Raw genomic sequence first — 275,086 nt, 5'->3', positions numbered from 1 at the left:
CAATCAGTGCCCAAGTGCAGATAAACACACCATGCAGCACGTCAAAGCTTTAATCATCAAACCATGGTAACAAGCAGAATTAACCCTCAAATCCATGCAATCAGTAGGCCTACCATTTAGCGCGGGAAATAGACCGGAGCAATAAAAAAGAAAGAAAAAAAAACCCAATATAGGACCCTCTTTGCAGAGAATGAAAATATCAAAAGAGGAGATGGATGAGAATAGCATGCTAGGTAGGAAAATGTGGGAAATCTGAAGATCATTATGAATCGAAGAATATATGGGAAGGAATTAACGGACTTGGTGTCTTGAAGGAATTCCCCTTGATGACAGTGGGTCTTATTAATTGCGATGGGTCTATATTGGTTGGAGCATATCTCTGTTAATAGCTCCATGGTTGGAGCGAGCAGTATTGAATATTACCAAGCATTTTTTTAACCATGCAATGTTTCACATTATGTCAGGGTCTATCACATAATTACACATTTTCATATAAAAAAGTCAAACTGGCTCTGAATTAAGATGTTCGTTGAAACGACCCGTCTATATTTATGTGGTGGTAGTAATGGCAAATCGAATCAAAGAAAGTGGTTCAGCGATGACAAATATTTGATAAAAACACATTATTAATGTACATAAATGGATTAACTAATGGATGAATGCAATCAATACAAGGGTGTACTGCAAAATAAAACGTTTGATTTGAGAATGATATATCTTGTCAATCGGTGTTCATTTTGGGGATGACTAACACAAATATTGTTCTCTGTGAAGGAATTTCCTTTTAGTTTAAGGGGATGGCTTTAGGAATCAAAATTATGGGGCAGACGTGGCGTAAAGGGCAAATAAAAAAAATGCGAGCGAGCAAACATTTTTAATACAAAATTTTGTGATAGATATAGATATGATATTTAATAACATATCATATTTCATATTTTTCTTTTCCTTTCTTTTTTTTCTCTGAACGAATTTTCATGATAGTGATTCCTTTCTTTTTTCCAACAAGACTACTAACTAAGAACTAGATGAATAATGGAAGCGAGAAGCTCAAGCTGAGATTTTCGAAAAGAATGGGATGACCTATAAATCATCAATTTTGACGACTTTTTGATATTTCTCTTTTCTTTCCTTTTAAAATTTCAATTCGAATATCGTTTGTATGTTCTCTAGGCGTACCTATTTTAGACCATGAACCTAAATAAAGAAAATTTAAGAAAGTGATATTAAAAAGGATGGTGAAATAAAGGAGGCACGACCCATATGCACTTGGATGGGCTTATTTCGAAGGGTGGGTGCTGTCGCGTTAGGGTGCGTCAACGCGAACGCGAAGATTCGTCCAAAGCCCCCCCCGGTTTGGCCGAAAGGGTGCGTTGGGAGCGCCACGTCGCGTCGCGTTCACTGGAACGCGCCCTTTCGTCCAAAGCCCCCCCCCCGGTTTGGACGAAAGGGTGTGTTTAATAATAATGAATAAATAAATACAAATATTTATAAGAAAGCTGAACAAACAAAAAAGACGAGTGATATGTGAAATTTGCATAGGAACATAAATCATCATATGGCACAAACATTCTTTTTAAGGTAAAAAAAAAAAACAATGACGGCATGCTGCATGAGGATTTTTCGGTGGAAATGTTTTATGGTGTAATATTGATACATGTAAAAATTATGACTGATTTCAAGGTTCTTTCAAATAAAAAAAGTAACTTACCTTCAATTTTATACTTTGCAGGTGTGTATTTATTACAAAGGAAAACATTCGTATACCAGGAGATATTTGGTGTCCCCCAAATTATAAAACTTACGGCAGATGTGTCCTGGAAGGGCAAGGCCAAAATTGATGTCGGGTCAGCATTCACAACGTTTAACTCTTCAGACCCTACCTTACTATATTTTACACTTGAGACCCTGCCTCAGTATATTTTGTGAGATGTATCTGTTGTGTATGTGTGCGTGTTGTGTGTATAATAATAATAATAATAATATGTGCGTGTTGTTTGTATAATAAAAATAATAATAATAATACTTATAATAATGATAATAATAATAATTTTCACCCCAAATAGTGAATTTATGGAAATTAATTTGGAGTGAAAAATTGGCGCCAAGTGGCTTATTGCAAGGGTGGGTATCTGATTTTTTATTATCATTATTATTATCATTATTATTATTATTATTATTATCATTATTATTCTTAGTTGAACTTTTCTTTCTTTTCCTCAAATTGTCAATGCTTTAAATGATTGAAAATCCACTATTTTACGTGCAAATTGGCAATGTTTGACAAAATACCTTATATTCAGCTTTCTTATAAATATTTGTATTTATTCATTCATTATTATCAAACACACCCTTTCGTCCAAACCGGGGGGGGGCTTTGGACGAAAGGGCGCGTTCCAGTGAACGCGACGCGACGTGGCGCTCCCAACGCACCCTTTCGGCCAAATCGGGGGGGCTTTGGACGAATCTTCGCGTTCGCGTTGACGCACCCTAACGCGACAGCACCCACCCTTTCGACATAAGCCACTTGGATGTGGGGATCAGGGTAAATGAAACTAGAACTATCAATGAAGGTGATCAATTACCCCTGCCCTACGTCGATATACCATGGCAGCAGTTTCCAACACATGGTTAAACAAAATATGTCTTGCCCATCTTTACCCAAGACCTACGCGTATGTGTGAGCAAGTCATGAGAATTACTGATGAAGTAATTTGAACCGCAAGATTTTTTCCTAATTTTTGACATATTGTTATACATTGTAACCATGGCAACACGATTTCCGACACAGGCAAAAATATGTCTTGTACATCTTTACCTCGAGACCAATGTCTGAGTCAAATGTCATGAGAATTGGTTGAAAACTAATCAGGTAGTTGGAACCAATAGATTTTTACCTAACAATGGGCCTATAATATGTTGTAACCATGGCAACACGATTTCCGACCCACTGCACGCAAATGTGTCTCTCACACCTTTACCTCTAACTCAATATGTAAATCAAATTTTACGAGAATTGGTTTTAAGATTGATAACGTAATTATAACTGATTTTTTTTATATCCAAAATTTTGTCATATAATAATTATATGACAAAAAGGGACGATTCTAGACTGAAAGTCAAAGTTATTATCAGTATTTCGGGAGGGAGGGGTGGTGCTTGAAAAATATGAGACGTTGATAATATCATTCAAAGGAAAATATCCTTTCCTCCACTAAGCACATTAACTATTATGCTTAGGCCTAGCTCTGCTTATGAAAATAAGAGAGATATTTGCGATTTTTTTCAAATTATTGAAAAAATACAACAAAGGCTATCCAGTGACACAAATAATATTTCGAAACTCCAAGAAAAAAATAAAATATCATCACATTACAAAGGGCATAATAAAAAAAAATCGTAAACTTACCCTTAAGTCCCTTCTTACAGAGTCAGCCGTTTATGTCTTGATTTTAATCACGACATAAAATGTCATTCAAATGGATTTATGTCATGATTTCATGTCGTGATGTATGACATAAAGCTTTCTGCAACAGATTTGCGTCAATATTTTTGTTTATGTCATGATTTATGCTATATAACATAAATCGTGACATAAATCATGACATAAATCAATACATACATTTTATGCAACAGGGCCCAGGTGACTAAAATAGCACACTATGGACACTCTATGAACGTATTTGTTGCATTTCTGCCATGAATGCACTTGCATGTTGTTATATCAATTTACTTGATCAACTGTAAAATACCAGTCGCTAATTGGACGCATTGTCGTCTTTGTGGATGTGAAATAAAAACCCACTTCAAAAGAATATATGAATAATCAAGACATCAAAGTTGGTGCTTATCTCATTAAATTTTAAGCCGCCATGTCACTTCAGTACAAATGACCTTCTTCTGATCATGCGCAGAATGGAACTGGCTTATTACGAGAGTTTTTTCAATCACTACGCAGATGCTTTTTGGAACATAGAGAATCTATTGTTAAAAGCCTTTCATAACAAAGCAGTCTTTGTCGAACATCGGTGAATCAAAACAGAAGTGTCATCCGTAACTTTTGACGCGATATTTTTCCGTCAGAACTCTTGTCTTGTGCATCCGACACGAGCGGGCTATTTTGGAAACTTTGAATCAACCTACAAATCTGGGACCTTTTTTTTCAGAGTCTTTATTTGAAAAATCGTTCTAGGCGTGATTCGAACCTGCGTCAATGATTGGTGTCCTTATTGTACCAAGAGTTGATTGGTGGGTCGGAAATTTTATCCTGACGTTTCGTGTCGCCGTGAATATTCATGAGGCGTAGTCCGACTAAATAATTCCCCTTACGATCGCCGTTCCAATATACTTTTTCGTGAAACAGTTGCGGCTACGTATAAACTCCCCTCTCTCGTCGCGTACGCAAGTATTGACGGAAAAATCGCACTCTGGTCAAACAACATAATTATTTGCAATTTTTTCGTCAACTCTGAGATATACGACTATCGGTTGTCTATATAGGTTCATCGATTTTCAGCAAAGGCCTCTCAGCAGCTGTTCTTTGTGATTTGACAGTCATTTTCAATATATTTGCTATGTTGTAGAGCCCATCTCCGTTGCAATTGCGAATATTAGTGGCCGTATGTAGCCGGAGATATGGGAACCAAAAAATTGTCAAACATATCTTAGTAATTTTCACGAGATCCCATCCACAGTAAGCATAAGATGCATAAACCACCCTATAACATACATCTCAATCACTTCGCTCCCTTGAGTTGATTGCTTGTATTTCTTGAATATTTCGGTTCTCTTGCCCCCCCCCCGAAAGAATTTTTTAGGCTGATCCGGGCAAGGGCGCCGGAAGGGGGGGGGCAGGGGGGCACTTGCCCCCCCAAGAAATTTTTTTTTTTTTGGGGGGGGGCAAAACGAGATTTTGTCCCCACCCCCCATGTGCCCCCCTAAAAGTAGAAAAATTACATTATTTAAGGACAAAAATAAACGATGAAGGCACTTTTCTGCCTAAGAATTGTCATTTCCATTTCCATTTTGCCCCCGACGGGGCAATTATATACACATCATAGTAAGCCTTGCGTCTTTTGACGAATATGTCCCTCTGTGAAACATACCTTTGATAAGCCCCTTTTCCATCTTATTACAGTGTGATAACGTTTAACCTTTTAATGAATACATTTCAGACTAAAACCGAATGGCAAATTGAATGTTCGCCAATGCTGTGTCGGCTAACAAACGCGCGGTCGCCCAGAAACGCTCCCAAACGCTCAGACCGGACCCGATATCACCAACGCGCGTGAACGCTATAGTTACTCGAGCAACATATGGAATCTGAAAATAGCTGTAAAACCGAAAAGTTTAAAGAGCTATAGAGGCTTGAGTAGTTGCTTATTGGATAGATGAGAAGATGCTAGCCGGGATGCTAGCTTGAGTTGGCGAATGGAGTGCAGAGCAGGAGTACTCATCTATCAACTAATCAAGCCTCTTCAAGTCTTCAACCTTTTCTGGTTTTCTGTCTTTATCAGGACTACGCTCATTTGAACAAAAAATTACTCGACTATCAACTGTCCACTTCCTCTATCCACTTTTTCGAAAACTCCACATGGTGTACCGTCAACCACATCCGCTATTGGAATGTAATTGTTTTCTTCTAAATAATGTTACATAATGTACATTATGAACGGCCGTAGTTTGTTAATTCATGATTATTTACAAATTACAAATTTATTTTTGAATTCTCATAGAAACGCAACTTTTATACTCCGTTTTTACACAAAGTCCTTACGGGGGGTCCAACCCCCTCTCCCGCTCGATCGCTTCGGTATCTTATGCTGTCAAATATATTGTGCCCCCTTTGGGATTTTGCCCCCCCCCAAAAAAAAAAAAAAAAAAAAAAACTGAAAGTTTTCCGGCGCGCCTGGATCCGGGGGCTGAGCATGGACAGATAATAGAAGAGAAAACCAACACTGCTAATATCTATCCAGTCATGCAGAATATTAAGTGATCGATTTGCTTAATTCTACTCCAAATTCATGAATGCAACAACCTAAACCAGTTGTTTGCATGTTCATCGAGGAAACTGTTTATTTAGTGTTTTTTATTGATTTCATACTCCGTCACTCCCAGAGGTATCAGCATGGAGGAATATTGCATTATGTTAGCTAGCATTTACCTCGTTATTATCATTATATTACTGTACTCAGACCATGACTTTTAGTCGATAAGAGGTGTATAGGCCTATATAAGCGACACCATTTCGAGCGGGCCGAACATGGTGTATAGGCACAGGCGTAATGAGCAAACAATTCTGAGGGGACTAGATATGGCATAAAATTTATCTTTAAAAAATGTTAAAAGTAAAAAAAAAAACGAGCTGGCAAGAATTTCGACATTTTTAATTACAAAAATCCATTTTTTCGATAGTGACATAACATTCAGAATTATCAAATAATAATTGAATATTTACCCTTTTCTCTTTCCTTTCTATTTTTTTTCTTGGTAATGAAAAATATGGGGTAAGAGCCCCCCCCTCCCCGAACCCCGTCTGTATGCCACTGCGTCTAGGCAAAGTACAAAGTCGCGAGCGAGCGAAACTGTTGACTTTTTGTAGTAAAATTCTGAATTGTGATTAAATTTGACATATTCAGAATATATATTAATTCACATTTTCCGCATCATGTCCTTCTTTCATTTCTTTTCGTACTTTTTCCTTTATTTGCGCTAGCACTTTTCTTAAACATGTTAAAGGAGGCAATTGCCCAATGCCCCTACCAGTTCGTAGGTAATAAAATGTGCTGAATGACATTTAATATCCACATAATTTCAAACAATGCAGAATATCTTTGAACACTTTGCTGCCCTTCTTTAAAATTATACTTGATTTGTATTACTTTATATTGCTTTGTATTATGTTTTGAATGGAAGCGAAATAAAAATAATTGAATGGAAGGTACTCGATCCGATCATAAAGTAAAAGATGTCCCTCATGAAATGGTTTGTAATTCCATTTTGACAGATGAATACATCCAATAATATCATGGAATGCACCATGATTGATCAATATATAGTTTGATCCTCAATGCCATTTCAATATTTTATTCATGCACCTGTTGCTATTAGCTAAGTGTACCTATGCAGAGAAAAGACATGTATTCTATTTACATTTCCCTCTCAAATATTGATGGTCGATGTTTGGAATCTACTTTGCCTGATTCAAGTGTCAGGCAACTATAAGAGTTTTACGTAAGTAGCTGTGTTTTTATGATAATTTAATCTATATATAATACAGGGGCCGCGGAACGGCTTTCAAATTTGGGGGGGGGCTGACCATGCAAAAAATCACAATCATGTGGTAATTTTTACGGTTTTGGAAAAAAGTGAAGGGCTGAAGCCCCAAGCCCCGGCATCCGCGGGCCCTGTAATATTGGAATACTAAAGATTGAGGAATTATGTAACAAAGAGAATCTTGCTTTATTCAACTTATACAACTCATTTATTTTACCACATTATAACATGGTCTGGAAGTTTGGGGTGGGACGTGCGAAACAACCCTGAACCCTATATTATTAGGGCCTACTTCATAAAAGAAGAGCTAGAATAATGACGTTCAACCATCATAGCTATCTCTCTGCTCCTTTATTTTATGATCTAAATATTCTCGATATTTTCAAACAATACCAATATTTGATATGAGTATTTATGCACGTTTTAATTAATAATCGGTTGCCGCATAGTTTTATTGATTATTTTTCATTCATAGACCATCCTTACAATAGAGAATATTAGAAACACCTCATTCGCAAGATATTTAGCAAATCGTTAAAACTAATGCTACTGGAAGATTATGATTAATTTGGTATGGTAAATACTGCCTGAAAACAGATAATTATGTATAAAGATTTTTGTGAATGAATAAGATATTCTTTTCTTGTAAATAGTGTAAATATGTTCACTAAAATGATCGCAATTATCTACATTAGTAATAAGTAGAATTAGTTCCGAATTCGATGTACAATACTGAGATTTAGTTAAAATCATTGTTAAACTATGATGACATTATTTGGGTCCAACCTCGATGAGCATCTTGATATCATGTTACCTCCAATTACCAAATGTTTTGTTTATATGTGATACTATTCCATGTAATTGTACCTGACAGTGATATTTGGTAATAAATTCAATTCAATGTTTAAATTCCCTTTATTCGCACATGCTCAGACTGTATATCTACTGATCGTGACTTAAATACACCAGTGACTCCCGCTAATCGCTACAGACCAGTGCTCCGAACAAAACGTTCAGGACATTCCCTATCTCACAACATCTCGTCACAACTGTCACGGTATCGTTATGTCATTCGCTGTAGAAGTGTTTTTGTATTTCCAATGCTGTACATAAGTCCCGAATCCGCTCGGAAAGTGATGACACCAGAGGAATCGTTGGAGAGCCATATCTTCATCAATATTCGAAGTTGACATCTAGATCTGAGGATTTCTTGCCATTAATTGGATCAGATATACGAATTCAGTGAATATATAGCAGAGGCCTATAGTGATGATGACGACACCACCCCAAGTGGAGACAACTCTCCCTCCAGGTTCTGGCTCGGATGAGGACAAATACGTTCCAAGGTAAGAAAAAAGGCTTTGAAAACATATTTTCAACACAATTTTCCGTTATACGAATAGATATTGAATATTATCAATCCGTGCTTTCAAGTTTCTTGGTATAATTGACATTGTGTTCCTAATGTTTACACATTGCACAGCCCATGCTGGATTAGTTGTTTAAAAGTGACAGTTTTGTGAGACACATCCCCGTATTTTTTTATATGAAAGTACCTCAACCAGGGCCTTTAAATTTGAATAAACGGTAGGCAATAATTTCATAAAAGTCATGATTATGGTTTAGATATTCTAACATAATTTACATTAAACGCGTAAGATTGGCCAAAATTTGTCCCACAAAATGCGCAAGTTATATCTTTTCTCAAACTCCTGGTAAAACAGAGGTCGACACAGTTTTATAATATACACACTCACATGTATAGAGTTTTGTAGGCCTATTCTATCCCACCATCAGATTGATCAAACTCCACTTTTTTGAGGGGTGTACAAATCATCTATTTTTTTTACCATAGCGTGTATAGTAATTGCCCACAGCGGTCCGTTAAGAAGGCTTTTTTTTCTTCAGATCACTTGAGGTGATGAACTCTGATGACAGGGGGGGAGGACTGCGATTACATACATTTTGGCGTTATGGATAAGACTAAAACGTGAAAGCTAGGATGATATATATATATATATATATATATATATATATATATATATATATATATATATATATATATATAAATTTAACTGTTATCACATATTATTCATCTATACACATCGATGTCCCCTTTAATGATTATTGTATTATGTTTTAACAAGTGTTAAAAACGAGTGTTTATCAACCTGCAGCATAGGAATAACAGAAAATATATTTGAACGATGGAGGGGCGCAAACATTGACACAAAATAATATAATAAACAAGTTGTAGGCGAATTTATCCCAATACTTCTCGCGTCTTGGTGATAGCCGCTCATTTGCCCTACCATGGTTACAGACTTACAGCCATTCTTTTTGTCCTATAAATCGCTTATTATAATAATGCCAACCCCAGAATCCGGGCCCAGAATGTAACCATGGACCTGATGTAACAAAGGTCTACTTATGCTTATTGTTTTGGGGAGGAGTAGGTCTATTACAATACGGATACTGTTTATTTAGATAGGCCTACAGAGTTTGAATTTTAAGGTACATGGAAAAGAACTACCTTTAGGTCACGTGCAACTCTTTTTGAAAACAGACAAGACAAAGTCCGTGATCTTTTATACATTGATTTATTGTTCTCCGTAGCTAGAGATCGATCAATATTGTAGAATATCCGCACCCCCTCTTTACTTGTGTAGGCCTACACATTGATTTTTTTGGGTGGACGGATGAAACACTTTTTGTAACGTCACAATTTTCATCTAATTTGTAATTATGACCAATTTCATAATTGATAACCTGTAAAAATATCGATATTTTTATAATAAATGCACAATAGTCTGCGGAAAGAGTTCCTTTTGCGTCAGCAACCAAAAATTGAAAATAAAAATATCATGAATATGGAAAGGTTAAAAAATAATATATCTAGCCCTTATATTGAACGTAATTATATAATAATAATACATTATGATTCATATAACGACTTTCCATTTTGATAAAAGGTCAAGTCCACCCTAGAAAAAATGAAAAAACAGGCAAAGTCACAGAAGTATAACACTGAAAATGTCATCAAAATCGGATGTATAAAAAGAGAGTTATGACATTTTAAAGTTTGGCATACTTTTCATAAAACAATGATATGCACAATTCAGTGACATGCAAATGAAAAAAATCGATGATGTCCTTCACTGACTATTTCTTTTGTTTTTTATTGTTTGAATTATACAATATCTATTTTTTTACATATTTGACGATAAGGACCAACTTGACTGAACCATACACAATGCTTATTCTACATATTCAGGGAAAAATAAATCATTGTGTCACTTGACAATAAGGAGAAAATTACAATATTTCATATCTATTATAATAAAATACAAAAGAAATAGTGAGTGGATGATGCCATCTGTCTCCTCATTTGCATACCGACCAGGATGTGCATATAGCTGTTTTGTGAAATTAAGCGAAACTTTAAAATGTCTTAACTTTCTTATTTTACAACCGATGTTGATTAAATTTTCAGTGTTGTGCTTGTTGGATTTTTCTCATTTTATTCGAATCAACTTTTTGTTGGAGTGAGGGGTTCAATTCAAGGAATACTTGCCAGGGGTATCGTTTTGTTTACAATACTTGTTAAGAGTAGGGTTTCACTGCACGCCGACAATCGTTAAGGTGTGCATTTTCAGAATATGGAAAATACTTGTTTAGGGTGCTTTTTCCAGACCCATGCATGGTCACCCATAGTATCCACTCGTCAATGGAAGTGGCCCCCTGGTTTTAAAGTCGGGTGATTTTAGAATTAGGTATATTATAGAGAAGACTATTAACGAAATCAAGACGTGAGGGGATGAGTGGTAGGTGTACAAGTTTCTATATGATGGGAGAGTGGAAATACATAACAAAATACGACTTTATTCAGGGGCGGATCCAGCTTTCGCCAATAGGGGGGGGGGCCTAAAATATTTTCATCAACGTGTTTCTCGATTGGCCGCTATAATCTGATCTTTTGTTGGTTTTTCAGGGGGTAGTCCTTACTAAAGACTGAAGTTTTAGTTTTTATTGTTATAAACAGGATAAGGTATCTCATGTGGTCTTAATATGATGCGCGAAGCGCGAGCTCAAATTCTTGGATATTTTATGTCCTTAGACCCGAAGTTTCTGAGCAGTTTTTATAACATGAACAAAGACAAGTATCCAACTAAACATTGCGAGCGCGAAGCGCGAGCCGAAATTTTGATATAGTAACGTGAAAAGGGACTCAATAATGACACTAAAATGACAAGGATACAAGTATCACCAATTAAATAATGGATGTGGCAAGCGTGAGCCCAAAATTTTTTATATTCCGACCTGGAAACTGTCTAAGCACGTTTTATTTTAATAAAGAACAAGCTGTGTCTCAAACAATTAAATGCGAGCGAAGCACGAGCTTAAATCTTTACTGACATGATAAAGGGGAATTTTGAGAAATTTTGGTAAGAATTGATGAGAAGATAGGTATCTCACAAATCAAACAAAGCGAGCGCACAGCGCGAGCTGAAATTATATACATATATATATATATATATATGTATACTATTTGTGTAAATTAAACAAAATAATGAAAGCTTGATGTGCGAACTAAAATATTGTGTGCAAATTGATTTCAGAACTGGACATATTAAGTACCATGTAATCCTCTTGAATGAGACTTATTACAGAGCCAATGCGAGCGCGAAGCGCGAGCGAATTTTTTTATATAATTTCTATATTCCAATTCTTCCCCTCACATTTTTCTTGTTTCCTTTCAGGTCTGGCCGGCCGTTACGAGGCTGTTAATTACACATCATGGGTATAACACCCCTGTCTTACTTTTCTTTCTGTTTTTCATCGTTTCTAATCAAGTTAAAGAGTACAATTTTTTTCTGCAGGTTGCCAATTAAAATAGAGGTGGGGGGGGGGCGGGGCCGGCTCTGCCCCCTCCTGGATCCGCGCCTGTTATTCCGTCAAATTTTCAGGCAGGATCGAGTGCGTCTAATTCAGAGGCGTAAATCCCGGGGGGGGGGGGGATCGCCCCACCAATGAAAATATTGGGGGGGGCAAACATATCGTTTTGTCCCCAAATAATTCCGGATGTGCAACAATAAAATAAGATTGTAATGTTACACAGAAATCGGCAAGCGAGATTAAGATACACAAGTCGTTCTTTATCTAGGATCGTGTTCAAAATGTCCACCGTTTTCAGACATGGATTGTTCAGCTCGCGCTTCGCGCTCGCATCGTTTCTTTAGCAAAACCCATGCTTAACTAGGTGAAAAGAATGTCCCGTTTTCAGTTCTAATCCTAAAAAGAACGCCCGCTTTTATTTGCAATAATCTTTTGTTGGACACAATTTTATATATTGTTCTTTATTAAAAACGTCCTCATTTTTTCAGCTCGCGCGTTTCGCCCTGGCATCTATTGTACTTTTAGATACCCATCTTTAGAACATCAAGCTTTCAGGTTAGAATATAAAGAAATTTCAGCTCGCTTTCGGCACTCGCATTATCTGTGTAGTGAGATATGGATCTTCCCCATGAGTTACTACTACATACAGTCTAAATTGGTACATTTTACCTGTTTTCTGGTCAGTATACTAAAAATTTTAGGTCGCGCTTCGCGTTCACATTAATTTGTTGGTGAGATATGTGTCTCTTTCTCAAATACGTTGATTCATGATTTTGCTCCCGCCCCCATCTGAAAAATGGATCGACGCCCCTGGTGTAATTGTCCATAGACATCGCTTTATTTCGTCAGTAAAGGATCTAAAAGCCTAGACTAGTCGAAGTATCGGCTTACGATCGCAAGAAAACCATTTCCGGTATCATTGCTTCTCGAAAGCTTAGTTGGAAGAATCTTGACTGCAGTTACGACGTTCAGCTAAGGTAAGAAACTCTAAAAAAAAAAAACACGACAGAGAAACAGGAAGCAAGGAAAGCGATTGAACCGGAAGACTCGCCAATCTTTTTTTTTTTTATTTTGGGTGGCTGTCGCAAGAGGAACTCTTTCCAAGTCTGCCGCTCATTTTTGTCCTCCATTTACGTCGCTGCTTTTGCTCGACTCACTCTTATACCAATCCAATTATCAGTTTTAACTTTTCATGACGCATTCTTGGCCATGACGTTTTAAAAAAATACTTGGTAAAAGATTATAAGATCAGTTAATTGGCACACCGGATAAAAATTTCTATAAACGATCTGAAAAATGGATTCAATTAAAGTAGATTTCAATTTTCAGCGTACATGCAAGCCAGGGGCAGACTCCAGGATTTTCCAAAAGAGGGGACGAGGGGCACATTTACCCGAGGAAACATCTTGACAAGCAAAAAAAAAAGAAAGAAAAAAACAACAAATTTTTTAACCAAAAGTTAAGGATATTTGTCCAGAAAAAAAAATGACAAGCAAAAAAAAAAGAAAAGAAAAAAGGCCTTCACTTCCGAAGGGGAGGGGGAGCACACTTCTGTTTAAACGGCATTCTTACATTAGAAATTTTAATTATGCCTCCCAACAGGGGGCCGGGGGCACGGGCCATTTTGCCCCTCCCCTCCCCGTCCCCTGGACCCGCCAGGATGTAATATGCAGGCAACATTTTTAGGTAACACAAAATATAAACACAAAAGTGACGAAATAATTGATTGATTGTTAGTATTATTAGTCGATTGAAATAACTGACATTTCATAGTCTCGTCTTCAGGCGCTGCGGACAAGGGGAATGCATGCACCGATTTTGTGCGAGGAAACCCCAGTACATTTTGTTTCACAGCAGAAGCGATAATCATCAAAGTCCGCCATAATAATATGTATGACAGCCCTGGAACATATCCATGATATCTTTGTGTATATTTTATTACTGTATTCCCTAAATACGTTTACATCCGACAAACCAACCTGCATTTGGAAACCATTAAGGGGGAGCCCTGCAAGTTTCGGTAATATCTATGATGGGAAGTAAGGTTCTATAGATAAAGTGAAATCTCCTTGGTGGGAAGTTATATTAAATCATTATTTAGAACATAGCGTCCCATAGTATCTGCCACAGTGTGTTCACAATGTGGAACACAATATCACTTTCACTTTGTTAAATTTGGGCGTTTCAACAGTTTGAATTATTCACATAATCGACCAGTGTGAACACGCTGTGAACAGTCACACTGTCGAGGTGTCCATTAGTCTGCAGACACAGACCCTGATTGAAACTTTGATCGACAAGCGTGTCTCCACGCAAAGGCTAGACATGCAAACCCGAGCGAAGCCTTCAGAATATACACAAGCCATGAGTAGGCTGCAATTCAGACCCTTTGCTCGAGTGAATGGTTTGCACATCAGACTAGGTGTCCACAGTGTGAAAATATCTTCACATTCTTCTATTTGAGCATTTTACCAGTGTGAATAAGATTTTTCACACTGTGAACACACTGTGTCCTTTCCAGCAAAAAATTGCCAAGAGAGGGGTTTGACCAGTTGGTTTTTGTCCCAAATATTGACAAGCAAAAAAAGTTGCCACTCCCAAATATTTTTGGTTCTTCTCTTTTACTTTACTGCGACGTACTGTGTCCTAAACCCCTCCCTAATATTCGCCATAGAGCTACATACCCTTTTCCTTTTTTTATTTTTTAAGGGAGCACAAGGGGGGGGGGGGTTAACCCCCTAAACTCCCCTAGATCCTCCATTACGGCGAGTATTCGTAAAATAGGGAAATTAAATGTAGGATTCGTCCCCATAATCATGATAATTATAACAAAGATTTTTTTTTCATTATTTTCTTGCTGTAGAATTTGGTCATTTGGATCGGATAGCAAGACACCAATTGACACATGGTAATATTGTCAATCCAAGGGGATAAAATAGTTTATCGTACGTAGACAGCATGTAGGCCTATTGTATACACTGAATTACACAAACATTTTAACATACACATAGACATAATAACAATCAATGTCATTTGAAATGCATCATTGCACTTAGAATAAAATCCCTACTCAATGTTGTCTAATAGAAAATGATGAGAAAAAACACAGATAGAATGCTATTACAGATATTGAAATTGGGTTACTGTGACAGACTGGCAAAGTAAATGATAATGATAACAAATAAATGTATAACATGAGTTTAGCATTGGGAATGGGTGGTTATTGCAAGTACTTTTGAACAAAAATATATTTAGCTAAGGAAAAGGAAAGTGTACTTGTTCTGGCGAAGTTGAACTTATTTTGTTGAAGCAAATTTAAAGAAAACTACAAGGCACAGTGGATATCAAAAGAGAACGGCAAATTCATCAGGACCATAGATGTATTGATTCTGACCTTTGATGATAATATGAATGCAATTGCAATTAACTTATTTTTTTTATTCATACATGAATAAACTGATAATATCCTTGAACTATAGACGGACCCCGGATACGGACTGAACGAGCGGAGAGAACAGGCGAGAATAATTAGGAGCTTTGTATGTTCATGCAATATAGATTATTGTGAATTTTAGCATGTCTATCTATGTACAAGTTGTATGATTTCTGAAATTAAGTATAAAGAAACAAAAATTCATTGTTCAGTTCAAATTATACGAAGTCGTATTTTTAGGGTGGTTTCAGTACCATTTCCCCACCCTAACGCCTGTCAGTAGTGAGATTTTTAACCAGATTTCAGACGGTTGGAATTTGATCGGTCATCGGCAAGAAAGGGTTCAAGATGACTGTCATCATAATATTATTAGGTTGTAATATGTATTCGTATATCTTTACATGGATATAAACTTCTTTTTTGTATGCATTACGTTAATGTCATGTTTTACTTTTGTTGTTGTTGATTATTATCATTGTTGTCAAAATCATTGATATTTTTTGTCTTTTGATTATGATGATTCAATAAAACACATGAATAAAAAGAACGTTAGTTGCAAAATTTTCCTACAAAAGTTAGAGAAGAAATAACGCTTGGTCAGTGAAAATATTACTTCATCCGTTCAATATAGGCTATTAATGTCGTAATTCCTTCGTGTTATTCTTTTTTTTTCAGCCTTTCCGAATGGCAGGAATGTTGTAATGGGTCACGACACGATATTAACTTCAATTGCGATATAGTTCTGACCGCCTTCTCTTCATGCAACAAACTTCTCGACAACCTCATCATTGAGGTACTCGTCTGGGTCGTTGGACTCTCGTCCTTCGTTGGAAACACATCCGTGCTGTTACTGCGATCACGAACCATCTGCTCGAAGGCATCACGGATCAGCCGCATCAACGCCATCATGATCCTTAGTTTGGCATCTGCGGATATCCTCAACGGCATTTATCTCCTCATCATAGGGGCTGTGAACGCGAAATTCGGTAAGAACTACTACTTCTTCGCAGATGAGTGGCTTGAAAGTCCACTCTGTCAAATAGCTGGCTTCTTAGCCACACTGTCTGGTCAGACATCTGTATTCATGTTAACTGTGATCAGCATTGAACGCATGTTGGCCATCGTTTTCCCGTTCAGGTTGAACCTCCGCATGGGCACCAAAGTAACATGGGCAATTGTCCTACTTGTTTGGTGTGTATCGATCTTTATCTGCTCCATCCCGTTCATGTTTCCCGAGAGCTTCACTGGTTTCTATGGCAACTCGGATGTCTGTATAGGACTTCCGGTCGGGCTCTACATCTACGCGGTTCCAGGAGGAGGTGAAGCGGGTGAGATGGAGATCGAAGGGTCTTCGTGGTACTTCGGCATCGCCATTTACGTCGGGATCAACATCCTCTGCTTACTCGTCATCCTTATCTGCTACGTAATCATTTTCGTCACGGTGAAGCGTTCCGGGCGTAATGTCAAGAACACTAAGAACAGCACGCAGGAAATTCAGTTGGCGGGAAGAATGTCTCTGATCGTGTGCACCGACTTCGCAGCCTGGTTTCCCATCGTCACCATGTTCATCTTGGTAATCGCACGAGCTTGGGATATGCCTGCCACTCTTTATGCTTTCGTCGTTGCCATTCTACTGCCAATCAACTCAGCGTTAAATCCCTACATCTATACTGTAACTCAAATCATTTCAAAGAGAAGGAGACGACCAGGAAAGACTTCAAACGGTGCAGGATCTAGGGGGATATCGCTAGATAAACTGACTTAACTTTTCTTTTTAATTTAGGCAGGGTTGGCACGTTTTAAAGGTGTGTTTGAAAACACCTTTTGTTAACAAAAAAAAACACCTGTTTTAAAACACCTCATAGACTTGTGTGGTGCAAATTTGCATGGATGTGATTTTAGATGAATGTTTTATTTAATACTTTTATATATTATTTTCTTCTGACTTATCAAAACTCTTTCACATCACTACTCCTTTTCTCCTCTTTCTCTTCCCCCTTATTCTCCATTTCTCCATCGTTTTGTCAGGTTCCTTTCCTCCCTGTTCAATTGTGCACATCGATTCATTTATGTTCTCATTTTAACAAACATACCTGAGTGTTGTGCTCATTTTTTGGACAGGGAAAGAAACACTATTTAAAACAAGCTCAAATACATGTAATAGTAGTACTTGGATGAATTGGTAGTGTTGCACAAGCATAATAATATTTTACAAATAGACTGTAAAACTGACATCGTACTCTTAAGGTATATACAAAAGCAGGTGAAACTTTGCGCTTTGTAACGATGAAGAAAAATACTAAACAGTATGAGATAATCAGCGAGCAAACCTTGAAGGACAAGTCCACTCCAATAATGAGTTAAATTGAGTAAAATAAGAGAAAAATCCAGCAAGCATAATGCTGAAAATGTCATCAAAATCGGATGTAAAATAAGAAAGTTACTGATGATTTAAAGTTTCGCTTCATTTCGCAAAATAGTTAATATGAACATCCTGGTCAATATGCGAATGAGGGGACTGATGACATCACTCACTCACTATTTCTTTGTATTTCGTTATTTTCTCCTTGAGCATTGTCATGTGAAATAAAGTTATGTTCCTCCCTAAACACGTGGACCTACCATTGTTTTAACATTTTTGGGTTCAGTTGGTCATTGTCAAATCTGTAAAAATTGAAATATTGTATTCTTGTTATTCAAACAGTAAACGACAAAAGAAATAGTGAATGAGGGACGTCATCGACTCTCTCATGTGCATACAACTGTTATGTGAAAATTAAGCGAAATTCTAAAATCAATTTCGATAAAATTTTCAGAATTATGCTGGTTTGATTTTTCTCTATGATTCTAATTAACATTTTTCTGGGATGGACTTGGCCTTTAATCCTAACAATCTCAGGGAACCTTAAAGGACAAGTCCACCCCAACAAAAACTCGATTTGAATAAAAAGAGAAAAAATCAACAAGCAGAACAGTGAAAATTTCATCAAAATCGGATGTAAAATAAGAAAGTTATGACATTTCAAAATTTCGCTTCATTTCACAAAAACAGTCATATGAACGAGCCAGCTACATCCAAATGAGAGAGTCGATGATGTCATTCACTCATTATTTCTTTTGTTTTTTATTGTTTGAAATATGAAATATTTTTATTTTCTCGTCATTGTCATGTGAAATGAAGTTTCATTCCTCCCTGAACACGTGGAATTCCATTATTTTAACATTTTGTGCTTCAGGCAAGGAGGTCCTAATCGTCAAATTCGTAAAAATTGAAATATTGTATAATTCAAACAATAAAAAACAAAAGAAATAGTGAGTGAGTGACATCATCGACTCTCTCATTTGGATGTAACTGGCTCGTTCATATAACTATTTTGTTGAAAATAAGCGAAACTTTGAAATGTCATAACTTTCTTATTTTACATCCGATTTCGATGAAATATTCAGCATTGTTCTTGTCTGATTTTTCTCTTTTGATTAAAATCAACATTTTTCTGAGGTGGACTTGACCTTTAATGATTCCCTCAAAACTTTCTATGATAAATCCATTAACATGATCACAAGGGTGGGTCATATCATTCCAGCATGGATATATGCATATCCCTGGTTCAAGACTACTTTTGGGGTGCAAGCATGGGTAAGTGGTTATGATATTACACAACAAGTGCAGTCAAACCCCGAATTGTTCAAAAACATGGTTTTATGTGTAAAGTCAATGTAAATCACGCCAAAATATATATCTGTATAATTATTTGTATTTTTAGTAATATTGGAAAATTGTTGCCAATAATTCCCATTAAAAACATAAGAGTATTTAAAAAGTGTACATAAGAAATAAAAGAAATAGTGAAAACAAGCATTAAAAGCACTTTATACTGATTTTTTTTAATATCTAATATGTATTTGAACAGAATTCCTCAAGAAAAAAATAAGCAATTCAAGTGCTTTATTTATATAGATTAAATTTTAAACTCAAATTTATTTTGTATTTCATTCATGCACTAAATTTGGCAAAATGGATTCAAATGAAACAAAGCATATTGATTTAATGAAATTAAGCTTTGAAACCCCATAGTCTACAGATTATGTAATTTTCTTCCATTGTGCAAATTCTTCTCGCCGCCTCCTCCCCTAGATTGACAAGACTCGAAATACCCCAGAACTACATGTATATATACATATGAGGAATAAACTTATAAAATGTCAACTTATTTTAGCCTCTTTGAGGGGCATTTCGTTTCCATGATTTAGTCATTTGGGGGAAACATGAACTTTTCTGTTGGAAATTCAGTACAAAAGAAATTGTAGCCATCTCTTACTCCAAAAATTTATTTACAACATCAAGAGCTTTAATCATACATAAAAGAAGGGTATAGCTCAATTGATTTGCAGAAAATGGCATCATTCGTTGAAAAAAAACGTTTTAAAACGACTTAAAATGTTTTATTTAATAAATAAGGTTGTTAAATAAAAACGTTTTTATTACAACCCTGAATTTATCAGTCTCTTAACTTTTAAAGATAGGCAATTTGAGCAAAATCACCAATCATTTTGGAGTGAAAACATTTCTTTCGTTTTTGTCAGTTTGACCAAAATCATCTTAATGTTGGGATGAACCCCCTTTTTCATTGCCAAATTCTCTTCCGAACCACGTAGTAGTACATCATCTTCCAAAATCGTCCAACCCCCAGAATGCCATCTCCTTTCTCTCAACAGCTCAAGAGGATGTATTATTGGTTAAAAACTGTCTAAAGTTTTGAAGTTCAATAATGTGATTTATTTTGTCAACCAACATTGCAATCTTACAAATGATAAGTTGTGACCATTGACGAGGGGGGGGGGGGGTGGGTGGGTGCTGGAAATGGGAGAGGGGTAATACCCTTCGTATATACTTTTGGAGCAAGCTACCAGAAAGTACCATAATTACGGATTCATTAAGTGAGAAATAAACTATATAGAAAGATTACAACAAACTTTTCTACTGAAGAAGGAATCCAAAGCACATGAGTGGAACGAATCTTTCGATGTCACATGAGTTTGGGTCATGCAGTATCAATTTGATTATTTTCTTAGCTTCGATAAAATCCCCCCAAAAGCACCGACAGAAAGTGGATTTCGTTATTTCCTTTCTATTTGTCAGCATAAACTGTTGTTGTATATAATGTCCCGTATACTCGGAAGCGGGTGGTGTTATGTATACGTCACGAACAAACCGGTTATTAAAACAACCTTCACAATAATTTCAATTAATATTTCTTAAGATTTATCTGTCTGCTACAAACATTTTGTAATGGAATCCACTCGCTATATTCCTTAAATTAAAAGTCAATCTAATAGTTTGTGTGGTAAGGGATTAATCCAAAATTGGATCGAAAGTTGCAATGAAATAAGACTGAAATTAATATGTGTTAGCTTGAAAACTTCAATCCAACTTTGGATTGCTCCCTGATCGCAATCGATATCAATCAAGGAATAAGATAGCAGTGGAGAAGAGAGAGGGAGAGAGAGAGAGAGGATGGGAGTGGAGTGGACAGGACAGGAAGAGAGACAGATAGATAGAGAGAGAGAGGCAGATAGTGTGAAAGAGACACGTGGCAATCCTCGTCTGTAATTTACATTGAATTATGTCTGCCAAAGAGAACAAAGCAAACAAAACACGAAAATAGAAAATACCTCGTTTGTTAGTTGAAGGATAGGTACAACTTGGAAATAAAAACAAAAATCTCACGCAAACTTCCTGTTAATCAAGACTTTATCACACAATTTATTATTTCGATATCGAAATGAATACCTATTTTCAGTTACGCTTTCTACTGTCATGACTGTTTTCTAACAAATTACAGTGATAAACAACTTTTATTTCAATCTAAGTCTATAAAGTGATTACCATGTATTATTATTGTTATTATTTAAAAAAGATAAGCACGTAACGTGTATAAAGCGATTCAGTACATCATAGGTGGATCCAGGGGGCGAGGGGTCTTGTATTAGCTGTGCAAAAAAAGGGGGGGGGGGAGAAAGAAGAAAAAAGAAAAAGAAGTGAAAAGAGAGGAAAATAGAAAAAGAGCATGGATCCTACTAGATCCATGAAGAAGAGGGGAAAGGAGGAGAAAGACGCGTGAACAAAATAAGGTAAAGGGAAGGCTGGAGGGGGGGGGGGGAGATCTTTCACGTCACTCTATAAAATTTTCGCTCGCGCTCGCATTGCATGTTCGATGATTATCTTGCTCAATATGCCTATATGGAGCTTAAAATATCAAGCTTTGAAGTCAATACGCAAATCGTATTTCAGATCGGACATCGAGCCCTCATTATTTTGTTTCATTTACAAATTTTCAAAAAGTGCTCTGTAAAATGTCCGTTTTATTGTCTGAATACCAACATTTGCAGCTTGCGCTCTACGCTTGCTTTATTTGATTGGTCAAGTACGTATTCTCTTCGGTATTCCATAAAGTTCTCAAAACATCCCTTTTCAGGCTTGATAATAATTATTATCAAAAACTATCAGCTAGTGCTGCGCGGTTCTATTTTGATTGTGAGTAATGTTATACCTCTATAGAAATTCTACTACAAACTTATTAACATCTCCTTCTCATGACAGTTTATCAAAAACTTTGGCTCGCGATTTAGGATCGCATTAATTGTTAAATATGTCTTAACCTATGTGCATCATATTCATAATTACAAAAGTATTCAGGCTTTAATATCAACAAAATTTTGCGCTATCATTAGACTTAATAGATTAATGGATAAAAAAATAACAATTTCATGAATCCCCCCCAAAAAGAAATTGTCCCTTTTTCAAAAAGGAGTATCGACAAGTTTTGTCCCGCGCTTAGAGAGAGGAATAGGAAGATCAGTTTGATCATCATATGATGATAAAATGTCCTTAATTTTTTGGGATCATAAAGATCAAAATAATAACAATAAAAGTATACCCAGTTGTTGTGTGTCCGGACGATCAATTTTAGAAAGTCCTTTTGAAAAAAATTCAAGCGAAGTTTCATCAATTTTTAGTTCAAAATGTAAGGAAATATTATAAAGAACAAAATAGAAGATGATTTCAAGTATTGAATTCAAATTTTTAGTGTAATCCAAAGACAAAAAAGAAGGCTTCAAAAAGATAAAGTGTCCGGACACCCGACCCCCCATCCTATCAGTTCGCGCTCGCATCATTTATTAAGTGCGCTCCATATTCATGATACCCACTTCACAATTTTCCTATATACAAAGTGCTTGAATTAGTGCTTAAATTGATCCATTTTAGATCGGAATATCATTTTTTTTCCGTTAGTGCTTTGCACTCGCCTTATTGATTTCATAAGAAAACATTTAGAATGCAGATTCTAGGTCTAAATCTAAAAGACGCACACGCATGTTTATTGAGATACGCAGCTTGTTCTTTATTTAAAACATGCTTATAAATTATCCAGTTTCAGATCAGAATATCACAATTTTCGCGCTCGCATTGTACAAATGTTGTAGGAAGATACCCAGTCATCCATCCTGTTAATGATTTACAAAACATGAATAGAATTTTCCGTTTTTAGGTCTAAACCTCATTTTTCCCGCTCGCGCTTCACGCTCGCATTGTTTAGTTATATATATGCCTATCCTGTTGATTACAAAAAGTGCTTAGAATGTCATTTTTTTAGGTAGGAATGTAAAAAAAAAAATCAGCTCACGCTTTGCGCTCGCATTACTTCATTGATGAAATATAGATTGTCTTCATGGCTAACCTAAAACAGTCTTTACCAGGTCATTTTTCGATCAGACCAGAACTTGTATTGAAAATTTCTGCTCGCTCTTTGCGCTCAGGCATTAATTATTTAGTCGCATACACATCTTGTTCAGGACCACAAACATGGCCAAAATGTTTAATCTTCAGGCCAAAATGCATGAAATTTCCCCCGAAATAATATCTCGTGCTTTGCGCCCGCACTATTTAAATAAGGCTGAAGAGATTATTATATATTTATGTTCTTTTATAAAGCCCCTTTTACACCTTCACGGAAGCAACACGGATCATCCCGGAGTGTCAATCCGGGGTCGTCCGTGTACAGTCCGGGACTACCGTGTACACTCCGGCTACTCATCCGGCGCCATCCTTGATGTACCGGCATGTCCGGGAGAAAAATTGAACATGTTCAATTTTTCATCCCGGAGTACACGGACTGATAATCATCCGTGTTCATCCTTGTAGCCTCCTAGTACATCCGTGTAGCTACCGAATGCATCCGAGAGGCTCCTTGTAAGACCCGGGTGATCCTTGTTGATACCGGCTTTATCCGGGGTAAAATGTTTGTATTGTTTGCGTACATGCACAATAGTCCGTATTCATAACCAAGCACGAGCATGCTCCAGATGCTGCAAAAAGAGACGAAACTTCATTCTAGCAAGATATATCCCAGTACAGAATGTGAGCAACCGTGAAGGTCCGTGTAAAGACCCAGTAACATCCGTGATCATCCAGGTATTCCGTGTTGGCTCCGGGAGCATATCAAACATGATCCCTATTGCTACCTTGCCTATCATTGTAGACTCCGTACTTTTCCGTACATATCCGTGTTAATAACCAGTTAACTTCGTACTCACTCCGGGAATGCTAGGAAAATACAAATTTGGCACCCCGGATCATCACGGACTGAGATCCGTGATGATCCGTGTTGCATCCGTGAAGGTGTAAGAGGGGCTTTAGAATATACTAAGAAATGAATGAAAGGACTATCTATGGAAGCTTAAAAGTGCCACCGAGATGTTGAGATAATTATCTTGGAAAGTCGACATCTTGATAGCAAAAGATCAGATGACGAGATCCTGGATCTCATCATGTTGACATCTTGTAAAAGAGATGATGAGATGACAAGATACCGGACCTCATCATGTCAACATCTTTCAGAAGAGTCGATGAGATGACAAGATCCCGGATCTCATCTTTTAGAAGAGATGATCAGATGACAAGATCCAGGATCTCATCATGTCAACATCTTTTAGAAGAGATGATCAGATGACAAGATCCCGGATCTCGTCATGTCGACATCTTTTAGAAGAAATGGTCAGATGACAAGATGTTCGATCCATGATCATGTCATCTATAATCATCTCTTCTTAAAGATGTAGACATGACGAGTTACGAGATCATGACATCTGATCATCTCTTCCACTAGATGTAGACATGACGAGATCCAAGATCTTGTCATCTGATCATCTCTTCTACAAGATGTCAACATGATGAGATCCGGGATCTTGTCATCTCTTCATCTCTTCTAAAAGATGTTGACATGATGAGATCCGGGATCTTGTCATCTCATCATCTCTTCTAAAATATGTCGACATGATGAGATCCGGGATCTTGTCATCTCATCATCTCTTCTGCGAGATGTCGACATGATGAGATCCGGGATCTCGTCATCTTATCTTTTCCTATCAAGATGTCGACTTCCCAAGATAATTATCTCAACATCTCGGTGGCACTTTTAAGCTTCCATAACTATCCCTTCAAAGAAACAAACAAAAACTTTTTGAGTGGCCGATCGGGGAAAGTATTGGTGATTTTTTCGCCGCCCTCCCCCCCCCCCCATCGGTGAAAGCTGGATCCACCCCAGGTACATGACGTGTACATGTTAGGTTATTTCCAAGGATTTTCCAATACATTGCATTTTTACTTTGTTTGCATAATTTCAAATGGAAATCCCCCTTCGACATGTCGTTAGGAGTATAAAAGAGAATATCATGCCATGGTCGCATCATAATTACGAAGAGGACCGCATCTGTTTTATATTTCAAATCAAAATGATTAGTTATTTGAGGTCGCTAATATTCTCAGTGCATGATCAAAATCCACACCAGATTTCTAAAAACAAGTCGGGCGGTGAGGATGGTAGCGCAGATGGCGGTTGTGATCGAGCCGAAGTGAGTAGGATATTTGTGCAGTGTGAAAAGAATCGTCCAAAGATTGTAACTGACTTCGGGTGTTCTCTCAGGAGTTCTGATGGTAAACATTCTTTGATTGAGGTAGATTGGTCTGGACTAGGTTGGAAGGCTGGATTCAGGTAAGAACTTCATTATTATCATCATACGAAAAGGTGGACCGAGGAAGCCCCCTCCCCTCCACTTCTTGGCGGCGCCTCCCAAAAAAGTTTAAAAACAAAGAAAAGGAAGAAACCGAAGAAAGGAGAAAATAAGAAATATTAGTGATCAATAGATTTTCTTTCGATTCAATACATCAAAAATCAATATTGGATTACACATTGACTTCTTTAGGCCCTATTTAAAAAATGCTTAAAATGTCAATGAATTTTGGCTCGTACTTTGCACTCGCATAAATCCTTTTCATTTTACAAAACAAACGCATAGAATGTACAATGTCGAGGTTTAAATGTGGGTGCATCGTAGTTTTGTGGTTCTGACTCTCGCTTTTCAAACAGAGGGTCGTGGGTTCGAAACTAGCCATGGCGTGTTTTACTTCAGCAAGTAATTTATGTGTGCTGCACTCGAGCAAGGTGAGGTAAACGGGCACCCGGCATGATTCCTTGTATTCATGGGCGGAAATCCCAGGGGGGACGTGTCCCCCCTACTCAAAATAGTAGGGGGGACACAATATCAAATGCCCCCTACTATTTTGGGTCTTTGGTGATGCTAAGAAATATATAACTCATAATGGGAATAAAACGTGCGTTTTGGGACGAGATTACCTTTTTTTTTCTTGTCAAATATATTTTCGTCGAAATGACCTTAAATTTTAGGTAATAGCCTTTTTTTTTGCTTGTCAAATTTTCCAGACCCGTGTCCCCCCTACCTTTTGGGAGAGATTTCCGCCCCTGCTTGTATTGTATTTACTGAGTGCCGGTGATAGTAGCTCGAGCTAAAGCCGGGATAGTTTATTGATATCGTTTTGGAGTGCCTAGAATGTCCAATTTACAAGTCGAAAATCCACATTTTGGGGCTCGCGCTTTGCACTTGTACTGAAGAAGGGCACATTACCCCCCACTGTTTGAAGCACTGAAATTTTTTTCAAATTTTTACCCCCATGCCCTATCGAACGTGTTCTGTGCCCTTTCACCTGAGAAGGACCTAATTTATGTGTTAGCAAGTGCTATTTCTCATATCTGTCAATCTTACCAAAAATGTCCGTATTCTGTGCCCCTTTCACTGGAGAAGGACCAATTTTATGCCGTTTGCAAGAGCCCCTTTGCCTTCTTATAGGGGCCCTTTCTCATATTTTTTTAACTGAGGACTCTTTTTAGGTGTTAACGAGTGCCCCTTTGAAACAAGAAAACAACATTCTAATTTTTGTATGTTACTGCTTATGAAGGAAAAACCTTGTAAGGAAACTCCTACGTCCCTTAATAAAGTTTCCTAAGTCATGACCGTGACTTGGGTAGAGGCAGTGTATGGGGGTGTATGGCGTACATAATGTTATGGCCCCTTTGCCCCTTGACTTCTTGTAAGTGCCTTTTCTCGTGTCATTGCATGCCCGCCTTTTTACTCAAGAAAAGTGCCTCTCACGAACGTGTTCTGTGCTCCTTTCATACTTGAGAAGGAGCTGTTTTATGCCCTTTGCAAGTGTCCCTTTTCATATTTTCACTTTAGAAGGACTCATTTTATGTGTTAACGAGTGTCCCTTTGAAACAATAAAACAATATTCTAAATTTTATATATTACTAAAACTTGTAAATAAATAAATAAATTGTAAGGAAAAATCATACGTGCCTAAAACGTTTCATGAGTCTTTTATCAGTGAGGTAGATAATCAGTGGCTTACATGGGGGGGGGGGGAGGCTCTAGCCCACTGTTTTCACAAAATATTGATAAACTTTAAAATCAAATAACTTCTTTATTTGTTATCCGATTTCGATGAAATCTTTAGCATTTTGCCCTGTGAATTTCATTTTTCAGCCCGAACCATCCCTTTAAGTCTTGCGTCAGGAACGCCCACTCAAAAATGAATAAAAATCAGCCTGGAGAAATGTGAATAAAAATAGTTTCCGTCCTTCCCCTATTGGCGAAAGCTGGATCTGCCCCTGTATAGGTGTGAGTGGGGTGTTTGTGTGTTAGTGTGGGGTATGAAACTTGCCTAAAATGATTCATAGTCTTGCGCGGAGTCCATGCTGGGGATGGTTGAATGGTGTTGGAGGTGATGGCAGGGGGAGGGGGCATAGAACCCTCAAGTACATCCTATTTTAACAAAACATATAATTCGATATGCTTTTCAACCAGTTAGACCCTTAAAACGGGAACGGATCTGGGGACTATGTTCCTGCATTATCGGTCTATAACAATGAGGAAATAACAGATGGGACAACTATCAACTTTTGATCAATTCGAATGTTACTTTTTATTCTTGAAGGGGAAAAGATGAAACCAAAAGTATAATTATGAATGCCAATTCGTGATTACTTGCTTAACAATTTATCTATTAATAGTCCCACTTAACTAATAACATCGTCACAATAAGCAATAATGAACTATATATTTACGAATTTCCTTTGGGAATATTGCTTCGTAATTTGTATTTCTCATACTGTATCTCTTTAGAAACCATGACGTAATCAAGATAGTGAATGGTGCAAAGGTGAAGGGTGTTGGCCATCGATCTCTTCTTACTCATCTACAAAAACTTGGAAGAACGTGTACTATGGTACGCCAATATTCTATCATATCAGAATAAGCTTTAAATCGCTGATATTTTCTGAAATTAGAATTATGAAAGCAAAAAAGGAGAAAAGGAAGCGAAAAGGCGAGGGGATATTGATATGGGAACAGTGTAACTTGTGAAGTTATAAAGTGGATAATGCCCTGTTGACACTTGCACGCATTGTGGTTCCCGCATAGTTTGCGCATGGGCACACACTCATGCTGGCCAATGCGCGAGCTATGCGTGCCAGCTTGCGGATACGTGCGTGGCAGTACGTGAAATGCGTGCCAAAATTTTCAACATGTTGAAAATTGTGGGAGCATTAAAAATTCGAGAACTGTTCGTGAACTATACGCAACCTATGAGCAACCTAGTCGTGCCACTGCGTATACCACTACGTGGCATCGAAATAGAAATTTCGTGTCGCAACGAATAGTAGGCACACCCCCGGGGTAGTGGCACGCAGTTTACTACTAGTTCACGACAGGGTCGCGCATACTTTTTCATGACCGGGAGTTCATGAATGATATGCGCGAAATTGTGAGTGCATACCATAGAGGTGTCAATAATATACATCTCTATGGTGCATACCACCCGATCAGTATGAGTCGTCCTAATCAACGAACGGAGGGATGTCAACACAATTAGAACGTTGAATATTTAAATTTGCGCTAGATACGTCACAGAATAGGGTGTCGAGAATATTTGCTGAAAGCACATCGGGACAGTGCGTGAACACTGCGTGAACTATGCGCGAATACTGCGTGAACTATGCGCGATATGCGCAAACATGTAGTTAACGTGTCGGGACATTGCGTGAACTGATATACCGGTAGCCAAGTCGTGCCAAAAATACAGAGTTTACACATTGACTCGGCTCGCGTGTTGAATCCGCGAGCTGAGTTGAACACTGCGAAGAAGGGATCAGAGATCGCGTTCATACGTACATATAAAAAGGCGAGTTCAACACAGCTCGCGGATCTCGAACGGAAGAAGAATTATGACGTCGCAAATTAAACGCGGGAAATTCACCGCCGGAATCGAATCTTGTCCGGCCGTGCGAACAACAACAATGCCAAAAGTGAAAGCGCGCGCAGTTACCTAGGTCAAGAGAGTTCGACACGGTTTTCTGTTTACACACGAAAAAATTGCCGAGTCTGGCTCAGGTCGCGGGTTGAAACCTTCGATTTTGTAGGATCGATAAAGCCGTGTTCGACACAGCTCGCTGATCACTCTGATCGCGTTTACACAGCATAAAATTGCCGTGTTGAGCACGGCTCTCGTGTTCAACCCCCGAGCCGAGTCAATGTGTAAACACGTCCCGCACTGACACGCATCATTGCGGGGCAATGCGGGCACCACAGTGCGTGCAAGCGTCAACCGGGCATTAGAGAGAATAGGAACTTTATCTTATTGGGGGTCATGGAGATGATATTCCATTTTGTTGGGCAATATAGTTTTCCCCATCTAATTTCCGGAATCAGAAACCATGAGGAGAATTTTTGGTTTGATTTATTTTTTCCGTGCATTTATAATCAGTAGCTCAGATAAGCTTGTTACATCGAGAGCCTATAGCTAGCTGCTCCTTTATGTATTGTGCTCTTGCATTCACAGGCCATTGCATATGTAAAATAATTATGTAACATATTATTGGCGGAATAGGACTAATGACACAAATTAAAGCACAAAAATAGACATCACAAAAAACTGCATTCACAATGACTACACCATCATTTCACCTTCATTGATAATCTGTAACAGTTATTCTTTTCACTTTATTTCTCCTTTTCACAGCTAATCAAGCGTAAAGTGGAGAACAAGAAGCATTTCTATTGGATAGCTTTTAAAGTTGGAGTGGAGGGTAATCACATTCATGGCTATTTTCAGAATCCCGTTGATTATGTTCATCACCATCACCACGGTCCCCCAGTACCCAAAATTCCAAATAGGATGAACTTGACATCATATCTTTTTACCGTTTTACCCTTAGATGACATTTGACCCCATCGTTCTCATTTGATACATGCGGTATTGCGCAAGGACCAAAATTATGTACCAAGTATGAACATAATTAAAGGACAAGTCCACCCCAACAAAAACTTGATTTGAATAAAAAGAGAAAAATTCAACAAGCATAACACTGAAAATTTCATTAAAATCTGATGTAAAATAAGAAAGTTTTGGCATTTTAAAGTTTGGCTTATTTTCAACAAAATAGTTATATGAATGAGCCAGTTACATCCAAACGAGAGAGTTGATGACATCACTCTCTCACTATTTCTTTGTATTTGATTATATGAAATATGAAATATTTTCTCATCATTGTCATGTGAAATGAAGTTTCATTCCTCCCTTAACACGTGCATTCCAATACTTTAACAATTTGTGCTTCAGGCAAGGAGGTCCTAATCGTAAAATTCGTAAAATTGAAATATTGTATAATTCAAGCAATAAAAAAAACAAAAGAAATAGTGAGTGAGTGACATCATCGACTCTCTCATTTGGATGTAACTGGCTCGTTCATATAACTATTTTGTTGAAAATAAGCGAAACTTTGAAATGTCATAACTTATTTTACATCCGATTTTGATGAAATTTTCAGGTTTGTGCTTGTCTGATTTTTCTATATTGTTTCAAATCAACATTATTCTGAGGTGGACTTGACCTTTAAAGGGGTGGTCGATGCTAAAAATATTTATAGCTTAATACACCGAGTAGAACTCACTGAGCAAAACGCTGAAAATTTCATTAAAATCGGATAACAATTAATAAATTTATTGAAGTTTAAAGTTTAGCAATATTTGGTGAAAACAGTCGTCATGAATATTCATTAGGCGAGCTAATGATGTCACATCTCCACTTTCCGTTTTCTTATGTGATTACATAAAATCATATTTTTCATTATGTCATACTTGTGTGAATAAAATGTCTCCCTTATTATGAAATAAGTTTCAGCAATAAATATCTAATGCACTAAATTAGTTTTCTTTTTCTATTTCTTGGAGGAAAGAATTTGAATAAAACCTACTTTCATATAATAAAATACAAAAGAACAAGTGGAGACGTGACATCATCAGCCCACCTAATGAATATTCATGCCGACCGTTTTTACAAAATATTACTAAACTTTAAATTTCAATATTTTTGCTATTTGTTGTCCGATTTTGACGAAATTTTCAGCATTTTGCTCAGTGAATTCTACTCTATTTATTAAGCTATAAATACTTTCAGCCTAACTCAGCCTGGACCACCCCTTTAATGTAAAAATAAAAGTATAAGAGCAAGCGAGAGGAACAAAACCTTTATCATTTTAGAACCGACCAACGGGCCAATAGGAAAAGTATATAGTCTCTGCTCAACTTCGTTCAGGCAATACAATATATATATATACAGTACACATGGTATATATATATATATATATATATATATATATATATATATATATATATATATATATATATATATATATAAATGTGTGAAGCTATACAGGTACAACAGCTTTGGCAACTCTTTTATTTGAATATTGTAAAGAAATGGATGAAGAGAACAATGGTAGGCGTAGCTTAAATCAGGGTTCCCCAGAGCTATCTACCCTTTGGAAAAATTGGTGATGCCGAAAAAATGTCTCTGCCGGGAATCGAACCCGGGCCCCCAGCTTTGAACGCCGGTGCCTTAACCACTAGACCACAGAGAAGGGTTAGTGGCTAGGGCGAACCCAATCCGATTGACCGTCAGATAGACAGATTTTCGACACTATGCCAATTATTATTTCCTTTGTCAGCGTTCAAAGCTGGGGGCCCGGGTTCGATTCACGGCAGAGACATTTTTTCGGCATCACCAATTTTCCAAAGGGTAGATAGCTCTGGGGAACCTTGATTTAAGCTACATCTACCATTGTTCTATTCATCAATTTCTTTCACATGATAAATACATATAAGACGAAGGTATGTTCTTGATTTTAGTATTACAATTACTTATAGTTTATTAAGAACGTCCCTAGAAACATACCACGATTAAATTTTCACTTGTTTCTCAGCACCCTCCCTGCTCTATAAGCAAAAATATTCCAAAAATCTTCAATGTGTGTAAAGGGCATTTTCACTCGTGAATCTTGAATCACCATTGTAATAATACTTATTGCAATTCGTCTTTAGAATCATCGGACCTTTCACACGCTCATTCGGATTCCCGAGGGAAGTCGGTATGTGTCCTTGGTGACTTGCCAATCAAAGCACTGCATCGCAAATACATGCAAACTACGATGACAATTGATTTTCTACGGAAGTGCTTGAAAGGTCACCTAATCTCCGCCCCAAAAAGATGTTTTGGAGCTCAAACCTTTTTATTCGCAAAATCCGTACCGTAATTTGAGTGAAACTTAACTGGAATTCACCTCTGGAGTAGAAATTGAATTCGTGATTGTGATTAGCGTTCATGATTATAGTGTGGTTTCACACTTGCTTAAAAATCGTCATTAGACTTTTTTACTGGAATCATATCATTCAAATATCAATTTGTACCCATGTGAAAGGGCGGTAACTGTAATCTGAGAAAACATATTACTAGATATGGTGAACTAAAGGTATTCTATTTCATAAGATTGAAATTCAGATACACAGCGCCAAAACAACCCGGTCTCGAGCCGGACTCATTGCCGAGGCAGATCGAGTCACGGGCCCCGAGTCCGAGACCAAGTCATGAACCTTCGAGTCCGATCTCGAGTCTTAAGTGCTAGTCTCTTTGTGGAGAGCCACTATTTTAATCAAAGTTCAATCAGGGTCTGTGCCTGCAGACTACCAATGCTCAATGATAATGAGGCTGAGAAAGTACCTCCTCGACTTTACTGTACACCATTGCGATTAAAGGGAGCTTTGCCAGAACGTTTCCGTTATTATATACATTTTGTTAGGACAATAAGGCTAATCTATATACCGCTTTCTGATTAAATGCAAACGGATATTGGACATGTTGGATACAGACACATTCTACATTTCTATATTATCCCTAGAACAAGTAAAGTTTACACGGGGTCAAAGGATTGAATTTCATTCTAAATGTGCTTAGCGCATACATTCTTAGCGCATACATTCGTAATTCCGAAGCTTCGTTATTCTGAAGGTTCGTTATTCCGAAGGTTCGTATTTCCGAAGGTTCGTAATTCCGAAGGTTGGTAAGTCCGAAAACGAAATGAGGTTCGTAATTCCGAAGGTTCGTTAGTCCGAAAACAAAGTGAGGTTCGTTAATTCGAAAACGAAATGAAGTTCGTAATTCCGAAGGTTCGTTAGGCCGAAAACGTAATGATTAATAAACCTTATTTCGTTTTCGGACTAACGAACCTTCGGAGCATCGAACCTTATTTCGTGTTCGGATTATCGAACCTTCGGAATAGCGCCACAAATTTTCGGATGAACGAACCCTTTTACGTTTTCGGATTAATGAACATTGAGGTATAGGAAATTTCCGTGTTTCCGAATTACGAACATTCGGAATGAAGAACCTTCGGAATTACGAAGTGTAACATGTGCTTAGTAATGCATGCAAATCTTATTTTGATTCTTTCCCAAAAGAAAAATATGTATATAATTTTTTCAGCATCTCTTCCCATGACATTTAAGCGCATACATTCGTAATTCCGAAGCTTCGTAATTCCGAAGGTTCGGTTATTCCGAAGGTTCGTATTTCCGAAGGTTCGTAATTCCGAAGGTTCGTCAATCCGAAAACGAAATAAGGTTCGTAATTCCGAAGGTTCGTTAATCCGAAAACGAAATAAGGTTCGTAATTCCGAAGGTTCGTTAATCCGAAAACAAAATAAGGTTCGTAATTCCGAAGGTTCGTTAATCCGAAAACGAAATAAGGTTCGTTAATCCGAAAACGAAATAAGGTTCGTTAATCCGAAAACGAAATAAGGTTCGTTAATCCGAAAATTAAATAAGGTTCGTATTTCCGAAAATGAAAATAATTCATTTTGGTAACAAAAACGATGTTGTCATTACAAGATTACACGATATTATGCAATGATAGTAATAACGATCGATGATGTGTGTTGGGGCCAAAGCATGTATTTCATTAAGAATGGCGCCCTGATCAAGCATAGGCTAATTTCGATTTTATCTGAACAATTGCTGCCTATAAGCAAATGGTTTAATTAAAGATGCAGGGGATCAAGTGTGTTGGAAGCGTGCGAGCAACCTCTAGATAATAGGATTTGTATTGGAGGGGATGTCATTTTTAATAACAGCTTCTGCTGGTAATAAAAATAATACTAATAATGATCCTTGTGAGATGTTTAAAGCGCGAATCGCAAGCTGAAACTAGTAGACATTTCATGTAACAAGACGTGAAGTGAGCATTCGGAGCATTTTTTGTAATCGTGAGAAAGATGTGTATCTTTCTAAAGAATTAATGCGAGGGCGAGTTGTAATTTGTTTATATACTGATCGACCTGGGGCCCGTTGCATGAAACTTTTTACCTGAGAAAACTCAGGTTGTTTTTACAGGAGTTTTTGCCCTGTGCTAAAGTAATTGGCGGAAATCAGACTAACCTTAGTTTTCAGTTTTTACCAGAGTTTTCTCAGGTAAAAAGTTTTATGCAACAGGCTTCAGAAAGTAATCTTTTAAGGACTGCATTTAGTGACTCATGAATAGAATATATATCTCACGAACTAAATAATGAGAGCGCGAACCGCAAGCTTAAAATTTGTGATATTCCAACCTGAAAACTGGACATTTCATACTTCTTTTTTGTAACCAGGAATAGAATGAGTTCCTCAATAAACAATACTTGATGCGAGCGAGAAACGTGAGCCAAATTTTTCCGATTTTCCAACCTGAAAACTGGACATTCTATAGCATTCTTGTAAAAAAAAAATAATAGCTGGGAGAATAGTTTTCAGAACTGAAGTGGCTTCCCTGGGTAAATGATATCTTTATCAATATCATCATTCTAGGCCCACATGAAATTTCCAAAATTTTGAGCACGTGATTCGCTCGCAACATCTCACAAGGATGCCCTTTTCACAGTATTGACCAAAAAGGTGAATTTTACATCTTCAGATTTGACTTTTCCCCCAAACCGCTTGCTCTCTACGCTCGCAGAAATGAAACGTAAATATATAACTTTAGCATGTTTAGCGATCACTTAAAAAATTGTGCTCAATTTAGTTACTACAAAAACACACAACCTCTTTACACAGATGATAATCTAATGGTGAAAATATCCGTTTGCACCAAATTGCCCCTATTGGCCCCCTTTTTTTTACTTTGCCCCCCCCCAAAAAAAAAAAAACGTTCCGCCGCCATTGGCTAAAACACGCATCGTCTTCATGGCTAACTGCAAAAAGTTCTTAAAATGTCCCCTTTAGATCAGAGAGCTTATATATTTAAAAATTCTGTTCGCGCTTCTTGCTAGCAGTTATTATCTAAATTTAGTTACATAGGCATCTCGCTTTGAAGATCACAAACATATTGCCCATCATATTAACAAAAATATAGCTCGCGCTCGCATTATTTAAAAAGGGTTTATCATGTTATTACATATTTACTTTATTTTATAAGGATAAAGCTAATTATTGACTGTTAGGACTACCCTTTCAAAGAAACAAACAAAAATCAACTTTAAACTGCCGATCAAGGAAAATATGGCTAAAAAAAAAATCCCCCCCCCCCTCTATTTGACGAAAGTTGGATCCGCCGGGAAGGAGGCAGGGGGCATCAAAAATGGAATAAAAAACAGGGGAATTAATATTTTCCAAAATGGGAAAGTTCCTTTTTCAAAAATAAATATGCCGTTTTTCATGTTTTTTCGAAATATAATACTCTTCTTAAAGTATACAAGTTTAGTTAAGTTTTCAGGCTGGAATATTGAAAAATTTCAGCTTGCGCTTCGCACTCTCATTCGATTGGTGAAATATGCATCCTTAAAGAGGTCACTAAATGCTTTCTTTAACAGGTTCCTTTTCTGGTCAGTATGTTTAAGCTTGCGTTTTGCGCTCGTGTTAATTCTTTAGTTAGATGCACATCTTTTTAATGACAGCAGAAATCTGCTCGGATTTTTAAAAACTAATTTTCATTTTTTATTGAAATAACCTAAAGTTTAGCTTGTGATTCACGCTCGCAACACCTCGCAATAATGCCATTTTAAGAATAACTGACCACAAAAAACGTTATACAACTTCACCTTTGAATTTGTTTTACCAAGCCGCTCGCTCATTATACTCTCTCCCGAAAAATAAAGCCTAAATATACATTTTGCCATAATAAGAAGTCACTTCAAAAAAGTTATTCTCTACTTAATCACTATCAAACAGACAATGACTTCAAGCAGATGATAATCTTAAGGTGAAAATATCACCACAGTCCCAATTTTGACGTATGAGTTTCATTTTTTGGCTTTACCCCCAACGAAAATTCGTTCGGCCGCCCTTGCCTTCCCATACTCATATGATAATTGAACGGCAACAGTGTCCCCCGCCCCCCTCCCCTTGCCTCTGCCTCTGCTTTCCCGGTTTTCATTTTTCGGATTAACGAACCTTATTTTGTTTTCGGATTAACGAACCTTATTTTGTTTTCGGATTAACGAACCTTATTTCGTTTTCGGATTAACGAACCTTCGGAAAAACGAACCTTATTTTGTTTTCGGATTAACGAACCTTATTTCGTTTTCGGATTAACGAACCTTATTTCGTTTTCGGATCAACGAACCTTCGGAATAACGAACCTTTTTTCGTTTTCGGATTAACGAACCTTCGGAACAACGAACCTTATTTCGTTTTCGGATTAACGAACCTTCGGAACAACGAACCTTATTTCGTTTTCGGATTATCGAACCTTCGGAATAACGAATCGTCGGAATTACGCCACAAATGTTCGGATTAACGAACCCTTTTTCGTTTTCGGATTAACGAACATCGAGGTATAGGCAATTTACGTGTTTCGGAATTACGAACCTTCGGAATAAAGAACCTTCGGAATTACGAAGCTTCGGAAATACGAAGTGTAACCCATTTAAGGGTTGTTCGACGAGTATATTTGATAGCTGATTGTTTCATGAACTTAAGCCTGTGATTAATGCATTGAGTATAAAGGCAATGAACAATGTTGAATTAGTTTTATCATTTTATTTCAATTTGTGATTCGAAAAAAGTAATGGCAATGCATTGAGTTGTCTTCAATAAATACATTAACGAATATTTAATGTAGGCATACTCAAGCCTGCTTTATATAAAGGTTTTCTTTTTGTTGTTAAGTTTCACTTACAGGATTATTGTTGGTTTTTGCTTTGAATCGTATTTGTTTTAGCAGGCGATGAACCCATTATAGCCAAAAAGGCAAGACAAAGTGCTGGTCAACATATCCAGTCGGTCGATGAGTTCGAGTCGATGTTGCCGGCTTGGGCCAAATGGTTCTCTAAATCATTTCCAGTACAGCATCAATGTTGCCAGCCTATTATGATACAGGTGGAACCGAAAGAAGGATCAGTTTTTAATCTTGGATACTTTGCCACTCTTGGTAGTATTGAACCGGAATTCACAAAAGAACCATGTAAGTCATTGGCTTCGGGGGGGGGGGCTGATGGGCACTTCTCCCAAATAATGTTAAATGACCAAGAAAAAAGGAAAATTAAGGAGGAACAAAAAGGAAATGAGTGGCGTGTGTTAGTATTATGTCAAAACTTATATCAAAATTAGATTTTTAATTTTTCGATGATGTTCGACGTTTTTGCTCGCTGACCATGTATTTTGTTAACGTCATGTTTCTCTTCCTTGAAATTGTTGGCTCACTGTTCTTGGTTGAAATAATTCATGTTGTTTTTTTCTGGTCATAGTATAAAAACTGCAAATCCTTAAAAAGTGAAAATATGGCTGATATCGCAAATCGGAAAGTAAAATAGGATTTTGGAGTAATATAAGTACCTAATATCTTAACATATTTACATTCAGTTGTTCTTAGTTATCAAGAGCAGTATTATCGTTGAATATTGGTGTGATTCTCATTTTCCCCTTCTAAAGTCCTATACGTGTATGTTAATTGGCTCAGATTGTACTTAGAGCAAAACGTCGATCGGCCCCATAACCGGTAGGTCGGGAGTTCAAACCCCGGCCGCGTCAGACTCCTCAAAAGATGGAAGTTGCTGCTGTACGGTTTGGCGCTCAATGATCAATGGGATTGTGTTACTTCCGATCTGATGCTGCACAGTGGTTGCCGGGCCAGGTGGGGGGGGGGGGGATCGGCATTGGCGGCGGAAGCCAAAAAATAAGTGGCAGGGGCGGATCCAGGATTTTGAAATAGGGGGGGCGCCAGCGGCGAGGGAGCGAAGCGACCGAGCGGGGGGAGGGTGTGGAAGGGGGGATACCCCCCTCCCACGGCAAGGACTTTTTCAAAAAATCATGTCCAAAAGTCGTATTTTGAGAGCACCTTTAGAAGAAAAATGCACACTTAAATCACTGTAACTTCATGAATAAAAGACACATACTGACTCATTTAGGAGCTGGTTTCCAGTCACACACCGTATAAGCGGTCATTCAAAACATACATTTGGCAAATGCTCTTCACTTGCTTGCATCGTATGATTGAAACGTCAAATTTAAATGATACGAAACTGAGACTTGTAATCGATAAGTTCCGAATAATCCATTCTGTTTATTGTCATTTGTGTATTTACATTGTGTGCGCGGAGGAACACATCAGGCCGGGAGGGGGAAATCTGTCTTCCACCAACCTCCTTGGTCAGATGGATTTGGGTTTACGCGCATATCATCGGCAGCGATCGGGGGGGGGGACGGGGGACGTGTTCTCCCTCAAATATTTCGGGGGAGGTCGTCCCCCCCCTAGATTTTTAAAACTTTTTTTTTCGATTTTCCTGGCAATTTGTTTTTAATGATATATTGTAATCAGCAAACCTATAGATTATAAAACATTAAAAATGGGGTAAGGGGGGGGGGGTTAATGTCACAATTTCTACTTTTTAACAATACACAATGTGTCCTCGGGACGTTTTTCCCCAGCACGAAAGTATTTTTATTCTCCCCCACCCCCCCCCCCCCCGTCACATAAAATCTTCGCTCCTTACGCTGACATATAGCTGCCTATACACAGCAAACGCGAAGTGGGGTCGACTGGTGATTGAGAATATACAATTTTGCTCCTTGATAATTCGTTGGAATGATTGCTTCGGCGAAACTTAGTTGGGGCGCCCTGGATAATATGCCTCTGAATCTACCAGAAAGTGTAAAAGTTAGTTTACATTAAATACAAATATGTCTGACCTATACATTTCAGTGAAAACGTACATGACCAAGGCAGAATGATAATGCTGCGCACGTGGCGCCCGATATAGGGCTTCATCTTTGAGTGAAGAATAATCTCGGGGATACACATTATCATTCGCATCGTTGACACTTTCTCTCGCGATCTGTTACTTACAATTTACATGTATTTGCCATAAAGACGGACAAACGCATGTTACAAAAAACACAAAATTTCGGGAAAAAATGATATCCAATCCAACATCTTCTCACTGGTTAGTGACTCACTGCACTGCAACTCCCGATTACAAGTGGTGCAACTTTCCAACCAATCGACTTGCGCGCCCTGGAATTCCGGAATTTACATATTGCAATACAGTATGACAGAGGTGCATTCGTGCGAACACAAAGGCCATGAGCGTAAGTTAAAATATAGTTTTGACTAGATCTAGCCCTTGAAATTGACTACATTGTACCAATCCAGTAAATATAACCATCCAAAAAAAAAAAAAAAAATCTGGCGAAAATAGGGGGGCGCGCGCCCGGGGCGCCCCCCTCTGGATCCGCCACTGAGTGGGGGGTCTGTTACACCCACAAATGTAATAATCGCCCACAAATGTAATAACGCCCACAAATGTAATAACACTTTACCCACACATGTAATAACCCCCATGTAATAACACCTTACCCACAAATGTAATAATTTCACCCACAAATGTAATAATGCACTTTACCCACAAATGTAATAATTTTTGATCGCCCACAAATGTAATAATGACTTTACCCACAAATGTTATAAATTTGAAGAGATTTTTGGCAAATCCGTTCTAAACTAAAATCCTATAGTAATGGGTTCATATAGCACAAAAGTCCAAAGTCTTTTTTCCAGACCCGGTTGTTTCAACAATTATAATATAAATCCAAGGTCTTTATTCCAGACCCAGTTGTTTCAAAAATTATAATATAAATCCAAAGTCTTTATTCCAGACCCGGTTGTTTAAAAAATTACAATATAAGTCCAAAGTCTTTTTTCCAGACCCGGTTGTTTCAACAATTATAATATAAATCCAAAGTCTTTATTCCAGACCCGGTTGTGTCAAAAATTATAATATAAATCCAAAGTCTTTTTTCCAGACCCGGTTGTTTAAAAGTTTATAATATAAGTACAAAGTCTTTTTTCCAGACCCGGTTGTGTCAAAAATTATAATATAAATCCAAAGTCTTTATTCCAGACCTGGTTGTTTCAAAAATTATAATATAAGTCCAAAGTCTTTTTTCCAGACCCGGTTGTGTCAAAAATTATAATATAAATCCAAAGTCTTTATTTCAGACCCGGTTGTTTAAAAAATTATAATATTAGTCTAAAGTCTTTTTTCCAGACCCGGTTGTTTCAAAAATTATAATATAAATCCAAAGTCTTTATTTCAGACCCAGTTGTTTAAAAAATTACAATATTAGTCTAAAGTCTTTTTTCCAGACCCGGTTGTTTAAAAAATTATAATATAAATCCAAAGTCTTTATTTCAGACCCTGTTGTTTAAAAAATTATAATATTAGTCTAAAGTCTTTTTTCCAGACCCAGTTGTTTAAAAAAAATATAATATAAATCCAAAATCTTTATTCCAGACCCAGTTGTTTAAAAAATCATGATATAAATCCAAAGTCTTTTTTTCCAGACCCGGTCGCTTAAAGAATTATGATAAAAATTTCCAATTCTTTTTTCCAGATCCGGTTATTTCAAAAATTATAATTTTTGTCCAAACTAAGATACATTAATGATATTCCAGTGGAATAAAAATTAGAATCAAGCTTAGACTTTTCCCCAGACGCTAATAGTAAATTGAGAATCAAGCATAGTCTCTGCTCCAGACCCGGTAACTAAAAGCTGAAACTTAATAGTAATGCGTTTATATAGCACAAAAATGCGAAATCTTTTTTTCCAGACCTGGTTAATTCAAAAATTATAATATAAGTCCAAAGTTTTTATTTCAGACCCGGTTGTTTAAAAAATCATAATATAAATGCAAAGTCTTTTTTCCAGACCTGGTTATTTCAAAAATTATAATAATTATAAAAATCAAAGACCCACGATCCTATTTATGTTGCATAACATGGAAATATAGCGTAGTCTTTCTGTCAGACCCAGTTATAAAAATCATTAAAAACACAACAATAACAACAATAAAACAACGACCCTGCAACCATTTTTCAAAAATAATTTCTTGTATATTCCTTCCTTTTTTCTATGAAAAACCTAAATAACAAAACATTTAAATACATATGAAAAACTGAGAAATAAGATATCACTAAACAACAGGGGGATTACTTCACGTAAACGATAAGGTTGTTGATCGACGATCTCTGAGATATTATATAAAAGAAAATCATTTTAACAAGAGGGAATAACGTTTTAACAAGTTCTTCGGTACTTTAAATTTTCAGTGTACCAAGCACCATTAGTAATATATTCAGCATTTTTTTTTATTTGTTACAATTCCAATAATCTCAGTGACCTAAGATATATTTTCGGGGGTTATATTGACCCATAAAGTAACGAGAGAGAGAGGATTTATGTGATCAAGAAGTGATAAGATAGGAAAAAACTGATTTGAAATGACTGAAAGAGAGACAGGCAAAGAAAGAAGAGCCCCCTCCCACACCCGTACCAGAGTTACGGGGTTACGACTGTCCCATCGGTGGATTCAGGTCCATCAACATCTTCAGGTTTGATCTTTCCAGGGGACAAACGTTGTTGTTGTTTTAGCTTATACGGCGCGTGTCATTCAGTAGTGAATATTTGCGCCATCTTTAAATATTTTGTAGTCTTTGCTCTAGACCCAGTTATTTCAAAATAGGAAATTATTAGAAACGATAAAAACAGACAAAACAATATTAACAAAGACGCCACAATATCATTGGTGTAGAATACCGTTGTTGTTATTTTGGGTTTTTAAGGCGCGTACCATTCAGATCTGAATATTTACGCTTTTTATTAATTTGTCGTTTTTGTGGTATGCGTTATCACAGGGCTTTTATAGTTTTGGAGGGGCCCGTTGCAGAAAGAGTTGCGTTTAAAAGCAAGACAAAAAATCAATCGCAAGTCCAAAATGCGCGCTGTTGATTGGTTGAAAATCAAGTTGCGCGTGATTTTTAGAGTTGCGTTTGATTGCAACTCTTTCTGCAACGGGCCCCTGGTGTCTAAGTTTTAAGATTAATCTTTTGCTTAATTTGTATTTTTAAGAGAATTGGATGTGGGGTAAAGACAACTCTCTAAACCCAAGCATTTTAACTGGGTTTAATTTCAAAGATTGGTCTTAGCTTTGATTTTTATTCAATATTTGTTAATCTTATAAATAACTGGGTCTAGACGAAGGTCTAAGCATAATAATAATGTTATTCAACAGGAATAAGAATATGACAAAGTCTTATGTTTTAATATTGTTTAAATCAATTTCTAAATGACTGGGTCTGGAATAGAGACAACGCTCCAAACATGCGCTTTTCTACTTGGTCTTAATTTGGAGGATTGTTGGTTCTTAGATTCGTTGTTGGGGGTTGGGTTTTATTGTTTTTTATTCTTGAAATAATTGTGTCTGGAAGGAAAGTCTACAATCGATCTCCATGTTATTCCACAGTAGTTAAATTATTGGGTATTCGTTTTAGAATATATGTAAAAACTATTTATTTTAAATAATAACCTAGTCTGGAGAATGGACGTTTGCTTTACCCATGCATAAGTACAATGTTTTGTAGGGGTCTTAGTATTATTATACAAAAAATATGGGTGTGGGGTAAAGACATATTTTTTTACTGGGTGTAATTTTTGAAAATTGGTTTCAGATTTGATTTTCTTTTTAAATTCATTTCTTAGATGACGTGGTCTGGAGGAAAGCGTACGTTTTAAAACTCGTGTTATTCCAAAAGAATAAAATAGTGTATTATGTTAGGTTTTTTTTTGTAATTTTTGTAATGATTAGGACTGGAATAAAGACAACGTTCTAAACCTCTTTTTAAAAACAGGTTCTTAGGTTCAAGGATTGTTTGGTCTTAGATTTGGAGTTATTTATATTTTTACTATTAGCCTTATTTTGAAAAACAAATGAATGGGTCTGGCTGAAAGACTACGCTATATGTCCATGTTATCCAGCATTAATAAGATTATGGGGTCTTTATACGTTTTTTGTTGTTGTATTGTTATTTACAATTTTTGAATAACAGGGTTTGGAGAAAAGGCTATGCTCGATTTTCTTTTTTTACACTGGAATATCATGATGGTATCTTAGTTTGGACTTATATTATAATTTTTGAAATAACTGGGTCTGGAAAAAAGACTTTGGATTTATATTATAATTTTTGAAACAACGGGGTCTGGAATAAAGACTTTGGATTTATATTATAATTTCTTAACTACCAGGTCTGGAAAAAAGACTTTGGACTTTTATTGTTTTTTAAACAATCCGGTCTGGAATAAAGACTTCGGATTTATATTAAAATTTTTGAAACAACCGGGTCTGGAGAAAAGACTTCGGACTTATATTATAATTTTTTAAACAACCGGGTCTGGAAAAAAGACTTTTGACTTATATTATAATTTTTTAAACAACCGGGTCTGGAATAAAGTCTTTGGGCTTATATTATTATTTTTTTAAATAATCGGATCTGGAATAAAGACTTTGGATTTATATTATAATTTTTTAAACAACCGGGTCTGGAATAAAGACTTTGGCCTTATATTATCATTTTTTAAACAACCGGGTCTGGAATAAAGTCTTTGGGCTTATATTATTATTTTTTTAAATAATCGGATCTGGAATAAAGACTTTGGATTTATATTATAATTTTTTAAACAACCGGGTCTGGAATAAAGACTTTGGCCTTATATTATCATTTTTTAAACAACCGGGTCTGGAATAAAGACTTTGGGCTAATATTATTTTTTAAACAACCGGGTCTGTAATAAAGACTTTGGACTCTTATTATAATTTGTTAATTAACCGGGTCAGGAAAAGAGACTGCACTTTTGTGCTATATGAACGCATTACTATAGGATATTAGTTTAGAACGGATTTGCCAAAAATCCCTTCAAAATTATTACATTTGTGGGTAAAGTGCATTATTACATTTGTTGGCGAAATTATTTAATCTGTGGGTAAAGTGTTATTACATTTGTGGGCGTTTTTACATTTGTGGGTAAAGTGTTATTACATTTGTGGGTGCACCAAGGTCTACCTAAAATTTTGTGATGGACACATGTAAAAAAAAAAAGCAAAAAAAAGGGGTCATCAACCTAAATTAGGGGGGGGGGGACAAGAGACCTATTAAGGGGGTCACCAGAATTAATAGGGGGCGCAGGAAACAAAATTGGCAAGCACAAAAAAAGGTCATCAACTAGAAATTTAAGGGGGGACCTCAATTTTTTGGGGGGATCTGTCTTCCCATCCCCCCCCCCCCCCCCGCTTCTGCCGCCTATGGAAATCGGAGTATTTCTGTTCCAGATTTCTATTTCGAACAATAAATTATGGACTTTCATTTCCTGAAATTGTCACAAAAATCATTTGGATTTTGGGAAATGTATAGAAACCCCATTTTTAATTCGTGCATACCACTATGATGACATAACTATATATATATATATTTTTTAATTTCTTCCCCTCCCAGTTCGATTGAACATGCATATATATGAATCAATATATGACAATGTAAAAGAACAGATTGTTGCATTTTCTGCCATACCTAAACGAAGAGCACCCGACCTCGGTGGTACAGGCTGCCTCGATATGAGTGATGATGACGACGACGACGACAACCACGTCCACGAGGATGTTGACGACACTGAGAAAGAAGTCTGCCTGTCTGGCGATAGCGAGGGGCCATTGAAGCTAGTCGTAATTAAATCGCTTTCATTTATCTGTTATCTGTATTGCATGACAGGGGTTTATTAATTATGTTTTGATCAAGCCTATTTCTTTTACATAATCATTATTATTTATTCGAAATTCAAATAAAAGCAGATGATAACTTTGTATGTTTTTCGTTTCTTATAGTCATACGTTGTTTTGTTTTTTGCTTTGTTTATATAGGCATAAAACATGTATTGAAGCTTTTTGCAGTCATTGAGGAATCATGGGGACGAGAAAGGCCTAAACTAATAATTATGTTTTAATGTATACTATGCTGTTTAAATCTATTTAAGGATATTTTTTTAAATAGAGGAGATGACTCTAGTTATCATGCCTTTGGGTTTCTATTTCGTTTGATATTGGTCCCCGATCAAGTTGGTAGCAGTACCGTTTTTTTTAAACAATCGACGCCCCGCCAAGAAATGTGAATGATTTGATCAGGAGGGTCTGGCAAATCGTCAGGGGGGGGGGGTTCAAATTATTTCTTGACGGGGTTATGCCTCACGAAACCCTGAAAAGGTAGTGTAAGGAACTGACTACAAGGAGAAAAATACATAGAAACACACCAACGTCACCTGATCATTCAGGCTATTGAGTTGTATGGCTCATCCCCCAGTCTTACCCAGGCCATGCCCTTTCGGAGGACGAACTTGATGTTCTGGTCCTTTCGGAGAGGGGGAGGTTATGAGCCCTTTCAGCCACAACGGGAGTATGGAAAAAGTATGCTTGTTAACATAATGTATAGGTGAATGTGCACACATCATACAGTGTCATAAGAAATAAAGTGACCTCCGGAGTGAACTATATAGATGCTGATATCTGAAAGGGCATGATTTCAGCTTTTGACTCGGGAGCTAATTTCCACCAGATATTCACCCATTGCTTCAAATACAATAAAATAAAAGTGTTTTATTGATTCATTGGATACACAATTTTCATTGATATCATCGCTTTCCTGAGTTGAACCGAGACTCTGGTACCCTGGTTTGGATGACTAGAATGGATATAATCTTAATCAAAGTTTGATACATTTTTTTTTTACATTCTACCCTTTCTATTTCATCAGCCCCTTGAAGATTTCATGACTGGTACGAGGAAGATTATTCTTAACTCGGAGATGTTTGGTCGTTTGTTGTGCTCTGATGGATCATTCTCGATATCTACTTTAAATGAAAAAGAAAGTAAGTCAATGTCCATGTTATTTTACAATATTATTAAGGCCCGGCGTTGTCCCCATGTGTTTTCATATTGAGGTGCACGTAGGCGCCATGTGCATGAGCGCCACCGCAATATTGGCGTTTTTTCTTAATTAAATAAGATAAATGATTTAGGGCATACACAAAACACAACAGGTAAGGCCGTTTCAGCATCCTTGTTACAAAAGACACAAAGAGGGTTTTCCCCTTGATTTTGGATAAGAAATTATTGAAGACAAATGTTCAATAAAATATCTTAAAGCAATAGACGTAAGCAAGTATCAATGCTATATTAAAAATTGATCTTATGTTCTTTTTTAAATTCACATCTCTTGACATTGAACCTTTCTATTTTATGATCAGTTCCCAGTAGCGTAACTGCGGGGGGGAAACGTGCCCCACATCGGCTGCCCACCCCAAAAAAAAACGGGGGGGGGGACGAGGAAAAAAAGAGGCCTAGAAAGAAAAGAGAAACGTGATGATGGAAAAAGAAATTATTGTATATTGTATCATATTAGTCATATTAGATAAATCATATTGCATAAACAATTTTTGTTATAATTTTATAAAAAATGATTTGCTTAGAACTCATGTTCACATCATTGCTGGAGCTCATATTGTCTGTTTAATGAGATATATAATCCCGTTGTACAAACAAACCGTTTTCAAGTCAATATGCACCAAATATATTTCCTCGCACTATTATTATTTTATTTAGTGATTATTTTCATGAAAACTTAAGTGATTCCCCATTTTAAGGTCAGTACTATGACCTCCTGGTAAACGCACGGACATTTTGAGAGCTCCCGATATTTCAACAAAATTTGGTGAAAACATCCCTTAAACTGTTGCATATCCGTGAATATGGATAGAGGAATGCGAGATTACAACCTTAGGGCGCAGCAGAAAGGAAAATCTCAATCTACTGCCGCAACTAAGAGCAAAAACAGTGAGGTAAATACAACCGATAGTGAGCAGTCCACCACTACAGGCGCCATGACAGGTGACACGTCATTGCACGAGGAACGCAGCGCTCAGGGAGCAGCCATGATACCCCGGAACTCGCTTCTTTTATGCTAGAGTCAAGGGCTTCATTCACACAATTAAACGGTAAGCTGGATAAATTTATGGAAGAAATGTCTACTATGAAAGCAGATCTCGCTAATACTAACCACAAAGTATCAGATCTTGAAACGGGTCTTACTCTTACTTCTGATAAAGTTTCAAGTATTGAGAACACTTATCTTCCCCAGTTGCGTTCCCAAATCCTCAAGAAAATAGAAGAACTTGATGAAAAACTACTACTGAATGAAATTCACGATAGGAAATCTAACTTGCTCATTTATGGAGTTCAACAAAGAAATGAGAAGGAAAACACCTACGATGTGGTGCATGAAGTGTTTGTTCATTTTATGGGAATATCAAAGGAAGAAGCGTCCCGGATCCCTCTTGTTAATGCGCACAGGCTACCCTCTTCCGCCCGTGGAGTTGCAGAACCTCAACGTCAACCCCCAGCAATCATTGTCAGATTCGTCAGGATGATTGACCGTGATCGTTTGTTGTATGGATTTGAGCGACGACCACGTCAACACTCGCCGACATCTACCCAGCAGCCTAACCCACAGCTTCAATCTTCCCCTTACAGTAAAGTTACCATACGCACCGATTTGCCCCAAAAATGAAAAGGGAGAGGGGTAGATTGGCCTCAATCGCGTATTCACTAAGAAAGAAGGATCAAATGGCTACGAGAATCAAAATTGTTGGATCGAAAGTTATTCTACAAACACGCAAATACTCGAGGAGTGCTGGAGCAACCCCTGAGAGCTGGTCTGTTTGGTCCGATCCCGGTAGCGAAAAGTAGTGATGTTTACAAATGTCAAAGAAATGTTTCAGAAGCAAATATTAAGAAAACAGCTAACTTTAAAAAAAAAATCAATGAAATAATACTAAAATGAAATATGTACTTGAAGAACAATGAAGAGTGTATTCACGCTGAATAACATCGATACATGAGATAAAATTGGTCAGGCGATGGAATTATGCACTTATTGTTTAAAATGATATGTACCCTTTGGGGCATTTTTTTTCTTTTAAAGTTGCTACATGATCAAAATGGTGTGTTAAATTGATAACTAAGATGGCAAAATTTTGCAGATTATAAAACATGAAATTAGTATTTATTGAAAGAAAGCGATGGAAGATAGGTAAAGCTGCTTGTCACTTTTCCTTTTCTTTATATTCACAAACAACTTTAAGGTTTGTGACCCCCCCCCGATTGGTTGTAACTAAAGTTGTAACATACATGTATAATCATTACCTTTAAAATGGCAAGTCATTAAAGAGAAATGAGAAATGAAGGGGTTTTTTGCTTTCTTTTAAAGTTGCTACATGATCAAAATGGTGTTTTAAAGGGATAACTAAGAAGGCAAAACTTTGCTGATTATAAAAATATGAAATTAGTATTTATTGAAAGAAAGTGATGGAAGATAAGGTTAAGCTGCTCGTCACTTTTCCTTTTCCTTATATTCATAAACAACTTTAAGGTTTGTGAAATCCCCAAACAGGTTGTAACTTAAGTTGAAACATATAATCATTGGATTTAAAACGGCAAGTCATTAGAAAGGAGAAATGAGGGGTTTGAAGTCCTTCTGTTTTTTGCCCCCCTTATTTTATTTAATGATCAAATACTATGAAAAATCTTTAACATCGTTTGACTTGTGTATTTACAATGAGAACAAATGATAATAAGCATCTAACAACAAGCCATTAGAAAGGAATGTTGAACAACGATGAAATTATGTAACAGAATGATGAATATATATATTTTTTATTCAATTTGAAAATGCCTTTCACTTTTTTATGTAAACAAAAAATAATTAAAAAGTGAAAAATTGGCATCAAATTTAGTTTTGAATCAAATAATTGAATTTGGCAGCATGTCCTTATAAAAAAAAAACAAGCAATAGAAAGGTTAAGAAGGATTGAATAAGTTGAAATAGAATTCAAAAATACATTTTTTAACTGAATGTCCTTTACCTTTGTATCACGAACATTTTAATGAATATTATAGAATGTGGTTCCAGTGTACATATATATAAAACGTTGTTGCAATCACCGTTGGATAGGAAATGTTTAAAAGGAAGTGATTGGAAGATTTAAATGAAGAAAGGGCAGAATGGAATGAAACAGAATGAGAATACTTTTAGATTCTCCAAATGGAAAGTCCTTCACGTTTCTTATTTTCTTAAAAATATAATCATTAAATCATTACCTGTATATGTGTAGTAAAATGGTTGCATTGGTTTAGTTACTTTTCTTTTTTGGGAGCAAATAATCAATAGTATTCAACCGACAGATCATGTTAGAAAGAAATGATAGAAAGATGACGGAGTTGGAAGGTCTTTTATTTGTTTGTTTGTTTTTGTTTTTTCGATTGAAAGACCTTCAATTTCTTGTAGGTTTTCTTTTCTCTTTTTCCTTATGTAAAAGAAGGAAAGAAAATGTTAAAAGATGTTTACAATAACTGATTAGAATACTCAAAGCTGAACCAAAGTATTATAAAAGTATGACAGAAAGTCTTGGATGGAATGAAATAAAAAAAAATGATGACAAAAAAAAATGTTTAATTACAGTTGTTTTGATATCAAGTCATTTTTAGAAAGAAGTGTTGAAAAGATATAGTTAGGATTTCATTGATTGAGGAAGAAAAAATCACTTCACATAATCTCTTTACATATAGATATAAAATTACAAAAGAATTATTTAGGTCTTAATTCCCATACTTGTATTTGTATAGATAATGGGGTATGATTTCGTCTAACAGCTCCAAACGCATGCATAAATAATCTCTTTTCTTCTCTTAATGCAACTAATAATTCCAAATAAGGAATACTCACTTGTTAAATGTATCTGATAAAATGCATGCATAATATTTTGCGTGTCAATATTTTGGTCTTCTATTTCCATGAAATGTTGTTGAGGTCAACTGTAAGTAAATGATTTTTTTTTATGTTGGAGTGCCTTTCCTCAAATGAAAAAAATGGAAAAAGCTGGTGCTGTTATTTGCGTATTGCATTCCTCTTGCATTTGTAACAAAAAATATAGACATTTCAAACGATTCTACAAAATCTGATGTAGAGGTTTAATGTCTCGGACATGAGTCCATTATTTTTTGTTATTCCATCAACAAGGATATGTTTGACGTATATAGAAAACGCATTAAAGAAATGATATATGACGGTATCGAGAGAGTTGAGATACATAGATTTCATTCAATTCTTTTTTCATGTTATATAATTTTGTTTACATCAGATATAAAATCAGGAAAAAAAAATATAAGGCACACTCATTTGTATATAGGTGTATATATACATGTTTATAATGTATTCGCATGACACTTGCATGTCTATTTTTTAAGTCCTTGAAAGGTTTGCGAGGCCAAGTGTAAAGGAGTTTTTTTTTCTTTTACCTATATTCAGTGCCTTTTCTCTGATTAAAAAAGGTCTAGTGGCATGAATAACGGGTTTCAATTGCTTGGAGTAGCTTGACCTTTATTTAAACTGCTCAGTTCATCATTGACCTGCTCTAATATGCAATGTGCTTGTTTCATATTTATGAATAATTATGATGACAAATTGCAGTTTAGAGGATAATGGAAAATAAAACCATAAAATCTTAGATGTTTTATTATTAAGGCTTGTTTAAATAATTTCATTAATCAATGAAAAAAGGGTTAATCAGCAGGAGTTTTTTTGTAATTCACATCCTTACAGGGGAAAAAGAAGCTAATTCAATGTTAAATTGAGTTGAATAAATTATTTTTTTCTATAAAGTTTGCATTTGTCATAAACCTGTAAAGCATTTTTATTCAGAGTGTTTCTAATTTAAGCAAGATGAATAATTTGTACATACACCAAATGCGAAATTAAGTAGACGATGTACCACTTTGATTTTAGATTAAGAATATTGTTGTAAAATTCGAACATTGACTCTTTTCACCTCCATTTACTTTACTGGGAAGTCTGCCCTGAATTGTTTGCATCAATGACTATGCCACTTTAAGTATTGTTATAGGGAGGCTTCCCATCTTCGTTATTATCTATGGGAGCTCACCCATGTTCGTTATGCGTCTGTTAAGAACGCAAAGGTTAACATTCAGTAGACATTGTATATATGTAAATGTTAACCTGTTGAATCTTTGTTTGTTTGTAGATTTTTTCTTGTTCTCTTTGTGTGTAACCAGTTTTTCTTCATCGAATTCTTCTTCTCTCCAGGTCTTTGCCTCGTCTACACTCACGTGCAAGCGGTATCCATGGTCCCCACAGGAAGCTCCGTTTTTCATTTCGTGTTATTCTCACAAAATTCCCGGTCATTGAAAATCAACCTTTTGCAATGTTGAATGATGATGAGTTATACCATTTGTTTAGGCCGAATACTGAAACCCAACAGAAAAATTGCAACCTGCCGTATTTTGAAAACCTTGTATCCAAGGAAATGAATTTAGCTGTAGACTTAAACGATAATAATGACAATAATTATCACAGTTCAAATTACTTTACCATAAATCAATTTAAATCTCCGGAAAAGTCAGCGAATACATTTTCAATCATGCACATGAATATAAGGAGCCTGAGCTGCAACTTCGATAATTTACGTCTTTTAACTGATACATCTCCACAAACGAATTTGTCTGTAATCGCGTTAACCGAGACATGGTTATCTCAGGAATCTAATACTCTATACTCACTTCCTGGTTATACCTTTGTAGAAAATAATAGAGCTAATAGGAGAGGAGGAGGGGTGGGTCTCTATATTAATGAAAAATTAGAATATTTCATACATACAGATCTTAATTGTATGAATGAATTTGCTGAATCTATTGTTATTGAAATTCAAATCCAAAAATCTAAAAACATTATTATAGCGGTATTTTATAGACCTCCCAACTCCAACACACATATTTTTTTAGAATACTTACAAGATTTTCTACAAAATCCAGTTTTTATAAATAAAGATTGTTATATAGCAGGAGATTTCAACATAGATATATCTAATACTAACCATAATGCCTCACAAGAATTTTTGGACATAATGATATCCTCATCTTTTTTACCTTTAATTACAAAACCAACCCGGGTTACTAACCAATCTGCAACTCTTATTGATAATATTTTTTGTAATGTTACTCCTTTACCCGAGTCGGGAATTATTTTATCTGATATCTCAGACCATTTTCCGATATTTTCAAGAGTCCCGTTTAGTTTAACAAAAAATCATTCCCCGCAGCATAAGTTCCGAAAAGTAACGCCAAATAATATAGCAAGGTTGAAAGAAGGTCTAGAAGACACTGACTGGTCTGAGGTGTTCGGTTCGCAAGATACCAATACTGCATATAATATATTCATTAAAAATTTAACCACACACTTAGATAGACACGTACCACTAGTCAATAAATGCTACAATTATAAAAAGAGTCCAAGACTTCCTTGGATATCGAAATCAATATTACGGTCAATAAATCGTAAAAAACAATTTATACTATGCCGACAAAATAAATCGTTCAGAGAAGTCGCATCGCAAATACACCATGTATAAAAATACCCTCACAAAAATTTTGCGCAGCGAAAAACGAAAATACTTCACAAACCAATTAATTCATTTCAAGCATGATATAAGAAAAACATGGCAAACTATAAACAATGCCTTGAATAAGTATAGCGTAAAATCGAACATAAGAACAATAAAACACAATGATATCGAAATTCATGATTCTGCGCGGATAGCTGACATATTCAATCAATATTTTTCACAGATCGGAAAAAATCTAGCCGACAATATACCATTAACACAAAAGAAATTTACCGATTTCACTCACCGACCAAATCCTAATTCTCTTTTTCTATTACCAGTGCATAGGAATGAAATAATAGATACAGTGAATAATTTAAAAAACAAAAAGAGTTGTGGTCATGATGGTATTGATAATATTTTATTAAAAAATATCATAGAATATATTGTTGATCCTTTAGTACACATATTTAATCTATCCTTAATCAATGGCGTCGTTCCCGACAATATGAAAATATCTAAGGTAATACCTGTGTACAAAAAAGGAGATAAGAATAATGTATGTAACTATAGACCGATATCTTTATTGCCTACTCTATCAAAGATTCTAGAAAGAGTGATATATACAAGACTATTAGAATTTTTGAATAAATATAACATAATTTCTGACTTTCAATTTGGATTCCGCCAAAAGCATAGTACTTCTCATGCCACTCTTTCATTTGTTGAAAAAATCACAAAAGCTATTGATAACTTTGAACATACAGTAGGTGTTTTTCTGGACCTCTCCAAGGCCTTTGACACTATAAATCATGAAATACTACTATACAAACTTGAAAATTACGGAATCCGTGGAAAGGCCTTGGAGTGGTTCAGGAATTACCTAATAAACCGTAAACAGTTTGTTCACATAAATGAACACAATTCTTCTCTACTAAAGGTTAATTGGGGTGTTCCTCAAGGCAGCATACTGGGCCCACTTTTATTTTCGATCTATGTAAATGACATTCACAATTCTTCGACAATGTTATCTTATATTCTTTTTGCAGATGATTCAAATGTACTTTATTCTCATCCTAATCCCGATATTTTAGTCAATATATTGAACATTGAACTGGAGAAACTAGTACAATGGATAAGATCTAATAAATTGTCAATCAATGTACAAAAAACGAAATGTATGCTTTTCAGCAATTCTTTAGATAAATTACCATACGATATTAAATTGGACAACGCTGACATTGAAGTGGTCACTACAACAAAATTTTTAGGTCTGATAGTAGACAACAATTTATCTTGGAAAACACACATTGATTTTATATGCCGTACAATTTCACGCAATATTGGTGTTATAAATAAGGTCAAGTTTTTTCTTCCAACTTCCTCCCTAAAAATGCTTTATTCAACATTAATTTTACCCTATCTAAACTACGGGATAATTGTCTGGGGAAATACACATACATCATATCTAGAACGAATATTACTTTTACAGAAAAAGGCATTGCGCGTTATTTTTAATATGTCCTGGAGATCCCACACAGACCAATTGTTTATTGACAATAAAATCTTAAAAGTAAAAACATTATATCAATATAACTTGGGTCAATTTATGTATCAATTAAATAATAATATGCTACCATCAATCTTTGATTCTTCGTTTAATAAAAACAAAACTATTCATAAATACCCTACACGTCAATCCGAGGAATTTCATTTTCCTCTACCCCGGACAATTCTTGCCAAATCCATCTTCACTTTCGAAGGCCCTCGACTTTGGGGTACTCTTGATAATACTATCAAAGATTCCCCAAGCCTAAATTCTTTTAAATTTAAGTTGAAAAAGTTTCTCCAAGACACTCGTTAGTTTTTTTAACTCTTCATCACTCATACATTATATTTTTCATATATACTCAGCACTACGAGCAGTGAAATATGATATTTTTCGTTCTCCTGTTCTGTAAATTCGCCTTGAGTGTTGGGGCAAGAATCTGGAGACCACTGATCTTGCTATTTTCTCTCTTTTTCTATTTCTTTCTTTTTATTTCTTTTAAATTATTCATTCAGATAGATTTAAGTTCAAATGTCTACTATGTTGGGTTTGTGCTTTTGTTTATATTCTTCATACGTGTGTTATAGGAGGCTGCATCCTACAAGCTTCGCTTTTTAGCAGCCTCCTCCGTTTCCGACCTGTTATCTTGATTATTATACATAATAAGTTTCTTTGTTTTATTGATTATAATTATATCAAGATGTATGTAACAAAACTATTGCAAATGTTAATGATTGTTGGAAATGGAAAATAAATGAAATGAAATGAAATGAAATGAAGGTCTCAATATAAAACATTTCAAGAGTGTGCTATATCGTTCGCATTAGTGGATTGGTGAGATATGTCTGCTTTTCATCATTTCCTAAAAACAGTCAGTAAAATTTCACCTTTTCTGGTCTGAATATATAAGGTTTTCAGCTCGCGCTTCGCGCTCGCATCATTTGGTAGTGAAATCATGCATGTTCTTGATTACAATGACTACAAAAAGTGCTTGGTATGTTTATGTGTAATTCTAATAAATCCTACATGAGCTTGGCTCTCGCATTAGGTTACGATAGTGCGTATGCTCTTCATGAATTCCTAAAAAAATAGTGCTTAAAATGTCCCTGTTCGGGTCAATATATACAAGAAAATCAAGCTTGTGCTTCGCGCTCCCATTGTTTGTTTATTGAGACAGGTGTATCGTGATTACAAAAATGTGCTTATAATGTCCCATTTTTAGGTGTGAATCTGAAAAATCTTTAGCTCGCGCTTCGCGCTCGCATTATTTGATCAGTAAGATACATATATCATTAATGGCACAGTCCTTAAAATGTCTCTATTAGGTCATTATACCTGGCAATAGAGCGCGCTTCGCTTACCTTCAAAGTGCCTCAAAGTTTTGCTGGTACCACCCCCATACTGCGACCCACGGTATGCCACTGTCAGTTCCGTTTCTCCCGGGACAATTCCGGCTTTCGCAAATACGGGAGGGGGCAGAAAAACAGGAAACGGGCCCTGTTTAGGACTGTTTGCACTGAATCATGGAGGTAAATTATCTCACCAATCAAAAAATGCGAAAAAAAATGAAGATGTTTGATATTCCAGACATGTAAACTTAACATTCTAAAGCATTTTTTTGTACCAATGATTAGGATGTTATCTGAAGAAACATTATTTTGATGCGAGCGAAAAGCGCGAGCTGAAAACTGTATATATACCGACCCGAATGCATGAAAAGCGACCCGTCTGTGTTTGAAGTGACACATGCGGAGGGTACATATCTCAAAAACCAAACAATGCGAGCGCGAAGCACGAGATGGTTTTTAGAATATATATTCTGACCTGAAAGCTTCTAATTCTAGGCACTTTTTTGTACCAATGATCAGGAAGGCTTTCCAAGTTTTGCGAACGCGAAGCGCGAAATGAAATTCTTGACGTTTCGATAAAAAAAAGACACTTAGCTGACGTTTTCGATGAAGAACAAGACTTATATCCAATGTGAAGCCCAAGCTTTTTTATGTTTAGACCTAAAAAAACCACAGGACGTTCAATTCACTTTTTCATGAGAAGAATGGATGTCTTTCTAAAGAAATGGTTCGAACGCGAAGCGCGAGTTGATTTTTTGTATTCCATTAAAAGCACGCTTTTACATATCTCAATAAACAAATTAATGTGAGCATGAAGATCGAGTTAATCAATTTAAGCACTGTTTAACATGTAGGGCTTTTATGAAGAGGATATCTAATGTATGTCACTATAAAAGCGTGAGCTGACTGTTGGTGAGGGACAACGAACGTAGAGGGATTTAAAAACGGGTTAAATATAGTATAATCACAATGATTGTTCATCTAATAAATGCGAATACAAAGCGATTAAAATTATTGATAGGCTTATACTGACCTAAAAAGTGGATATTTCAAAGACTGTTCATTGGAATTTAATTTTTAAATCATGAACAGGATGCGGAATTGCATATCTCACTGAAAAAATATCATGAAACCCGAATCGCAAGCAAAATATTTTGTGCATATTGACTTTAAAACTAGATATTTAAGCGCCTTCGATTCATTCACTTTTCTTGTCTTTTTTTAAATTACATTTTCTCCTCTGTTCCTCTTTTTTCCGTTATTATCATTTTTTATTATTATTTATTATTATCAAATTTTTTGTTGGTCTGCAGCGGGGCCAGGACTACGGCCCTGCTTTTAGATATTTTCACTCAAGAAGAAGCTATGATCCATTCTGAAAAGATGTAAATCCCACTCCAAAATTGCTAGTCCCTTGTCTCACTCTGCATGAGGTTATCTCTTTTGCATTTACATAGACCCTTCTCAAAGTGCCCTGCCTTATCGAGACTCTCTGTATAATAGCGATTCGTCAGCAGATTGTAACGTTTATGGATAGACTAAGTATTGATATTTTGTAAATATTGTTTTTTCTTTTTCTTTCTTCGTCAACAGAGTTATACGTGTATTACTCGAATGCCAACGTATATCTTGGAGAAAAGGGTTCTACTTTCACTGAAGGCGACCTGGAAGGCCAACTGTAAAAGTGCTGTCGTCACATTAGTCAGGCTTATACCATACGGTAGACACAATTTCGATAATACAAATACTATTATCCCAGAAAATGAAATCACATAAATATGCATGGATTGATTCATTTCTATATTTCTTTATTTATTATTATTATTCTATATATCATTATTATTATCTTATTTTTTATATTTATTTATTTACATTTGTTTGGAGGGGGGGGCAAACTTTAGACAAAGTGGTGTTAACATGTAAAAAATAATGTAAGATAGAATTTATACAAAGTTGCGAATTGGATATGAAGGAGTATATGCGTTACATCAGACCGGCGTGCCGCCGCGGCGATCGAAGACTACTCCACGTTCATCAAAGTTATCTACTAAATAATGCAAAACTTCCCATTCATTTATCATAAGGTTGGAAACACAATTGTATCAGAAAGAGACCATAAGCCCCCCCCCCCCCCCTCTTTACGCCAGTGATTCATATGGAAGAATCTAGTTATAATTTAAATTTAAACTTCAATGCTTGTTCTGTTTCGTTCGACATAGCAATTAGTGTATATAGCTATATATGTATGTAAAAAGTTTATTGTAATAATAGGTCTAACTGTATATGAAACCTGTTCAACAAAATATGTTATGCATGGGTCCATCCTTTCACTCCTGGATTCTATTCTATAACTCTTCATTTGTGATACATGTATTATAAACTTTCTCTTTTCCAAGTCTGACAGTCACAAACACTGCAATTGTGTAGAAGTGATATAAATGCAGTCTAGCCAAAAACTGAATACGGAACAATCATCAAACTATGCTGCTATCAAAAATTCAAATATCTTCTATATTAAATCAAACCGAAACTTAGTCTACATACTCCCCGAAACATTTAAACGTAATCATAATTAAGTGCCGCATTTTTAAAGGACAAGTCCGTCCCAACAAAAAGTTGATTTGAATAAAAAGAGAAAAATCCAACAAGCACAACACCGAAAATTTCATAAAAATCGGATGTAAAATAAGAAAGTTATAACATTTTTAAATTTCGCTTAATTTCACAAAAATAGTTATATGCACATCCTGGTCGGTATGCAAATGAGGGAAGTGATGACATCACTCACTCACAATTTCTTTTGTATTTTATTATATGAAATATTCTCATTTTCTTCTCATTGTCCTGTGAAACAAAGGTTGTTATGGCCTGAACATGTGGAACTATATACCATTGTTTAACATTTTATGGTTCAGTCAAGTTGGTCCTTATTGTCAAATCTGTAAGAATTGAAATATTGTATAATTCGAAAAAAAAGAAACAGTGAGTGAGGGACATCATCAAGGTTCTCATTTGCATGTGACTAAATTGTGCATATAACTTTTTTGTAAAAAAATAACCGAAACTTTAAAATGTCGTAACTTTTTTTATTTTTCATCCGATTTTGATGAAATTTTCAGCAATATGCTTCTCTGATTTTTCTTTATTGATTCAAATCAACATTTTACTGGGACCTTTAAACTTATGTCATTCGTTTTATTTTATCCTTCGTTTTCGCTCTTTGTAGATTTTTTTTCATTATGTATGATATTAGCTAGCAATATGTATATATATATATATATATATGTGTGTGTATATATATATTACTAGCTAATATCAGACATAATGAACAGAAAATGTATAATGAATGTATATATTTAAAAATTGTAATAAGATTAGTTTTTTTAGTGAGTTCCTATATTGAATTTGTAATTGTGATTTGTGTAATGTCTTTTTTAAGGTATAATATCTGATTATCATAATGCAATTTTAATATCTATTTTAACCTGTTGCATCAGTACCAAGATAATAATAATAAATTATATTTAAATAACTCAATTTCCATCTTTATTAGATGCTCAGGGTGACAAACAGCTATGCTGATCATGTTTCATACTCTATTCAAATATATCTTCCAAGGACTGAAATTTGCTCAAAATATTGATATATTAAATCATAAATATGGTTTTGCATTGCATTCTTAAGGAAGTATAACATATGACATAAAATGGTTCATGAATGTATAGGTGCATTAGGATTGTTTTGAATCCTTGCACACTGGAGTTATGTATTTCATTATTATTTTATTAAAGGCAATGAATAAAAATCATGTTATATGGAAAAAATACATGAATTTTCCTGTAATCATAATTGTGATTTTAATCGAAAATATTAATTGAAAAATAAATGGAGAGGAAAAATATCGTCTACCATTGCTGAACATGGCCAGGGTGTTTTGTTAATGGGTTTATAGATGAGCCGTATAAGTTCAACTGTACTTAACTGGAAAAGGAAAATCACTCGACGATCCATTTGATTGGAAACTGCCGAAATCGAAAATAATGTAACATGCAATGAAAGGTATATCGATATGAATCCAGGATGCAGGAGTGTCACCAGGATACTTGAAGGTGTGGGGGGGGGGGGACATATAAGACAAAATGTTTGCCATCATAACGACTATTGCCAATAATTATGATGTATCATATTCCCAGGTCATAGTTTCCAAACAATTGATGACACGATGGATCTTCATTACGTCAAAATAATATTTTGACCACAAAATCGATTTTTGTGTTCGCTAGCATGAAGTAGGAAGCGTTTTATTTTTATTTCAAGGAAATATACTCTTTAATCAATAGTCTACATGACAAAATGACTACTTGGTCATTTGTATACCTACCAAATATGAATGTTTTATATGGTGCTTGACTTGTAGATATTTCTTTATTATCTAAACTACATCTGAGAGTTTAAGAGCAAGCAAAACTTGCAAAGAAAATACTTTCAAAAAGGAAGATGTATATCGCTTGCCAAATTTCTTCGCTTTATTGACGCGACTGTAATGCATTTCACATTTCTCTTCATCTTGCTTGATGCTATCGTTCGCACGAGCGAGAGAAGCGAGTGAGAAAAAAAGTCTGCATTGACTGGTGAATCTCATATTAAATATACAGTATATATATATATATATATATATATATATATATATATATATATATATATATATATATATATATATATATATATATATATACTGTATATATATATGTGTGTGTAGTGAATTATTGTCATCTGGCTTGTCAAATTACTTTGATTATCCCACAGAGCTGCATTTAAATGATTTTGAGTAAGCGCAGCGAACGAGAAAAAAAAATGATCTACGTTTTATTTCTAATTTCATTTCTTATTACTCAAACTTGTTAATTGTATTTTCCTTCTTCCACCTTCCTAATTTCCCACCTAACTCCCTCTTCACTTAGAACTAGATCGATTTCCATTAAGTCCTATAAAAATCATCCCGTATATTTTCAGGAATTAATGTTAATTTGAAAGACCGGTTCTGATTGGTTCTTCGTCATTCTACTCAGCAAAATGCGCACTCAACGATGTAGGCCGTTTCATTTAGCGATTAATCGCTAACCTTTGTGTTCCGGGGGCCCCCAGGTCACTAGTTCGTTTGTATCCGCATGTTCGTGTGACATCTGATAGGAGTGTGTCCCTCAATACCGGATCCAATGGTAACAATACGAAGCTTTCCTTTTAGACGGAAACTTAATTTTTGCACGCTGAATCAATTATTGATGATAATCGTGTTTGCGATATTTTCTTCAAATTTAGATATCATTTATTTCCCAATTGATTCTTAAAATTAATGTGTAGACGTTACTCAATAAAGAAAATAACATTGTATTAGCTTCTTCTCCAGAATAAAGCCGGCGAAGTTCCACAGATAAATTATTCCCATTTCACAAAACAAAAGTCACTCTTGGTGATCGTGCATTTACACTTGCTGCCCCCTAACTAAGGAATAGCCTGCCAATCGACATATTAAGAAGCTCTCCATCATTGGCTATCAAATCAAAATTAAAAACATGTCTATTTTGTTAAGAAAACAATATGCTATGTAGAGATAGGTAAAAAGAGCTCTGAAGAAGCGTAGCTTAATATATCCATATAAAAGCTGCGCTATACAAATTAATGTTTATTAATGTTATGTTTATTAATAACGTTGAAAGAGAAAATTAATTATTATCATGGTTGAATTTAATTGTACGAATGTGCAATATTGCAACATTAGCGTGATGTGGTAAATAAGGGATAAACGAGACAGATTAAACATGGATCACAGAACTCCAGCCGACTATTCATTACTTTATTCTCATTGTATTCATTAATTTGATTTCCGGGTAAGCCTGAAAAACCAAGTACAAAGAAAACGTCACATTATTGACAGGCATGAACAAAACTTGATCAAGCAACATCCACAATGAATGAAATGACCATATCCATATAATGGGAAATCCCAATGTGAACTTCTCCAAATTGGCTAGTGCATACTGACAGGGGCCGCGGAACGGTTTTCAAAGTGGGGGGGGGGGGGGCTGAGCCAAAAGTGGGGGGGCTGACCATGCTAAAAATCACAATCATATGGTCATTTTTGCATTTTTGTACACGGTTTTGGAAAAAAGTGGGGGGCTGAAGCCCCCCAGCCCCCCCCCCCGGTTCCGCGGCCCCTGACTGGTATATCAAATTGAAATAATCTATGCATCATTCAAATCAAAATTTAAAATAAATCCGTACGTGTATGTTAGAGGGAAATCAGAAGTAATAATAGCGAATGTACATGATCTGTTTAATAGAAAATTGGTAAGCTTGTGTGTATACCATTCCTTCATCTGTTTAAACTGACTTTGGGCATTATTGCATTTTCATAATCAATATCATGAAAATCATGTCTGATAACTCAGTCGGTAGACATGGTAGGGCGGGGGGGGGGGGGTTCGGATTCCGGTGACCCGGGTTCGATTCCCACTTGATGCAGTGCCCTTTGGTAAAGCATTAATCCTCATCGGTCCTCTGGTTGTTTGCTTACAAGTATTCATGATTTCTTAACAGTTAGGTAAAAAATTACCCACCCCAATAAATGTAAGTTGATATTTCTGTGTCACACAGTACATCATGCTATATAGTCTACAGTGGGCGCGGTTACACAAAATTCATTGATCCGTGTATTCACACAATGAGGAATTAATATTGAAGGGTGCAGAGTTGACAGGTTCAGCAAAATTATGGCTTAGAAAATTTCACTCCCCCAAAGTAAGAACTCATATAAAAATATGGGAATCGTATCATTAAAAAAATGAAAGCGAAGAAAAAAGCACCTTGCTGAAACTGAAATAGTCCTCGGTGAACACATGCCCAGTTTTGAAGAGAGAATCTTTTGTTGTCATTGTTTTGTTGTTAAGAAGGGTCTCTAAAAGATTTAAATTCTATATTTCATTGTGAGAGAATTTTGATGATAGGAGTACATAAAATGTGGTAGGCCTCCTGCCTGAATTTTCTAGATTAAAATCAGTTATCATTAAATCATATCAGAGATAGTGGCGGGAATGCATGAAAGACGTCACAGAGAGGGTATAAGATAAACAGGGTATATCTATAGAGGAGTTTGGAAGACAGTATTGAAATAGACTGGATGAAAATATTTGAAAGAAGTATGGGCTGATAATTAGAACTTTGGAGAGAGTGAGGGGCGGGGGAGAGAGGGTTAGAAAAGGGAGACATGGAGTGAGAGTGAATGGGGGGGGGGGCTTTAACGTCACCTGGTAACATCAAAGCGTTGCCACTCTAGAAAATGATTCACATGTTCCTGATTACTCTGAAAGGTTATAACTACGACTGTAATGCGGTGAATCAATAATCGTTTAGAGGACAATGGAACAGCCTTCAGATTTTTTTTCATTCAATAAATAAAGTCTAAATCAATGGAATATATGGAACTCTACTGAACTCTGAACGAGCGCTCCACAGCGGGCTCTAGAACTCCAGCACCGTCAAACAAAATATTGCACCATTTAACCAACAAGGAATGGCGATAGTGGTGATCAAAGCAAAATAAACCAAACAAACAATGTCAAATCTCAGTGTTCTCAGTGTTAGACTACAGGAATATTTAAATAAAATGACGAAATGAAATTAGTTAGCTGGAGGAAAATAACGTAATGGGGGTTCCCCTATTTCTCTCGCATTGCGTGTTGAAAAAATAATAACAATGCGTTTCATGGATGACTGCCGACATTGTTTTTACTGGGAACCTTCGAGCATAGATATTTGTTCATGCTCTCACTGAATCACACTTCACAAAGAAAAAACAGAGTTTGACGTCCGGCTCTCTCTGTGAGGCAATATTCCCCGAAATAGATTATGGGAAATGTATATATAAATATGGTCGTTCTATATTTCTATAGGCCTACATAAACCTCTCAAATTGCTGTTAGTCAGCAGAACAGCAAGTCAACGTTTCTAAGCAGCAGGTTACTGATTTTATTGCAGCTCGATAAAGTTTCGATTTATCAAAATAAGAGAGTAATAGCAATACGTTTTATGAATGTTCATAATTACATTAAAATTGACAACATAAATCGCTAATATTGCATGTTCATTGGAAAAGGATACAACAACTATTTTTGCTATGGCGAATTCTTTTCGTGGTGAAGGAGTTGCTTTGAGTCGTATTTTCATGCAGTGTGAAAAGGATCGTCCAAAGATTGTGACTGATTTTGGGTGTTCTCTCAAGAGTTCCGATGGTGAACATTCATTGATTGAGGTAGATTGGTCTGGACTGGCTTGGAAGGCTGGATTCAGGTAAGATGTCTTATCATTATACCCTCTTCTCCCTATCTTTCACCGCCCCCGTCCGTTTCCTTTTCCACCTCTTCTACCGTTTTACACTCGTCACAGCAACAAATCACTATCAACTTCACCATCCACCTCCTCACTATCATCACTCTCGTCGTCATCATCATCACCATCATCATCGTCGTCGACATCATCATCATTCTCATTATCAATGTCTTCATCAACATCATCATCACATGACCATGGGAAGCCGGGATGCTGGGGTTCGTAAAGCACCCCCATTTTTCTGGGGTGCTGCATAATAACAGGCCTCCGCCATAGGCAGCACCCTCCTGGAAATCAAGTTGATATGCTAAATGGGTGATCAAACTCACCACTTTGGAGTGAAAACCTCTTTTGGGGGCTTGTCATTTTTTTCTAAACCTAAACCCTCTTCAAAAATCGCTCCCAGGCCCCTACACCATCATCATCATCCTCGCCATTATCACCATAATAATAACAATGATGATGATAATAATAATTTTTTTACCCAGGGTAGCCACTTCAGTTAGGAAACTGCTCTACCAGCGGGCCCTGCATAACATAACATATTATTATTACCCTTCTCCAATCTAAATGCTGAGTGCCTAGCAAGAAGGCAGAAGGTCCCATTATTATAAGTCTTTGGTATGACTCCGTCGAGGATCGAACCCATGACCTCCCGTTCATGAGGCAGACGCTCTACCACTGAGCCACCATGTCCGGACATCGTTGTCACCATCATCATCACCATCATCATCACCATCATCATCATCATCATCATCATCATCATCATTGCAATCATCCTAATCATCATCACTGTCATTAACATCATCACCCTCATTTCTGACATCGCCGATGTCGTCGTAGTCATCATCATCTTCACTTCCATTATCGTTATCATAACTATCATCTTCATCTTCATCATCACTACCACCACCATTATCTTCAACATCGTCATTATCATTATCACCGTCATTATCATCATCATCAACCTCATCATCATGATCATCACGGTTATCAACATCATTATCATCATAGCCGTCGCCATAATCATTATCATCACCGTCGTCATTGATGTTATTGGAGACAATTTGATCTTTATATTTTCAACTAGATTTAGAATTCATTAATTTCCGTGAAGAAAGAATAACAAACATACTAATATGGAAAGTCACTGTAATACATAGTATAGTGTTAGATCTCTCTTGGTATCGGATTCAATAATACCAAAAATGAAGAGGACATACTACATCAGTCCAACTTTCAACCAATCAGACGCAAGCGCACACAGCCAGAGTTTAGTCTGCATGCACAGACCCTGATTGGATCGTTGTTGTTGTTTATTTTAAGGCGTGTACTAGTCAAAACTACCAGACTTATATCTTTAAATTTTCTTTGGTTTGGTATAGAAACCGTGACGTTATCGAGGCAGTGGATGCAACTAGCTTCAAAATGAATGGTGCTGGACATTGTTCTGTTCTGGAATATTTACGAGAGGCTGGACGAACCTGCAACATGGTACTTTATATAGACTTACTCAATAATGCATTCTAGTAGACCTATTTGTATCTAAACATTTACTCAGTAAGAGATGGTGAGGACATTAAAAATGAATATTGACTTTTGAAACCGAATTTAAATCAGGAACGTTGATTTCAGAGAACTAAAACTTGTGGAGGTTTCAAAGAAAAACGCTTTTAAGGGATTAGTTAGTTATAGGTGCGTTGCTATGTCAGACATATTTTGCTAGGAATACCTAAACTCAAGTCGATTCGAGATTTATTTTATATATCAATAAAAGTTAAAACATATCTATGAATAACTACTACAAAGCAACACCCAAAGAAAACTGCTGAAGACCAATATTATTTTTTTCAAAGCAAACATGAGTGGTATGAGGCAGAAAATTTTGACTGAAAAAAATCAAGAAACAAATCTAAACTATGGACCACTCTCCTTCATATCCATTTTTATGACCACTTAATGTTTGTCAATCTTCTACAGCTCGTTAGACGTGGTACAGCTGACGACGAAGGTGTACAGACCTATTCATGGATAGGGTTCCGTTTGAAAACAAAAAGAGGTGAATATTTATATCTCGTTTTTTTTTATTATACTTTGGGGATTCCTCGATGAATTTTTATCTATCTTTTGTCTCATCTACCCCAGGTATAGGGGCGCGGAGAAGAGTCCCTCGCCGCTGGATATACATGTGTATCAGGCATTCCTAAATGAAAACAGAATAATCAATGGTTTTTAATCGGAAGTTTTATTCTCTAACAGATTACATGTACTTTAAACTGAAACTGAAACTTTTGCTCCACTGCCCTGAATTGCAACCGCCTCTAATTAAGCTGAAAATGCCTTTACAGTTTACACACTTCAAAATGTGCCCAATAGTTTTTTTTTCGATAATGCTACTGTTTGGTTCTGTGATAATCATTAAAAAATGTTGTAGATTTACTTCCTGCAAAATAAAAATTTGGTCACGTCATTAAGTCATTTGGAGAAAGGAAAGGGAAATACAGGAAGCATCAAATAGAAAAAGAAAGAGAGGGGAAAAGAGAGTGGAAAGTTCTAAGTTTAAAAAAAAAATGAAGTTACGATATTATACATAATTTGTGATTATATATCTGTCCCTGACGATATAGGGGAACCGGTTGTTCGCAAAAAGGTAAAGCGAAGCGTCGGAACCAACATCGACGATGCTGAGCGAGTTCACAAAAGATTGCCAAACTGGGCTCTTCGAACCTCGTCACCCACTTTCAGGTTTCAGTATGCCAACACTCAACAGATCCGGCTGGTTTCTGGGCAGGGTACCAACAATGATCGCTTCCTTGGCTTCTTCGTATGTCCATCGGCTTCAGAACCAAAATTCACCACAAATGATTGTAAGTTATTAATACTACATGTATATACCCTGTAATACATTCGAGTATGCAGGATTTATACATTGACTTCATCGTAGTATAACCCATACCAGTTTACTTTGTCAAACAAATGTGGATGGATTCGTCGACAAAGAAAAAACGGTCGACACTGAAAAATGATCCCAGGAGTGGGTCGAAATAATTAGGAGCTCGACAAGCAAATGAAAAAGAAATGACAATTGCCAAGTCAAGGAATTGAAAGGCAGAATGTTGTTAACTCTAAGTTCTCTAACAATGTTCGACTTTTTGTTATTTGTTTTATTTTCGTTTTACGACCCTGCTTTTAGTTGCATTTTCTTGCAGGCAAAAGTGATCTGCGGGGAATAACGAAATATAGGCTTATAACAATACTTTTGTTTATTTTATTTACAGTTGTCTTAAACATGCATACTTACATAGAGGTTGGCGACTCAATTTCGGGTACGGTAGCTGCTTTCTCCTCCGTACCCCAGCAAAACCGAAACATGCGAAATAGACATACTGGTTGCTTTAATGGATCAGTCAGTGACGATGACGATGATGAGCGTGAGAATGGACAAGAAGCATGCTTGTCTGGTGGTACGAGAGGGCCAATGATGTTGCCAGTAAGTACGGTTATTCTTTGGTGTATTTTCTATGAACAATTAACTTTTGTTGGGGGAAAACAAATAGGAAATAGTGGGAGCAATTCACCAAGATAGAGATCATGTTGATATCGGATATTGATGGTGATGATCATGATGAAAATGACGATGATGGTGATAATGATTGCTTCAACTTTTTATTATTATCATTCCCGAGGACCACTTCCATTGACGAGTAGATACCGCGTAAAAAGGATCTCTTTTCAAGATTGGGCACGTTACGTATGTAACGTAATATTGGGGTCAAGAACATATACTGAAAAAACAGGCGCGGTTTTAGGGGGCCTTTGGTGACTGATCACCTCTCCCACCCCCCAAAAAATCGACTTCAAAGAAAAAAAATGTAGGTCCTACATGCGTATAAATGTATTTATTAATGCAGTATTCCATTTATGTTGTCAGGTGCTCTAAAATAAACGTTTTTTTGTTACTTAAATTGGAAAATTTTCTCGCTCCCTATCGCAAAATAGCATCTAAATGCAAGGTGCGAGTATAAGTCGTCTGTGATCTCCTGTAATATACTAGACTGCCTTGCATTTCTTTCAGATTAACCTCCCTATATACCCACCACACATATATATGCCATAAAATTGAAGTCTACTGAAGCCACCGCACACCTTACGACTGTTCGCAATCCGATTTTGCAACAAATAGCATTTTTCATTTTCTGAAAATGTGAATGGAACATATCATTTTATTTGAGGTTGAAATTAATTGAAACTATTGTAACAATTTCTTTATTTTGGAATAAAGGCCAAATAGGTTTCAAATCTTAGCCAATCGCACGACTGCTGTGACGTCACTACGACTAGATATTAAATTGGCTTTTATTCTAAAAAAGATGATGTAGTCACAGATTTGAACATGGGTATTCGTATGATGATTTCGAACCTTACACAGTAAGATATTCCACGTCTCAATACTAATACCATCAAATTCTACTACGTTTTTTTCCAAAATTGAATCGCAGACCAATCGCAAGGTGTGTGGTCGCCTTAACTCTAGACATAACCGCGTTTTGTCCAAAGCGCTCCAAATTTATGTCATTCTTTACGATATACATTTTTTGTCTCACCTGCATAGCAGAGTGAGACTATAGGCGCCGCTTTTCCGACGGCGGCGGCGTCAACATCAAACCTTATAACCTAAGGTTAAGTTTTTGAAATGACTTCATAACTTAGAAAGTATGGACCTAAACCATGAAACTTGGCCATAAGGTTAATCAAGTATCATCAAACATCCTGCATGAGTTTCACGTCACATGACCAAGGTCAAAGGTCATTTCGGGTCAATGAACTTTGGCCGATTTGGGGGTATCTGTTGAACTACCATCATAACTTTGCAAGTTTATTGATCTGACTTTTGAAACTTGGATATAAGAGTAATCAAGTATCACTGAATATCATGTGCAAGTTTCAGGTCACATGTCAAGGTCAAAGGTCATTTCGGGTCAATGAACTTTGGCCGATTTGGGGGTATTTGTTGAACTACCATCCTATCTCTGTAAGTGTATTGGTCTAGTTCATAAAACGTGGAAATAAGAGTTACCAAGTATCACTGAACATCTTGTGCGAGTTATAATAGTTTTCAAAGTCAGCACTGCTGCTTGTTGAATCGCGTGATGTAGGTGAGACGGCCAGAGGCATTCCACTTGTTTTATGGCTCTGTCGCTATATACTCCCCGATTGAGGCTAAATTTACCAATGAAACATAGACCTAATAGTTAAGAGTCAGGAATGTCTCTCCATGTGTTGGGTGGCGAAAGGGGGGGGGACAACACCCCAAAAATTATAATGCAGAATTTTGCACGTAAAGCACACCAAAGATCTCTAATGGTATTTTTATGTCAAGTTTGATGGTTTTATATCGCTTTCAGACGTTTTTTCAAACGTTAAGTTCGTAAAGTGCTTCACATGCAAGGTTTCACTTCAAATATTTTCTCCCTGGTGAACACATTCTCTCGTAATATTTTTAAGGGGTGTAATGCACTAAAACCCCATCTCTTGCCATATTCTATTATTACCTTTTACGTTCAAAGTCTCTAAATTTTGAGAATAAACGCCTTGAGAAGGCTAGGAAGGCTAAGTGTTTAAACGGTCAAATTTGCGAGGGTATATAAAATTATATGCTTTATAAAATGTACTTTTTGCCCCAACACTACGTGGTTAGCTTGGTTAGTGTCGATCCGATTTGAGCGAGGTGTGTGAGGTGGGGGCAGTACTAAACCAAAATGTAAGTAAATTAAGGTACTGACGACATCCGGGACATAACAATTAAAATCTCGCTGTCTTGTTAGGGGGTCAATTTAGGGAATATTAGTCAAGCGTATTGTTTCCAATACTTTGTTAAGGGTAAATCACACGCCAGTACGTGTTAAGGGGTGCATTCTAAGAATATGGATAATACTTGTTTAGGGTGATTTTCGAAACCCCATGGTCGCACCTGATATCCACTCGTCAATGGAAGTGCCCCTGGGTTATTATTACTTTTACAAAATCCCTGAGTCAGCCGAAGACATATAGGGGACGTTTTCAGTGTTCGTCCCAGGAATATTGTACATTGTCCAGATGACAGCTTTTCGCTGTGTACACATTAATATTGATACAGGATTTTCCATCTTGGATGACCAACAATGAGCGAATTATCCTTGGAAACCACCGAATGTTCTTATGGACCCTGAATAATAACCAGACAGGCTTACTGTCGACTCTCAGCAACTCGGATAGCGACAGTAAGTATAATTCAAATTCATGTTTTAGGGAGTTTTCGCAACGGAGTCAAGAAAACGGAAAATGCGTATATAGAAATTATCCGTCAAACAAATTGGCGAACTGGAACAGCAGTTTCGCCCCAAAGTTTCGGAGCTACCAAATGTTTCAAAATGTGTCATTTTTTCCAGAGTCCAGGACGAAACTGCTGTTTCGATTCCCCGACCTTCGACAAAATATATCTCAAAGATCATTGTCACGACGGGCATTAAAATACGCCCTTTATGTTCTTGAATCCGTAATCACGCGTCATGGAAGCAAATAAAAAAAATAATTTTTCATTATCAATGGAAGCTTTGAAGTGCCATGGACTGTGGCGTACCTAGGATTTTCAAAAGGCGTGGCAAATTCGTCCGCCAAAAAATTTGACAAGCAAAAAAAAGTCTCCAACTACAAATAAAGGATTTCGTACCAGAAAGAAATTTGCCAAGCAAAAAGAAAAGAGCTTCAACTACAAATAAAGGTATTTCGTACCGGAGAAAAAAATTGACAGGCAAAAAAAAAGGTCTCCAACCACAAATAAAGCATTTCGTTCCAGAAAAAATGTGACAAGCAAAAAAAAAGAAAAAAAAAGAGAAAAAAAGGTCTTCAGGTTCAAAGGAGCTGGCCACTTGTGGCTCGTCAGGGATCAGTTGTGACTCGTCAGGGGGGACAGGGATACGTCCCTTGCATGGGTTGTGACTCGTCAGGAGGGGGGGGGCAGTCTGCCCCCGAGTATGCCCCCCCGTAGGTATGCTAATGGCCATGGACCTATATATGGATATACAATTTCAGACCAGATTCTTTTGAAATGAGAAAACGGCACATCGACTGATGCTACAGAGAAGTAGAAATATCAACAGCTATTGAAAATTGCTGTGGGGTCATTTTCATTAATGAAAATTCTAATGACCAAATTCATGGAGGAATACTTTAAAAAACGGGAAGTGTCATCGCAGATTAATTAATGATAATTAATCAGTGATACAATTTCTAAACGTTTCTTTCTCACCTCACAGAGTTGTACGTGTCTAATAAGGATGACAGACCACAACTGGGAACAAGGAAAGATGAGCTATCAGTCGTGTTGGTGACGTCACCATCATCATCCATCTATCCTAACCTCGATAACTAAATGATCGTTGATTAAAAACACTTCATCTGCTGAAAAATAATTCCCAAAGCTTTCTTATTACATTTAAGTTGTATGTTTCAATTTCAGTCTTTAAAATTATATTGTGGGTTTTATACTAGGCGTACATAGTCGGACTCGTTTGATAATAAAAGTAGACAGATATTTTTTGGTGCTTGACAAATCTTTATTGATTCATTTATTTATTAAGTCATTTGTTTATTCATTTATTCATAACTATTTAGGCCTATGAATTTGCATCTGTCTATGTCTATCTATCTATCTACCCACCCACCCATCCATCCATCTATCTATCTATTCATCAATCTATCTACCTAGCTATCTATACTCTCCTTTTCTATCATCCTTTATTTCTATCTAAACTATCTATTGATGTTTATTGAATGGTTTATTGATTGATTTATTTATTATTTATTCATTTAATCATTTATTTATTTATTCATATATCTATTTACGTATCTATTATTTATTCATTCATTTATATATTTCCCTTTTTATGGGAATGTAGCTATTTTAAGTTCAAATGGCAAGGGGAAATTATCACCCGATGTTTTATACCATCATTGTATGGAAGTAAGCGAATTATACAAGATGAGTAGGACTGGTAAAAGCCGCGTAACGGCTCTTGCAAAATTATTTTGCACGTCACATGGTTTTATATTTTCATGTCGTAAGTATAACCTTGTTAAAATTGTAAAAAAAATGACTATCCCTATGATTTAAATAATTGCATCCTAACGAAAAGTTTGTTGTAAAATAACCAAAAAATAATATTGGTGAAGTTTTGAGGAAAATCTATTACATTTAGAAAGTTATTAGAATTCTTTTTTTTATTTGTGACGTTATATACGAGCAGCTGCCACATATGTAATGAAATATATAGTGAATAAAATTTATTTTTTAATGGTTCGTCATGACTTATTCTTAATTCATTTTAGGAGTGGATGTGAAATGATCTGTCTATTGATAAACTGAAGTTACAACGTAAACTATTTAAAATTTTCTGAGAAAAAGAACATTTAATTGATGTTTTACCATACGATATGTAGGAAAGCTGCCGACGTCACAAATCAAATAATTTTTTTTTCAAATTTTCGCCAATATTTTTTTTATTTTATGTTTATTTTTAGAATAAATTTTTGTCATGGTGACTTCCATTTTATCCTTCAATATTATGCAAGATCTAATTTTTATTATGAGTTTTCTATTTACATGTGTACCACTGTAAAACCACAAATTTAGCTGCAATGGTATATTGTTTAAAATAAACATTGAAATGAATGGAGAAATGGAGGAATGAATAAATGTGGGAAAGAATGAATTAATGAAATGACTTGAATAGAATAATAATATGAACAAACGAATTAAAACGCTCTTGTGCAGATTATTGCACTTTATTCTAAGGATTTGCAGAAGAGACGGAGGTATATTCTCTGAAAGAACAAATAGAAGGGAATCAGAGGACGAAGAGAACCCTTCATCAAAATCTGACTGATAAATAATCAAATTATTTGCATTAAACCTTACATTATACCGTCACCATCGTCAAAATATTTGATGTGCACAATAATAGGCAAAGATATTTGAGTGAACCAATGATGTCTCAAATGCATTTCCTTATAAACAATTTTTTTATTTTCATTTTCGTTCCAATAATCTATATTGTATCTTAATATAATGATAGAAACGAGGGCTTCTTTACAATTGTATCTTCCTTATAATAAGTATACATTGTGTTTATGTTGGGTTATTAATGGGCTACAAAGCCCCACAATCCCTGCCACACTAATATCTACCTACGTGAATATGGAAGTGTGGCACTTCAAGGTATGTTCAAGGTATGACTTCATAGATTATTTGTTTTGAATGACTTTGAGTGGGTAGATTGATAAATGTACTATAATCTTTCTACAGCAACCGATGGAAGCCATACCAGTACATGACTCCACTGGGCCAAACATTAGTGTTATTTTTTTGTCGATGTCATATAGAGAGACTGATATAATATCAGTCTCTCATCTAAATATTGTAAAAATTGTTGATACACTGGACAGAAATAATTTTTTGGAACGTTGTTACTAATGTATATGAATTAAAGTCAACCATCTAATGTTTCAGCAGCTTGGTATCTTGTTGCTGTCATTTTTTTTCATATGCTTGCTTGATTGATTAATAAAGAATATATTTCACTTCAAATTTTCAACAATGAAATAAGTACATGGAAATATTATGAAATCAAATGGAAGTTCCTGGAAAGCGTAGCTTGTTAAAAAAAAGTTCCCTTGTATAGTGGTATAGTCACATTCCCCCTACGGGCGAGTCGCAAACAGTCGTTAAAGGGGAATCCAACCCAAATAAAAACTTGTTCTTAGGGGAATAAGAAAAATCAGACAAGTTGATAGGTGAAAGTTTGAACACTTTCTGACAAATAATAAGAAAATTATGATTTTTTTTAAGTTGTGAATATTGGTAATCCCTAGATCCATGGAGACTGCCAATTGGTCACATATGTGATGTCACAGTAATGTAAGGCAAGGACTACTCTTCCATGTACTCCAATACATAAAATGGCTAATATGTCATTTTTTCAAATGTTTTACTTCAAATTTTATTTTTCTTTCATGAGGACATAAAACAATATACATACTAGGGTTATATTAAGATTACTGCCCCTGGGGAATGGGCAGTTAGGAGAAAACCACAAATCCCTGATAATTAAGTACATGGCCTATGGGAAAGTTGTCCTTGCCTCTTGTCATAATTTACTCATGTACCCAGTTGCCAATTTGAAATCTACATAATCATAGGGATTTCAATTTTAAAGCAGCCATAACTTTCTTATTGCTGGTCCGATTTCTTTCAAACTTTCACCATTCTGTTTTATCTATTTTTCTCCTTTCCAACACTACATTTTATGACCAAGGCTGGATTCCCCTTTAAACATTTTTGTGTACCAGCTATATACATGTATATGGTTTAAATGAAAATTAATAAAACAACTGTTTTCGACTCTCCGTATGGCCGCGCGCCGTCGGGAAAATATGACTGCACCACAAGTGACATAGGTTTGTCATGATAGTACACAAAGGGAGTGTACGAAGGGATTATTCATAGGGGGTGTTGCAAGAAAATCTTTGTGATAAATTGCAAATATTCTTTTCTATTTTCTTTTATAGATCAACGTTAGTTATAGCAAATCAGATTAAACTTCTTGTTTCTAGGAGCAGATTAGCAATCAATCACTAATTTGCAATTAACTGCAAGACATATGATTGATTTAAGGACCAAAAATGACCTGCAATTGAACGCAAGTTTCTTGCAATGCCCCACTAGTGTTAACGATAAGGTCAACACCAAAAGCACCCACTACAAAAGGGTCATATTCAACATGTAACAATTCTGAAATAATTTATCCAAATGTTATTAATATTTAATATCAACATTTTAAAAGCAGTTTATTAATAATTTTTTACATGCAGGGGAATAAAATTATCCCCCACTTAATTCAAGTGACACTTGATTCAGAGTTTGCAAAATATTTTTCAAAGTTTTAATGGTCTTATTCCATTCAAACAAAGGATACAATCTTGTAACATTGCAGTATTGAGTAAACGTACACATATTTTGTTACATTATACCTTCAACAAAAAATCTTAATTCAATTTATTTATAAACTTATGACTAAAGATTGATTTTTTCCTACTATTTTTATGTCCAATTTTGTTTCTATGAAATTTCCCCTTTCTATTAAACCAACTTTTCCATTTGGTTGGATTCCCCTTTGAAAAGAAGAATATAGAACATAACATAGCACACATGTGCAATTAATACATAGTTACAGCATAAAAATGTACTTTAGATCAATGATGTGCACTATACTTTGACTACTTCAAAACATAGAAATCATTTTGTATATGCATACAGAATGTTATTTTATAGATATTTTAATACATGTACTTGAAAATTAAATCTACTTTATGAGATTGAGGCATTTTAGAACCCAACAGAGAGATACTTTTCAGCTACACAATCACTTGTGTTTCCACCAGATAAAAGGAATGCCTGATGGGCAAATTTCATGATTGCACAAATTTTAGTAACAATACACAATATTGTTACACATCTAAAACTGTTGTCTATGCCATTTCCACAAGCATAACCCTAATTCAAAACTACTTTGCCTACTTCCTAGATTGTTTAACACCACTATGGCTTAATTTTAGCCAATTGGTCTATTATTTACATTTGTCTCATTTCATTTTCAGTCCAATCATCACTTTGTTACACCCACTTTGGATTTTTGTACAGATGAAAAAAAGTCCTAGTACCATTTCAATTGATTACTTAAGTTTTCGTTATTTATGCTGTGTTTTTTTTTTAAATGGCATTTCAGCTTTATGCTCAACCATGTGGATAAGAAAAAAACAATTACATGATACATGGGCAAAATGACATGTTTATGGCAATAACTTGTAAATAAAATGGGTTAGACCATGGGGGATAGGCGGAGAAGACCCTACAATACAATAAAGTCTATGTTTGACTTTTGATTTTTTACGATCAATCAAATTTGGTTTTATTAGTGAACAGTGTAAATTAGGCCTGTCCCACATGTAATTGAATTATCTATACTCAATATCATATAGTACTTCCACCAATTATTGGTAGTTAGCTTTAATACTGGTTGGTACAGTACCAGTCACAATTTTTGACTACCTGTTTACATCACAGATCAAAAGTTAAGGATGATACATGAATGTATGTACATGTATGCACTATAGAGTGAAAACTCAGCTAAAAAAACAAAGATCTAATCACCTGGCTGTCCATAAAAAAAAGGTTATTTGCAGCTGTTATAGGCAATTGAAATCATGACATCTATTTGACGTTGATAGTAACAACTTGACCAGCTTCAATGACTGGAATCAGAAAATAAAGCAGTGGAACATTAGTCTATAGAGTGTACTTCACATACAGACATTTTAGGTTGAAAGAGCAGAGCTCTACTAAAAATTTTGATGGTTTTCATTTTCTCAATTTTCAAAAGCATTGTGCCCTGCAAGAATTTTCAACTCAACAAAATGAAAATACATGCTTTAAAAAGAAAAACTCCTTTTATGTATTTTTTTTACTCTGAAATATATCACCAGTGTTATGGATGTAACTGTTTTTGAAAATCACAAGCGAAAGTTTACAGCATCAGTAGAAAAAAGTTCAGGTCTTTCTAGTAAACATATGATTGTCAGAATGTCAGTGAAGATGTGAAGGCCTGGTCCTACTGGCCAATGAACACAAAATGTACTCGTAACGGATACAGCGCACAAGCAAAATATTGGTGTGGCTCAATCCATTTTCATCCCCTCCAGAAAATGGACAAAATCGGCAAACAATGAAATCACAGTTGGCAGATGCTTGATGGATATAGAGTGTATGAAACATGTATGCAAAGAGTACACAACGGATATAACGTTTTCCAACGGATGGCAAGATTCTTTTCCGTTTTACATCCTCTCTGCATCCGTAAGTGCAGTGGGACCAAGCCTTAAAGATTCTGTTGCGGCAAGTAGATACCATACTATGAAGTGTGAAGCCGAGTTCTTAGGGAATCAATCTGATCCTTGACAGTCTGTCCTAATTCTTGTAAGTCTGCGCACTGCTGGGACATCTTCTCCTGTGAGTCTCTAAGATAAGAGTTCATTTCCAAGAACTTCAGGACCTTCTGATAGCAGTCTTCGATCTCCCTTTCTTCCTTGCTTTTCTGCAGTTGTTCTTCAGATTTCCTTGCACTAGACGACACTGATTTGCTGGATTCCTGTCGGGGTCTTTTAGCAGCTGACTCAAAAGATTTGGATGTATCCAGTGCGACCCTGGCTGAAGATTCACCTGTGAAGTTGATCAAATGAAAATGACAATTAGGTTTTACATCAATGAACGAGTGTCCATGGAATAAATATCTTTATCATATCATTCAAATACATGTAGTCTATTATTCAAAATTAGTACAAATATTAACATAATTTTTATTAACAACATCCATTTCCATATCAACATTATTTATCATCATCATAATTGATTTGGTTTAATCTTCAATTGTTTCTCGACAGTCTACTAAATTCTATTTCTAGTTAGATTTTATTTTTAATGCTAGTCATGCTAGTTTGATTTTTCTTTGTATTTATTCAAATCAACATTTTTCTGGGGTGGACTTGACCTTTAATCAGAATAAATAAAATATGCAATGGAATAGTATCTGAGTTGATGTGGGTTCACTTACCGGAGGGGATGAAATCTCTTGATTTTGAATGGGAATCCTGAAGATGAGGAATCCCAAGGCCAAGCGCAGCACCAGCTGTACCCATGGTACCGGTAATGTCCTTCTTCAAGAATGTAAACGCGACATCATCGCTCGGCGCCGATTCCAAGTCTTTAGTGATTTCATCAAGACTTGGAAGTTCAGGTCTGCTTAGTAATTTCTTTGTTCTCGACATGTTAACATCATACATCAAGCATGAATCAAAATGATTTTCCACAGCCCAGGCAAAAGTCTAAGTTCTAACTTCTCGAATCCTCGCGTACATTAACCTTACGTACGTGTACTGAATGACGGTGTGCGATAAGCATTACGTTAGAAGCCTATGGAACGCCATGGTAGACAGTTCTTATTATCATGATTTGATTTCGACACAAAGACGGTAAGACCTTCACTAATTTTGGGCCCGGGATTTTGACCGCTGTTTATTTCCCTGGTCTATTATTATCATTATTATTTTAATAAAGGTCTTGATGAAGTTTCTGTGTGTTTTAATTGCAATGTGTTACAAAATCGACAAACTGAAATTATTCTGTGAGATGATAATAACAAAGCGTAATGTACATTTTCCCCGGGCGGCAGTCAAATATATTGCTGTACAGTGCATGGCGTAACTAAGGGGCCGGGCACGTGCCCCCCCCCCCCAAAAAAAAAAAAACGGGGAAAAGGAAAAAAGGAGGGAGAAAGGTAAAGAAACGTAGCGGGAAAGAAGAAATTGTTGGCATTTTATTTTTATTATTATGTTATGATATTACAAAACATTTTTTCATAACTTTACGAAACATAATTTGTTCAGGGCCTATATGTCTTCATTGTTCCTCGTGCTCACATTGTCTGTTGAACGAGACATGTAATCCTGTTGTACTAAAACCTCCCGCGTTTCAAGTAAATATACGCATATTGTTTTATGTTCGTAGTGACACATGCTTATTCGTGACTACTTAAAGTGACTGCCCCATTTTAAGGTCTAAATATAAAACATTTCCTGTCCATGCTTATGTTCGCATTAGTGGATTGATAAGACATGGTTGCTGTCCATGAATTCCTAAAATCAGTCCTTAAAATGTCCTCTTTTCCGATCTGAATATCCATTATGAAAAATACGAGACATTTGGCTTCCTCCTGCTCGTACGCACGGGCGTCCGTCGATATAACACATGATATTTTTATGAAAATATGCACCCTTTTTCTTAAAAGTTGATGGAGAGGGGAAAAATTAATCGTATCAAGTCGGGGTATTCAGTAATGAGTACAGGAGAAAGTATATTTCACTGATTTTCATGATTCATTCCATTTGATTAACTCATCTATTCGTGTTTTGGGGCTAATCTTTCCCTTACGCATTGCTTTTTGGCAGAAGTTCTATGGAAAATGCACCTTTTTTCACACAAACTTTGAGACACTCTGTATTCATTCCCCCATTGCTCGAGAATGAATGGGCAGTTAACGACGGGGTTAAAGATTTATTGAGGAACGGAACGTATATTTCATGAAAATGAAAGCCATTTCCCCATTGGATGTTATCTTCAATACGTGTTTTTTAGAGGAAGTTAGTTGTCGAATAGGCTCTCCTGGCATTTGAGGTCTTTATCGGTGACGTCACTCAGGATCGTCATGCCTGAACCATCGGCCGGGCAGGGGTCGCAATGGTTGTATGATTTATGCATAATGCACTCGATATATACGATAATCTTGTCCTCCCGTTCAAATGAATGTGAAACTCATATAATTTTCATCAGAGCATTCAATAGGAGTACTGTAGTACACATTTCTTTGTTATAAGTGAATTAAAGTCCCTCCAGTGAGTTTGATCACCCATGTTGTGAAAATGTATCACCCCTACGTTGTAACACAGTCAGCTGTTTGCACTCAGGGTCACTCCGTGACCCGTGTGTGCGTTCAAGAGTTGTACACGATTTTCTGTCTAATTTAGGCAGAAATCTTTCATAATGAAAAATTTCAGCTTGCGCTTCGCGCTTGCATCACCGTGAATTACGTATGGTCTTCGTGAATTCCTACAAACAAGCCTTAGAATGCCCCTCTTCAGGTCTGAATGTCCTAAATCTTCAGCTCGCGCTTCGTGCTCTCAATATTCGATAAGTGAGATGTGTATGATAATCACGATTACAATTACTACAAAAGTGCTTCATGTGTTTAGCTGTAACCTAACAAAATCAGCATATAATCAATTGGCACTTGCATTAGATTACATGTTGAGAAATATGTATACTCTTAATGGATTCCTTAAAAAATAGTCCTTAAAATATCCATGTTTAGGGTTAATATATACAACAAAAACTGCTTGCGCTTCGTGATCGCATCATTTGGTTAGTAAAGTACGTATGGCCTTCGTGAATACAAACAAGCCTTAAAAAGTCCCTCAGGTCTGAATTTCCTTTTGACGAACAGTTCCTCTGTGAAACATAGCTTTGATAAGCCCCTTTTCCATCTTATTACAGTGTGATAACGTTTAACCTTTTAATGAATACATTTCAGACTAAAAGCGAATGGCAAATTGATAGTGGTCCACCAATGATTAGGTTTATAATTCTATGATGCTGGCTGTGTCGTCTAACAAACGCGCGGTCCCAGAAACGCTCAGACCGGACCCGATATAACTAACGCGCGTGAACACTAGTTACTCGAGCAAGATATGGAATCTATGTCATAGCTGTCAAGCCCAGAAACCATAACATCTCGAGAAACTTGTTTCAATTATTTCATTTTCAACTAAATATAAATTGAGTTAATACAGTGATAACAAGAGAGCGGTGTTGGCTCAGTCGGTAACGCGTCTGCCCGTCGAAGTCGAACCAAAGATCGTAGGTTCGAGTCCACCTGGGCGGATGACTGAAGTCAGTGCGTTGTGTGTAAACGTCTCTCCCATGTTTCATAGATGCAGGCTATGTTACAATGGAAAACACTCCGTCCCTCGGATAGGACGTTAAATGGAGGCCCCGTGTAGAGGAGAGTCACCACCTTTGCACGTTAAGAACCCACTGCACTATTTGTATAAAAGTAGGGGGAAACCCCGGTGTCGAGGTCCACCTGCACCCCCCCCCCAATCAGTTATATCGGGAGGAGAGACCTGTGGATCATAGTGATTCAATTCGCTTTTCGCCTCCCAGGCACAGGTAACGCCAAACAAATAATAATAACAATTCAGTGACCTAAAGAAAATACCAAGGTCATTTCAACTCAATATAGACATGTTATCAGAAAATTACACTCAGAATAATCATATGTAGAGGATTATAATTTATAATTTGTAAAAATGGTGAATCCCACTCGAAAGCAACTTAGAGATAATGTTTAGACATGAAAAAAATAAAATCATCTGTGAAAGTGTCTTTTTGACCGGAAGATATTATCCGAGATATGAATAAAAATGTAAAGAATATAAAAGAAAAAAAATAAGCGTTACACTAGTGCTCTACTATAAAAAAAAATCTTAAGATATTTTCACAGCCCCGTATTTCCTCTATTCCTTTTCATTGGCATGATTGCATGGAAGGCGTTTTGTCTGATACTATTTCAGCTCATATATAGCACTTATGTATTTTAGATTCCAAAACTTCTTCCCATTACCTGTTACTAATCAGATCGAGATGGCAGCTATGTTCTCTGGTTCATCCCAGCTTTTGTTATTCATGGACGTTTGCAAAAATAATAAAAACAACAACCCGGGAGTGGGTGGGGCTGCAAGACCTAAATTTTCGAAGAAACGTAAGAGCGAGGTGATGGGGGAGCTTTTGCATTTTCTAGAATGAAATTGAAGGATTTCGTGCACACTTTTGGTGAATTTTGTGAATTTTGCCCTCTCGATCGGCGGCCCCCGGCTGCGTACGGTCATGTTTGTCATCTTAAACATGTTAAAGTCTTTAAAAGGCCTATATTACACTGGTTTGAAACAATTTCGTTTGCAATAAGGCTCGTAATTTGCTGGAACTGCGACCCTGGTCATGAAGAAACACCAGGCTGGGTCAGAAGGGAGGAAACAGAAGGAGCAAAAAGAACTCAACGCAACTTTTATACTCCATTTTACACAAAATCCTTACCGTGGGGGGGGGGTCCCATAGCCTCTCCCGCTCGATCGCTTCGGTATCTCACGCTGTCAAAAATATTGTGCCCCCTTCGGGATTTTGCCCCCCAAAACTGAAAGTGTTCCGGCGCGCCTGCCCCCCCCCCATCTGAAAAATGGATCGACGCCCCTGGGTATACATCATGCTCAATAAACAGATTACTATGTACACGGTCCACATAATTTTTGTCTCTTTTTCTTTCGTATGAGTTTAGAATAGGCTTACTTGTAACACAAATTGAATTTTCAAAAAAATTATATAAGTACAGTACACTACAACAATGAAGGAATTTCCGAGAACACCATGCATATCAATCACTCCCAAATGTCCTAACTTGTGATTTTAGTGGGGGTAATGTTGAAAGATCCCCATTCACAAGAACATTTGTGTCAATCATCCCCCCAACCAAGAATACCGATCGACACCCATGATTAATGCTTTTATCTTTGGAAATAAAAGTTTAATTGAATTGAATCGAAGCCTTAAATGAAAATTCTTTTTTTTTTCACCGATAGATGTGAGATGAGAATGGAAATCGGGAATAAGGTTAACAGTATTATGATGCAAAGAGAGATAAGTGAAATCATATTCAGAAATGATGCAACATCAAACATTCTGATTAGGCTTGTAAGTCTCCTGGTCTAGAGATGTGGGAAATGTTGCAGTCCGGAGTAACGGCATTGATTTGATCAATGTCTTCAGTAATTCTTTTATTTTTAAACTTTAAAATGGGACACTCAAATGGAAAAAATGACCGGAAACTTTTCAATGTATATATATATAAACCATCCACATCCCCGAATCTATTCTCATGAAAAAGAATACGGTAAATGTAGAAAAAAAAAAACACCTGACAAATGTAGCTTTCCATAACTTAGACAAATTCGGTCAGAGACTAGAGAGGGGTCAAGTTGTTGAAACACAAATCTGGAAACATGGCGGAGCCCACAGAATCTTCGGGAACCACTGCTAAAGATCTCATCAATGTTGTCGTTAAGACACCGAAAGACAAAGAAACAATAGAAATCAAGCCTGATGCTACAATTAAACAGGTAATATATGTGATCAGGGTCCATGTGTCGACTGTAGTGCATAGTGTAGGACAAGTTTGTCAATATTGCTTATTCACGGCGCGATGAATGATCCAATCCACACTCACAGGCACAGTCTCTCGTTCTCAGCGTTTCACAACGCGCAACGCCGCCCCGATACTGGCCTTAGGATTAGCCTATCTTACTTAGCACAGTCACAGGCATGACAGGACGTGGAATTATTTTAAGATTTTAACCCAGTCTAACTTGTAATGTGATTATTTGTTAATGGGTGATGTAGATGTTCGTATCTAGTAATAGTACCGGTACAATGAATTGACATTAGATGTGAAACTGAAAGCCCATTTTTAGCAGTTAAATTGTCTCAAAACTCTAATACGATCTAGCCTGGACAGGCTGGAGGCTCCTGCCTGGTCCCTGGAGAGTAAAAATCAGGCTACTGTATGTAGGCTTACTCTCCATGGAGCCTGGTTCGGGATCATTCAAGTGATGTTCGTGCAGGCTCCACTCCACCCAAGCTTCACTACCGCTAAACTATGTTCCACCTACCCGAACCTCAAGTCGGTGAAACACTTCAGATACTTCGAGTGGCAAAGGTGGGAAAAAAAGGATATTGTAAAAATTATTTCTAAAAAAAATACGAAAAGAAATAGAAGCTTAATTTCTTACTCTACACCTTTATTTCACTCCTTGTCCACCCTCCGGCTATCCTCAAAATTGGTGGTTTTGTTGTTTTGCTGTTGGATTAAAAAACAAAGATTATTCAGTCTTGCATTTGATGTTACAGATTATAACAGATAATCTTTTTTATCACATAAACAAAGTTGTATTTCAAAGCCTCCTTTAATACTGGAAAAGAAAGATTACTGTACAGTTACCATGATTTCTTAAAAATTGTAATATTAATATTTTTTCAGCTTAAAGATGAAATCTCCAAGAAGTTCAGTGCTACCGTTGAGCAATTATGTCTCATCTTTGCAGGCAAGATACTCAAAGATAATGATACCCTGGAACAGAATAGTAAGTATCATATGTCTCTACCCTCCTTCATTTTTTTTACGATCGTACTGTACTTCTTATGTGATAACGTGAGGTTGTGTGAATGATAAACCTTAATTAAATTAAAGTTATGTATTCATTTCTATTCATGATATGATCTGGGTACCGTAACACAAAGGTTAGCGATTAATCATACGATTGATTCTCTCGATTGATTGTACATTGTAGTCAATGGAATCAATCGTAGAAAAATGTGTCTACGATCATTGCTAAGCTTTGTGTTACAGGCCCCAGGTTAGATTTGGGAGTATCAGGTCAAAGGGTAGAAACTTTTTATATTCGAATGTATCTCAGTAACTACTACTGAACCATTTTAAAACTTGGAGCATATTGGAGCAGAGTTGATCTTTGAACTTGCATTATTTTGGTCGAACAGTTCTCTAAATGTTTTCATGAATGATGAATATTCATTGAGCAAACTGATTCATCCCCACTTGTTCTTTTGTATTTGATTATATGAAATTATGTTCATTCAAAGTATGTTTGATGACTTACATAGTATGAGTTTTCCTGTAAGTCTGTAACTGTAAATTTTATAACCCTATTTGGTACTAGAAAAATTTGCATTTTGTTTAAGAACATGTAATTAAATTTTAGTTTATTTTTTTTCAAAGATTTCTAAATGCCTATTATATATTAAACAAAGTCATAGGCATCTCTGGGAAACAAACTTTCTCTTGACATGAATTGACACACTATATACATGTCTTTGTATGCATCTCTATTAATGGATACCATTTATTATTCATTCAACATAACTTGGCATTTAAAGCAACTACAAAACTCTTAAGAGAAATAAGATTTGGATAAAATTTTCATATATGTATTTGCTTCTCAAAATTTTATGAAAGGGAGATATTTTATTATATTTCCGGTAAGTAAAAAGAAATAAAAAAGGGAATATCATAAAAGTAATTCAAATATGTCAACCATTTGATCCTTCGGTTGTGAGCAAAAGGATAAACAATATAAATGTTCAAATATGGGGGGGGGTCCTCAGAAGTAAATTGGTTCTTTTTCACTCATAAAATGTTACCACCTTACAACAACTTCAGTGATGTTTGCTTAAATCCCTCTATAGGACATTTTTATATTATAGAATTTCTATAATTTTTTGGATAGACCTTTGCACTGATATCGCCATCAGCCATGTTAGAGGAAAAACAGTGGCCTTGCTAATGCACCCTTCAAACATGATCACTCAAGTTTGAACTTGGAATGGCACATGATCGCATGTGAATGTACACAAAGGCACACCTTGGTCACTTGAGCCGTGTAAAATCATATGCATACATGTATATCTAAAGGCCACTGCACACCTTACGACTGGTCCATAATCTGCTTTTGGAACAAATCGCATTTTGCTTCATTTTCTGGAAATTTGAATGAAAAGTATCTTTTTATTTGAGGTTCATAATAACAATTTTGGCTGACTGCAAACTTTTTTTTTAGTAAAGGCCAAATTAGTTCAAAATCATAGCCAATCCTACGATTGCTAATTGCTATGATGATATAACAACTACCGGTATATATTTAATTCGCTTTTATTCTAATAAGGATGATAGCATAGTCACAGGTTTTAGCATAGGTATTTGTATGATGGTTAAGAACATGACACAGAACATCTGTGTATTGATATTGGCATTATATTCTACTACTAATATTAAAAAATCTGGTCATAGCCCAATTGTGAGGTGTGCAGTGGCCTTGTGATACTTTGTGATATGATTTTAATTATAACCACATCCTCATTTGAGCACAGTTTTAAGATTTGAAGTATGTTACAGAATGGGGGGGGGGGTGCAAGGTTGAAATGTATGGCCAACTGTAAGATGTATATGTATAAAGATTTGCTTTTTTTTTCAAACAGAGGGAGTCAAACAGATGAGGAAATATTTCTTTAATCAATTATATCTAGCTTATGATTATTTTGCATTAAATTTGTGAAGATAGTTATTTGAATTCTCTTTGTCTCTTTATTGATTCTGACAGATTGTCTGACCATTTCAATTTTAATAAATAAATAATTCTATTTGTCCTTCTTTCAGACATTAAAGACAACATGGTTGTGCATCTGGTGATTAGGTCTAAGAAGGTAAATTAACATTTGATCCATATCTATTTTAATTTTTCTTTGCCAAATGTTTCTAAATATGTTAATCTAATCTTTCTAGATCCTACAAAAAGGCAAGGTGAATTCCTTCTTTTAAATAACATCATCCGATCCAGGGGCAAAATATTTTAAGAGGAAGAGACGGAATAATGTGAGTTATCTGTGTGAGATGAAATATGCTCTTGTGTTGTAAAACTAGTGAAGCAATATGCATGTCTTCAACCCTAACTAGGCTTAGGTTCCATGATATGACGTCCAAATCCTGAAAAAAGATTTTGCTGCGATGTTTTTATATTAGTACCCGAGTGGAAAAATGTCATCTTTATTATTATTTTTCCTCATTTCTATCCACCAATACTCCAAAGGATCAACCTGGTTCAAGCACAGCAACTTCTAGTAATCCAGCTTCACCCTCCAACCCCTCCTCCTCATCGACTACCGCCCCATCATCGACCCCATCCACTAATGCTCCTGGTGGTAATCCGTTCTTTGGTGGTCTTGGAGGGCTTGGAGGAATGGGTCTAGGGAACTTGGCTAATATGGGACTAGATTCAGCTAACTTCGCAGAGATGCAGCAACAGATGCAACAACAGGTAAGCATGATACTTGTACAGCTTTCACCATCACTATCATTACCACTGCAACTACCATTGCCACTATCACTACCACTATTACTGCTACTACTTCTACTAGGCTATGACTACTACTGCTACCATCACTACTTTTACCACCACCACTATTCTGCTACTACTACCACCATCACTACCACCACCACTACATGTATACTACTCCATTGTAGTACTAGTACACTACTACAACTGCTGGTTCTATTGTTACAAGAGTACTACTGCACTACGTTTTTTACTTATTCTATGACTTATGAGGCATTGCAAGAAACTTGTGATCAATTGCAAGTCTATTTTTGTTCCCGAAATCAAGAATATGCCATGCAATAAATTGCAAATTTGGGATTGATTGTTAATCTGCTCCATGAAACAAGGAGTGTAATCTGATTTGTTAAAGTGATCAATCAATTGTAAAATTGCAACAGAATATTTGTGATTGATTCCAAATATTTTCTTGCGACACCCCCTATGACTGCTAACACAAGTATTGCACTCCGACCAGGGGTAGTTTTATTATTAAATGCTAGCTAATAAAAATATGGTATACAATTAATTAATTGTTCATGTTTTCTTGTTGAAGTTGGTGAACAATCCAGACATGATGAGGCAAGTATTGGATAATCCCATAGTTCAAAACATGATGCAGAATCCGGATATATTCAGGAATCTTGTTCTCAACAATCCTCAGATGCAACAGATCATGGAGGTAAACCTAATTCAGTATTGATTCTTCTGTCTCAAATGATTTGTCAAGTGTTATTATCAACCTAATTTCTGTAGACAAGCTTTTTCAGGAATTACAGAATAAAAAAAAATCAATATTTTGCCATACATTGCGTTGTAATACCTTGTACTGATTTAAAAAGAAATGTTCACATGTTGCTTATATGAAAAAAGAAAAATGACATTAAGAAGTACCTGTTATTCAAAATTTGGGTTCAATCCGTAATCATATTCCACAACAACCACACAAACAGCTACATTTTATTTTTAGACTTTTTGACGTCATGAAAACTGTAGTTTCAAAGTATTATTTTTTGTAATTTTAATGAGTTTAGAATGATTAGTTGGTCAATAAATATGGCGGGGGGAAACAAGCCTCCATGTACATGTATGTGATAAAATCAAGCTACAGAAGGGTCAATTGAAGCACTCTTTAAGATTTTCTTACTTTTTACAGCATATCGTATACACCTAAATCATGAAACGCAATACAACTCACACTTTATTAAAAGTCTCTACAAAGATTATGTAAAAAAATATACTGTAAGTTGTAACTCTTTAAATCAAAACAATGAAACCAATATGAACTGACTTCGCTTCTCACACAGCGAAACCCTGAGGTATCACACATGCTGAACAACCCGGAAGTGCTTCGTCAAACCATGGAGCTCGCTCGTAACCCTGCTATGATGCAGGAGATGATGAGATCACAAGACAGAGCACTCATCAATCTAGAGGTAAGCATAAAATGGAGGAGGGAACTATCTAAAACTACATGTGGTCTGGTCTTAAAATGTACTTAAAAAATCCATATTTTATTGTTTGAAATAGAAGAATAGAAACATTCCGAAAATTAATTCTGCCCAATTGATCTTGGGCCAGGCAGCCACTGTGCAGCGCCAGATCGACAAGGCTCGATCTCTTGTATGGTTGAACGTTATTGTCAGGGTAGCAGCAACTCCCATCTTTTTACGTATTTTGGTCTTACTCCCAAGCTCCTGGTTGTAAGGCGGATGCTCTCCCAACTGAGCCAACATACCATTTTTGGGATAACTGCTAATAATACAGAGAATTAATTAGCCTATAGTATATATGTATAGAATAATTGAAATGTTTTTGAGATGCACATACTTGTTATAACATAATCACTGTTATATGAATATATTGAGTTATGAATCAATACGTTACCATTCATGTGGGCCTATATTACAAGACTCCACTGCTCAGACTGATGCATTATGGGTAAGGAACTAGGTAAGTGTAATTTGACTAAAATGGATATTAAATATCCACAACCTTGAAGAAATAAGATTAATTTTACATCAGTATTTATGAGTCTCATATTGTTACTCTGTGTGCATTTCTTCTACAGAATATACCAGGTGGTTACAATGCACTACGGAGGATGTATACAGACATTCAAGAACCCATGTTGAATGCTGCTCAAGAACAACTAGGAGGAAACCCCTTTGCAGCTTTGGCAAACAGTAAGATATATCTCTTACTTCTTAATAGTAAATTTCAATAAAAAAAATAAGAATTGCCTCTTCTGTTTTTCAGATTTGATCTGAAATGAAAATTCCTTTTGTCATTGAAAATGTACACGTCAAAATAAATTAGGTTTTACAAAGGTAAGTTAAAGATAAATGCCAGTTGTGGTAACGATTTCAAAATGAGTTCGTACAGAATCCAATGAAAGGACCACCAAAGTTTGTATAAATAAGAAATATGTGCCAAAGGATTCTGGAAGAAATTGTGTAATTGCTTAGAAATTAGCAAATAAGCATGGGATGAGGGTCAAGTGTCTGACCGATATTCAAAGCAATAATAATACACTGTCCCACGTGCGCTTATCTGTTTTGGGGATCTTCATTGTGAACATTTTTCCGCGTAGATTTCAAGATTTCACAGAGTTCAGTGTATTTATCCTTGATGATATAATGACCATTAAGCCTGCTTTTACAGACTTTCTCGTGAAATCAGTGTTTACTGCAACTACTTTCATTTACCTTTAAATGAATTCTTTCATGTAAAGTAAAGAACCCAAATTTATTTTCTGTTTTAATTTACCTGTAAATGGAAAATCACTGTACTGTAAGACCAAAAATATGATCAAAGATTGGTACGATGCATGTTTTCAAAGGAAATGGTATAAACTGCACGAATAGATTTGGTATGTGCTATTTATATTTTCTTTTGTGGTCTTTGTAAAAATTAAAAGAATTGTATTGATTTTATTTTTCATTAATAATTTTGATGAATTTTGAATCAAATTTAACAATTGATTTTCAAGGTTTGGACCAAGAACTGTTTAGGGGAAATTAATGAACAAAAATTTTTTTTTTTTTCAACAAGCTACTAAAAGATCTTGTATCTGATTGGCCTAGAGCAAATTTGTCAAAGAAAAAATGGTAACAAGATCCTGCGTGGAAACATACTCCTAAACAATGATAGTCCAGTCCCAAGAAAGGTCCCAAGAAAGTGGCTTCTTTCATCCAAGTGATATTCATGACTTGAGATGTTTTGCATATTTAATGAACTTGATGCGGACCAAAACACCTCTTTTCATTCGGTCATTGCTGCTCCAATTGTGCATCGAATTTCATGAATTTGGTACCATTGTAAAGAAGAAGAATCATTCTTTCAGGTCATGTGTTTGTATTTATTCAAAGATTTTGTAATATAGGTTAAAATTTTGATCTAAAATATGCTACAAAATAAATCTTTTCACCCGACAAAAGCTGCTATTTCGCACTTTATTATTTTTTTAGCCCAAAATGATTTTTACATCATGATAAAGCTGAATATGTATGCTTTGAAATGATATAGGTTTCGAAATAAGAATTGGTTTAATCGGGTCAAGATCACACTTTTCATTTGCCAAGTACATAAATAGTTTGAAAACAAGAATACTGCACTCTGATTGGTCAAAGAGACCACACAAAGGCAAATTCCAACGGTTCCAGTGCCTGGGTTCGTGGGAAGGTCACACTTCCCATGTGGTAATCTCCTCAAATACCCAGCGCCTGTTGTTCTGTGAACCTTATCCAGCCAATCAGAACTCTTGATTTCATGCAAGTACAAAATTTCAGAAATCTCGTCCTGTACCTTGGTGGGAAAAGTGTGATCTTGACCCGATTAAAAGGTGCCGCATATCAAGAGTGGCATTGTGAGAAAGTACAGAAAATCAGCTTTATGGTGATATAGATATCATCGAGGCTCAAAATAAAAAGTTTTGCACAATTTGCAAAAGAAAACAGAGGAAGAAAATTCAGTTTTGAGCACATTTTCAGGCCAGAAATTTACTTTTTAAACAAAATATTATATAAAAAATAAATGACCAATATGAAAGAGTAACTTTTACTCTATCTGATGGTGCAATTATATTTCTTTTAACTTGAGGTTAAAATAGGTAAATTCTTATAAAAAGAAATTCTCTTGAATCACGAGATTTTGCAAGGAGGAGGATTCAGCCACGAGATGATTTGGATGAATCTGGCCTTTTTGCTCATTAGCACAGGGACCTGCGGTCTGACTGAGTAAAAGCCTTTGCATCCAATTGTGGAGAACATAATTTGTGATTTCCCTTTTGTCTAAAAAGATGGTATGAACTAGTTTCATTGGATAGTGTTTAACAGCATCCATTAGTTTCTGAGGTTTACCCCAATAAACGGTTCTGGAAAGCATTTCAAATGCAAGTAATGAATTTATAAGCTTTTAAAATCCTTGCATTTGATTGGCTCTGGGCAAACTTGTCAAAGAAAATCCCTGACAGGATCCTTTGTGAAACATTCCCCAGCTGATTTATCATGCATCAGAATTAGACATGCAATTACTGCATACATATGTTAGCAGTTGACACATCATCCTGTACAATTAATAGATGAAAAGGGTCATACATTTTTAGGCAAAAGTAAGGTCACATATTATGTACTCTCCAGTTGATACAAAAGCTGATTTTTATTGTTCAGGAGTTTTTCATGAAGCATCTTGTTAGTAAGTAATTTTCATTGACCAATTTGTTACAAGCCAACCAGATACAAGGATTACAGTAGCTTATAACAGTTGTCCGTGAAAACCACTGACTAATTATTTTGGTGAAATGCTCGCCTGTTTACCCACATTGGTTGCATGTTTTATACAATAGACTTCCTGTATCTTTTCTTTGTTAGGTACCTCAACCTCCCAACAGGGGGTGGAGAACACAGAACCTCTCCCTAACCCCTGGGCACCGCCCTCGCAAAGGACCTCATCCTCGACCACCACGTCAAACACCACATCAACCAGCAGTACATCCAGTACCACATCACCCGGTCTAACTGGAATTCAACCAGGTAAGCACCGACAGAGTGCCTCCTTGCTTGATGATGTACTGTTGGTTATGAAGATGATATCGACGAATATGACAATAGAGACAATTGTTATTATGAGGAAGATGACTTAGATGATGACAGCGATGACAATGGCCACAATGATGATGATGATGATGACGACGATGATGTTGGTGGTGGTAGCGATGGTGATGATGTTTATGATGATGTTGATGATGATGAGGATAATGATGTAGATAATGTTGATGATGAAGGTGATGATGATAATAATGATGATAATGATGATGACGATGATGTTGGTGGTAGCGATGATGATGATAACGATGGTGATTTTGATGTTTATGATGATAGTGTTGATGATGGTGATGATAGTGATGGGGATGATGATGATGATGATAACGATGATATTGAAGTTGAGGATGATGATAATGATAATAATTTTCAAGCTTGATATTTTTTACCCGTGTTCTATTCTTTCAGGTGCTAATATTTACAACAGTCCTGGGCTACAGAGCCTGATGCAGCAGATTCAGAGCAACCCAGCACTGATGCAGAACATGGTGCAAGCTCCTTACATGCAATCTGTGGTGAGATCTATGGTCGAGAACCCAGATATGGCAGCACAGGTATATCAATATAGGTTTATCCAAGGACAATTTCCATTGAAAAAAAACAATAGAAACAACAATGCGAAGAACATAGAAATACGTAAGAAATTTAGAAAACAATAAACTACATAAGAAAATGAATGTGATGTTGAATTTGTTTAGTACATTTGATTAGATTACTATAAAGAGTCTGTGAACCAAAAATGAGCATTTTAGGGGCATTATTTTCTTAACGCAAACTTATGATTTTACGCATAAAGTAGCATAATCAGTTTTGTAGATTATGCCATGGGTAACGCGCGTGCCAACGTTAGATCGTTCGATCGACAACCAAGGTCATAAGGGGGGCTAAATCATCCCCCCACTCCAGTCTACTTAGGCATCAAAAAAGCCCAGTCTATTTAGGGTTAATAATCAAACCACTTTTTATCTATCCTATCAGGTAATGAGGAACAATCCACTGTTTTCTGGTAACCCGCAGCTTCAAGAACAAATGACGAGGATGCTGCCAGCTTTCCTCCAGCAAGTAAGTAACTCATGACTCATGTGCAGGGAGGGTAGGAAGGGATAGCTCCCCCCCCTCCCCACTCCCCTGAAAGGAAAAAAAAGTTTGTCACTGGTGCAAAAAATTTCTAGGAAGGGGGACACTATGTGTTTTATCAAGGAGGGAGTATGGTCAAGGTTTTGTTTTGTTTTGCTTTTTCTTTTTCTTTCTTTTTTTGAAATTATTTTTTTTTAATTTTTTTTTTTGGGGGGGTCCCCCACCTAAATCTGCCACAGTTCCCAAAGTATAATTAAAGAGGGCATGAGGAAGTATGATAGCTCAGTCTGTAGAGCATTGGTTTCGCAATGCTGTGATCTGAGTTTGGTTCTGCCTAGTGAACCGTGCCTTTTGTTCCTCTTTTTGCTTACAAAAATTCATGCTTTCTTTAATCAGGTTAAAAACAACCATCACTCACATTTCTATGGTTATGACTTTATGTCCTGATTGATTGCCAAATCAAACGTATATATACCAAGATATAGTCTATCCTCAAACCTGTTTGGCACTCCATATGGAGACAGTATTCTTTGATTTTTTTTTCTTCACTAAATAGATGCAAAATCCTGACGTGCAGCATGCTTTGACGAACCCTAGGGCTATGCAAGCCATCATGCAGATACAACAAGGCATGCAACAACTAGCTACAGAGGCCCCAGGATTGCTACCTGGGTAAGTTTGCATCTTACAATTGAGTTACTGAATTATTATGCCTCCTGGTACTAAGTGGTTAGTTTTCTGATAGGCTGATGCTCTGAAGTCGCACTAAAATGCCCAATTGAGTGCAATGCCGTATTTGTCAGATTATTCATTTGGGAAACACATAAGTACCATCAACGGGGATACTCTTATTGAATACCATAATGTGCAGAGGCTTTTATGAGTGACACATTTGTTAACTTCTTTCGACAGCATGACTGGAGCTGGACTTGGTACCACTCCGTCTGCCTCGACAGGTTCGACCGCTGCCACCACAACGGCTGCTTCAACCACCTCTCCATCCACCCCATCCACCACAACGCCATCAACACCTGCAGGTACGACGACCAGTACCACCACACCAGGTGCACCTCCCAGTCTAAGTGGGTTACCTCCGGTTGGTGAGCCTCAGTTCAATCAGCTCATGACTCAGATGTTACAAGCTCTTGGAACGGGCGGACAGCAAGCTCAGGTAGCACTATATTTATTTTCTACTTCATCGGGGGAGTGGGGTGAATTTCGTGGAAGGGCTCATTGCATGTTTTATCTGACATTTACCATAGTAACAATCAAACACCTGTTGCTTTTCAGACAATAAAAATCAAGGATATTTTTCAGGGTCCCATTTCATTTGTGATAAATATTGATTAACTTTTCATAATAGACAATATTTTGGGCATATCATGTTACAGCGATGTATCAACATAATAATAAAACCATTATCATTATCTATTCTTTTTTTTAATATTGCATAATTTTAATCATTTGAAATATTGCCTAGCAGTAATACTGACTCATTCATACTTCATTGATGCCTTCACCTCACCATGTAAAGTGATCACAAAATTAATAAGACTGATTGATTATTAATATTGAATCATGTCCTCTATGTAGCCACCAGAAGTTAGGTTCCAGGCCCAGCTCCAGCAGCTTTCCTCGATGGGGTTTGTCGATCGTGAGGCCAACATCCGAGCGCTGACGGCCACAGGGGGCGACGTAACTGCAGCCATCGACAGACTTCTTGCAAGATGACCGCCTTGATTCAACATTTCAGCTCAAATATGATCCTTGCAATCAAAGTTTGGAGGTACTGATTTAATGATATTGATCCCATACTAGCATCAGAGTCTCCAGATAGCATCAGATGAATACACAGAACCTTACATTGTGTATGAACACATTTGTATAATATAAATCGATTGATAAAGAAGTAAATTAAAAGAAAGAGGAATAGAAAAGAAGAGAGCATAAATTCAATCCAAGCAAGACCCCACTGGTAATTTATGATACGATTCATACACCTCGTTCATATGTGTATATATTTCTCTTATCGTGAAACAAATATGAATAGATTCCCATAGTTGTAATATTCATTGTTACGTCATGATTGGTATTGTAATGATGAAACTCGTTAGAACCGTTTCTGCAAGCCATTGCCTTAAAATACTTTGCTCTGTGCATTTAATTTAATATGTAATGTGTATTTTCAGTGATTGTATAATGTGCCCTTTCAGATTTGTATATCATATAGAGTGACTGATAAAGTTAATCCGACATGTTTTTTAATGTTACATAGTTTCACAATCCTCAATTATTTATGTGTGTGGGCAAATTGAGAAAATGATGAATCAGGGCTTCACTTCCCGAAGCTGTTTTCAAGTTATATTACATGTGAACTGAAGTACAAGCAACTGGTAGATAATGAGCCTAAGGTTTTACTGACATTTTTTTTTTCGATAGAGTTAAATCATATTCTAAACATTTCCTTAAAAACTGTGACAGAAAAATTTGTGACACTTAAATGTATCTCGTCACTGCTTCTCAGTATCCGCAGAATGTAGTTTCAAGTGATGTAATTAGATTGTAGAAACCTAAATGGAATTTTTTTCTTAGTCATTTGTAAAGTTGTGCATAACATTACAAAATACTCTTTGGGTCACAGAGAATGCCTGAATATGAAGTATAGGATTTAATGAGATGGTTTTAATGAATATTCCATGTTTTAGAATATCTTATTACGTTTCATACTGTAAAAGAGATAGAGAGAAGGAAACAAATAACGGCAAATTATTGCAGAACTGTGAATTCCCTGAGGTATTAGGAGCTATGAAAGAGGACAGGAGTGCAAGAAGTGATCAGAAAAGGATCGTTTTTAATTAGGTTTCAAATATAGACAGATTTTCTTTCTGTAAGTGTATTTCAGTTGGCATGAGACATGTACTTGATTACAGCTTGCAAGAGAAATGTAAATGATGTCAGTATTCATTCTTATATTATTGTAAGGCAAAGGTTGTTTAAAAACATGGTATTTCCTGTAGATTTTTCTGCTAATGGAGTGTTTCAGCTATATCTATATTCTCTTCTGGTTTTAAGGTATTAATGCGCTTCTTGTATACACACAAGGTTTTAGGTATTTCTATATAAACCACATCCTCATCCTTTTTAGCATTATGCTTTATCATATACGGTTTGAGCATCAAGCATGGTCAGAATAGATATAGCATTACATGTACATGTAAACTTAGATATTGAATATTCATGTTATGTTGCCCCCCCCCCCCATAATTGCTATACTAGTCCTTTACATTCATTGCAGATTAAGATAACACACAATTTTAATGTAATGTCAGAACTCAAGTCATTTTGTGTTAGTAGTCAAATTTGTTGTAAAATTTTTCCTCTTAATAGTTTGGAATTATGTATATCTCGCCTTTATTGGGCTTTATCACACTTGTTTACATGATGTACACATACACCAGGGCTCGACATTAGCAGTGGCCCGGGGCAACCTAAATTGTGAGTCGGGCAACCAACATTTTTTTTGAAAGCCCACACTTGCTGGCCCGGTCAGGCTACCAAAATTTTGATAAATTGTAATGTTTTCTATCGTTTTAAGGCTACCAAATTTGCAATGCGGGCCACCAAAATTATGAAATTGATGACTTTGTGGACCGATTGGGACACCAAGAAAAAAATGGTAGTGTGAAGCCTTGCATATACACATCTGAAAATGTTTTAAACAAAGTATAGTGGCTGGGCATCTGCCAAGGACAGAATTTATGAAAAGGTCATTATGACATCACACATCATACACAAATTATGATGTACCTGTATACTGTGATCATGCATGCTATTACCCAGTTGACATGCATCATATATGTGCTTTGGCACTACTGATATCATTTGCATACATAGATGTCAATGGTATTTTATCATTTTCCCCCTCATAGTATATCTATGCTGTATTATTAGTGATGGGATTATATTCTATCCTGTCAGCTACAATGATTATGTTTCTTGAAAATTCACATGAATATTCATGGAAGGCAGATCAGAGGACTATAGCTGTTTAATTTGGTTTTAGGTTAGTCAGTATTGATTTGGGGCTTTTTGAGTTGTTTACATCATTTATGTTCCTTGCAAAAAAAAATAAAGATTTGCTACTGTAAACTTTATTTTCACCATTCCCTTTTTGCATTTTATGAAACAATTATATTAGAATTTATAATTTTGTTTTTGAAATCTTTAGTTTTAATGATGGTGCCCCTTTTTTCAAAGAGGAGTTCATATTGAATCCATGGTATTGACTTATGATAATTACATTTTCACTATATTCACTAGTATTTTGGGATGAAATCGTATGCTGTTGTAGTTTCTCCAGCGTTAATAAGCATGGTCAGGTTTTAACTCTTTATTATTTCTTTTTCAATGGAATAATGATCATGCTATTTGACATGTCCTTGTGAAGTTGATTATTTTAGTAATTAGTCTTTGTCTTACACCAAGTGATATCATGTGTGGTGTTGAAGGCTGGTGTTAATATTTGGGCCTAAAGATTGGCTCTCAGCCTTAATAAGGACTGGTGTTAGGATGAACACCTTTCAGTGTTGAGTTCTGCAGACTGATTCAAAAGCTCATCATTAATAACCCAAAACCCAACAACGTACAGTGTACTTGAAATCACCAAAAGTTTACTGCAGCCGTAATACTAATTCTGCTTGTATGTCGTTTTGACTCTTGTTTATTTTTACCATGCACATTCTCTATTTATCCTACAATATTCCTTTCACTGTTTTCATTATATTGCATTGAGTCCTAGTTTATTAATATGCATCCATTCTTTTTTTATTACTACTTTAAGTAATTTGATCACATTTTGTAGATTTTTTTTTAATTCCTTCTTGAATTTTGTAAATTCCTTTTGATAACCTTATGTAGTTTAGCATCAGCAAATCTTGTCATTTGTGTACCGAAAAATTAATGAAGTTGATCTACGCTATGGTACCAGTAATAGAAGTCTGTTCTTTGTTGCATTGTCTAATATTGTGTTATTGCATGTATCCGGAGAAGGAGATAGGAGAGGGGTTTCAATGATTGTATAGTGATATAATGTTTGTATTCCCCATCATTTTTCCACATGACCTATCCATTCTAGCACCACTGTTGGAAAGCCAACTAATAATAATAATAATAATAGGTCCATTTATATAGCGCAGCTACTATGTCCATATACTCTACTGCGCTTTGATAATTGGTATCATATTATTACCCCGGCTGTAGCTGAGCCGCCATATTAATAGGCGCTAAAGCGTTCAAGGAAAACTGCTTGTATTTCAGTTTCAATTAGTTACTATTCATTTAGAATTGCATTGCTTACATCCACCATAACTTGATCATGAGATGCATTGCTATAAAATCTAGTGACCGCCATCTTAGGACAGCTGTATCAGCAGAGTCTCTAAGTACATGTAGTGGCTTCCCTACACGCCCCTTTGAATATATCAACTCCTCTGAGAAGTTGGTATAATACACATTATCAATAAATCTATCTCATAATGCCTCTCCATTGTCAGCAGGTGGCTTCACTCAAAACCATCTTACTTGCACTTAAAATGTGATATTAAATGATATATATTCCTATGAATAGATGTACACAAACTTCATGTTGCTTCTACATTCAGTAGGCCTATCTGTATTACCAGACTGTATGTTTATTTTCGAGGTGATCAGTTGTACACATCTTTTCCTGCAAAACCAGACTGTCGTAGCTGCATATCTCTCGCAATGTGCCCTCACGCATTGTGTTGTTATCAATACTTGTAAATATTGTACATGTATAACATAGGGGTATGAAATTAATGCAGCTGTTCTGCAGTTGCAGAAACTGGTATCTTTTAAATGAAGATGGTCATTAGTTCTGTGCAAAAATCAATATGCATTATTAAACATCCTGGCTTTAAACAGAGGTTTTGTCAAATCCACTATCTGAAATTAGAATGGATAGATATTGATTATATATGTAAAATACTATTGATATTGAATATGGACCAGGATATGAACATATGTATTGCAGTGATTATTTAACATTGTAATTATAAAAATCTTGCATCGTTAGTGCCCATTTCTTATTTCAGTATCATTTGCAAATACGGTAATAACTGCATTTTGTAATATCTATAATCTGTATACCTGGTCCTTATAATCATAACAACTAACATATGTATTTATATATTACAGTTTTTGCCATTTATTAAGGAAATGAAAAACGTGTAGACCTTGCTTCGAATTCAATTGAACAGCAATTTCTTACTCTAATTATTGACCCAATCGTTGTTGATGTGAAATTCCTGGTCTGTGTAAGAATCTTTTTGTGTATGTTCTATAATTCTCACACCACATAACAGCAGAGAATAAATGGATAAAAGAATTATCAACACTTCATGTGAGAGTTTTAGTAGTTTCCTCATGTTGATGGATACATAGGGGTGGAAGTAGTGGTAATGAAAATGGTAAAATGAATTGGATTGAAATAACATGCTTTTTATCGAGATGATTAAAGGACAAGTCCACCCTAACAAAAAGTAGATTTGAATAAAAAGAGAAAAATCCAACGAGCATAACACTGAAAATTTCATCAAAATTGGATGTAAATTAAGAAAGTTATGATATTCAAAAATTTCACTGAATTTCACAAAACAGTTGTATGCACACCCTTGTCGGTATGCAAATGAGGAGACTGATGACATCATCCACTCACTATGCCTTTTATATTTCATTATATGAAATACTGAATATTCTAAGTTTCACCTCTTTGTCAAGTGAAACAAAGATTAATTCCTCCCTGAACATATGGAATTAACATTATTTTAATACTATATGGTTCAGTCAAGTTGGCCCTTGTCAAATCTGTAAAAAATGAAAAATTGCAAAAATTAGACAGTAAAAAACAAAAGAAATAGTGACATCATCGACTCTCTCATTTTCATGTCACTAAATTGTGCATATAACTGTTTTGTGAAAAATAAGCGACTTTAAAATGCCACAACTTTCTTATTTTACATCCGATTTTGATAAAATTTTCAGCATTATGCTGGTTTGATTTTTTTTAAAATTCAAATCAACATTTTTCTGGGATGGACTTGACCTTCAGGCATGGCAGGTTGAGCAAAAATCTTCATAAAAAAGTGGACAGTAATCTTTTAATGATACCCTATCAAGCCAACCTTGTGAGGTGGTGAAGTGTTATTTTGCTATATAAACAATAGGAAGTTGATATCAGTTTATGGTTTTGCAATCTGTAGGTGAAATTATTTTGGTATGAAAATCTTGAATTAGCAAACAGGTGGATTATACATTCAACCTGGTTGTAGAGGATGGTGTGAAAGGAAATGCACATAGTAACTGCTCTATATAAATGGACATCATAGATATATTAATCACACATGGCATCATCATCATCATCGTCAACATTGAATGAAATCATTAATCATCATGATCCACATTACAATGACCACATAATCGTCAACATCAATATGACATCACCATCATCAACATCATAGTCATCATCACCATCACTGTCTTTACAAGCTACCAGTAAGAAATGATTATGCAGTGTATATAATGTGTCACGCTTAAGGTACATGTGTGTTTGCCCCCCCCCCCAAAAAAAAATAATTGAAAGAATCAACGAATGGGTGAACGAATGGATCGACAGTTGAATGAATGAATAAAATGAATGAATAAACTAAATGAATTTTGGAAAAAAAATAATAATTGTATACATGTATATTAATAAAAAACTGCAACTACTCCCCAATAATTGGAGTCTATCAAATTACATGTAGGTTGTTTTAAACTTTTATTTCATACAAATAAATGGGCAAAAACAATGCACTCTCTTTGCTGCTGGTAACATAAGTATATAAATAAAGCTGCTGGCATTACTTTGAACAAAAATTGTTTCTGAAATTCCTCAATATGCTGGGAAAGTGCCTGCATCACTGTAGCTTCACCTACGACAACCGTTCGTACACATTGAAAATATGACTCGACCAATATTGTAGTAGGGTTTACTGGGTATAATGGAGCTGAGCTCAAGCCACCAAATCAGAACTTGTGGTGAATCCCATTAGCCCACGTATATACATGTACAAACAAAGTCAGAGGTGTTCGAAATCAAACATTGTATTGCAACAGATGTAATTGGTTAGATGCTCCTCACCTTTCCAGACCAGGAATGCGCTTTACGAACGCAATATATTAACATGGCTTGTATACCAAATCCTAATAACTAGTGGGGACAATTTTGTAAAGTTGTTCACAAGTTACAAATGACTTTCAAACAACTCGTGACCTGTTCTTGGGTGCCAATTATATTAATTCCAATCAACTGAAGTCGAAGTAAGCTCTTTGTAGGTTATAATTCTTGATAACAATCTGAATTTTGCAAAGTTTATACTGAGCTTTTGGGTTATACAGGAAATTTATGCTCACTATACATGTAAAAGAAGGGAGTACAAGTATTTGATCTCGCTTAAGTTCCCCAGTCCTGTGTAAGGCAGTGCTTAATGAAAACAAATTTGGTTAGCATGGGCCACTTTCCATGATTTTATGATGGTAATATTGGGCCCAAAGAACAAACTAAGAAAGGGATTTATAAAAAACGGCCCAGATGACTAAGAACACTACCCTCTCTTCTGTATTTTGTTGATAAGGTTATAAAAGCTTAAATCATTTCTCCATGTTTGCACAGATCAAATAAATTTGCTGTAAGCACAGATAATCTTTCTTATAATCTTAAATATCTAACACCGCATAATGTAATAATATGAAAATAATTTACAGCTTAAGTTCTTACTGTGTGATTTCAAACTAACTACTAGTATTGCAGATAAAATCAACTCGGCCGACTCTATAAAAATATAATAAGATGAAATATGAACAAGAAAAAATACCAATGATAAATTCTCTGGTTCCACATTCAAAATAAGCTCTTAACACTAATAAAATATTCAAGATAAAATTTGATTCATTAAAATTGACTGCTTCCACTACCAAGTATTTCCTTGCCATAATACTCTATGAACTGATAACTAAAAAGGAAAATAAGTACAATCTTAAGATTTAGTTGTGTTTGGATACAAGTTGAGAAATAAAGCTAAAGTTGTAGTATATAATAATAATAATAATAATTCATTCTTATTAAGCGCTTTTTCAAAAGTTACAAAGCGCTGTACAAACAAATACAATCAGTAAAAACTTAAAACAAAACTACACAAAATGAAACACTATTGCAATATATTAAACATGTTAAAACAAATGAGATTTAAGCATCTTCTTAAACACATCAGTAGAAGAACATTGTCTAAGTTTATGGGGCAATCTATTCCAATATTTGGGGGCAAACACAGCAAATGACCTATCACCTACTAATTTGAATGTCCGGGGGATGTGAAGAGGGATATGTGATGATGACCGAGTGTTGTACATTGATTGGCGAACTGTTAGGAGGTTTGACAGGTATGATGGAGCTTGATCATTAAGACATTTGAATGTGATAGTCAGAGACTTATGCTCAATTCGTTTTTTTTACTTTCAACCAGTGTAATTCTCTTATCAGGGGAGTTGTCTGTGTATATGATGGTTGACAGTAAATTACCCTAGCTGCTTTGTTCTGTAATTTTTTTTTTTTGTGCCAAATGACTCCTCTAAGCGCTTTAGGAGGATTCCCTTATCAACCGTATCGAATGCGGCTGATAGGTCGAGACTTATGAGACCAACTGCATTTTGATGATCAAGTGAAGTACATATGTAGTTCTGGAGACGGAGAAGAGCAGTTTCTGTACTATAACCAGCTCGATACGCTGACTGCATTGGATCAGATAGTCCGTTTGATTCAATGTGCTTAGTGAGTTGAACAGAAACAGCAGACTCGATCAGCTTCCCGTAGTAGCGAATGTTTGACACTGGCCGGTAGTTTTGTAGATTATTTTTGTCAAGTGATGGTTTTTTTAAAACTGGCGTGATAACAGCTGAGCCAAGAGCCGCTGGAAATGTCCCTGTTGACAGCGAAGCATTAATGAGTTCAGTCAGAGTGGGGAGGAATGATGAAATGTGACGTTTCAAAAGCCATGTCGGTAGCGGATCTGCAGGGCTCGATTTGGATGACGATCTCTTTATTAATTTTAAGACTTCTTCTTCAGTTAAAGTGCAAAACTGTGATAGTTCACAAGGGGGATCCGGTCCTGATGCAGAATTGTCCAAAGGTGCCGCATTCTGATCATCAATAAGACGACGAATGTTTTTGATCTTCGAAGTGAAAGTGCGCTTCTGATTGATTGACAATCTAGTGGATTTGATTGCAACTCTTTCTGAGATGTGGATCCGGCCTTGGCCCATATTTAACCAATTTAAAATGAATTTTGCAAGTACATTGGCATTACTTAATGAATATGTGTCCCCAAAATGAGAGTAATAATGAGTTTTATGAGTGAAGTCTTGAAATATCTCTTTACATACATACAGGGATCTGCATGGATTATTTACAGGGCTGAATGTGATACAAAACCCTGTGGACAGATTTCTCCAAGACAAATAAACAAGTTTATTTTTGTCATTGTTACATCCATAATCATCACAAACAAATATTTTTAGAGTCAACAAATAAAATAAGAATCGCCATCCGCTGACAAGAGGAAGCTACTCTCATTTCTGTTTTAAGTTGACTTTACTTGCTTTGGGATATCTACTGTATGTTCTACATAGTGCTACAGGAGCTGGAGTCACATAGCCCCCTATTTGTGAAACATAGACATTTTAATGGCAAGTAAGTATATGTACATGTATATTTTCACATAAAAAAACAACACATTTTCTTCATTTACTAAGAAACTCATTCTAGGTACATGTAGTTGCTTCTTTATGTCGGACGGCAGAGTACATATAGTCCTAGGCCAACTCTGATCTCTTGTAAGTAATACATTAATTAATATAAGAGCAAATACAAAGTATAACAGGCCCTCTGCACAAAATCTAAGGTTTGAGAATTAAATGAGACAATGCATACTAAAAATATGATTTTTATGATTTTTTATGAAACAATTCATTTCCATGAGCCGAGTTGAAAAAAAATGGTTTTGAGATCTGGAAGACAAATAGGAATCAGGATACATGCTTTTGTTCATTCAGATTCTGCTAAAGAGTGTCCCAGCAAAATCATCGACAATAATAACAATGGCCAAATTCTGACTCCTTTATTCTATGCACTTTGTCCACAAAAACAAAGGAAACTTCAGCACACTCATTCCACTTGAAGCCTTCTACCAAACAGTTAGTGCAATGTCAGTGTCATGTTTCAAAATACCTGTTTCACAGCATTTCAAGTTTTTGTTCTAAATCATGACATCTTAAAATTTGCATGAACACATCTGTTTTTAGCAACATTGTAAAAGCATTTCTAATTTTTTTTTTTTTTTGGGGGGAAGTGTCACTTTAACTTAATGGAAGACAAAATTCACGTTTGTAGGGTCCAAAAATACAACTGTACTTCAATCCTCGTTCAGGGTGGCTTTAATACAGAAGGTGATTTTCACTGATCATGTACATGGTCAATCACATATCCCCATGAATGATACACAACTTCCTATTTGTTGACCACTTTTGAGGGGGGAGGGGTGAAATTTCAATTGATTAATAATCACGCAGCAGTATCCAATGATCTCCATGACCATTTATCTGTGTTTACATTGAAATAGCATTTAATTCAGAGAAATTGCCTAATGTTGGTACATTCCTGGAGGAACCATCTTTGATTTGCATGTTGATGAATTTAATCTTCCAGTTATTATCAGCTGCGGGATCTCTGACAAGTCCAATGTTTTGCTCAAAGAGTCCTATACACATTCCTGCCTTGTGGATGGTGCCACACACTGCAATCATAACGAGTCCATGTGGCTCACTGCACCCTCGAGTACCCTCTGCAGTCAGGTTTGGATTGAAAACCAATCCTTCATCCTTCACCAAGCACCCTAATCTCTGGGAAACCAAAGCAGAGCCGTCATATGCATCCAGGCGACGGTCGGTTCCCCGTAGGACATAAAGTTTCAGGTTTGCGTCATCCAGGAAGTGACTTGGTCCCCATTCGTTGTTGCTTTCTTTAGTTTGCTGGGGATGAAGCTGGTTGAGTTGTGTGAAAAACCAAGAAGAGAATTGTACAGCTAAATCTTGACACCATGATGTATCTGCTGGAGTACTGTGTGATGACGAGTCTCTGGATGTACTCTCTTGTGAGAGACGAAACGTATCTTGGGATGAGTCAGACAGCTCTTGAGATGAAATAGGGCTTTCATCCGTTTCATATTCATCCTTTATGCCACTCTGAGAAATACATTGGATAAGAAAACATAGTCAGAAATGAGAACACCAAGTTATTCTGTAGATAATATGAATACCAGTATTTAAAATGTCTTTTCAAACTGTCTCCAATTTCAAATTTTATATCAGAACTTCATACTCAAGTGGGACTTGGGTAGAAACAAAATCAAAATGTGCTTATCGAAATTTCATAGTTTCATTTCTTTAAAAAATAGCTAGATAATAATTCTTGTTTGATTAAAAAGAAATCACAACTTTACCACAATATTTTTTTATTCCCATTTCATAATCATTTCTTAGGGTTGGACTTACATGTATCTATACACAGACAAAATATGATAACACCTGTTAATCTATCCTCACCAAATCATCAGAAGTCTGCCAACACATGAGAACTTTCTGAATAAGCTTGTGTTTGTCTGCACCAGGTGATACAGGAACATGGAGGTCAGCAAGATAACTGAAGATAACATCTCGTTTCACCAGTTTGCGTCGTAGAAGTTGTTCTGCACTGTCACTATACATAGCGATTGCCTTTGTAGCTTCTATCATTGTCACAGAAATTGTGATAAGAAAATGACAATAAGTTAAATTCCATAAAAATTCTCATTCAGTATTCCTTTTGTTAAAGCATCAGCAAATAACATTCTAAACTCCTTCAATTCCAACTTGTTTGATGTGAAGGTTTAATAGTTTAACACACAGTAGAATTGATTATGTAATGCACATGTAAAGAGATCTAGGCAGATAAGAATGCCGAAAGCAATTTTATATTTTCATCATTTCATATTTATTTCAAAGCTTAACAGCATCCTGAGTGAAGCGAAATTTGCAATGGTCAAATGACCATAACAAATTATATCATATGAAACTATATTTTTAAAATCTAAGTGGGCACTGCTCTAGACAGCTGGCAACCATCTGTTTCGAGGAGTTTTTTTAAACATTTTTTTCCTCCTCATACACAAATGGCTCGCTATCGTGCAGCCACCATTAGGGGTTAACATTGCAAAATCCCCCCACGGGGCTCATCGATTTATGTCTTTATGATATATGAAAAGAACTGTACCAAAATAAAGATTATTATTCCGTTTTGACCTGAAATGCACCATAACCGGGAAAAATGAAATTAAAAGGTGAAAAATAAAATTAAAAAGGGAAAAACAGTGACTTACATCGGCTGTTGCACAACTTCACTTCCCTATTTTATCTGAACTTAATACATAAACATATGGCCATTGAATCCCTGTACCAATCAAGCTAGAAATTTGGTTGGAGCCAACAGAGTTCAGCGGAACAACCAACATAACAGAGACCGAAGCTTTTGGTCTAGCACTGCTCATGATATTGTCGCCCTCTTTACGCATCTAGTATCTTTGGCTATGAATGATAACAAAGACAGCAAGATAGTGACAATAACATATGTAGGTAAACGCTCCTCTATTTTGAATATTTTCATGTATTTAAGACTGACAATTTTGGCCAACAATTGCCAACCAATATTTGAGACCTTTCGTTTTCTGTGACGTGCCATGTGGACGTACGAGATTAAGGAATTTTGGGAGCACTGCGCATGCGCGAAGTAATCTGTGACGAGCCTTCTCGTCCACTGACCAAATCTGTGACTCGTATTTGAGGCTTTGACGTTCGGTGTCATAGTGCTCGAACGAGCGCTAGTTCGTACATGATGACGTCATCCCAGCTTGGCAAAAATGAATGAAGCCGCATCAACACTCGAGTTTCGTTGATTCAGCAGGGCTGGTAAACTGCAAATTACTGCTTGTTACCAGCTTTTCCATTACATTTAGTGTGTCCTGTTTTCAGACACTACATATATCCGATAGGTAATTGATGTTTTATTTCCAAACAACCGTGTTTTTCGGCTTTTTGCGCAAGAGTGCAAATGTTGCACCCACAGTCGCCCCACTGGTTCGTAGCGTGATGCTACGCCTGATTCTCCGGCCAAGCATCGGCCCACGGCCCGCTCGCTATCACGCTGGTATATGCTGTGGCGTGGTACGGGTACGTCGACTTAAATCGAAACTGTTTTCATCAATGTACAAACGTGATACTGAACGAGCGGTGTCACCACTTCCGGTGAACTAGGAATACGTTGCAGTCGCAGACAATCGAAATCTCTCTATTGTCTCCTTCGTGTGGGCCTATGCTTTGCCGTACCAGGCTTCATGGGGAGTAAGCCTACGTATAGTAGAAATAATTTTACTCCCCAGAAGCCTCCAGGCTAAGCCAGGCCACTTGTTCACTGCAACCATCTTGCCTGTGGAGAATCTACAGGTAGTCCTGACTATGGTATGCCAATGCTGTATTGAGCACACACTTTAAAAAATCATTAAAATATCACTTTTGTGACCAAAGTTATTAATTTCCATATAGTTGCAACTCAGTTTTCATTAGTAACTTAGAATAATTTTTGTATTGACCAAAGCGCTCAAAAACTTGAATTTGGGGCATATTTTTGTGTACGCCCTCTATTGGTGGAAGAAAATATGGCAAGAAAATTTTCATTTTTCAAGCTCTAAATCTAATAAAGAAAAAATAATTTAAAGAATCAAATTTACTTAAGAGCCAAGTTATATAATGAAAAGCTGTAATGGAAACTGACAGTGTAAAAAAATCAAGCATTTGTCCAAAAGAAAAAGAGAAAATGATCCAAACATTGTCAACCTTATTTTGCCACACACAGAGATGTAAGTTATCTGAGAACAAGGTTATATCATAACTTTGTTCATTGAATGGGTGAGCCAGGCTAGACCTGGGCAATCAGGGTACTAATGGATAATTCGTTTTTCCTTTCTAATCATCGAAGAGCAAAAACGGAAATCCGGCAAGCTATGGATGTCGATCTGTATTCATGGTTTGTTCATTTATCTATTTGAAAGGCTATTTTTGTCTTGGTCGCTTCCCTCGCAAACAGCATTTTGAAAGTAATTTAGCCCTTTATGTCATGTCTTGCCCTGAAAATTTTAGTCTGTACCTGTCCGTTGACGTACAATCACCAGCATCTGGTTGTCGCGTACGTTAAGTCTCATTACGCCTCTGACCTCTGCCCAAACTAAAAGAATAATTAAATCAAAATAAAATCTATAAAAAAAAAGGTCCCTTAAAAGAGAACAAAACAGCCACAATCATGAATACAGATCGACACCCATAGCTTGCCAGTATACATGCTAGAACGATGGTTTATTTTTAATTCTATCAAGATAATTATGAAATATGGCGCCTCATTTTTGCTGACGTAGATGGCGCTCTTTGATATTGATGAGCAAAGAGCAAATAAAAAATCAGAGAGCCGACAGCTAGTGTTCGCTGTGCGATTGTCCGAATACAGAAGCATGGAGAGAAAAGTGTGTTCTGATTTTGTTTTTGATACATAATAAACACAAATATAGAATGGGAAATCAGAAAAAGCCCAAAGAAAAAAAGTATATACTATTAAAAATTTCTGTCTTTCTAATTTCAAATTCAATATTCTGTTTTTGATCTAAAAAAACAAAATCAAAGCACGTTTTTTCTTGCTGTGATTCCGTTTTTGCTCTTCGATGATTAACTTAGAAAGGAAAAATGAATTAGGGCCTATCCCCCGGGGGGGCCACTTACATTGACGAGTGGATACCATGCGCGACCAAAAAAACACGTAAAAAGGATGTCTTTTTCACGATAGGGCACGTTACGTACGTAACGTGATAAGGGTGTCAAAAACACAAAAATAATGAAAAAGGGTATCTATTTCGCTAGGAAGATTACGTGTTTAGGGTCGAATTTGCGGGGATGATAAAACAAAATTAAAATGTTTTATAAAGGATGTCCTTTTTGCCCCAACACTTCGTGTTTAGAGTCCGATTTGCGCGAGGTGTAGAAGGACGTGGGGTCGTAAACCAAATAAGGTAAAGCCGACGACCGAAGGACCCACAACACTAAAACATTCCTGTACTTGTTTAGGGGTTCATTTCAGGTAATATTTGCCGAGAGTATCGTTTTGTTTCCAATACTTGTTAAGGGTAGGGTTTCACACGCCAGTACTTGTTAAGGGGTGCATTTTCAGAATATGGAAATTACGTGTTTAGGGTGCTTTTCGAGACCCCATGGTCGCGCATGGTATCCACTCGTGAATGGAAGTGGCCCCCCCCACCGGGGCCTATCCATTAACCTGATTCTGGGGCCCCCGGGCAGTAGAGGCGCACGGCCAATATGGGAGACTCTCTCCAATAGGGCACTTGTTCACTGCTGCCATCTGGCCTGTGGAGAATCTACAGGTAGGACTATGGTATGCCAATGCTGTATAGAGCACACACTCTAAAAAATCATTAAAATATCACTTTTGTGACCAAAATTACTAATTTTCATACAGTTTTAATTTATTTATCATTAGTAATGTGGGAATAATTTTTGTATTTACCAGAGCGCTCAAAAACTTGAATTTTGGGCATATTTTTGTGTACGCCCTCTATTGGTGGAAAGTAATATGGCAAGAAAATTTTCATTTTTTGATCTCTATTTTTAATTAAGAAAAAATGATATAAAGAATCAAATTTAAATAAGAGCCAAGCAGTATGAATTAACAGGTCTAATGGAAACTGTCAGTGTAAAAAAATCAAGCATTTGCCCCAAAGAAAAAGAGAAAATAAGCCAAACATTGCCACCCTTATTTTGTCACACATGGAGATATAACTGAGAACAAGGTTATATTATAACCTTGTTCATTGAATGAGTGCAATAGGGGAGACAATCTCCCACATTGGAGACTTGCTTTGCAAAAGGACAAAAGAAACAACACCAACAAACGCATGATTTTTTTCCACCCAAAATTTTGTCACACTGAGGTCAGAAGCCCATTTGTTCTGTGTGTGATTGACAACAAAAATCCTTATCAAAACAAAAGTAGACGGTGAAAAGGGGTAATTTTTCATGAGGAATCTGCTTATCACATTTTTATTTGCCGCCAAGGTAATCCTTTTGCCGCAAATGTAAACAAAGGAAATTGGTCTCCAAAACTGGAGACTGTCTCTGAAATTGGATACCCAAATTCTTCACAAAAAGTCTCTGATATACAGTCTCCAATATTGGCCGTGCGCCTCTACTGCCGGGAAAACATCACAAAGACTTGAGCACATGGGACCGATGTAAAAGAGGCAAGGTGAAAAAATACTTACCTCTCCTGTTTTGAACAACCACAAGTCTGTTTGTTACAGTATTTGCAAGCTGAACAATGTCTTCCTCTGGAATCTTGCCTAAGAGTTTCCGTACCCCGTTCTTTTCTCTTTCAGATAGCATTTTCAATATTTGATACGTCGTCTGTAACCAAGTCTGCTGTGCTTGTCACTGCAAGAAGTCTAATTATGCGGCAGGCGGGGGATTCCCCATTCCAAAAATACCATCCCGTGGCGCTGGCGCTGATGCTGCTCTTTCTCATTTCTCATTTCATACGACGAGTTTGATTTTTTTTTTAATTTGACCGGGGTACTGTGCGTACTATAAGCAGCATTAGCGCCCAATTTTTTCTTAAACCCAGTCGGGCAAATTAACTTGAGTGGGATCCATGGCCTGAGCCACTCATTCAATGAACAAGGTTATGATATAATGGCCATGGCCTGAGCGAAATCCATGGGTTGATACCTCAACACAGGCTAAACAGGGCGGGGACAGTCTGACCCCTCCCCCTCCCAAAATAATAATAAATAAATAAAACCCTAATTTTTATGTTTTATCTTATTTATTTATTCATCATCATCATCACTGATGATGATGATGAATAAATAAATAAAATTAAAAATTAAAAGTCACTCTGGCGATAAATAAACGTGAACAGACAGTCACTAGAGGCTTATACATTAGAAAGTGACAAATTATTAATGATGTTTCTATCCTGGGAACATAGCCCACATAGTAACAAGGTAGTAACAAAAGTAACAATATATGAAATCAAGTTTGCATGGTTTTATTGCTGCTATGTCTGGCAAACCAGATGTAACAATTTTAGTAATTCAAAGATCCAAACTTGTTATAACAAATAGCTAGGCCTACATGAAATCAATTACAAGTTTACCATATCAGCCAATCAAATTGAATGTCAGTAAAGCTAATGTTATTGCAACTTTTTCAACAAGTTTAATGAAACATGCTCGGCATCTATTTGATTGGTAAGGAAGCTTCACTATTCAAGCTCATAAACCTTCAGTTAGCTTGCCAGTCAAAATGTCTTCTTTGCTCTTAGTGTTACTAGGATGACTCTGTTAAGAGGCAGCACCCCCAATAATTTTTTTTTTTTACCAAAATCACTTTTGTTAAACAGGTTAATTTTTTATCGAGACCGACACCCCTCTTCAAATATGATTCCCAGGCCCCTGTTTTCTCTTCTTTGCCATTCCCCTCCCTACCACTAATCATAAAAGAATCTTCTGTCTACCATTAATAAAAAAATACTGTTGAGGTTATTTTTTTCTCCTGTCTGACATCTTGCTATACACCTGTCGAATAAAATCTCTTTGAGAAAGAAAATATGTCTGACAGGCTCTTGAATCATAGGAATTTTCTTAATTTTCTTCTATACTTTTTTTGGTAAATTTTGAATAGAAATTACCCTTATGCTCTTACATGCCTCAACACAAAGGAATTAGGTCTCATAAATTTATTCCACATAGATGTTAATTATGACAATCTTCATTCATCTAGTTCTTACCCATCCTACATTTTCTTTCTTTCACCAGTGAAATTCTCATATTTTTCTAAATCCTGTTGGAGACCAATTCCTGATAATAATAATTATATATAACAGCCAGTCTCCATCAGGTTTGAATGATCACTTTATGGCACTTATAAGCAATCAACCATTCTCCTCAGCAATGTCAACCACAACACAGAACACAAGGAAACATTTTTCAAGCACTTGGACTGGTGATGCAACGACCTTGCTCCAAAGTCTTTGAATAGTTATGCAACTATTTTGTGATTTTCAGAGGCTTTTCTGTTTTGGCAACCATATCATATTCGTTTTCCTTTGAATATTGTGATCTTTTCAACCATGAACTCACAAAACTTGTTGATAAAGCCTACGTATAATGGGGCACCGCTCTACATATTATCCATATGCAGATTTGAAATCCAAGTTTTACAAAGAATAAGACAAGATGAAACAAGAAGACATAGATATATATCATTATATTTATTCATAATTTATAAGTACTCTGCAATTTAATGTCATCCCTTTAAACAAAGGAAATAACAAGGGGAGCTAGCACAAAAACACATACAATTCAAATATAGTACTAGTGAGAATTAATGGAATAGAACTCCCAACTTTTGGATGTCATTTATCTATCCATGATCGAAGTCGGTATGAATTGAGAACATTATGTAAGAATTTACATAAAAAAATTACCATGAAATACAAGTATATAAAGTATGAACATATTTAACAGGCATTATGACAGTGAAATACATTTTTTTTCAAGCTGTGAAATGTTGATAGTATGCCATCATAAATCATCATTAGGATCAGCGGGTGCTTGTGAGAAGAGGCACAAACTTTCAATTCATTTAAAAAAAAAAATCATACTTCCATCAGATTTTATTTTTAATACGGTTGATCTGATTGATTCTATTAGATCTAAATATTACAAATTACATATATTTTCCATCTCATAATTGCACCAAGGAGATATGAATCAGAGAGTTATCTCTGGTTTTGATGGAGGCAAATGCTAATAGGATACATTTGAATTTCAATGGCATTTGACATCTGAATGAATTACATTCTCAAAATACTATATTTTTAGCTTTAGCTAAGACAATTACCAACTGAAGTATAGATAATAAAGAACTGTAACACAAAATGAGACACATCCTCAATATAATTGCACATGAATATCTTCACAATGATATTATACTATAACATGGAATGATTTCGCAAATGGTCCATGTGAAATACTGTATGGAAACAGCTGGGCTGTTTAAACCTCACATCTCAAAATTTAGTTTTATGAGAACAGCTAAGAAAGAGCTCAATTTTTTAGTTACGACACAAGTAGACACAAATAGCAACCCCCTTTTGTTTCTACAGAATTTTCTTCAGGAATTGGGACATCTGTCTTCAGACAAGACAATGTTGCCACCATTAAACATTTTCTAAACTGACCTCAATACCTTCTTAATTTTGAGATACAAAGTTTTAACACCTGAGCAATGACATGTGGGCATCTGTTTCAAGCAGGAAAAATTTGCTGATTCTCTTCATTAAAGGAATTACACCCTTCTGACTCTAAAAAAACAAAGTACATGAGCATTTGTTAAAGTTTTTCAACTCAACGGTGATGCAAATTTGGAAGTTTTAACTATGTGATCTAAAAAGCTCTTTTTACAAGTTACAGACTTGAGAGAAGGTCTATATTGAGAACATCCTAATAGTCAACATTTCTACTATACTTGCTGAGTGAACGCTGACACTATAAAACTAGTAAGAATGCTACTGGAATTTTCCAGAAAATATGAATAACCTCTTAGACTGTATATCGCAACAAGCTTTTTTACAAATGAATGCTTATTTTTGGAAAATTAGAAATAAACGATACAAAAATGCGATGAGCCAGCAGTGAATGCAGTATAGTGTGTCCATAATTCATGTATTCATGCTATCTAGTTTACAGCATTTTCAGCAAATGAATAGAAAACAAAGACTCTTGATACTTATGGTTCTGTCACAATCATCACTACTGCCTAATATCGTATGGAGCACTGAATATTTACCACAATACCAAAACCATTCTGAATAGCTCCCTGAGCCATTAATTTATCAAGCAAGTATTCATCGCTTACACAGGATTGACAGAAACCTAGGCCGGTAGCATAAAAAGTTTGCAATCAAATGCAAAATGGAAAGGACCGATCAAGATCATGCAAAAAGCAGAAATGGTGTTTAGTATTGTTCGCCAACAAGAAGGTGAAGTTCTAAGAGAGTGGGTTGTTCCAGACTATGTTTCGTAATCCAAGGTTCATACATGAAGCTCAAGTTATCCACATCATACCCTTCTTGAAACATATTTGATAACCTTACAAGGTAAAATGAAGGGGGAGGCTGTTCAAGACTAACTTCTATAATCTAATATTCGTACGTAAAGCTATGGGTACCAACATCATGCCTTTCTAAACGCATGATCAATAAACTTGACAAGCTAAGATCAAAAGGGAAGGCTGTTTAAGACATCATTCTTAACAATGCTAAATCATGCCTTTCTTACATTTTTTTTCATATCTTAGAAAACTATGGAGACATTGTTTCATATCATTTTCCACTGTACATGAATTCTTCAAGTATACAAAGCTGCAACTACTAACATTAAGCCTATCTGAGATCTCTTGATAAGTTTTGACAATTTCAACAGCAAGGGGTTTGTTCTAGACTCTAGTACAAATGTATAAGACTCCTACATGTAGATGAAGCTATGAGTGCTGACATCATGCCTTTCCTAGAGCCTTCTTGATGTCTTTGACCAGCATGTTACCAATAACCATCTTCTCACAGTTGGAAGTGATTCTAGCCTTTCCCTCGCTCAGGATCTGTACTGTCAACAGGGCCGATGTCCCAGCGGATATTGTCCTTCCAGAAAACCTAGTTTGATAGAGCAGGAGACAGGAAAGATCTCATGCATGTTAGTTCTAAGCTTACGAGATTCAATCAGATGTGTAATAGTATTCTACCAGGTTTCAATTGTAAATATTGGTAAATATGTTCCCATGCATAATTACTAGAAATGGTATTTGTAATGGTAATGATACTGGTCTGATCTTGCAGACTCAACCTGCTTTGCTTGTTATGCAGGTTCCCTTGTATTTCACCATATTTTTAAACTGTCTTTAACTTCAAATCGCTTTATTCTAAAATATGATTAAGCTATTTCTGATTTATATCATGTTGAGTCTTCTTATAATGTATTGTTGTTTTGTATTATATTCACTTATGAAATATGTAAAATGAAGTTGAATTCAGAAATTTAATTGGTTTATTGAAATAAATCATTCGCAGCCAGAGAGAGGCCGAGTTGCAGAATCTTTTACAAAACCAATACAAGGATATAAGGGATGCAGACGAGGCTGGTTTTGAGGCCAAATTTGCCACCCTAGGCCTGGGCCTTAGGGCTGAGTCATGTGTACAATGTGCATGGGAGAAAATTTACTCCAGTGACCTCGTGACTCTGAATTCTCAGCCTTAACTAAATCCCTGATTAACATGATAATAAATTCAATAATTACATGACGAAAATAGTTATCATATGCAGATATCAAAAAATGATATAAAAAACCAAAAAAAATGATTGTCTCTGATTTGATAAGAAAGGATATTAGGAATTGAAAAAAAACAAAAAAACAAGTCAAGACAACATATAAAATAAAAAGATACTTTAAAATCTTTCTATCTTACCTGTATGTGAGTTTACTGGGATCGCTGGCTGGGACGATCTGAACATTGGCTGTCTCACCAACACATCTGATCAATTCTTTCTCTTCTCTATGGCTTGCTTCTATGTCACACTTATCAGAGTGTTCATTCATACCAGTAAGCTTGGCTATTAAATAAGAACAAAATAATGAAGTAAATTTGAAATAACAATAATTGTAATCACAATCATAACAAATAGCATTTACACAGCAGTTTTACTAATCAACTATTACAGGGACACTATATATTACATTTGCTTTTGCTCCAGGAATTGAAAAAAATAAGACAAGACAAGATAGGTGAGTTCAAAGAATTTCTCATGTGGGGTACCAATTTGCTTCACCTGGGTTGAGTGAATCACATAAATGTATTTCCACATTGTTTATGAAAAAGTGCCGTGGGCAAATCTTAATTGTATCTTTTATGTCACATCACAGGTCAAAGGAAGTCAAAAATTCAGCACCTGGTAAGAGAATGTGTTCTTAAGATTGATATCAAAGATATGATGAACTTACATTGTTGTGTAAGGAAGTCTCTCTCACTGAGTTGTGTAGGTTGTAGGAGTTCTCCTATAGGTGCTTTCACTATCACACTAAACTTCCGCGATTCAGTACTGATGGGAAAATAAAAGAAAGAATCAATCAAGAAATTAACATACATTTACTTCAATGATACAGTACTGATAGAAATAAAACATAAAACCCATATTTGGACATCCAGTTTAACTTATACTATGGTCTAAGTCTGTGCTGAAATTATGGGAAACCCAAAATATGAAAGCTGTGTTTACAATTTTACATTGTTCTTTGATTTACTAGTATTGTTCCCCATGATTTAATGGTGAAGAAAATTGTAACAACAGTTGTTTCAATGCATTTTATGCTCATTTTGCTAGTTCAACCGCTGTAAAATAACAATTATTGTATAGGGCTATTGCAAATGAGAGAAAATAATAACAAAATACGACTCATAATCTATTGAATATTAAACAAGAAAAATGAAAATAATATCTTCCTGCCTCCCAAACTTTTGCTTTCACTGTTCCATAAGACTTACCAGATCTCAAAGTTAGCAGGTTGTGTTGTGTCTCTAAAGTCAATACCAAGGATTGCTGTCGTGGATTGACCTACAGAAAGGTTGGTAATTTCAGGAAATTCATGTAACTTCATACCAGCAGCCAACTTGGTCTCACCTAAAAAAAAAATCAATAGTTGAATGATGGTGAGTCTAGTATGTTCCATTTATCAAATATGTTTGTAGATAAAAGAATAAATAGTTGAGCCTATTTATTTGATACAATAATAGATCAAAGAGTTAATTTAACGCATTTGTGGATCGCTATCCTCTAGATAAAAGAATGAATAGTTGAGCCTATTAATTTGATACAATAATAGATCAAAGAGTTGATTTAACGCATTTGTGGATTGCTATCCTCTCACAGAAGCATTATACACGTGTATCAATCTGGAGTTTTCGCTCCACACAACAAACAACAGATTCAAGGACATAGAACATGTATTGTCAATTACCCTTCATGACAATGAACAACCAAGAAGTCTTTATTGATAATTGGTGAATCAAATCAGCAGTTTAGTCCTCAACTCTGGACAAACGATATATTTGCAATTTTTTGTCAGCTCCGAATCTTAAGATGAAACTCTGGTTCACAAATTTTTTACAAAGACTTCCCAGCTGTTCATTGTCATTTAGCAGGTACACATTTACTGTGTTCTTGATTCGTTCCGCGTCAGGTTATGTAAGCTCCCTACTACTATTGGTCCGTATCCGACCAGCTCTGTGGATAGGTACCATGTTATTAAAATTATACTGCAAGATTATTGCAACTGGTATCTTTTCATTTGATGGTGGTATATAGAGCAAACAACAAGGGTGAGGACATAGTATGATCAGTCCTTATTTGAATGATTTGAATGGCACAGTCATTGAAATAATCCAGCTAAGATCTTTTTCTTCATGTACTCAAGGTTGAGTTATGGTGGTAGAGAGGAGGAGGGGAACAGGGCTGAAGAAATCAATCACAGCTGACCAAAAAAGGTTGCAGGGTAAATTTCCTGCAAACACCTACTCACCTATGCTAATGTTTTGTATCTTGGAATTACTGTTGTTAGTGAATGTGACCTCGACAGCCACCATGGTAGTAGAATAGATACAGGTTGTTCTAGGGAATCGGTAGGTAGCTGACAAACCACCACTGTTCACTCGATTTAGAAGCTCAAATGTCTCCTTAGAAGGGAACATTATTCCACCAGCCTGTATGAAAGATAAAATGGAAGATGGATGAATAGTGATCCTCCTTTGCTAAGACTAAAAAATAACACAAAAAGATACTTTCTATTAAATTCCCATGTAGTAAAAGTTTACATTAATTCAAGAAGCCAATACTAGTTTGTAAAAAATCCAAGTTTGAATAATTTGAAAGCACTACAGTGTATATTAATATTATTGTAAAAAAATAACAATAACACAATTAACAGTACATGGAAAAAACAGTTTTAAACTGGCTCATTATTGAACTAACTACATCTACAAATCAACATGCTGGCTTCTATAACATTTGGACTACACAGGCATCACAAATGTAGATACTATAAAACAAGAAATAAAAAAAAATAAGCTGGAGCATCTTGCCCTTAATTTAATGGCTCATGGATGCCTTTAACTTTTTGTACCATTTTGAAACTATCAGCATTATATTTCAATTTCTGAAATATCTAAAATAACATCTAAAGCTTCTACAGAAAATAAAAAAAATAATAAACATGAAAATAAAGTCAAATTAATATGTAACAAAAAATAAAAAAAAAACCCTTCAATTTATTTATTACATTAATATACAAGATGCAACTAAAACATTCCCTTCACAAGCCAAAAAGCCATTTTGTAAATCTACATACAATATCCATTCAATCTATACCCATCTAAACCAGGGATGAATATTTTTTCACAAAGAGAAATACATTGATAGATAATCAAATACCTTTATTCACACAGTTCTCCTTTCCACAAGAATGTCAGTAATGTATTGCCATGTTTTCATGATTTCTTGATGAGCAGTTTGCTCCTTTTTTTCTATATAATTTATTAAAGTCTCTAGTGACTTATTACTCACTACATGAATTTGAAAATCAACAAAAGCATTTTGTAAATGGAATAATCCATTTGTAAAATGATAACTTCACTGAGTAATCTTTACATGAAATTCGATCACACAAAAATAATTCATGATTTGTTTGAGAATTTCATAAATTGAGGAGAAACTGATTTGGGGTGGGATGGCATGGAAAGACCCCTTGCATCATAATGGTGAAATCACTTCATTTGATCCATCAAAAGTTTTGAAATATGAATACAGTGCATGTTATGCTACGGTAACAAATACCTTTTTGATCTCAAAGCATTTATTGCTATGTATAAAAATCCTCTGTACGGTGATCGTAAAGGTATTTGTGACAATAGCATAATAAAGTTAACATGTAAAGGAATATATAGGATAGATTTTGAAAGGAACATGTTTATGTATATTAAAAGCTATGATGTTGAAAATGTGGAATAGAGAGAAAATGTGCCATCAGCTCAAAATGCAATTACACGATATTCTGCAGGCATCTCTCTTCTCACATTTCAACTATATGTCACCATCACCATTATCACCACCACCAACACTAACCAATGTTTCCTGTTTCAATTTTTGACCAGTTGTAAAGCAACCCAGTGTCAATTCCATTATTGCTTAATAAGCATTTGCGGGATGTGTAAAGATGAAAAAAATATGACATTCATGACTTGCGCTTGATCTAGATCAACCTCAGTCATTGATCCCTTTTGGAAATACATGTTATAATCAATATCAATCCAAAATGTGCAGAAATAAGAATGGACAGGAGCATAGTATAATGTAGATTGATAGTACATGTACTTACTGAATTAAATTTTGTCAAAGGTTATCAACATGACTGTTTGTGAAGTGTGTACATCTACCACAATGCTGAATAATCTACTAAATAAACCCAATTCTATTGGAGTGTCTGCTTTAATATATAAATTTTCTTTTATATTAAAGAATGTGACAGCTCATGGTCCCATTTTCATAATACTTTTATCAATAAATAATATAATCCTATATCTTGGGCAATAAAATATCACCATTTTACCAGCCGGTAACTTGCCATTGATACCAAGTTTTATGAAAAGAAGTCTACTTCCTGCTCCTTTTCTTGATATATTTCTAGGACAAAGTATCCTATGGATGAGTGTAATTTCCAATCAAAAGTTAATTTCTCTTTCACCAAAAACAAGTATAACGTTTGAAATATATCACTGAAATCAATCAATCTGCATTTAAATTTTTGAAATTTTGATTCAATTTGATTTGATAGATCAAACAGACTTGATGTTTTGTTACATGAAAAAAGTCCATACATACACTCCAAGCCTAGAATAATGCTACCTACCGTACAAGTCAATGAATGAAAGAGCATGGCACACTGTAAAACCAGTATATTTGCAGGTATGAAATGTCTACAACTTTTGAAATGTCAGACAGAACCTCAAGTTCTATCAAAAATATGTTAAAATTTCTAGTGATTATACATGAAATTCAAGTGAAAATTGGTCTTTACGCAATCAAGTGGATTGTTTTCAGATGATGAATTACCCCAAACTGTATGAATGTCAAACAAAATATGACATTATACAGTCTCTCAGTGAATTGTTTTGAAGGTTGATCTTTTTTTATGGTCTTGTCCATAAATTTCATCCTGCAAAACTTCTGGGTAACAGTAAACCTTAACCCTTTACCAACTTCTACCCATGACTGCAAATGAATGAATTTAAGAAGCACACGATGCAGTGATTTTGATTAGTAAGCACTCTTTGATAATTTTCAAGGATTATAATGTTACCTTCGCACTCTGTGTCATCTGTTCTGAGCTCTGGTACATAAAACATGGAGGAATTAGAAACTTAGGATGTGACAGGGAAAACAAACTTAACTGGTTGGCTTGTAGGGCTTTTCACAAGAACTAATTAAGACAAGTATACCCCACCCCCCCCCCCCCTCTAAATATATGATTTCTTTCAATCTTTATCATTTGAATAAACCATATTTTGGAAAGTTCTGAAGTAAATTCCGCAATTATTTTGAAAATTATTCATTGTTCAAGTTCTAAGAACCTTTTAAGGAATATGGAATCTCATAATCAATGTAAGCAAGAGTTAGAAATAACTTGTAAAGGGAAGTCTGCTTCATATATTGGAAAAAACTGGTAGCAATGTGCATTTGATGTTGACCAACCAAGTAAATAGTACTCCACATGGGAACTTCAACATGGAATAGGCAGGGTTTTTTTTATAATCAAATTTACATTCATTTAAGATTAAGTACTATTATCAACTGGAATATCATAAAATTTACACTCATTCAGTGAGCATAATTGCAGAAAGCCCTTTCAGCCTGGAAGCATGTAGTAAATCAGTAGCACAACAAAGGAAAATAGCATTGTTAAGTATCACGATTGCTGAAGATGTGACATCATGCATAAAAAAAATGATAATCATAGATTAGGATTAAACAGTATCAAAGAACAGTTAGATAACAAAAACACATGCATGGAGAAGATATATGTAAATTCTACTATTACTGAAATTTTAGATTTATCAATTTATTTTTCAGGAAATATACTTTGGAAAATCTCCAAGAAATAAACATTTTGAATGGAATTCTATGTATATAAACATAATGATACATGAATAATAACAATCATTTTATTACATTTGCAGAATTAATTAAGTCTGAATATATTCAATGTAAAAACATTTTTAAAGCAATATTTATGAGAAAGATATTTTGTGTTTCTTAAAAAAATATTTCATAAATAAGAATTTAGCAAGTCTAATATGAATAAATGTTTATCATTAGATTTTCATATCTTGATAAGGCCTATAGAATTTTGATTTACTTGCAATATTACATCTCAAGTTATAGATCATTCGACAAAAGGTTGATTCTGTATGACCTTTAGTCAATCAAGAGATAAAATATACTTTTAAAAACTATTGTGAGGGTGAAGAATGTCTCTTTATAGGGGTGGGGGAAAATAGAGTGTTTATTTATAAGAAAACAATTTTTCTTTGAAGACTGAATAGAATTACTATTGCAAAATGTTAGAGCTGCATGCATACATTTATGGAATGAGAAATACATTTAAAGATGTTACAAGTACAGAAAACTTATTATTTGTTGGAATGATCAAAATTTCCAGTTTGTGTTTTTATTGATTACGATTTAGCAGACAAGCTTCATCCACTTATACTGACTTCCTGAAGCTTAGATCGAGGCTCAGTAACACAAAAGTAGTAATCAATCGCACAATAGCAATGGCCAATGAAATTCATAGTTCCATGCATAAATTGTTCACCAAACCAAATAGAACCTTTGTGTGAAACTTGTAATCAATTGCAAATGTTTGCATTACAGGGGCCAGAGGCATGGTAGGAGATTTGATGTGTTCTTACCAGAGGTTTGTCACTGAGTGACAGTCCTTGAAGATCTTTGGCTAGGGTGGGTGTTAGGATGCTGGTGGGGCCTGCAGGAGTTACTGGCTGGGACGATTCTCCTGATGGACCAACTTGAGAAAGATAAAACATGAAACAGGTGGACTGTCTGGAGGACCAAAAAGAACCTTGGACTGATCTATAAATATTCAATTGATTTTTTAAACCAGAAGATACCATTATCTTTTACACTTATTACACAACATTGAATTATTGGATGAATTTGAAGCAATACTGAGAAAATGTGAAACTATCGGACTAATTTTTTAAAAATAGTAACAAAATTTGAAATTATGGGACTGTCTCCATAAATACATGATAAAACCTCCAACGACAAGTCAGCATTATGATTCTTTATGAAGCTTGCATTATACACCACAGTTAGAAATAATGCCTCTACCTTGTAAATGAATCCCATATTGCAAACTAATGTTGAGTTAGCAAACCTCTGATTCAAAAGTTAAACCAAAATACTGTAATAATTGATAACAGGCAAAAATTACAATTCAATATTTCAATTCTATTCACAGCATTATATTGTGCACAAGCATGTCAATTTCTCCATCATTGCAATTACCGAGTAAAAGATTTTCACGCAGTTATCATCAAATGTGTGTTTGGCAAATAAAAATCAATAATAATAATCAATTATCTAAATCACTGAATAAAATAAGGGAAAAGAATTAGACTTACAATCATCAAAATCTAAAAGTTGCATTGTTGATTCAGCTTTCTGTTTACCTCTCTTCTCCTCCTTCACTTTAGATGATTTTTGTGGTGTTTTCTACAAATAAAATGCACAAAAAATAAATACACTCATTAATGAGCTAAGACATGCAATAAGCATCAGTATAAACATATAAACGTAATTTACTAATTTTCTGGTCTCTTTCCTGCCTTCTATAGAACTTTACTGGGTCAAAACATAATTTGACTTTATATTCACATTGACACGATATATCAAGGCACTGGTAGACAAGAAGAGATATATAATATTTACATTTTGTCCTCTGAGACATTTAATGAGGCAACAGGCACTAAAAGACAAGTAGAGTGTCCAATAAATTTCATAATTTATGTGATTAATTACAACAACTAAAAAAATCACTAAAGGTGATCAATACTACTATCATGTGCCACTTCCAAAACGAATTTAGAAAATGGGCCTTACATGCATGTCTTTACCCAAACCCAATGTTAGTGCAATAGTTGTTCGTAAGTTCAGATTGACTTTAAGAGCGACCTGTGAATCTTTCTTACGCACTAAATAATCACCAATGAACATTTAATGTGAATATTATTTACCGCAAGAATGGATCACCAGTCATTCTTCAAGTCGCTCTTAATTTACAAGCAGCTTTTTAAACGGCCCCTTTGGTCAAAAAGTGAGGAGGTAGTTTGATCCACAATGAGCATTGTCTGGGTTTGGGGCCATAATATGCTGCTATCATGGCAATACAATTTCTGACACATGCAAAAAATGGGTCTTGCACATCCTTACCTCAACATCATAAATAATTACCTTTTTGACTGGTTTGATCTCTTCTTCACTCTCTGAGTCAGTCTCTTCACTTGAGGATTCTTCAGACGATTCTGATGAGCTCTTCTCTGAATCTTCCACAGAGGAAGCATCCTCACTGTCGTCTTCCATATCACTCTCTTCCTCTTCACTGCTTTCGTCTTTGTCATCATCGGAACCAGACTCGCTCTCTGATTCTGAGCCCGATTCACTACCTTCTGTTAAAATTCAATAAAACTATGCATTATTAACTTTATTTAAGCATTACATAATGTGCTTTATACATTTCATTTCTAGTTTAAATGAACAGTGTAGAATACATTCACTCAATTACAAGGTGTTTATGAATGGAGATAATTCATTACTACTAAAGTTATGGTTTAATTATGTATAGCCAATCGTGTTAGAAAACACAAACAGAGAAGATTCAATATGACAGCACATTTGGTGTTCTCTTCATCTTTTTGTACATTTTTTGGCTTCCCTCAATTCTAGCAGAGACTTAGACTGTGGTCTAAGTTAAACTGGACTTCATAATACGAGTCAGAATCTTAAATGAAAGCAGATTAGATATAATCTCACCTGATGATGTTTCATCATCGTCATCATCATCATCTTCTTCCTCACTCTCCTCAGAGCTAGAATAGAATGACTTGGCTTTGCTTTTCTTCTTACTCATTGATCTCTTATCCTTCTCACTGGTCCATGGTAGCACTTCCTGTAAAAGAGAATACAAATAGAATTGAATGGGGTGCATCGTGGTCTAGTGGTTCTGTCTCTCGCCTTTGAAACAGAGGATCATGGGTTTGAATCACAGACATAGTGTGTTTCCTTCAGCAAGAAATTCATCCACACTGTGCTGCACTCAACCCAGGAGAGGTGAATGGGTACCCCGCAGGAGTAATTCCTTGCATGCACTGAGCGCCGGTGATGGTAGCTCGAGCTAAAGCCGGGGTTAATAATAGCAGCGCTTCGAATCCTCAGGCAAAAAGCGCTTTATAAATCCAGCTATTATTATTATTATTGAATAAACACCAGATTTGATTTGATTGCTGTAATAAACATCAGATTTGATTTGATCGCTGTACCACTGCAACAGAAACCTGTGTTTCACAGCCAATGTAAACCATGTAAAGTGTGTCAATCTAACATCTTGTGTGAAAAAAAATGCTGATGAAAATCCCCCCAGGTAACCCCTCTGCCTCCCCAAGAACTTTTAAGTATGTTAAGTTTCACATGTAATATCTAGGCAATAAAACATCACAATACATTGCAATAAATAGTTCCTTACAATCAAAATGAAATCATACACACTTCAATAGTTTTTTCTTGCATGCCATGATTTTCATCCATGATTTCAGAAAAAAAATCAAATAGATGATTTCTTTTTTAAACAAAGCACTCTTTTTTCGAAACAAGATAATTACATTGCAACTTTATATCAATGGAGTATTTCAAACATCGAAACAAAATAATCTGGGTTACTTTTTCATCAGTTAAACCCGCATGTTCTAATCTCCTGTTTAATGAAGAATAAAACCTTCTTATTTTGGACTGAAATGTAAAATAGGACTATTCGCTACAAGTTTCAAGAAAGAAAACACATCCGTAATAGAAATACACAGAATTGCTGAGGGATAATAAACTGTTGACAGACATACCTCTACAACTCTAACACTTGGATCTGGGGCCTCTTCAGGGAAGTCAGGGAGCTCAATGTATCCTACAGCCTTTGCATTGATCATGTGAGAAAGAGAGCCTAGCTGAAACTGGTCCCGATCTTATATAAACAAGACCATAGAAAAAATGACAGAATCTTTGACTTGTTGAGCATTAACAAGCAGATGATGGAAGGAAAAACTATGTGCACTTTCATTTCCGAGCCATTTTCGGGTTTGAAGATGTGCATTTTTGTTAGAAGTTGATGATTTTTAAACCCGTTACCTGCAAAATATGTTTTATCAATCAAGTTTTGTTCTAATTCTTCTCTATTCTTTCATATACTGTACATGTATTCATATACATCTAATCTGTTGACAATCTTCAATCAATTCTTACATTTTTTATACTACAAGATAAAAAATCAAAAGAAATATTTTAAGTGAAATGAACTGACTAGAATAAGTTTACATTACATTCAAAACACACAACTTAATTCTATCCATCAATGCAGCATATGAAATTGGATTATCATTATCATCATCCTCATTATTACAATTATTATTAAAATCATTGTGACTATTTTTATTACCTTTGAAGACAGATTCAATGACAGGAGCAGGTTTGGTGGCTAGGATGATCTTTTTAGCATGTTTAGAGAATGTCGTAGTCTTGTCGCCAGGGAGGAGGAGATGTCGGAAGAAACGGGCGCGGTCCCGGATGTCATAGTTCTGATCATACTTGGACAAGTTGAGTACATACTGGAGTAGGAGTTTGGTCTATGAGGTGAGGAGAATGTTGCATTATCAAACTCATCATCTGTACGCAAGATCAATACTGAGCAAATACTGAGATAATATCGTAATAATTAAAATCATAATCAGTTGCCCTCAACATCCTTATCATAACAATCGCCATAAATCATCTTCATCATCAACATCATCATCACCATACTCATCCTCATCCTCGTCGTCGTCGTCATCATCATCATCATCTTTCATTACTCCCCTTCTCATAAAAGACTTTATACATTTAATCATAATTCAAGTTGGTCTAAACATAATTAACAATTATCACCTTTTGATAGAAGCTGTACACAAGATAAATACTGAGCAAATATTGTGAAAGCAGATATCAAACTTGGCTTATCAAACTATTAATGAATTGTGCATGAGTAAATAATTGACCAATTGGATTGCTTAGAGGCTGAAACTTTCACAAAAATGCACCTGTTTTGAGTTGGTAAGGTAGAGTTTAGCTGCGAGATTTAAAATCTGAAGTTTGACAATATCTTCCTCATTGATGAATCCTTTGGCCATCTTACGGAGAACATCTGGAGCCATCTTAGGTACATTGTCAGAGTACTCTCCTATCAGCCATAAAATACTAGCCCTAGCCATGGGTACCTGTATACAAGGGGAAAGACATCAGCTTTTTATGTACAGTAATAGATTTGATAAATATCACATTGGAGTTATGGTCATTTGTAAATCGTAATTGTGTTGATGACCAGCTGTATCACAGAAGGACATATCTTGCAATGTTTCATTTAATAAAAATTATGGTGTTGAGATTGGTTGGTGTTCTCATAGCATTAAAATAGTCCTAGATTAATTTAAACAATACTTTTATGAAGTGCAAGCTGTACATTCATTAAGATTCCAAATTAATTCAAAGAAAGGTTGTCCAAAAGGTAATTCTATTAGGAAATAAGATGATGGTGACAATATTAGTATACAGTGATGAAAATGGCATTATCAGTATACAGTGAATATTGAGTAATTAAGGAATATGGAACCTACTAATCCATGGAAGTGTGGATTTTATTAATTTACTCATCTAGAGGTTTCCCAGGTTTGAGTATGAAAATACCATCCATTGTCGCCAGCAAACATTCCCAGAGGATAATCTGTACATTTCTCACTTTTTAAAAGAGCTTTGAACTAACCGTAATGGCATCCGCTAGTTTGGTCATGTGACGTATGATCTCCTTATGTCCAGTCGGGTTCATCTGAAGGAGTTTACGAATCACTACCACACTCTCTGCTACTACAGCCTCTGTTGATACAAGCATATAGAGTAAATGGATGAAGCAAATGTACTAATTGAACACAGTCAGCATATTTGACAGTTCAAAAGAACATCTAATGTTCAATGTAAATGATTTTCCCATGACACACTAGTTCAATTTTGAAAGTCAGTTGCCTCTTGATCTAAAGACTTTGGATGTAGATATTTTAACACATAACACATAACTGTCCTGCTATTACAAAAAGAATCTTGTGTGATTAACTGTAAACTGGATCAATTACTTTAATATACTAGTGTCAAAGCTAATATGGATATATATCTCACTTGACATATCTCTCAGCACGATTAATGTTTTTAATTAAGTCCTTCAATTAATGGCTGCACGATGTGATGACAATTAGGCAATTATGAATGACTTTACACACAAGTGATGACCAAAGTTGTGCTAAGTGACGCATTGCATTGTAGATGACTTCACACTTAATGTTCCAGTTGTGCATAAGTTGTGGATAAAGTGGTGCGTATCTTTACAAACAGCTTTATGAAACACCGCCAAAGGCCCAAGAAAAAGGTCATAAAAATCTAAACCCTAAAAAATTGGCCCCTTCCTTTACTTTGCATGTGTTTTATTATGTTAGCCTCAGCTGAATAAAAAGTGGTTGATTAACATTTCTATATTCCAATAACATAACATCATACTTTGTGATAATTAAATAATCTAAGTCAATAATGTGCAGTACTAGTCTAATATCTTAAACTTTTTAAAGATGCCCAAACTTTTAAATATACTGGACACACTAAGACAAGGCAAGTAATTGTGCAAACAGATTAAGATATTGTCAATAAAACAACAGAAACAGTGAGTTGTTAATGTCATGTGATGAAGTATGGGCCAACCATGCCTTGGTATCCAAGATCTAATACAATATTTCATACTTATGCCCACACTGCTAATATCTTATAACTCACCGTCTCTGTTTGACATGAGTCCCATAAGTCCATTCATGCACGACTCAGTCACTTCTTCTATGTTACTTGCACATCTTCCTATGGCCTGGATAGTAGCTGCCACAAACTCCTTGTCAGAACTGGTCACATATGTCTATAAATTTGAAACACATTTGACATAAAGAGATCGCAAAAATTGAAAAAAAGAATGGATGAATATATTCTTCACATTTACATCTTATCTCAGCGGAATCAATGCTATAATAGAAGAAAGGTGCAATAATCAGCTTCTTTGAAAGTTTGATATTTGCGTGTTAGTTTATTCTAGGCGCTTATTATTAATTTCAATAGATATTGTAACAGAGAGAGATTTGGACGGTCATTCAAGATCTCGCCCTTACAATGGGCCTTTTCAAACGAGAATCTTGAATGATGATTGTAATTCGTCTGTAGAATCATTGAACGATTCACACATTCACTTGAAAACTGTGATTTGAATTAAAGATTCCTGAGTGAAGGTGGTATTGAGAACTTATCAATCAAATCACTGCATCAATAATATGAGTGCATGACAATTGTATTATCTACGGAAGTGCTTGAAAGGTCACGTAAACTCCGCCCCCAAAAGATGTTTTGGAGGTCAACCCTTTCAGACGTAAATTTCGTACTGTAATTTGAGTGAAACTTAACTGGAATTCACCTCAGGAGTAGAATTTGAATTCCTTATTGTGATTAGCATTCGTGATTCTAGTTTGGTTTCACACGTGCTAAAACATTGTCATTAGAATCATTTTTCAATGGAATCATCATTCAAATTACGATTTTGGTACCATGTGAAAGGGCGGAATATGTAATGGATCTTTCACTATGAGATTACCCTCAAATCAGATCTTCCAAGTTTTAAAAGCAATACCGAAAGGAATATTCTTCCCTTTAAAAAGAAATCATTGTCATTGTAACATAAAATATATAATCCTTTACAGTTGAGATAAAAGGTCTAATTAACCTAGTAACAATATTATTGAGGTAGGGTTGACATTGTTTGTATATCAATTGGTGCATGAGGTATTTCAGAAGTTTGTATTAATTGAACATTAAAAAAAACAGAATTTATCAATCACTGACATATTAAAGCCTGTACAACATGTGATTTTCCTCTTGCATTTCCAACACAGTTTTGAAACCTGTCAACCTATTGTAGGTGAACAAGACTGATCACTTAGCCATTGTTATTGAGGTAGTCGCTCATTTTGCATTCATGGTGAGAATCTTATAAAAGAGGTACCATAAATTTTCACATACCTGGAATTCTCTAAGGATAGTTGAAATACTTGTTCCGCTGGCGATGTTGGTCATGATCTCCAGTTTGAGGAGACGGATATGGGTTGCGTCACTTGAACGAACAAAGAAACTCTTAAGGAATGGCTCAAACATGCCCCTCCGGTTGGCACTCATTGTGGCTACATTGCTCAATACGACAGTTTGCACTTCCCTATGAAGTTAAAGATAAAAGAATATATATTTACCATAATGAACAAAAATATTGCTTAACTTCTGTAGTTAGGTTACTGAAGTAATTGAGCTTCATTTTGCTCATATCATAACATGGACACAAGCCAATGAAACCAACAAAAAAATATTAATAATACTGAAACTTTTTTCTACTTCTCCTTTTTTAATTAGAGAAGTAATGCATCAAACGTTCTTAAAGAAAATAAACTGATTAGTTTTGAAAGAACTTCAAAAGCCAAAAAAAAAATGAATTTTCACATAAAGCGAAGAAGGCAAATAAGATTTCCTCTAATTTTAACAAGTGGAATGCCTCTAGCAGTCTAGCCTGCATTACGAAATTCATTATAGCAGCAGTGCTGACTTTGAAAACAACTAATGAATAATAATTCATGAAAAGAAACCATTCATATGATAATAAAATACTATGTTCATTGATCCAAAATGACCTTTGACCTTGATCATGTGGCCTAAGTCCTGTGCAAATCAATTATGTCCATATTTCATGAACTAGATCCATAAACTTTAAAAGTTATGATGGCAATTCAACAAATGCCCCCAATAAAGCCAAAGATCATTGACCTTAAATGACTAAGGCAGGATGTTCAGTAATACTTGATTATCCTTATGTCTTAGTTTCATGAACTAGGTCTATATACTTTATAAGTTATGATGACATTGAAAAAACTTATCCTTGGTTAAGATTTTATGTTGACAACGCCACTGTCCCCGTCGGAAAAATGGCGCCTATAGTTTCGCTCTGCTTTGCAGGGGAGACATTAATAATAAATGCTCAAGATATTTAGTTTATCACTTTGAAACATTCATTCAAGTGTTTAAAACTGAATACAAAGTACCCCCCCCCCCAAAAAAAGGGTGTACTAATTTATAAGGTTGCGTCAATCTATATTAATGATTTAAAGAACATTCAATAATTCATTCAAAGGCACATACGCTTTTCAATTTGAGTTTTCCCGATGAACATTTCATTATTTGAATTTTTAAAATTAAAGCACACGAACTATACCTGTGGCTTCTGAGAAGTCTGACCAATGGCTTAGCAATGATTCCAACTTCATTCTTAGGAGCAATGTGGTGATACAGCTGAGCTACTGCCATAACAACCTGTACAGGTGTGAAAGAATAGGCTAATTGGTGATTTTTACAAATAATAACACCTTAGATGCTAAAAGGAATGTATTTGCAATCAATTACAAAAATGAATTACAAAACTTAATTGCAAATTTTCTAAAAATTGATCTGTTTGAGAATAGTATATCTGTATGTTCAGTTGCATATAAATTTATTATTATTATTCTTCAATTTCCCAATTTAATGCTAGAATTAAATCAATATATAATGAAGATACATAACAATTAGATACAAATCAAATAATGATTTCCAGAGTGCAAACATGATTGATTGCCAGAGAAGGATAAATCAAACCTTAACGATCAATTGCAAATTTCTACTTCATTGCAAAGTATATGATCTATTGTGGGACTCACAACTGATTTGAAATAGATTCCAAGTTTTTTAGCAATGCCTTTTAACAGAATCACATCAGAAGATAAATTGATGGGACCTTTTTTTTTGCTTGTCAAAAATTTTTTGGTTAGCAACTCTTAAAATTTAGGTTCAAAACCTTTTTTGGGGGCGCTTGTCAAATTTTTGGTGGACACCCCCTAAATTTTCTGGCTTCCGCCGCCAATGCTTATGATGCACAATAGGTGATTCAATTAAATATGTATGTTCTACCTCTCTATACATGGCACTTTCTGTTTTGATTTCTTGATTGCATTTATTCTTTCTCATTTCAAATACAACTAAAATTTACAATATAAAGCAACAAAAATATAATATACAGAAATGAAAAAAGAGAACCCACTGGAAAGAGCAGCTTGTTAATGTGGGTTCCCTGAAAATGAATTTATTAAAATATAACTTTAAACAATGAAATTCAAATCGTGATAAACAAGAATCAGTATAAAAAAATCAATTAGTCATGGGGTCAAGCTTTTGTTGGCCATTTTCTAGTTCATATGAAAAGTTGTAATGCCCTCACATTATCACAACTTGAGAAATTAAACAAAGTGAAGAAAGAATGGAGAAAAATAGGAGTCAGTCCAGGGTGCTACATAAACACTTGCCCGATTGCCCGGGGCAAGTAAAAGTTAGAGCCGGGCAAGTCTTTTGAAGTAAAGACCAAACTACTTGCCTGAATCGGGCAAGCAAAATTCTCACAGTAGAATGACCAAAATTAGGGTTGATACATGATATTGACCCTAATTTTGGTCATGGCAGGCAAAATAAAATCACTTTGGAAAAAGAAATGCAATAACAAGGTAGATCAGGTCATGTAAAAAGAGAGAAAAAGGTCAATGGTTTATAATACCGCAAAACTTTCTTTTGAAGAGGTAAAAAAAAATATTAAGGATTTTCTCAGGCAATCGAAATAGATTTTTGGGCAAGTATATTCCAACTACTTAAAAATTTACTTGCCCGACTGGGCAAGCACTTCTAAAAATTTATGTAGCACCCTGAGTCAGTCACACAGTTGATTTTATAGAATTGCCAAATAGCTTACTGAAGCATTTCTGCTCTGGAGGAGTGGTTTGACACTGCGAAGGAGTAACCTGTGATCAGTATCCATGATGTAAGGCTTCTTGATCTCTTCTTCTTCCTTTCCTTCTTTATCTTCACCTTCATTTTCACTGTGCTCTGAGCCGTAGAAAGATCGCTCTGTTTCCTCTTGTATCATATCCTACAAAATCGAAAAATGAGAATGACTTGTTATACATCTTCAGCACTCCCATTTTTTATCATGCCCACACAAACTCCACCCCCTCCCCTCACTCTTCTACTGCAATTCAAGAATCAATAACTCTCCAGGTAAAACATTGTACTTTGCAATAACTAAAAATATGCTCATTTTAAAATAATCTTGGAGGAACTTGGGCAACATTTGAATTAGCAGTCTGTGCATTTATAATTGTTCGAAATTAAGAGGACATTATGTATTACAGTACAGGTAATTTTTTTAAAGTTTTGGGGGCTACTTTTTCCACAACATTTTGTGTGACTCTGCAATATTGGATAAGCTTTAACATTACAGTGAACAGGGATTTTCCAGGGCATTTTTTTTCCCCAAGACTATTTTTCGCATTTCAGGGGCAAATTTGCCCTGAGACCCCAGTGTAATTTTCCTCTGAACAGTTTAAGAGTTTGTACTTACAGCTTTGTTGGGATCTAGAAACTGTGTCCTGGAGTATCTAGTCAGCATGTTGATGATGATGACCTGACCCCACTCTTCAACATCAATAAGAAGGTTGCAGAGCTTGCGAAAGTTCTTATGGATCAGGTCAATTCGCTCTGGACACACCTCTTCAAATGCCATGACCGTGCTTCCGGCAACCAGCTAGAAATTCCCAAAGAGAACAATAATGATTATAACTGACAATAGAGATATTGAAGTAGTTTCATTCAATAAACTATCAATCTACAAGGTTTAGAATCTGAAAATGAGAAAAGTATGCACCTTCCAACATTGAGGACTATATAAGAAATAGGCAGACATTACGAAGAGAATAGTTTGAAATAGGATATTCCTCTTAAAAACAGCAGGCCTGTAAAACAGAGATCTTACAAATTTGAAACACGAAGATCATTGTAGGTGACAGATACCCATTCCTGTTCTCTTTCTCTTATATTGGTATTTCAATCAAACACTCAAAAATTCAGATTCTTACTTAATGGCTAATAATGGTATTTGCTACTTGGTTTGTAATAAGTATAACTCACTGTAGTCTTGTCAGCCAGGAGTTTCTCAATTACTTCTACAAGTTGATCCTTCTGTTCCGGATCCATGCTGATGAAACAAATACATGGAAGAATGAATTCATGATAACAACAACAAATGTGTTATGCAATATCAATCACATAAATAATACCTGATCATCTGAATTTAACGATGATGATAATGGCAATGGTGAAATCCCAACATGTTCTATTCTATCATACATTTTCAAGAGTTGAACACCATAAAATCAATCTTAATGAAAACATCTTTATACTAAAAAATTATTATCATTATTGACATTGATACTTACTTGTAAAGCTTTGGAATGGCATGAGCGGCAGTTTTGCGGACATACGGTGACATGTCATTGACACTTTCCTTGATTGCTAGCATCATGATGGGTACAATCATATGAACACGAATACTTGAGAGAACACGAAGGGCTGATGCTCTGATCAACTGGTTGGGATCCTAGTCAGAAAAAAAATATGCAAGAAAAATGCTGTTGGAATAATTATGACAAGTGTCAAATCCTTTTCCCTCAGAAATTCTTGATTACATTTGTCTATCTTCTGTTGCAAGTGAATACAAATATTCATGATCAACCAATATACAGACATTAAGAAATTGAATCTACATGTAGCGATTCTGCCCATCCCAGAGATGCCAACTTTTGGAAATCCAAATTAGGGAGGATTTGCAACCGCCACCAAATTATGTGCGCGTAGCGCACATCTCGAGCGCGGAGCGCTCGACCCTTGTGGCCGGGGTCCAGGGCCCGCCTTATTAGGGCCCTGGAAGCTCTGGGTTTCTAGATGCTCTCTGGTGCAATCTGACCCTTATTTTGGGGCATTTCACATGTTTTGAAATAAACACTGTTCCCACTTTTTTAACATTAAAAATATCAAATATGCATTTTCACATGTAAATAAAAAATGAGGGGACAAAAGAAGTACCTGTTCAACAACAATAATAAGGATGAATTATCACTATCGGCTATGGGCAGGTTATGTTCCACTATAAATCCAGTAAAGAAAAGCTCAGCGCTGGTCCCTTGCTTGGTGAAATAAAGACAACAGGGTACTAGTGGAGCTCGAAGATCTTGCCATCGCAATGTCCGTAGGCCTGTGCCGTTTGCTCCCGAACGTTAAGTGCTTCCGAATATCATCACGACCTCCCTGCTAAACTGAAATGTCCACGCTGCAAATTGCGCAAAATGCATGGTAAATTCCTCTTTCCGACTTCCGAACACACAGGTACTGGAGACTGTATTCAGTCTTATACTTCTCACACCATTTCTTGGTCTTCTTTTGTTGATTTTCCGCCATTTCGTGTCAATATCAACCCATCAATACGCCGAAATCACACACCGATATTCCACCGCACGACTCGACAAATCCAGTGGCCGCGAGCGCACACGCCTCGCGAAGCTAGCCGGGCCTACCGGCCTGGTGCACAGTGGATTCCCGTCGGGCATATCACATGCACCAGCTTTTCGCTGCTCCTTATTTGTCTACTTTTCACACAGAATTTAGTAGCAGCGAACGTAATGGAGTTACTACATGCTAAAGTTAGCAGACGATACATGTATCAGCGAACGTAATGGAGTTACTACATGCTAAAGTTAGCAGACGATACATGTCCTTCCAATCCAATTTGATCAATGCAAAAAAATTGTAATTTCGGGAGGATAAGGATGGTAATCGTAAGGGCGGGAGTTGGGATGAATTTTCGGGAGCCTCCCGATGAAATCGGGAGGGTTGGCATCTCTGCCATCCACTTCATGATCTCATGGATAATTCTCGTACACTGTAAACAAATCACCTTTGTTACAAATAATTTTTTTTTATGTAATACCTCCCAGGTAATATTTCATGAACCATCACATTGTCGGTTACTTTCACTTCAAAATTTGTTCTGAGCCAATCAGATGCAAGATTTTCTACAGTTTTTAACCATCTGTACTAAAGTGATAAATGCAAGCAAATTTATTGTTTCATTTTTTTTTATTTAGGGGCTTTTTTCACAATCTCCTGAAATATACAACATTTGATACGCTTTAACATTTCAGCGAATGGGATTTTTAGGGGCTCTTTTTTCATTTTCCAGAGCTCTTTTGATCCTTTCAGGGGAAGAGTTTCCCGAGTTTCCCCAAAGCTCCCATTTAATTTTTTTCCGTGGATAAATCTCTGACAAGATGCTCATGAAAGACAACCCTCTCCTTCCCCATGTGTCTTACCTTGAGTCCTTTCTGGAATGTACTGATCGATAGCAAAGCCAGGTCTTGTTGTTCCTCGGCATATCGAACCAAGTAAACATAAACCAACTTCTTGATCTGATGAGACGGAAAGGAAGAGATTTAGAATGGAGGGAAAATGGGATAAAGTGAGGGAGTGAGATTATGGATAAGGACGTCATTACAGAGAGAAAGAGAGGTGGTAAGAGAAAAGTGACGAGGAAAGGGGGAGGATGAAAAGGAGGAGGTAGTCGGGAGGAGAAAAATAGGCGATGTAGATTAAACCGATCTTAATTTTTAGTCTCATATTTTTACACATTATACAATATCTGTTCTACAGTCCAATCAAGTCAAGATTAAAGATGTATTACAAACAGAACCCCCCCCAAAAAAAAATAATAAATAAATAAATAAAAATAAGAAAATAATAAAAAAAGAAAGAAAGAGAAAGGCTTTATCAAAGATTATAATATGATCAGCAATCAAATCGGGCATAAATTTACAGTATGTCAGCACTGTTCAAATAAACTGATAATGGCCATGGATTTTACACTCACCTCTATATTTTTAGAGACCACATTTTTAACCACAGCTGCAAAGAGATCAGATGCATCTTTACCTTTGGCTATCATCTGCAAATTCAAATAAAATATGAGCTTTAGTCAAGTAATCTACTCAAACTGCATATGTTCACGTAACAAAAATGGCATTCTTTAATTTCATGTTTTTCATCTTTTTATATAATGGTGGCTTGACCATCACTTATTTCAAACCTTACATGTATTTCAAACTACCAACCATATGATTTATCTACAAAGAACATACACATTATCTAATTTCTAGAATAATTCATCTATCTACCTATTACAAGAATTGTTACATGTAAATATATCAATGGACCCTTAGCATTTAATTTGCCAATTAATTTTGTTTCTCAAGAGTTTGAATTATAAACTTTTCTTTGGTTTCCATTTTTTCTCCTCGGTTGTTATACTACATAAAAATTAATGAAATTCAATAAGTAATAATGGGAGGGGGACTTTTTTGTAACATGTTATTACATCTCTAGCAACTTTTTAGCAAGAAAAATAGTAAATTATTTCCAAAAAATCATAAATTAAACAAAGACAACTCTATCGATCAATGATTTTTAAAAAGTGACTGAAATTCTCTAAAGCTTCATGCCAGGACCAAGTTTCCTGTATTCCTCTATAAGAGAGGAAGTAGAAAGTCCTACAACTTTACTACAGACATTTGTCATCATGGGATGATACCCTGAATCAGGCATTAAATTCCACTGCTTACAATGTACCGGTATATCAGGTATTCATAAGTACAACAATAACTACAAAACAGCTTTCATTTGATATTATACTCGATGCTGCAAATCTACATACATGTACATGTGTCAAAATACGAGATTCAAATCTTCTAAGTAACACAGTTTTCAAGTCACCACAAATGAAAATTAAAGTGACTTGGATCTGGTTACCTGACCAAGTTGATACCTATGAAAAATTCATAAGGATATAAAATAGATTGATACTGCCCTGAGCCCCTGCATAATATTTTCCAATCTATTTGTAACTATGGTCAAAGAAAGGAACATGTCCACTCTTAAAAAAAATAAAAGTTTTAGTTCTCTAAATTCATACATGATCAGTGCCTTTATGAGTTAGCTGGATTCTTTTATTCACAATGAACAGCAGCTGCACCTCTTAGCTTGATAGTAGTGGCAATATTTACCTGACTGCTGAGAGCAAGAATGCTTGTAAGCAAGCAACCAGAATACCAACGACTTAAGGGTCCTCTCAGAGGGACATGTAATGAGGATAAATGCCTTACCAAAGGGCACTAGCGCACCAAGTGGGAATCAATCCCTGGTCACCAGAATCCAAAACCCCCTCAATGACTGAGCTTTCACACCTCAAATTATAACACAGAAGGCTTGCCATACATGTAAGTGAGATTGAATAAATCAATCATAATTCCTTGTGAGAAGTGGACTTGCTAACTTCTTGTAACATGTTATCCCATGGATTGGCACATTGAAGGAACTTCTTGTAAACAAAGATCAATATCTACTTACACCAATAATGCGCTTCATAGCTTCCAACTTCAACCCATCTTTATTCCCATCCAGCATTGCTTTAAGATCTTCATGCCTGAAAAAAGGACAAAAAAGACAATTTATAACTATTAGAATGCACATGTTCCTGAATATATTCAGTGATTCAGTTAATACCAATAAACAAAACTTTTAGGACATTCCTTGATGTTCACATATACATGTACATAATTTCATAGTCATATGGGTGATAATAATGAGAGTGCTAACAAGTACGTATAGTGTACAGCTGTACATGTTTTGCAAAGTCTATCATCTAAATTGTAATTATGACAATCACTATAAAATGTTGAAATCTCATTTGTTTAAAAATGCTTTAAAATTGCTCTTTTGGCTGATCATTCCTTGGCCCTTCTCTCTCCCTCTCTGCATCCTCCAACTCAGCTTGATTGCCCTGATCCTTCAAATTCATTCATGCCATTCGACTGGATCTAACTCCTATTCCTAAGCTCCCTCTAGATCTGCTCCTGATCTGACTGACCAAAGTGTACATTATACTAATCTAGACCTGAAGCATTTTGCTGAAGATCTCTGACCAGAGCTGAGGAAGAAGATAAATGCCAAAAAATCAAACTAAGGTCTGTTTGGAGCCTAATATTTAAAATATAAGGTCAACATTTCAAGCAAATTAAAGATTCCTTTAAATGCAAATTAAATTTGTTATGATGACTGACATTTAATTTCTGTCTCCTGATGTTTATCGGAATGGTCCAGGATAGAGATATTTTTATCTTAATTTATAAACACAGTAAAATTCACTAAGCAAAATGCTGAAAATTTGATCAAAATCAGACAAAGTTATTGAATTTTAAATATTTGCATTATTCCGGTGAAACAGTTCTATGCATGTATTCATTGGGTGGGCTGATGTCATATCCCCATTTGTTCTTTTGTATTTTATTTTATGACATCAGGTTGAGTAAAAATTGGATTTCCAACTGATCAAGTGCATTGGTTTTTTATTGCTGCAACTTTATTTCATCATAAAGGACACATCATCTACAAATGTATGAAAAAATGAAACATTTATGATTTCATGTAAAAACATAAGAAAAAGGAAGTGGGAGATGTGACATCATCAGCCCACCTAATGAATATTCATGACGATGTGCATATAACTGTTTTCACAAAATAATGATAAATTTTAAAATTCAATTACTTTGTTATCTGATTTTGATAAAATTTTCAGCATTTTGCTCTGTGAATTTTACTCTATTCATTGAGATATAAATATTTTCAGCCCAGACCATCCCTTTAATTCAACTTATATGGGTAGAATAGAATTTATTGACTCTTACGACCCCCTTCTGGGGTATAAGAGTACAACACATTTACATGACATGATAATGATACAAAAGAAAATACATACAAACATATGATAATAATACAGAAGAAAAATACCGAATACAGTGTACAAAAAAACAAAAAAACAACAACACTAAAATACAAATGTATAACAGTATGGAGATGTTCTAAACCTAGGCTATGCTAAACATGAATTTACAGTATCATACAGTGTGGCAAGCATGCTTCAAAAGTGGTGAAACCGTGAAAACCACATGAAAGATTATAAATACTTACAAAAACTATATAAATAGCCTAACTATCTACATGTAACAGGTCATAACTTCTATTTTGTACATTTACATAAGAGAAATGTAATTTGGCTTGTTAAAATTCATGCAGACTAACAAAGTGTGATGTAACTCAACTTTCATATATGAAATGCTTAACATACAGCAAGACTGTACTACAAATCAAGGATTCTTGGTTGCTTAACTGACCTACCACTTCGGGTTGTAACATTCCTGTTTATGAGCGTCATTTGATTGGATTGTTCAGATTTACATTTATATAGGCCAGCAAAATATGACATTATTTTCCTTAAAAAGAGTACTAATTTCTTCAGCTGACCTAAGCTAGAATATAAGAATAAATTCAACATGTGTAATGAGCAAGGTCGTTTAACTCTTGCTTTATTACCTAAATACAGCTCTCTTTCCTTTCTGAAAAAGGGACATACAAAAACATAATGAAATTCATCACCAGACTCCTGCATATCACAGCATGGACAGATAATACTGGTTTCATAAAGGGCTTCCGTGAATCTGTTATTATTAATTGGTAAACGATGTGACCTACTTCTAAAACAACTCAGTGTTATTCTATCTTTTTTACTCAGCAAAACTAAATACCTTTCAAACAGACAATCCTTTTTAAAGATCCTATAATTCAGGCATACACTGTTTGACCATATTTTTGCCATTACATCCTGTTTTGAAATATCGTTTAATCTCAACTTCAGAGTGCTCAGTATCCAACTGTTACTGTTGGGTAACATAATTTATAACAAATCAAGAGGCAGATTCACAGGTAGGGTAGGACTTTAGACAGAGAAAACAAATTGATAATTGCTCCATCTGACTAACATTACAGTTTTATATAATCTTGCTAAAATTGCAATATAATTTGATCTAGGCAATTTAACATCTAGACAAAAAAAAGATTCAGTCTCTCTTTGGTCGGTTTTTCCCGATCCACTGGACTAAGTCTACATCTTGCCCTAATTTTACATCTCCTCAAGAGAATTAAGTCCATCTTCGTCCACTCTTAGCCCCTATTTCATATTACATTTGTACAGAACATTTTAAAACATGATTAATTTAAGTTGATACCATGGACTTTATATCTCTACCACTCACACAACATGCGAGGTTAGTAATACTAACCTCGCACAACGCATGTGGTTTCATAGTGGACTCTGACGTTTTCATTCATCACATAAATGTGCGGGAATGAAAATGATTTTCATTCATTTCATGATCTACATTAATGATTGAGGCGAGCTACAATACATGTACATGTATAGTAGAAAATGAACTTAATTACAAAGTTGAAAACTTCAAATACATCATGAACATGTTTCTTAATTGCACATTTTCTGACTATATAGAGCTAGATCTAGTAATAACCAGATCCATACAATGACAATAAATATGCCTGCATGTACGTCTGTACAGCATCATTGTCAGTGTCTTTATAAATAACAACTCATACCTGGACTCTAGGTCAAGATTTACAAGAAGAAACTGATTTCTCTTCTTTTTTTATGACTTGACTTTAATGTGATTGTGAACACATTGTGTTGTGATGTAATTGCCATGAATTTTTCGTGATTGGACTGATCTGGAGGGAGAAATAGCAAATCTGCATTGCCGAACGCTCCGCATATGAACGTAACTATATATATTCTCTCAGTCCCATATGTACTTTTGATCGTCATATATCCGTTCGTATACACTATTGTGCACGCGCAAGCCCAACGTTCGCTTCCGTGTCAATCATGGCTGGCAAGGGGGATGGCGCCAGAGTGAAGCGTACCCCTAAAAGCAAGAAAAAGGTGAAACATTCCAATCCAAATGATTCAGAATGTGATATAGCTGATGACACTGTTACGGTTGATATGTCTGAACATTCACCTGATGATGATTATCACCTACAAACAATTCTCACTAACTTACTAAAAACAAAAGAATTTATGAAAACACTGGAGTCGGTCTGTAAAGAAACAATGGATAAAGTAGTGAATGTTCAATGTGAAAACATGCGTCGCCACATAGAAGAAAATGAATCAGCCATCATTCAACTTCAAAATTCTTTGGAGAGTAAAGAGAAGGAAAAATATATTTTGGAGAAAGAGCTACAGAATGAAATCGAGAAAAGAGAAGACGTGGAGCGCCAATTGAATGTTCTCGAGCAGTATACAAGAAGAAACAGCATTAGAATTTTTGGTGTGAAAGAGAAAATAGGTGAAGATACCGATCAAATAGCAATTGACATTGCCAAGGATCAACTTGGGTTCAAGTTGAAAAAGCACCACATTGATCGATCCCATCGAGTAGGTCAGAAAGATCCAACCAAGCCTAAACCCATCATCGTGAAATTGTGTTCTTACAAACAGAAGGCGCAATTTATGAAAGCGAAAAAGACATTGAAAGGGAGTGGAATTTCTATTCAAGAAGATTTGACACTGACAACCCTAAAACTCCTCAAGAAGACAAGCCAACACAAAAATGTAAACGCGGCATGGACAAGTGATGGCCGTGTTATCGCCTCAGTGAAAACAACAGATCCTAACACTTCAATGAAGAAACAAATCTTTAGAGATAGTGACCTTCTTGCCTTATAAACTCTACAAACGCCACAGTTTGTATATTCCTAGTAGATCCTTAAAAACTGTGTTATATCAAATACCCTTCTATATGTAATATTCACGAAACTGTTGTTTAAATAAAACCATATTATATTTACAACTTAACATTAATGCACGCATACATACAAAGATTGTAATTTTATATTCTCCATCGACATGTCTGAATAACTCCTTGTATGTCACAGTACAACTTCAACCCGATAAATTTATGTTTTTTTAATTACAGTCCAATGTCATATCAACATATCATTTCATTATGCATTTTTATCATGTTTCTATATATTTGCTGAAGGCAAACTCAAAATTGACGAATTTTCCTCCAGATTATCCAAATTGTTTATACGCTATACAAGTCTATAATTGTTTTATACTCTTATATTCTATTTTATTTTTCAACAATTATATTTGTTTCTATTTTTGCCTTGTGTGTACATATTCCGTACTAGATCTTTAATGGGCTTCTGTAGATGTTTTTCCCATGTATTTACTCTTTCAATTTCACATTGTAACAATTGCCATTACCACTTTAAGAACATGTCGTTAGATATCAATGCCAGTGACTTAACTATAGTAGTATATTGCATGAACGAGCAACGTAAATCATTAAATGACTGAGTCTTTAAACATGTCTTTATCTGACGAAGAACTGAAATCCAATGAATGCCACTATTATTTACCCGACGAGCTTAACTCCCTTCATAATTGTAACGACAAGTCTTATTTCAGCTTACTACACTTAAATGCCCGGAGTTTAAGTCGCAACTTTGACAATGTATCTAATCTACTTAAATCCCTAAACAATTCATTGTCCATCATTGGAGTAAGTGAATCATGGTTAAACCCTAATTCTCCTACTTTATTTAACATGGAAGGTTATCAGATGTTACGTTCTGACAGATTACATGGACGTGGAGGAGGTGTAGTATTATATGTAAAAGAAAATATTTCCTTTCAATTATTGACCCCTCTGTCCGAATCACCAGACTTTGAGATGCTTTTTGTGGAAATTTCCAATGTTAAATGTAAAAATGTAATTGTAGGCGTAGCATATCGTCCACCCGGTACGAATATTGATTCATTTACTCATCAATTAGAATCATGTATCAGTAATTTTTCGAAAGGTGGCAAACATATATATCTAATGGGCGACTTTAATATAAACTTACTTTCAAAAAATGACAAGTCTTATAATACTTTCATATCGTTATTGAATAGTTACGCCCTCTATCCATTAATAGACAAACCTACCAGAGTATCCCCGACATCCGCAACGCTTTTAGATAACATTTTCACAAATATTGTAGAAGATTTTCAAAGTGGTATTTTATACTATGATGTATCAGATCACCTTCCTATTTTTACAATATCAAGAAAAACACAAGGGAAACGATATGAATCTAATGAATACTTTAATAGAAATTATTCAGTCGAAAATATAAACTCCCTTAAAATCGATCTTATAAAAGAAACCTGGTCAGATGTATTTCAAGTAACACATGATGTGAACATAGCATATGAACTTTTTCTTCAAAAATTTAAGGAATATTATGATAAAAATATACCTTGTTTGCTCAAAAAGAAAAGAAAAAATAATATTCATAATCCTTGGATTACCAATGCAATAATGAATTCTATTCGAAAAAAGAATCGATTATATAAGTTGTATATACGCAATCCTAGCAATACCGTCCAACATAATAAATTTAAGGCTTATCGTAACAAACTAACAGCCATTATTAGAGCATCACGCAAAATGTATTATACAAATAAACTTAAAAGAGTGTCGGGAAATATGTCTGCTACCTGGTCCATCTTAAACAATATCTTAGGCAGGGGTAAAAGAACAGAATTCACAAAAGAAATGTACTCTGAAAAAGAAAAGACTCGTGACCCACAGAAAATTGTAAACATCTTAAATAAATATTTTGTAAACATAGGTCCAACTTTATCAAAAACTTTTACAACCAATGAGCACTCTTTTAAAGATTTTTTACCTGAACGAGCTGAAAACTCGATATTTTTCAAACCCGTAAGACCACACGAAGTTATATCCATAGTAAAATCCCTTAAAAATACCAAAACTTGTGGGCATGACGATATCAACTCATTTATCTTAAAACAAATAATTTTCTTTATAGCAGATCCACTTTGTCATATTTTCAATTTATCATTGTCTCTTGGGTGCTATCCGAATTCTTTTAAATTAGCACGCGTCGTACCAATATTTAAAAAGGGAAATCGGATCCAATGTGAAAATTACCGACCCATATCTATTTTACCCTCTTTATCTAAAATCTTAGAAAGAATAATCCATAACCAGGTATATAATTTTTTAGACAAAAACAATTTACTTTGCACCGCCCAATATGGTTTTAGGAGACATCATTCAACGGAATTAGCAGTTTTGGACTTATATGATAGAATAACTAACTCCCTTGCAAAAAAACAATATATAACCGGATTATTTTTGGACCTTTCAAAAGCGTTCGACACGCTCGATCACTCAATTTTAATACATAAACTTGAATGTTATGGCATAAGGGGTACGCCTCTGGCATGGTTTAGAGATTATTTAAAAAATAGAATTCAATACACTGAGGTCGATGTTCATAAATCACAAATTTTAGAGCTCCAGTGTGGCGTCCCACAAGGATCCATACTTGGGCCGCTTCTCTTTATAATATATATGAACGACATTGTAAAGTCTTCTGAAAAGCTTAGTTATGTGTTATTTGCAGATGATACGACACTGCTATATTCTCATTATGATTTTAACAAAATGATAAACACCATCAATGTAGAATTACGTAAATTAACTAACTGGCTACAATGTAATAAGTTATCTCTCAACCTCAGTAAAACAAATTATGTTATATTTCACAACACAAACAAAAACATTATGGAAGACCAGAGCCAAATCTTAATAGACAATACCATAATTGAAAGGAAAACTAATGTTAAATTTCTTGGTGTTATTCTTGATCAACATTTAAACTGGAATTTGCATTTTCAGCATCTAAGAACTCATATTTCTAGAATTATTGGTATTATGTTCAAACTAAAAGATACGTTAATGCCAAAGTCTATTATACTATTGTACAATTCTTTCATATTATCTTATTTATCTTATGCTAATATTGCTTGGGGTTGTGGAACCAAAAGAAACGTTAACTCCTTACTGTTATTGCAGAAAAGAGCCATAAGAATTTGCACAAGTTCTCCTTACTTAGCCCACACTGATCCAATTTTCAAAAAACTGAACATATTAAAAATATCTGATATCAATATCTTACAAACTGCAAACTTTATGTTCAATTATGCTAATCACTTGGTTCCAAGCAATTTTAATTCAATGTTTATACGTAATACCCAGGTTCATGAACACAATACCAGAAGTTCCAACAATTTTCATCTTAGTAATCCCAAAACAGTACTTGCTTATAAATCCATCAGACATAGAGGACCCGATGTTTGGCACTCACTGCCTCGTAAAATAAAAGAATGTTCTTCGCTTTCTTCTTTTAAACGTAAGCTAAAAAAACATATCATATCATCATATGACTCATGAATTTTTTTCTTAAAGTGTATTTAGATAATTTATAATTGTTACACTGGTTTCCAGTTCCCGATGGGGGGGGGGGGTAGGACATCTGTACTTTTTTTCCCTTCATGTCCTCATTTCTAATATGTCAATATTTGTATCGCCATGATGGCACTCGGGGTCTGCCTCGTCAAGACCTTTCGGTCTTTTGCAGTCTCCCAAATTTCATTTTGTATTCATGTATGTTTAATTGCTTTCTTATCAATTATGTATTTTCTGATATTGTATCTTGTGTTTTTTATTGAATGGAATTTGAATAAATTGAATTGAATTGAATTGAATACTCATAGTCATACATCATTACATGGCTCAGCTCACACCCCACTCGACTCGCTCTGTCTGTCTGATCTCTACACACAAATATCTTGTCGTGGCAAAATCTAAAAATCTAAAATCTAGGTTCTTACTTCTTGTAATCCGTGGCAAAAAACCCTCCACTTGCTGGATCAGCCGCTATATCTGCCTCCCCTGATCCAGTCGAAGGAGTCTTTTCATTAGCATACGACCTGGATGAGTCCGCAGCCATTTTCTCGTAGTCCTGCACAAAGAATGACATTAATAAAATTGCATTAATGGGGTTTCTGGCCTGAAGATCGAGAGCGAATATTGGACGAATATCATCGACGACCGGGGCCGCGCCGCTGATCCAGCGCAGTGCTAGTGCAGCAGCAGCTAGCTGCTCGGGGTAAACGCAGGTTCACGCCCGCGCTACACCAAACTACTAACATATGGGAGCTCATTGCCAGGTGGCATGGGCTTTAGTTATATAGCTGCAGGGAGTTGAAATTATCTCATGCACAAAATATATCATATCAGGCACACAAAGTCACAATAAGTAAAAAAAAAACAAAAAAAAACATATAGATTCAAACTTCGTCATTTGATGCATGTGCCGGGGCAAAGTATCGGTACTTCAGAAAAAAGAACGATTTTCAAAAACAAAATTAGTAGCTTATTATTGTTTATTTACTTCTATGTTTTATACCAAAAAGAGCCTGTATGAACATAATGATAATGAAAAATAATAAAGGGATTAATGTTTTTTACCCAACGTTGCATGATGGATTCACTTGGTGCGATGGTTGCTTGAAATATAACTGATATGATGATAAATGCCAGAATGATATGCAGCTAGATTGACTAAAAAAAAACCCATAGGAAATGACCATCCGGCATCCAGACTCCCTGCTTAATATTGTGGTGGTATGTGAGCCTCTGCCCACTGGAGCACTCTGTGGTATTATATAGAGCCACTCTCTTTTTATGATAGATCTCTTTTCTATTCAAGGATTCATGCATGTCATTAAGTGATTACCAAACTGCACTCATATATGTTTCTGCGTGTATGTAGGCCGATGTAGGCCTAGGTTGGCCGGAGTAAAATCAATATTTGCGCTGAGTCGATGTAATTGATTTTCTTCTTATCTATAGACTAAATCCCGATGGCCATCAACGTTAGAAAATACATCACTTTGAGACCAAGGATCAGTGGCAACCCCCCCCCCCCCCACACACACACTCTGAAAATGGTCCGGAAAATTGGTCCTCCATTGTGAGAAATTTATGTTTATTTGTCAAACCATGGAGGTCCATGGTCAAACATAAAAGTAAACCTTAGAAAAAAAGTGCTCAAACGAATATTTCATTTTGAAGAATCTTCCAATAATTCAGATAAAAATCGACCCTTCGATACTGAATGTTGGGACATCACTGATGCATGCGGGCGTGGAGTCATGGGGGTCGAATGTGCCTTTCCGACGGGCCTCCCCCCCCCAAAAAAAAAAAGAGAAAGAAAGAGAATATGTAGAGAGACTGAAGGAAATTAGGAGCTACAGGAGGGGAAATGCATTAAGAAGGAAAACAAACGGTAACGGGGGCAGGGGGGGGTGGAGAGAAATGAAACCGGGGTCCTGGAACCCCCCCTCCCCCCGCATGAAAAAATAGTGAAGTAGGGAAAGAAATTTAAAAATGATGGCCTCGGGGTCGAAATTAATTGATGAGACGGTCTCCACGCTACTGGCTCACCATCCCAGTTGGCAAAAAATGGAGAAGGATATAAGAAAAGAAATGGAAGAAAGAAATAAGAGAAAATTGCAAGGGAAAACTGTATAGGGCCTTATCATAATTGGAACGAAAAAGAGAACAACTAAGGGGAGAATTATCGATCCCCCCAAAAAAAAGTGAATCTGGAAGTCTAAGGGAATCCTCGGAAGGGGGCGACCCCTGAGGTATAGGCGAAATGGCGCCATGAAGTGGAAGGAAACAGTAAGAAAGGGAGACATACGGATCATAAAGCTGTTCGTAAAGTTACGCACAAACACAGGGGCGGATCAGTCCAGCCTTCGCCAATGGGGTGGGCAGAATTTTTTTCAGCCATATCTTCCCTGATCGGCTGCATGCTCGAAGATGATTTTTATTTGTTTCTTTGAAGGGGTAGTCTTCATAATAACTTCTTGGCTTCATTGTTATAAATCAGCATAAATGTGTAATATCATAGTCCTTGATGCGAGCGCAAAGCGCGAGCTAATTTTTTTTTTGATTGTATGTATTTTTCCTAAAATTTGAATATTCTGGGCAATGTTTGTTATCCTGTAAAATATGTTTATGCAACTAAATAATTACAACGAACGTGAAGTGCGAGCAGAAATGAACTGATGGATAAGGTACAGACTGCTTGCAGTTAGCTATGAAGACTACATATTTCAACAATTAAACGATGCGAGCGCGAAGCGCGAGCTGATTTTTTTTACATTTTGATCTAAAGAATGGAAATTCTAAGCACTTTTTGTAACTTTCGAGATTTAGACCTAAAAACGAGACACTCTATCCATATGTCTTGTAAAAAAATTGTCTTGAGAAGGATGAGTAATTGGGGGTCTTCCTTTCTTTGATAATGCAAGTGCAAAGCGCAGGCAGAAACTTTTATACACGTTTTGAATTGATTAGAAAAGTATCTGCTAAGGACTGCTTGCACACCGGACATTTTTGACAACGAAAAAAGAATATTACGTACGTACGTAGTATTTATTACGTACGTACGTAATAAGCACCTCGTCGAACCTTTCGGGGAACCTGTATAGAGTTTGGATTAAATATGGATGTCAATTTTTTTTCATTCATTTCCATTTCCCCGCCTTTTGTGAGTCCGGGTTGTGACTACATATTCACATTACAGCACTGATTTTAATGATCGCTATATGTGATTTGCTCTTTTATGATATGGGGGAGGGGGGGGGGGGGGGGCGGGGGTCACCCCGTATGTGTGTTGTCAGTTTGTGGAGTGGTTAGATATCAAAATCAACTATATATGCGGTCAAAGAAACCTTGTCATAAAAATCAGGCCAGCATAGGCAGATCCAGGTGGTAAAGTGACCGCCCCTCCCCGGCATTGGCGGCGCGAAAAAAAGGGGGAAAGAAAGAAAAAAAAGGAAAGGGGGAGAAAGAAAAGGATTTTAAAAAGAGGCAAATAAGAATAGGGAGAAGAGTGAATGAAAATAAGGTAAGGGGAAAACTTTGAAAATAACAAAATCTTAATTCATGTCAGCTATACAGTATATAAATATTTTCGCTCGTGCTCCGCGCTCGCATTGCCTGTTCGATGAGATAGGCCTACATAATTATCTTGCTCAACAGGCTGAAATGGAGATATACAAAAAAAAGGGACAAGATTAGGAATTCATAAAAGGGATTTTTCATTTAATAATAGGCCGAATGAGAACGCGAAATTTTGGAATTCATACAGAAGTATTCTCATTAACCAAAACACGAGCTCGCAGTGCTAGCTGATAATTCTTTTACAATCAGACCTGAACAAAAGAGACATCTTGAGAACTTTATGGAATACACGAAGAAGGACCTAGTGTACGTCTCAAATAATGCGAGTGCGCATCAGACAAAATAATGAAAACTATATGGCCCGAATTCACAAAGGTGGATTCTGCAAAATCCACGGATTTTGTTGAGTCCACCTTTGTGAATTCGGGCCATTGTCTGGAATGGAATATGTTTGTGTACTGATTTAAAATTGAACATTTGAAGCTCCATATCAATTTTTATAAATTGACATGAAAGATTATTTTTTCAAAGTCTTCGACCCCCCCTCATTTTATTCACTCGTGACCCGTCTTCATATTTTCTTTTTACCCTCTCCTTTAATACCTTTCTTCCCCCCCACCCCCGAAGATTTTTAAAGCGCCGCCAATAGGGGGAAGGGGGCGCTGCCCTTTTCTATTGGATCCGCCTTTGCTAACCCCTGCACTTAAACAAAATCTCATAGGATGTGGTTGATAATGGCAACGTTTCTTTGAACGTACATTATACTAATTTTGATATTCCTGCTACTCCACAAACTGACTATATTAAGCTCAATCACATAATGTATAAATATTTTATACTGCCATTACTATTATGGGAGGGGTGACCCCCCTTAGTAGTGACCAGCAGTTCTATAGTCACAAAAGGTGTGAAAATCGAAAGATTGACATCCATTAAAAGTAGTCAAACTCTATAGCCCGAATGTCATTCCGGGGCCTGTTGCATGACGAGATGAGCGATACGTATAGGAACGTCCTAGGACCATTCTTCCGAGATAGGAAGATTGGCGACAAATCAGCACTTTCCGTTTCACGAGGGTAATTTTGTCTTCCAAGTCCGCGACATCGTTTGATAACGATATAGTATCGGAAAAATATTTAGTCTTCATCATTACCTGAACCTTTTATTTCGGAATGACGACTTTTCATAAAATCATATATTTCAACAAAAGGAGATCAAATAATGTTTTATTTATTACTGATTGTAGAATTGATGTATGGAGCTACTTTATGAGGTAAAAAGAGAAGAAAAAAAACGTCAAAGATTCACAAACATAACTGAATAAAATCGAAATTTTCATTATTTCCCATATTTAGAACACGGTGTATACTTTTAGAGACACCTTTCATTGATATTTCAACGAAAGAGACCCTTGTCCGACATAAATATGGTTTTAACAAAGTAATTTCGACATTTTATTATTTCAATATTCAATAGTTACTTTTATAGAATACTTAAACATAATGATAATTTTGCAAATTATGCGTTCATATGTTATTTGTTAAGGTAGAAATAGGGTTTGAATGGAGTTAACAAAATCAACAGTGTCTGATTGTATGAGACTAAAAAGGAAAATAATGAGAGGCAACGTGTGAAAAATGTAATTTATTTATTTTATTTGTCAGATATATAACGCAAGGAATACAAATGTGAGTGTTTATGAGTATATGTACATGAGTAACCGGAGAATGTGAAAATTGCTGCAAACATGTCCTAGTGGATAAAGTAGTGCTTTAATTGCAATAATGATTAAAACACAGAAAGGGGTGTGAATCAATCCACAATGGAAAGAATATTATTTACGGCAATAGTGTTACACAACGATCATAAACGTTGGTCATATTTAATAAAGTTGATCACTTAATTTTAGTGAAGTTTACATACACAGTAAAAACGCTGTTTAAAAATTTTATACAACGCTGTTTACTATATGAACCTTACATTAATTGTTTAAACAGTTTAAACAAGTGTTTAAATCTTAAAGGGATCACCAGTCGTGCGTAAAGTCAGTTGTATCCATAGAGTTATATACGTATTTAACTCTATGGTTGTATCTTACGAACAGCTTTATGAAACAGCCACCAGGTTCAACGCGGTGACGTACGTACAGTACGTAATAAATACAATACTACGTACTTTTACGTAATAATTTTTTTCGCCAAAAATGTCCGGTTTAATTGGGGCTTCGTAAAAGAGAGAATTAAGGGTGAACAATTATATTTTATGGCAGGAGTGCGGTAAAGATATGAGTTATTTTGATGGTGAGACAGTAACAAGGCAATCAAACTTCCCCCATGCAACCTTAAAAGACCCCCCCTCGATCGTATCACATGCTTATGATGTCATTTTCAAGAAGTTTTGATGACACGATGTGAGCAAAGTGCGCATGCTCAAATCCTTGACACGACCAATCAATCCCACAATTCCAAAATGAGTAGTAAGTAGGATAACTTCCGCTGCTGTTATCTCATTGACGAAAGGTTTCGCCCCAAACTATTACACCTTGCTGAATACAGTTTTTTGACATTTGAGTGAATTTCATCCCCTATCGAAAAGAAGGAGAAGTACCTAAAATGTCTAACTTTGACAGTAATCCGTTTGCTGACCCTACAGACAACAGTCCTTTTCAGGTAAGGGAAAACCGAGTGTCGACTTGGCCTGGCCCTGTTGTGTTAGAGAAGGCCCGAGCCGAGCTACACCGCGGCCGGCTCAGCTCCGCCGCTGACCGGTTCGGTGGCGGTGCAGTGCAGTGCTCAGCTCAGCTCAGTCACGTCTAGCCTGGAGGCGTCTAGTGTCTGGGGAGTAAAGTTATATACTCTACGTATGGTTACTCCCCTAACGCCTGGCGCTCGAATATATAGGCTCCCACGCACCAAAGGAAAAGGCAACTATAAAAATGCGCCAAACTGCTTATGAATGACATTTATGATTTAATTATCATGTTTATCAGAATCTGAGAGTGACTGAGTCTGAGGTTCACTTCTGTATGGGTCCTAGCTAGCTACGCGGGTCCTAAAAGGGTAAAGCTACGCACCACTCATGCGAGAAGGAGAAGTACCTAAAATGTCTAACTTTGACAGTAATCCGTTTGCTGACCCTACAGACAACAGTCCTTTTCAGGTAAGTGAAAACCGAATGTCGACTTGGCCTGGCCCTGTTGTGTGAGAGAAGGCCCGAGCCGAGCTACACCGCGGCCGGCTCAGCTCCGCCGCTGACCGGTTCGGTGGCGGTGCAGTGCAGTGCTCAGCTCAGTCACGTCTAGCCTGGAGGCGTCTAGTGTCTGGGGAGTAAAGTTATATACTCTACGTATGGTTACTCCCCTAACGCCTGGCGCTCGAATATATAGGCTCCCACGCACCAAAGGAAAAGGCAACTATAAAAATGCGCCAAACTGCTTATGACATTTAATTATCATGTTTATCAGAATCTGAGAGTGACTGAGTCTGAGGTTCACTTCTAATCTTCTGTATGGGTCCTAGCTAGCTACGCGGGTCCTAAAAGGGTAAAGCTACGCACCACTCATCGCGCATGCAGTTTTTAATGGCAAATGCGCACTCTGTGTGTTGAACTGTGACTGCAGTTTGACAAACGATTCCTTTTCAATTTTTTTCTACATGGGCTGCAGTAAATCTCTTATGCAGAGAAAACCCACAATTGTTTAGAATTTTGGAGTTAGGCCTACATTCGATTTAATTTCATATTATCCTATCATAATTTGAGCAAATTTTTAAAATTGAGGCACAGGAAATATTATTTTTTTGCATGATAAATCGCGTGCGTAGCTTTAGGACCCCTTCTACATCGGGCGGCGAATTTAAGAGGTGTTCGGAAAACACGACAGGATTTTCGTATTAGTGAGTTTTGTGATATTTTCTTTTTGTTTTTTTGCCACAAATTAGTAAAAGATAATTTGTTCAAATATAAAAATTGGCATATTTTACATCGCTTGTTAACAAAGTGCGTAGCTTTACCCATCATACATGGGTAAAAATATTGGTTGGCAACGTTTGGCAAAAAATGGATAGTTATGGTTACAAAATATCGCCAAAAGGCGATAAAAAAATAAAAGTAGAAGAGAGTTTACTCACATTTGTTGACATCGCCATCTTTGATCCTTTGTTAATGCAACCTAGTTACGTGACGGGTATAGAGGGCGGCAAAATCATGAGCGGTGCTAGATTAAAAAGTGCCAAAAAATGTCCCGCTTCAACCACTGAACTGAAAATACTTATTTCGCTTAAGTCAGACAAGTTAAACAAAAAATTTTCAGCCACACCTCTGATTCTTTCTTTTTTCTTTGGGGAGGGGGGGGGGGAGGAGGGGGCTTAAGTCAGACAAGTTAAACAAAAATTTTCTATCTAACTTAACTAAAAATAATTCTAAGCTAAGTTAAGCCTAATTCATCTTGACAAAGTCAAGTTTATTTTTGTAAAAATGTGAAGTTTTGAAGTCAGACATGTTAAACAAAAATTTTCTATCTAACTAAAATTCTAAGCTAAGTTAAGCCTAATTCATCTTGACAAAGTCAAGTTTATTATAAAAATGTGAAGTTTTTTTGTACACTTTAAGTTTATGTCTTTAGTCAATAAGTTTTGTAGCAAAAATGGCGCTAGGGCCTAATTTGAATTAAAAAAAATAGCCTGAAGGCTAAACCTAGCCTGGGATTTTGGATTTATTGTAGAGAAGTGCTTGGCTCCGCCTAGACCAACCAAGGATTAATTACATGCCGCTGCACACAGAAAAATCAAGCCATAGAAAGTCATGTGTTGTGGACACCAGAAGTGAGATCCCAGCACATGCGATCCACTAGTTAGAAATCCACTGTCAAACGCGGATTATGGTGCAAGGTTTGTATACTAATACTAACGTGTGAGTGTGCCTAGAGGCTAGACGGCTGGTAGCCGCTTGTTTCAAGCCAAGGAGGAGTTTTTTAACATTTTAACTTCTAAAAAAATTTCTACTACACAGATGGCTTGCGATCGTGCAGTCGCCATTTGTCAATGTAAAATCTACCCGACGGGGCTCATTGATTTTTGTTTTTATTTCATGAAAGTATCTAAAAAGAGCTAGACCAAAAGATTATTTTTCCATTCTGGCCTGGAATGCACCAAAACAGGGAAAAATAAACTTAAATTTCAAAAGGACACAAAAAACAGTGACTTACTAATTACTTTGGCTGTCATGCAACTCCCACTTCCCTGGTTCATCTGAACTTAGTACATAAACATATGGCCATTGAGTCCCTTTACAGATCGAGTTAGAACTTTGGTCTCCGTGACTGGTTAGTGGAGCTAATGTGGTAACCTGCAAGTGAAAACCCGAACCGTACCGTCCCGTATAATCCAATAATTTGCAAGCAGGACCCGCTGACCCGTCGGGTTTTAACCCGCAAGTCAATTTATCTTTGAAAAATGAAAAACATTATTTCTGCAATCCCCACACTATACAGGCTCGAATCAGGAAAATATATGTCTACTACTACCTAGCCTAGAGTGAATTTACTTACAATTTGCAAATTCGCCTTTTATTCCGGAGAGAAAATGTTTTTTGGGTGACTTTGTACCACGAAATGGGTCCGCTCTGATCTCGAAATTGAAAGCATTACGCAATTAACGCCTCGGATCGGGGCTAGCGAGCCGCAGCTCAGCGCGCTAGCTAGCCCAGCAAGGATCGGCAGACGGCAATGTTGTTTTTCAGTCCAGGTCGGTCGACAATGCGACTCACAACAATCATAATTACAATATTCAATTCCATGGGACCTCGTCTATAAAGTAATCAAAATTGCAATAAATACCTGGATAATGATACAGTCAATTTTTTCTTCTCGTTTATCTCTATATTATTTGCTTCTGTATTTCATTCGATAATATGGCCGCTAAAACTCGATGTTCAGTTTCCCGTCGCCCGCGTTATGAAATTTTGCCCGCGTTTGAAAATCAAATTCTGAAAATAAACTATTTGGATATCTAGATTCAAAACTGATTTAAAACATTAATATAAGCTTTTCAGTAAGACAATTACTTGTATATCTTGTAAATACCTGCAAATCTTTTCTTTCTTTCTTTTTTTGTGAATGGAATGACGCTGCATGCTCAACCATACCTCAAGGGATGTTCGTGCAGGCTCCACTCAACAACCGTAGAAGTGGTGGAGCCTGCACGAACATCGCTCGAGGTATGGTTGAGCTACCTCAATAAATCCCAAAGTCTAGTAAACTCGCGTTGGTGAGTTATCATACGGCCTAGTACTCATCCAAAATAACTTATCTTATTTGCTAAAATATAACTTAAAAATCATTTGTTTTATTTTTCCAGGGGATGAGTTAAATATCAGACAAAAAAATCATCAAAGCTCAATCTGTTACAAGGCCGACGGGAGACTCACCCACGTACGCATTGGCGCTTGTGCTAGCTAGTCTGAGCTCTGTCTCTCTGCCAGAGCTCTGGGGGACAATTCGCTCTGTAAAGGCCTCAATGATGGTGATTTTCTGCTTCAGACAGAGTTTATTTTTCTGGTATATTTTTCAAAACTGCTAATGAAGTTTGATTAAATTTCTTCATTGTCATGTATATTTAAGTTACTAATGAGTTCATTCTCACCAAATTTAGACTCCCCCATAGAGAAATACAATTTTCGTGGAGATCTGCGTTTTCAAGGAACTTCAGGAAAAGTAAGGGTATGTGGGCCTTTATTACATGGCCAAGTACTGGAATTAGATGGAGTAAAATTTAGATATTAAATTCATTTATATCAAGTTCAACTCACAGTCTCACCCACACAAACACACCCACATCCAAGATTCTAGGCATGAAAAAAAACTTTAAAAATCATACAATATTAAACAACAAGTCATAATCAATTTAATAAGTGAACAGGTATTCCTCAAAATACAAAAACGTAGCATTTGAAAAGAGCCCCTGAAATATTGCAAAAAAAAAAATGAAAATGGAGCCCCCCAAAAAATGATTAATTTTTCCCTGGCTTCGAATTCCACAGAATAAAGTGCGTTAAAAGGTTACAAAAGGTCAAACTTTCATCTTCTGAAAAATAATGAATAATGAAATCGGTTCCTCATTATGAGCTGGAAAAAATGGGACGGGAAACTCAACATCGAGTTTCATTGGCCCATGCGGTTGCTTTTGACTGCGCTGCATGCAGTACTGCAGTACTGGCGCTGGCCTTTGAAAGAGAGCAACTCGATGTATTTATCATGTTGAACTGTCTCAGACTCAGTCCTGTCCACTATTCACAAGACAAAAATACGCCGGCATTTTTAAAAGGAAATATCTACGTCTCTAAAAGAATCTGCCACGTAAGAAGCACATGATCTTAACTCAATTTTCACTGTGAATGTTTTTATTATGCGTCGTTTATTCTCCCTTTTTTTGCATGACGGTCTGCGGGTTTGAGAATGAACTCGGCCCGGCCCGCAACCCGCGATCGGAGGCATACCGGCAGGTTAACCCGTACCGCAACGGGTGCGGGTTACAACATTAAGTGGAGCCAATAGAGTTCAGCGGAACAACCAATATAACAGAGACCAAAGCTTTTAGTTTAGGCTTTGCCCTAGTTTTGATATGGAGTGAACTTAGTGACCAAATGATCCAGAGATGCCAACCCTCCCGATTTCATCGGGAGGCTCCCGAAAATTCATCCCAACTCTCGCCCTTATGATTACCATCCTTATCCTCCCGAAATTACGATTTTTTGCATTGATCAAATTGGATTGGAAGTATGTATTGTCTGCTAACTTTAGCATGTATTAACTCCATTACGTTCGCTGCTACTAAATTCTGTGTGAAAGGCAGACAAATAAGGAGCAGCGAAAAGCTGGTGCATGTGATATGCCCAACGGGAATCCACTGTGCACCCGGCCGGTAGGCCTGGCTAGCTTCGTGAGCCGTGTGCGCTCGCGGCCGCTGGATTTATCGAGTCTTGCGGTGGAATATCGGTGTGTGATTTCGGCGTGTTGATGGGTTGATATTGGCACGAAATGGCGGAAAATCAACAAAAGAAGACCAAGAAATGGTCTCAGAAGTATAAGACTGAATACAGTCTCTAGTACCCGTGTATTCGGAAGTAGGAAAGAGGAATTTACCATGCATTTTGCACAATTTGCAGCGTGGACATTTCAGTTGAGCACGGAGGTCGTGATGATATTCGGAAGCACTTCGGGCTATGGAGCAAACGGCATACGGACATTGCAAAGACAAGATCTTTACAGGTAGAAGATACCTGCGCTGAGCTTTTCTTTACTGGATTTATAGTGGAACATAACCTGCCTATAGCTGATAATTCCTCCTTATTTTTATTGTTGAACGGGTACTTTTCTTCTATTGTCCCCTCATTTTTTTCCATGTAAAAATGCATATGATATTTTTTATGTTAAAGTGGGAACAATGTTTTTTTTAAAACATGTGAAATGCTCCAAATAAGGGTCAGATTGCACCAGAGAGCATCTAAAAACCCAGAGCTTCCAGGGCCCTAAGGCGGGCCCTGGACCCCGGCTGCAAGGGTCGACTGCTCTGCGCTCGAGATGTGCGCATAATATGCGCACATAAATTTGGTGTCGGTTGTAAATCCTCCCTAATTCTGATTTCCAAAAGTTGGCATCTCTGATGATCTGCCTGCAGCAGCTCACCTGTTTGTTCGCCACACGTTCGCTATGATATTGGTCGCTAACAATAAACATGTATCAAAATTGCGGCGAATCCAAGTGAAAGGGATGTCTGAGAATTTGAACAGTGTTGAGAATGAGATGTACAGCTTTAAAAGCCAGAAAAACAGCCGTTCCCAATCATGATATTCAGAAAAGTGATGGGCATATTGACCTTGAAATATGATGAGACTTGCTATGACATATGCAAACATGACAATTACTGGTGGGGAAATTCTCTCTTAGTCAGCCAGTACGAAACTGCATTTGCGCCCACAAAGTTATTGCCATTGGACTGGTGCATGGGCCATGGAAATGGTGAATGAAGCTAAGGTGTGAGGAAAATCCATCAAAGAATATTTTATATAGCATTAGAAGTTTTCATTTTTTTTTATTTGTGTCATTCACTGTCATACTAATGTTTGCGAGCAGCTTTCCATTTAATTTGTAAAGATGTATTGTGAATTAAAAAGAAATCAATGAAATGCCATTACACATGTATCTCAAAATTCGCATTTTGCCCCCTTCTCTCCTTTCTGGGTCCAACATTTGCCTTAAACTTTGAGATCTCTTTGTACATGTAAGTACGGAAATTTAAATGCAACATTTTAGTGCATCTCACACCCAAAATTGCTCAAAAACCTGAAATCTTCTTTTAATCCAACACAAATTGTACTTTTTGCCAACATTCATGCATCATTATTGCTACCATACTTTTCCATTGAAAAATTAATGAAAAGCAAAAGGCTGAAAGGTCGTAAAGCATAAATTCAAGAGAAATTTTAAGAAAGAATAAAACTCAAAAGAAAGAGATATTTAATTTTTTAGACTAAGATCGCAATTCTACAAAGATTCTGTGAATAAAAAAATAGCAGTCAGGGGACCTACTGAGCAAACATCTGATTTCAGTAATTACATTTTTTGAAGAATTTGATCTTACAATATCAAACCATTTTTATTTTAAAATAGATTTTGGCCATTCAAAGGTCAAATCCACCCCAGAAAAAAGGTGTTTGAATGAAAAGAGAAAAATGATACAGCATACCCTGTAGCACTGAAAATTTCATCAAATTCGGATGTAAAATATCAAAGATACAATGACAATTTAAAATTTTGTTCATTATATTAAAAAAAGTTCACAAGTCAGTGCTATTCAAATGAGAGAGTCAGTGTCCCTCACTCACTATTTCTTTTGTTTTTTATTGTACAAATTATACAATATTTCATTTTTTTACAGATTAAAGGACCCTTTTGTTTGAACCACAAAATGTTAAAACAATGATTATACATACACATCTCCGGGAAGGAATGAAACTTCGTTTCACATGGCAATGTGGGGAAAATTATAATATTTCATATTCCATGTTTTGCATTGAAACACAAAAGAAATAGTGGATGATGTCATCCATCTCCTCATTTGCAGAAAAAATTCTAAACAATTGCAATCTAATTTGTGTTTGTGTTTGAACTCATAGAAAGTCAAATATTACTGTTTTCATGAAAGGTCTGATAGTTTAACTATACCTTAAGGCCTGGTCACACCGCCCGTGCGTTGTTACAGTTGGAGCGGTCGTGGAGCGGTAGGGAAAGAGGGTTGAATTTCGCTCTCAAAATTGGGGGAAAAAATCGAAAAAAAAACAAAACAATCAAAATCGAAAATGGTGAACGGTAGCGAGCAGTGATGATTTTTTCTCTCCGCTCCACGACCGCTCCAACAACGCTCGGGCGGTGTGACCATGCCTTTATCTACAGTTTTGTAGACTAGGGGATTTTGTAGATTTTGCGCTACGCGTAATTCAATTTTTTTTAGATATTGCGCCACGCGTAATCCATGTTATGATGAAGCGCCACTCGTAATTCCACGAGCGCCATGCCTGATTCTACTCATGGTTAAAATGCGCAAAGAAAGTACCTGGTGCCTGGTTTACGACCGCGGCCATGCCAGCACCACTCTGCTCGCATAAGAAAGTCAAATACACAACACATCATATTCACCGCCCTGACAATGTACATGTAGGCATGGAGATTGTGTTGAGCGTGTACCTGTTTTTTATTTGCCTGCATGGCGACCTGGTACAGCTTTCTCTACTTATTTTCTCTCCACTATGATGTGTAACACAGGTACAGGGAAACACACAATCAATGAGAAACAATTACCTCCAGATCGATTTCACTATTTATTGCCATGATTTTAATCAAATTTTCATGGGTAAGTAAATGAAATAAAAGCTTGGATTATGATAATCCTTACACTATTTACATGATTTGTAAAATCAGGGTATCACATAAATATGTTATAAATAATATACGTAATTGTAAATATAATAATATAAAGGTCATCCAGGGATCGAAAGGTCAATTTTTAACAAACTGCTCTCATTTCTTTATTTCTGCATCAATTATATTCACATAATCACATTATAGGTACAAATTATCCTTGGATAATATCAAATGTGCATTTATGAGGATGATGGCCTGGGGTCAAATGCCATGTAGCAGTCCTTCACGTTTATAATTTTGTGGAGCTCAATAAATCGCTCTCCTTAATTTTTTGAGGAGCTCAAATCAATTCAATACAATACATGTATGGTAAATTGTAGATTTTTTGTAACATCGTATTAGCTATTAATTGATCTGTGGTGAAACTAGGCCTGGGTCAATACGTTTACAAAATATCGCGCTCCTGCTTAAAAAAAAAAAAATAAATAAATAAATTTTTTCACATTTTACATTTTACTTTAAATTACATTACATTACATTTTACTTTAAATCCATGAAATGGCCATGTATTTTCCATAATTCCTTGAAATTATTTTGATTTAGTGGAAAACTATCAGAAAATTAGAGAATATTCACCTCTTTCCCGGCTCTGATTTGAACTTACTTTCGGTAAATATTGTAGTCCCACATGTACATGTAGACTTCAATGGTGTTGCCATTTACCGAGTTCAAATTCAAATCAAAGTTGGGAAAGAGGTGAATATTCTTCATTTTTCAGATATTTTTCAACGAAATCAAAATAATTTGAAGGAATTATGGAAAATAGATGGCCATTTTATGGATTTAAAAATGTAAAATGTGAAATTTTAGGAGCATTGTTTTTTGCTCTCCTTATTTTTTTTAGGAGCGCGGTAGGAGTCGAGCACCAGCGCGATCGCCCTCCTCAAAAATGAAGGTCTGATATAGGCCAAATGATATGAGGTCATGTCCATCTGTTTTCAAGATTTTGTTCCACTAGCTCTTATTTCCTTATATCTGCATCAAATGTGTATGTGTTCTTGTGGATGATAACGTCAAATGTCATCTATGGGTATGAAGATCATATTGCATATTTCATTAATCAGGTGAGAGTAGACTTAATATGGTTCGCAAACCACCTTGTTTTTAATGCTCTTGTTATTGAGGTGGCAAGCGCGATGTCAGGGCTAACGGAAGCGAATCACTCATTGCTCCTGCTTTTTTTCACCATCTATATACATACATCTCTACCAAATCATGGGCACACAGGATATAAACATCTAAATTGTATTTCTGTCTACTTTATTGCAATAATACTTACACAACATCATGTCAAATTGAATAGGGCCTAAAAAAATAGTTTTTATAACTTTGAACTAAATTGACATTTTGTAAGAGATTTGGGAAAGGTGATTGCTTTCTTCTGTTTGGGTTCAGGTAACAGGGCCCTTATGCATGTACTATGTAAGTTGCTGGAGTTAAGGGGTTTTGAGGGGGAAGAAATTGCAATTCCGAGGTACATGTTGGGACTACATGTACATTATATATAAGTTTGTGTTTCATTGATGTATATGTGACCTATAGTTGAAGAAACATTCATGAATATAAATAAGTATTGTAAACTACAGTGGCATCTTTGTTATTCATGTGTGGTGTACATATTTTCAGATTATTACTACTATTACACAACCTTTCACGGTCTGTTCCTTGTAACTCCATGCTTTAATAGCGATTGATTTTGGGGCCAAATTTTATTATACTGTACATACATGTACATGTACATTGTAGATTGCATTGATCATAGGTTTACAATCAATCAAATGTACAAATTTACCATGTACCTACATGTACATGTTGGCTTGGCTGCAAATAGTATTCAAATCAACAATTTCTTGGGTGCTACAGCCTACAGATGTACTTGTACATGTAGGCCTACATGTTGTACTGTGTATGTTACTGGTATAGTGTACCTGTACCTGTATGAATTTTGTTTTCTTTTACCTTTCCAGGGTTCCCACGGTCATGGAAAATCCTGGAAAAATTTGTGGTCCTGGAAAGTCAGGGAATTCAGAAAATTTGTGAAAAGTCATGGAAAAGTCATGGAATTGCATTTACCTCATGGCCATGGCAGCTTTCCATTTTGTCATGTCTCGCAAAATTCTCTCATACTTTATTATCATACTCTGCTATTATAATTGGTTTTCATAATTTCCATTTTTCCCAGTTTTGTGACATCCCATATTCTACAAAACTCCTGGGACATAGTTTGCCAATCAGTCAATGTATTTTTGATATGTCACATTTTGTAACCAGTTTTGCATTCTTCGTTGTTTTTAGAGAATTTAAGTTTCAAGTTTTGTACAAATCATGACACAAATCTTTAAACAATACAATTTTGAAGTATGAACTCTGTTATTAAGATCATTCACAACTGTCTGGGAATAATTCTTTGCCCTTATAATGAAAGAGCACAGTAAACATAAATATACAATGTTAACAAACTTTTTAAACCATTTTTGGCTTCCCATAATTTAAGCACAAGAGTTAGACCATGGCCAAAGTTACATGTAAAACTGACTTCAGAATACAGGCCCATGTCTTAAGCTGGATTGGCACTTATTGTCAAATCTGCAAAAATGAAAATTGTATGGATAAAATTTGCAAAATAAATAGTGAAATTATTGAATCATACATGTAGGTGTTATGCAAACCGTTTTATGATAAATAGCGATATTGTAAAAAATCTTGAATTTCATATTTTCTGATTTTGATGATTTCATACTTGTTTGATTTTGTGTCTCTTCAGAACAACTATTTATTGGGGTTTATTGACTTTAATAAAGCTCCTACATGTACACTCTCATTTCATAAACAGCGAATATATAATAAAGTACATGCATAGCCTTGTGTATTGCCCCTACATTACATGTATGTGCAGGTTGCTATGATAACAAGTTTGTTTGACAAAAACATTCTCGAACTTCAATGCAGTGTACTTGTATCCCGGGGGGGCCACTTCCATTCACGAGTGGATACCATGCGCGACCATGGGGTCTCGAAAAGCACCCTAAACACGTAATTTCCATTTTCTGAAAATGCACCCCTTAACAAGTATTGGCGTGTGAAACCCTACCCATAACAAGTATTGGAAACAAAACGATACTCTTGGCAAATATTCCCTGAAATGAACCCCTAAACAAGTACAGGAATGTTTTATTGTTACGGGTCTTTCGGTCGTCGGCTTTACCTTATTTGGTTTAGTACGACCCCCACTTTCTACACCTCGCGCAAATCGGACTCTAAACACAAAGTTTTGGGGCAAAAAGGACATCCTTTATAAAACATTTTAATTTTGTTTTATCATCCCCGCATATTCGACCCTAAACACGTAATTTTCCTAGCGAAATAGATACCCTTTTTTCATTATTTTTGTGTTTTTGACACCCTTATCACGTTACGTACGTAACGTGCCCTATCGTGAAAAAGACATCCTTTTTACGTGTTTTTTTGGTCGCGCATGGTATCCACTCGCCAATGTAAGTGGCCCCCCCGGGACTTGTATCGAAATCTTGGAAGGCATTGTAGCTCTGTGAATAAAATTTCTGTATCTTGGATCAATATATTCAGACAGTAAGTTTCCAAAATGCTGTCTGCAGAATCTGAGCTCTGTTCCAGACATTGCATTTATTATGCAGGGATTAAGATGAGCTTGCATTTTCAGACTTGCACCTGTCTACCCATATTCATGTACAGTATGAAAATCAAATTTACTATGGAATGAGTCAATGTTTATACGTAATCTGTAGTATACATGTACTCTTATACATGTAGGGGAGTACATGTATAAGGCCACTATTTTGTCTCAACCACCAGAGGTGAAGGCGAGACTTAAGAATCCAAATGTAGTCTTTCGTCCGTCCGTCACAAACCTAATGACACATAACTCCACAACCGTAAGTCGCTTTCAAATCAAACTTAGATGGTAGATGGACTTGGGGGACCTGCATGTTATGCTGCAGTCGGAGGTCATATTATAAGGTCAAAAGTCATTTTCAGGTAGTATTTTCAGGTCAACGTTATAGTTAACATGCAGGTCAACGTTAAAGTTTACATGCAAGACTCTCTTATGACACCTAACTTCGCAACCGTAAGTCGCTTTTCAACCAAACTTGGGTGGTAGATGGACTTGGGGGACCTGCATGTTATGCTGGAGTCGGAGGTCACATGGTAAGGTCAAAGGTCATTGTCAGGTCAACGTTTATGTTTGCATGTAAGACCTTCTTACGACACCTAACTCCGCAACCATTAGTCACTTTTCAACCAAACTTGGATGGATGGACTTGGGGGACCTGCATGTGATGCTGCAGTCAGAGGTCACATGGTTTGGTCAAAGGTCATTTTCAGGTCATTATGAAAATTTACGTGCAAGGCTCATACATGTATGACAAGTGTTATTCCATGCTTTATGCAAAGTAAAAAAATAGTTCAGTTTTTTTATGCAATCACTAAACATTTACTCGTAACAATCATATTACTATCATTTAATTATTTACCAAACACCCCCATTTTCGCCTTTTTATTCGCCCGTCTAGATGGGACGTACATGTATTACATGTATGCTATCACACTCGGTGTCCGTCCGTCCGTATACATGTACATGTATATGTCCGTTAACTTTTCCTTGTAAACGCGATAACTTCAGTTTGACTTAACCTAGGCTCATATAATTTGGTGTGGATGATACTAGCACAGATCCCAGAAAGCCTAATGGTTTTGAGGTCAAAAGGTCAAAGGTCAAAGTCACTGTGACTTATTTTCATCGTACCCTTCTGCAGTCCTTGTAAACGTGATAACATCAGTTTAACTTAGGCTCATATAATTTGGTGTGTATGATACTAGCATTGATTTTAGGAAGCCTGTTGATATTGAGGTCAAAAGGTCAAAGGTCAAGTTCACAGTGACATATTTTCATCTTACCATTCTGCAATCCTTGTAAACACGAAAACTTCAGTTTAACTTACCCCAGGCTCATATAATTTGGTGTGTATGATACTACATGTAGCCTGGATCCCAGAGAGCCTTTTGATTTTGAGGTCAAAAGGTCAAAGGTCAAGGTCACAGTGCAATATTTTCATCTTACCCTTCTGCAGTTCTTGTAAACATGATAACTTCAGTTTAACTTTAACCTAAGCTCATATAATTTGGTATGTAATACCCCTTTCATAAACCCAATTACATGTATGCGGCTAATAGCAGCATAATTTGGTCGTAAAATTGGAGGACAAGAGTTATCCGCATTACTCTGATGCTGCTATTATCCGCCTAATAGCAGCATCGGGACAAGATTTTGAGTTTATGAACGCATTTCCAATTAATGCGGATAATTGCCATTGTGCGGTCACAAGGTCACCCTTTTCCAACACAACCGCATCGGAGGGGGCGTGTCCAGTTGTCATGACGATCATCCGCCTTTTTCAGGATGGGCGCTCGTAAAAATAATGCGGCTTATTTTCGGAGTTTGTGAACGCAATTTTTATTGAATTATCCGCATTGCTCTTAGGCCGCTAATTGGAGGATAGGTTTATGAAAAGGGTATAATATTAGCATGGATCCCAGGAAGCCTATTGATTTTGAGGTCCAAAGGTCAAGGTCACAGTGACACATTTTCATCTTACCCTTCTGAAGTCCTTGTACACTGTAAACGCGATTACTTTTATAGTTGAACTTAACCTAGGCTCATATAATTTGGTGTGTATGATACTAGCATAGATCCTAGCAATTCTATTGATTTTGAGGTCAGAAGGTCTAAGGTGTAGTCGCTACCTTCCATTTTTCTTGCTTTACCAATAACTCTATTTTTCCGCCTTACAGACGGGCGTATTATGTGCTCACCTTAGCGACACTCTTGTTATATGTGTGTATAAACCTGAAGAAGCAATAGAGAAATTCAAATTTTTCTTAATAACTGGTATATATTCATGGAAGCCTACACGCACACAGGTTATATCTCATTGATATATTAAACACAATTGATAAGAAATTCAGTATCGATGCAGTTGAAATTCTTTCATCCATTTTTGCAAAAGGCAGGAGCATCACCACATACAATACTCAGTAGTTATGAATTCACTGAAATTTTTTTAAATCCAGTGTTATCACCATATTGTTCTTAGCACTTGTTTATCAAGTTGATTTCCTTCCTTCGTGACTTTTACATTTACATTAGAAGTTAGATATCAATTCATCATACTGTACCTACCTTATGCATAGCTGCTTCTACCCTACCCGGTATCGCGACAATTTTCTCTGGGATCTTCTTCATTACATCAGCCACATGAACAGTCCCAAACTTGGCAGTAAAGGATTTGAGCATGTTGCCCCCTCTTGACTCACTGCTACCAGAATCCCTAATCGAAGTCTTTGATCGAAACATTGCTCCTGAAGTGTTTTACCTCATAAAATAAGCACCTTCCTGTTTGTTGAAATCTATTACGTGTCCGCGGTTTCTAGAGCTTTTCAAAAACTTTAGAGAGAGGGGAGCTGAGTAATTTTCACTCTCTCTTTCTGCCTTGATCACAGCAGAGTTTTTGTCTCCAGGTATAGCTGCTGTGTTGGCAAGAACTCAAAATAACTCTGGGTAGTGTGCTGGTGATGAGTTGATTAGTAGAGTGTGTCTTAATACAAGAATGAATGTGCAGGCATACTGAACGTGTAAACTACCAGTATTTTGCTCCCCATATGGAATCATGCACCCTCATTATTCTCTTCATGTAGATTTGTAGCACAGAAAGAGCAACTGGAAAATTATGATAGCCTCCGAGCAGTGGTGCTTGTCCCCGGCTTCATTTCATTGACTTCCTTGGCCCCCCTTGTATTAAAGGCATGTAGACAACCAGTCAGCAACCAGCACTGCAGGATTTTCCCTGGTACCATCGCAAGAGTGTCCTATTACAGGAATCATCATTTTCTATTTTATTGTGAGATTATCAGAGTGCACTGCATGACTATACACAGCCCTGCAGTCATTTGCCCTCTGGACCCCGTCTTGTGATCAGAAATAGAACGAGGGGCATGTTACCGAACAAGTTCTTTGGGTAGTGTTCACTGTTGGAAAGTGATTTCACTTTCTTTTCGGCATGGAATCATCACAAAGTTTTGAATCATACTGGTGGCAGAGGGTAGGTTTCTTTCATTCTTGAAGGTGTGATGTATATACATGTAGCCCATTTTGATGGCATTGAGTTGTGTATTTAAAATGATTTTGTAACGAGCTTTACACACCTCTCATTCCTTGCATTTATGATTCATAAAATACCCTTAAAGGTGTACTGTACTTACAGATTGTTTTGTGATGCTATTATTAAAGAATAATGCAACGGTTTTGTTTTTGCCTTGTTTTCTTGTGCGTATGATGAGTCCATAAAGTTTTTTGAACCTCCAGAAATATTGTTATTTCTGTTTGATAAGAAAGGTTTTGTTATTGCACTCTGTTGAACAGGAATACTTTCAATTTGATCCTTCTGTAAAAAAAAAAAAAACAGAACTTCAGTCTTTGGATAACGTCTGTATTATATATTCTGTCTTCTGTAACTGACAAGTAATTATGTTGAATAATCACCATAATCACTGCCTTTAATTAAGCAGACTTTCAGAGCAGGATGATGTTTTACAAATACCATTTTGAATTCGCAATTAATAACATGTAATCTCCTATTCTCCTTTGTATACAGGTACATGTATGTATTGCATGTACTCTGAGTGTGATTTTGGTAGCATCTCTTGAAAGGATTTGTTGGATGTTACAAGGCTGTTTGTATCAGACAGTTACCATTCTGTTTTTCAGTCAATCAAAATTAAGGAGAAACATGTAATGTTACCCTGAAAAATATGGCGATGTATTTGATAGAGGAAATGAAACATATTTTCAGAGGAAGATGAAATCATCAAATTAGTGTTTTTCTTTTACAATTTGAAACTGATCAGTCCTTACTCAGAGATTTTTTGATTTGATATCACTTTATTGAAATCACAATAAAGGAAAGAAATTTACAAAGTCAATACAAAACATGATAAAAATTAAGATAGGCCCAGGTCATGACGCATAACTGTCGATGCAGGGCAGTAGTATAAAACCTAATTATACATGTAGCTCTTATTTTATAATAAATTTTTTTGAACATGACAAATCTCTATGAAAACTAAGGCATACATTATGTCAAGAAATGATTGACATAGCTCTTTACTGTAAATCTACCTTCACTCTTATTCAGAGATTTATATATGTATGAAACAAAAATAAAAACACAAAAATACTTCTGTTGAGAAATCCCTTTAATAAAACACAAGTTTGGTGTATCCTTGACCAATTTTTCTTCACAGCTTGATTTTGACATTCAAACTGTTGTTGCTCACTTATGCACAAAGTTTTCATATTATGAGGTATGAAAGTGCAAACGCAAAATTTGTCTCACTTAATCTTTTTAAAATCACAGTACCATAGTATCATAGTATTAAACCATTCCAGAAATGCAAAATGCATGTGTTATTAATGTACTTTCTTTATATTGATATCTCAGAGATTTTTGTGTTGGCAAGAGACATAAATTGAATGGACCAAACCAATTCACTGGTACAATGGTCATGCACACTTAAAATGCTGGGCAACATATGCCCTTTTTACACAGGATTTTCTTAACCCTGGACTATCGCTAACCCCGTACTATCCTTAACCCCACACATGCCAAATTTTTATTGCTAACCCCGGATAAGGAATGCTTGCTTTTCACACACGAAACTCGCTAACCCCGGACTAGTGGTTTTTGTCGATCATTCGTAGTACAAGTACTTCACTCGTACACTTTTTACACACGCTACAATTTCCTTAACCCCGTACTATAGGTGGGGCCAAATTGCCATTTAGGCTTAGCCCCATCTATAGTACGGGGTTAAGCTTAGCCCACTTTCGTTTTACACATGCGATCTTAACCCCGTACTATTGCTCTTAGCACCGCAATTGGTGGGATAACCCTGCTTTTTTGTAGGGCCAAATAATCCCGTACTATAGGTGGGGTTAGCCCACTTTGCAAAAATGCTGTGTAAAAAGAAAGTGGGCTAAGCTTAACCCGTACTATAGGTTGGGCTAAATTGCCATTTAGCCCCACCTATAGTACGGGGTTAAGGAAATTTTAGCCTGTGTAAAAAGGGTATTACAGTCCACAGTGTCGGGTAATGTATGTTGGTATATTCTGGGCAATTATTATCCAATTGAGCAAATTTATTACCCAATAGTTATCACCCAATTTTGGCAGATTTTAATCAATAATTGTGTGGACAGTATGTTGCTCAGGGTTGGTTAAAAGTTGAGCATTTTTTTGCCCAACTGTTTAGAGTGTGTGCATGGATGGTTTTCCAATATACAGTATACAATGTAGGTACTTAAATGATTTTTTTTTGCATGCAATTCATTCACTTTTCGACAGGAGATTAAATTGATCTGTCTCTTTCAGTAGCAGTAAATTAACAAAAGTAACACCATTCTGTATTACATGTACATGTCTACACATGTACATTTATACTCAGTGCATACGTACATGTCCATAACTCTGTTGAAATGAATTGAACACAGGTGTACATACTGTGTTCTTTCAAACAATTACAATAATAAAATTGATTCTTTTTATGCTGGTACGCTGTCTGTTAACTAGAAATTTTGCGCTAAAAAAGGTTTACCATTGTTTCAGATTAGTACAAGTAGATGAGAGATTTTATTCCAGTCTCAAAATCATTCATTGCAATATTATTAAAGACAATATGTTACTCAGTTTAATGCCCTTTTCAGCATTACATTTTTTAGCGCAAGATTTTAAAAAAACTGAAAATAGTACACTAACTTTTCCTCACACTTCCCTTCCAATTTTGCTTGCCTTTGATTCCAATCCAACGTGACCCTTGCACTTGCAAAAATCTATATTTTATATTTTTAATAAGATCCAGCTGCAATGCTTCATGAATATTCACATAACCTGAAGCCTTGAAGGTTGTTAGCACAGTATTTGAAATGCTAATAGAGAGATGAATGCTATCCCCATAGGGCATGGTGAGGAGGAGAGCAGGGCATGCTGGCTGGCTTGCTTGCTGTACTGTGGTTCGTGAATATAAATGCCCATTTCATTTCGTTAGCATGCTTGTTGCTGATGTATAATTAGATCATCATGACAAAGTCATATTTTTTCAGCATTGAGCTTTCTCGTCCAATATATGTATCTTGAAAATGATGAAGGCTCTACTGCGTGAAAGGTCATTTTAGTGGTTTTCACGTGAACAGACTGGCATTTTGCGTACATAGTTCATCAATGTATCGGCTGAATTTAGCTTTGGACACCGACTGCAGAGGAGTGTATCCTTGTAACGATGTGCGATGTTTGTTGGAGTTCGACTGAATATACATGTACATGTAGAACAAAGTATATTCGCTGACGGTAATTGATATTCAGTTTCATGCATCGACCACCAATATGATCGGACCGGAGTATATAGTAAGTTTGAGTTTTGCCTTTTTTGTTCAGATTTGGCAAGGTTCCTTGAATTTGTGAGATATTGATCATGTGACAAATCTGTACATCTCAACTGGACGAGAGAATTTTATTCATGTACCCCTGCTATTGTGTCAAGGGAGCATGCATGTAGTGAACTGTCAGGGAATATCTTTAGAAGCAATGGTTTTATTCAGTGTTCAATAAAATTGGTACATTGGTATTAGCCTAAATATTTACATCAGTCTTCATGTGAATGTAGAGTGAAGAATACACGAGGCACATTATTTGATTGTATCAGATTTAGTTGCCATGAAAATAAAAACATGGATAATAGATTTATGTTTTAATATTTAATGGTATTTCTAGTTTTATTTTTTGTGTAATATACATGTAGGCAGGGCACTCATTTCATTTGCAATTGTGTATTGCATACAAACACATGCAGTTCATCCTTGGCATTGTCTCTACATGTATGTATTGTCCATTTAATACAATGTTGACATTGAAATACACCCTGTAGTAAACCTTCATATTTTAGTCAAAAATCTCGAAATCTATGATTTTATGGACAGTATTCACAATAGTGACATAGCCGAACTGCCGAACCGAACGGAAATTTGCCAAACTTGGCACTTACAAACTGAACGCAAAGGCCTGGTTCAGTTGTTCGGTAAAAAAAATTATGCACATTAATATTACATAAGGGGACTACATGTATATATAGATTTAAATATAAAATGAAAAAAAATATTAGTTAGTGATTGTGCACAATAAGAATTCCACACAAAATATTTTTTAAAATCCACTATTTAAGCTCCCATCTCATCTTTGAACTGTTATCAACTTCAGAATATTTTATTAACATGAATATATTTTTTTCTTCATGAAATGTGGGGACATTTTAAGCTAATCTCTGTTAAAAAGTGTAGTTGAATTATGTATTGCTGTAATCGATCATGATTGTAATCGGATGTACATGTACTTGTATTGTAAATTAGTAATAGAAAAAACACATACACCGTACATAAATTGACTGACAAAGGAAAGTACATGTATATATATTTCACCTTCTGAAATTTCCATATGAATATAAAAGATAAATGAATAAGAGATGAAGGAATGAGGTTGGAAAAAAAACAAAAAAGATACAAAAATTCAAAGCAAATCAACACACATTCCCTGATCGTGTTCCGTAATTGGTTGAAAAGGAAAGTTGAAACAGGAAGTCCAAACAACCTGCTCTCAGTTGCTTTTATGCTGGTAAAATTCATATTCTGAATTTGAAATGTTTTTCCATTGCCAATATTTTCTAAAAAGTGGTTTAATCTGGTCAATTACTGAGAATGAAATGATAAATTATCAGTTCCATCTTGGTTCTGAAGATCAACGCCGAGTGATTTCACAACACTAAAAAACACAGTACAGTCCCATGTATCCATTTTCGTGTTGGAAAGATGTTTGAAGTCATGTACATGTAGCGTCGATCTTTCGGGACCAAGAATGGACTTTTTAAAGTAATTGATAGACCAGTATTAATCACTTTTCAGAAAATAGGGACTTTCTAAAAGATTTCATATTCTTTGGAATGTGAATTTTACCAGTACATGTATAACCACAGTTTAGTTGAGGTTGTTTACTGTTCCGACACTCCCGATCAACACTTTCCAATTTGAGAAGCTGCGTTTGCAACATTGTTATTGTAATCGATCATGATCATATGTATGTGAAATAATCATGAAAAAAATATTCTGTTCTTTGTGATTCTGTTTCTGTCCTCATTCTCTTGTTATCAATATTTTTTTCTTCATTTTTTTATTCAATTTAAAAATGAAAGTAGAAATGACTCTTATTTTTAAAGTTTGAAATAAATAAAAGAAAGTTATGCAACAATTTTTATAACCATTCTTTTTAGATACAAAATTTATAATGAATATACGACAGATCTTTAACGTTTTAATTTGTCCAAGGATTGGCAATCCTTTGTTTTATATATTATTTTTGCATTTATTGCCGAACCCCGAACCGAACCAAAGTTCGTAAAAAAATTGCCGAACCCTGCCGAATCGAATTTGAACATGCCGCCTGACTTGCAGCACTACATGTACTTCACAAGAATTTTATTTTTCTGTAATATTGCTCTACAATGTTTGTTTATAGTGTACCGATCAAAGATTATAATGCTACATACATCTATGTACTTTGAATGCAGAACTCATACATGTACATGTACAAGAATATAATGACTATTAATAATGCACTTGGTAAAACTAAAAGGGGATTCTGTATGGGTGGCTACAAATTTGAACATGGAAAAAATATGATAATTATGCAATTTATGCACTAGAAATGATGATTTTTAACATTTTAGGGCTCTAGTTCTTTCTCAACCATAAATTTTTTTGAAATCATACTTTAGTTGATTTTGTGTGTGATTAATCTGAATATGAAAATCACTGACCATATTCATGCATTGGAATATGAGTGCACTACAATCCCATTGCACGTCATACTGAATACTTCAATTCTAAAAAAAAAGATGTTTGTATTTGGAATCATGTCATACATGTATGACACTCTTGTCATATTGTGAGTCATACTCAAAAAAGCTGAATCCTCCATCATAATAGTTGGATTAATCATGCATGACAAACATAGGACAGCACTCTGTGGTGCATGTACATTGTATATGTATGGTGTACAGATCTGGTCATGCATGGACGTGATATTATGACTCAAATTGTGTATGAAAATTATTGATTCTTGAATGATAAGGCAATACTGGATACGAGACCAATTAAGACTGCCGATGATGGTTGCATGCAGTTCCAAGTATTCTCTGTCAAATTTCACTAGAAATTAGGGTTGTTATCGAGAATGTCTTTATTGCTGGTCTTGTGCCCCTTAGCGCTTTATATGATAAACTTTCTCCCGTTATCGATAATGCCCGCTATTATGTAGGGACACTGATTTTCCATGATTTCACATAATTCACGGAAACCGCCATTTGAAAGTGGCTTTTTCAAAGGAAAAATAAGGGAAAACATATTTTTCCTCAGACTGCACAGAACAGCAACAGTAATTTCTCCAAAATTTCAACAAAATACAAATACTCACCCCCACTTCGCTATAATTATGACAATCCAAACATTGTGACTGCACTCCACTCCATTCGATCGAATCGAAAACATCACAAGCGCAAGCTCAATTTTAACGAAGTACGAACTAATGTAGAATTTGGCAGCACATGGCCATGTATTGCTTCCTCTACGTTTGAAGATGTACAGCATGATATCAAAATGGCGGGTAGGCGAAAGACGTTGACTGCTCAGAACAATAGTGCCAAAATTATCGATAAAACTTTATGCAACCCTAAAATAATGCTAATAGCGTGTAAGGGATGTATTTATGCTATATATGTTTGTTAAAAGATGTTACATGTACAATGTAAGTAACCATTTACATCCAAAAGTATTCTTGGTATAGTGCCATACAAATTTTGACCAACGCAAATAAGTGACATCGCTATAATGCATGAAAAATGCGTATTGATTATGTTTTGTCCATAGTTATCGATATTGGTAAGATATTTTTAGGAATATATCTGACAGAGTTTTCTTAACAATAACAGCCCTACCAGAAATGGAGAGAAGTGATTTTTCCACATGTCTTCGATTTTACCACATGTCTTCATGTACATATCGGAAATTTACTGCATTTGCATAATAATTCCTGGAAATAATGAAATACATGTACAATGTATATTGTCCATGTATGTCTCTTTAAATCCTCTCACGGTCTCACCTGCACTACACCATAGTCATAGGGCACTTTGATGATAATTTTGACATTTGTAAGTGTCTGCTTTCCAAGATACTGTAGATTTAGAACCATTAAAGCTTCCTGCTTGGCTTCATTATCAGATCCATTGCCATTAAAAATTTTTGTTGAAATAATGGTTTGCATGAAATATTGTATGGGAAAATTGTGAATCATGTATTATCTGTGAAGAGATCTACATGTACATGTCAATGTACTGTACATGTCAATGTACTGTACATGTACTCTTCCAGGGCAGGTTATTGTAATTGTAATTTTTTTAGGGCTATCTTTTCCACATTTTGATTACAGAATTTTGGGGGCTATTTCTTTTATTTTAAGGGCTACTGTACTTTTTAGGTGCAACAAGTAATTATGCAGTAGGCCTGAAATCTTGAATACAGACATTTGCGACGGATCTTGGGGTGACTCTAGATAGAATGGTCACACCAAAATTGCATTTTGGAGGAACTTTAGCAGTGAGTTTGACTGTCAAGAGGGCGAAATTGCACGTTGCCCTCATGTTTTTAGCCATGCTTTACTTTTCTCTTGCACATATACATCTCACTTCATCGTGTAAAAAATCCCATACCATACAATACAGTACTTACAAATATTTTCCTTTTTTATATTGTGCATGTACATGTAGTCAGCCTCTGAATATTAAGCAACCTACAAAGAGCTATAAACCGTGCTACAATGTACATGCATTCATTTTATAGTATAGATAGAAACTGAAACTTGAAAGGCACAGTCTACTAAAGTACTGTACAATTTGTACTGATTTATTTTGACTAATATTTTGTTCATTTTACATTTCTTCAGGGAAAAATTATAATTTTTTTTTGTTGGGGGGGCTCCATTTTTAATTTTTAGAAATTTTTTGGGGGCTACTTTTTTCATTTGGGGGGCTCCATTTTTCATATAACGTATCATATGTAATGTGCGACCCAGGATAATTCGCCCATCCTGCTTGTTTCCAAATTAATATTTAATAACATTGTTTATTTAATTGCTCTTCATTTTTTTTCATTGTTCTTGATTGTTAAATGATTATCTAGTTTCGTGTTGTTCAGTTAGATCTAATGTGTATTGTTTATCAATGTATTCAATTACATGTAAATGGACCTTCTAAATTTTATAATTTTGTCCATCTAAGTGATAAGGATGAAGTTTATCACATTTGAACAGAATTTGTGCTTAGAGGAATCGTTTTCATAAACTTAAATTTCTTATTTGATAAAAACTCACTGGAAAATTATTTTATGAATAGCAACCAGACAGCTACATGTATACATGTAATGTCAACATGTCAATTTATTTCACAAGCTACATGTAAGCTACACCTACGCCAGCGCAGCAGAGCCACTGAATGCTGCACAGCTCACAGTAAATCCTCACCGCAACACGGGCGTTGTGAAACTGCATTAGTGCCATTAAAAAAAAACCCGCTGAAAATACTAATTTCTCCTTCAGATTGTGAAATCCGCGGCATATTTTCAGAGCACCAGAGGGCTAAGTTCAGATTTAAGAACTGGGGTTGCCGAAAAAACACGCTAAAATAAAAGAATATGATTTTTTTTCAGAGTTCACAATCTTTTTTACTTGCAAATTCATGATGGTATCTTAAAAATGAAATAAAAAAGGAAATTAAAGTAACTACATGTATCAAATTTACAGAGGGACCTTGTGCGTTCCAGCCAGTTTGGGGCCGCTGAGCTAGCAACGCAGTGCACGCGGCATACATGTATATTATCGTTCAGCAATTATTTCAGGGGCGGCTTTCGATTTTTATGGCGCCCCCGAAAGCATGATTTTTGATGATTTCGGGGGCTACTTTAGGCATTTCCATGGCGAATTCGCCCACTGCCCCTGTATTATGTACAATTCATATTTTATTTTCACTCTTTTGGCTATTTGTTTGAAGTTCAAGTCTATATGCTATGGAAGGTGGTGACATTTCAAAATTCATTTGAAATTCATATTCAAAGCTTTTAAGGGAAAATGTTTCACATGCAGGGTATCTCTGATTGATGGGGGTGAGATCTTGATCAGAAGAGCTCTGATTTGCATAAATGTTTGTTGCTAAAAAAAAAATCCATCAAAGAATGGTGCTGAAGTATGAAATATGGTTAATAAAAATACAATCTTGATGAGCTATTTACACAGCATTGGGGTCATACAGTATATGCATTTATTGCTGTTGAAGTATTTGTTTTGGTTGTACTAGGTAAGTGGATGTACATCATACAATAAAATAAATTGAATGTGAATTCAAGCTGTGGTATTAAATCTCATTGACTTTATTATAACTGATTCCAATAAAAGACCACAGAGTGTGTGATTGAAAATTATGTGCCAAATATAGATCATACTGTAGAAAATGTGGAATTTCTAAGAAATGGGCAGAGGAAATATGGTATTCTGGACTTTTAAATCCTTTTCCAAGAAGTAATGATATTTCCACCTACATGTACTGTACATGTAGGATTTTCATGCTGCAGTGACTCACAGACAATAAAAAGAATACAATGACCATTGATAGCAAGATGCACATGTAAACATGCCGCATCAGACATTGCTAACATAAAGATACAGCTGCACCGCCCTACATTACATGCTAATTTTGCTAGGTAATATTCCCTGCTATTCTGTATTTACCTCATTAGAAATAATGATTGCCTTAGTGTTGTTATGGTAACCCTAGTCATCCTTTGTGGTCTCTTTGTTTCTTAACATCATCTTTCAGGATCCATCAGTTACCGAGGCAACGGCAAACTCCCGAGGTGGGCTGGAGGAATTCAATCCTTTTGAAGACTCAAACAGACAGGTGTATATTACATTTTTTTCCCTCTATAACCATCACTATGCATGCAAAATGTGATTTTGATTTTCATGAGTGTCTTTCTAAAAAATTATTTCTTTTCTCTTTATTGCAGTAAAATGAAATAATTTCAATTTAGTTTGTGTTTTGTAATACACTTGATCATTTCTTTATTTTGTGGAGCCTGGGTTATGTTTTGACAGAGAATTAATATATTTGTTTTCATACAGTCTAAAGATGTACAGTGTTGCATTATCATACAATTTGAAAGTATCATTGTTACAGTGTGTATTTTAATTTGACATATAGAGATTAGTTTGTGAATTGTTAAACACTGCTGTGTATTCTTCAATTTTGATATGTAGTTTAAACCTTCCAATCTTCTAAGTGTTTACTGATTTACTACCCCTACTCATAAACTTTTTAATTGAAATATGCATCATATGCCATATTGTCCCAAATGATCATGTTATTTATACATACATGTGTACATGTACATGCTGTACTGATGACACCATGTGATAAGGATTTCTGTATTAATATGAGAAGATTAAATTTGGATTTTTTGTTCTCTTTTTAAATTTTCCTCTGTAGGCAAGTAATGGTTCGAAAACAACACCAGTAGCTGCCCCGTTACCAGTTAAACCCCAGCAACAGCCTGCCGTGATGGCACCAACATCAGAGTTACCACCATCATACACACAGTCAGCAGCTCAACCGGTGAGTGTTATGATGATGAGGAGGATTGATGATGATGATGATTGATGGTGATGATGGTGATGATGATGATGATGATGATAATGATGATGATGAGGAGGAGGAGGAGGATTAATGATGATTATAGCAATGGTTATTAGAGAAGACAATTTGTTTCAAAAGGAAGATCTTGAATAAGTATGAAGAAGGAAACAAATGAGATGATGAGTGATAATTATTACAATAATGATGATGGTGATGATGATGAAGAATATGACGATGATGATGATGATGATGGTGATGATGAGGAGGAGGATAAATGATGTTGATTATAGCAATGATTATTAGTGAAGATAATTTGTTATGAAAGGAAGATCTTGAATAGAAGTATGAAGAAGAAAACAAATGAGATAAGGAGTGATAATTATTACAATGATGATGATGGTGATGATGATGAATATGATGATGATGATGGTAATGATGAGGAGGAGGATTAATGATGTTGATTATAGCAATGATTATTAGTGAAGACAATTTGTTACAAAAGGAAGATCTTGAATAAGTATGAAGAAGAAAATAAATGAGATAAGGAGTGATAATTATTACAATGATGATGATGGTAATGATGCTGAATTGGAGGGTGTACTGTACATTGTAACATCATGATGAGGACCATTGTTTCAGTAATTGTGATGTTGATGAATATTTGGGAACTGTATGTAATAGTATGACAAATGACAACCCAGTTTGTAGTTTGGGCTTTTTACAAAAATAATAATGTAAAGTTGATAATGTAAGACGATGATTTCTACATGTATAATTACAGTGATATACATGTACAATTGTACATGTTAATCATTAAGTTGTGTTTCATATAAGGGAAACTATATGACTGTTTAGGAGCTGTGATTACTTAGAAAAAATATCAAAAATTATACTTTGCCCTTTTAACACACATGTACATACTACATGTAGACTATCAATAGCATTTCATAAGAGCTACATGTACCCTGGAACACACTTGGAATGAATTGCTATTAATGTCTCATATCCTGACCTTTAATAGCTAAAGAATACTCCCACCCCCCTTCCCCCCAAAAAATGATAATTTAGGAGAATTACAATTTAGTTTGACGTAGGAAATGCCCACAAATATGGATAACTTAAAACTTTTTCATCTCCGTGATCATCCTTGCCTATCACATTATCACAGATCCATTTCCTTGAATTATCTGGTTTCAGTCAGAGTGGTGTAGCTTTGGAAATTGCATTTCTTTTCCAATTAATGATTCTCTTTTACTTTTATAGGCTGTTAGTGAAGGAGCAGCAGAATTACAAAAGAGACAGGAAGAGCTAGAAAGGAAGGCTGCGGAACTTTCAAGAAGAGAACAACAAATGAGAAGTGCACAATATAACAGTGAGAACATTTTAGTCTTTTACATTAATAAACAATATTGAAATTTTGTCAGTACATATAAATGCAAAAAGAAGAATTGATATTTTGATCACAGAGATGGATGAAATTTAACCCATTGTAAATGCCGATTTCTTAATTTAGCTCAACAGGCTAATGAACAATATGTGCTTTTGACAAAGGGAAAAAAAGGATAAGCTTATGATTAAAATTTAAAGCATTTATTTTAAGGAACCGTAGATTGATCATTGAGTGATAACAAACATTAATTGTAATACCCCAAATGCGTATTTCTTGCCAGTCCTTTCTTGAAAAATTGTACAGTATACATGTACATGTATGTTTAGGCTGAATCAAGCACAATAACACCTTGAAGTCTGCATAAACCATGCATTAATTACATGGTTGTAATGGATTCATTATTGGATTTGTTAAAGTGTGCAGATGAAATTAAGTAATACATGTAATGTAGATGTCGGGGTCAGATTAAATTTTTCAGATAGGAATTATCCTTTCATACATTCCAACAAAATGAAAGTTCTGCGAAACCTGGTGATGTTCCTTCAATAAGTTCATTTTCTATAAATATGACAAATTCTTTAAACTGAAATTGGATACCAGCCCTTCAGTACAAAGAGAGTATATTTTGATATGTAAGTGCAACATCTTTTGTCATCAAACTGATTATACACATATTAATGAAAAATAATATTATTTTTTTTTGAAGCACGAGAAAACAATTGGCCACCGCTTCCCAAATGGTTTCCTCTCCAGCCCTGTTTCTATCAAGATTTTGCTGTTGATATCCCCTTGGAATTCCAGAGGACAGTCAAAATGGGATACTATCTTTGGATTGGTGAGAATTAGGAATTAGTCTTCTCATAATTGCTTGTCTTTACCCCTGTCTTTCAAACTGTATCAAATATTGTTTTGTAAAATCAACTCCAGGTGGGTGTTTCACAAAGCTCTTCCTTACTTAGGAGTGACTTTATGAACAACTGTTGACCCTTATGAGTTAAATCAACACCAAGTAAAATTTGGTGCACATAATTTACCACAAGAAAAGGTGACCAGTTGTTCACAAAGTCACTTGTAACTTACAACGGCTTTATGAAACACCAACCAGGTTACTGTTTTAGATAGTAAGGCATGTTTGGTGTAAACAGGGAATTTTGAATGATATGTACAAAAATAATCAGCACTGTTTTGTGAGCAGGGCCATGACCACACTCAGTGTGGAGGGCTTGTAAACTATTATAGATATACCATGTATTTTCCCAATTCCTAAATTTGAATCAAAATACCTTTTTTTTTAACTTGAATTACATGTGCATTTTTGAAAAGATATTGTTTAAAAAGATTGCCATTTGAAAGTAATTAAATGTATTCTTTTCAACAGACTACAAATGTTGGAATATTGTATCCATGGAAGGTGTGCACTTTTTGACCGTTTCACAAAATGTGTTATCGCCTGCTGCTGTTGCAAGCTACTGAAATTATTATTTTGATTGGTCAAGAGTAAATTTGTGAATCGGTTATCCATATTTTTATTGTTCGAAATAGACATTAGAAGTGAAATATTTGTTTTGCCCAATTGATTGTGGGCCCAGCAGCTGCTGTGCAGCGCCAGATCCCTTATTGTTGAACGCTAAACAGGGTAGCAGCACTCCCATCTTTTAACGTCTTTTTGTCTGACGCGGCTGGGGTTTGAACTACCGGTTGTGAGACGGACACTCTACCAACTGAGCCAACACACTGGTATTGCTAACAAGCTATTGGGCATAGAATGATTAATGAAGGGCAAGATCTCATGGAAAGTTTACTTGGGTTAGAGCTGTTTGGAACCAGTTTGGAGTAGTCTGGAGTGACATCTCGAGCTGCTGGTGTATAGCTGGTTCAGTGTTGGTCTGGTGCTTATTATGAGAACGTCGGTAGTCACTAATAGCGTAGTCACATTTCCCAATGGCAACCGTGCAGCGAGTTAAAAACAGCCGTTTTAACATTTTTTGTATTAGTTACATAATGGTGGTTTGAATAAAAGTAAATATTTGACTCACTGAACGGCCACCATAGTAGAAATGTGACTGCGGCATTAGGAGTTTATCTTGAATCTGAGCTAATAGAATTTCATCTGGCAGTGAGCATTTTCAGTGAAAAGTGAATATTTCACTTGCAGAAGGGCATATTATTTCCATCACACTTTTGAAGGGAATATGTAAAAAGATGTTTTTTTTTTGAGAAATGGCCGTGGACAATTTGTTCCATGAATTTTAGGCCAGTATTCACATGTACTTTATACTTTATTTAATACGTGGATTACTCATACTTATCAAATTTTATGCTCTTTTTCTTGATGGGTATTGGCACAAAAAAAAATTAGGAGTCACCTCATGATGAGTTGTACATAGAGAGTGTGTTGTTTAGATCATTTTGGTTTGAATGTGCTATGTCATTTCAAATGCATAGCTAAATACAAAATATAATGGCCAATAATTTCATGGTTGTACTGACCCACAGTGTCTCTGATATTTTTCATCCATTACCGCTCTTGACCCAGGATTGAAGGTGTACCTTGCCGTCTTTCTGACAATAATAGCAGAGCCTTCATGAATAGTGCCATTGTTGCTGGCAAGGATAGACTGACTTGAGTTCTTAAACTCCACTGGTACATGTACTGTACATCCCAGAACTTCAGCTCTTACAGTGGGAGCTCCAATTGACAATGGCACTAATGACCTTGACAAAAAAACTTGGAACTACATTTCCTTCTATTGAGCCCCCAACACACTTATTCGGAATCAGCAGGAATCAAGCAGAAGCTGGAATGAAACAAATAGTAAAAAAATCTAGAAATTTTTTAAAGGAACTTATTTATTCACCAAACTGGAGTTGAAATTCAGTAAATTGACCAGGTGAATCATCATACACTAGTCAAAATGAAGCGCAATGGAGTCAGATTGATAATTCGTGCTACATTCTTAGACATTCTCGGCGCATTCTATATTCTGACTGCATTCTGAGTGCATTCGAAATATTTTTGTCATTTCTTTTGCCTGTCCCGAAGGTTTTGGTCATGTTCAAAACATTTGAGGGGTAATTTCGAACAGTGTTCGAAGTAGATTTAAATGACCAACTGGTGGTCAAACAATAGTCCTTTCATTGCGGCCAATACCGCTTGATTCGGAATAAGTGTGATAGGGGCTTTACATGGGTTCGAATATGTATCTTGCAATCTCTGGCACACATACAGTAGCTGGGCCTTCATGAAGGATGTCAGCATTGGTATTGATATAGTCTGGCTTAGAAGAGTTGCTGAAATCTTGTAGATACATCATTTGAAATTTTGTAAGTCAGTCTATGGTTTGAACCCCACAATGGCTCAAATGACTTGTTGCAAGAGATGATCTGCATTTCCAATTTTCTTTCAAGTGTAAATTTTTCCTTCAGAAAAGAAGAGTTAAATGTTGAGCACAATGTCATTGATATCCTTGCTGAACCTCTGTTACATCATGTAACGTTGAGCACCTTGGGCAACTTGTTATTTGGATATCATAGTTTTATAAGGAACCACTATTATGGTTGTTAATACGAAAATAAGTTGTTCTTTTTATTCAGGATGATGCATGTGCTCTGTCTTCCTCTTTATCCCAGCTTATGCTTTGGTGTTGATACTGAACAGTATTTTTGCTGTGGTATACCTTGGTGTGGCCGGGGGTGCTAGCTCAGGAGTGTGCTTTGGTCTCAGTCTGGTCGCACTCTTCATATCCACCCCTTGTGCGTTTGTCTGTTGGTATAGACCAATGTACAAAGCATTTAGGTAAGGTCCAGCAACCGACATTCACCAATGCATACCATCCTGTGACATCTCATAAAGGACACGCCCACCATTCTGTATTCAGCATAAATCATGTATCGGGTTCAAATTTTTTGTATGTATTTTGTGTATTGATCATATCTGTCCTTTTTGTGCATACGTTCATTTCAGTGAAATCAAAAGAAGCAGTGTCCGTTTTGCATATCTCAACAGTCGTAACATTATTTAAAAAAGAAAATTATTCTTTTTCATGTTGTGATGGTGGCAAGCCTTCCCAGAACAAGATCATATCAGCATAATCGGATACTGCAAATCATCTCAATCTGACATTTTGTAATGAATGGCAGATCATCTATTTTATTTTACATTGAGAAGTATGATTATGGTATTCATTTCAGATTCACTCACTTCATGTTTGTGTGTTTTTCTTTCTCTCCTTGATTCTTATTCTATTGCTGATAATTTTCCTCTTGCACCTTGGGCATTTTCATGTCTTTTTCACTTTTACTCTGCTTTTTTTCTCCTGTCTGTTCTTTCATTCCTTCTCTTCTCCTTTATTTTCCCCTTTATTTGTCATTTCCATTTGCTCCCCTTTTCTCTTGATTCCCTTTTTTTTCGCTTCTGTACCATTTTTCCTGCCTCCATTATTCCCTTATTTAATTTTCATTTCTTTCTTTTTCTTTTCTCTCTCCCATTTGCTATCTCATTACCCTCATCTTCACTTCAAAACAATTTTTCATCTGCAGTATATTCGCTGTTATTGTTCATAAACCTGTGGATCGTCCTTGCCTACTTCGCTGTTTTCAAAGGAGGAAACGCCGGGCTCTGTTTTGGATTAGCCATTCTCTTTCTGGTCCTCAATGTTCCATGTTCCTTCATCTGTTGGTACCGAGCCTTATACAAAGCTTTCAGGTATTGTTGAGCAATGGAAGACCAGTTTGTTATTAATGTTACATAATGTGGTCACTAAAGGCCACTGCACACCTTATGACTGGTCCGTGATCCGATTTTGGAACGCATTTTGCTTGTTTTCTGAAAATGTGAATGAAAAGTATCATTTTATTTGAGGTTAAATTAACTGAAAGAATACTAATATAACAATTTTGGATGATTTCCAGCTTTTATTTTGGAGTTCAGGCCAAATTAGTTTCATATCGTATCCAATCATACAATTGCTATGACATCATTATGTTTAGATATTAAATTCGCTTTTATTCTAATAAGGATGATAGCATAGTCACAGATTTTAACATATGTATTCATAGGATGATTTAGGACATTACACACTAAGATATTCCTTGTCTCAATATTAGCATCAAATTCTACTGTTTTGTTCCAAAATCGGGACACAGACTAATCATAAGGTGTGTGGTGGCCTTAAAGGGATGGTTAGGGCTGAAAATATTTAAATCTAACTTGATAGAGTAAAATTCACAGAGCAAAATGCTGTATAAATTTAATCAATATCAGACAAAAAAAATAACAAAGTTATTGAATTTTAAAGTTCATCAATATTTTTTGAAAGCACATCGTCATGAATATTCATTAGGTGGGTTGATGTTGTCACATCCCCACTTTCCTTTTTCTTATGTTATTCCATGAAATCATAAATATTTTTTGATACTTTTGTAAATGATGTGTTTCCATTATGATGAAATAAGCTGCAGCAATAAATAACTAAAGTACATAAGCAGTTGTCGATCCAATTGTTTTAGTTCTTGGAAGAAAATTTTTGAATAAACCTAATGTCATATAATGAAATACTAAAGAACAAGTGGGGATATGACATCATCAGCCAACCTAATGAATATTCATAAAGCCTAGAACTGTTGCATAAAACTTTTTCCATGAAAAACTCTATCAAGTAAGCAAAAACTCTGCCAAAATAATTATGCCATTGCCACATAACACATTAAAAAAAATTCTTGCAAAATATTGGTTAGTATTCCTTTTATGCATCAGGCCCCAGGTCTTACCTATTTTTCTACCATCCATTGATAGTCAATCGCATTCGATTAGGAGCACAAATGCATTAATGCCGTCATTACTGTATTATCATCAAGTTAATACTTTCAATATCTTCATGGTATGTTACAGATTATAAATTCTTCTGACAAAAAAAATGTTGATTGACCTTTCCTTTTATTTGGATGATTAAGACAAAATCAAAATTTTGGATTTCTCCACTTGTATGATAGATCCATTTGTTTTTTGCAAGCATGGTTACACACATAGTAATATTAACCTGTTTGGATAATTCATAACTGCTTAATGAAAGTCTAGCTTTATGAATAGTTGAATGAACATACATGAGTAATTCTTGCACATTTTTGGTTTTTCGGCACAGCATGAAATGTGATTTTTTTTAAAAGTTGGGTCTTATTTTTCATGCTTGGTACTCCCGTGATAGCTTTGTAAGTCAAAGATCCCCATCCTGGTTGTTTATAAGCTTTCTCTGGATATATGTGCATGCATTATATCACTCATTATCAGGCTCAGGAATGGTCCTTTATTGATAACATGCTTACTGGGGTGACAACACAATATCTCGTACCGTACATGAGAGAAAAAATTATCTTCTTTTTTTTAAATGACTAATCTATCAAGGGAGGTACTGTCTGAATGCTAGCTCTCGATTTCAAGAAATGACTCTACTGAGCATCCTTAAAGCCCCAGACCAGACTTAAAATTGAGATTGACAAATCATATACCAATTGAAAGCTTTGAAAGTGTTATGCGTTTGCACTGCTTTCTGGCTGAGTATCTTGCTTAAGAATAACTCCAATTATCAGGTTTCAAAACTAGGCTTTCTCGTACATGGTTTCACTGGCCTCAAGACCATGATGTCATGTTGTATTAGAAGTGTTATGATTCCATTGGTTTGTATACAGAAATAGAAATTAATTTTTCTGCTTCTCAGATTTTGATTAGATTTTTTTTTCAATTTGCATTAAAAAAAAATGTCAATGAAAACTATTCAATGCTTAAATTGATGGAAACCAACAACTCTTCACTACATGTAGATTTTCGCTTTTTTTTTTTTGGGGGGGGCTCTCATATTGTGGAATTTGCTATGTTAGGAAAAGTTGCTACTAATAATCTGAGTGCAGATAGAATTAGCTGTGTCAAATAAGCAGAAAATATAATTTGGTAAAAAGTATTCAAAAGCTTTAGATTTCATCAATTGCAGCTTGCTGGAAAAGATATTTATGATATCTCTTTGTGATATAAGTGAAGAAATTAATTTTACGTAATCTGAAAAGCGGAAAATCGCCTAGTTTTTTGTGTAAAAACTATCAAATCACAACACTTCTAACACAACATGACGTCATGGTCTTGAGGCCGGCAAAAGCACTTACAAGAAAAAGCCTATTTTCGAAGCCTGATCTGTTCGTAAGCAAAATACAAAGCTGTTAAGTGGTGAAAATACATAAAGCTTGCATTTCTGTGTTAAGTAGTTTGTAACCTTGCGATTGTTACAGTACTTTCACTTTTGGGTCTGGTCTGAATCTTAGTATGTCATTGGATATAAAGTAATGACGGTCATGTTTTTTATGCTCTTGAACATTTCGCTATTTTGAGATCTATACAAAGTTTTATCACCCCAGCTGAGTTATGTTAATCATACATTTTCCATCTGTATACATCAACATGCATTCCAACATATTCAGTTCATTCATTATATATGACAATCATAAAATCATGTTCTTGTGCTGTATTTTAGGTTTGTTTTGTTGTGAAGTAGCCCTCTTTTTCTGAGAAAAGTTAGTAAAGAAGGATGATGCCATTGCCTGAATCAACTAGGAAATTATGCAGTTCAATGTAACCTTATATAAATTAGCTAGTTGCCTGGATGAAAATTTCATTTATTCTTTTTTTTAATTCTGAATATTATTTGATTGAAGCTTGGCGGTCTAAGTCATTATATTTATATTTGTAAAACAAATTGAAAAACAAGGAAATTAATGAAAATGTTTTGTGAAATTATCTGATACACATATAAACATTATTTTGAATAATATTTTTGAATGATGATTGAATTAGGTTGGTTTATTTGTATACAAATTTGAATTCAAGGAAATTAATGAAATGTTTTTATCAAATTATCTGATTCACAAATGAATAAGACTTTGAATAATTATCAAATTTAAGAAAAGATGAGAGTAAATGAGTAAAAAAAACTTAAAAGATAAATTTCTTTTTCAAAATCTCTTTTTGTAGGTCTGCAATTTTTTTCAATTCAATTCTAAATGATTTTAAAATTAGAGCACGTGTAAAAGTAATGTTTCTATGTTCAGTTTGTATGTTTTGACAAGAATTATGTATGCCATGGAAACATTTAAAGAAAATTTTCTTTTTTTCTTTTCTTTTGTTACAGGAGTGACAGCTCCTTCAACTTCTTTCTCTTTTTCTTCATATTTTTCTTCCAATTTATTGTTACTGTTGTGCAAGCGATAGGCATTGATCAGTTTGGAACAGTGTAAGTATACTCTTAATTTCTTATTCTTCTTTTGAGTCTAATTGATCAAAATGACGTGTTATTGTCCGACAAGAAATATGAGATATTCCCTTTGTTTTAAAAGTTTATGACAACTTGATTTGCTCTCTATCCATTTCCTTATTTTGCACTTCCTCTTTTATCCATCTGCTTATCACTTCCTCTCTTGTCCTTTTCTATTTCAGCTCCCTTATCATATCTTTTCTAACTGCAAGCCAATTCTCGTCTTTTCTTGGTTGTCCCTGTCTCTGCCTTTCATTCTTCTTATCTTTACACCTCTTCTGGGTCTCGTATTACACAGAAGTTTGCGTTTTATTCATACGCTTGATTTTTATGATTAATTGTATTCGATTCAATCGATTGTAAAAAAAGTGTTCTACATGTACAATGATTGCTATTACAGCTACATGTATGTGTTACTGTCCCCTGTTTTTCCTATCTTCTTATTCCTCTTTGTCATGAATCTCTTTATCCCACCTTTCACCCCTATTATATTCCTCTCCTGAATTCTCATCTTTTCTTTCTCCTCTTTTTTCCCTGTCTACATCTCTATCTTTTATTTTCATCTCATCATTATTGACAAACATGCCTTTTTAGAATATTAATGAATGTTTTAAGTCATAGTATAAAGTTTTCTTAAAAAATAGAGAAGTATAAAAAAATGCCAACTTTTTATCATGTGAATGTTTAAGTTTTGAACATATCAGTTTCATTCTCTGCCTCAATATAAATGCAGGATGATTTCAACACAATAATACAGCATTAATGAATATATAGTGTGTATTTCCTCTCTTCTTTCAGCAGACTTCCTCAAAAGATCATCTTCTTCAAGGGTACATATGGAACACTTCTCATCCTGCTGTGCAGATCTTCATAATTATCTTGTTCCCAATAAAATATCCAATGTAATGATTCAGTCACTTGACTCTTGATCCCAGGGTTGAGGGTTTGAATCCTACCCGGCACTAAGGTCATTGGCAAGGCACATATCCATTCTAGGCACTCTCTACCCATGTGTTGAATCGTTACTCTATAGGATGTGACCGTCAGTGTGATATTATTGGCCTGGGTGCATTGGTAATAAAACAGTTGCCTGGCCTTGATGCTCCCAGGAAGTGGAGATAGTGTGCTTTATGTGTGGAATATTGATGGATCCAGACTGGTAATAATTGCATGTTAAGAGTTACATGTATATAGAAGTGCTATTTGAGTGCCATGTAAATGTAATCATCATTATTAACTACTATTGTGTATCCTTCTCTCTTTAGAGGTATAATCAATGGCCTTTCGTTGATAGGCTCAGGTAGTAAAGGTGATGACAAGTCTGGAATGATTATAGGTGGACTAATGCTAATGATTGGTTGCATGTTTGGCACGTTGGCTGTGTTAGACCTTCTCTATCTAATAAAGGTATGAATTCACCATCAATTTTGAAGCTCCTCCTCCTCATGATCATCATGTGCTGTGGCCATCTTCATCATTGTTCCATTTTGAACATGATTGCAAAATGCTTCAAAGCAGATCTTCTTGTGACATTCCCACTCTTACATGTAGTGAGATGTATGCAGAAGTCATGATATGGTTGATGATGACATCATTGTCAAATATTAGTTTTCTCTTTTGTGGTCTCATGCGCAGTCTTTGATAGAGATCTCACTGTTATTCCCTCTTTATATAACAACGTGAATATGTTTTCATTGTATGTATATCATTTTCATATTCTACTAGTAATCATTTTCACTGCAGACTGTTGCCTTTTTCTCAATGGTACACTTGTGTTGACATCAGGATAACGATATACATGTACATGTATAAAATCATTTCAGAAGCTAGATGTGATGGAAACGCGACAGAACATTTCATTCTGAAGTCCTCCTAATCTTACTCCATGTTTTCATTTATTTCCATTCATTTCTAGCATATTGTGTATTCATGCATAGTGAATGCTAAATTCTAAAAGCAACCATTTCTACATTCACAGATTACCCAGTGCCATGCTGTTCAGAAAGGAAATCTTCTTCAAATCATAATCATTTTTGTCTCACCTGCGAAGCAAAGTGAGACTATAGGCGCCGCTTTTCCGACGGCGGCGGCGTCAACATCAAATCTTAACCTGAGGTTAAGTTTTTGAAATGACGTCATAACTTAGAAAGTATATGGACCTAGTTGATAAAACTTGGCCATAAGGTTAATCAAGTATTACTGAACATCCTATTAGAGTTTCATGTCACATGACCAAGGTCAAAGGTCATTTAGGGTCAATGAACTTAGACCATGTTGGAGGAATCAACTTCGAAATCTTAACCTGAGGTTAAGTTTTTGAAATGTCATCATAACTTAGAAAATATATGGACCTAGTTCATGAAACTTGGACATTAGGTTAATCAAGTATCACTGAACATCCTACATGAGTTTCACGTTACATGACCAAGGTCAAAGGTCATTTAGGGTCAATGAACTTTGGCCGAATTGGGGATATCTGTTGAATTCCCATCATAACTTTGAAAGTTTATGGATCTGATTCATGAAACTTGGACACAATAGTAATCAAGCATCACTGAAAATTTTGTGCAAGTTTCAGGTCTCATGATTAAGGTCAAAGGTCATTTAGGGTCAATGAACTTTTGCCGAATCGGGGGTATCTGTTGAATTACCATCATAACTTTGAAAGTTTATTGGTCTAGTTCATTAAACTTGGACATTAGAGTAATCAAGTATCACTGAACATCCTGTGCGCGTTTCAGGTCACATGACCAAGGTCAAAGGTCAATGAACTTTGGCCGAATTGGGTGTATCTGTTGAATTACATCATAACTTTGAAAGTTTATGGATCTGATTCATGAAACTTGTACATAAGAGTAATCAAGTATCACTGAATATCCTGTTCGAGTTTCAGGTCACATGATCAAGGTCGAAGGTCATGTAAGGTCAATGAACTTTGGCCATGTTGGGGTTTTTTGTTGAATAACCATCATATCTCTGTAAGTTTATTGGTCTAGTTCATAAAAAGTGGACATAAGAGTAACCATGTGTCACTGAACATCTTGTGCGAGTTAGAGTAGTATTCAAAGTCAGCACTGCTGCTGTATTGAACCGCGTGATGCAGGTGAGACGGCCAGAGGCATTCCACTTGTTTAAAGTAAAAATCGCTTCAATGCTTCTCTGTACTTGTGCATATTTTAAAGTATATGTTACAAGGAAAGTTTAACCAGAGCCTTGACCCTGTTTCATGAAACACATTGTCATTCGAAAGCATCTTAGATAGTGTTGTATGATTGGTCGAGAGGAAATTTGAATATAAATCTCACACTTGGTATTATTGGTCAATTTTTTTTAATGAAATAATCTCCAAGGGTCAAACTGAGTTCTTATACCACCAATGCTAAACTCTGTAATATGTTGCAAAATTGTCACTTCATAGCAGAAATTCATTATCACACTCAAATTACTAGCAAATGTCCTCCACTTTATTCTTTTGGGACATATTAAACATATTAGACCACCATTGAGGTCGGATGGGGGGGGAATGACAATGCACACAAAAATTTTATTTGCCGTTATAGTTTTCTGATCTTTTTTATCCCATCATTTGTGATAATATTTCCTTTGTTTTCCTTCCCTTACAAAAGCTGAATGGGGAAATTGTCCTTGGTTTAAAAAAATCAACAACAATAAAATAAGAATAAATTAACAGGAAAAGACACAATTTAAGAGGGATTTAAATTTTAAGAACATCTTCATAGTACACTTTCCTGTCTGCTTATGTTACAAGAGATATAAACACTTTCCTGTCTGCTTATATTACAAGAGATATAAGCTTCTCACATTGTGTTTGCCTCTGTGTATGTTTCCTTCTGCTTCATGATGCATTTCAATATCAGCCATTCTATGTATGTTTTCTTCATTTTCATTCATCATATTTTAGGGGCTGGGTTAATGGGTTGCAGTCAATGGGCAAAGCTGAAAATGTTTCTGGAAAGGCCATCGCCGGATGTATGTTAATAGTTGCAGCTCTTTTCACCACAATGGCCGTCCTAGATGTCATCTATCTGCAAAAGGTTAATGATCAGAAATTTTGTCAAAATTTGGTGTTCATGTGCTTCTTAAGATTTATGTTTGGGTCAATGGATTTGCCAAAATGGGTGAATCTGTCACTGTTTTCTGAAAGGCCTTGGCAGGATGTATGTTAATAAATGCAGCTCTTTTCACTGCCATGGCATCTTCTAAGTGGATTATTTGGGCAACTCCACACCAGCGATAGTCATGCAATGACTTAACCATATGAGGCAAGAAAAATATACAGCAAATCCTTGTTAAGTTTGTCAGTAGTTTAGCTAGATTCCACTCAATCTGATTGACAAAAACATGCCAGTGGGTTAAAATTCTATTGGTGTGAAAGCCTGTAAATGCAGTCCACCATCGTGAAACTTGCTGACAAGACTACACCTTTATAACTTGGCACAGACGTATTACAAAGGTATTTGCAATGCTCACATTTGTTTCAAAGTAAAAACTTTTGCTCACTTTCCAAAAGATCTTATCATACATAAGCTCATAGAACCTCTCTGAGAGGATATATAGGAATATGTGTAAACGCAGTTGCATGCAAGGCAATGGTTTCATCCTATAAGATAGAGGATGCAATGACGTCAATGTGTAATGTCTATTTTTAGTTTCGTCTAGGTTTCATGATGATGGACTTCCTTTAAGAGGCATTAAGTAAATAAATAAAAATAAAAAAAATTCAGGAACATCTTTGTGTTCGCACATCCTCTTTTATTCTGTAATATCATACCAAACTACCTGCTCTTTTTGTAAATCATAGCAGCTCATTAGATCAATGTGATATATTTCATGAAGTTTATCAGGAGGCAATAAATGTGATCATACATTCCATGAATAGAAAATCTCATACATCTTCCATATGCATCAATTATTTGATCAACTATTGCAGTATTAAGATGATATATTATATGTGGAATATGAAGGAAAAACTGTCAAACTTTCACTGTCCCATCTTTGCTATTTTTCCAATCATTCTTTTCCCAGGAATGAGTGTCATATTCCCTTTCAAATTGAATGAGCAGAAAGAGATTCTTTTTTCTCCCTGGTCTCGTGAAATATAGTAAATTCTTTACTGATTTGTTGTTGCAATGATTTAGTCTCCAAGATACAAATACACTAAAAATAATTTTAAGAACAATTCCAAGAAAAAATTGATTCAATTTTCTATCACATTTTCCCATTTTTTGGACCACCTACTAATTATTCAAATAAATTTAACAATAACATGTCTTAAATGGAATGTTTTTTGTATCCAACAATTACAGCTGCATATACATGTATAGCTGATATGTATGATGCTAATTTTGTTGAGAATTCTCTAATTGTAATGACCATAATCTCTGTCTCTCTACTTGGTTTCATAAAAAGCAGAACAGTGAACTTTAATTACTATGCACTGAATTGGTTTTTTTTTACATCATTTGTAAAAGCATCTTCTACAGTCTTTAAAATCCACCATTCTACTTTTTCTGAAACACCTAGTACATTTATATGTATTTCGGGTCCATGTCAGTAATCCTTATTTTCATCGTCCACCAAACCTGTAGGTCCATGCACTGTACAGAGGTACAGGCGCCAGCTTCTCAAAAGCCCAGGAAGAGTTTGCGAGGGGCGTCGTCACCAACCCTGGTGTACAGACTGCGACAAGGGAAGCCGCGGCCAGCGCTGTGAGCGGCGCCACCACATCCATGTTCAGCTCCGGTGGAGGAGCGGGAAACAACAGAATGTGAGCCGGAGACATTTGACAGGAGAATGGACGTTTGTATATTCGGCTCTACCTGGAGTCAGTTTAGTTTTGATGAATAGAGATTACCTAGAACCAGGGGTTGATGACGACCACAAGAGAATCGTGTTTCCTGATGAAGGCTGTGGAGTAACATCATGGAAGAATGATAAGCTACAGTATGTCAATTTTTTTTTCATAAAACGACTAATCTACTTCTCTTCTTTGTCAAACTCTTGCAATATCAGTTAGAAAAATATGATTAATATTATTAATGACAGTCTATTCAGCAAGTTGTGAAACAAACATGGTATGATTGCACTTTATTTTCATGATTGAAAATTCCTGGAAAGACACATTTTGTATCTATATCTATATTTATCTCACCATTATGTGTTTGTCATTATAATAAATTCATGTCTTTATGTGTCAAAGGTCTCATTGCCTTTATTTTCAGTGTTAAAATGCAATGAATTTCTGATGAAAAGAATGGAGGGGACCACCAATATGAATTCCATGTACCTCTGATGGTATGGTGAAATAATATTATTGAATTGATTAATGCCAAGATAAAGGCTCATATCTGGAGAACCTCATTGAAACCAATCTTTCATTACATATGCAATCGAGTTGACAACAGACTTGGAAAAGCTAACGAATGAAGACTGAATTAAGGGTCTTGATTGATTTAATGATATGGTATCATTGATAGAATTTAAATTGTGTATTTTCTATTCAAAATTGGTTGGTTTGCCTGATTGTTAAGATAGGACTGTAAAGAGAGACTGGATTACAAGGATTAGAGTGGATAGGTCATGTGGTTTGTGGCATGGGTATTTTCAGTTTGTTGCGTATGATTATATTCAAATGGATAGATAAAGAACAAGGATTATGAATGTATCGGAATGAATGATAAATTAATGACTCAACAGTGCTATTCTTGAAATGCTACTGTGGTTCCCATATAAAATGCTCCATTCTATATGGGGTGAGGGGCATTTAAAAAGATTTCAGTCAGAGATGCTAAGTTAAAACAACTTTGTGTGAGATTTTCATGACTCGGCATCATGGCATATGCATGCGCTGGGTAGAGAACCAATCAAGTAGAGTGATGGTGTTGGAGGGTGAGTACTACCATACCCTGACCTCTCTCTATGGCAACCTAGCTCACTGTACCCCAAAGTTTCATCTGTGATCATGTGATATCTGCATGTATAATATTGTTTAAAAAAAAATAAGTGAAAAAGACGCCTGTTTGAAGGATTCGAGATGATTTATGATATTGTGATACAACTTTGCAATTGGTAAATACTTCACAAGATGGTAGTTAACTGCAGTCATTAATATTTGTGATCTCTAATATAAACAATACCATGATCTTTGTCAGGTTTCAATATATATATTTTTAGATATATGACTTTGTGAAAACATTTCATTCCATATGTTAAGTTATGTTAAGTGATGACATCCAAAATGTGAACCCTTCTGTGATATTTTTGTATTTCTATAATGCTATATTTATAAATGTGACCAAGTTTTGAAAGTCTTTGAAAAAAAAATGGAGGATATTTCATGGCTTACGATGAAGTTTTTCCATATAAAGTAATATTGACCTCTTGAAATTTAATAAATTGATGAAGGGATATTTAAAATAGATGTATGTCTGCTGTAAATTAGGTGTTGGCTGCTGTCAAACAGATCAGTTCATTACAAGTTTTCCTTGTTTAATGGACAATTTCATTTGTATCCTTCCAAGACAATTATATTTGATGTATTTGCATATGATTTGCAATGTATCTCCCCTTGAATTCATTCTTAGAATTTCTCATTATAGTGAATAAGACAATAGCTTGGAGCTTATCAGAAGTAGAAGATTTGATATGAAATGTATGTGTATAACACTTTCAATTTGTTCTCAGTGAGATGTTTTATATTCAATATTTTTGTCAAAAGATTATTTACACATGTAAGTTGTGTATTATGATAGTGATCAATACTAGATATCTGTCTTTACATATGTGGAATATGACACAACTGATATAAAAGTATAAAAGTGAATTGTAGAAAGTTTAGTAATACATGCCCTTGAGGTATAGAGGAATGGCCAATCATTAGTAATTACAATTTCTGCAATCACATCGTAACTTATAGATGCCCAAGCCAGGAGATAATCTTGTGAAGATTGTGACATGAAGTATTCTTTAACTTGCTATGAATTGAACTGGAGAGGGAGTCCTTTCAGTTGCAAAACGGCAAGTATTGTGTCTTTCCAGTATTTTATACTGTTATGGAAATATTGCTGGGTTATGAAAAATACCTTTCCCCACAAACATCAAATTATACACATTTTAACTGTAAAAAGGATGAAAAACCCACCTTTCTAGCAAAGAATACCCTTTTCATAATCAATTCTGTTTATGAGTTTGGTAGTCCTGTAGTGACTTCCTTTGCTTTTTTTGTCACAGTGCTTTAATCAGAAATAATTTTTTCATGATATTCCATCCTAAGCTGTATGCATTATGGGCAGAATATGTTATTCTCTCTTTCTGTACTCAAATAATTATTTGTATTCCATAGGTTTTCATGGAGGTAACCCAAATGATTGATGATATAGTTGGTACAAAAAATGTTGAAACGGCTGTTGTCGACTCGCCGTACGGCCGCCGTAGAGCAAATGTGACCATGGTATTACATTTCAACATGGTTTTAAACTCATGTTTAGGAGATCAAGTCGATGAAAAATGTATATATCCTATCAATGCTAGGCATTCCCCCACAAAGTTATATTGGTTGTCTTTTTGAACTGCCACAAATATATATATGAACCTTCAATAAAAGAAAAGAAGTCATGAATAACTTTCTTTATTGATGGAAGAGTTTTTTTACAATACTCTCCCAGACACTTGACCTATAAAACGGAAACTTTACTATTTGCAGATATATTTTATGAATATTTTTATTTTGTCTACTAGTATTAGTATGCTATCCTTTGTCAATTCTCCGTCATGGTTTACATTTTGTAGATATATTTCCATAGATATTTTTGTTGTTGATAGTAGATACACACAAAAAAAAAGCAATTTATAGTACTATTGTATAAAAAAAATACTGCAATTGATAGGAAAATGCATTTTCAGTAAACTAGTTGTGTATTTGTGTTTGATCCCTTGTTATAGCAATTATGTAGATAGTGTAGGTAATTTTTTAATGAATATAGATTGTGATATTGATCAAAACTGCATTGTGATTCTTGTAGCATAAAAGTTCAATAGGAAGTATGCTGTACCGTAGTAGGCACGCAAGTCAGTTTTGGTACTTTTAAAAATTGATTCACCTCCACATATTTGATATTCCTTATCTTAGTTGAAACTTCTCATTTATAGCATAGGCTCTTGACAAGTTTAATTCAGTGTTGATATAGATTGGCTTGTAATTTGTAGATAGGTCATATCTATGTGAAATTGGTGTAATTGAAAGGGCAATGCAAATGGGCTGTTTTCAAATTATTTGACTTCAAATTGGTTAATCTTATCTAATGCATATTTTGAATTCAAAAGCCCTCTTAAGATTGCAGGAAATGTGTTTGTTCAATGCATGATTATTATGGCATGGTTTTGTTATTTTACCAGACATGATTTTTTTTTCACGAATTCCATAATTTCAGTATGAAATGTCCTGAAATAGCAAGGTTTCATTAATTAGACAATGGCTTGTATTCATTCATGGGAATGACATTCAAATTCAGTTGTATAATGAGGTTCACGCAAAGAACCATTAAAAAAGAAAATCAAGTTATCATTTCCGATGGGTTCCACATCCACCTGTGTTAATCATGTTTGTTTGCTATGCTTTCATACATTGAGGGCTCTATTGAAAGTGATTCGAAAGTACATTTCCTCATGGTATCTTCAAATTTGAGATTTTTTTTCAAAAAAATGTTCCTACCTGAGTAGTCTTCTGATATTTATGAATCAATTTTTATCAAAAGCGGATTTTGAACCTTTTGGAGGTGATCTCTTTAGATGGAATTTTTTCAATGAGATGACAATGATTCCCTCTTGCAGCTCAAAAAGCTCTACTGGGTTTTGATTGTCTGACAGATAACAATTGGTTGTAAATATGTTTCTTTATAAAACTATTCAGCACTCCTTTAATAGCTGTCTAGGAAATCTTTATATTGGTAGCAATGTAGTATTGAGCACAAAGTTATTATATAAGAGCCATGTATACTCAAATCTGCCTAATTAAATGTTTTTGAAATCATCAGGACTTGATTCAGAACATTTTGATGCATATCCCTTAATTATTTCATCTGTGATACAGCTGGGGGTTTCAGCTACATGAATGTGAAATGAATGTTTCTATGGAAATATCTTACAGGGGAAAACTAAAGCATTACTATGTATATGATGTAATCAGAATGATTTATATATGTATGATAACTCCTTTATGATGGAAGACTATGGTTGAATGAAATTATTTGGTTTGTATAGTAACATATGCATAAATACAGAGGGGAAACATTTCATACATAATTGATGTCAATGTCTTGTTTAACTTTATTTAAATTGTATTCTTGACTTGTTTCCCATTAAAGACTTGCATAGACCTATCTGATATAACTATTTTATTGTTTATTGGCTTATTTTCCATTTTAAACGTTTTAAAATATTATAAACTTGTGGCACATATTACCCCCCCCAAAAAAAAATAATGTACAGCTACATGTAGATTGTAGATACAGTTAAACCCTATCTAGGTATTAGGAGAGATCGTGATATCATATGGCCGGGGGAGGGGCCTCCTTGAAATCTCATCCGTCGACTGCCTGATCGCGCCGAAAACTGGCATGCAAGTTGTTTGGGACATATTCTTTAAAATTGTATAGTAATTGATTTCATGCAAATTGCTATTCATTAATTGTGCTTATCAATGCATAATTGAAATATCAAACTTTTTCCTCTAACTCCCTTCATTAAAGCTCCAAATGTTTTAATGTTTGGTGTTCAAACTCTTTGTGGCGTTCTTAGAAAACGTATGTGAAAAAAGCAATATCACATCAATCTCTTATGTATTATATTGTTTTTTGAAATTTCTTATGTATATCTTTGTTTTTTAACCATGGTTTTTAATTGTTCCTTCGATTAACTTTGGGACTCTTTCTGAGAACATAAACAGCTTAAAATAAATCTATTTAGACCAGCAAAAGTAGGAATTATCATACATGTATGATTTTTGGTTGAAAACACAATTTGTAATGACTATACAAAATCACGTTTTGGAGTAATTTTGGTATCTGGGTGTCGCAAATTTGGTCTCAAAACATGTGGAAGACTTGAAAAGTAAAAAGTAAGTGAGCGGGACGGTAACGAAAATCTGTGTTGAAAATATTGTGTGGATCGATGAGGGGGGGGGGGGGTTGAGGCCCCCCGGCCTAGATAGGGTTAAGTCTGCCTTAGTTTACATTATTACTCATTAACTCTTAGACTAAATCATGTCAAATATATTTCCTAAGTCAAACATATTTGTGGACCTTAGAAATACCTGTGTAATACACAAAAAAGGAAAAGGAGGACTGATAGTAGTCTATCAATGTAATTGGTTGTTTTTAGGAAAGAAATCTCTCTCCTATAAATTATATGGTTTGGTGTTTCCTAAAAATCATCTTTCATGCAAACCACAATTAGAGGATGTTTCAAGAGAATGTTACCTGGCATGTAAGAAATAGGATGTTTCATTCTTGAGACATCCTCTATTTACCTTGCCTACTTCCAAGGTAAATAGAGGATGTTTCAAGAACCTTGTTCCCAATCAATTGCAAATGTCTGCAAGAGAAAAAGAAATCTCGTACTTCCTGTTGTAAGAAGTGTAAAAGCAACCTACATGTACTGCATGCAAATTTGTAAGACTTGTGATTGATTTGTGTGACCAGTTAACTTGCCATTTTTTTCAAAGTAGTATTCTTATGTTTGTCACGAAATTCAATTTTAGAATGGAAATCACTTGCAATAGGAAGGAGAGGGGGGGGGGGGGTGGCTGCTCGGTACAAATGTATGATATGTAAGTGCCACAGTTGAAAACCCCATTTTAAGCCTACTAAATTTCCATTCCAGAGCATCACCAATTTAGAAAGCCATGGAAATTCCAAAGTCCCCCAAATTTATGGTTTCTTGTGATTTTGCACTTTAACATTGCCGCCACCATGCTACGTTCTGGAGATCCCCATTTTTTTTTATGTCATCAGTTCCAGTGCATTCCATTTTTAGCAATCATTGATCCAAGAGCCATTTCGGAGACCTCCATTTTAAAACCCAAGATTTATTTCCACAGCTTTTTTTACTTTGGTGCAGCACATAGGTGTATTAATTTGAATCCCCCCTGGCCAAGAGGAAGCATAGACAGAAAGAAGGGAAATATAAATATATATTTTGTAGAGAAAGATGGAATTAAATGGAACAAATGTCCCTTTTGATCATGATGGCCCAAAATTATACTTTTTAAACAGTCTGATGAGGCTACTGTGCTATTTTCTTTTCCTTTCCATGAATTAAAGAAGAACTAAAGATTTGTTTGCCCTTTAATTTCCCTTCATGCACATCAGCTTTGATCTATTTATTTTCCTTCTATTTCTTTCATTTTTCTCTTCTTTCTACTCCCTTTCTTTTCTTTGTTTTCTTCAATGATCTACCTGAGCTTTGTTGATTGCCTTGAGTTTGTGTCCTGTGACTGTTCTACAGGCTTTCAAATTTTTCATAAATGCAAATATAGCCTCATAAAATCATGATTTTAGATTACATTGCCCTACATCAAGAAGTTTAATTAGACACCATATATGCTTGTAAAATGACTCTTAAAAAATAATTTTACAATGTTTTCTCCTGCCTGAATATTAAAGCTTCATTTTAGATAGTTTTATGATATGGTAAAATATTTAATGAGGGTTGAAAAGTACAACCTCCAAATTTTGGCAATTTTGATATCCTTTTTACTTTGTGTACATTGCCCATCTGTGATTTATAAGATTTTGTGTACGATCATGATGACCATCTTAATGACAGTGTCCCCCCTCACATTTATATATTACAAAGAAAAACAAATTGCGTCTATTAAAGACTACATCCCCAGACATTGGCGGCGGAAACCAACAATTTTAGGAGGGGACAACCAAAAAAAATTTTACTCTCAACCCAAAAATTTTAGGGGATCGACCTAGGAAAATAAATTGACAAGCAAAAAAAAATAAATTAGGGGAGGGGGGACCGTCCCCTCCTCAAATTTAGGGGGGACACGTCCCCCCGCTTCCGCCGCCTATGTCCCCAGACCATAGTCCCATGCAGACCCCTGAAAATACGGGGAAAAAAAATCGCCAGCCGGGGAAAAGCCACTTCGACTCGACCTGTTCCTATTTTTTTTTACGTTAACGATACCGTAGTACAATTTTTTCATTCACTTCCGTGTTTGTTTACATCTTGGAATAGGAATATATTTCGTGTATTCCTTCTATCTATCGAGCAATTAAAACTGTAAACATTATGACGACACCTGCTAGACCTGCACCTCCAAGACCCCAGCCCAAGCCAGGTAATATTACAATGCTAAAGAAGTAATTGTGGAGGTAGTTTTACTTTAGTTTTGCTGAGCTGAATGATGCGGTATGAAGGCGTTGCAGCCCCGGAAACTCCCCGGGGGTACGGTACCGAAGGCCCACAGTGCTGGCTTATCTTGATGCACGCGCTCGAGATCGAGGAGACAAGTACAAGGCTGGTGCCCTCACATTATACTTACCTGTCCTTGCACTATGAACATGACAATCTGACATCCATGTTTACGCAATGGATTTCTGTCAATGTTGATTTCATTGTCTTTTGCTTGGCGACAGCTAAGCTTTTTCGGTATTGATATTAAATACCGGTATTACTAATAGCTTCAATACCCCATTACCGGTATACCGACTAATAGTAATACCGAGTAAATTCCCAATTTATTGTGCAAACAGTGTCCAAAGTTTGTTTAGCCCAGATATGGCCTCGGATAAAGAGGGGATGCTTGTGGTCAGCTGAGGAATGCTCAGCATGACAAAAACTTTCTCTTTACCAAAAGTTATACGATCATGCTCTCTCCCCAACGAGAGCTGTGAATTAGCTGTGCATGTGTGCAAAATTATCTCAGCAAGCACATGGTACGATTACGAAATCAATAAGTCAAGTTTCCAAATGCTACACCGCACAAACTCACTGCTACTTTGCTAAATGTGTGTACATGCCCTAACTTCCAAGCACCAAAATTCCCTGCTAAAACTGTCAAGGATATACAGTAGAGGCGCACGGCCAATATGGGAGACTCTCCAATAGGGGAGACAATCTCCCACATTGGAGACTTGCTTTGCAAAAGGACAAAAGAAACAACACCAACAAAAGCATGATTTTTTCCACCCAAAATTTTGTCTCACTGAGGTCAGAAGCCCATTTGTTTTGTGTGTGATTGACAACAAAAATCCTTATCAAAACAAAAGTAGACGGTGAATTTTTAAAGTAGACGGTGAAAAGGGGTAATTTTTCATGAGGAATCTGCTTATCACATTTTTATTTGCCACCAAGGTAATCCTTTTGCCGCAAATGTAAACAAAGGAAATTGGTCTCCAAAACTGGAGACTGTCTCTGAAATTGGATACCCAAATTCTTCACATAAGTCTCTGATATTGGAGATAATCTCCCACATTGGAGACAGTCTCCAATATTGGCCGTGCGCCTCTACTGATATACTGGTATGCGTAATTTTCCCTTCACCGATCTGGCCCCACTCTTTCACATTCAGATTCGCCCCTTTTGTTTACCACTCACATCAATGCGTGTCACGTATGTTCACGGCCTCAAATCAGTGGAGCGCGCCATTGAAAGGTCTTCTCGCTTAGCCGTATTGTTAGAGACGTTCGTGAGCATCCCTTTTTTCACTCTCTAAAATGTCTGCGACATTAAAATCATAAAAACAGTGGAATCGTTAAATTTTAGTGAGGCTATGAATGTTTATCATTTACGTTAACTATCAGTTTACCAACATATACCAAATTTACAAGCACTGTGTGGGTAGACTTCGAATTATCAGTCATTTCGATGCAATCCCAAAATTGATGAAAATATAACAGAAATTTGATATAACATTGAAAAATCCTTATTTTCGAATCCCCTTAAATTTTCATTTTCTTTAAAAGCATCTTAGTACATTTTTTAGAATTTTTCATAAATGATAACGGCAGTGGATTTTGTGCTCCAGTTTTTTTAAGGAAAAGACAGGCATTTGAAATCAGGTAATTTTTTTTTATATTTTCAAAAGAAAATAGTTAGATTCGAACAACTTACTAATAGTTCTCCAAAAGAAGGGTTATATTCTATTTTTTGTGTGTAAATGATACATGACGCTAAATTTTACGAGTATATCAATGCATGGGGGATAACCTTTTCCACAATGAGTTTCGTAATTGAGAGAAAAATCCAGTTATTTCCTAGCACGCGAGCCGCAGAATGATAAATTTTAGCGTGCGCACACTGGCTGATCGCCGTGTCTGCGGGGACGGATATCTAGTCCCATACTGGTGTAAGGTCATATTTTCTACGTACCTTTTCCCTTGTAATGATCACTTTGCACTTTAATGCTTAAGTTTGTCACTTAATCTGTGAAAATTGATGGCTAAACGATTTTCGAAAGTGCTCGGAATAAACCTGACACATGAATGATTTCATTTTCGAGAATTATTATTTCTTTCCTGAATTACTAAAAGGCAAATTTAAGTCAAGATTGCATTATGTAACATACTCACATTGGACTGTATACATAGCGCATATGTGTGCGTGGGGTGTCTATAATCATCTAAATTGTGATGTAAATATAATCATATTGTAAGCAAAAATCATGATGGGTGTCATAGCAGGGGCGGATCCAGCTTTTTATAAAGGGGGTTGGGGTGGTATGCGAGGGAGCGAAGCGACCGAGTCCAAGCGAGCGGACCGAGCGAGGGGAGAGGGTGTGGGAGGGGGGTGTCCCCCCCTCCCACAGGAGAGAAATTTTTTGAAAATCTGTGTGTGAAAATGGCGTTTTCTTGCATCTAAAACTCCACTATTTTTGGTATAGAGGTTAAATGAATACATAGAAATAGAATAAAATTAAATTAAAAAATGGTCCGCGGATTTTTTTTTTTTTTTTTTTTGGGGGGGTTGCAACCCCCCCTCTAGATCCGCTTCTGCATAGTCTGAGTTTTCTTTGTGTAAAAGAAACAAAATACTGCATGTATGTCATTGTATGCAATGCATGGCAATTTCAATCAGTTTATATTTTTCTTTTGTTTAGTCAGCGTTTAGTCTTCAATGTACATAATTGGTTTTTTCAAGCGGTGTTAATACCAAAGAGCTCGATTCCGGCACTTCGACTAAAATTGGATATGATACAAACTATTTATTTACTGCAGCCAACGAGTTCCTGACACAATTTACTTCTTTGAATATAAACTACATTATGAATATCACCGGAACGGTTTTAAGATAAAAAAAGAATTACCTTTTTTCGCAAATGAATATACTTTACTACAGTTGTAGCTGTAAAATTACTTTCTCTTAATCCTTTCCTCTTATATATCAAGTCGCGCATCATAATTGCAAAAGTGTTTTTAATGTCCAGTTTTCAAGCCATAATACTAAAAGATTTTCACGGGCTCATTAGGCTTATTACATTAATAGATAAGATGTCAATTTAATAATTACTATGTCATTTTTAAAAATGGACTCGAATATTGACAAGTTCTATTTCGCGCTTTGGAAGAGAAATATGAACATAGTCATCATTTTCATTTGATGACATAATGTTCTAAGGATGTCCGGGTGCTATATGTCAAAGCTCAAAGGAATATATTGAAACATATCAGCTTATTTCAAACTGTGATCCATATCCACCTATAACAATTTTCCCACAAAGTGCTTGAAATACAGAGCCTAAATTGTCCCTTTTACAGATCAGAATATCAAATATTTTAATCCCTTTTTGATAAGATAAATTGTCTGTTCGCGCTTCGCGCTGGCGGTAATTATTTAGTTGGTGGATACACATTGAGGATCACAAACATTGCCCAGAATATTTAAATTTTAGGACAAATACTTGGAAAAAAAAGCTCGCTCTTTGGTGGTACCCTTAAATATTTTTGTTGAATTTTTAACTCAATATATTGCTTTGACCGCCACCCCCTTCACACACGATTTATATATCCCCGTCTACTAACAGCTCTTTATGGAGGGAGGGGGGGGGGGACATTTTTTTAAAATTGCAGCTCGATACTTTTATATTGCTCTCACCCCCCCCCCCCCCCCCCCGATCAGATGATAACGCCACTTGACATACGTGATTTCAATTGCCATATGCCCCAAGATCCACTGACTATTCATCTAGCTTACACATTAAAAAAAACCGGAGAGTTGTCAAACTCAACAGAAATATACAAAGAAATAACAACAAAATGACATACTATAGAAAGAAAGAATAAAAAAAATTGAGAACTTGGTAGAATAGAATGTTGAAATTTTTTACCCCCACCCCCACACCCGATCTATTACGTATTAGACAATGATATGAAATTAGGCTGATCTGCCTTTTATTTGTGCACGATATTCTGAACTAAAGTCTTGATATGACCATTGACATATGGGTTATAAATTTTCATAGTTTGATCACACCATATCCATTTTAAATTCCTGGAAATTCCAGCAACAATACATGTTGTCATGTGTACGACACACATTTTCTTTATTAAAAAGTATCACGACACCAACGTTGAAACTGTGCAAAGGCCTTTAATGGCGAACTCCACTGGGTTGATACATAACCTATGGGTGATGAACATACGTGGTGTTCGTCGAAGGTTCAAAGTTTGTTGACCTCAAATTTTGACGTCTCGTACATAACTTTTCTTATAAATGTCCATTGTGTTGAACCCCCCTCTTATGAATCCCCACATTGTCTAAAAGTAAACCCCACCCCAAACTTCTTATCCCCCGGCTGCCTCTTTCTCACTCATTTTTTCTTGCTTTTGTTTTTCTTTATCTCCCCAGCCCCTTAATTCTTCACTCTCTCTTTCCCATCGGCCATTCTCTCCCCGTCACCACCCCTCTCTTACCACAAACAATCAACATCCTCCTCTTCTCCGAATCTCGATCTTCCCCTCTTTTTTTGTCAATGTCATCTTTCACACATGCCAAATTTTAGTTGATTATTAAACATCTTATCACGCCACGAGACCATCATACAATCAATCCAATAGTTTATTTTATTTTATTCATGACCGCACATGCACAAAACGGATACAACACCCATCACAAATCACACAAATATTCTTTTCCTGTTAATGTTATCAACATTTTCTGTCTTTTTTTATTTTCATATTTAATTTATGTATTCATTAATGTATTATTTTTTTCTTTATGTATTTATTTATTTATCTATTTTTTTTTTTTGGGGGGGGGGTGGGTGGTCAGACGATTTTTGTAGCAGGCCTATGGTATAAAAATAAACTTGTCATAATTGAAACAAGTCAAGAGCAGTCCAGAAAAGAAAAATATTGCATAAAGAAAAAAAAAGTGTTAACCCCTGTGGTTTGTCTGTCAATGCACAGCACCCCCCCAAAAAAAAAACAAAAAAAACTCAGTGGACATTCCCATTGATACAAGTTAAGAGCAGTCCGAGAAAAAAAAACTTGCATAAAGAAAAAACAAGTGTTAATCCCTGTGGTTTGTCTGTCAACGCCCCAAGCCAAGGTTGATACTTTGTTGAAGCCCGCAATGCACCACGTGGTCAAAAGGCAAGCTAGGGAGTGTTTCAAAAAGAGTTTTGTCAGTGATTTTGTTTGTGTAGAGGGATGTTACAAGCTAGGAAACCCTCGCATGTGATTGGCGGAAAGCAAATCTGTTGTTGAAACCACTGAAAAAAACTCTTCATGAAATGCTCTCCGTCTCGGTCGACTTTGTTGTTTACTGTAGCTGTGTACACGAGTGCATGGAGCTGAGCCGACATGCACCCCAGAATCAGTAGCAGTGGGACCGTGGCCTTATGCAGCGGCTAACGGAGCTCAGACAGTAGTTAAGGGGCGATGTATTCATTTCGAGGTTAGATTACTGGATTCTGATTTCATTAAATACGTTGAGAGAGCCAAAGAACTTATTGTTTTGGCTTAATTTTACTGTAAAAATACCCATAAACGACAATACAAAAGAAAATACCGGTATGATATTTTCAACTTTTGGTATGACGGTATTTCGGCATTGAAATTTCAACGGCGGTATCCATACCGGTATGACTTTCATACCGAACGGTATTACTAATACCGGTATATCGAAAAAGCTTAGCGACAGCACACAAATAGCGCGATTTGCGAATTGCGTGCTGTCGCCAAGCGAAAGACAACTCAATGACAATGAAATCAAGATGGCGACGTAAACACGATAGTGAGCCGTCTGTGTACGAGGAGTAATATTTAAAGAAGATTTTAAAATGTTAAAAAACTCCTGGAAACAGACGGCTCCCAGCTATCTACGTTTAGCCGTAGATCTATCTTCAAATTTTCTGGCAGCTGAGCCTGAGGCCGAGTTGAGTTCTATCAATATGACATGTTTCCACAGCTCCTCCAGGATGCAGGAGGAGGCACAACGAAGTCCCAGTGCAGTTAAAGCCTATTTTTGGCTAGTCTTGAGGACTCCATGATGATGTCTTTTTTTAATCTGACATATACTTCTTCATCATTGGAGTCTTGAACAGGCCTTCATATATGTATAAGAGAACTAGGTAAATAAAGATGGATTTCCCTAGGAAATCCATCCTTCTTTTGATGAAAGAATCACGTCAAATATTTTTATTTTATTAATTTCTACACCTTCCTACGCCTAATGCAAGGTTTTAAAAAATCTTCAGTAAAAATGTTACAAAATGAAGGTTTCTTACCAGATTGATGTCGTGTAGACCCCTCGATCCACATGTAAACAACACAAATACAATAGCGTCGACCCTTGAACCGCTTATGAATTACGTACTTCCGATAACCAATGCCGTTTTGATGAATAACTTATAGATAAAATATATTATTTCACAAATACCAAAATTTATTACGTGATTAGTATAATACTGCTAATTATTTATAATCACATAATAAATTTATAAATGGTTAGGACCGAAAACAAGAAAAACTGCTTATAAAACGTGCCCTGCATAAAATACTTAAAGATTACACTCTACACACCATCCTATCACATGCGTAGATTGATCCAGACACAACACTTGTACAGCTCGTGATCATAGAGGAAATCAAATATGACAGAGAGCGATAAAAGAAGATGAAAGAAATGAATAACCTTCTCAGCCATATACAAATTACATTGAATACATATTTCTTATTGTACTTAAAACTACTAATTAGTACTAGATCTTAAATTGCAATTTAGACTATTCTATTCATGCACCCCAAATCATAGAGCAATGTTGAATGACAAAGAGGAATGTGCAAGTTTTTGCTTTGATGAATTGGGTAATTATGAACTGTAGAATATGTTTGGAACATGTAAAAATGTGCAGTAAAAAGTTTTTAGTGAAAATTTGAACATGAATATTGATGTACATGTTCAGTGTTTCAACCTTTTTCAAGTAATTTGCAGGTATGATTTTCATTTAAAAAAAACAATGACATACCAAGTTGGAGATAAATGATGCTGTTTGTAATCAACAGGGCTATGCGTTTCTGTATTTGATGAATCTTGTCTAGTTTTGTTTTGTAGATATTTCCATAAATGACATCAAATGAAATAATTTAAATGGGGAGGGGGATTTATGAACTCAAAATTTCATCAATTTGTTCCTTGGGAGATTATTTTTGACTTTAAACATAAGACACAGTACTATGGGATATTTTAGAACAGGCATAATCAATATGACATTTCCAATCAAGACACTCCTTGATGTAAATACTCTAAGAGAGATATATTTTACTTACGTTCAATTAAAACATGTAACAGATTCCAGTAATTTGCTCTATTTTTCTTCTAATAAGAAATTACATATCCCATGATATAAAATGCTTGCAATCTCTCGCCTGTCAATAACATAGAGCTGGCCGATAGTACATGAAAACATTCAATATGACCTTTCCAGTTTGACAAAATGATTTTCAAAATCTAATTTTCTAATTCCTTATTGGAATAGAAAGCAGCGTTATGAATTGTGCAGTGTCATATTGGTGAGGGGTTTGAATGCCATTTATAAAAGACAGATGAAACACCGCCGAAATCATATGGCTGAAATTCTTTTGTTTACAATTTGCATTTCAGGTCAAGTGAAGGTTTTCAGATCACTCTATGCCTACACAGCCCAGCAAGTAAGTGCAGTGTTCGTAAGGTCATACAATATCTCATTAAATCCTATTAAACCTTGTAACATTGAAACTTTATAGTGAATCACAGATGGGGGGGAGGGGTGAGGCAGTTATGTATAATGTGGTATGAACTTGCAACATACATTCACATATTGTTTGCATAAATTATTAATTTAGTGATATAGCCTACATGTAGTACATGTATGAATTTATTTAAATTTTGTTTGAATCTAGGTTTAAAACATTGTGATTATACAGCCTCTCAATATCAAAAAGGCACAATGGGAGAATGGCCAAGTTTTTTGATACTCAAAGAATTTAGGCATTCCTTAACGGTGTAAGCCAATCCCGGCACTCTCTTTATTATGCATGTCCAGTGTCTCCTAGCATGAAGAAATACTACAGAAAATGGTAGTGAATGATTTGGGATAACTTTTTTTTTATATGATACATGTACCTTTTCACTACATCTAATTCTTTTATTCAATATTAAAGGGTGTATGTAAATACATGTACATGTATATTAAACATGAAATGCAATACATAACCTAATCATTGATATCCATAAGTTTGATGGAGCTTGTACACACGCATGTGACGCAAGCTCATACGCATTACCTTTGAGGCCGAGGAAAAGTACTCAAGGCCCATATTCTGAAGTCGGATTTCACTTAATAGACCATGGTCTTACATGTACTCTGTGCTAAAATTATGGAGAGCTAAAAACAAAAACATTCTGCTTATATTGTATATTGTATATTTCATACTGCTTTGTTTCCCTTTGATTTCAAAATGAAGAAATATTTCAGTTATTCTGTAACAGTTATTTAATAATGATTTAAGTGTCAGAAGAGTTCATAAATTGAAGTGTACTAATAGAGGTTTCTGCACCAATTGGTTCTCCATAGTTAAACGAAAACTTCAAACCAGGGTTTGATTTCCACCTGAGTTCAGAATACGGGCCCATAACACACTAATGGGGCCTTGCCAATTGATGCATAAAGTGCTCCATGTACCCACACACGCAATAGAAACAAGTGCGTGTGTTTTATTTTTATTTGTGTATTAACTTTGTGCGCGCTTGACCTTTTGGAGAAGTTTTATTTTTTCTGGTGGTTTGAAAAGAACATGTGGAAGTTTCATCCACAATGACGACAATGTACTGTTAATTAATTATTTTAAGAATAATCAGCTATCATGTTTAGGTTTAAACTTTCTGAAAAACTCAATCAGGAATAAAACAAGTTTGAGCGTTGACATTTTAGGCAACAGTTGAATTAAAGGCTTCAACTTAATTAGTACTTACACTTGTAAACAATGTGCACATTGACTTTGCATAATTTGAAGAATATGCATTATTGTCTTATAATTCTAATTTCAAAGAATATTAATCAAAATACCGGTATTAAAGCAAATTAAATGTTCCTTTCTCTATAGATAACATTGTTTGCTAATATGGAAACTTGATTTATTTTTGATATCATTCAACATTATAAGGTACCTATTATGATTATTCAATTTGTTAAAAACATACCGATAGAATATTGAGTGTAGGCCTATATTTTTATTGTTTAATTTCCCTATTTGCATTCCATCAAATTTCTCTTATATTTCCAGAGTGATGAATTGACATTTGATGAAGGTGACCTACTCTATGTGACTGAAATGGTGGGTAATCAAAATATTTATTTACATTCAACCTTGTCTACTGCAAACACTAGATACTTTTACAATGTACAGGAATTACACAAGTCAGTATTTCATTTATTTATTCATTACTTATGTCTATTAATTGGTGAAATTGTATACTGTTATTTTTGTACTGATTATTTATGTCTGACTCTATGTCATGTCTGTATTTTGTATTAATGTTGAATAAGTGTTGTCATGTAAATTTTAGTGCCAGCGGAGGCCAAATTTCTGTGTTTTTACAGACAATAAATATTTGAATCTTGAATCTTTATTTATTTGAAATGGTTGTTTGTTAAGTGACAAGATATTATTCTCATGAGGCAACATTCCAGAATCGTTTAATTTTACATAAAAATATCATGAATAAATTGAAAAAAAATAATATTCCATACTTTCAATACACATTTCATAGATTGTTAATCATGAAGGTAGTAGATCAGTATTATCGATTCTGAGGTAAGCTTTAATTATTTTGCAAAGACAAGTTGACATTAATGTCCCAGATCCAGATGTATGATGATATTTTGACAATTAAGCATGATTTAAAAGATTTTCTCATGAAATAATCGTTTGCTGCAACTACATTACCTTTAATAGTGATAGTTTCCAGTACCATAGTTTGAAATATATTCTTTGTTCAAACTTTTATAGCTACATGTACATTTAATTGCAGTCATGATTTGTAGCTCAAGTCCTTGAAAGCATGGATTGGTTTCTGTTCCTATTCACATTTCGATTAAAATGTTATTTGTCTAGTACTTAGACCTGAAATCAATCAGTGTCGGTCTGTTTATATAGTCGTTTTTTTTTAACAGTACAATATGAAAGCTTATATTAATGTTTGTGTGACATCCTTATGCATGCACGATGCGCATAATTATTTTGAAAATTGAGGGTTGTCCAGATCGCACCACTTGCCAGTTTTAGTAAAAAAATTATAGTCAAAATACTCATTTCGTTTTCTACTTTATTATGGAAGCTAAGCTTGAGTTTGTTAAAATTCAAAGTTTTGATGTCTCATTGAATATCCACCTCGCTGGATGTTTCCTTATTCTGATAATAAACTAAAAATCTGGCACCCATTTAATAAAACTTACTATAATAAGTTACACATTTGCAATAATTATACAATATTGATTGGCCTTGAGGGGAACATCAAATATGTTGCCTGCAACAGAATCATATGGGTCTTTAGACGAGGGCAACATGGTTCTTTTAAGGGCAATATATTTGATGTTTCCTGAAAAAGAGCCAGTCAATGTTACTACCTACAGCTTTATGGTGCAATTCAAGCTATTATTTAGAACACTTTGTATGACTGTAGCTCTGTGGCCCGTTTCATAAAAAGATACAACTGTTGTAACTTTGCTATAATGGCAACTACCAAGGCAAACTTGATTTTGATTGGCTGCTGAGCCCTGTTACCATGGTAGTTGCCATAATGCCTAACTTGCAATACAAACTTTGTATCTCTTTATAAAATGGGCCCCAGATCAGATGTCAGTTATTCACGAACTTAGCGAAATAATCCTTGTTAGGCGATTGTGACGTAAATTGTTACCTCGCAGTCATGCATGGCGCGCTCAAAGCGCAAAAATCTTGCACTTGGGTTTGATCAGCTTGGAATGTGTATATGCACTGATCACCAGCGCATTATCTTCAATGTGTTGCTTGACAAACTGGTTCCAACCAGATTTTGCAAATATTGAAATTAGTGATCAAAATTGGCTCTAAGTTTTCAGTTTAGATATAGTCTCTAGTCACGATATAATTCTTAAATTTAATGGCAAATTATTTTAAAGAGAAGGTGCTGAGGCAGAGAAAGCTTGCTCACCATGGGCTACTCCTGTTTGGGGGTCTTTAGAAGATGCTCCTGTGATGATCTCAGGCTACGAGCTCGTTTTGACTTGCATTAAATACTTTTCTCAGTTTGAAATTGAAGTTTAGAGTTAAAAGGAGTTAATTGTGTAAATTCCAGACTCAAAAATAAGTAACCACTTATTCAGTTGCTCACTCGATTTGTCGAGAGATTTGTAAAGCAATAGTAAATTATAAAACTGAAACAAGAATAATCTGGAATAATCAATGGTTTGATTGCCTATCATTCTTTTCAAACTGAATTGATTAATGAGGCTGATCTATTGTTCATTTTAGATAAATAGTTACACTCAAGGCCTATATGTTTTAATATGTATTGTTGAGTATACTGTTTCCACATTCTGTCTGTTTGACTGACTCTGATTCTTTCTCTCTTTCCTTTTCTATCCTCTTTCTCTCTCTAGGTGGTTTCAAACCGCCTCGATCACAAGAATCCCTGTTAAATTACGAGAACTTTTGAAGGCTAAAAAATACCCGTTAATTATTCTTGCATTCACACCACCCTGAAACATACCCTTTCGGGATAAGTTCCTGAAGTTACGAGCATGGGCAGTATGGTCTGATAAGCAGGCAAGGCGCGAGATTCAAAATCACTAGCCCAGCAGCCACCCACGGTGCCCAAGCCCAAACGACACGCTGGGCTAACAGTTCCCGTAAATTACATGTACTTTCACATTGCCAAAATACCTGCGACCTTGGAAAAATCCCCGCGAAAGTTCTCATAATTTCGCCAAGTACCTGCTATTTAGCTTGTATTTTCTTTCGGGGAAATTACGTGTAGTTTGATTTCACATTACGAAAATACCTGGTATTTTCTGATCGGGGTAAATTTCCCGATCAGAGAATACCTGGAACTGACGAACTTCGAGGCGGTCTGAAACCACCTTGTGTGTCTGTCTTGGTGTAACTGTGTGACAAAGTCTGTTTTGCAAGACTTATTATTTCCTTTCCATTTGTCACTTCCCTCTTCCTTCTATCTTGTTAAAAGCTTTACATTGTGTCATCTATCCATTTGGTCCAGGATATAATGTCCACTGTCCATTTTGTTGTTAAAGGGAAAGTAAACACAGAAAATAAATCTATGTGGATGAAAACAAAATAATATACGTGTACATGGACTATTCATGTGGGCCAGTTATTTCAGAAAGCTCTATATTTGTAAATTAAGTTTGAAGAAATGTTAATCACAAATTCATCTATGTGACAAACTATGTACACATATTACCAGGGAAATTATAACAGTTTCCCCTGCACATACATGTACATAGGGCTTGGCATTAGCTGTGATCAGGTGGTAAGGGTAATTTATCTCGCTGATTTTAATGAAGATGATTTTTGTTTTGTTATCTCGTATAAAATGGATCTCGGAATACCACCCCTGACTATGTGATTGAAATGTTGCATTGTCAGTCAGATGAAGCCTCCACTAAAGTATCCACTATTACCTAGAAATACAGTTCAACACTTATACTGACCTTTATTCAATAATCGAATCAGTCAGTTCATGATGTCTTTTTTTCAATATTTTTTTCTGTTTGCAGACAAATGATGGTTGGTGGAAAGGAAGATGTGGAAACAAATCTGGTCTTATTCCTGGAAACTATGGTATGGTTTCACCCTGCATTGATCTTGTTTTGACTGTTTCAAAGCCACCGCACACCTTACAACTGGGCTACGATCCGATTTTGGAACAAATCCTTTTTTGCTAATTTTCTGTTGATGTGAATGAATACATGTAGAAATCTTTTAATTTAAGGTTCAAATTAACTATAAGGACATTGATATCATATTTTTAATAATTGCAAGCCTTTATTTTGGAGTATGGATGAATTGGTTTCAAACCCTAGCCAATTGTACGATTCTTATGTCTTTATGAGTCGTTATTTAATTCGTTTGAATTATTTTCATAAGGAGGGTAGCCTTTTCATGGATTTGAACATACATATTCATATACTGATTTAGAACTTTGCGCAGTAAGATGTTTCATGACTCTATATTCTAACAAAAAATCAGCTCAGACCAGTTTTAAGTGTACAATGGCCTTTAGACTAGAGTCTAAATCCAGACAATGTTAACATTACTTGACAATAGATTAAGTTCACAGATCTAAAATCAAATCATATTTTCCATATGTTCTATCAAGATACTATTTTCATTTTTTAATCTAAGAGGGAGTGACTGTTTCTATGGGTTCTATTAAAGTGTTGAAAAAACAAGAAGAGAAAGAAAAGAAGCCCTTGGGAGAATGAAGAAAGAATGGGGATGGAAAAGAGACTGATCTTTTGCATTAACTAACTACGCTATTTCAATGTTTTGCATCAAAATACTCTAAGTCATCTGTAGGTTAGCTTGTCCCACACCCATGTCCAGCCCCTCGCTAATAAAGTGCCCTACATGTAGTGCTGCTCCTGATCCAAGTTTTGTTAATGTGTATGGAGTAATTTTATTGATAAAGCATGTGTGTCGGAATGACCCCCCCCTCCTTTGAATAGTCTTCAAAGCAATTTAGCAAGCATGAGGAATAACAGTCCCTTATTGGTTCAGCATGTAGATACGGTGACCCTCTCCTGACCAAGCACTGGCTGAATTTCTCTTACTGTAGTTCCATGCCTGTAGGGGAAATGAAGTGGTATTTTAAGTTGCTAATGATTCCTTTAGATTGCAAATTGCTGATACATTAGCATACCAGATTCAAAGTTGTTGTATGGTGGAAGGAATGGGGGAAGAGGGGGGGGGGGGGTCATTGCAATCTTTGACAAATACAAATATTTCCAGGAGGGCTGGGAGGTTCATGCTTGCTGAGAAGAAAGAAAAATGGTGGAAGGGGTTGCTGAAATCCTTTGATTATCTTTGAGCTTATATTTTTGGTGTATAATCCTAACTCCATTTATTGCTGTATTGGTGTGTAAACAAAGTTTGAGAATCCCACTCCCAGCTTGAAAGTAAAGCACATTTCTGTTCACTTTGGTTTATTTTCCTGTTTATTTCCCCCTGCTTTGAATAAACCTTTAGTTGAAGAAAGCATGGAGTCTGTAGATTACCCCCTCCACGAAGCAGCCAAACGAGGCAATCTAGCCTTCCTTCAAGAATGCATCGCAAATAAGGTAAGGCGGCATTAGAGTACCCAAGTGTTATGCCATACTCTTTTGTTGTCATAAATACAAGTTCTAGATAATAGAAATGTGAACTGTAGAATAACACGTTTGGTTCTCTTTATTATTTTTTAAATTTTATTAATTTGTAATGGGTTGAATCAGAAAAAGAATGAAACCAAAGATGGACCACTAGCCCTTGCAAGTAAAATATTAAACCTTGGTTTCATATTGTAAAATGCTATTTGGTGGGTGTTTCATAAAGCTTTTTGTAGGTTGTGAGCGACTTTAAGAACGACTGGTGATCCTTACAAGATAAATCATCACCAATGAACAATTTTTGAATAACATTTACTAAAAGAAAGGATCACTGGTCATTTGTAAGTCGCTCGTAACTTACAAACATATTTATGAAGCATCCGCCAGGTTTATACAGAATACTAGAGTCGCTGTGTGTATGTAAATCAAAATCAAGAGTTCCAAAAGATTTTGTGCGTTAGGTGTGACCAGGCGCCATTGGACTAAGTTTGGTATCTCAACCATCCATTGGTAATTTTCATGAACTCTTTGATTATAATTAGCTGTTGAGCATTGTCTCCATGGTAACCCATTTTTCTTTTTTTTTACTTTACTACATGTATATATGTGACATTTCATCAGTCGATTTTACCTTACTTTATCCTTGGAAACATTGAAGTAAACCTTTTCTTTCATTGCCTAGCATAGTGTTCAGTTTTATTTCCTTCTTTGAGTCAGTGGTATTTAATTCTTCCCCACACCTGCATTATCTACATGTTTGTATTTGAATTTATCTTTCTTGGTATTGGTTTATTCTGCATTTTTGTGCAATATGACAGGAATAGATTTTATAGCTTTCTTTCAGGGTTTTTCGTAATCATCTTACAAAACTAACCATGCTCTGCACTAAACAAACCATAAAACAACCATAAAAGTACATCAGTTTTAAGTGCCAGAATGACTAAATGACAAATTTAAACTAAGATTGAAACTCTTGCTCTGGGTCCCGCGTCATAAATACTTGATATTATAGTAAATGCACAATATCAATAACAAAGTTGGTATCAGCCAATAAAACTGAATGATTTCAGTAGCTTTAAACTGTTATTGTAAATTTGTTGCTATAACAAGTTTAATGAAATGAGGCCCCCTCGTCTTTATGTACATGAAGGTATAGCCTACTACAAGCAAGATCTACTTACCAGTTAATTGTAATGCTCTGAAAATCAACCGTAAGCAACAATGGCCACTTGATATTCAAGAGGTATAACGTTTGTATTGTGATGGTTAGATAGAGAACACAATAGCTTGTTGTAAACTAAATTAATAAAGCAAATGTGTATCCCATTTCAGCTAGTTTTGTTTTATCTCAGAGGGACATTAAAAAAAATAAAAGTCTCCGTAAAAAATATGTTTGTAATATTATCCTACATGTACATTATCATACAAAACATGGATTGAACAGGCCTTGTCAAAAGTGGTTGCCCCCTGAAAAAAAAATGCTTGTGGACTTGAAAATCGTTTGATTTAGTTTGTACATTCAAAAGCAATTTTGTTTTTAAAATGTTGACTGTTAACTTTTAACATGTATGTATAATTTACAAGTTACCTCGGGGAACAATTATTATGGTATTGCCTCACAATTTTTAATATATTTTTGTAGAACTGATTTGCAAAAAATTATCTGTAATAAAGGTTTTTAAGTTGTTGTACAGAGCATTATTAAAAGCAATTGAAAAAAATGATATCTGATTTTTATTGTTTGAGATAGAAATAAGAAATTAATATCCGAGACTCCATTTTTCCCAATTGATCGTGGGCCCGGCAGCCAGTGTGCAGCCCCAGATAGACGAGGCTCTATTCCTTGAATCGTTGAATGCCAAACAGACTAGCAGCAACTCCCTTCTTTAAACATCTTTTGGTCTGAAGTATGTGTTTCAATCAGATATGATTATATACCTCATGGAACAACCATCAGAAAGACATGACCAGGGCTTGAAGCTCTAACCTCTGCACCAACTCACAACTTTCCCCAAGTAGCTTGGACTACAGTTGTATACCCAGTATATGTTTTTGTTACCGTTTTCTCCCAACCATTTTCATCTTAATTGTTTTTCTTGATCAGGTATCGGTTAATAGTCTTGATAAGGCTGGAGCTACACCTCTGTACTGGGCAGCGCATGGTGGTCACATAGATTGCATGAGGGCATTACTAGCAATACCAAACTGTCAAATCAACGCACAGGTTGGTTTTCATTGTCCTTTATTCTTTAACTCGTGTGTAATTTAGACTCTGGTCTAAAGTTGTGGTTCAAGTATGGAAAGCCAAATGTGATACTAATCTCTAACAGAACAAGTTTTTTGCTCATTTGACTCAAATAATTCATATATGACAGAAAATAGTAACTTATATTGTTCTCTTAATCATTAAAGCATAAAGAAAGAGAAAAGTAAAAAACAAAACAAATGTGAATAAACCTTTGACAAATTCAGCTTTCCATAATATTAGCACAGACCTAGAACCATGGTTTAAGTTAAACAAAGCTTTAGAATTTGCAGGCCTTATGTATATACAATGTTCAGTATAAGATCTCTATAAAGAGGTCGCTACAGTGCTTTAAAGAGTGTATTTGAATGTTTAGAGGTCATTGAATATTACAATTTAGATTTACCATAACGTGACAGAGCAATACCTTACATGTATCTTTTTATTTATGTCCTACTTGTACCTCATCCACCACACATGGTTCAAGTATTGATTTTAAATGCATCTAGTAATAGTATGTATTCATGTTTTGGGGTCAAAGTTTGGTCAATATGGCTAAGATGACATTTTCACTTTATACACCTCAGCTGAGTGATTTATTTGTCAGTAGAATCATTTTCCTTTTTATTCTCACCCATTGTTAAAACTGAAAAAGTGGAAACTGGACAATTGTTTTCAAATTAATTTGGATATTCAGTCATGCATTATATCAGTGGTATAAATAAGATATTAATAAAAAGATAAAGGTTTGTGTTTTCAAGTTACAGTTAATGTAGATTGTTTATTTCAATGACTCTATCATATCATAGCTACCAAAACCAAGATTTTCTTTATTTTGTTACGCATTGTACAAAAGGAACAAATGCCACCATGTGTAAGGAATGTTAGATTTGTTTGTACATGGTGATTATGCAGCAATCAAAAATAATGAGTGAAATGCACAAAACGGATGCTATTAGGCCCGGAACTTGTAAAATAGAAGTTACAATCAATTTTCGGTTAAACTGCAAGTCAATGGCAAAACATATGTGACAACAGTATCCAAATTTACATTGTTAAACTAAAATACATTTTTCAATTATTAGTGAGTAAAATGCATTGTATTATGCTGCATCTTATGCCTTAAAAATCATGATTAGAATGCAGTGACTCAGAGTGAGTTTTATTTGGTATTTGAAAATTCAAGATTTATTAAAGATTATTTCTGCATACATAATCTCATAAATTATAAAAAGGCAGTTCTTTTAATTTTAGGAATAAATTTGTGATATTTACATAATGTAATCAAACTGATGTCAGGCTGGTCAAATCGATGGAAAGCTCTAGGTGGATATATGTAATAGCGCCATCTTTTGATAAAGAAGTTACATCTTACAATAGTTGCTAATACCTAGCAGGAATTCAGTGAAGTGCAACAGGCCAAATTGCTTCCTCTGTGGAAGTATTTGAATTGATTATTTAAAAAGTCACCCTTTTTTTATACACATGTCCTAGACAGGTTGATTATGGTATCACACTCGGTGTCTGTCAGTCCGTTCGTCTGTCCATTAACTTTTCGTTGTAAACGCGATAACTTCAGTTTGACTTAATCTAGGCACATATAACGTGGTATGTACATATGTATGATACTAGCATGGATCCAAGGAAGCCTATTGATTTCGAGGTCCAAAGGTCAAGGTCACAGTGACATGTTTTCATCTTTTCCTTCTCAAGTTCTTGAAAACGTGATAACTGTAGTTTAACTTAATCTAGGCTCATATAACTTGGTGTGTATGATACTAGCATGGATCCCAGGAAGCCTATTCATTTTGAGGTCAAAAGGTCAAAGTCACAGGTACATGCTGTCATCTATTCCTTCAGAAGTCATTGCCAACGCGATGACTTCAGTTTAACTAAGCTAGGCTCATATAATGTGTGTATGATCCCAGGAATCCTATCGATTCTGAGGTCAAAAGGACAAAGGTCAAGGTCACAGTGGCATTCATTCATCTTACACTTCTGAAGTCCTTGTAAATGTGAACACTTAAGTTAAGCTAATTCTAGGCTCATATAACTTGATGTGTATGATACTAGCATGGATCCCAGCAATCTTACCGATTTGAGGTCAAAAGGTCATGGTCAAAGTGACATGTTTTCATCTTACCCTTCTGAGGTCCTTGTAAATGCGATAACTTTAATTAGATTAAATTTAACCTAGGCTTATATAATTCGGTTTGTATGATACTAGCATGAATCCCAGGAAGCCTTTTGATTTTTAGGTCAAAAGGTCAGAGGTCAAGTCGTCACCTTGCACTTTTCTTGCTTGACCAATAGCTCCATTTTCCATGTTACAGATGTTTATGTGCACGCCATAGCGACACTCTTGTTCATCCATATGAATTGCCCTACAAATGTAAAGAAAACCACTTAATATATACCAAGCTATAATGCAGAAAGCAAACAAACAATATAACCACCCTTCTCAGAATAAAATAATCCTTTTGATGTTTTGTAAAACAACCAATTAAATGTTCATCTCAAAATGTTCTAGATACTGTATTCTTTTATCAAATCTGTAAGGTAATTCCATAAAATAATCAACCCCTTTGTTATGTGACCCCCCGTTTCTATGAATTTGTAATTCACTTCATGAACATCTCAAGCTATGTTAATGTAAGATGATTACAGCCTTCCATATGAACTATAATACTACTACTGCTACTAATGATCATGGTGATTATGATAATAATAATGCAACATTTATATAGCACTTAATACAATGTTTCTGAATGCTGCTTTAATTACCACAACTTTTATCCAATATATATCCGATAATGATATTCATCACCATCATCATGAATGTTTTTCTCACTATGTCTTCATAGAATAAGATTGGTGATACAGCATTACATGCAGCAGCGTGGAAAGGTCATAAGGAAGCAGTACAAATACTCTTGGAAAATGGTAAAAAATACATAGAATCATCTAATACTTTAAACTTAGAACAATCTTTGCAAGCAGGTAATTATAATTTTAAATGGACAGTTAGATAAAGTTTCAGAGAAAAATTGAATAGGAGGATACAGACCAGGGAACCCTGGATCTTGTATTTGACTAAAAATCATTCACATACGATTTTTTTTTTATAAGAATAATGTACATGTAATACTTAAAGATCTTTTATGGGGGGGGGGGGGTTGAATTAGCCAACCCCAGGTCTTCTTAGCGTTTATCTTGTATTATGTGTTTTATTTTTATGTATTCCATTTTCCTTTTTATTAAAGATGTATTTAAATTAAAGATTTCCTCATCTTTATCGTTGCTAGTCTAAAAAGTATTTTTTTTATTTTTTGACCAAAAGATGCCCGAACAGACTTGCCAAATAAAGATGGTAAAATTCCTCAACAACTATCCTCAAAAGATCCAGCTACAGCAGCACTTCTAATACCCCAGAGGAGTAAGTATACAATCACATTTCTTCCAGCAATAGGACCACCTTTTTTGTTAGATTCTAAATGTAATTTGAAAAAAAAAATTTTCAACTTGAAAGGAAATTTCATCCTAAAAATTCAATAGCCTGTATTGTGAACTCGTGCTTGATTTCAACTTTGGTTTAAGTTGTGGCTGATAGTTGTGAAAAAAGTCCAAAGCTTTAAGGATAAATATGAGACAGGTCCTTCGCAAGGGCAATGCTTTCAACTAAAGCAAAACAAAATAAAACAATATGTAACATAACATTAAGAAATGAATGCTACAGGGAGGTTTGTCAGCAAATGCTGATCACAAAGCATGGAATATTTCACAAGGTTTTGCTTCATCTGAATATGGGCTGGTCAAGCTTTCAAATTGTGATATGATAACGAATAGAAAAACAACATGAATCATTAAATCATGTAGCATTGGTAGTATATTTTGCTTTATTATTATTTTATTTACAAGGTGACATGAAACATTTTTCAATTTTAGCTGAAATACAAAAAAGCACATCAGCCGTTGTATCTGTGTACACATACAGTTATTCATTCGCCATCTTATCGTAGCAATATTTTTTGCTTGCACTTTTTTTTTTATTCGATGCTGGATGATATGCGATGATCAATTGGTGTCGGCTATTACAGATCACATGACTTGAAAGAATGAGAAGACCCAATTGTCATGAGCATGTTAGTAATCATGTATACCACATAGTGGGAGAGAACAAATTAAATACAGGAAATACTAGCAGTAATTGGTACAGTAGTTGATGAGATATCCTTGGTTAGAAATTGATATGATAAATGGATCAATCTACAGGACTCCTGTCAAGTTGCATTCAAAGAAAAATGGTACTAATCAACATGTATTGTGAGATTTGTGGTGATGGTGACCCTGAAAGCATTCATATTCTAATCACAGTACCCACAAAAAGGGGATGGAGGAATAGAGAGAGAGGGATAGAGAGCTAGAAGGGGGAGGGGGTGGATAGTTATGGAGTAGTTTAGGGGGGCAGAGTGGTGATTGTAATGTGAAAGAAGAGGTAGAAGATGGATGGAGAAAAAGAGAGGGAGAGAAAGGAAGGGTGAGTGAGTGAAGGGGAGAAGAAAGGAGGTAGATTGAAGGAGAGAAGGGGAAAGGGAAGGGAGGGAAAAATGAAAGAGTTGGAGAGGGAAAGAAGGAAATAAACTGGAAGATATAAATAAAGAAATGAAAATCAATGAATGGAAAAAAAGAAAGAAGAAAAAAAAATATTAGAGATGGTCAGACAGGCAGAAAATGGGAGAAAAGGAGAGAAGATAGAAAGAAGCATAGAGAGGGAGATGAAAAAGAAGAAACAGACAAGTAGAATGAGAAATGAGAGATTGGAATGGAGAGGGAGAGACAGACAGAGAAGGAGAATAGCAAGAAAGAGAAAGAGAGAGAGAAAAATAAAATTTTCAATGAATAGAAAGGGGCATGAATAGGACGTGAATTAATTTTCTGGTCCAGATAAATTCAAAGCGCCAGAGGGCATGGGCATATTATACAAGTATCAATCCCTCGTCTTTTCACTATACATAGATGAAGAATTCATGACCAATTTGCATTATTATTCGTAGAAAGCCACAAGTCTATGATTATTTGGATTGAGGGCCCTCGTCTTCTCTCTGCTCTAGTTGGTGTTGCCACCACATGTTGTGCCATGACAAGGGATTTGAGCCTCCCTCATATCCTTTTTTTTATTTCCTTTAATTAATTATGCCTTATTTTCAGATTAGTCTAGAATATCCATACCTTTCTCATGAAACCTCATTTGTTTTCATCAAAAATGCATTCCAATATGTACCGACAATTTGTTCAAAATGGCATGTTTTAATGTGATGAAATATTGCAATCCTGCTGTTTGACCCCCATGGGTCCCCTTTCGCAATGTCACTTCAAATATATACCTTGAATGATTCATCCACAAATGTATTAATAACAAGCAATCATCGAGCAACCCAGTTCTATACAGAATAACCTAAATCTAAACAAGGGATGCTCGCACATTGTGCAAGTGTGAAGGATGTAAGATACAATTAATTCAATTTAATTTTTCATCCTGGATTCAAACTTGTATATTTAGAATGAAAAATGTATCTTCTGTTGATTCATTCATTAGAGAATTAAACTTCTGACTACATGGCAACAATGATGGTCTCATTTTGTCGATGAATGAGAGTAATAGTAATGGATTCAGCCTCTGGATTATATCTGTAGATATTTTTTTTTCAATTTTCGTATCCCTGAATCATTTAGTAGTTGTAAATGCTTGTCTTCATAATAATTGCATAGGAAATGAATGCAGAATTACAAGGTTAAAACGTCGAATGTAGGAGTGCCTTGTCATATTTATTTTTGTGGTATTTTCTGCTGGCCTCACTTTCAATTGTAGTCTTAGGGTAAAAGTATTCATCTTTGTTTGAAAGGGTAACAAAGTTGTAATTGATATTTGTTCAAGAAATAGAAAGAAACTGATAAATAAGGGATCAACAAAGAATGAATTATGAATGTATGAACAGCATCAAAATCATGAAATTATCTACAATACTTTACTCCTACAGTAAGTTTCATAGGTTTGAAGTTGATTGAAAAGTATGTAGTTATGGATGAATTCAAAGTCGGTGTTGAATTTATGGGAAAGATATCAATTTGTATCCATTCCTAATCTAAGTTATTTTCAATTATTGAAAAATTCAAGAACTCTTTTGAACCACTCAATATCTCAAATTTTTCAAACCATTTGAAATGGCCAAATGAGGTATGAAGGACGTGGATTTGAATGAAAATTGTCACTATGTCCCCAAACCTCTATTAAACCATGCTTAGAAACAAGTTATATTTCAAGTAGATGTTGAATTAACTCCCCAATAAAGATAAAAAAACAACTATTAAATCAAATAGATATTTAAAATCAAATATGAGAGTGGAAGAGAACATTGTAAATTATACCCTTGTACACTAACCCTCACACACACACACCCTCACCCTCTCACATAATCACACACACTCAAAGAGTTGTGAAAAGATTTAGATAAAGAGTTTAATATGGCTGGGGAAATACATGAAAAGCGAAATGAGAAAGAATATCGTTTATTCTTCATTTTTGCTCCCAAATTTTGTTGGTCATCCATTGACCACCCACACCCCCATATTGATACTTCACCAAAACAAAGGCTATCAATGCACATGTACAGGTCATCTAGAGACCAACCCCACCCCTAACCAATAGTGCACCAAAACACATGTAAGGCTTTTGATGCATAGGTCATAATGAAGGTACTGCTCCCCTTCCCCCTGCCTTCCCCTCCTCCTACCCGTTCCCCTACCCCTGTTCCTGCTTCCTTCCTCCTGCCCCTTCCCCCTGTCCCCTGCTCCTACCCCTTCCTCTTGCCCCTGCTTCTGCTCCCTTCCTCCTGCCCTTCCCCCGTCCCCTGCTCCCTTCCTCCTGCCCCTTCCCCCTGTCCCCTTCCCCCTGTCCCCTGTTCCTACCCTTTCCTCCTTCCCATTTCCCTGTTCCTGCTCCCGTCCTCCTGCCCCTTCCCCCTGTCCCCTGCTCCCTTCCTCCTGCCCCTGCTCCCTTCCTTCTGCCCCCTTTCCCTGTTTCTGCTCCCTTCCTCTTGTCCCTCCACCCTGTCCCCTGCTCTTGCTCTCTTCCACCTGCCCCTTTCCCTGCCCCTGTTCCTGCCCCTTCCCCTGTCCCTGTTCCCTTCATCCTTCCCCTTCCCCTATTCCTGCTCCCTTCCTCCTGCCCCTTCCCTGTCCCCTGCTCCTACCCTCTTCCTCCTGCCCCTTCCCCTGTTTCCTGTCCCCTTCCTTGCTCCCAAGTCACTTATACTATTTATTGCCACTGTGTGTTATTTAATTCCAATTTCATTTTTAATGCAAAGAGCCATTTGACTATAAATTCTTTATGAAAAGCTCATTACTACTCTTCGTATTTAGCTTGTATCTTTTGCTCTTGAATTTGTTCATATTTTAAAACCAATTATACCATTTTGTGCTGGATCAGTGGTCTGTATAAAATGAGAATATGATGCTGTATTTGATCAGATCTTTCCATGCTTTGCACATGAATCGATTAATAATTGATGAATAACTCGTCAATGATACCACTTTTACTTGATAAACTGAACTTCCAAGCGCATGCCGGCACTATTTAACAAATGCAACATTAGCATTTAATGAGGCAGATGGCTGCTCCAGTTTTAGCTTAACTAATGCAATCATCAAAATTGAAGTGGGAAAAATTAATCTTTTCTTTTTTTATTTTATTTATTATCTCATTAATTAAAGCTTCTTTTATTGGTAAGTTAGGTTTTTATTGGTGAGTTTTTAGTCTGTTGCCTGCCTGTTTGTATTACTTTTCATCTTTGTTTAATAGGTCATCATTAAAAAATATATGTTTATATCCTATTGGTGATAGTGTTTTTTTGTTATTTCTGTTTACATTCATGTATTTTTTATTGGAATATGTTGAGCTTCTGCAAATGTTTTTAAACATGGTGGAAAAAAGAATGGTATACTTACTTTTGATGCAGACAAATTGTGGATATTTCATAAAGTCCTTAAAGGCATGGTCACACCGCCCGAGCGTTGTTGGAGCGGTCGTGGAGCAGAGAGAAAAAAATCATCACCGCTCGCTACTGTTTACCTTTTTCAATTTCGATTGTTTTTTTTTTTTCAATTTTTTCCCCAATTTTGAAAGCGAAATTCGACTCTTTTTCCCTACCGCTCCATGACCGCTCCAACAACGCTCGGGCAGTGTGACCAGGTCTTTAGATTTGGTAAAGATACAAATGATGCATGTTAGCACATTCATTCAGGGTCATGTCATGAATGATGAGAATATCCAATAGATACCCATGGACTTGGGAGGAAAGTCCATGACCAAGTGTGATATATCCAGGTGGCGAGTTATGTGTGGAATTCATTAATTTTGTCCCTACATCCTCAAGCAGATGTGCATTATTTGTTTTATATATTTTTCCCATCCTGCTTGTGCATCATTTACTGAGATTCCAACAAGCTTAAATATATGATCCGAATATGAAAAGAATATAGGTGAATTGTTTTCCTTTCTTATGTTGTTTAACATGATTGCTAATACAAATTTTCAATGATTTTTAGCACTAAAGTGTGAAATTTAAAGTTCTGTATATCTGTTTATCAAGTTATGCAAGACCAGAAAGACTTGGAATGGAGATACGTGTAGTGACTCTCCATATGCATGCAGACTTCACTGGCAAAATAAAAATTCTTGATATACCTTAATAGGTACAGACAAGACAACATAGGTATTTTTTTGGGATAGAGTATTTCATCCTTTATCCATTAAAAGCCTTCACTATATATTTTTAATTTTCTTCACATCTCTTTGTTTCTATTTTCCCATTTTCTCTCTTTTCATTCCCCATTCTTTTTTCTTTTTATCTCCTAAATGTTTCCTTTTTTTCTCCCTCCCTCTTTCTTACCCTTTTCTCATTTTCTGTCCTAAAATGTCTCCCCTCATTTCTCTTTCACTTTATTTTTTCCACCCATAGTCGTTCTCTCCGTCTTTCTCACTTTCTCTTTCATTTTTCTCTTCTAAATGTTTTTCCTTTTTTATCCATACCTAAACATTTCCCTTTGTTTCTCCTATCCTTTTTCTTACTCCTCTTATTTCTTTCCCAAAATATTTCCCTTCATTTCTCTCTCACTTAAATCTCCCACCCATAGTTATTCTCCCCTTCTTTCTCACCACTCTCTTTCCCTTTCTCTCTTCTTTACTGTTTTTTTTTCCTTTTATCCCTCCCTAAACTTTTAAATTTGTTTCTCGCTCCCTCTTTTTATTTCCCTGATTGTTTACCTTTGCTTCTCTCTCACTTTGATTTACCTTTATTTCTCTCTCCCACTTTCTCATCCCACTCTCTCTCTCTTTTCCTGTATGTTTGTATCTTCCTCATTTTTTCTTCTGCTGTATCTCCCCATATTGCACCCATTTACCATCTTGTTTTTCATGATATTTTTCATTACAAGTATTAGTTGCTTGAGAGGTATTCATGTTAATGAAACCATATTTGGCTTTGGTTACTTCTATCCAATCATCAAATTTATGGTGAAGGATCACTTTGTTTTGTTTTTGTCTCACCTGCATAGCAGAGTGAGACTACAGGCACCGCTTTTCCGGCGACGGCGGCGGCGTCAACATCAAATCTTAACCTGAGGTTAAGTTTTTGAAATGACATCATAACTTAGAAAGTATATGGACCTAGTTCATGAAACTTGGCCATAAGGTTAATCAAGTATTACTGAACATCCTATTAGAGTTTCATGTCACATGACCAAGGTCAAAGGTCATTTAGGGTCAATGAACTTAGACCATGTTGGAGGAATCAACATCAAAATCTTAACCTGAGGTTAAGTTTTTGAAATGTCATCATAACTTAGAAAATATATGGACCTAGTTCATGAAACTTGGACATAAGATTAATCAAGTATCACTGAATATTTTGCATGAGTTTTATGTCACATGACCAAGGTCAAAGGTCATTTAGGGTCAATGAACTTTGGCCGAATTGGGGGTATCTGTTGAATTCCCATCATAACTTTGAAAGTTTATGGATCTGATTCATGAAACATGGACATAATAGTAATCAAGCATCACTGAACATTTTGTGCAAGTTTCAGGTCTCATGATTAAGGTCAAAGGTCATTTAGGGTCAATGAACTTTGGCCGAATTGGGGGTATCTGTTGAATTACCATCATAAATTTGAAAGTTTATTGGTCTAGTTCGTTAAACTTGGACATTAGAGTAATCAAGTATCACTGAACATCCTGTGCGCATTTCAGGTCACATGACCAAGGTCAAAGGTCAATGAACTTTGGCCGACTTGGGTGTATCTGTTGAATTACCATCATAACTTTGAAAGTTTATGGATCTGATTCATGAAACTTGGACATAAGAGTAATCAAGTATCACTGAACATCTTGTGCGAGTTTCAGGTCACATGATCAAGGTCAAAGGTCATGTAAGGTCAATGAACTTTGGCCATGTTGGGGTTTTTTGTTGAATAACCATCATATCTCTGTAAGTTTATTGCTCTAGTTCATAAAAAGTTGACATAAGAGTAACCATGTATCACTGAACATCTTGTGCGAGTTAGAGTAGTTTTCAAAGTCAGCACTGCTGCTATATTGAACTGTGTGATGCAGGTGAGACGGCCAGAGGCATTCCACTTGTTAAAGATAAATAATTAAAGTGGATAAGTTTAACACTGCAATTGTTACCTGCCATCTTTTATAAACCCTTCAGCATACCTTCACAACTGAATCCAAGCATATCAAAGGTTAAAAGTACAGTTATTGGTTTATTATTAGCAATTAGCAAGTATTTTAGTAAGTAAAATTGTGCAATTATCTTGATGGTAGAAGCGTCACGGTTTAGTGGATTTGTTTTTATATCAATCTGATTGTTGATAGTTCAGTATATATCCTTCTACGTATGACATTTTGTGCTTGGCAATCTACTACTACTACTACTACTACTACTACTACTACTACTACTACTATTACTACTATTACTACTTTATATTATCTGTACTTCTACTACTGCTGCTGTTGTTGCTGCTTCTACTGCTGTTTTTTTCTCCTTCTCCTATTCCTTCTTCTCATCTGTCTCCTCTTTCTTCTGCTCTCCCTCCTCTTCTTCTTCCCCCTCCTCCTTCTTCTCCTCCTCTGTCTTTTCCTCCTCCACCTTCTTCTCCTTCTTCTTCTTCTTAAAGAGGAGAAGAGAAAAATAGGGAGAAAGGAAGGGAAAAAAGAAGAAGACAAGAGATAAAAGAACCAAAATAAAGATTTAAAACTGATGAGGGGGAGAAGGAGTTTGGTCATAAAGGGATACAAATTGTTTCCATAAACACACTAACTATACAGATTAAACAATCTATTATGTCAACCTTCTAATTTTATATTTTACCTCCATCTAATTGCTTAAACAAATCATCAATTTGGTTATGATTTTCCTTTGATGACTCAGTCTCGTGTTTGAAATGAATGAAATAAACATATTCAGTTCATCCCTCTAATAAATTTACAGGCCTCTAACTTTCTCAGAAATGTCACTGTTGAGTTGGTTCCTAATCATGAAATTAATTTCTTGATGAGAAGATTAAACGGTTGCTTATTGCATCTTCACTGGAGTAGAAATACTCATACAATTAGTTAAACGAGATGATTGTTTAGCCGTCACCATGGTTTTTCATTGATCTCTGGTATTTGACACGTGTGTCTCTGTTCTGCTTGTTTTCAAAACATCTTTTAAACAAATTGAGAGTCAGTTTAACTTGATTTTTGTATGGTGTTAGTCATAGTCTTTGTTTGGATTTTTTTTGCTGTATTTCATTCCACCTACATTGTAGGTTTATTCCTAAGTTAAAGTAAAGCCATAGAAAGAATAACTGTTTTGCTTTAACTGGCTCAAAAATTGTTACCTTATCACCTTTAAATGTTGTTTTATTTGTTGAAAGCTTACAATTGCAAGGCTTATTTATGTAGTTTCTCATGGTTAATTTTATGCAACCCTTCATGATTTTTATACACTCTCATTTTTGAGGATTTAAAATAAATCCAGCTGAGCGTTTCGTGAAAGGACTTGTCGGACGTTCTATCTGACAAGTCCTGTTTTTGTCTCACCTGCATAGCAGAGTGAGACTATAGGCGCCGCTTTTCCGACGGCGGCGGCGTCAACATCAAATCTTAACCTGAGGTTAAGTTTTTGAAATGACATCATAACTTAGAAAGTATATGGACCTAGTTCATGAAACTTGGCCATAAGGTTAATCAAGTATTACTGAACATCCTATTAGAGTTTCATGTCACATGACCAAGGTCAAAGGTCATTTAGGGTCAATGAACTTAGACCATGTTGGAGGAATCAACATCAAAATCTTAACCTGAGGTTAAGTTTTTGAAATGTCATCATAACTTAGAAAATATATGGACCTAGTTCATGAAACTTGGACATAAGGTTAATCAATTATCACTGAACATCCTGCGTGAGTTTTATATCACATGACCAAGGTCAAAGGTCATTTAGGGTCAATGAACTTTGGCCGAATTGGGGGTATCTGTTGAATTCCCATCATAACTTTGAAAGTTTATGGATCTGATTCATGAAACATGAACATAATAGTAATCAAGCATCACTGAACATTTTGTGCAAGTTTCAGGTCACATGATTAAGGTCAAAGGTCATTTAGGGTCAATGAACTTTGGCCGATTTGGGGGTATCTGTTGAATTACCATTATAACTTTGAAAATTTATTGGTCTAGTTCGTTAAACTTGGACATTAGAGTAATCAAGTATCACTGAACATCCTGTGCGCATTTCAGGTCACATGACCAAGGTCAAAGGTCAATGAACTTTGGCCGAATTGGGTGTACATGTATCTTGAATTACCATCATAACTTTGAAAGTTTATGGATCTGATTCATGAATCTTGGACATAAGAGTAATCAAGTATCACTGAACATCCTGTGCGAGTTTCAAGTCACATGATCAAGGTCAAAGGTCATGTAAGGCCAATGAACTTTGGCCATGTTGGGTTTTTTTGTTGAATAACCATCATATCTCTGTAAGTTTATTGGTCTAGTTCATAAAAAGTGAACATAAGAGTAACCATGTATCACTGAACATCTTGTGCGAGTTAGAGTAGTTTTCAAAGTCAGCACTGCTGCTATATTGAACCGCGTGATGCAGGTGAGACGGCCAGAGGCATTCCACTTGATTCTGAGAGTTACCATAGTAACAGTGCTTCTCAGCCGATAAAAATCAAGGAAAGGTGTCAGATCTGAAAACTTGTTGAAATTTGATGAAGCCCCCCGCCCCCATCAGCTGCGAATAGTTACCGGTCGATTAATAGATTAGATTTAGGTTTAAACCTTGTTGATTTGAATATAATGTTAAAAGAATTGAATTTAAATTTTTTGATATTTAGATGTAAATCCTTAAAATTAAAAATAAATCCAATATTCTGCTGGTCATTATTCAGAGCTGATCTGGATTTATTTTAAATCCTTGAAATTTAGAGTGAACTGAAATAAATGAAGATTCACTGTGAAAAGTGACTTGCCATTCACTGGATTTAGATTTCTACCTTGAAGAGTTTAACTCAAGGTTTGAAGAATTTAGTTTAAAACGTTTGAAGTCAAAGAGTAAATCTTTAAGATTAGAACTAGATCCAGAGATCGAGTTTCTCAAAGTTACTTTAAACTTAAAGAGAAATGCCAGTAGTTGCAGTAAACACTGATTTCTTGAGAAAGTCATGTAAACCAGGCTTAATTGTCAGTATATCATCGAGGATCTAGATCTGGTACAGTTACATAAACTGAACTTTGTGAAATCTTGAAATCTACGCTGAAAAATGTTCACACTGAAGATAACCAACACAGAAAGGCACACATGGGACAGTGTAGTATTATTGCTGGAATAAAGACCCGACGGAAGTGACCGAATCCGCGCTTATTTTGCTTATTTCTCAGCAATTACACAATTTCTTCCAAAATTCTTTGGCACATATTTTTTATTCATACAAACAGACACTTGGGTGGTTATTATATAAGATTCTGTAAAAAGTCATTTTGAGATCGTTACCAATACTGGAATTTATCTTTAAGAATAGCTTTATTGAATTGCTCCCAGACATGAAAATTAATTTTAGACTGTACTTACATATATTTCCACATTTTTCTTGTCTGTTTTACAGGATATGATGACGATGATGAATATCTTGATGATGATTCAGACTGATACCACAGGAGTCTTGAAAGCAATTTCTTGTGTGATGTAAATATTTATTTTTTTGTACAAAAAAAAACAACAGCAAACAATGAAAACAGGTTCATATAGGGTATATACATATATAATATATAGGATTTTATATGAATTATTGTTTTACAATCGTGATTCAGGTAGTGAAATATATAAGGAATGAAGTGGGCAACTTAAATGGATTGGACTGTTTTCACCAAGGTTACAACCATCTTAATCTAGATCTGCAATTATTATTTAATTATATTACGTTTATCATCATTATTAGACAAAATATGAGATTAAACACTGATCATGTGACTTGTATAAAGTATTTGAAGACTATTTGCTGTTTTTAAAAGAGCACAACTTATAAATCACCCTCCGAGACTTGACAGGATATTCGATAGTGCCTGTTTAAAAAGAGAAGTGTCACTGAATTTCTGTAGATTACCATTTAAAAGTGATTGCCTCTTTGACCTTGAAAAATACCTGATTGTACCGAACAATTAATATTCTTTCCAATTATCCATTACAAATTCATAATGTACACACATTTTTCATGGACCACTGACAAAACCTTTTTTCAATAAAAATTCACTTACCTTGGATTGCAAAGGGGACAGGTCAAGAAAAAAAACTCTTATTGCAATGCTATTTTCAGTCTGAAAATGTTTCATGATCTCTTTTCCATTCTCATAGGTTACAATATCAACTCATTCCTAGGAAAACTTCTAAAGTGCTTTTTGTAACCCTGTCACATCTTCAGGGTGATTGAAAATAGGATAATATTTTACATTCAATTTTTTCATTTGAAAGTCAGATCTGTTGATTTGTGCTTTTCCACTGTTTGCACCATTTTGTCATACTCCGAAAAGTTCCTTGAATGATACTAGCACTAAAACCTTTTTTGGTATAAACTTGATAAATGATTCTCTATTTTGCATTTATTAATTATTTGAGGTTTAGTGTTATATCTACTAAGATTTCTCATGCTGTCTTAGGAAAATCGACACTTTTCACACATGCATGGGAAATGATATATTTCACCTGGTAGGGAATTGAGCAGAGATGGAGAGAGAGCGAAAGAAAGGTGAGAGGGAGGAATAACAAGTGATAAAAAGAAATACGTAGTAATAGGGCTTGAAATCAATTTACATTTCCATGTGCATTGAAACAAGGTCATGTGACAGCCAAGATAACATGGATAACATTAAGCAATGATTCAACGAAGCAGGATTAAAACCTTTTAAATAATTCAGGAAATATTTGCGCTTGCATGTACATGATTGACCTGATCCACATTTGATGCATGAACTCAATTTTGTGCAAGGACGTTTTGAAAAAAATATGTTCTCGGTCAACCATAGCAGGAAATGTATTATCAGAGTTACTTTAGACAGATAAAGGTTGTTTTCTTACTATTTTGATAATTTCAAGGTCACAATTTATATAGAATTTTGCTAATCACATAGTTACCAAATTAAGCTGATTGCCCTGAAGAATCTATGAAAACACCAAAGATTACAATTATATACAATGTTGATTTCTTAATGTGATATTCAATTGCAACTGTATTAAATTAAGAAATATTAGTAATAAGTTCTGGAAAAAGACAAAATTTCCAACCATTACACCTCTTAATCTGAAGTCATGCACCACCAGTGCAAAAAGATTTTTTTTTTGTATGATATCAAAATATAAGACAAGTGGTATAGACTTGTAGATAACTAGTTATTTTATAATGACAAGAATATAGTATACATATATTGATAGAAATATATATGTGGAATGTTTTATTTTTGACAAGGTGCAACAAAAACAGAAGAAATATTTTGCGACAAAGTGGGCAGAGAAAATATTTAAGTAATTTTTTTGTCGGAAGTATTTTTACTTCTGACTCAAACTGCTATCTGAAGACGAGTCCTAGTCAAATACGACTCTAAAGTTAGTCTTATGTTGACTATATAGAATGAAAACCTGCACTGTTCTAGTCCAAGCCGAGTATATTCCAGGGAATATGTAATGAGTATATGTCATATTGATTTTGTGTAACATTTTGTTCATTTAAGAAATACTTGGTTTTATTTTCATTTCGAACATGCTCCAAGTATTCAGGTTAACACTCACTTTGATGCACAGCATAATAATGTGTGTATTATAGATTTAGAGATATCGACCATATTTCAGAGATGCCTGAGGTTTTATTAAAAAGCTTGCGGCATATTTCATTTATTACAGTAGAAATAATAATTATGAAAATTGATTTTTTGGAATCCTTGAAAGGCCTGGAGCCCTGTTGCATAAAACTTACAAGTATGGTAACTACCATAGTAACACAGATCATCAGCCAATCAAAATCAAGGCAAGTTACACTGTTAGAAAATTTATCCTTAAACTAAAAGAAGTTCCTGCAGCAGAGTCTCGAGAACACCTGTAATCTTACCAGATTGCGTAATCTTACAGGAAATTGGTATTTCGTGTGTGTAATCTTACAAATTTCCTTAAATAAAACACTCTTTTCCCCTTTTTCTAACAGACCTGTTCTGTTAAAATGCAGAAAAATTCCTGTTTCATGAATTTAAAGAATGATTCTGGTATTGCTTTCTGCAAAATCTTCTTTTATTTTTCTGTAAAATCAGGGTTTTTTTAACAGTGTACCATTGGATGGCAAAGTAACCATAATGGTAAATTTAATGCAACAGGGCACAGGATAGGTCAAGATGGGTTAAAAGATTTACCGGGGACTCATAAAAAATTGAATTTAGTTGGCCAGAGGAGGGCTCAAATCAACTTGATAGATTCACTATCGTGGATGCTTATGGATAAAACAGTCTTGTTACATTTCAGCTATTGTTGTTTAATTTTTCTTTCTTCTTTTCTATGATTCGATTTAATGTTACATGACAAAGTTTACTGAAATATATCAAAGTAAAAGCATCGCATTCCGATACTTTGATAGCCATTCCACCAATATGCACTTCTTTTACTAAAAACTCTGCACTGAAGTGAGAGTATTTTTTTTCCAGGAGAGACAATTCTGGAAATAAGTTGGTTTGGATTGTTATTCTGCATTTAATTGACTTTTCTTATCAAACCATTTACATATTATTTTGATATACAAACAATGTTAATCATAATGATGTTACACTGATTTTACTTGTGGTAAGTGTAGTTGTACTGATAAACAAGAAACCAAGTAATTGCACTTCTAAAACAACTATTTTTAGTGATTACATTACATGATTAAGGTAAGCTGGGCACTGCTCATATTAATACAATGTATAGTCAAGTTAGAAATACATGTACCCTAGCCAAGTACAACAAGAAAATAGATGTACAGGTAGTATTAAATATGAATGGAACTTGTCACATCCAGCTAATTTTCCAGTCTTGTAATTTTAAAGTTGCTTGTATTGAGGGTGTCACATAGATGTGACTTTAACAGTGACCTTTGCAGGCTTATTGATTAATTATGTAAACATCATTCTTAGTACATTTACACTAGAGGTTATTAATTATTACTTGGAATGTATTGATCAATGCTCATTGTTACAAACTGGAACAATTTTGTCTTTCATTACACAGTAAATCATCTAAGCATTGGATATCATAAATAACATATGAAATATAAATAAATATAGGTACATTCTATATACAACTCATTTGATCTTTCCTTCCATTTTGAACAAGATTTTATAATATTCTTTTTAAATTGAATATGCACATAGTATATATAATCAATATATGATAATCAAGAAAGCAACAACACTATGTTTTTTCACTTGTGGTGATGTTCACTATTTAAAATTAATTGTACTTCAAAGGTTATGTCTTGACCCTACCATAAAAATACTTGGCATTTATTTAGATAGATATGGACTCGATGAGGATATTGCCTTAATAAATGAACATTCAACAAACAAATATGCAGCAATTGTCTTCTTTTCAATTTCATTTATTTATGTATGTACACTTGTTTATTTGAGGTCTGTTTCCTCAACTTATGCTATCCCCTGAGGGCGCTTAAACATATATTATGTGCTTTATATCACATTGGTACACCTTTGCAGTAGTCTAATTTGTGCACATTACAAAATTTTTTTGACACGGTATCCACTGCAATTTTCTAGCACACATGAGTGTAACATGATAATGATATATCTTCAATCTGTACATTAACAATTATGAATATCTTTTTAATTCATGCGAAAAATGCAAACATGAAAATACATGTATTTAAATCTTTCTGTGTAATGTCATTTACATTGATCATTAGTCACTTTTATTAGAAGTTAGGAACAATCCCAAGTATATCATGTATATTTACATCTCTTTACATCTGGCTCCCTCACACTTTCTTTTGTTTTGAAATATCAAATATTTCAATATCATACATTTGATATTGAATCATTTCTCTATGAATTCATAATAGTGTGCTGATGTTCCATGAGACATCAGAATTTGTGTAACGTCATTGGAGAAAAAAATTGGAAACACTACATTTAATGCAATACAACAGAAATAGGCAGTATGTTAGGTGAGAGTGGTAATTGAGGCCCCAGTTAGTTTTTATCTCTCTGCTCATGTTTCCCTGTGTCCATGAGATTGATGTTTGTGTGGTATTTGAGATGGTTCTTTAGCACATAACTTAACCTCTCATAGTCACATGCCCATAGCCAGAAGGAGCACAAGCCTATATAGCAGCATGTCAAAATAAAAATTTTGAAACTAACGTTGCCACTTTAGAGAGGGGAGTACTGTAACCACCCATCTAATGTGTATTAACTTTTATTTTAGTTTAATTTGGTAAGGAATTATTGTACATGCTAGTACTGTAGTATTTAATATTCACCACTTTCTTTTTTCTGACTGGAAACCTATGAAATTAACATGCCTGTTGGGGCAAATGAGCCCCCCCCCCCTCTGGATTGAAACATATTTAACACTGTATGGTTAAAATAGTAAAATTACACACTTGCTTATGTACACTAAAATGTCCATAACATGAAGAAACATAACAGTGGCAGTTGAAAACACAACTCGATTTTTTTTATAGGATTAACAAAAAAATCCTTAAGTGGTGGCCTTTGGGAAAATAGGTACATACTAATCCTGTAATTGCTACTAGTATAGATGTTCAGTGCTTGTATCAAACCAACTGAAATATTTTTACTTTGAATATAGCAACACAAAAATAGTTTTTAATCAAGGGGCCTGATTTGCCCCATTTCGATGGGGGGGGGAATAAGGCCCCCTGACAACCGTGTTAAATGCTCATTAATATGCAAATGAGATTGAATAGTTCTCATATTTCTATAGGATAATGCAGGTCTACTCTAGACCTTTTAGAAATCTAATGTTTTACTGCTAGGCATTAAAAATACATGATTGCTATGAAAAGGGGGCCTTATTTAACCCACGCTAGCCAACATTATACTGGTCCCTCAGTTACATGTCCTGAATGTAATGTACACTTAGCTCCGTTTTGTGACATGCGGAAAAAATGCCATAACATTCTTATTTTCATCCAAGTTTGATGATTTTCTTTGTCAGTGTCATGCTTGTTTCATCTCTAAAGAAATGATTGATTTGGTTATCTTTAAATCATTGCTAGAAAGACGGCTTTTGGAAATAAGAGTGTATGAAAACAATTTGTGTTTGAAGCTGATATTTCACTTTCCCATTCGAAATAACTCGTCAACATTTGTTGATGAATCCTAATCCAATTAAAATGACGATGCCCACTCGTCACTGAAGTGTAGAATTGAACGGCCATTTTCACTTTTAACGGTCGAAGAAAAGCATATGTGGAGCTCGTTAATTTGCAAAATAACATTGCTTAATGATGACATTTTTGTTGTCCTCGTTAATGAATCAATTATTTTTGCTTTTTGATGAACAATATCAGTTATTTCGGAATCTTAGGATCTATAATTGACGTGCCACTTCACCATGCAGGATACCTTTGCATTGATTTGTTGGTCTTCAAAAATCTAAATGATGGGCACTAATTTATTAATATTTGTGATTTGCTTTTCATGTTCGTTGAGCCCTTTCGACGTTAATGACTTGGACAATGCTCCTAAATTGATCATTATGTTATCATGCTCAGGGTACAACAGTCTTTTGATAAAAACATAATTTTATATCATCGTTCAGACACGCTTTTAAAAAGTGAATATTTCATATCAACGGAATTTCTTTCAATTATTTCAGTTTGGTAAAGCTCATTAAAAGATATAATTGCGTACATTGACAAAGTTGTATGTTATGGTTTGGTCTCTTTATATACCATGTACCATATTTTGGTTCAAATGAGACTTGGTGAAATCTCATAAAATAATTTATTACGAGGATGTGAAGGAGTTCTCTTTATTTTCAAGGCAGAATAATTAAATTAAATTGAATCTCCGTTAAAACAAATACTGTTCCATACGTAATAATAGAATAATACACGTGAAATTAACCAATGAAACTACGGAAGGATTGCCCTACTCAGCAGTGGCTGGTCTTTTGAGGGGTACTTATAATGGCAGTGATCATTAATATTGTTAATACAGATGTTAAAATTGTCATTATTGTAGTCACTTTATAATGACGTATGAGTTACATGATTGAACAAAGCATATTTATATTATTTTTTTACGACCCGTTGTAAAACTGCCCAACAAATGAATTAACTGAAATCAAATATCTTAGGATCTTGTAAGTTTATTAATATTATTTTCACTCAAGTTATCAATCTTTCATCAATGTTATTAGTATTTTTTTTCTTCATTTTATGAAACAAATAAGATGAAGATAATAACACCAATGCCGTTTGTAACCGGGAAGCGTGGAGGGGGGGGGGGGGGGGTTGGGGGCTGGCAAGTAATGTAGCTAATAACATAACGTCCAACGAAAGGGTATGGAATGACAACAGACAATGAGAACTTCTAAAGGTTTTGGTGTAGAGAGGTGCTGATATAAGCTTGAGAGATTCTTTTTCAAATTTACATGACACAGTGGTTAAGAACGCATTAATCTATCAGATTAATTACTACTTTTCAGTTTCCCACTGCTAAACAAATAAACACTGAACATCAATATTTTAAGAGTTAATGCTTCATCGCTATAATGAAATTGCATTGTCTGTATTATGCTCACTGTTTAAATGGTTAATTCCAACGCTATTATGATTATCATGAGTGGTAATTCTCTCACATCTTTGTAATTTATTAACAATATTTCACTGCATGTACTTTCCAGCGAAAGCTCTCTCTCATTCTCGGCTTTAGTTATGTTGTGATGGGAAGAAATTACCCGTAACGCTGGGGTGTAAGTAGCCGGGTTATCTGATCACGGTATGGTCGTAATCATGTCTTTGAAATGGAGATATGCTTTATAGTAAACGAGAACAAAACCTATCTCTATTCCGTTTTCTATACTGTTCCAATATAATAAAATACGCCTTTTTTCCTAGAAACGACAAGATTTTATCAACGCTAAGTGCCCTAGGGTTAATGAATTTACTACTCGCACGTGATCAAGACTTGTGATAGATTTTCAGGACGTAGACAGGTTTATCTGCGTAGTCACACTTATCGGTAGAATTTTTTGGGAAGAAGGCTTAGACAATCCCCTAAACTTCAATTAATTCAATTTCTACTTTCCCCCGTCCAATTCTTGCCGTTCCGGCTTTATTTTTTAGAATTTATAATGGAGTGTTTCGTTTTGGGTTTGAAGTAACCAGCCTTTTCAAGTAACTAGAGAGGAATGAAGAAAAACGGAAATAAGAAACCTTTAGCAAATATCATGCTATCATACTTCAAAAAATATATGTATTCCAGCAAAATTTTATTAATAATAGATATTGATGATCAGTTTTGGAAGATCCTATACATTAATTATCATTTTAGTCGAGTGATGTGTGACATGCATATATAAGGTGGATTGAAATATAACCTCCCCCTTGATGAACCTGTCTTGTATCATGAAATAAATATTGCGAACTACACACTTAAGCAGATTAAAACGTGTTCAGATATCTTTATCAGCTCACGTTCTTATCTTTCCTTATTTGCAAAATACCAATGAAATGTGTCTGTATATAGCGAGATGTTTGAGCGAATTTGCTCCTTATTGAAAGACCTTCTTTGGCGTCATCTATCAAAGATGTTACTTTTTAATGATTTCGTGGCTGATGCTTTTTCGGTTAAAGTACATGGAGTTGATGGATTTATAAAGTGTGATTTGTGTTATGTTCAGAGAAAGAGATTAATGTGCTTGATATTTTGCCTTGTTAATAAAATTTTATTTCGTAATATTGAGACTCCAAACTTCTGTACCAGTCATTAAAAGCAGTGAAATGATAGAAACGTTTTCAGTCCAATTCGCATGTATTTTTATTTTTTACAAAAAGTATTCCTATACGGCAAAAAAAACGTGACGGTCACTCTAGCTAAAGTTTTATGAGAAGTTATTAGGATTCGACATCCCAGAAATTGTATGTACTCGATGTATGCTAATACCATTTTATGACATAGGTAATAATTCAACACTCTTGCATATTAACATAGAAGGAAATATACAATTTAGCTTTTAAACAGGGAAACCTGTTCGACATAATCACATTGTAATAAATTATACTTGAATACAATTATTTGTGTTTAATATAATGTAAATTTCATCTGCGGTAAGATACTAAATGTGGCAAACCAAATTACCTTAACTGAATTAAAGAAAAATGTATTTAAAAAGAATAGTATACAGTACATCGCCTCAAGCATTTTTAGGAATTACACATGGTACAACACAATCATGACAATGTACTGTTTCAAATGTAACTAATTTTACATGTTTATGTGTACCACAATGACAATAATTATGTTTTATAAAACAGAGATGTGGATAAGCCCATCCTCGTCTCAATGCAATATAGTACCAGTCATTAGCAAAATTAATGATCCTGTGAGTTTAAATGAATTCGGCCATCATTTGATTAGGATTAATGTCAGCATTTCATAAAGGGATTTGATGACGTGAATATTAAAAATTCAGTAATGAATATGAAAAGTAGATGGAGACTGGTCGAGTATTATGTTTTTTGTAAAGACGGAAAAATTAGAGAAAAATATTTGTGAAGATTTGATGAAAATTTATCAAAAATAAGACAGATTTTGAATGCTTTGTCTAATTCTTGACGAACAACTTGCCTCCCATCATGACTGTATTATACAAAATCGATATTTTCTTTTAAATGAAATATATATAAAAATGCTTTTTTGATAGAAGGATCTATGACAATATGTGTTTTAAGATATATCCCAGCACAAATGAAATAACTTTAAATATTTTGAAAAAATATAATTTTGCGGAATTTATATCAAACGAAATAATTGAAAAACTGCTTGTCTGTGGCGTCACAAAAATTAATAATTCGGTTATTCCATGCCGGATTTTCATCCAACCATCACCAATATTTTATCCATTATTTTCGATGTTATCAAATCAAATTCATCATAAGGGTGAACTTCACCTTTAACGTAATGCAGACCAATGCCAATGCCAAGGCTGACCCACCGTTACCTTGTTCTATTCTCTGAATAACACGAAGCCATCTCATAAGATGCAGGAATTTTCATTTCCAAAATGTCGACGTATGCTCATTCTTTTGACATGTTTGAACAATGCTCATTAAAATAGGTTACCCTCGCTACGCCAGTATTTTAGCAGAATTAAAAAACGAACAAATTAGCCAGCGTGATTATGCTATATAACGGCCTTCGTCAATTGATGATGAATTTTTGAATTATGCATTTGTAATGATCATGCGATTAAACGAGCTGTGAATGTGGATGGTATTACTCTGCTGAACTATCATTTGATATTTTCTACTAATCACCGATGGAAGTAAGAACTCAATTAAAATAGAAATGATATTGAATGACCTATGAGGCGTAGAAAAGTCGTAAATGAATTCAATATAGGAAACATCTCTCATCAAATGCATGTTATCTGTTTTTATATCGTTGATGAGGTATTTTGTTTTGCTTTTATTTTACTTCTTCTCACTCTCGCGCTTTACATGTCGTGCCTGGAGGCAAGGTTTATATGATATTAGCAAAGTTGCAGCCCTAAATGCTATTGTTGATATTAATCCCATAGGCTTCGTTTAATAATATCCTTATAGAGTTTTAATGGTCACTGTTATTTCATCAATATTGAGATGATTATTATTTTGAATAATGATGTTTCAATGATAACCCCCAATTTCGATAATTAATAATAATAATGGAGAACATGTCAAAGAAGAGAGAAAGAAATAAAGGAGAAGAAGAAGAAGAAAATGCATTAGGTGGACTTGTTCTTTAAATAACTAGTATTTTAGTGTCATTATTATATTAATTTGTTGACTCTTGTTGAAAATGTAAATGATTGTAATTATCATTTAACGATGTTAAAAAGTAATATAAAATCTTAAAAAACTAAGCATAACAGCGACACTGAAAACGCACAAAATTATCAAGCGAAGTCATGCACGATACATACGATTTACACTGAATGATTATAACCCCTCAGTAAGAATTTGACAAGGGGTAATTACACAGTATAGAGCAAACATTCTTGAACGATAGATCAGCGTTCCTTCATATTTCAAGTTTATCATCTCATACCAACCTGTCTAAACTATAGACAATTCTCTCAAAAATTAATGAAGGCATCATTTCAAACCAAATCTATTTCACTCTTTAATTATGTAATACATACCAAATTTTCAACATATTTTCAGGACAAATTACAAGTATTACGAGTTAAAGGTGACGGTTTCAATTTCTGCAGTAAATTGTAATAAGGAGGTGTTGAATTGAGGATTGCACCCAAATGGTGTTTTGGGGTAAGGACGTACACATGGATTTTGACCAACCGTATATATTGTCATGATTGTAGCCGTGACTTGCCCGTTGATTTTCAGTTGAAAATAGGGTAGGTCTATACGACGGAGTGACTAACTCTGCGACTCGAGTAATTTTATCATTTCTTGGATATCCAACTTTCACGGGCTCTTGTTTTCCATACTACCAGGACTGTTGGAGCCGAAAATTCGTCTTAAAGTTAAATCTGGATTGGAAGAGAGAAATGAAGGAGATAAAGATGATGGAGTTAGTAGGGAAAAGGGTAGGGGTAATTCTAACAGAATTAAGGAACTATATCAACAAGAAATTATATGCGGAATATAAATAGCCTTAACCCCTAAGCACACTGCTCGGACGATACTGGGATCAATCCCTTTGGAGTAAACTATGCACCATTATAGCTCCTTCTCGATTGAACTGTGCATCTTCTTTATTTTCAATAAAAAAGATGGAAAACCCACTCTCAAAAGATGTAAATCGCATTCAAAAACTAACAGAAAAACCAAAATGTTATCATTTTTTTATCTCTCTTTTTCTTATTATAATTTTTTTCATTTTAATTCGCTCTTCAACAATACTGTTCAACATCAAGGGGCCGCCCCTCCAGACCTCTGCGCCTCATAGTATTTACCTTCGACAGGAATGCTTGTCGTTGGACATTCTCCTTTCTGGATGATGTCAACGTCGACCTCAGGTGACGGCGATCGATTTACTGCAAAAATATGAAAATCATTTTTCATCTTCTTAACTTGCAATATTCACAAAAAGATAGATGCAACCACAAATATATCATAATTATTCAGTCATGTTGTTAAGACCCATAATTGTCATCTCCGAAAAAAAGTTTTCTCTCTGTAAATTATCATGTTCAACAGAGACCCTAATAAATAGACCCTAAACTTGAAAAAATGGGGAAGGTTTGTTTAACAAAACAGTATCATATTATTGTGGTCAAGCATATCAACTGGGAAATATTATATTATTGTAGCAGTTTATTTTAAAATTCAGCTGAAATATTTTTAGTATGTTTAGAACAAAAGCCCATGGTCTTTTACACAATTGACTTCGGTGGAGCTTTCCAATGGTGTATGTTATGCAACTTGCGTCAAAGATCTTCACTTTCTTTAGTTTATTACTTTAAAACAATTCTGATTCTCTTTGTCTTTTTAATACTTCAATCCAAATGTTCCAAGGGATATTATATTTCATTATATTGCCCCTGGTGAATACCAAACAAAACATTTTTTTTACTAATTATCATCATGAATGTTCCTATATGATTATATTGTTTCAGGGTATACTTTTTATTAATAATTTTCTTTGTTTCTGTTATAAATCACGCTTATGATTTTGATAATCAAAAAAGTTGCTCGAAGCGGTTCTGTTTTCATATACTAGTACACGATTAACCGACTGTACTTATTAATTGAATTGAATTTACCACTGAAAGTCTCGCCTTTTTCTTTCATCTCCTTCATAATACTGTATTGATTATGATAATGCGCATGTAGCCATTAATCATTGTTATTATAACAAGCCAAGGCCATATCAAAATTCAGGCTGAAAAAGAAGACCCCCTAAATCACAAACTGCTCCACATTCGGAAAGGGAGTTCATTTAAATGTTTAGGCCGAAACAATAACTTATTCCTGAAGAATTATATCTATACAATATCCTCCATTGTAATTTATGAATAGCTATGGACCGGGGCTGGGGTGCATGGGGCGGCCCTCGTGACCAGGATTTTCGTAGCGCGAAGGGCGGGGAAAGAGAGGGAGGGGGTATGGTAATAAATGTAAGTGAAAATAGAGTGATTCAACAGCTTTCCGATCGGGGTCCGATTTTGAAAGTCAGGTGATCAGCCACATTATGAGTGACACTAGCCAAGATAATGGTTGGTTAAACGGTGAAAGGACATTTTGCTCCTGCGACAATTGATCCGCGGATTAAATTTCGTCTAAGATTTAGGGTTAAGTTTAGGGTTGCAATATGGTTTCATGTTAGGTTGAGGGTAGGGTAAAGCGTTAAACCCAGGGTTGACGTTGATCATTTTCGAGAGGAGCAATAATAGCCGGAGCAATAATCGCCGGAGCAAATGTCATGGAATCAAGGCACCCCTATTAAATATAATTCATTTAACCTGCAATTCGGTTTAAAAAAAATCTGAAAGTGCATGAGTGAACGAAACTTTACTTTAAACATACACGTTGATAAAAGTTTCAACATCGGTGACGGATCCAAGTAGCACATCCTGCCCCTGCCCTTGCCCCCCTCCTCTTTGAGCATACGAATTATTTGAACATTTTCCCCTTTTTTTTTTTGGGGGGGGGGGGCTTGCTGTCACAATCACCATCAATCGGGAGTAAAGACCCTTTTTAAAAAAAAAATTATTGTATGCATGTTTTGCTTTTTTTCTAAACAAAAATGCATCCCCCATGGAAAAACCTGCATGGATCCGCCCCTGATTATTATCGTATTATTCCAACATGTCAGACTTCATTAGTTTTCAGAAGTCAATGTCGTTTGCACAGACTTTGTTGGTATAAGGGTGTGTGGAAGGGGTATGGGCATGATGGGGGTGTGGTGATAAACAGAGTCTAGTTTTTATAACCTAATACTTACGTTTTGTTGCTTGACCTTCTAGGGATGAGCCATTTTTAGAGGACATTTCGTCAACGTTTCCTTCTCCGGTCTCTGACATTCCAACGCAGATATCTGTATTCTAAAAATGAATGAATGAGATAAAAATTGATACTACTATAATAATGGTAATGACAATAGTGTAGTAGTAGTAGTATAGTAATAGTAATAATGAACAACAAATAAAATCACAATATCAAATATTTTATATACACAAATTTATATATTTTTGTTGGGGTGGTTGCTGTTGATGTTGCAGAATAATAGAAAACAAGAATGGCAAGGAGCACAACCACTATAAACAAGCTAAAAAGAGTAGATGCAACACTTAGAAAGGATTTACCCGTAACTTTTCATTTTTTAGAATGATTCAGAGAATGAATGGGGGTAGCAGCCCCAATAGAACCCCTCCCCTTCACTTAAAATAATGATCTTTTATATCACAGCAAGGCCGGCTTGCGTTCATTTCTCAGAAAAGTCATATTCTGAAAATATATGCACAGGTAATGTGGTTGTACTTTAATTATGTCCACATTCTTCAAGCATACAAAAGCGCAACAGGCCGTTTGTGCACGATTCTGTCATTTTAATCAACCCAAAGTGCACCCCTTCTTTACCGAACATGACGCTAAATTGGTCAATATTTAGTCGGATGGTGTTTTCGAGAGAGTATAATAGCTAACTAACGTGGTCGGTCAGGCCTGCCGTGATCGCCGCAGCTCGACCGCATGTCCACCCGGCGAGGTTCTGGTCGAATAAATCCTTCACACTCTGCTAAATTTACATTAATCCATCACCCTTATCCTCGTCCAAGAAAAGATTCACATAATACCGATAGCAAGTCGACCTTTGATTAATTTTCCGCTTCGCTTCATTTTCATCTCAAAAAAGCTTTTTAATAAACGTGCGAGAAAATGAAGAGGTATGAAAGGAACCCATCCTCGTGTTCCCATTCCACAGTATATACTCTACTTTCCGTCCTTTATGGAATATGACTATTACCAATGTTGGCCGTCACGTTTGGCCTGACTGGTATAGTTTTATACATGAATAACTTTCAATCTACTTTCATAAGCCGTGAAAAGAGCTCTCAGCATTGATGTCATAATTACACACGGTTAATTATGATTGTTTAATTTGACTATGAAGTATAAAAGTATTATGAAAGTATTATGGGGGGGGGGGGGTGGCCAAAAAGTCAAAAGTTTCATCCTTAGTTTTTACAGGTACACTACTGCATAATCTGACAGCGACAAGTAATAGTTTTTAAAACACTGATATACGTATGGAAATCATAAACAATTGAATAAATAAGTTAAATCGGATTGATCTATATATAGTCTTGATTAGGGTTTTAGCGCATATAACTAACGTTCTCTATTTTGATAATTCATGGCATAATTCTGTTCTTTATTCAGTCGAAACATATCACGTACAATAATAGCAATAATGTGATGAGCATTATTACTCCGACTCGAACTCCAATACTAATTGCATTTAATAAATTCATCTCACCTCATATAGCCCCTTCATGCACTGAGAAGGACATTGACAAATGTATAGATTAGGGACATGTCAAATTCGTAAATATTACACAGGGATTTGAACCTTGTATCCAATATTGTTAAATGTATAGACTTGCCCTCTGGTCCACACCAATTTAGTTTTTATTTTCAACATATTTTGCTATTTTCTAATATAATTTCGCCTCTCGTCAGCTATTTAAGCCTCCCGTTGCTCTATATGGGGTATGGATTGCAAATTTCTTCAGGTTGGGGGAGGAACACCTAAAATAGTGCACATCAACTTTTCTGCACATTATTAATGAGATATGAATCATAATTTGACAATTTTCACGACCAAGACAATAATGAGATAGAAAAAGAAGGGACTTGAAAAACAAAAAGGTTTAAATATGATACGAATTTATAATATTAGTCCAAATCTACAAAAAAATAAGATTTTTGTATAAAACGAGCAAAAATGTTCTCACTCGATTCGCTCACTCGCAGATTTTTTGTATTAATTGTTATCTAAAGAAATGTTTCCCCCATACGCAATGTTTGGCCCCTTAATTATATACGCAATTGCTTTAAGACACAACACTCCCATGATCCGCCGGCCCACTCCAATTATTGTGATAATTATAAAGTATATGATATAATTTCTTTAATGCCTTAAGAATAGAAAAAGATGATAATCTCTGGAGAAAATTATCCAGTATCATCGTCAATTCGTTTATAATCTATCATTTCTATCTCTCAAAAATCACAATTGTATATGAGTGAACGCTGGTCTCATCTTCGTCGAGCAAACATGGAGACCGAGATTGTCACATACGGATCGCGTAATCACTCTTCTGTGACGGAACTTTAATAAACTTGATTAATCCATTTCTTTCTCTAAAAAAAGAAAAAAAGAAAGAAAACCCATGGTATATTGACACGTCTAGATGGGTAATCAGTTTGATTAACGCTACACCCAGAGGCACGCACAATGCCGCTGCAATCCCACACGTCTCTACGCATGCCATGGCCGCGATCATCGGCTCCTGATTAACGCTTGCCGTTGGTTTCATGACATGCATGATGGCTATTCGTGCCATGAGTACGCTAATACAAAAAAAAGCATTTCATTATTTTCACAAAAGAGGTAGTATTCATAACGGAAAATAAAACACTTTCCCTAGAAAACGAGAAATACATCAAATGATTCTGATTCAGTCACGCTCATAGTGCATATCAGCGTTTTCATAATAGGACGATTAACTTTTTAGCCCTAATGTCACAAAACCAGACTGCATGTGTTTTACATAGTTGGCCTAGTGCATCAAGTAATATCCAATCAAAATGATATCAATTATAAAAAAGGGGGGAAAATTGTAAATAAATCATGCATTTCGGTCCGACGTATGTTGACTGTATAAAACAGCCCTAAAATAATCATCAATAATTGCCAGATACACCTTTTTACGTTCTATGAACAAAAAATAACATCAACGGTAATTAAATTGTTATCAAGAGACCAAACATAATAAAGATATTCGGGGGGGGGGGGGATATGGGGAATGATGGAGTATCTATGCATTCTTAATGATCAGAGTAAACTATAGGCATTTTTATGATCAAGGACGGGTAAACTAATCATGAAGCATATCTACTACTTCGGTGAATCTAAAAGCCAATTGTTAAACTTAGATAAGTAACTCGTCAGAAACTTAATGGAACTCTGTTTAGGAATTCTAAGGTTCTAGTCAAATGAACATTCCTTTGAAAAGGTATTAAATCTATGAAATGTCCCTCTGATAGTATTTTTATAATGGAAATCTTCTTACAGTGGAAGTGCGAAAAGTTAGACCGTATACCGTTATTGGATCATTTGGTCTTATAGGTCTTAAACAAAATCTTTTTCTGCAGAAATAATTTTGATCACATGATCAGGATATAATTTACCAGCAAGAATAATCATGTCCTTATCATAGACATAGCAGTGGCTGTCATAAAAAAAAAATGATGACCTTAACCTTTCCAGGTAACGATGTGATATTTTTTCCTTGCTGTTGATTCATTCTCGAAGGAAAACAAGATCGAAATACAAATAGGAATGAATCACAATCTCTGACAACATGGTTAATGATGAATATAATGTATTTACAAATTTCCATAATTTTAATCGCGGCAAATACTCTCATTCCGACTTGTTCGATAATTCCCAAAAGGGAGTATGCCTCCTTCGTTATCCGTCGCCACACTGTCGTAAACGCCCCTCCAATTATAGTTGAATAACAGTTATCTTTTAAATTGTTAGCTTTAATTCGAAATCTTACGAGTTCTTCAGTCCACCGGGGGTACGATTCGCTTGAAGCCATTCGCTGATATAGTTCAATTATTATCAAACAGGTTTCAAAGGGGAATTAGCAAGCTCGAATTGATGGCAATGAAATTGGATTTAACAACGTGTCACGTCGAGGCGATGTAGTTATTTGCTTTGACATGTTAAATAAAACATATCAGTGATAGTATTTGTATTATGTTCATTGTTCTCTTTATTTTAGGGGCTGTGTCGTTTTCAATTTTTGTTAGTGAGACAATGAGGTATGTATTTACTTTGACATTTCGAATAAAGCAAATTAAAAAATGTCATAAACATGCACTTTATTAATTAACCGTTTTACAGGCTTAGATGTATTGCACTCTTTGTTATTGAAATATATTTATATACATGTATCTATTTCAGATTTTTTTTTTTTTTTTTTTTTGGGGGGGGGCAACCTTAAAGTAACGTCATTTACGTCATTTTGTTTACTTACATTGAAAAATAGGGGTATCCCTCGTTCTAATATTTTTCTTCAATTCATTTCAATTTCAATTTCGATTCTTGCTTCCGTTTCACTAATAATAATAATTATGATAACAACGAGCATCATCATCATCATCTCCACCAACGTCATCATCATCATCGTTATCATTATAATCATCATCATCATCTTCATCATCATCATCATCACCATCAACGTCATCATCATCATCGTTATCATTATAATCATCATCTTCATCATCATCATCATCACCATCAACGTCATCATCATCGTCATCATCATCATCATCGTTATCATCATCATCATCGTTATAATCATCATCATCATCATCGTTATCATCATCATCATCATCACCAACAACAACAACCTAAAATTGCTGCTGCTGATGATGATAACGATAAATTCAATAGTGATGACAGAGAGGACTCCAAACTTTGATTAATTACACTGATGTCTCCTTTACGGATATTTCATGGCAGAACTGTGATTAAATCCATTTCTAAGAATCATAATGTCATGCCTATCATTCATGTTAACACATAACAAAAGATTCATGTTACTATGATAATTCAAGCAATATGAAGCATGACCTATTGTGTGACATTAATTCATCTCTGGTTGAATAATGACAGGAGTTCCGATGTTTTCGGTGATAGCGAGATCGAACGCCCAGAAGCGTAAAAAAACCTTCGTCAGTGATCACGTTTTGTGCGCCGCCCGAGCATTAATTCTTGATTAAGAATCTATTCGCGTCGATATTATGTTCACCAATTCGTTGTTTTCTCTCCCATTCAATCTGTAGAGAGGTAATCACTGATATATCTTGAGGGTTAGCATTGGTATACGCATTGCAGCTGACAATGCCACTAGTCATGCTTGCGGGAATGTTATCCGTGATTAGACTTGTTTTTATGACAGGGGGTGAAAGGAAAGTCGACTCCCTTATCACTGAACAAATTAATGATGCACGGCTCTTTGTATACACAAGTGGTACAAGTTTCTTAAGTATTTTTGCAGATAACTAACTGTATTTAAATAATTCAACGAAATTTGAACGGTTTGATTCTTACGGTTTTATTCAAAACAAGAAATTACTCCCAAAGACCACGAGCTGTATATCAACAGCAGGTTTGAGTAACTAAATATTAGGGTAATTTGGTTTCATTGTTAAATGTATATTTGAAAAAATTCGCCCCTCCCCAAACCCCTCCAAAACAAATAAATAAAAAAAATCGTGATCTACATAAAAGAAACAAAGTGCACATGGTGAAATATAAAACTGCTTTCTGCGTAATCATTACGTTAAAATCTGTCAAACAAATTCATTTTCATGGTCATTATTTCTTGCTTACTCGATTTACCCTCTCGCTACAATTTTGAAATTCCTCAATTTGCCTATGTCATGATCTGTTCCCTCAACGTTTTTTTTTCATTACGAGAGAGGGGGAGAGATAGTGCTCCTTAGTGATTGGTTAACATTGGTTTGACTTTTAAAAAATCTGAGCTAGAAGGTCACACTTGTCACCTGTGTCTGTGATATGTTACAAAAATGAAGCCCAGAAAAAATTGCGTTCAAAAAATAATTATTTAGTGCTTCAAAAATTGAAATATAAAGTGACCGGAAACACCATCTTAATTTCATCCAATACACTTGTGTGTAGTATTTAGGTGTCTATAAGACGCCTATTTACAAAATCGGGGTTTGCCTTGTAGTTTTAGCTTTTCATTCTCAATAATTGTTGTTTTCAGGGTTTATTAGTTCTAATACATGCACTTGTACACATGTTTCATCTTGGTTTGAGAATTTTTAGAATTGGCTGCTCACAAATTAAACAATACCTTCAACTCAAACCTTATTTTCAAATATTTGCACTGCATTTTTACATCCTTTTTCTGTTGTTTTACTCTTAGATACATAATTATATTGTCACTGTTAGATGTACTTAGCATTCTGCTCTGTCAATACCTACTGTGAACGATGAGAGTTATGTATTACAGGAAGAGGCTGATAATGACTGTATATATGTAACACCAGAAGAATTTTCAAATGAAAACTCTGGTAAAACACATGGTTTTTCACTCCTCCATTTAAATTGCCGTAGCTTGCCAAAACACTATGATGATATAACGTCTCTACTGTCACATTTAAATAATTCTTTTGGTCTTATAGCATTTACTGAAACATGGTTGGACAATGGTAAAAAAGATGAATTTAATATCAATGGATATAAGACTGAGAGCAAATCACGAAATAATAGAAAAGGAGGAGGAGTTGCATTTGCCATTAGAAATGATGTAAGATACATCATGCGTAATGACATCTCAGTATTCAATTGTTATTGTGAAAGCCTTTTTATTGAAATTTTAAAACCAGGAAAGAATATTATTGTTGGTGTCTTCTATAGACCACCTGATAAATCACATGCACATTTTATGGATACTTTAGGTAATATTTTGTCTACAGTTCATAATGAGAAAAAAGAATGTATATTTCTTGGAGACTTTAATATTGATTTAATGAAATTAGATGCACAGAGTTCTTGTAATGAGTTGCTTGAATTATTTTACTCATATTGTTTTTTTCCTTGTATTACAAAACCAACAAGAATAACTAACACCACAGCTTCATTGATTGACAATTTATTTACAAATAGTATGTGCAATATTTCCACAGGAATACTAACCTGTGACATATCTGATCATTTGCCAATATTTGCCATGTTTGATTTTAAAGGTATATATGGAGATGAACCTGTTACATATAAACATCAAATTAATGATATCAATATTTACTGTTTTCTGAATGTATTATCTTCAACTGATTTTGATAATCTGCTTTGCAGATATCAGGAAGAGCCAAATTATATGTATAAACAATTTATGGAGTTTTTTTCTGAGACTTATAATAAATGTTTTCCTCTCAGAAGATTAAAAATAAAGAAAAATCATAAACCATGGTTTAACAAAAACCTTAAACAGATGTGTTCTAAAAAAAATAATTTATATAAAAGGTATATTAAAAATCCTACGTCTTACAGAAAAGAATGTTATACTAAATTTCGAAATTCTTATACAAAACAAATACGTGATGCAAAAAGAGATTACTACTTTTCTAAGTTTCATATGTTTAAAGGAAACATTAATAAAACATGGAAAACAATTAATGATCTGTTACAAAGAAAAAGACTCCATAAAAACACCTCTGTATTTCAATGTAACGGTTCACTTATTAGTGAATATAAGAATATTGCTGAAGCTTTCAATGATTATTTTAAGAATATTGGTCATGAAATAGCTGGAATGAATAATAGTAATACTTGCAACAACTTTGAATCATTCTTGGGTAAAAGTTGTCCCTATACAGCTTATTTTTTACCTATTACAGAAAAAGAAATAGTTAATATTGTTTTATCTTTCAAAAATGGAAAAGCTCCTGGTTTTGACTCTATTGATTGCACTGTTGTCAAAAGAGTTATACATATTATTTCTAAACCACTTTGCAGTATTTTTAATTTATGTATTGAAAAGGGTATTGTACCTCAAGGTCTGAAAGTTGCTAAAGTTATTCCTATACATAAAAAAGGACCAAAAGATTTATTTAAAAGTTATAGACCTATTTCCTTACTACCACTATTTTCGAAAATTTTTGAAAGATGCATCTATACACGACTTCAAAAATTTCTTGATAAAAACAAAATTCTTTTTAATAAACAGTTTGGTTTCAGAGCTGGACATTCCACTCATCATGCTATCTTAGATTTTTTAATGAGTGTGTCTAAAGCAATTGAAAACAAAGATATTATTATTGGACTGTTCTTAGACTTTAAAAAAGCATTTGACTCCATTAATCACAAAATACTATTAAAAAAACTTTCTCATTATGGAATCCGTGGTGTTACTTTAAATTTATTTCACAGTTATTTGAGTAACCGTAAACAATTTACAGTGTTCAATTCTATAAACTCTAATTATCAAACTGTTTCTTGCGGAATTCCGCAAGGATCAATCCTCGGTCCCATACTTTTTTTGATTTACATTAATGATTTAAATTCAGTATCTCCACTATTAAATTGTTTGTTATTTGCAGACGACACCAATATATTTTATAAACATAGTGATGTGGAATGTCTTACTCAAAACTTTAACTCTGAACTTTCAAAGGTTAGCAAATGGGTTGAAGCAAATAAATTACAACTTAATTATGAAAAGACCCATGTAATGCTGTTCAATGCTCCAAAAAATAGTGCAAAAGAAGTAAATATATATATTAATGGCAACTTAATTCAACATGTAAATACTACACAATTTTTAGGAATTAGTATAGATAAGGATTTAAAATGGAAGACTCATGTTTATGAGGTCTTAAGGAAAGTTTCCAAAACAATAGGAATAATGAGTAAACTTAAAGACATTTTACCACAAAATATTCTTCTTACATTGTATAATTCATTGATTTTACCTTACATATCTTATTGCAATATTGTTTGGGGATCCTGCAAGCAATACTTACTGAACCGCATCTTTCTTCTTCAAAAGAGAGCAGTTCGTATAATATGCCATAAACCCTTTCTAAGTCATAGCAGACCTCTTTTCTTGAAATTAAATATACTCCCAATTTCTTTACTACATGATTTTCAATTATCTGTTTTTATGTATTCCTATTATAATAACCTTTTGCCTAATAATTTTGACAACATTTTTCAAACCAGTAGAGATATACATACATATAATACTAGAAACTCAGCTGATACTCGAGCAATATATGGCCATTATTCTTTCTCAAACAACATATTTTTATGTAGGGGACCCATTATTTGGAATAAGATCCCTCAAAATATCAAGCAGTGCAAAACCCTTCAAAGCTTTAAAAGACATTTAAAAATACATTTCATGCAGAAAGTCTAATAGTAATACTGATATAGATACAATTGTATACTTTTGTTATGTTTGTTGTTTTGTATTTCCTGATGCATTTTTTTATTGTGTTGTTTTGTGTTAATTTCAGGATCACTAACTTATAAGTTCCTTGTAACTTCTCAGTGATCCTTCCACTATTCTTGAATATACTCACTTTTGTTATAATGTATTTTATTGAAATATTTATTCTTCTTGATTTGTATGTTTTTTAAGATTGTGGTAAATAAAGTTTCAATTTCAAATTAAAAAATGCCTTATATTAACAAATAATATCTTTGTTATTTCTGTAGGTTTCACCGATGCAATCATAAAGATAAGCGTAATCATGCTTTGAGTTATTAATCATGATCAATTTATAAAATTCATAAAGTTAAATAAAATGTATATTTATTCAAACCCTATTTTTGCTTTACATCGACTCAAATAGGCGTCTAAGGGGCATTAACCTGGACCGCCCTTCTCATTGGATTTAATTAAGTAACTCATATAGTTCCCTTATACATGTTATAAGTTCGAAACAATATTATGCTCTGAAAATCATAATATGGCTCGGCATTGTCTAAAGGCATAATTATTATTTCATAAGCGACGACCAAAACTAATTACGATCGGCCATGCTCTTTTAAAAATACCAAACAAGGGATATATTTTTTTATTATTGGTTGGACCCCTTACAGGAATTGCTTTCAGCTGAAAGGGTGTTCCACCGATGAGTGGAAATAAATAAATAGCATTTAAAAATATCTATTGAACGGGATTATTATGATGATGATAATAACAAAAATAATGATACGGAAGATGAATGAGTACAGGAATTACAATAAATATTGCAGCGATAACATTAATAATGATTTAAGAGTAAGAAACGAAAGAACTTCAAAAACAAATGACAAGAAATAGGTTCTTGATAATTGTTTGAAAATTACTTTTGAGAAAACAATGTTGTTTCATGTGAGCTTCGTCAGGATTTCCTTACCTAGTATATGTTTGCAAACTTCTTCATCCATGATTGTTTCCGATCTTAATTACGACACAACACAATGGAAAACATAATTTTATATGGTCAGTAAGTGTTCTACTTTGTGCCGAAGTTGTGAATAGTTAAGAACATCGGGTGTTTCTTCGATCAAATCATGATTATCGAGAGAAGTTCAAACATGGTTTCTACAAGAGATTATCATGAAAAAACTAGAAAGATGTGTTTTATACCTCTTCTATACACGACCTTAAATCTTGTTACAATAAATGATTGGCAAGCAGTATAAGCACACATACCTCAAGTTTTGAATCCGGTGATTCGCAAGATGTAGAGGCCTCTGCATCTTGAATGACAGAAGACGGGTTCGTTTTTCCTTCTCCAAAGTCTCCATTCTTCGTTTTGCGCTCACACTCCTTCCTCGCTACTCGGAAAAGAAGATCGTCCAATCTCTTCTCTCGTTGCTGTCTCCAGAGAAAAGCCGTCCCTTCTCTTGCCTCACGACCCCACGGTTTGTCATCGAGGAAGTACCTGGCAATGTCCGTCTGCCTTGTAGGTAAACTTCCCGATGCTGGATGATCACGGGTAGGAAACGATTCCTTGATTCGGAAGATATCAGCTGGACTGGGATCATTGGAGGATTTCTTTACGATGTGGTGGATGAATGATGAAGGGTCACCTCGAAGGGGTGACTCCCCTGATTGTGATCGGAGAGACATGGCAGAATCGGTCATCTCAACCCCGTTTGCCATGACAGGACGGAAAGCCGATCCATAGTGGAATTCCGCTTTACCCGGGATCTTGATATCTCTTAGATTGAAATGGCGCTCAGCAAGAGAAAAACGGGCCTTTTCCCAGTTCTCAAGATCGCGCAGTGCTTCGTCATCTCTAGAATTGCCTTCGATATCCGCAAGAGCCAAAGAGTCTTTGCTTAAAGAATGAACACGCTGATCAGCTAAACCTTTTAAGTCGAACGGAGGCAAATCCCTCGGGAAGTGAGCCGCCAATGGAGATATCAAACTTGGTGTCTTCGGCCAGAATGATGCAGCCAGTGGATATGGGAGCTTTCCGCCATTTGAAAGATATTCAGCGTATATGTTTCTGTTGGCAAGGGCATGTGCTGAGAACTGTTGTCGAAGCTTAGTGGTACCGTTTGCGTAAAGTTGGGCCGCTGCCATTGAGTTGTCTTCAACCGATGGAGTGGGTGGTCTGTTGGCCTGTGGCGTATGGATGTTGCTGCCGCCCATAGCCGCTGAAGAAAGAAAGTAATCGAGTCGAGGATCAATAGAACATGATGAACTGGGTCTGAGCTGAATAACAGGATCCGATTCCTGATAGTTCAATGATTGTCTCTTGCGTTTTGTTATGGGTGGACTCGACGAGATAGCTTCGCTAGATTGGAGGGACGGAGAATGGGATGTTGATGAAGAAGGGTTTGATCGTTTGCGACTTCCGCCATTGAACATTGCTTTGACGTCCTCCCAAGCTTGGAGGAGATCATCATCTGGTTTCCGGTCTATCAGATGGATGTGTCGTCTCCAGGAATTAAAATTCGCTGCATCTGGAGGACGATACTTCGAGTCGGCGATGCGATGGGTGTGAAATATGAATTTATTCGGGGAGAAGTACAATCCGCAATAGACACATTTGATGCACTTTGCTCTTGAGCTGTTGTACCGTGATGGAACAAAGTCTCCCCGACACCCCCAAGCGCATTCATGGTAGACATCGAAAGCAAAGTTGTCTGGGAGCTTTGGGGGTCGACTTTCGCACAGGAATGACTTGCACAGTCGTTCAGCTTCGCGTTTGGTAATCATCCCACATCGGCGGGAGCTGACTGGCATGGCACCGGCACGACGCAGCATCTCCAGTTGGACAGGTGTGCACTGGACGCAGGTGACACCAAGTGCTACTCGTCTGTTGTGAATCTCATTGTAGCTGAATTTCCTGAGGAGTGTGTTGGATATTTGAGCGAGGCATAGTCGCTCCTTACCGTCGATATAGATGGCAGCGATTGGGGTGCTGAAGAGAACGACAGTGTGGCACTGGTTTGGTGACATCAAAGGACGTGGTGTGGATCCTGGGGTCCGGGGCGAGGATGGGGAACCCGGACTGTCTGGGTGACTCAGACTATCCAACATGGTGGGACTGCTCCCTGATAAATGAGAGGATGTGAATGACTCGTCCATAGGAATCTGTAGGGATTAAACAAATGAAACACATGCACTACAAACTATCAATCACACGACTGCAGTTGAATTAAACAAGTATAGCTACATCAGATTGTATTCTGATAATTACATGAAGATAAACATCCTCGCTCTATTGGTTTTCAATACTCTTCAGAATACGTACTCATTGGAAGTGTCATGTGTGATGTGTGTGTGGGAGGGGGGTTGAAGATGTCCCCAAAACCAAGTGAGGCGTAACAGACAACAGATTGTAACTTAATATTGGTTGTCATGTTTTGTTTTGTTTTGTTTTGGCAGAACCATACTGAGATTTTAATCCAAATCTTACATGTAAATCATTAAATGTAACACAATGATATTAACATTTTCCGACGTAGTTAGCTATTAATTTGGTTGCAATCCACTTACGATAATGACAAGACACGAATGTGGTCTCATTAATTATCAGGTTAATAACTAATCTATGTTTGTCTCCCACTGAGTAAACTAGTGTTTAACAAAGGCAGAACAAATGAATATGCTTTGCTTGTTATAAGTGTTTTTTTAGTGTTCGCTCTAGTGCACGCGCATGCGTCCTTTGATTATCAACAAGTGTATATTTACTGATGCGGATAGTTGATGTGAATTACTGAGCGTATTGCGGGCGAGTGTTGTGAGGTGTGGGTACAAGGATGTAAACTATCTCTTGGACAGAGGCGTCGATCCTGGGGGGCAGGGGGGGGGGGGGGGCGATCGCCCCACCAATGAAAATATTTTGGGGAAAACATATCTTTTTGCCCCCCCAATAATTCCGCATTGTAATATTACACAGAAATCAGCAAGCGAGATTGAGATACACAAATCGTATTTTATTTAAAATCGTGCTCAAAATGTCCGTGTGTGTGGGTGAGTTTATTTTGTGTGATCGAGCGCCTTTGGAACGATGATTTTAATTTGGCCCCCCCCATCTGAAAAATGGATCGACGCCCCTGCTCTTGGAAACTCTCGAAAGTAACACTAACATTATCATTTCGTCATTTTCTTTGTCATGAGCTTTTTATTGGAGAGCCTCGCTGTTAAAAAATATATTCATCATTGAAATACAAAAACAGTCATATTTCTTTTTTTTAAATGTTTGATAAATAAATCACATTTTGATAAGTAGTGTCCGGATGATAAGACAAAAACTTTTTTAAATACAGAATGAAATAGAAGCACACCATAGTTATCACTTCAGACTTCAGAAAGTTAATTAATATTGCATCATATCAAAGAAAAAGATGAATTTCGGGGATTTTGTAGCTGATTTTAAGATCACACTAATTGCAAAATATGTTATTGTTACACATTTATATAAAAAACCTACATTCTGGCCTCGGTTCGTCAAACTGTAGATCAAACTTTGTCACAATCATTTTTTATTCGAAATCTAAGCATAATTACCTAACTCAATGATACATCTAAACAATTTTACATTGTATAATGGAAATAAAATCGTTTATACTTAGAATCTGATAAGTTGATACCATTGGTTTTAGTTGTATATGCTTGATCATGTTGATTGGGAATTATCATGAAATCTTGTTACAGATATGCGAACAGAAAAAAGAGGTTACACAAAACTAGAGAAAGGGGTGAGAGGTTAAAGGGGCAGCGGGGGAGGAGGAGAAGGGGAAGAGGAAAAAGAAGAAGGAGGAGGAGTAGGAGTGGAACTATAATTATAACTATGATTGTAGGAGTCAGGTTGATCACCCTTTACCAACTTGCTCTTAGGCACCCCCCCAAAAAAAAAGATGTTTAAATCTTCTTCATACATTTACAAATGGAAAAGAGGAATATCTGGTCATTTCTTTTCATTCTCATAATAAAAAAGGTGAATATGAGAGGAAGCAGCTGCCAGCCCAAACAACTGAAGCGAATCAAAACGTCCATTTTTAAGACCGACTAGTACAATTCCCGACCATTTTGATAAAATGCCTAATTGCTATAAATCACAAAGCTCATAAAACAATGGATGCATGTCCAACGTTTATTGTTATATTGTTTTTGTATAGGGAGGGGGTTATAAAGATATATTTCTGCACAAGAATGGGAGGTGAAATTATATTTTTTTATTCTTTGAGACGACATTTTATTTCTTCCTCTTAAAATCAATCAATTTACATTTAAACCCAGACATTGTACATGTTTATAAAACAAACATATAACGAGAATAATGCCTCATCAGTCGTTGATATCACACACCCTCTTAACTACCCCATCTTCACCTGACTCCATTGCAATGGACAGATCTTTATACACTCTTAAAAAAGCTGTTCAAAAAATGCCCAACCTTTGGCAACATACTGTCCACGCAATTATTGGTTAAAATCTGTCCAAATTGGATGATAAAAACTTATAATTTGGTAATAAATTTGCTCAATCGGATAAAAATTGCCAAGAAAATATATAAATATTTTTAACAACATACATCACCCAACACAGTGGACAGTATATTGCCCAACATTTTAAGTGTGTATGGTCCTTTCCTGCTCCTGCACCTCTGTTAGTATTTTGATCTGTTCCATTTTATTCACTTCATTCTTTGCCCTCTTTTACTACATTATCTTCTCCACCCCACCCCACCCAGATATATGCATGTCCATGACCTTTCTCCTATCCATTTTCTTCAATTATAACAACATCCTGGCTCGGTATCTATTACCACCTTCATCTTGTAGGTCTTCTTCTCCTGTTTCTTCTTCTTCTTTTCTTCCTCTTTTTCTTTCTTTCGTCTTCTTCTTTTTCTTATTCTTCCACTTCTTCTTCTTCTACTTCTTTTTATTCAATATATATATATATATATAAGTTATTATACTCATACATTTTTACACTTATTACACTTGATTTCTTATATGCGTAACTTTAAACTTTTTATATACGTCTAATGCTTCTTGTTATTCTCATACTTTTTTATCACCCCACCCTGCTCGTATTGTTTCTCACCCCACCCTGCTCGTATTGTTTCTCAGCCCTGTCAGGATTGTTTGCACTCAACTTCTCTGGCTGGCCTCTTCCTTTGCGTTCCCAGATATCTTAAAAAAACACAATATTTTGTACATTGTATCATCATGAAATTCATACAGCGCACTCTTGAATTACTTATGCGGTAAATAATAGTGACTTGATTAATTTGGAGTCATAATTTCGGAGATTTTAAATAATGGATACTCGATAGAACAATATTCCCTTTCTCCAACCCAGACATCCCTCCGTATCTAAGAGTCAGCGGGCAGCCCTACATGATTACATCTGAATAATATAGACCACTAACTACAAGATCTATTCATGGCTTAGGATCAATGTACTATATATATAACTGATTGGATTTATTAATACAATTCCATTGATAACATGATCATTCATAAGAATTGTCTTGCTCCATTTCAAGCAGATATGACGTAAAACACACTCCAATATAGATGTAGAGCGAAAGTGACAAAGATGGTGGCGAACTGAAGGCGTTGGAAGATGGAATAGTACTGGTAATGATTAACATTATATAACGCCAAAAGGCAACTGTTCCAAAGGCAAGTTGAATTAAATGGAACACAGAAGAAAATATGTTGACGATGAAATTAATGTTAGCAAGTTCCGTTAAAATAATCTTAAAAGAAAAAAAAGTATATCGCCTGCATTAGCATTGCTGCAACAACCAAACCTCTGCCTTTGTCGCTGCAATCAACAGCAATCACCACCATCATCAAGAATATAATATAGAGTCTAACTTTTAAGAAGATAACCACATTGAATCATCGAGGAGCATCCGAATTTGTAAATCTCTCTGATACAAAAATTACAAAAAAAGCATCGTCTCTTTAACCATCAAAGAATAAAGTTTGATTCAGTTTTTGGCCATCGTAGTCATTAAGAAAAGATAATATTGTCTATCTTCATTCTACTTCTACACAGCGCCACTTTGTCACCCCGACCCATTTTCAACTACAAGCGTTACGCTATTGCAACACTCATCTATCCAGAACCCCGTAACACGATAGATAGCAAATATGAAAGAACGCCACTGATTGGTGTTCAGGTTTATGATCAAAATGCGCAGGCAACAATGATCTTGATTTGCCATTACTATTTAGCAATTAAATGCAAACATTTAGTGATACGGAGCTCTGGGGGCGTTTCATCATGGACCTAACTCATGAATGGACTTGTCAGACGTTTTATCCGACAGTTACTATGGTAACAGTATCTCTCAGCCAATCAAAATCAAGGAAAGTTTTCAGACCTGGGGGGTGTTTCATGAAAGTTGTCAGCACTGACTAAATTGTCGGTGCTGACAATTTCAGTGAAATCCTTGGTTTTGATTGGCTGTAAGGCACTTGCCTCCGACTGTTACTATGGTAACTGTCGGAGAAAGCCAACTTGTCAGTGCTGAAACGCTTTCATGAAACGCTCCCCTGATAACTTGTCGGACGAAATTGTTGATGAAACGCTCTCCAGGTCTGGGTATAAGCACTTACTTTTTATTAAAAAGAAGAAGTTTATTAGGTGCATTTACTTCTTTCTTTCCTTTTTCACTGTAAATTTCCTTATTTTCTTCCTTTTTGTCATTGTGAGAGGGCAAATCGTGTATGAGAGATAATCACAAAAGCAAGAACGGAAAGAAAATAGGGGTTATAGAGCTTATCTAAGTAAAAGTATCCCATTAATCTCGTCGACTCTTACTGAATTTCTCTTAATCTAAAAATGTTCTGCTTATATCCTTAGAAATACTATGGTGTTGAAAGTAAAGAACGAAGTTAAGCTAGACGTATGAATAAAGAAGCATTATCGAGACAGGGGTGATCTCATTAATCCCACCAAAGTCTAAGTTCTCAGAGCTTTGCATTCAAAAGAAAAACATTATCATATCGCTTGGTTGTAAGTCCCCGGAAGACATGGCCTTTAAATGAGAAGAGCCCAAAATGAAGAATAGAGTATATTATGATTTAACATTCAAAGCCGATTTATGATATGCATGGATTCTTAATTCCTCGCTTCGTGAACATGGTAAAGGTGAGATAATGCTTGTTCGGTATGAGTGTGAGTAATGCCAGGGAATTGGTGTAAGATAACGATGCGGTTACAGTATGCCTGCTTTTGAATAAGCGATCAATTCCGTATGAAATTGTGTTGTCGTGTTACCCTTCTCTGCTCACACACTGACTCACACAAGAAATATGAAAAAGGGGGAAAACTTAATTTTACCGCAAAAAGTACCCCCGTCTCTTTCTAAAAAGTCTTTAACCCTAAAAGGACGGGGGGGGGATGCCTTCCCCTCAACACTTCGAGCGATATTTAAGGAATGACAAAAGATAGCGTTGCAAAATTTTATGACTTTTTCGCGCAAATTTGCGACATACGGGTAAAGCACTGCGACGCTGAATGGGTGATTATTTTTCATTCTGATTGGTCTGCTAAATTAATTTAGGGGTTAATTTGGTTGTTAAATGGTCTGTTATAATTTTCATTAAAAAATACACAGATAAAAACAAAAGATGATGTAGAAACCTTTAAATTATACTACAAAGATAACATCTGCAAAAAAAGGAAGAAGAAACTTTTGAGTGCAATTGGGTGTTAAATATGCAAATAATGAATAAATTTGCATACTTTGTTCATAATGAATAAAAAAATATTATTTTTAGATTTGTTTTTATACTAGTTTCAGTTCATATGGTAAATAATGTAAGTGCCAAAGTTCGGCGCGATCGCGGGAACGGCGGCCGAGATCACAAGAGCCCGTTTCGTAAAGGACTTGCTATACAGTTGTAACTTTGTTACAATGGCAACTACCATGGTAATAGGGCTCACCAGCCAATCAGAATCAAGGTTACCATGGTAGTTGTCATAATTGCAAGTCCTTTATGAAACTGGCCCCAGAAGGGGGGGGGGGTCATCCCCCAGTCATCAATGCATCTCAAATAGCCCAGTCCTTTTAGGGTTGATCAGGGTACGGTAGCTTTCAAGAAGTTTGATTGAATATTGAATTTCGCCGATTATTAATGATCATGATTTTGACGAGAATAAGAAATGAAAAAAAAGAAGAAAATAAACGGTTTGAACACTTAATGTAATTACCAAAATAGTCTCGCTGATTAATTACCGTCACTAATGAAACTGTTCTACATCTCGATCAGTTGGTATAAGAAGGAAACGCTTCTTCATTGACGTAAATTTTCTAATGAATCGCTAAAGGATACTAAGCCACGGTGGGATACGAACTCACGACCCTCTGATTACAAGTCGAGAGTCATAACCGCTACACCACGAGTACAGCATCATGCTGTATACTCTTGACAACATTCATATCAAAATAAATTGCCAAGAAAATAAGGATTACGCCATACTTTCCATCCCCTGCTCTTTGTGATTATAAAAGTAATGATTATTATTTTCCTTGTCTTCCAAGATTTACAACATATTTCCAGTTGTTTCATGAAACGTCTCAAACATATATATGCACATGTGGTATACGCCATTCACTTCGTGCTTGTGCCGCTTGATGACAGTCTCCCTTTAACCATTACGAGATCCCATATTAAGAAATACCTTTATATCATTGTTTCTCCAATTCTTTACACGTTCATATGGATTATGATACATCAAGATTTCATTTGCATAATGTCTCATTTTAACAAACATTTCGAATCATGATTATAACTAGAAACGCAAAAATTGCCCCAAGGCGTTAAATATTGTATAATTAGATCCCGAATGTGAAGGATAAAGCGATATAAAGTGCTTATGTAAATGTAGCTGTAGAATACATTCACCCCTAATTTGTTCTTGGTAATTCATGCTTTGGAAATGAAAAACGTCGAATATGGGGGGGGGGGGGGGTGTCAACTTATTCTACGGTCAGTGCACCATGCACATCTCACTATGTAAATCAGATTCTTAAATTCACATCCTTATTTTCACCATGAATCTATCATGGTGACATAATAGCCGTTTTTCATTTACTATATTTTGATGCAAGGATTATGTAAGTTCCTTTACCAATCTAGTATCTTATTATTGGCTCCATGTTTCACTATTACCAGTTTCGTGCGATTCATTTCAAACCTACATGCCCGCCAAATGCACCAGACGCTCAGAAATTATAAAATCAATCTTTTATACTGGTTAATACACGAACCACTACATTTGGTTAAAAAATAAATCGATTTCATGTAAATTATTGTTTAAACAAAAGTTGATGGATTAAGGCAGTGTATATTGCGCCACCAGTCCCCGTTTTATGAAATACTATACCATAGCGGTAAGTGCTCATTTCAGCGGACAAGTCCATCCCAACAAAAAGTTGAATTTGAATAAAAAGAGAAAAATCTAACAAGTATAACACTGCAAAATTCATCAAAATCAGATGTAAAATGAGAAAGTTATGATATTTCAAAGTTTCGCTTGATTTCACAAAACAGTTCTATGCACATCATGGCTGCTATGCAAATGAGGAGACTATGACGTCATCCACTCACTATTTCTTGTGTGTTTTATTATATGAAATATGAAATATTCTAATTTTCCCCTCATTGTCAAGTGATACAACAATTAATTCCTCCCTGAACATGTGGAATTAGCATTGTTTAATACTATATGGTTCAGTCAAGTTGGTCCTTAATGTCAAATCTATAAAAAATGAAATATTGTATAATCAAAACAACAAAAAACAAAATACATAGTGAGTGATGGACATCATCGACTGACTCTCCTAGTTGTGCATATCACTGTTTTGTGAAAATAAGCGAAACTTTAAAATGCCATAACTTTCTTATTTTACATCCAATTTTGATGTAATTTTCAGCACTATGCTAGTTTGATTTTTCTCTATTTATTCAAGTCAGCATTTTCCTGGGGTGGACTTGACCTTTAAGATCATGAACGGTTTGCAAAGATGCTACGAGAGGGAGTTTTAACAACCGCGGCGCAGACCGTTTTCGGTAACATAGAGAATGTATTGTCAAATCCCCTTCATGGCCATGATGGCAATGAAGACGTTGTCGAGGGTTGGTGAATCGATACATCAGTTCCGTATTTGACTCGTGACAAACGACAACAATATCAAATTATACACCACCGCAGGTTGTGTTGATTATTATCTAAAATGGATATTCAAGCTAAGTTGCGCCAGTCCGCCAGGGTCCCTTATTGGACAGAAGTGCAAGAGTAGTTATCTTTACATTGACTGATATTGTTTGGCAAGTCAGAAAGAATACATATAAAGTAGAATTAAAAAGGCTTGCACAGGATAACCCACAAAAGCTTATTCCAATGGAGTCCTCAAGGGATCACATCACTGAATGAAATCCATTAAATCACTTTTTGCGTCTGATTAGGTCAGAGAGGAAATGCTGATTCTTTTGATAGAAAATAGTGTTAAAGTCACCGGTGACCAACTGCCGGTGACGCTTCGATATATAGGTTTACGACTTCGTTTAATGTAACGATTCTGTGCGCTGCGATATCACAGTGACGATACCATTATCATAGACGATGTTATTATGTTCTACAATAGGCCTATATGGAAAATATGTAAAACATGAAAGAATTCAGATGCCAGAAATACTCTAAACTCATACGCCATTCATAGAAAATAGAAAATATATGGACCTAGTTCATGAAACTTGGACATAAGGTTAATCAAGTATCACTGAACATCCTGCATGAGTTTCACGTCACATGACCAAGGTCAAAGGTCATTTAGGGTCAATGAACTTTGGCCGAATTGGGGATATCTGTTGAATTCCCATTATAACTTTGAAAGTTTATGGATCTGATTCATGAAACTTGGACATAATAGTAATCAAGCATCACTGAAAATTTTGTGCAAGTTTCAGGTCTCATGATTAAGGTCAAAGGTCATTTAGGGTCAATGAACTTTGGCCGAATCGGGGGTATCTGTTGAATTACTATCATAACTTTGAAAGTTTATTGGTCTAGTTCATTAAACTTGGACATTAGAGTAATCAAGTATCACTGAACATTCTGTGCGCGTTTCAGGTCACATGACCAAGGTCAAAGGTCAATGAACTTTGGCCGAATTGGGTGTATCTGTTGAATTACTATCAAAACTTTGAAAGTTTATGGATCTGATTCATGAAACTTGTACATAAGAGTAATCAAGTATCACTGAACATCCTGTTCAGGTCACATGATCAAGGTCAAAGGTCACATGATCAAGGTCAAAGGTCATGTAAGGTCAATGAACTTTGGCCATGTTGGAGTTTTTGTTGAATAACTATCATATCTCTGTAAGTTTATTGGTCTAGTTCATAAAAAGTGGACATAAGAGTAACCATGTATCACTGAACATCTTGTGCGAGTTATAGTATTCAAAGTCAGCACTGCTGCTATATTGAACCGCGTGATGCAGGTGAGACGGCCAGAGGCATTCCACTTGTTTATATATTGCACCGTGCAGGACAGCAGGCATAAACTAAAAAAAAAAATCGTAGTGGGGAGTGCGCAGTATTTGACTCAGTTAGGAGACTCAGAGCATAATATTTGTACTAACAAACTGTGATTTTTATAAATCAAGTCAACATCTTGAAGTGACTCTGTTTACGCCTATTATGCTCTGGTGCGAGTTTTAAAAAGAGTTACAACTGTTGTAACATTTCCATTATGGAAACTACCATGGTAACCTTGATTTTAATTGGCTGCTGAGCACCGTTGCCATGGTAGTTGCCATAGTAGCTAAGTTACAACAGTTGAAACTCTTTATGAAACGGTCCTCTGATCGGTAGTACCAAATCAACAACAAGGATTCTAACTTGTAAAATTGACCATAAAAAAATTACTTATCGGTGGAAAATAATGATTGCCACTAAAGGTAACTGACAACCGCAGTTTATACTAAAAATAGATGCAAGGGATTGGATGATGGATAAGCTAATGTATTTTCATGAATATATTTGAGCACATTTAATAATTGGCAATATGAATGTTAATTTCATGGGTTTGAATTGATCAATATCGAAATGTCAGAATGCAGTAAAAATACCGACTAAAAACGTATCATTATTTTAATTCTGAAGTGAAAATTGCGGGGATTTTTCGTTCATTTTTATCAGCTTATTTTGTATTCGTTCTGTTTACTGAACTTTAATGAATCGTTGAATAAGATCGATGGGGAAGTTTACTTGAATCTTTTGGGATTACTTCTAGCTCATTTTAAATCAAAGTCTAACTAAATTAATTCATCGAATAAGATCCACAGATTTTGGATCATAATGAAGAAGTGGATGCTCGCGCAATATCATAACCAATTATGCAGCCTAAAAAAGTGATAAATAAAAGATTAAAGGCATAATGAATAAAAGAAACTTGCAATGTATTATTTGAAACGGATGACAGGAATTCAAAAAATAAAGATGATGATAAAGAAATGATGGAGCGTGTGAGGAAGAAGAAGTAGAAGAATATAAAGAAGAAAGGGAAGAAGGAGGAGGAGGAGGAGAAGAAGAATATGAAGAAGAAGTGAAAGAAGAATAAGAAGAAGGAGGAGGAGGAGAAGCCAGTAGAAGAAGAAGGCGAAAGGGGGAGGGGAAAAGAAGGAAACAGGAAAGAAGAAAAAAATGTCTGTATGAAATTGTTGATATTGATTTTGGTCTAAATATATATATATTTTTTTATAAAACTCTTAATCCCTTTCTCGTTATTTGATCTTTATTTTGCCATATTTAAGTCATCCGTAGATTAAATAACATTATACAAGCATTTTTTATGAAACAATTTAATCAAGAGAACCTGGTTAACCGACCCTATTATTGTATCACTTATATGGTTATATACTGACATGATGCCAACGGTTTGGTCATCGAATTGATGGACAGTGTAAGATATCAATATCTATGTTCGAACAAAAACATTAGCAATAACTAATATATGATCTTCAAAATCCGATTAATTAGCTTTTTTTAAAGGCAGCACTGAGCATCTAATTGCGTAATGCAGGCGAGACCATCAGAGGCGTTCCACTCGTCCGTATTTCATAATAAAATACAAAACAAAATAGTAAATGGGGGGATGGCGAATATGGTTTAATGATTTCTTGAATATCAACCAGGATAGTTAGTGAAACTTTGCGAAAATTTGAAATATTGTATATAACTTTGAACGGGTCGTGTGGTCGAGTGGTTAGAGCATTGGACTCATAATCGCAAGGTTGTGAGTTCGAATCCCTACACTGCCATTGTCTTTATTTGACAAAAAGGCCCGAAAGTAATATCTGTCGTCTATGACGGATTAACCTAGACCTAAAATGTTTCCGAGGTAATTGGTTATATACCAGCTTGGCGTTTACCAGCAAAACGCTGTCCTGTCGAGTTCCTACGGGAGTTACCATAAATAAGAAACAGAATCAGAAACAGAATTTTAACTCAGATTTGTATTTCGTTTGACTCTTTTACCCACTTATTATTCTAACGACTTCCTTTTAAAATATATACAAATTTAGGTTATTTTGACAATGGTTGCGATCCAACACAACCAACGTATCATTTTAGCGTAAGAATGGTAATATTTTGAGGTGTTGGGAGGGGGTCCCATATTATCCATATATTTTGAGAAAAAAAATTGGGATCAGATGTTTGGCGTTAAAGCCAAGCAATAGTTCTCAGTTATTTTTTTATTTAATCATTATTAATTATTTCAGTGTTAAGTGTTTGATGTGTCTACCTTGTAACATAAAAACAGTTTCAAAAATAGTTATATCACGCAGTAAACCAATTTTCAACCCTATTTACATGTTCGGGTGAAAAAGTGAATAAAAATACGAAAGACAAGGTGAGGAGATGATATCATCATCTTGCTTACTGCATATTCATGAGCATGCACAGACCTGTTTCACCGAAATAATGCGAAACTTTTGAATGATATAAACTACTATTCCTTGTTCGATTTTGATGAGATGTTGATGCTTTTTGTCTGACTTCGTCTTATCTGTTCAAATCATTTATCCTCACACTAGGCAGCTCCTTAACCCTAAAAGGACTGGGGGCATGATGCCCCCCCCCCTTCGACGCTTCGCGCGATATTTCCGAAACGCAAAAAGATAGTGCGCAAAATTGTATGACTTTTTCTTTAAAGTCTCACGCAGCTTTTGAGACCAAATTTGCGACATACAGGTAATAGCATCGTGGCGTCACGTGACTTTTTACGAGACAATGTTATGCCGAAAACGGCTAATGTTTTATATTTTGTGTACAAAGTCTATGGGAGTTGAAATTCATAAAAGGGTGATTATTTTTCAATCTAATTGGACTGCTTAATCAATTAGGGTTTAATTTAGTCGTTGAATGGTCCGTAATAATTCCAATTGAAAAAAAACATGAAAAAGATGGAAAAACAAAGAGATACTTAAGAAATTCTAACAACAAAAAATACATAAAGAAAAATTGGCTTTAGCTATTTTCTTTGTGGAAACATGTATTAGATTACAAAGATTACAACTGCAAAAAAGAAGCAAATTTGAATCGAAATTGGGTGATCAATATGCAAAAGAATGTTTTTCATAAATAAATTGCATATTTCATTCATAATACATTAGATAAGAAATAATTATTTTCAAAATGTATATTTTTATACTAGCTTGTAGTTTATGTGGTAAAAATGTGCGTGCCAAATTTTGACGCGATGGCGAGAACTGCGGCCAAGATAAGAAGGAGGGAGGGGGGCATGCAACCCCCAGTCCTCAATACATATCAAATAGCCCAGTCCTTATAGGGTTAATTGGCTTTTCATTGTCTACTGTTGTTATCGAATTCACCATTCTTAAAACCTAAAATTTCTGTAACCTGATTTCCTAAATGAATATTCTTTTTTCATTTGGTAGTTTCAAAGAGAGTTTAGATGCCTCAAAAGCTTTAAAAATGTTCAACCTTGAAGCAATGAATGATACAAATTGAATATTGCTGTTTTAAAAAATGTTAACATTTCGTTTGATATCCAGAGAAAACTTATCAGTTTATATGGTAATTCGGGTTTCATATAGCGCATTTCCCGTGTATTTTTCAAGTGATGATAAATTATTATCTTCCCATCGACAACTTTTCATTATGACATATAAGTATTTAAATTCCATACACAGTTTTTCCGTAGTTAAACTTTCTTTACGACACCAATATTGTACACAATATTGAGATTGCATTTAACGAGGAAAACGAGAAGTCTCAGCGGGCACCATACTATTTCGGCTCGGTGAGTTCGGGCAGAACACAGCCCGAGCTGTCCGCTGGATTCGTGTGTGCCATGAGTACTTAGAGTTGCTTTCATGTACGATGGCTAATGATTATGTCAAAGGCGCCAAATAATTATTCATTTCGTAAATTAGTTAGCTAGTGGCAAATCAAATAAAAACTTATACACTTAGACGACCACATCATGCTTGCAGATTTTTTTGTATTGTTCATTTATTTTTAGCATATATAGAAATACAGATTTGGCAAATTTATCACCTATGAAAGAAAACCTTTTCATGCCTGAAAATTGCTTTCTCTATTTCTGTATTGTTTTCATTTCTGAAAATTGCTTTCTTCATCAACTGTTTAGCTACCACATGCACTGTTAAAAAAACCCCTGATTTTACAGGAAAAAAAGAAAATTTTGCAGAAAGCAATAACATAATCTTTCTGTAAATTCATAAAACAGGAATTTTTCTGCAATTTAACAGAACACGTCTGTTTAAAAAGGGGAAAAGGGTGTTTTATTAAAGGAAATTTGTAAAGTTCCATACACCAAAAACCAATTTCCTGTAATTTTACATGATATAATGTAAGCTTACGCAATCTGGTAAGATTACAGGTGTTCTCGAGACTCTGCTGCAGGAACTTCTTTTATTTCAAGGATAAAATTTTTAACAAATTATAAACGGTCAAATTAATCAAAGTTAATCTACCTTCACCTGAAATAAAAGAAAGGAGATGAGGAAAAAAAAATCATGATGCAGAGAACCAAAGGTAAGATCATGTTTTAGTTATTAAAATATGTAAAATGAAAACGGAAAATTACGGAAAAGGATATTATTAAGAAATGAAGAAGAAACGAAAGGATAGGAAAAGGAAGATGGTATCAAACAAAGTGTAGCATTTTTTATATGAAGCACGTTTTAGCTAATACTGATTAGATTTTCCTCGAATTGAGTCACATGCGGATATTGGATTTTCAAGAATCTAAGCTATATCTGACATTGCTCTGGGCATAAAGCATTGGCAGAATAGAAAATCCCATTTTGCCATCTGAGCTAAAGAGACGATAGATCAAACAGACATAAATTTTATCGAGTTAAAAATGAATCAATGACAAACAATCTACGAATAAAATGTCACCATTAAGAAAAACAACCCAAGAGGGTATTGTAAAATAAAAAAAAACTGCGTAAGACCCCCCAAAATGTTCAACTACTGAACAATCATAATTGTAGAATTTAACTTGAAATCCCAATATCGATTGAGCGTCTTCTCTAATCTTTTAAGGAAAATCATTATTGAAACAATGATCAGAATTGAATAAAATATTTTTATTGGAAGATATATACTAGGTTTTGTGATCGCAGTCAAGACTTTGTATCAACACCTTATGATGAATGTTTTGGTAAAATACGGGAGAAGGGATAAAGTTCGGTATCTCCTTCTTCGATCCGTAGTCATGTTCCTTGGATGACGACGTTAAGCATGTTAAGGATCTTTAAAAAGGCATGTGGAAACAAAATGGCATTTCTAAAACAGTTTTTTTCGGAGAAAAAAAACACACACACAATAAACTTCGATCAAGATAATGAACGTGCGATTAACAGTAATAACAGTGTATAGATGTAACAATTCGATATTAAGTTTAATCATTTCTTCCTGAGGTAGGAAACTGATGTGAATATAATTATACTGTATATTTTTTTATTAGATTTAAATTGATTTACACAGCGATGCGCAATATTTACTCTGACGGACATCAATGGGGTTGCCACGCAGTCAAGCTTAGCTAAGAGTGGCAACCCCTGCAACCTTCTAATAATCGTTGTTTTAATAGAAAATGCATTTTTTTCTTTTTTATGTTTTTCTTGTCAGTTATCTGTATATTATCATTGTATTTTCTTTGTTAATGTATTTATGAAAAAGTATTGCAGAAACCAATAAATGAAAAATGAAATAATTGGAGGCAGTGGATAGATGAAGAGAGAATTTGAAGCAGAGTAAAACTCATCATGGTCAATATTCTTATTACCTGTAAATAATTGTGTTTATGGTCATCCAACTAATAATAATGTAAAATCCGGTTGAATTAAGACTGTAAATTTCATTTTTATACATGAGGATAGATACCATAGTGTAAACGCATATTCCCATGTTAAAAGGGCTTGGGAAGAGTAATGTGATGAAATCATTATGTTATATGTTAGTTGTCAAAATAATAATATGGTTGGAAAAACTAAGTTGATCATTTAAAGGGCTGAAAAGGGCCGAGAATTAACAACTTTGTCCAACCTGTTAAAAAAAAACTACTCCTTGCTCATTATAAGGGATTATTTACCAATATCAACTGTTTAATCTATTGAAGTTTTAACATAGAGAACTATTTGTTCGTTCATTAATTCTAAGATTTTCTTAAAACTTTTAGTAAATTGATATGCAATCACCAATCATTAAAGAAAAAATAGATTCTTCACATGAATGGCATGTTGAAAGAAATAAAACTCGTCTTACCAGATTGACGGCCTCCTTCCAGGTTCTTCCAATCTTGCCAACTCCTCCCAACTCAAGAGCAATTCCGACAAGCAGGCTTGAAGAATGCGGCTCAACTGCACAAAACCACAAGTACAAACTGTATTAATCACTCTAATGATTGCCTAGCATACATACACCCTTCAAGCATTCATACCTCGTTGATTGAAATCGCTTTGGCGCTCGAGTCACCACGCAGTTCACGAAAGCAACAAGGCTTGAAAAAACGAAGGATGCGGAATTTTGCCAACGCCACAGGTTCCTGCCCCCAAAAAGCGCTTCATGAGCCGACTGTCTATCTGATTTCAAATACCCTTTCTCGTTACGATTGAAACAAGTGCAGGGACCATGATTTTTTTCCGTCGCGAATTGGAAGCCGAACTCACCAGAGAGAAGTGTGTTGTGGGTGGTGATGAGTCGGGGAATAGGCGATTTTGTTTTAATTATTTGCAATACACCCCTGTAAGTGGCTCGTTTATAAGCGAAGATGAGAGCTGAGCCTGATTGGTCCAGCGTAGAGATATGAGATGAGCGCGGTGTTAGCCGAGACCAATCACCGTGTTTGATAAAAGGCATATTTAACGCTGCGTGGTTTTTTTACTGATTTTGCATTCTTTGCTTAT

At 35.5% G+C, this 275,086-nt stretch overlaps 10 protein-coding genes and 1 long non-coding RNA gene across 22 annotated transcripts; 6 read left to right on the top strand and 5 right to left on the bottom strand.

Moving 5' to 3' along the window:
- The first annotated feature begins 8,048 nt into the window (after positions 1–8,048).
- On the top strand, positions 8,049–18,009 carry LOC121416033 (relaxin receptor 2-like). The gene is made up of 2 exons (XM_041609471.1): positions 8,049–8,618; positions 16,277–18,009. The coding sequence occupies exons 1-2, from the start codon at positions 8,542–8,544 to the stop codon at positions 17,364–17,366; spliced, it is 1,167 nt and encodes a 388-aa protein (XP_041465405.1). The 5' UTR covers positions 8,049–8,541; the 3' UTR covers positions 17,367–18,009.
- Positions 18,010–25,393: 7,384 nt separating this feature from the next.
- LOC121415439 lies at positions 25,394–57,723 on the top strand. Its single transcript, XM_041608641.1, has 7 exons — positions 25,394–25,653; positions 28,139–28,241; positions 30,033–30,099; positions 37,536–37,778; positions 45,139–45,365; positions 46,447–46,561; positions 57,635–57,723. The coding sequence occupies exons 1-7, from the start codon at positions 25,394–25,396 to the stop codon at positions 57,721–57,723; spliced, it is 1,104 nt and encodes a 367-aa protein (XP_041464575.1).
- Positions 57,724–64,183: 6,460 nt separating this feature from the next.
- On the top strand, positions 64,184–72,546 carry LOC121416031. The gene is made up of 7 exons (XM_041609470.1): positions 64,184–64,387; positions 65,812–65,920; positions 66,407–66,485; positions 67,054–67,293; positions 67,705–67,916; positions 70,563–70,686; positions 71,722–72,546. The coding sequence occupies exons 1-7, from the start codon at positions 64,215–64,217 to the stop codon at positions 71,835–71,837; spliced, it is 1,053 nt and encodes a 350-aa protein (XP_041465404.1). The 5' UTR covers positions 64,184–64,214; the 3' UTR covers positions 71,838–72,546.
- A 2,835-nt stretch (positions 72,547–75,381) lies between these two features.
- Positions 75,382–78,476, bottom strand: LOC121416030. Its single transcript, XM_041609469.1, has 2 exons — positions 78,130–78,476; positions 75,382–77,738 (listed from the first exon to the last, which is right to left on the bottom strand). Exons 1-2 carry the CDS (start codon positions 78,356–78,358, stop codon positions 77,431–77,433), a joined length of 537 nt encoding a protein of 178 aa, XP_041465403.1. The 5' UTR covers positions 78,359–78,476; the 3' UTR covers positions 75,382–77,430.
- A 4,658-nt stretch (positions 78,477–83,134) lies between these two features.
- On the top strand, positions 83,135–98,168 carry LOC121416029 (ubiquilin-1-like). The gene is made up of 13 exons (XM_041609468.1): positions 83,135–83,299; positions 84,217–84,319; positions 86,407–86,453; positions 86,837–87,064; positions 87,678–87,803; positions 88,429–88,557; positions 89,193–89,307; positions 91,993–92,154; positions 92,632–92,777; positions 93,202–93,285; positions 93,857–93,972; positions 94,213–94,471; positions 94,894–98,168. The coding sequence occupies exons 1-13, from the start codon at positions 83,183–83,185 to the stop codon at positions 95,029–95,031; spliced, it is 1,770 nt and encodes a 589-aa protein (XP_041465402.1). The 5' UTR covers positions 83,135–83,182; the 3' UTR covers positions 95,032–98,168.
- Positions 98,169–103,625: 5,457 nt separating this feature from the next.
- LOC121416028 (uncharacterized protein C3orf38-like) lies at positions 103,626–111,087 on the bottom strand. Of its 3 annotated transcripts, none has more exons than XM_041609466.1 (3): positions 110,823–111,087; positions 106,015–106,196; positions 103,626–105,642 (listed from the first exon to the last, which is right to left on the bottom strand). In XM_041609466.1, exons 1-3 carry the CDS (start codon positions 110,941–110,943, stop codon positions 105,019–105,021), a joined length of 927 nt encoding a protein of 308 aa, XP_041465400.1. In that variant the 5' UTR covers positions 110,944–111,087; the 3' UTR covers positions 103,626–105,018. The 3 variants fall into 3 exon arrangements, with proteins under 3 accessions (XP_041465400.1, XP_041465399.1, XP_041465401.1); XM_041609465.1 differs by having other exon boundaries at positions 103,626–105,654; positions 110,823–111,078; XM_041609467.1 differs by lacking the exon at positions 110,823–111,087 and adding an exon at positions 108,647–108,720 and having other exon boundaries at positions 103,626–105,654.
- Positions 111,088–114,504: 3,417 nt separating this feature from the next.
- Positions 114,505–167,143, bottom strand: LOC121416024 (AP-3 complex subunit beta-2-like). Of its 4 annotated transcripts, none has more exons than XM_041609454.1 (26): positions 167,065–167,143; positions 146,725–146,855; positions 138,465–138,540; positions 136,933–137,007; positions 136,379–136,474; positions 134,450–134,610; positions 134,142–134,208; positions 133,576–133,758; positions 132,928–133,104; positions 131,368–131,465; positions 130,134–130,323; positions 128,853–128,985; positions 127,801–127,910; positions 127,082–127,258; positions 126,445–126,631; positions 125,855–125,973; positions 124,776–124,911; positions 124,197–124,411; positions 123,368–123,458; positions 122,636–122,748; positions 121,024–121,053; positions 118,192–118,372; positions 117,158–117,293; positions 116,617–116,714; positions 116,084–116,228; positions 114,505–115,273 (listed from the first exon to the last, which is right to left on the bottom strand). In XM_041609454.1, the coding sequence occupies exons 1-26, from the start codon at positions 167,125–167,127 to the stop codon at positions 115,120–115,122; spliced, it is 3,342 nt and encodes a 1,113-aa protein (XP_041465388.1). In that variant the 5' UTR covers positions 167,128–167,143; the 3' UTR covers positions 114,505–115,119. The 4 variants fall into 4 exon arrangements, with proteins under 4 accessions (XP_041465388.1, XP_041465389.1, XP_041465391.1 ...); XM_041609455.1 differs by having other exon boundaries at positions 124,197–124,408; XM_041609457.1 differs by lacking the exon at positions 167,065–167,143 and adding an exon at positions 147,365–147,620 and having other exon boundaries at positions 114,506–115,273.
- Positions 152,378–198,807, top strand: LOC121416025 (secretory carrier-associated membrane protein 1-like). Of its 6 annotated transcripts, none has more exons than XM_041609458.1 (9): positions 152,378–152,541; positions 177,906–177,986; positions 178,575–178,700; positions 179,985–180,093; positions 180,818–180,946; positions 184,651–184,816; positions 188,283–188,384; positions 192,328–192,460; positions 194,015–198,807. In XM_041609458.1, the coding sequence occupies exons 1-9, from the start codon at positions 152,485–152,487 to the stop codon at positions 194,195–194,197; spliced, it is 1,086 nt and encodes a 361-aa protein (XP_041465392.1). In that variant the 5' UTR covers positions 152,378–152,484; the 3' UTR covers positions 194,198–198,807. The 6 variants fall into 6 exon arrangements, with proteins under 6 accessions (XP_041465392.1, XP_041465394.1, XP_041465398.1 ...); XM_041609460.1 differs by lacking the exon at positions 184,651–184,816 and adding an exon at positions 183,742–183,907; XM_041609459.1 differs by lacking the exon at positions 152,378–152,541 and adding an exon at positions 152,962–153,031.
- Positions 152,437–153,037, bottom strand: LOC121416027. Its single transcript, XR_005970090.1, has 2 exons — positions 152,970–153,037; positions 152,437–152,479 (listed from the first exon to the last, which is right to left on the bottom strand). It is a non-coding gene; the product is annotated as an uncharacterized LOC121416027 (long non-coding RNA).
- Positions 198,808–201,600: 2,793 nt separating the features above from the next.
- LOC121416023 (osteoclast-stimulating factor 1-like) lies at positions 201,601–234,123 on the top strand. Of its 2 annotated transcripts, XM_041609452.1 has the most exons (10): positions 201,601–201,771; positions 209,538–209,584; positions 211,199–211,249; positions 214,693–214,756; positions 216,164–216,255; positions 218,387–218,506; positions 221,392–221,470; positions 221,868–221,963; positions 226,298–226,309; positions 232,748–234,123. In XM_041609452.1, the coding sequence occupies exons 1-10, from the start codon at positions 201,723–201,725 to the stop codon at positions 232,789–232,791; spliced, it is 654 nt and encodes a 217-aa protein (XP_041465386.1). In that variant the 5' UTR covers positions 201,601–201,722; the 3' UTR covers positions 232,792–234,123. The 2 variants fall into 2 exon arrangements, with proteins under 2 accessions (XP_041465386.1, XP_041465387.1); XM_041609453.1 differs by lacking the exon at positions 226,298–226,309 and having other exon boundaries at positions 201,602–201,771.
- A 9,649-nt stretch (positions 234,124–243,772) lies between these two features.
- LOC121415437 (SKI family transcriptional corepressor 1 homolog-B-like) lies at positions 243,773–274,883 on the bottom strand. Its single transcript, XM_041608640.1, has 5 exons — positions 274,446–274,883; positions 256,840–258,735; positions 246,312–246,411; positions 244,321–244,401; positions 243,773–243,894 (listed from the first exon to the last, which is right to left on the bottom strand). The coding sequence occupies exons 2-5, from the start codon at positions 258,727–258,729 to the stop codon at positions 243,830–243,832; spliced, it is 2,136 nt and encodes a 711-aa protein (XP_041464574.1). The 5' UTR covers positions 258,730–258,735; positions 274,446–274,883; the 3' UTR covers positions 243,773–243,829.
- Between the last annotated feature and the right edge of the window lie 203 nt (positions 274,884–275,086).

This window comes from Lytechinus variegatus, chromosome 5, assembly GCF_018143015.1.
Source record: "Lytechinus variegatus isolate NC3 chromosome 5, Lvar_3.0, whole genome shotgun sequence".
In the NCBI taxonomy this organism is placed as follows: domain Eukaryota; kingdom Metazoa; phylum Echinodermata; class Echinoidea; order Temnopleuroida; family Toxopneustidae; genus Lytechinus; species Lytechinus variegatus.
Note: the sequence above shows the minus strand (reverse complement) of the source record. Positions and strands in the feature narration are given on the sequence as shown.

Coding starts and splice junctions, on each gene's coding strand:
- LOC121416029 (XM_041609468.1), top strand. CDS start 83,183: ATGGCGGAGCCCACAGAATCTTCGGGAACCACTGCTAAAGATCTCATC. Junction 87,065..87,677: donor AGCAACAGATGCAACAACAG/GTAAGCATGATA, acceptor TTCTTGTTGAAG/TTGGTGAACAATCCAGACAT. Junction 94,472..94,893: donor CGGGCGGACAGCAAGCTCAG/GTAGCACTATAT, acceptor TCCTCTATGTAG/CCACCAGAAGTTAGGTTCCA.
- LOC121416030 (XM_041609469.1), bottom strand. CDS start 78,358: ATGTATGATGTTAACATGTCGAGAACAAAGAAATTACTAAGCAGACCT. Junction 77,739..78,129: donor AAGAGATTTCATCCCCTCCG/GTAAGTGAACCC, acceptor TCAACTTCACAG/GTGAATCTTCAGCCAGGGTC.
- LOC121416024 (XM_041609454.1), bottom strand. CDS start 167,127: ATGAAGAAGATCCCAGAGAAAATTGTCGCGATACCGGGTAGGGTAGAA. Junction 126,632..127,081: donor ACCTTACCAACTCAAAACAG/GTGCATTTTTGT, acceptor CTCACCTCATAG/ACCAAACTCCTACTCCAGTA. Junction 123,459..124,196: donor AGATCAAACCAGTCAAAAAG/GTAATTATTTAT, acceptor TTTTATTTGTAG/AAAACACCACAAAAATCATC.
- LOC121416025 (XM_041609458.1), top strand. CDS start 152,485: ATGTCTAACTTTGACAGTAATCCGTTTGCTGACCCTACAGACAACAGT. Junction 180,094..180,817: donor GAGAAGTGCACAATATAACA/GTGAGAACATTT, acceptor TTTTTTTTGAAG/CACGAGAAAACAATTGGCCA. Junction 180,947..184,650: donor GGGATACTATCTTTGGATTG/GTGAGAATTAGG, acceptor TTTCATCTGCAG/TATATTCGCTGTTATTGTTC.
- LOC121416033 (XM_041609471.1), top strand. CDS start 8,542: ATGATGACGACACCACCCCAAGTGGAGACAACTCTCCCTCCAGGTTCT. Junction 8,619..16,276: donor GAGGACAAATACGTTCCAAG/GTAAGAAAAAAG, acceptor TTTTTTTTTCAG/CCTTTCCGAATGGCAGGAAT.
- LOC121416031 (XM_041609470.1), top strand. CDS start 64,215: ATGGCGAATTCTTTTCGTGGTGAAGGAGTTGCTTTGAGTCGTATTTTC. Junction 64,388..65,811: donor GCTTGGAAGGCTGGATTCAG/GTAAGATGTCTT, acceptor GGTTTGGTATAG/AAACCGTGACGTTATCGAGG. Junction 70,687..71,721: donor CAGCAACTCGGATAGCGACA/GTAAGTATAATT, acceptor CTCACCTCACAG/AGTTGTACGTGTCTAATAAG.
- LOC121416028 (XM_041609465.1), bottom strand. CDS start 110,943: ATGCTATCTGAAAGAGAAAAGAACGGGGTACGGAAACTCTTAGGCAAG. Junction 106,197..110,822: donor GGTTGTTCAAAACAGGAGAG/GTAAGTATTTTT, acceptor TGACAATGATAG/AAGCTACAAAGGCAATCGCT. Junction 105,655..106,014: donor GGCAGACTTCTGATGATTTG/GTGAGGATAGAT, acceptor TGTATTTCTCAG/AGTGGCATAAAGGATGAATA.
- LOC121415439 (XM_041608641.1), top strand. CDS start 25,394: ATGATTAGTTATTTGAGGTCGCTAATATTCTCAGTGCATGATCAAAAT. Junction 30,100..37,535: donor TTTTAAAGTTGGAGTGGAGG/GTAATCACATTC, acceptor TATTTGTTTTAG/CAGGCGATGAACCCATTATA. Junction 45,366..46,446: donor AGGGGCCATTGAAGCTAGTC/GTAATTAAATCG, acceptor CTATTTCATCAG/CCCCTTGAAGATTTCATGAC.
- LOC121416023 (XM_041609452.1), top strand. CDS start 201,723: ATGACGACACCTGCTAGACCTGCACCTCCAAGACCCCAGCCCAAGCCA. Junction 201,772..209,537: donor AAGACCCCAGCCCAAGCCAG/GTAATATTACAA, acceptor TTTGCATTTCAG/GTCAAGTGAAGGTTTTCAGA. Junction 209,585..211,198: donor ATGCCTACACAGCCCAGCAA/GTAAGTGCAGTG, acceptor TTATATTTCCAG/AGTGATGAATTGACATTTGA.
- LOC121415437 (XM_041608640.1), bottom strand. CDS start 258,729: ATGGACGAGTCATTCACATCCTCTCATTTATCAGGGAGCAGTCCCACC. Junction 246,412..256,839: donor CACCGGATTCAAAACTTGAG/GTATGTGTGCTT, acceptor ATTCATTTTTAG/AATACAGATATCTGCGTTGG. Junction 243,895..244,320: donor GACAAGCATTCCTGTCGAAG/GTAAATACTATG, acceptor CTTCCAATCCAG/ATTTAACTTTAAGACGAATT.